This window comes from Marmota flaviventris, chromosome 17 (genome assembly GCF_047511675.1).
Source record: "Marmota flaviventris isolate mMarFla1 chromosome 17, mMarFla1.hap1, whole genome shotgun sequence".
Classification (NCBI taxonomy): Eukaryota; Metazoa; Chordata; class Mammalia; order Rodentia; family Sciuridae; genus Marmota; species Marmota flaviventris.
The window spans coordinates 28,731,835-28,956,242 of NC_092514.1; the positions used below are offsets into that span (position 1 = coordinate 28,731,835).

The window sequence follows — 224,408 nt, forward strand, 5'->3', positions numbered from 1 at the left end:
TACTAAATGAATAAGCACACAGCTAAAGCTGTTCCTCAAAGTTAAAAAATGCAAGGTGTATTTCAATTTTATGTGACCTTGAGATTTTTGTGGATTGGAATAGTTAAGCTTCCAGATGGACAACATTTTATACCAATTTTTTTTTTCTTTAGGCAAGGGCTCTATTTCGGAGCTAGACTCCTAATCCGACACCAACTTTGATTTGTATCCTGTCAATGAACCACCTGTAAAATTATTTTGATGTTATTCTTCAAGATATTCATTTTATATGTAGCATATTTATTTTAAAAGGAGACTGCATCACTACCGGAAATGGAAAATTAATATCACCTGTGTGATAGAAATAGAAATAAAACACATAAATACAAATAAAATAAAACAAAGCAACATAAAATCGAATGTTGTTTTAAAACAATGAAACAAAAGTAATGACAAACCTAACCTATTATTTAAAAATCTACATCTGAAACCAAGTAAAAAGAATGAACTTGTTTCTAATAAGTAGATTTTTAGTTTGATGTTGGCAAAGACCACTTGATTTTTAGTTTCGGTGTTTATCAGTACTAGGATCCCAACTCACTAGTAAACCTATTTAGAAAGATCAAAATGATTTTTTAATCCAGTGGGGAGCTGATAAGTTTAATCCTCCTGTGGGTTCAGGAAGCATAGAAGAACCAGAGAAGGTGAACCCCAAATCTGACTTCACCTCTCAACACTTTCACCCTGGAAGTGGGAGTTAAAATCAGGAAACCAACTTAGTCATTTATTTAAGTGACAATGAGTTTCCTCCAGAGTCTGTATAGGTTTCCATGACTGGTTTTTTTCTGTGTGGGAGGCCTGAATGGGTCACTCTACCAGTACCCCAAAGGTCCCTCTCTATCTACTGGGAGGTGGGAAGTATGGGAAAAAAATTAAGCCAAAGAGGACCACTCCAGGAGATTTAATATTTCTAAAGTAGTGAGATGGGACAAAGGACAGATAATTGGTTATCAAAGAAAGGAAATGGGTATTTAATACTTCCCCAACAACAAGTTGCTAAAACCTCCTGGGGAGGAGAAGGATCACACTTTCTAACACAAGGGATCTACACGCCCCCCCCCCCACCGGCTTTTATCAGGTTTTTTGTGTTTTTTTTTTTCTTTTCTTTTCTGCCTTTTGGTCAAGTTGGCACATAGGAGGAGGAGGGGACAGGAGAAGAAAGGAAAAGTAAAATCTATAAAGGGGCAGGACACCTTCACTCCCACACGCACCAGCTCTGGGTCCCAGGATTCTCTCTCTCTCCTATCCCTTAAATAAAATTTACTTTCTACTCTTGCCTTGGCCTTTCTCTGGTATTTAACTTCAACACCAGGGAAGGGGTGGGTCGAGGACCTGATCTCTCAAGACCCGTAGCAGTAGGACTTCCAGAAGGAAAGGGGGAAAATGGTAAAACAACAATGAATGGCGCTAGTCAGCTTTCCTCGATGTGAGCAAAATACCTGAAAAGAGTAACTTAGAGGACTAAAACTCTATTTTGGCCCATAGTTTCTGAGGACTCAGTGCATGGCCAGCCAGCTCCATTGCTCTGGGTCCGAGGTGAGGCAGAAAATCATGGTGGAAGGGCATGTGCAGGAAAGATACTCAGCTCAGGGCAGCCTGGAAGCAGAGAGGGTCGGAGGAGCCAGGGACAAAATGTGATCCCATGGGCATGCCTCCAGGGGCATACTTCCTCCACTCACACCCACTAGTCTCCATTAACACCCAGTAATGCATTCAAATTATTAATCCATCAAGTGGATTAATCCACTAATGAGGTTAGAGTTTCATATTTTAATCATTTCACCTCAGAACATTCCTGTGTTAGCTAACACATAAGTTTTTTTGAGGGATACTTCATTACCAATGGCAACAAAAGAATAGCAAACAATGATGGGAAAGAGGGGAATGTAGACTTTGAGCTGGAGACTCAAGCTTTTGGTCTGAAAGACCCATGAAACTCTTTCTCTGCCCCCCCCCCACACACACATACACACACACACACACACACACACACACAAATACACACACGTCTATTCTGGTGGAAATTCAAGAATAAGGAGAAAAGGAATGAAGCAATATCAAGCTTTTCATCTCTAATAGAGGGTGTAAGAAATGATGCTAGAATCATGTCTTCAAAATTCTAGTGGAAATTATTCCAAATCTGGAATTGTATATAACCAGTCAAAACAGCTCCTGTATAAGAGCAAAATAAAGATTTTTGTGGGCATGCTGGCACTAAAAAAACGTTGAGCATACCCTCTTTGAAAACAATTAATAAATCAAAAGTAAAAAGAAAAATTCAGAAAGAGGAAGGCATTGGCTACAAGAAACAGTGGAACAAACGCAGACGTATGGTGAAAAGAAACCTCCAATAATGGCTGCATAACTGGCTGGAGTAGTGACTCTGTTGTATATGTATTTGCCACACTATGGTTTTTATCATTATTTTAGAGTGTATCTCTACATATAAAAAATAAATAAAAGTCTGCTGTCAAACACTAGGCCTTGTTTTGCTGGCAGCAGCCTCTTACATCCAAGTGCCTGACAGCACCATCCTCTCTGGTGCTTGGTTCAGTCTTGTTGTTTTGTTTATAGTATCCACAGGGCCAAGAGGCTATGCCGTGTGTGTGTGTGTGTGTGTGTGTGTGTGTGTGTGTGTGTGTGTACTACATAGCCCAGGTGTGCGGTAGGACATGCCACCTGGGTTAGCGTAAGTACACTCTACAGTGTTCCTACAACAATGAAATCTAACGTTACCTAGAACACATCCCCATCCTTAAGCAACACAGGATTGTGGGTAAAACAGTGATAATAAAGCACTAACTTGGGGCTAGGGCTGTAGCTCAGAGGTAGAGTGCTTGCTTAACTTAAATGCATGAGGCACTGGGTTCAAGTCTCAGCACCACATAAATGTAAAATAAGGATACTGTGTCCATATTAAACTTAAGAATAAATATTTTAAAAGTAAATAAAAACTAAAGCACTAACTCATAGGATAGCAATGAATATTTGTGGATTAATATTTATAAAGCAGTTGCAACAGCACTTAAGGCACAATAGAGCTCATAAAAATATTATTTTTACCTATAATATGAAGTTCATTTAACTTCATTGTATTTGTTGAGTAGCTTCATTATTCTTGTATTATAAATTTGAATTTCTATAAAACAACCTCATGTCCCCTTCATCTCTCTTATACATTGAGATCTTACACAAGATTTCAATTAAAAAACAAAAAAAGAGGGGTGATAGTAGAGGATAGGAAAGGCAGCAGAATACAACAGACACTAGTATGGCAATATGTAAATCAATGGATGTGTAACTGATGTGATTCTGCAATCTGTATATGGGGTAAAAATGGGAGCTCATAACCCACTTGAATCAAATTGTGAAATATGATATATCAAGAACTATGTAATGTTTTGAACAGCCAACAATAAAAAATTAAAAAAAAAAAAAAACTAAAGAGGTTCCTTTGCTAAAACAATGACATCAAAAAGGGGACACATCATAAACAATTGATTTAACCTCTAAATGTCCTTCAGGCTCTTATTCCAGGGACACCACCATTCCATTCTGTCGCGGTGAACAGAACAGTAGGGTCTAAAGCTCCAGGAGTGGATGACCCACCATCCCAAGAAGCACTTGCACCTGTGAGTGGGAAAGCCCTGCCCCACTAACAGCTGGGCCTCCCCTGGGGACTCTTTAGGAATGCACATTCCTGGGCCCCACCTAGACTACCCCGTCCCAAACTGCAGGGTAGGGGTGCAATAACCTGTATTTAATAAGCCCCCTCTAGCCAGGTCTGGCTCAGGCCCCAGTTTGAGAACCGCCACTCTAGAAGGGAATCCTGCGGATTACAATTCTGGGCTCCCAAAGAGTCCACTGTCGTTTTCAAAACTGATCTGGTTGATAACAAGAAGTTCTTTCTGTTTCTATGACAAGAAATTCCCTTCTAGTGTAAGAGTACCCACACTGAATTTTAAGAAATGAAAATCAGGAAGGAAAGGAAGTCTTAGAAATCATGTCATTTAACCCTGTCCATTTGCAGATGAGGAAAAGGAGACAGAGAAGTAAAGGACTGTGTCCAAAGTCACACGAAAAAGCTGGTACAGACTTCAGGTCTCCTGAGGTTCGTGGTAAGGTGCAAAACACTTGGTTGATTGGACAGGTTTAGTGAAAAAACCCTGGGAGGGCTGGGATGGTGGCTCAGAGGCAGAGCGCTCGCCTAGTACCGGCGGGACCCGGGTACTAGGCATTGTGTTGTGTCCATCTACACCTAAAAAAATATATATATATGTATATTTTTTTTTTTTTAAATCCTGGGAATGGTTACGGAGCGTTACGCAATCGACTCCATCGAATGACTGGATGTTTCATGTTTCAGTCTGTTTTCTGCACTGTGTAGCACAGTCCCTTGCAGCCTAGATTAAGAAACATTGCTATTTTTCCTTTCCTTTCAGTCTGTAGGTTTGGCAACTTGAATTCTTGAGCAATCACTTCAGACACTTGAAAGGGAAAATAAGAAACTGGCATCATTTTCTTTGTGATTTAGAGCTCGGATCAATGAGGCGAGTGTAATTATCCAGCAGAAACAAGAAAGGCATGAAAATCCTGCTTCCCAAAATGCTTGATTAAATATTTCTCAACTTTTTTGTTTTTTGTAAATTCCTAAGTCAGAAATGTAGATAGGTATGACAAGAATGTTTTTGTTTGTATGTTCAATTTCTACAAAGGGTTATTGTATTAGCCAGCTTTCGGTTACTGTAACAAAATGCCTCAGATGATCAACTTATAAAGAGAAAAGTTTTATTTTGGCTAACAGTTTTAGAGGTCCTAGTCCATGATCCATTGGCCCCTTTGCTTTGGGCCTGTGGCAAGGCAGCACATCATGGACGAGGCACGTGGCAGAGCAAAACCACTCACCTTATAGCCAGGAAATAAAAGAAAAGAAGAAGAGGCTGGGGTCCCACCATCCCCTTCAAGGGCATCTTCCAAAAGGTCTAAAGACTCCCCCATGAGACCCCATCTCTTACAGTTTCCACCACCTCCTAGTAGCTCCACCCTGGGGATAAAGCCTTTAACACGTTGGTCTTCAGGGGACATTCAACCATGGCGGTTGTCATGTAGATTAAATGGAATAATATCTACAAATCACTTTGCAGATTCCCTGGCATATAATACATGCTTCATAAATAAGGATGAAAGTTTTAGTTGGTGCATAGTTTCAGAGGTTTAAGTTCATGATCCTTAGACCCCATTGCCTTTGGACCTGTAGCTATGGAGGGGTGGAGGACCGCTGCTCATCTCATGGTGGGAGGCAGAAAGGGAGATGAAGGGACCTATATCCCAATGGCCCCTTCAAGGGCACACCCCTAGTGACCTACCTTCCTTCTCCCAAGCCCCACCTTCCAATACCGCTACAGGCTGGTGACCAAGCCTCTAGCATATGGGCCTTGGGGGACACTTGCCGCACCATCCCTAAGTGCCTACATCTCAGGAAGTTCTATTATTCAGGCATTCATTCAACAAACGCTTGCTTCAACCCACTCACCGCATAGTATTGTTCTAGGTGCTTTGGGATAGGTACCATGGGGTCAGCCTCTGGTCTCAGACCTGAATTCAAGTCCAATTCAGGCTCCTACCAGCTGTGAGATCGTGGACAAGTCACTGATCTCTGTGCATCTCAGTGTCCTCATTCATAAACGTGGTCAAAACAATGTCTAGCACACGAGGTATCCTAGGAATTAAATGAAATCATATGTGCAAAGGGCTATGGGTGCTCAAAAATCATTCTACGTCCTTCATTTCTCTTCAAAGTGTTTGGTGTCTTTGTGTGCTCTGGAGGATTCTTTCAAAAAGCAATGTATTTAACAAATAAGTGATACAAAAAGGGCATTTATCATAGTGAGACAGTCAGGGACCCCATGAAAAAGAGGACACACATTCTAAGAACCCTAACTCCTAGCTGTTTCCTAGCTGGGAGAGTATGGCACATGCTCTCCCCGACCCTCTTGCTCTCTCAAACAATCTTATCAACCTCAAAAACCAGGTGCATCATTAAAGCCAGGATGCCCTCGCCATAAGGAATCCGGGGAGAATAGGATAAAAGAATAAATCTGTGGGGATGGCCACAAAGGGCTAAAGGCAATCCCCAGGGCCGGTCACCTGTCACTCGCGTGATTTGTGTTTCTCCCACTCCCATCTATGTGCTCTCTTGACGGCTGCAGCGACTCACCCTCATCCCAGGACCAGGATGTTCATGCAGGATGAGGCACCAATGTAGGGAATGAGCAGTCCCTGGGCTCCACGCTGACCGCCTGTTCCTCAAGGTCGGAATGAATGTCAATACAGTGTCCCAGTGACCATAGTGAACAAAACAAGAAAACATCTTTTGAAACCATGCCCCAAACCAAGGCAGATTCCGAGACTCTAGCCCTCCTCCTCCAAGAATAAAAACTGGTCCCTTTCTTTGCTGGGGGCATATCCAGCCTGACACATTCTTGGTTGGAGCTGCATCAGCTTCTTGCTGGAGCAGAAGCCCTGGTACAGCCTTGCCTGTGTTTGAGTTCCTCCAAGGGTCGTCTCATTTCCATAGTTTCTGGACCCAAGAGCCCCACTCCAGTAAGGAGAGGACCATAGATCCTAACCAGCAGTTCATATGAACAGCAATGGAAAACCTTTTTGGACAGTTCTTAGACTAACTCAATTGGAACACCAAGGTTAAGGATAAGGCATATGGATACAGTGTGTATTTATTTAAGTAGATTATAAATGTTGATGTTTTGTTTTTGTTTTGCAGTGCTGAGGACTGAACCCAGGGCTTTGTATGTTGGGCAAGAACTCTACTACTGAGCCTCATTCCCAGCTCTAAAGTTTCAAATAACATACGATAAAAAGCAAACTTCCTATTCCTTGCCCCCGGCTCCTTTTTCCCTCCCAAGGGCCAAAAATTTTCCAAAAATATGTCTCATTTTTCACAATTTTTTTCTCTGCATTCTTCAAATTGGGTAATTTCTATTGATCTGTCTTCAAGTTCACTGACCTTTGGGGAGGGGGTCACTTCCATTATGCTGTAAGCCCATTCAATAAATTGTCTATTTCAGATATTATATGTTTTTTATTCTAGAATTCCACCATTTCGGGTTTTTTAGTAGTTTCTATTTTTTGATGAAATTTCCTATTTGTTCATTCATTATGAATATATTTTCCTTTATGTCCAGTTTTTATCACAGATGTAATAACCCTTCATCAAAGCAAAAATATATATATATTTTCCACTTTTATTTAATTTTCAGTTGGAGCCAGTATATGAAGCAGAAAGAATGAGACTCAATAATCTTCACAAAAATAAAATTATTTCAATCTTTTAAAATCCTTTTATTCATTCACCCTGCAAGACGACTACGACTTCTTCTTCTTCTTCTTCTTCTTCTTCTTCTTCTTCTTCTTCTTCTTCTTCTTATTTATTGTTTGGTGCTGAGGATGGAAACTTAGGCCTCATGCCTGCTAGGCAAGCTATTACTGAGCCACATCCCAGCCCTGTTCAAGCAATTTTAAATTTCCACCTTTATTAGGAATTTTTCATTTGAAAACTATCTCATACATCCAATGTAAATGGGAACAGCATATATTCTGCTGATCTGAATAGGAAGACACCAATATGCCTTTTTACATATTTTTTAATTGGAAATTTTGGGATCTTTCTGCAGTGCCTCATTCTGTAAGCATATAACTTAAAGGGCATGATCTCAGCCAAGCTCCTGAACTTTTTAGGTGGCAACAATTAGGGTATGAGAACACTTTTGCCACCTGTCCTTCAGATGCTAGAATAATGTCAGCTTTCCAATTTATTCTTGAACAGAAAGAATTCTCTCCTGGCCACTCACTGTCTCTGCCCTTCAGCATTAGGGGAAAACATATTTGCTCTGCAGAAAGGAAAAGGAAGTAGAACTTCTACTAAAATGACACTCAACAAAATAATTTTTGAATATTCCATTTTCTTTTTTTTTCTGGTTTGCTTTAGTATATTGAACAACTATGAGAAAGCCATTCTAATTCAATGGAAGAGATGCTGAAAGATTCAAGATTAACATCCATTATTAGCAATGTAAAGCGGAGGGAAAGATCCGTGAATTGTGCTCGTAGAATTCTGCCCCCATGGGAGACCGAAGGGTCAAGCCGAAAGCCATCAATGGGAAAGATGAAGAAAGGTGGGCTCTCAGGGCAGGGGTTTCTGGCTAGAAGCTGTTCCTTGCTCAGTGGGTCAATTTTTTTCTCCCAGCCCCCTCAGGCTGATTCTCTAGGCTAAGATGGTGGAGATGGTGTTTGCTGTAGAAAGAAAGTGGCGGGCTGAACCCAGGGGTAGTGCTGAAAAGCTTCCCGAGTCATGCTTGGCTCAGGCTTCTCCAGGGAAGATGGACAGAGGGAAAGGAGGTGCTGGCACCAAGCGAGGGCTTGGCACAGGGCTCTGGAAAGTTCAGAGGAGCTGGAGGCCCAGGTGGCAGGACACACCTGGATAGCAACGAGAGAGTCTGCAATCAATGCTCATACAAGGGACAGCAGTCCAAACCCTATCTTGCCTAAGCAGATGGAGTCTTGACAAAGCCTTGCCCCTAACCTGAATCCTATGTGGGACTGACCTAGCCCTATTAAGCCCTTGGTGGGGAGAGCGGGGGTCAGGGTAGCCCCGTGTTGGACAGGACACCATGGGAGACAGACCCCATGTGGTTTCTAGCTCATCTCCATCTCTCAAAGCTTTTGGACACGCACACAGCTGGAGGAGGTCTCCCTGGCGGAGAACTTTGGGCAGGGGTGGCAGGGTGGGGGTGGGAACGGTCTTGAGAAAGCAGCTGAGGAATGGAGGGATCGGGATTTCCAGAGACTTCAGAGACGATGCCTGATCTGATAGGAACCGTGATTCAATGCTGCGACTTGGGGCTAATTTGCCGAATGAGGTAGTTCCATCCTATCCTGACCTCTCTGGGCAGGGTTGGTCAGGGAAGGCAGAAAACAGGCCTTCCCAAGACCCACGGGGATGAAACGTGGCCAAGAAAAGCCAGAGTTGGGCTCCCAGAACACAATGAGAAAAACAAGAGAAAGGGCCCTAAAGGATTCTAGGTGCAGGCTGAGCTGACAGCGCCTTCTATCCATGATTCTGATCCTGACATTGGCTTGGAGGCAGAGACAGCCTTTCCCTGATCTTCCAAAGCCCCGGGAGATAAAGGGACCAGGTGGAGGATGGGCTTTGGGGCATCCAAGGGCACAAGTGTGTGACGGCCACCCCTATGGAACTCAGCAGGGACCACAAAGAAATATTCATTTTCTATTAATCACAGGAAACTATATAAGATATAATCAGCATAAAGTATATTCACTGAAAAATTGCTCCAAAGTGCAATACTGAGAAGAGGACCTGGCATAAAACGGGCACTTAGTAATTTTTTTTTTAATTAATTAGCCTATAAATTAAAACTATATGCTAAACTGGATTGCATTTTCTAATACCAATATTGGAATCTTCCAGAAAAAGTAAATTTTGAGGGCTTTCTTTTCTCTTGAAGAGCATCCCCCTTTTTTTTTTTTTTTTCACTAAAAAAAAATGTATTTAACAGATTTCACAAAGAAGAATTCCACACTCTGGCAGGCAATGTCCAGGTACAGAGTTATCTTTGTTCTTTATGATGGAATTATCAGACACATCAACAAGATCTGAAGGTCCAGTTTCCAGGAGTTGGTAATGGATACTGGTGCAAGCCAGACTTTCTGCAAAAGTTTGAACAAGGCCTTATCCCTGGTGTTATGAAAGGTCTTTTAAACTTAGAATTGCACAGTAAAAAATTATGTGTTGACTGTTAGTTTTCTTAAATGTTAATTACAGGTTTAGGAACTGCACAAATCATGACAGTTTCTTAATGTTCTATTTTAAAAGTACAGCTCAGGGTGCTAAACATATATTTATTGTTTGTAAATACCTATCATCTGGCAGTGATGTAGGCCAAGCAAAGTCTGATTGGGCCAAACCCTAGAAAATGAAAATATATTTATCCTCTTCCTCTTTAACCCCACCTCGTGTCTCCTCATGGTTTTAATGATGTCTGTTGTTGAATTTTGGCAGACAGCACCCAAAGTCTCTAAGAATGCAGGCAGCCCTCCAGCACCCAGCATCAGAACCCCCCAGGGGGGTGCTTGTGAAAAGGATGGATTCCCAGGCTGCCCTGCAAACCTGCTGAATCAGAACTTGAGTTTAAGAAATGCTTCATCTTCAGGGGTGTTTGCCCTCTCCTCCCAGTGACCCGCCCTTGGGTTTCACTTTTCGACAGGAAACAGAACATAAATCTAAAATTGCCTTTGCGCTTGGACCAGTTTCCTTTGCTGATCTGATTCAAGAATGGCTTTTTGTGCTGTGACCGTGAGTCCACTGAATAGATCCCTTGTATTTTAGGGGAAGAAATGCAGTGTTTCTTTGCTCACCAACATAGCTGGCCCTGGTGGCTCTGAGAATAAGCCAGCTTAGATTTCACCCTAGAGGATTACCATTTCACAGGCACATAAAGCCACCTGAAAGTCAAGATGAGAAAGGGGAAAGGGCATGCTGGACTCTTTGTGTGGTTGGTTTGTCTTTTTGCCATTTGTCAGGCACAGCAGCTGATACTACTGAATCTGACAAAGTAGTAACAGTCAAGAGCAGAATCGACTCCAAGATGCACTTCTAGAGAGGGGAGCCAAGGTTGCTGACCCACCACCTGCCCCTCTCATGACCAACTCCACACCTGGAAAAGTTATCCCCTACCCTCATATGTAAAGTGTCTGGGGGCCTGCAAAGTAAACTGACGAAAGACAACAGGAGATAAGGCATATAATTTTTATTCATCTTAATATTTTTATCTGCATGTGTTCAAAAAAAGAAGTCAAAACTCAAAAGATGTGATGAGCCTTGGGGACTTTTATACCATTTTAACAAAATGTGATACATTATGAAGAAGTGACTGAAAAAAGGGAAGGGGATTGGGGCTTCTAAGGGCAATAAATTGTAGAAAAGTGCCTAGGAAATATATGGGGGAAACTAATGGAAGACAAGGATTCTGTTAGTAGGATCTGCTTTTGCAGACTCAGCTCAAAGTGATTCCCCATCACCAGAGATAAGAGTCAGTCTCCTCTTCCTAGTACACAGGGGCATCTTCCTCAAAGGAGAATTTATACACTGCTATTCTGCAGAGAAGGGAACAGCAGGGAATTTTTCCTACATCTGTTTCTTTATTGCCTATAGCTCAAAATAATCCTTCTGCCAGTATGACACATTCAGGATTGTGTATTCTGAGCCTTGTTATTATCATCAGCACATCCAGCTGGGGAGAAGCTGGACAAGGCTGGAACAAAAGGGTGTTTTCTGGCAGTTTCTTTGATTGCTGACCACAACCCTTGGCTGAAGGACTGGCCTGTGCCCTGGTGAGGCCTGGTCTCCCCACCATCCCTGACTGCTGTAAACTGGGTTATGAATGACCTTGTCCCTCTGGTGGAAGCTACAGAAGAAATTTGATGTGTCCACCAGGTAGGACGACTCCGTAGGGACAGAATCTTGGTAAAAACTGTCTCATAGTTCAAATGACTTAAATAGGTCATTTGTAATGGTCTTGTAATATATACAGATAAACCGTACACGTTAGCTTTTTGTTGCTATGACAAATACCTGAAAGAGTCAACTTGAAAGAAGAAAGATTTAGTTTGACTTGCAGTTTCCATTGCAGAAACATCATGGCGGAAGGGCATGCTGGAGCAAAGGTGATGGTCTCATGGCAGAGGGGAAGCAGAGAGAGAGTGAGCAAGGAAGGGGCAGGGATGAGACATGCCCTTCCAGGGAACACCCCCAGTGACCTAATTCCACCAAGTAAGTCCCACTGCCTACAGTTTCTACCACCTCCCAATAATGTCAGCAAATGTGAATCCCTTGATGGATTAATCCACTGATAAACACCCTCATGATCCAGTCACTCCCCAAAATTCCCACCTCTGAACGTTGCTGCCTTAGGGACCAGACCTTCAACTTGAGTCTTTGGGGAACATTCCAGATCCAAATCCTAATACTGTAGCTTCAAATAAGCCTTCAAATAAGTAAGATTTTTAGAGTTCAAATAAGGAAGTCTAAATCTAAGCCAGGACCTAAACTCAGAGAAATCATTATGTTCCATTAGAGGGCAGTATAGTAACTTGTTTCTAAGACTGTTGGCTCAGAAGAGCAGAGGAAGGGAATTTTGATCAGTTTTAAAATTTGTGATGAGAAATACCACCTTTACTTTAGAGTTTCTCTGCATGACGTGAAATCTACTCAAGAAGTTTTGGGTTTTGTTTTTTTTTTTTTTTTTTTTAAGTCCAAATGATTTTTTTTTAAAAGGCAAGTAGACAGACTTGGAACAAAATGGAATTGCTCTCATTTAGTTGCTATGTTGCTCTGTTGCTATGTGATCTAGTAGATGCTACAAACAAAATCAAGGAGATCACATTTCCTTTGCTTCAGCCCTTGGAAAAGCTTCCTACCCGTAAGAGTCCTCATCTGCAGTTGTGCCTGGAGCTACCAAGTTTGCAGGAGGGTTAAATTGGGAAAGGTAATAACAGCCATCACTAGCTTTTTTTGAACTCTGAGTACTAGGCCGGGTGCTTTACATGGATTATCTCTTTAATCCTTATGGTAGCTCTGAATTCGGCACTATTATTATCATCCTCATTTGACAGATGAGGAAACTAAGGCCCTAGAGGATTGAACATTTGCTGATGGGATACAGCTCTTCAATGGCAGAATTGGGATTCGAACCAGGCAAATAAAATCTAGATGTCAGGTTTGAGCTGCTTCTAGGCGGTTAGTGGCAAAGACAGAACCAAAATCCAGTCCTCTTTGTTACAAATTAATGTAACAAAATTTGTGTTGCAAAAGATATATATGAGTAGAAATGGACAAAAGAAAACTTTAGAAGCTGGAAGGGGAAGGATACAATGTGACCATAATTGCAGAGACAGGTTCCTGCCAAGAAACAAGAACATTCCAGGTGAGTTGGGATGAGCAGCCAGGGCCCACTGCTTCCTCAAATCAAAGACCTCCATGACTAGTGGCCTTTGAAGGAGAAGTCAGCAGAAGATGGCGTCTGGCTTCAGAACACAGACTAAAATACATAGAATTTCACCTACATCCCTGGAGCCATTATCAAGTTCATCCCAAGATCATAAGAATAATTATAATTGCTGTCACTAGAGTACTCAAATGCCAGGCTCTACGCTAAGCCTTGGATGGGAGCATCTCATTCTCATGGTCACTCCACCAGCTGGGCACCATGTCCACCCTCTGGGTGTTCCGTGCACCGGCTCCTCTCACGGGGGCTCCCACGTGTAAGGCATGTGTGGATACGTGGGTGAGAATCTCACACACAGGTTGCTTCTCTAACCACTGCCCCTCATCTTTGAGCAAACAGCCAGTTCGGTTGTTAGAATGCAGTCTGAGCAAGGATGACAGACGACTCCCTTCTCCCTTCCAAAACCACTACCCGGCAATACGGGCACAGAGGACTTACGGACCCATTAGGAAATGAAATGAGGGAAGAGACCAACATGGAGAGTTCTACGCATGCTTGGAAGATGAGGAGGAATGGGAACTGACTCAGCAGAGCTGGGAACCGCTTGCTACCGAGGTCCCTGGAGACGGGGATGCCAACAAGCAGAGCGGACTGGGCTTGCAGATTCTGGTCCTGAGGACTCTGAGAAAAATGAGTCATGGAACCAAAACCAGGGGACTAAGTGGCCTGGGTGATTCCACCCCCTCCTCCCACTTCTGAAAGCCAGCAGCAGCTCCATTGACGGGCTTACCCTGGTCCTCTCCCCCACCCCTGTGCCCCTCCCCACCTCCATAGTCATAAGAGCCTTGAGATGTTCTTTATGGACAGCTAAATGGCTCAAAGACCAACTTCCAAATTTTGCCATTTTGGAGTCCAATTCCAATTAAAAAGCCAGTTTGCTGCCTGTGACAGTTTGGATCTTTAATATTCCCCAAAGACTCATGTGGTAAAGACTTGGTCTCTAGTCCGTGGCACCATTGGGAGGTGGTAGAACCTTCAATAGGCAGAGCCTAGTGGAAGGAAGTTAAGTCACTGGGACATCTCTGAAGGCAATCTGGAAACCCTGGCTCCTTCCTGTTCCTCAGCTTCTGGCTTCCATGAGGTGAACAGGTCTCCTATGCCACACACACACCCCCGTGATGTACGGTGCTACCAGAGGTCCAGAGCATCAGGGTCCAGTGACTGTGAACTGAAACCTCTGAAAATAAACCTTTCCTCCTTATAAGTTTTTTTTTTCAGGTATTCTGTCACAGTAACAGAAAGCCGACTAACAGAAAGATCTTATAGTAAAGATTTTTAAATACAGGTGAAGTGTGCCTTATCCAAAATATGTGGGATCAGAAATGTTTCAGAGTTCAGAGTTCTTCAGATTTTGGAATATTTGCATAGACTTTACTAGTTGAACAACCCTAATCTAAAATGTTTCCAAGTCAGAAATGTTTTTGAGTATCATGTTGGTACTTAAAATTTTTCAGGTTTTAAAGCATTTCAGATTTCAGATTTTCAGATTAGGAATGCTCAAATTGTAATAATAATTGAGGCAATACAGGAAGTCCAATTTCCAACTGTAAAGAATTATATAAGGAAAGCTGGGCGTGGTGGCACATACCTGTAATCCCAGCAGCAAGGGAGACTGAGGCAAGAGGATCGTGAGTTCAAAAGCCAGCCTCAGCAATGGTGAGGCACTAAGCAACTCAGTGAGACCCTGTCTCTAAATAAAAATATGAAAAATAGAAATGGGGATGTGGCTCAGTGGTTGAGTGCCCCTGAGTTCAATCCCCATTACCAAAAAAGAAAAATAATAATAATAATAATAATTCTATAAGAAGAGAGCAGGGGGAAAGAGAAGCAGAATGAAAGAAATTATAATAAAAAATAATACCATTTCCCAGAACTGAAGAATATGATTCTTTAGGTTGAAAGACTCCACTAATTGCCAGACTCAGTTCAAGATCCACACCAAGAGGCATCAACATAAATTACAGAATAAAGATTTTCAAAGCTTCCAGGGAGGGAAAAAAAATAAACACAAAAAATATCAGTATTGATGGCATTGGACTTCTCACTAGCCACACTCAAGTTAGAAAATAATGGCTTCAAATTTATGTGTGAATATTACTTTTGGCTTAGAATATTCTAACTAGATGATCAATGTAATATGAGGGGACTGGAGTTGTGGCTCAGCGGTAGAGCGCTTGCCTAGCATGTGCGAGGCCCTGGGTTCAATCTTCAGCACCACATAAAAATAAATAAATTAAATAAAGTTATTGACAACTACAACTAAAAAATAAATATTTTTAAAAAATGTAATATGAAGGTGCCATAAAAGCATTTCAGATACACATGAACGGTTCGATCCTCAGCACCACATAGATAAATAAAGATACTGTGTTCAACTACAACTAAAAAATAAATATTTTTTAAAAAGATGATGTGGGACTAGGAATTATGGGATATAACCCAGGACAGCAGTGAAGAGGGAACTTGCAAGAGAAGAACAGATAGAAAACAACCAGTACAGAGGGGAGCAAAAGGTCAGCAGGGTGAAGAGGGAGATGCCCAAGGAATCAAAGAAAATGACTTGTTTGAGAATACAGAAAATAGTATCCAGATATACTGAAGCAGTCTGGAGAAAAATGAGCAATTGTTAATAGATGACTAGGCAAAAAAAAAAAAACAGGACCTGTGGCAGAGCGCTTGCCTGGCATGGGTGAGGTGAAGCACTGGGTTCGATCCTCAGCACCTCATAATAATAAACAAATAAAATAAAAGCTTGCTGACTATCTACCGCTCCAAAAATTTTTTTTCAAATAAAATAAATCAATGGGCTGGGGATATAGCTCAGCTGGTAGAGTGCTTGCCTCGCATGCACAAGGCCCTGTGTTCAATTCCCAGCATCACAAAAAATAAAAATAAAAATAAAAAAATCAATGACTAATTCCAAGAGAGAAATGAGGAGAATAACTCTTGCAAATGGCCTAAGATAGAAGTGACCATAGTTCATTCAAGGACTAGTGAGCAGAGGGCCCGAAACTGACTGGGAAGGGGAGAAGGCTAGGCAGTGAGGCCACTGAGATAAGAGAGGCCAGGACATGCCTGTCATTCAGACCACTGGGACAACTCAGCCATTTTCTCTGAGTGAGACGGGATCTGCTGCAGGGTTCTGTGCAAAGCTGTAACGTGATCTAACGTACCTGTTCGCATTTCCTGATGTATTGAGAATAAACGGAAGAAGGGAATAGGTAGAAGGAGGATGATATTGCAGTTAGAAGGTGGAAGACAATAATGATGGCCCAACTGGAAGAGGGTGGCTTGAACCAGGTGCTAGCATTGGAGGTGGTGAGAAGCAACTGGATTCTGGGTATATTTCAAAGGCAGAGTCAAAATATTTCTTGACATATGGATGGTAGATATGAAAAAAAAAATTAACAATGATCTGAGCAACCAGAAGGATGAAATGGCCATGAAGGATGAGGAGACCATGATTGGAAGGATGTGCCCCTAATCTATTGATGAATCTCTAAAATGAATGACATCAACCAAGAATCATTGATTCACTGTCATGGTCCTGATAGTTGACTGGCTCAGCTGGGCAGTTTCACTTGGTGGCGGGGATCATCTCAAAAATCTTCCTCCCTCACGTATCTGGTGCCTCTTCCAGAAGATTCAGGGGTGGGCCAGCAGGGGCTCCCTGGGGCATGGCTCTCTATGTTTATGTGATCTCTCCACATAAAGAGACGCGGTGGCTTTGAATTAGCCAGACTTCAGTGATGGCTCAGGACTCCAAAGGGGCGGGTTCCACTAAAGAGAGGAAAGCTGCAAAGCCCTTTGTGACCCAGCCCTGGAAGCAGCCCAGCTCACTCCAGCGGCATTCCATTGCTCAGAATCCGGGCACCATATTGAAATGCGGAGGGGATCAGATTCCCCCTCTCTCGATGGGAGGAGAGTCAAAGAATTTATGGACGTGTTTTAAAACCAAAAGTAGGTTTGGGGGGAGAAGATCAGAGTTCAGTTGGGGGACATTTTGAGCTGAGCACTGTTTGCATAGTCATATACTAAAGTAAACACTGACTATCAACTTAACCAAGTTGTGATATGACCCCATTGTGGGGGGATGGAGTGAAAGGAAGTGACGGAGTCACTTGCGTGGGACAGCCAAGTTCTCATCCCCTGTGGCAGGAAGCCAATGGGTGTATACAAAGGAAAAACTGAGTAAGAAACATAAAGCCAACGTCAATTAGAAATACAGGGATGAATACCAGGGGAAACTCGAAGAAGAGGTAAGGATGGTTTCTTCTCGGAGCAAGAGGGGATGAGAATGGGGAAGGGAAACGACCTAAGTTTTTTTAGAATTTTTTTTTAGCACTATTTGACTTTTTAATCTAGGTACATGTACGTTTGATAAAATAATAATTTTTGCAAATTCAGTTTCTATCAAATAGATGTTAAAAAGGGTTCAGAAGGAAAAAAAAAAGATGTTCCATTATGCGGCAAGTATAATTTTAGGAAATATCCATCCCAGACCCCTTTCCACTCTGCACCTTGTCCTTTATGTCCCTGAGCTGAAAGAGTGCTCAGACAGCAGGGGGCACCTTACACAATCCAGGGACACCGCCCACCTTGTGATCTCAGAGCCAGGACCACTGCAGCTTTCCAAGCCACAGCTTCATCTTGCTAATCCCCTTCCCAGTCCTTGGGGGCTGGTGGGGCAGGGCTGATGTCTGAGGAGTATACCATGGCTCAGTCTGAGCATTCACTAAGATAACGTGGAGACCAGAAGCCAGGCCTCCTGGCTTACGGTTTTATGGTCTCTTCACAATAAAAAAAAATGGTGGCTGCCATCATTTTAGATGATCCTGGTGGAGTGGGGTGGGGTGGGGGCAGGGGATGGGAAGGGTGGTGTTGCTGGACGGGAAGTCTGTCCTTCTAAATTAAGTGCATTATTTTTCCTGAATAAAAACACACCTGTCATGAAATCCACTGCACCAAAAAGATACTTGATACAGCAACTATGATGGCCCCTGGCTGAAAATACTCCGTTTCCCTTAGTCACCCTCCTCGGGTCAGTGTAAGCCTGCTGGATAAAGTAACAGAAGCAAACAGATGTCCCGTGGAATGAAACTCCTTGGCTACGAGGAAGACGGCAGCAAGGGGCAGGGGGTGGGGGGACAAGGTTCTGGGTGGAAACTTAGGGTTTTCTCTTGCCCTTGGGGTGACCCCAGTCTGTGATCTAGAGATTTAAACCCTTTTGGGGGTAGGCAGTAGAGAAACTGTCCGGTGAGGCAGGATGAGTGCAATCGCTGTTAACCCTCTGCAGGCCAAGCCAGCAGAGCTAACCAACCCTCTGATGGTGATTATTTCCATACAAAACCCTGCTCTAGTTATGTCAAAGTCTATTTAAAGTGATATGAGTTGTCTGGTGTCCCCCAGTTTGCCAATATACAGTATCGCAGTGACCATGATGGACCAAACAATCCAACCACAGCCAGACCCAGAGGATCCACGGAACACCTTCCCTAAACCAAGTCTGTCTGAGGCCCAGGATGGCACCAGGAACAGACCACAATATAATCCATCTCTATCCCCGGGTGGCTCTCAGTGGATTCGACAAACTAAACTATGAGTGGCATGGTCCATGCCTTCAGCGGAGTTTCAATTGCTTGCTCTGTGATCCTGCCCTTGGTTAATCCAATCCACTTAACTATAGGATGGGCCCTGCTTGTTGACTCTGCCAGGGGAGCAATTTGTAAATCAGAAAGTGCTGCCCGTCTGAACACTCTGCATCTCTCAAAACAACAAGAGGAAAAAAAACGTGGCCTGTTTTCTGAAAAACTACAGCAGATTTCCCCGCAGGGTCTCTGGCCAGTCTTCTCCTCCTTTCTCCATCCTAACCTGAATTTGACTTTTTTTTTTTTTCAATTCCATAATAATGACTAAAGGGAACGCTAATCAGCATCCTCTGTCCACAGCAGTGATACTGCACTTTGGGACTGAAATCTGAACCGTTTATCCAATAAGGGGTTCTGGTCCAGCCCAGAGAAGCTAAGATACACCTTGTTACCTTCGGCTTCATTTATTCACATCTGCTGAATAAACAAATGTCAGCAGGAACATAACTCTGATCCCCCCCCCCCCCAGCCTCCTCTCACTGGCTTTCAAAACTGTCTGGTGATTATAAGGGAAACAATTTTGAATAAAAAGGTTGCACTATAAAGAAACTCTGGTACCTGAATAATTCTGAAAGTAAGTACTTCACCTTCAGAAATCTGGACTGGTTCCAAGGGGCACAGAACCACTCATTCATTCAGCCACTGCTTCCTGTCTTTCCTGGTACCCAGCAACCTGTCCATGTAGCAGCATCTTGACTTGTTTACAGACCCTAACACTTTCAGGAGTTCTGGGGATTGAACCCAGGGCCTCACGCATGCTAAGCAAGTGCTCTACTTACTAGGCCTTGCAGGGACCCAGGCCCAAACTCTGCCCTCAGGGAGCTTATAGTCTAGGGATAAAACAAGATCAGTGAATGACAGGATAAAGTCATGGTTCCCCGGGAACTGAGATGGCACAGTGGTATTAAGGAAGGCCTTCCTGAGGGGATGATGCTTAGACTGAGCTCTGAAAACCAAGTAGGAAGGATTCAACCAAATGGGGCAGAGGGAATAATGGAAGAGAAATATAAAAGTGAGAGTTGGGCCCGAAGACACCTGGCCAGGTTAGGTAGCCTTCAGTGTCCAGTAGGAATCACTTATCGCAAAGACAACGGGAATCCTTTCCATGGAGATGGTGACATGACCAGATTTGCTTTTTAAATCACTCTAGCCCCAACACGGAGAATGGATTAGAGACAGAGAAGCATCCAAGCCCAGGAACCAGTTTTAGGAGCTAATTGTTCTAATCCAAGTGAGAAGTGATATGGGCTAGATAAGGTCACAGGCAGGGTGGACAGAGAGAGCTGGGATCAAGACCTAGAGAAATCTTCCTGATATATATATAAAGAGCTCTTGAAAATCAAGAGGAGACAGAAAAATGGACAAAAGACAAAGGGTTCATAGAAAAAGGACAAATGTTCCATAAATATGAAAATGTGTTCATCCTCACTCCTAAGAGAAATGCAAATTAAACTAGAGTGAAACCATCTGTCACCTCCAAGGCAGACAAAAAATTCAAGCCTGACAATACCATTGGGAAAGACAGGAATCCTCACACCACATTGGGGGAGGGGTGTAAAATGGCACAAATGCTACAAAGACGGATTTGATGGTATCTAACAAAATGCTCTAGGTGTCGAGCCTTTAACCTAGTGATAGTTTCTGGGAATTAACCCTGAAGGTACACCCCCCACAAATCCAAATCAACACGCGCACGAGGCTGCTTACCGCAGCACTGTTTGTTAAACACAGCAAAATATTGAAAATGACCTAGATGTCCTTATGTAGGAGACGGGTTGAATAAACCATGAACTATCCACACAGTGGAGTGCTGTGCAGGCATTTTTTAAAGATGAGGAGGATCTCTTCGAAACGATACACACTTATTAAGAAAAATAAAAGGCACTTTGGCTAGGGGTATAGCTCAGTTGGTAGAATGCTTCCCTCGCATGCACAAAGCCCTGGGTTCAATCCCCAGCACCACAAAAAAATAAAATAAAAGGCACTGGACTGGGGATGTGGCTCAGTGGTAGAGTGCTTGCCTGGCCCTGGATTAGGTTTCCAGGACAATAAATAAATAAATAAATGTAAAAATTAAATGAGTTGCTATAGTTTGAATCTGGCTTGGTCCCCAGCCCATGGTGCTATTGTGAGTTGGTGGAACCTTTAAGGGGTGGGGCCTACTGGGAGATTGTAGGTCACTGAGGGCATGCCCTTGAAGGGGACAGTGGCACCCAGGTCTCTTCCTCTCTCCCTTTCAACTCTGTGCCATGAGATGATCAGATTTTCCTGCTCCGTGTGCTCCCTGCCAAGATATGCTGCCTCATCACAGATCCAAAAGCAATGGTGCCAACCAACCACAGACTAAAACTTCCTTTGGTATCCCCAGGAGATTGGTTCCAGACTCTTCAGTCCCTTAAAATGTCCCTTTTTAAAAAATGGCATAGTTAGCCAGGAGTGGTGGTGCAAGCCTGTAATCCCAGCAGCTCCAGAGGCTGAGGCAAGAGGATCACAAATTCAAAGCCAGCCTCAATAGCTTAGTGAGGCCCTAAGCAACTTAAGAGACTGTGGCTCTAAATCAAACATAAAAAGGGCTGGAGATGTGGCTCAGTGGTTAAGGGCCCCTGGGTGGGTTCAATCCCTGGCATTAAAAATAAAAAAAGCATTCCTTAAAATGGAATAGTTTTTACATAGAAACTTCACATTTCCTCCCATATTTTGACTCATCTCTAGATCTTTTATAGTACCTATTGAACATAAATGCTGGGCTGGGGATGTGGCTCAAGCAGTAGCACGCTCGCCTGGCATGCGTGCGGCCTGGGTTCGATCCTCAGCACCACATACAAACAAAGATGTTGTGTCCACTGAAAACTAAAAAATAAATATTAAAAAATTTCTCTCTCTCTCTCTCTCTCTCTCTCTAAAAAAACACATAAATGCTATGTGAATCGTTGCCATTGTATTGCTTAGGGAGGAATGACAAGGAAAAAAAAGGTTGAACATGTTCAGTACAGATGCATTTTTTTCCCAAATATTTTCAATCCATGGTTTGGTCAAATCCACAGAAGCAGCACCCATCAATATGGCGGACCGACTATGTACCTGATGCTATCTCTCGTGTTAGAAACGAAAATTAAAACAGATATGTATTTCCTTGTTGTGGAAGGAAGAAAGGGAGGGAGAGAGGAAGGGAGAGAAGAAGAAGGAAGACACCCAGGGAGAATAAATAAGAAACAAAAGGAGAGGTGAGAGCCCAGGGAGGAGTATGAATAGGAGTGCCCCTTTTTAAACCATTTTGACTTTTTAAAAATTATTTATTTTTTAGTTGAATACAATATCTTTATTTTATTTATTTTTTTATTTTTTTATATGTTTTAGATGTTGATGAACCTTTATTTTATTTATTTATTTATTTATTTATTTATTAGTTTTCGGCGGACACAACATCTTTATTTGTATGTGGTGCTGAGGCGAGCGCACTACCGCTTGAGCCACATCCCCAGCCCCTATTTATTTATTTTTATGAGGTGCTGAGGATCAAACCCAGGGCCTCACTTGTGCTAGGTGAGTGCGCTACCACTGAGCCACAACCCCAGCCCCCATTTTGACTTTTGAACTAGGTCAAGAATTTGCATATTCAAAAACGCACTAAAATAATGGAAACAAACCCTCCACTGAATACACACAGAAACAAATGAACTTAACCACATATCACATTCATAACATGACTTCCAAGAGAAAAAAAATAATACAATTATTTTTTGAATCCATTTCCCTGTGCATCCTGGGAGATACATTCTAAGTGGGGAAAAGAGTGCCACAAAGAAATCCCTAACCTTACCTGGGTGGGTTCATTATAAGCAGTGGTATCAGTGGAAAAATTCTGTGTTCATTGGAATACAGAAGAAATTCAGAATCATATTGAAATTGTTGGGAATCAGGGTCATCAGAGAAAATGGAAAATAGAGAATAAAGTGCAGAAGAAGGGCTGCGTTGTGGCTCAGGGGTAGAGTGCTCACCGAGCATGCATGAGGCCTTGGGTTTGAACGATCCTCAGCATTACATAAAAATAAAATGAAAAATAAAGATATGGTGTCCACCTAAAAAACTAAAAAATAAATATTAAAAAAAGTACAGAAGAAGCCTGTGTGAGATTGAATCTAAACTGGAGGTATTAATATATTTGAAGGTCTTCTATGTAAAATTTCATAGAGCATGACACCCAGTTGCAGTGAGCACCTCTAGTTCTTGAATCTTTATTGAAAAAATTTCACACTATTGTTGATAACTTTAAAGAGACCAGGCAGGACCTCTTTAAAAATGGCTGATTCTGGGGTTGGATGGAGCAAGGAGAGTCAAAGATCAGCCTGGAGCATCCTGTGCCAGAAAGCAAGGAATTGTTCAAACAATCATGAGGACATGGCAAAAGGACAAGCCATCATCCCTCACTGGACCAACTTTGGACAATTCAAGCATCAAAAAGAACTGACAATAAGAGATCACAACACATTGCACTTAAAAAAAAAAAAAATCCATGAGTCCAGAGTAACTCTCAAAAAACTAAAGTAGCTGGAGGCAAAGACCTCTGCAGAATAAAACCAACTGATAAATATAGAGGGAATATGTGAATCATTTTCAACCTTCAATATGATTACAGATTCAGGCAAAAATCACCAATGGATCACCCTAAAGCTATTGGGTGAAAGGTTGCTGGGGAATAAAATGCATGGTCTCAAGAGTTTCACCCATGGAGTTCTAATTACAGAGACAAAGAGTGTAATGAGAGGTCTGGTGGCCCCTGCCTGTCCATAGTCAGAGCTGGCAGGGACAATAGGCCAAGCGTGTGCCCCACATGTAATGCTATAGAAATGGCCAACATGGTTCACCTGAGTCTAATCAGAAGGAAACAGACAAAGAGATTGTAGAACAGTCCATAAGACAATTGATGGGGGTTCTTCCAAGAGTCCAGAGAAAATAGCAAGCAAAGTAGGGGGGACTTCCTCCGTTAAAAGAAATAAAAGAGATATCAAACCAAATGAACCGTGTGAACTTTGACTGGATCCTAGACTTTTTTTTTTTTTTGAAAGCCATAAAGGGCATGTGGGAACAATTGGGGAAATTTGAATATGGATTGTACATTAGGCAATTGAGTGTTCAATTTCTTCCATATGATAACACTTTGCTTACATAGGAGAATGTTCTCATTCTTGGAAGATCTTTGCTGAAGTGTTCAGGGGTGAGTTTCATGGTATTGGTACCTTACTTCCAAATGGCTCAGAAAGAAAGATAAAAAACAATTTTTTTATGGAGAAAGAACACAAATCAGCAGAATGTTAGCAAACGAGGCAAAGAGATACAGATGTTCATGGACCTATTCTTTTGACCTTTCTATAAATTGGAAATTTTTTCAAAATGAAACCATGGAGAATACCAATATTTCTGAAACTTCAGGACACTCTAGAGAAGGGAAAATCTTGAGCCCCTGCTGGCAGGGATCTCACAAATGCTCAGTTTGCAATGCCTGGAAGGAAGCAAGTGAATTGCTTTGGGAACAGCCCCCAATGTCTAGGTCCAGAGGGGACCCGAGAATGTCCATGGGGCAAATGGGCTGTGATGGCTTCTGAGAAAGGAGCCAGATTTTCAGAGGAAGGTAAAATATTTAATTCAGACATCCACAGACTCCCCAAAGCCCACACAGGGCCTAGGTGTTGACATTGAAGAAGTGCAGAGCTCAGAACATAGCTCAGAGCAATGGGGAGAGAAGGGACTCTAAGGCTGGAGAATAGAAATAGCCGTAGATCTTCTTCTTCAGGACTTTCTAGGGAAGAAGCAAGCCTTAGAGAGTTTTTGGTTTTGTTTTGTTTTGTGAGTGCCAGAAATTGAAATCAAGGGCACTTAAATTAACCACTGAGCCATATCCCCAGCCCTTTTCATTTTGAGACAGGGTCTCACTAGGTTGCTTACAGCCTCACTGAACTGCTGAGGCTGGCTTGGAACCTGTGATCCTCCTGCCTCAGCCTCCTAAATCTCTGGGATTATAGGCTTAAGCCACTAGACCCAGCCACCTTCGAGATTCTTAACGTGCTCTTTCAAAAGATGATGAGGGCTCTTTAGTGTTCAAGAAAGTCCAAACACCGAGCGATAAGAGATCAAAGGCTCTAAAAGCAAGCCCAAAGCAAACTTGCTCTAAAAGCAAGCCCAAAGCAAACTTTAAAAGCCAGAGGCAACATAGCCCAGAAATGATCCTACCAAGTACATTTATTATTTGGCAGAAGCTGATCCTGGGGCTGCGAGACCATAGCTAAGAGAGAGGGAAACAAGTTGGCCATTTCTATGGGTATAATCAAGTCATCTGAATAAGTTCTGTCACCTGTCACCAGCTTTTGAAACCCAAAACCAGAGTCGGTCTGGTGGATCTGTAAAATGTCCCACCTAAAACTGACCCATTGAATCAGCATTTTCAGCCTTCTATCCAGTTGCTTGGGGTCATATGGATGGGTCTTAACGGCAGAAAATAAAGTGTTCTCTCACGCTGGTCTCCTCCAGTTACAGAGCCCTGACCACTGCCACTGGAAAAAAGCTGAGAACTTTTCCTCATCTAACACATTTGCGAAATTCGTTGGCTTTAACAAACTGTTCCCCAAACACCTGGCCCATATGCTCGCCTCTCACCAGCATGTGTGTATCATATTCAGAAGGTGCTTAGAGGCTCTCACTCGCCTTGAAAAATATCCATCAGCTGTCAGAAAAGCTAAAACCCATCTTGGCTCTGGTGAAACGTTCACTTCAGGGAAACGCATACAAGCCCATTTGGTCAGATTTAATAAGTTTTAACAAAATCCAGGTGAAAGAAACCTCTCTGGAAAAACAGAAGAATCGTATGAACCGTTCCAAGAAATGATTCTCTCAGGAGAGGGGGGGAAAAAAAGATGTGAAACCCTCCATCCCATGGTAGAGGCAATGAGGAATCCGATTCTACAAATGGGAACTTGCACGTAATCCCAGTTTAAAATGGTGGTGTCCCCAATGTCTGGAGAGTGAGGGTCCTGCTTGCACCCCCTCCCCGTTTTGGAACACACATGCTATGTCCTAGAGGAAATCAGGTTTCAAACTCATTAACTCCTATGATCCCTCATTCCACCTCCCCACCCAAAGAGCATCACGGAACTGACTTCAAACATATCTGTCCATCTTATTCTGCAAGAGACACACAAGGGGAACCATTCCTAAAGTTTAAGAGAAACAGCTCCCCATTCCAGCAGGATCTGCTGTACTTTATGTGTGGAGGGGGCAAGGCACGTCTACAACTCAGGAGAGCTCCATTCAACATGTGTGAGTGCTCGGTAACACATAGGCATGCTTTTTATAGAGCCCTAGTGTTCCCACATTGGCTTCAGGTTTTGAAACTCTAAGCTCCAGTATGTGTCTCTGCTAATAATAGGGCTCACCTTCCCAAGCCTATGAGCAACAGCAGAACTAGAGAGGGAATGGATCCCACTGTGCGAGAATCCAAAAGATGCCAAGGCTACAGCCTGAACAAACAAATCCACTAAGGGCTAGGGTGTAGCTCAGTGGTAGGGTGCTTGCCTAGTATGTCCAAGGACTGGGTTCCAGCACCAGAAGAAATTTAAAAATTAAAAAATGAAAAATAAAAGAAACCTGCAAACAAATCTACAGGAAGTACTGCTCAGTCACCTGTAAGGTCTGCCATGGCCCTCCAGCCTCCCCAATTCCCCCACCACCAAGGATCTTCTGTCCCCAGCACCCAACATAAGGGATGTACATGTACCTCCATGATGTCACATGGCACCAGTGTTTAGAGCCTATTGCATGAGAGGAAGACCCATATTAGCTCCTTAAAGACAAGTTTTAGAAATCCAGGAACAAAAATCCAATCCAGTTATACAATGATTCTTGAATAAGTATAAGGTAATGGCTACAGCTTTATAGAATCTAAAAATTTTTCTATTAAAATCCTACCACCACTGGGCTGGGGTTGTGGCTCAGTGACAAGAGTGCTTGCCTTGCACATGTGAGGCACTGGGTTCAATCCTCAGCACCACATAAAAATAAAAATAAATAAACAAAATAACGATATTGTGCCCATGTATAACTAAAAAAAAAAATTAAATCCTACTAGTGAACAGCCATGAAATTAAACCTGCACTTTTGATGGGCCACTAGGGGCTTCGAGTGTGGCTCAGTGGTAGAGCACTTGCCAAGCTTGGGTGAGGCTCTGGGTCTGATCTCCAGCACCATGAAAAAAAAATTTTTTTCGATAACCCTCCCCCCAAAAAAACACCCCCAAAACGTTCCATCTTGAGCCACAGTTTATCATAACACATTTGTCAACATCCAAGGGATAGATCTGCAAGGGGAATTTTTTGTTCATGCTCCTTGGACAACATGGAGATGGGTGTCCGACAGGCAAACTGGGAGACAGCAAATGTCATTTTCAACTTCTCCAGCAAGCGGTTTTGATGCAAGAACAGTTCAAATGGGATTTAATCAGATCTTCATTTGAATATATGCAAAGTCTCTTATTCATAAAACTCACATCTCCCAAACAGAAATAACAAATTCCAAAAGCCAAGTTCAGCACATCTTTTTATGTACAAATGAGTCAGTGGTACAGATGGAATTACTTCTTATAAATACCTGCAGCAAATCCTCTAAAAAAGATGCAAATAAAAACTCAGCACAAAGGGTCTACCCTTCCCCAAAAGTGTTAGCTTCCAGAGAGCCTATCCTCAGCTGAACCCCTGTTGGGCCTCCTGGGAAGAAGAGGAGCACTGTAGGACCCAGGCAAGAGCCTTCCCATCTCCCCCCAGAGAGTAAAGGTGACTTGAAGGTCACCCGTTGCCCAGGATCTGTGCATGATTAAATTGTTTCTTCCCAAGACTTCAGTCTTCTTTGTCAAGCTGCTGATTAAGTGGTCTGTTTCCTGGCAGTGGCCCAGAGGGAGGGAGGAAAGGAACCTACAATAGTGTGAGGAAGTAAAAAAAGGCTCTGGGTATTTTGATAAAAAACACTTGGTAATCAATGGAACCCTATCAAGCCAATGTATCCAATTCACCAGAGGGAAAACCATAATTTAGCATCCCGGAATCTACACAGGCAAGCATTTCATTAGGAAGATTATTACTTAGCACCAATTTCTGTCTTTCTCTCTCTCTCTCTGGGAATTTTTCCTTTTTCTTGGAAGCTCTGGGCCGTGGTAGTGCTGTCCAGCACAGCTCAGCCGTACTTTTAATCAGTAACATGGCTGGGCACGAAGGGGCACGCTGTCACACGCCACAGAACAAACAGTGAGCTCACACCACCACAGCTGTTCCTGGGGTCATCCTGACTCAGGAACACAAGCAGCCCCACAGTCCCATCTTGGGCTGCTCTTTGGCTCTCCAAGTCCCACAGCTTTACTCAAAGCGACGCAGGTGGTTGTACAGCGACTGGACGTAGGTGAAGACGCACATGGGGTCTGGCTTGCGGCCCATCACCATCATGTCCTCCACTTCGATGAGGCGCTCACAGTTGGCCAGATTCCTGAAACACAGAAGCCCCCATCAAAGGATGGTCCCAGCAAGCAGCCAGCCCCTCTACAACTGGGATGTCCTCAGTGTCCCCCAAACAGAATTCATCATTCAAGTGCTCTCCAGGTCACCTGTCTAACACAGTATTTCCCCAGCTCCCATATTTACAATCATGAACCACCTATACTATAATTTGTGTGTGCATGTGTGAGTGGTACTGGGCATTGAATCCACTCTGCCATTGAGCTACATCCCCAGCCCTTTTGGGTTTGGAGACAGTGTCTCACTAATTGCCCAGGCTGGTTTTGAACTTGGGATCCTCCTGCCTGAGCCTCCTATGGAGCTAGGATTACAGGCATGTGCCACTACCCCTAGCTACAATTCATATTTTTATTTCAACAGACTTACTTTAATTTTAAGTGAATTCAACTTAAGTAATAATGTATTCATTATCCTGTGGAAAATTAGCACAAACTATAAAAAGAAATGTAAAACCAATAAGGTAAAAAGTAAATACACCCGTTTGCCTTCCAAATTAGCATTTTAAAAACTCTTCTCTTAAAGAAAAAATAGTTTTCATCATGAGTTCAGCACACACACAAACAGTCAGCCCTGTATAAAGCATAAGTTCCACATCCACAGATTCAACCAATCTTGGATTGAAAAAAGAGGGCTGGGGTTGTGGCTCAGCGGTAGAGCACTCACTTAGCACGTGTGAGGCACTTTAGTGTCCACCTAAAGCTAAAAAATAAATATTAAAAAAATTATAAAAATAAATGAGAAAGAAAGTACTGGGTCCAACTATAACTAAAAAAATTTTAAAAAAATATTAAAGAAAGAATCACATCTGTATTGAACACATACAGACTTGTTTTTTACTGTCATTATCCCCTAGACCATACAGGATAAAAACTATTTACATAGAATTTACATTGTTTTAGGTATTATAAGTAACCCAGAGATGATCTCCAGTCTACAGAAGGATGTGCACAGGATATATGCAAATACACCATTTTATATAAGGGACTTGAGCACCTGTGGATTTGGGTATCCAAGGCGGGTCCTAGAACCGTGGATACTGAAGGATGATATATGTGAAATACACTTCCACAGAAATTCTTTTCTTTACTGATATTTTCTCCATGTTTCATATTTAGCCCCCTCCCCACCTTCTATAAATTGCTGAACCACTACAGTAATTTCACAAAGTACTAATGGGGCATAGCTGGATGTTTAAAGAATTGCTCAAAATCATCTTGTCACCCCATCTCCAGTATCCGCTCCTCCCCCACTGGCAGACCCTGTGCCTCACACTCTGGGAAACATGGGTCTAACTCTCAGCACCTTGGCACAGACTCCTGTGTAAACTGCAACCTCGCGGGGTTCCCAGGACGCAGGAAAATGGACTTCATCAGTCAAGACACACAGCCTTGCGCATCTCAGCACTGAGTCCTGATGGGGCAGCAGGCATCTTGTTGATGCCAAGTGATGCCCCTGCTCCCTCTGACTGTGCTCACAGTATACCCAGGACTCCTGGACACCAGGAGTAGCTGGCCTGAAACCAGGCAGATCCAAAAGGGCAACCGTGAGTGCATTTGTCCCACTCGCCAGTGCCCTTCTGTCTGTAGCTGTGTGTGCGTCTGCAGCTCCAGGCTTTCTCAGTCTTCTTTATCCCCCTGATCAGTGCGTGACTGTCAGAGTTCAAATTCCAGCTCCGTCTCTTATTAACTCTATGATTGAGGACAATGCACTTAACTTCTCCAGGTCTCAGTTTCCTCATCTGGAATAATATCCACCTCACAGAGTAGCATGAAGGATTAGTGAGCTAATCCATGAAAATCAGTCAAAACAGCACCTGGCACATCAAAAGAGCTCCATCGACTGCTGGAGATTATTACTATTGCTGCTTTTTTTTTTTTTTTGCAAGGGGGCGGTACCAGGGATTGAATTCGGAGGTACCCAACCATGGAGCCACATCCCTAGCCCTATTTTGTTTTTATTTAGAGACAAGGTCTCACTGAGTTGCTTAGAGCCTTGCCGTTGCAGATCCTCCATTGCGATCCTCCAGTCTCAGCCTCCCAAGCCGCTGGGATGACAGGCGTGCGCCACCAAGCCCGGCACTATTGTTGCTTTTATTATCACACCTCACTTTATGCAGCAGAGGATCATGGAGAAGAAAACTCAATGTGAAATCTAAACAACTGGGTTCAGATCCTGACTTTGCCAATCACTTCATCTTTCCGTGCCCATTACCTGAGAAGAAAATTAAGTACACCTCTGTTCTTGCTTCCACAGGGTTTGTGAAGAGACTGTGTTTCCACACTATGTCCCTATGCACCTTGAACCCCAAAGAGCCCAGCCAGAGGGAAGACCCCAGTGAGCAAACCAGGGCTCCTCAGACCCACCACAGAGCTTGAAGCCAGCTTGGCACGACTCCTGCAGCTTCTACAATGACATGGCACCAAGGTGGCACCCTGAACCATGCGCTCCAGAGACAAAGACTGTAACATTACTACCAGGCCTGGCTCAGTGGTGCTGGCCAGACTCCAGGGCTCCTATCAGAAACCAAATGTCAAGGCGAAATGGAGACATCTGTCCCGGATCCCATCTCCGCCTCCCTTTCGGGTTGGAGCGGGTGGCCTGTAAGAGAATCCAGCAGCTTTGTTGGGTAAAGAGTAGGTTTGGCCCAAAGAGCAGGCACCCTCTCTCCCCAGGCCAGGCCAGAGCTCAGTGTCAGGGAGGTCAGCCCTCTGAACAGCGCAGGCATGCAGAGGTGCTTTGTGGACAAGGACTAAAAAATCTGAACTCTTCAGAGGAGCCAGGACCTGAGTTCACCTTGCAGAAATATCACTGGCATCCGGTGTCTTCCTCCTCCCCTGCCCCACAGAGAGAGCACCTTCTCTCTCTCCTCCCTCTCAGGCCTACTATTTACAGGATCCCAAGTATGCAAACAGGTTTCACATGAGCCCAGGTTACCACCACCAATAGTGGTAGCCTCAGTGCCCCCCCCCACGCTAAATGAGGACAGCCCTGGGACCCCAGGACCTCAGCCTCAGAAGAGAACTCAAACATCTGTCCAAACACATCAATCAGAAGCACAACCAGCTCAATCAAGACCCTGCCTTGGCTTGCTCACCTCTAGGACCAGGGAGAGGGACCTAATTTCCTCCAGGGACCATTCCAACCTCTCCAGGTGGCTCAAATCCTGGGGAAACCATTGCCCACGTGGCTCATGCTATCCTGCCTCGGTGCTTTCTTTTTCTTTCTTTTTTTTTAATGCTTTTATTTTATTTATTTATTTTTATGTGGTGCTGAGGATTGAACCTAGCACCTCACACGTGCTAGGCAAGCGCTCTACCGCTGAGCTATAACCCCCGCCCTGTCACTGTACTTTCTACCTAATGTACCCACAGGTTATTCTCAGTCTAATTTTTCCCCATAAAATAGCCCTTGACATGCTGAAAGAGAAGCTTCATATCCATTCCTAAAATGAAATCTTTCTGGTTCTTTAATTATGCCCCCAAAGAGCACAGGACCCTCTCCTCTGAATTCTGACTTCTGACTTCTGGCATTTTCCAGAATTGTCCAACCTGTGCAGAGGAGGGTGCGTGAACCCCTTCCTTCATCTAGAGGCTGCACTTCCCCTCCAACCCACGTCCCCTGCCCTGTCCGGGCAGCAAGGCTTCGAGATCAGTGGAGCCTCACCTCCACTCCCATGCCAGGCAGTGACTTCCCCAAAAGGCAATCAGGACCCTGGGCCACCATCCACCTAGACCCTATCCTACCCCACTGTCACTTTTAAGTTAAGCAGATGAGAATATGGAGTCTCTGAGACTTGGGGGACAAGGGGTCACAGTATGTAACATGTGGCTACCATCTCTCAGCTCTTTCTTTCCTTTCTCTGTACCATCTCTGCCCCTCACCTACTTCTTTCCCTAGGGAGCTCCCAAGTCTCCCTCCTCCATGTAGAACAGTGTCCCTATCTGAGACCACAGCATGGTGCACACCAGACCCTCAAGGGCACATGCCTTCCACTCCAACTTGTCCCCGCAGACAGAGCATTCTCCCTCGGCTGGTGCCAGCTACAATGGTAACAAGATTCCTAGAAGCTGCAGACACAGGATGAATAAAACTCAGGAGACCCAGTAGGACAAAATGGAAGTGATGTCCCCACGGACGTGTTTTTATGTTTGTTTGTTTGTTTGTTTATTCAGTACTAGGGATTGAACTCAGGGCCTCACACATCTCCACCCCCTACCAAGCTACACCCAAGCCCCTTTTATTTCTTATTTTAAGACAAGGTCTCATTAAGTTGCCCAGGTTGGCTTTGAACTTGGAATTCGCCTGCCCAGTGTGCGGCTGTGTTTACAGATGGGAACCAATCACACCCGGCCCCATTAACTTTTATCAAAATAATTAAGCCTCAAAATATCAGAAGCCCCAGTTACCTTTTACATTTTAAACGAACTGCTTTTGTAAACATGGTCCAAGCTTGTTTTAATTAATTCAGACTACATGGAAAAATCCAAAGGAGAAAGTACAGATCCCTTCCAACGCCACCAGCCGGCAAGTCATTGGCCTACATCATGAACTTGCTTACACTCAGTTTGGAGGCCTTTCTCCTACTCCCATCACCTGTGATCTTCAGCGACCACAGCGCTGGCCTATAAGGGACATAGAGGAGGGACTTTGTGGGGGGGGTTATTTTTATTTTTTTAAGCCTGCTCTAAATACAGCCAGGGCTCGGGCTGCTGCCTCCTGTCTGGTTTTAGACAGAGACACATGGAGACTACAAATAGCCTGGAAGCCCCTTCTGCTGGGGCGTAACCGGAGAGCAGGACACATTCCACGCGGGGCAAGTGGGAAGCGTCCTGCGTTGGGCTCTGTGGAGAGGTGGGGAGGAAAGGTGCAGAAGGGCCAGGCGCCTGCCTGACTCAGCCCTTCCATAAAAGGGACTGGTCCTCCCTGTTCCAGGCCCTGAACACCTGTCAGGCAAGGGAAGCTCACTCTGCTGTCAACACGGCATCACTCACACAGATTAGGCCACAAGGAATCTCTGGGCCCAGAAACTGCGGGGGGGAGGGGCCGCACACACCACTTTTACTCCAAACTGTTTCCAGTCCTTGTGCCTTAAAGACACTTGCTCACCATAGGAGCTGAGAACTTTCCCTCCCCGATGCTAGGTGGATGCATGGTTTGGGGACCACCTGTCTTTTCCCTTCTGAAAGTCATGCCTTGATTGTATACCAGGCTTCTCTCATCTCAAGCTGCCTGCTCCCAAGCGGCCTCTCTTAGCTCTGTCCCCTGCCTCCATGGTTTTTGATGGCTTTCAATACCCTTGTGCATCCGCTCGGATTTTGCTGGCAGACCTCATTGGGACACCTGAGACATCCAGAGCTCATATCCTCAAGCAGGTGTCCCCGAGATTCCCAACAGCTTTCCTAACCTGTTGTCCAAGTGGCTGTCCTTCTCAAAGGCCCCAGGCAGGCCGGCCCATCTACCCAGCCCTCTCCCCGACTTGTACCTGTGAGATAATCTCATGGGTGACTCATTCGGGGAGGCGCTTTCCCAGGCTCTGAGCAAGCTCCCCACACAGGCCCACTGCAGGGCGCCCCTCCCCACCCCCTGGAGTCAGCAGAAAAGCCAGGGCTGATCTCAGGAGCCCCATCTCAGCGGCCTCCTCCCCTCCCCAGCCAGAGCAGGCTCAGGCTGCAGGGAGGCAGGGCTGAGAATTTCACCCCATTGTTTGCTCTGGAAAGGAGAAGGCAAAGCCTAGACCAGCTTCCACCACCCCTTCCCCCTCCCTCAGGTCGGGAATAGAAGAAACATCTGTTTGGAGTCTGGAGGCTCCGTGAACTCAAACCTCGTGCTGGGAAAGCGCAGCCTGGAATGGCTCTGGCTTCAGCTGCCAAGGGAAGCTGTTTTCTTTGGGAGCTGGGGCGCCAGGCCACCACTCCACGGCCCAGGGTGTCCCTCTCCCTGCCACAGCCCAGCTTGGCCCAGGGTTGAGGGTGACCAAGGTGGCCGGGGCATGAGTTGGCACTGCTTGGCCCACTGGACATAAATGGTGAAGAATTCTATAGACCCAGCATGGCCTCCCCGTGGCAGGGGTGGATCTGGAGGTGCCCAAGGAGGAGCCCCAATCCCCACATTCTAACAGTCTGATTTCTGACAGTCCCCATTTCTGTGTTGCAAGCAGCTGGGCCTCCTCCTCTGAGCCACCCCCTCCCCACATCATGCCGCGACACTTGGCACCACGCCACCTTCGTCTGGATCCAGTTGCATAACACACCCGTCCAGAGCTGTTTCTGCTATTAGGATGACAACTAATCCCAGGCAGCCAAGAAAGAGAAGGCTTTAAAGTATACATGGAGTTCTTATGACCCCAAAGGGGCTGAGAGTCCTAGCGCGTCGACCGAGACAACACAACAGGCCCATGGGGATATTCCAAAACGTCAGGCAGAGAAGCTCAGAGCCAGAGGCCTGATTCTGCCCCAGGGCAAGCCAGCAGCTGTCGGTCCAGGAGGGCTTTCCATACCAAGGGTGGGGTGTGAGATCCACTGGCCCCACCTCCTCCCTGGCCAGGCTCAGGGCCTGGCATGGGGGACTGGGCTGGGTGGTCAGGCCCAGAATGGAGTGAGCAGGGCAGGCAAGGTGGGGAGAGGCCCTTTCAACACAGGAGGATATGAGCACTAAGGACCCAGACCAGAAACTCACATGGTCCCCCAGGGACCGACCTTAGAGGCTGACAACACAGAGCCCAAAGGCAGGGAGAGAATGACCGATGTGCCCCCAGATTGGGAAACTCAGCTTTGGAGTGGGCCTTCCTTCTCTCTGAGGATCACTTTGTCACCTGCTTCCTACCCCCGGGGGGCTATGATGGGCTACAGTGATGGCTTCCTGCCCTCTGGGGTCAGCTAGCACAAGCCCTGGTTGTGAGGGCAGGAGAGGAAGGAGGTCCAAGGATGATCCCAGGGGTCCTTCCCTGCCGGGTCTTGTGAGCTGGCCACATGCAGTTGCCCGAAACACAGCTCCTATCAGAGAGCCATGAACTGACTCCATGAACCTTGTGTCCCCTCCAGTTTCAGAGAGGTAACAACCCAGGGCTAGTAACAGGTCTGCACTGCAGTCACCCCAGACGTGCTACTGCACACAACCTGCTCCTTTTCTCTCGCTCCTGCCCACGCCTTTGGAAAGAGTCCCTCTATGAAACACACATCACCCAGTTTGAATGTACACCCACCCTCCGCCAGGGCCCTGACAGATAGACTAAACTTAGCCAATTCTCCTGCTGCTCTAGGGGTTGCCCTTGGCCAATAACCCAATTCCAAACTGGTTTCTCAAGCACATCCCAATCCCAGAACTGCTCCTCCCTCCCTCCCTAAATCTTCCTATGAGTGGGACGTGAAGAGGCAGGTGCCACGGTTTAAAGAGGATTTGCCTGCCCCTACCAAAGCTCCTGTTGAGGACTGGTCCCCAATGTCATGGCATTGAGAGGTGGAGGAGCCTTTAAGAGGCATTTGGCTCATAAGTGATCTGTCCTCCTAAAGAGACTAACATAGTTCCTGCAAGAGTGGGTTCGTTATCTTGAGAACAGTTGTTATAAAGCATTCAAACCCCTTTATCCTCTCCTCTCTTGCATATATGCCCATTTGCCCTTTCTCTTCCCACCCTGAGTCGAGGCAGCACAAGGCCCTCACCAGAAGCCAAGCAGATGCCAGCACTACAACCTTGATCTTCTAGCCTCCAGAACCAAAATAAACTTTTTTTTTTTCTTTATAAATTATCTAGTTTCCGGTATTCTGTTATAGTTACAGAAAACTAAGCTGGTATTTTGAGCATTTCACAGAAAATCTAAAATAGTATTTAGGGATGCAAAATCTACTTTTGAAATGTCCCAAATTTCCTTCTGGTTGGCAGCCAGGGTTTATCCAAGCAATTGTATCTGTTCACCAGTGTGACAAGATAGACCCACCGCCCCAGGGACCCTGTTCCACTGTCTCTCAGGCTCTGTGGTCATTCTTCCACGCTGCACCCAAGAAGCTGAGCACCAGCAAGAAGAGGAGGAACACCAGGCACAGAGAAAGCCTGGCCCCACTGAGTACATCCCTCACCAGGCCTCCATCTTCCCATCTGTACAAGAGGAAGACGAGCTGACTTGAGGAAGACTGGCCTAGAGGTCCCTCATCTATGTGGCCAGCTGCTCTATGTCCTGCCTACTCCCAGACCCCACCTGGGGCAGAGATAGTACTCGGGGTCTGGACTGGAGCTAGTAGCCAGCAGGACTTGCCACACTTACTCCGCCATGGTGAAGGCCAACTCAAAGTTCTTCTGCCGCTGCGCAGGGTTCAGGGCACTGTAGTCAAAGGCATCGGGGAAGAAGGAGTGCACCAAGGCACAGAAGGCCATCCCATCGCTCCAGCTGGATGAGAAGTTCTGCAGGTCCACGTGCTACAAGCAAGGCCAGGAGAGGGTCAGTGAGGGGTGGGAGCACCCAATTCAATCCCACAAGCAGGTGCTCCCAGCCCCGCCCCAAAGCCCACCATCACCCAGCTCATCAACAAGTCGTCGCCAGACCTCCCTGCTAAAGGTACGCTGGACTGGGCTGCTCAGGCCTAGATCTGGATTCCTAAAATCTCTAAGCACAAGCTGCCGGTGGCTAGACACCTGCTCAGAAGGGACCATGTCTCCAGCTCTAGCCCTTTCCCTCAGCCTGGGCGGGCTCTTGCCCTATCAAGGAGGACAAGCTCTGGGATGAAGCTTGGCTGGCCTTGGGCCAGGGCTCACCTGGTAGCCCAGGGTCTTGTTGCGACACCACTCGAGCAGGATTTGCTTGATGCTGCTGGCGCTGGCCACGCCAAAGCTCTGCGACCGTTTCAGCTTGGCCCGGGCCTCACCTTTGCCCCTGTGGAGAAAGGGCAGGCCTGCTGTGGGGGCTGAGGGGAGGACCTCCCTACACCACCCAATTAGACAGCCCCCAGGTCTGCTCACTCTAGGGAGACACTGGGTCAGGGTGCAGCTAAGGCCCCACAGCACAGCCCCAGGTACCATAAGCCTCCTTTGATGGTATCTGGAAGAACCATCATCACCCCCTTGCAGCCCTCCAGGACCCCTGAGAATTTTTGCACTTGTAAGCAGGGGGCCACTGGGTAATCCAATGGAGTCCTCTTTTTATGAGGGTTCTTTCCTGGCAGGAGGGATGGTTTCCTCCTCGGGGCCCCAAGGACACTTCCTAATGGCTAAGGTCAGGATGCTGACTATAGGGTCAGGGGGGATCTTCCTGGCTGAGATTCTTCCCTAGACTTGAGCAAGGAGTGCCTACACCACCCCTTGTACCTGCAAGATATATCAATACCATGCACCAAAAAGGGGGTTGAATAAATATGCAAAGGCAGGATCAAGAATCCCATCTCTCCAGAGCATGTTGGCAGCCAGCTGGCCCCTGAGCCCTGCCACGTCACCTCTTTGGTCCTCAGGCAAGTTCAGCCCAACGGCAGCATGGTCTCCCAACTCCAACCAGGAATACCAACCCCTGCCAGACTCCCTGGTCATACCCAGAAACTAAAGGAGTGACAATCCTGAACAATTCAGGTTCGAGGGTGGTTTGGGCACACTGGGAGTATAGAAGACTGGGGTGCCTCGGAATAGAGGGGAAGGACCCTCATCAGGCCTGACCCAGACCCCCTACAGTCTCTTCTCCCCATAAACCCACACTGTGACTCAACCTTGACCTTGAACTTTGCCCCAGAGGTCTAGTCTCAGGTTATGCCCCTGGGGAGCAGGTCAGAGCCCTGCCTTACTATGCCCTGCCTGCCTGACCCCAGTCTAGGCTGGGCCTGCTATAGGGAGGAGGGCCTGAACTGGGGGTGAGTGTCCGTACTTGCCCGCTGTATCCTGCTCCCACTTCTCAAACAACGCCTTCCGGGCCTGTGCCCCTGAGGTGCGGGGCAGTGTCTGCGACCTCACCAGCTCTCTGCGACGCTCCCCCTGGCGAGGGGCCGGAGTCACAGCTGGCAGCTGTGGGGATGGGGGTGACTGGGGTGGCGTCACCAACGGTGGGCTAAGGAGAGAAGCAGCATATCAGGAACACAGACCTGGCGTCACTAGCTCCCTAAGCCCGGGTCCAGCCCCTGCCGAGTGGGAGAGAGGCCGACAGGCTGTGCCATGATGGATGGGCGCTACGGCGGCAGTCAGAAAGCAAGCCCCACCTGCTCCATCCTCAGCTGGTTTGGCAGGTTTTCTGAACTGAGTTGCTGTCTGCAGCAGGCCAGGCCAGCAGGCCTGACTGCGGAAGGAGGGTGGGCCCATTCTCTGGACATAAATCCTTTCCTTGGCAGGTGTCAATGCCTGGGGGTGGCCAGGGAGGCCAGGAGGTATCCCCTGAGCCAGCCCCACCAGGGCCAGGTCTCCCTCCTCCACCACTAAAGAAGACCCCTGATGTTCCCTGCCCCCAACAATTTGCCAGAAAGCCACATTCTCCATTTATTATTCAAAGAAAGAAAGACCAGCCCAGTTGCCACTCCCACTCCCACCCGCAGTTCCAACTACAGCTCAGCTGGCCTGCGGGGGCGGGGGTGGGGGGACCTGCTGCACGGGGAAGCCCCTGCTGCCCTGCCCCAGATCCTGGGCCTCTCTGCATATCTGTTCATCCTGAGACAGGAGTGCCTAGCTCTGAGGGACCCTCCAGCCAGTGCGGAAGGAGGAAGAGAAAGTGGGACATCTTTCTGCCTTCCTTCCTACTATGGGGGCTGAGACCCCACACTCCCCTGCAATCTTTTAACTGCCAAGCTGCTGCCATATTTCTCCAAAGGAATCTCTCTGCCAACCCCATGACCTCACTCCCCCTGCTCACACCCTCCCAGCCAACCCCACAGCCTTAGTTCTGGGGAGCACCAACTCCAGGAGGGTACTGACTTCTGAGCCGGTACAGGGAGCTCCCTGAAGGGGGTCTGGGCAGCCTGGGCCTTAGGCAGGGCAGAAAAGCCACCTGGGGAGAAAGACTCACCTGTCCTTGCGCTTGCCTGCTGTCATTGTCCCGAAGCCAGAGCTTGACGGAGATCGAATAAAAGAGGAATTCTTCTCTGTAGGATGAAGGAAGGGAGAGAAATGACAAGCCTGGCCTTAGAGAGGGTTGGCCACAGCCTCCCTTTCTCTGGCCCTGCCCCATTTATCTGGCATCACTTTAGACAAACCAGAAACCCTGGGCTAAACTGGCCTCAACAAACCAAGCAAAAAGGAGAATAGGGACATACAGCAGTGACATCCAAGAGGTCCTCTAAACTGTCTCCTACCTTGCTCAAGGGCAGAGCCCAGGGCCTCTTGTGTTGTGTGACCAGAAAACACTGTCCCCAAACCCACCTTTGGAAGACCACACAGCCCCAGCCACGACACACCAATAAGACCTGACCACAGCTCAAGACACGGCCTGGGGGTGCTGAAGGAGGGGACTGTGCCAAATGTGCAAGGCAACCATGGCTTCCACCAGGAATGGAAGCTGTGACAGGCAATGACAGGCAGAGGTGGCTGGGCTTCTTGAGTCTCCGCCACCCTCCTCCAGCCCTGCCCTCCCTCTCCCCGACTGAGGTGGGCTCGGCTCCCACACCACTCTCTCCAGCTCATACCAGTGGGACTGGGAGTCCAGGGGGTGGTGGCCTCACTGGGGCTTGAGCTGAAGCCCCCCAGGATGGCAGCAGATGTGGGTGATAAAGCTGCAGCTGAGGTCTCCCCAGAGAACTTCTCAGAGACTCGGGTGACCGCCGTGACTGGCTGGTGAGGCAGCCGCAAGGAGAGGCTCACAGGTCGAGGCTTGGGGGGCTCTGGTGCCGAGAAAGCTTGGGCAACTTCAGGGGGTCCGTCGCCTGGACCTGGAACATGTGACCAGCAGGGAAGCATCAGCCGTGGCAGCCAGAGAAGCTTCAGAGTCCCTAGGAGAGCTTCAGCCTCCCTGGCCCTCCTCCTACCTCCTCCAGGAAGGGCCTCCTGACCTCCCTTACTGGGGATATCCTGCTGCTCTAATCAGATCTGATTCTTCTCACCTTCCCCTCATAGCCAGCTCAATAAACACTAATTGGCCGGCCAGCCACTCTCTGTCCACTTCATTGCTTGGACAACTCCTCAGCCCCCTGCTTGCTTTTCTCTAGAAACAAGGAAGCTCACTACCTTTCAAGATCTCCCATTTCCCTGTGTGTTTAAAAAGTTGTACTGTACATTAAATGAGGCTGCTCTCCTGGAAGCTCTCTGCCTATTGTGGCTCTGGCTCAAGTCCTCCCTCCCCTCAACCAAGAAATGGCTGGCACAAATGCCTAGCGGAGGCCCTGATGCCCAAATCTATCCAGCCACCTCTCCCATCCCTCCATCCCTACCTGCACCCGGCTGGTGTCCATTCTCCATGATGCATGAGTTTGAGGTTCGTCTCACCTCTGGCTCACTGGCTTCATCATGGTCCACGCTCTGCTGAGACAGTGACACCACTGAGACAGCTGCCCACCCCCCAAACCACTTCCCAAACCCCTCCTAGTTCAGGCAGGGTGAACAGCCCTCATTTTGAGAGAAAACAGGCCCCAGAAGATACAGTAGTGAGCAAGGTCAAGAGCAAGCTGGGATGAACCCACCTCAGCTACAGAGCCTCTCAGGGCTCATCCCAGAGCCCAAACAAAAAGCTAAGGACAGAGGTCAAGGTGGAGGGTTCTGAAGCAGTGTCAGGCAGCTCCACCCCTCCCCCCAGGCTGGTCCAAATGACCGGGGTCAGGAGAACCTGGACCCTTCTCCTCCCAGCTGGGCCGTCCCAGCCTGGCTACCCACATGGTAGTAGCAGGAACCAGGAGGTACAAGGTCCTCTGGAGCATGAGCAGCAGGAGAGGTCCCTCACGCTGAGGCCTTTCCACTAAATGCAGTGACATGAGACTTCCCAGATGTGCAGAGTGCAGGAGCTAATAGGCTCCATGCCACCCCTCCACCCTCCCTGGGCTGCAGCAGGGGTTGGGGCCAGCAGGAGGCAGACAGAGAGCCAAGACCGAGAGGCGGGGTAGCGGGGTGAAGCCTGGGATTCTGGCTGAACTGCCAACCCCACTGTATGACCTGGGACACATCATGTCCCCTCTGAGTCTCAGTTTTGAAAAACAGGAGCAGACGATGCAAGTGCCATCTGAGAAATTACCAAATGGGTGGAACCTGAGGTCTCAGAAAGGGGACATGCACTGACAGGGTTGTAGAGTGAGGAACAGACAGGCTGTGTGGCCAGGGGAAGTCCTCTCCCCCCAAGGTCTCATCCCCTCCTAATACAGTTGTGGTGTTCGGAATCTATGGGGCTGGGGTCAGCCTGGCCAGGAGAGACTGAAGCAAATCCCAACCAAGCACTTGATTAAGAGCCCACACTGGGTGGGCTTGAGGGGTTAGCCATGCCACTCCCTAGACACCTCCAAGGTGGCCCCTTAGTTTACAAGCTTCCCAGACAATAACTTGTCCCTCAGATGGCTAAGGTTTTCCTGTAAGCAGTGCTCAGGGTGCCCACCCTGCCATGGGGAAGTCAAGCTGGCAGGTAGACAGATGGTGACGAGCCAGCACAAAGATGCCTAAGATAGACATCAGCCCCGAGGGGCAGGGAGGTTCCCCAGAGACAGGCAGGGGTGCCTGGGCCAAACCCAGAATGAGCTAGGTGCATGAGGAGCAGAAGCCATTCTCAGCAGACCAGTGGCTGCAAAAGCAGAGAGACATCAAGGCCCAGGCCTTCTGATCCTGCATGACCCACAACCCAAGCTTCCTACCAGGACTACTTGGACTTGACTCCTTAGGCAAAAAGAAGCCAAAGGCATATTTTAGGCATCCTTCAGAAGCCAGAGAGAGTGGAATGAATGGGAGAGTCCAGATGGTGAAATCAACTCAACAGTCCCAGGCGGGGATCTGAGGAAGGGCCATGGGGCAAGAGTGTGGGAGGGCAAGGGCAAGGACTCAGAGCTTTGGGGAGAAAGGAATCCAAGTGGAAGAGGGATAGATGCAAGAGAGAGAATGCCCTGCCTGCTCCAAGCCCAGGCTTGGGGACTGAGTGCGGAGGAAGCAAAATAATTTCCATTTTAGACATGATGGGTGTCAGGGGTCCCTGGAACATCAGGGAGTTAAGGAGGTAAGTTGGATATTTGAGACGAATGGGTAAAAGAAAGGAGGGATGATGGGGAAACAGGAGTCACAAGATCCATGGGCTTCAGGGAGCCCAGCAGAGGAAGAACCAGCACAGGGGCAGCGGGGGACCTGAGATGCGGCACCCACATCTCAGAAGCAGAAGAGATATCTGTGAGGGAGAATAGAAGGAGCAGCCAGAGAGGTGAGGAAGAAACCCAGCAGGACATTGAGAAAGCCAGGGAGGGAAGTGAATCAAGAAGGCCACGTGTCCAAAGGCAGCCTGAGGTCGAGGACTAGAAGGTTAGGAAAACGTGTCCCTTTTGTTTAGCCAAAAAGAGGTCACTGGTGATGGTTATCAAAATGGAATCAGAGGCCTGGGAGTGAGAGCAAAAGACAACCTTGGGATGGAGAAAGGAGCGGGCAGCTTGGGCTGCAGGTTCATCTCCAGCCACCCATCTTGGTCATGCAAGGGGAACAAGAAAAAGGGTCTGGGGGTGTTCTCCAGATGAAAGAGGCAGGACCACACTGACAGGCTGAGAGAAAGGCTCCAGCAAATTGAGGGGACCATCTGTGAGGTGGGGACCTGGCAAAGTGACAGAGGACAGGACCCAGAGCCTGAGGAGAGCCTGGCCTTGGAAAGGAGGCAAGCCCTCAACTTCTGATTCAGAAGGGTAGAGGAGAGAGGCCAAGCTTGGTGGACGCAGGACCCCTGGAGAAGGGCAGGGTGTCTCCTGATACTGCAGAGTAGGGAGGGCATTCCTAGAGCCACACTGCTAACCCGAAGCCAAGCCAGCATGGGGAGGAGAACCAGGCAGGTCAGCTGAAACCCCAGCCCCCACTGTCACCAGGGCTCTCTCTGGGGTCTCATGTCCCCCCATCTACCCCACTCTGGTTCAACAGGTTTCACAGGTCCAGGAAGGGGCCTGGAGGGACAGGTTGATGGTGAAATCATTTTCCCAGGAATGTAGGTCTTTATGGGGGAGTCCCCCACAGCCACTTGTCCCTGCATGTTGCAGGCCCCCACCACCCATGCTGCCCCAGGGACCAGGAAGGAAGTAGGTTGTGCACCTCTTTATCAGTGGGACAGACTCCTGCTAAGGGGTCCCCAGCACAGGAAGGAAGAGAAGAAGCTAGCAGGGCAGCAGCAGCTGGGGTGTGGAGCTTGGTCCTAACTCCTATGTCCTCCTGCCCCCTGACCAACACTACAAAGTACTCTGCACCTGAAGAAAGGACTCCACCCAGGCCTCAGACCAAGAGGCCACCTTCCAATCCATCATCACACAGACAGGGAAACCAAGTCCAGGGAAGGGAAAGGATGCCCTTAAACTCACACTTTGGCTGAAAACAATGTCCACGTCAAGGGTTAAGACTGGGATCTCCTGCCCCACTCCAGGATCTATCCACAAAGCACTCTGGCCTTTCAGAGGACTGAGGACAACAATACAAACTTCTCTCCCAAAACTTGGTCAGAGTGAGCTCTGGCCCCAGTGACCTGTCTTAACCAGGTGACAGGGAGGTAAAGGTGCGAGACTGGACCATCACCTAGAGGGACTGTCACAGAGCCCTGAGACCAAAGGGCCAAGCCCAGCTAGGTAGAGCAAGCTATTCTTCCAGAGAACAAGCCCACCCTAGGGGCTTCTGGCATGTTCCTCCAGTGGGGTACTGTCTTCCTTTGGTGGGGGCAACCTGCCCCAGCTATTGGGGAGAGTCCTAGGGAGGAACCTCTGTGTGCGGGGATCAGTGTAGAAAGTACTGCCCTGGCCCTGAGGACAGGTCCTGTTGAGCTGCCCTGGCACCCCCAAGATTCCCCAAATCCGCTTTGTTTTGGAGAGGGGAAGGTGACCCGTGAGGAAGCCCAGGCCTGAAAATTCACAGGAAAAGCAGGGGATGAGATAAGTCCAATTTCAGGAACTCTGGGAGAAAGGACCCTCTTACTAAAGAAGTTTTTTTTTTTTAACATCTTTGTTGGGGAGGGAATAATTTAGGCCTTCTCCATGTTTCCTGATCCACCCAGGCTCATACATGGACACGGGAGACAACATGTGTGCCTGGCACAGCCCATGACAGGCAGAACCCCCGTTCCAAGATGGTTAACAGGTTCGCCCTGCCCTGCCTCCACTCACACCACAGTTTTAAAGGACTCAATTCAAACTTCTCCCTAAAGCATTAAACTCTCTTATCACACGATGCGTCTGGGAAAGGAAGGCAGATAAGGCGAGAGTCTGGTTTCTTTCTTGGTCGGGCCTCTGACACCCGGCTCCTGGCAATTGTTCCTGAGGGACTGTGCTGCCTCAGCCATGGGGACCCAGCAGCTCCAGCTTAGCAGCAGCTGAAATTTCCAGGGAATAGCCCTAAGTCAGCCTCCTGGGGAATGGGCCTGGCCTCAGGCTGTGACCATCCACCTCAGGCCCCCAGGGGGCTCCTAGCTCCCTCCTCATAGCCACACAATGGCAATGGCTTCCAGGACACTTTTGTTAACCCAACTAATTGGGCACTAACTACCCAGCCTGCTCAACAGGGCCCTTCAAGATTGATCAACCCACCTTGGTTTGGATACAAGGAAACTGAGGTTTAGCTGGGAAGAAATGCCCCCAAGCCTCGCAGCAAATGCTCCAAAAGTCTGCTCCAGTGTCTCAGGCTTCTGCATCCTCCCTGAGTGCCCCTGATCATCCTCTGTCATTAAGTTCAAACCTGTGTCCCCTCCTCCCATGTCATAGCAAGACCAAGGTGTATGCACTCAAAAGTGGATTACTCGATCAATCCCTTCTGAATTGAGTTTGGAGCACATTTATATGTTGAGTACAACCCATCTCCAACTCCAACTGTCCCCAGCAAAAAGGTGTCTAAATCCATTGCTTGTTTCTGAGGGACAGTGTAACACCAGCTTCCACAAGGTCTGACCACACATCGAGTATGCACAGGATGATACCCTCAGGCCCAGAACCACACCCCCACCTACACACACACACACACACACACACACACACACACACACGGAATATGAAAGGCCAGACATCAGCAGCTGTAACTGTGTTCATTGTCCACACTCCAGTTTTGCCGTGAGGCCCTGATTCCTTGTTCGTGACCAAGTACCCAATCATAGGCTGCTTGTGGGTCACAGCACACAATCTGGAGCATGTGCATGCTCTACTCAGGCCCCTTCATTACCAGAAGCTGTCTCAGACCTTTGTCAGTGCTGCTGAGAGGATAGTCTGCAAGAGCAATGGGGACCAGTGCCTCTAGGGTCAGGCAGGGGAAGCTGCCTCAGGCCCAGGAAGCTGAGACTCAAGGGCTGCGCACCCTCTGGCCCACCTGGAGGCCAGCCATCCTCCACCCACTGTGCTTGCCTGCTCAGCTACACTTGCTGCTCCCTGCCTCCAGGGCCTTTCTGAAATCCACAACCTACTACTCCCCAACTGGCTCTCCATCCTCAGCTACAGCATCCCTGACCCCAACCTCTTCTTCAGAAGGACTCCCCTCTCTGGATTTCCAAGAGTGGGCACTCCAGGTCCTTCTTGCTTTCTGGCAATTCTGTGACCTGGTTTTCACTTGCTTCAAATTTTTCTGCCTCTGTCCAGGGCTCCTTCTCTGCAATGGACCTGGAGACCATATCCACACTACAACTCCAACCGCCAGCTCTGCTCACATAAGTCCTCTGACTCCCAGCCTTGATCTATGGATCCCCCTGCACTGAGACATCCTCACCTGGATGCCCCATAACCCTCTCCCAGTCAACCCCCCCCACCCAGATCTGCGACCCCAGTAGTCCCCCAAGACAGGGTTATTCTCTCCACCCCCATTCTCATGTCCCAAAACTCCTGTTGGTTTTTACCCTGACCCTGTCCAAGGCAATCTGTCCACACACCACTGCCCCAGCTGAGACCCATCCTTTCTCCTGTGATCATCATAATTGTTACTGGTCTCTATCCATCTCTGAGGGAGCTTGCCAGATATAAGGAGAATCCTATCCCTTCCCTACCCAGCCCCCCAATGCCATTCCCATTACTAGGAGGGCTAGCCTGACCTGGTGAATGGTGAATTCCCATTGAAGAAAATCACAACTAAAGAGAATCACATATATACTTCTAAATGTGTACATATCTACATGTATGTATGACTCTGAGATTATTTTTCTTAAAACTTGGACAGCTGCTTCCATAAACAGACAAGTAGCAGATGTGTGTTAAAATAATACTTCAGAAACAATCGATGACATAGTTTATTAGGCACGTGTGAGCTCACAGTGGTGATTTTATACCAGGGACATATGAACTATCATGCTCATAGGAGAGACTTAAGTGTATCCATGTTTCCAGACACTTCAAGTGGGGCACTGGGACAAAGCCCAACTCCTCTCTCCAGTATCCAGGGCACAATTCTACCCTCCCTCTTACACATGGAGGCTCACCCTGGCCAGCAAGTTCTTTTAGACTTTCTGAGGCAGCAAGCACAGCCCTCCACATACCACCATCTACACTAGTAGCAGCAAGCCTGGGGCTCCAGCACAAAGACCTCCTTGGAGCAGAACATCCCTGGCTGTTCACAGTTAGCACTGCTCAATGTGGGGCCCTCTCGACCAGAGGCTGGGACCTCCAGAGGCTTTATCAGAGCCCCTCCTCCAGCCCCAGGTGCAGCCCAGCCCACAGCAGGAGATGTGAGTGCGTGAGAGAGTGTACGGAGGAGGGGCAGCAGGGCCAGCTACTCAGCCTCAGACCCTGGAAATCCCAACCCAGAGCACATGGCTGGTCAGGATGGAAAATCCCACCTAAGGGCCACTGCACACACACACACACATGGAAACATTCTATCCAGGACCTGCCACTCCGGGAGGCCCGTGTTCAAGGTACTGACTGGTCTACACCGGCCTCTGGCCAGTCACTGACCCCAGGAATTTACACACTGCTTAATACCTGTACCCCCACCCCCTCCTCTTCACGGTAAGGCATTTGCCCCCTGCAATGTATGCAAGTTCCCAAACCAACCCAGATCAGACTGCATCCCTCCTCAAAACACACACACACACACACACACACCCCTCAGGTTCTCAGTTTAGGTTAATCTATAACTTGAGCGGTCAGGCTTCAGTGAAGCAGCAACACGAGGCGCGTGAATGGAGGTGGAGGGCTGGGTTAGGGGGGTGCTGACCACTCCAACACGAAGGAGAGGCCCCAGGCGGTACTCAACCTTCAGGGACTGCACCTCAGCGCCCAGTCCCTTAGAGTTGAGGGACTGTGGGAAGAAGGAGGCAGAACCCAGTGCAAACAGGACTTGACTCCATATTAGGGAAGAGGTGTGAGACAGGTGCAGCGGGCAGACTAAGCAGGCTTCTTCCTTCCTTTCCAACTCCGGAGTGGTGGTGCGACGCCCGCTACCAAGTCCCAACGGTAGGCGGAGGCCCTACCAGCCTGCAGGTCAAAAGACGCTAGAGAGCGCACGTACTCGGGAGGGAAGGTCGCACCAAGGCGCTGAACCCTACTCCTTGGCGCACGCGCATGATCCCATACCTGTGTGCAGCGCTCCCCTAGGCTCACCTGGCTGCGGCCGGACAGCGAGAAGGTGGCATGGCTGGCGAAGCGTGCAGTACCCAGGCGGGGCGCTCGGTCCGGAACCCCAGGCGCCGGCGGGGGACTAGGCGTGCCAGGCGCAGGGGACAGCCCGGTCGCCAAGCCCAGCGCTTCCACCTGGCGCGTCAAGCGCTCGAGCTGCGCCTGCAGCCGCTGATTGTCGCGCTGCAGGTCCGCCACGGTGCGCGCCAGGGGACCAGCCAGGCGCAGCGCCTCGGCCACGCGCCGCTCCACGCCGCGCTGCAAACCCTGCATGTCCTCGTGCAGCGCGCGCACCGCGCCCTCCAGCGCCGCCTCGTAGCGGCCCAGGGCCTCGCGCACACTGCGCGCCTCCTCGGCGTCGGGGGTCGGCTCCATGGCCGTGTAGGGTGCACCGATCTGAGAGCGCGTCGGAGGTGGGAGAGGATCGGAGCTCCGCAACTCAGTGCTGCGACTGGCCGTAGGGGACTGGCCTCGCCAGAGGGGCGGCCGAAGGGGCGGAGGCAGGGCGGGGCGGGACTCGTGAGCCCCGGGACTGGGCGCCGCGCGGGGGCGGGGTTGTGGAGGCGGGGCCCGTCCCGCTCAGGGACACCCCGCCCCTGGAGATTCTCTATGTGGTGCGGGATGGAGAGCTTGCCACCTCCTATCCTCTCCAGGGGAGCAAAGCTTTGCGGGAAATTCCAAGTCTGAGCCCCTCTTGACCCTGAAGGAGCAGCGTGCGGCCTGGGGGCGGGGAGAGGGGGCGCTGCGGATCCACCGGAAGAAGGCCCTGGCCCTTGGGGACCATAACCGAGGGTTATGCCTTCTTTTTCACCTGTAGGGCCTTGGTTCCACTGGAGTTGGAGATGCCCCCACTTCTCAGACCTGAGAGCAGCAGCAGTGGTCTTCAGAACTGTTCTGACTTTCACCAGGTCCCCATCACCTCCGGTGTCTTATGTGCACATACTCACCTGTGGGGCCCTTGCCTGTTACAAGACCTCAGGGAGAATGAGACAGGTGGCGAAGTCCTCTTCCAGTCTTTTCAATTATGTGCTGTCCACGCCCAGTTCTCCTACTCTGTGTAGCAAGGTCCTTGGCACGCTTCCCACCCATGGTCAGTAAGGGCTCCAGGCTCACCAAAGAACCCCCTATTAGGGCGTCCAGGAGAGGCTGAGGGCAGACAGGGAGGAAAGGGTGTGCTTAAAGTGGAATCTCCAAATCCTGCCATGGGCAGCTTGAACTAATCTCTTGCCTTCCCCCATGAGAGGTCAGTCCCTGGCCTCTACCCACAGGCCAGGGCTCTGACCTGTATTCCCTCCAATGCTCTGTTCATTCCTGATCCCAAAGAGACTCAGGTCCAGAACACACACAAACACCAACCATTAGAAGAAAAAGAAAGAAAATAGTTGTGACTTTAGGATGATATTGTAAAACTGATTTGAAATTAAAATGAGAACATTTCATCCTTGGGGGTGGGGGGAGGAACTCCTAATTAGCTTTTCCTTTTCAAGGTTTGAAGGAGGCCCCCAGGCTGGGAAGGCACAGCCAGATGACCCACAGGAAGGAGAAAACTGAAAGGCTTGTTTCCATGGTCCTATTTAGCTTTCAAAGATATTTGGAGCCACAGAGCTTTCTAACCCATTCCCTACCCCACAGGAGCTGGATCAGTCTAACAGATGCTGGCTGCTGCCCCTCCCCACACACATACACACACAGTGGGGACAGGAAGGAACACTGAGTTACCTAATCCAAGGAGCCTTCCAGCAATTATTTCAAGAGAAAGTCAAGTGCCAAAAGGCGTGCATGTTGCATGTGTGTGCGAATGTGTATGTGTTCCAAGTAGCCGTCTGGACAGGGTGAGCCAAACCGCTCCCCACATTCTTTCTACGGGTGGAATTTTTGATAGAGACCTTGAGAGATGCTGCTGTAGCAGCCCTTGCCCCCAGACAACACTCATAGCCCCAAGAGGTAGGAACACAGGATCCTGGAGTTCAAAATTCCTGGTTCCAGCCGGAGAAACCCAGTCTCTTCCCTTACAGAACCCGAGAAAGGAAGTTTTGGGAGGGCCTAGACAGTTAATCCCTGGACCACAGCTGTTGTGCACCTGAACATATACCTGGACTGACAACCTAGCCACGGGAGTGGAGGCTGAGCAGGGATCCAGCCTCAAGAAGAGGCTGGCTGGGGTCTCTGGGATGAGAACCTCAGTGGGTGGAAGATGGTAGAGATCTGCCCAGGATACATCCACACTCTCCAACCTCAGGTAAGTTACCTAGTCCCTCCTGGGCCACTGTGGATAATATCTAGGAGTTGCTTGGGGCCAGGGCAGGGTTCCTTCTGGGGCTAAAGTAGGGACTCTGTCAGGAGCAGACTGGGCGTCTCCTGGGTCCTGGGAAGACAGACGGTGCAAGATTCAAACCATCCCCCTGGCTTCTTTCCCTCAGCAGTCAGACCACTGAGTCAGTAGCTGGAGATGAGCCTAGAAGAGAGAGAGAACCAGGAGGGCAGGGAAGAGGGGCAGGAGAAGAGGAAGGAAGAGAGGATAAGGGGAATTCTGGAGGGGGAAGGGGGTAGAGCGCCGTCCAGCAGCACCCTATCTATGAAGCTGGCTCCAAGACAGATGGGGGGAGGCTGCCACTCTGCTCCTAGACCAAAAGGTCCTCCCAGCTCTCCCTGAAAATCACCCCCCCATCCTCTCCAGCTCAACTCCAAGCTGTGAGGGAGGTGAGGGCTGCTGAACCTGGCCCAACTCCCTCCACATTTGCCAGCCCTGATGTCAGCGAGCAATGGAGGCCGACCTCCCACCAAGTCCTGGGGGTCTGGCATCTGCCCTTCCAGCTCCCTCCCCCCTCACTGGGCTCTGACCCCATCACTGCCTGCTGGTCTCCTGCTCAGCTCTGCTTCTAGGCTCAAAGCAGGAGGCAGACAAGCCTTCCCAAGGCCCCCTGCCAGTCACTTTAAAAAATCAAATCCTTGGCAGGCCCAAACCTCATAGTTAGGGAAGTTAAAGGCATAGAGCTGACATGAGGAAACTGAAGCTCTGAGAGGGCATCACCTGGCCTGAGGTCACTCAGCAAGGCACTCAAAGACTGGACTGGAACCCAAGATTTGAGGTACTTCCTCTTCCTACATCCACTCTGAGCAACAGTCAGATCTAGGCAATTCAAAGCAGTTCCTCTCTGCGTCCCAGGTTGGTGGGAGGCTCAACTCCCCTGGAATTTGCCCCTCAGAAGTATTCTGGGGGCTCTGCCCACCAGACTGATACTACTTCTGCACCCTCTGCACCCCTGGGTCCACATGCATGGGTGTACAGGTACGCACTTGCATGCACACATTGGATCCCATTCACAGAGGGGGTCTATCTCAGCCATTTGCCTGTCCCCACACTTGGTGTGGCTTCAGTACATTGGATGATTGGATGTCTGGGAAGAGGGGTCTCACTGGAGAGTCAATGGGACCAATATAACTGTTGGGTGGGAGGACAATGGGGGATGCAAGAAGGAGAGAGGTAAGAATGGCTCCCGAATTCTGACTTGGGGACATAGTGGTAAAGGTCACTCTGGTGAGTTACAGAGAACATGTATTAGAGCGAAGTGTGGGCTGTGAGGCTCGTGGACCAGCGTCTAGGGCCGCATCAACATTCGCACTGGATCAAAGGCAGTTACTGATTTCAATGGAGTGCCCTCCAAAGCCCACTCCCAGAAAGAACTCAGATTGGAAGGTCAGGGGCCAGGCCAGACCTATTGTCTGCCCGGCCCTGATTGGCCCTGCCACACCCTCCACAGAGGCCCCAGCTTACTGGGGCAGCTAATAAGCCTGGTCTGGTCATTAGGCTTCATATCGGGGAAGATATATGCAGCTAGCCATACTCCCTCCACGGTCTGCAGCTTCAGGTGCCCAAACCAAACACATTAACAAGACCTCCAGGAGGAAGAGTTCTGGACTGAATCCACCCCCACAGCCAACGTACCATCCCCCACTCCTCCTCCCAAATCCTGAAATCCTCTCTGTCCCTGGAAACTGTTGCCTTGTTATGAGGTCCATAGGGGTGGGGACGCAGGGCTTACATTTATCTTTTCCTGCCAGGTTGCTGGGCTCAGAGCTAAGAGGAGTAAGATAAGGAGGGAGGTAGAAGATATGGTAGAGGCTGCACAGGAGCAGAGGCCCCAAGGTGGGTAAGTCTTGGAGTCCCCAAGTCTCACCTCCAGCCAGGACTCAGGGAAGTGCCCAGGAGAGGAACCCATGGGTCTCTACCCTCCTCCCCACAGCTCTACCTGCCTAATGCAGAACCACAAGGGCTAATCCTGGAACTCTCAGGCCTCTGGGAGGCTGGGAAGACACTCTTCCTGCCTCCTGGGTAATCACAACTCCCCTTTACAAAACCTTCCTTTAAATCTGTCCCTCCTTTCCGGTGGACACTCTGCCCCACACTCCTGTACTTTTCTTTTTTTTTTTTTTCCTGGTACTAAAGATTGAAACCAGGGGTGCTTTACCACTGAACTACATCCTCGAGCCCTTTTTAAATGTTTTAATTTTGAAACAGAGTCTCCCTAAGTTGCCCAGGGAGACTGACCTCGAACTCGTGATCCTCCTGCCTCAGTCTCCCAAGTTGCTGAGATGATAGGCATGTGCTATGGCACCAAGCTGATAGTGTGCATTTTTAACATTAATCTTTTTCCTGGGTCTGAGAATGTGCCTGTGCACGCATCATGCTTGCACATGCATGTATGTGTCCGGGTAGAGAAAACAGGTGGGAGTTAAGAGTCTACTATCTGCACCCATGCCTGCACATACACGTGATATGGGGAGCGTGTGCACAATTGTAAGTAGCCATGTTTGCAGGAGGGATTTTTAATGTGTTTGCTTGGTGGTGGATGTGTGTTTATATTTACAGCCTGCAGTACCTGTGTCAGTGTAGACATCAGGTGTGTCCTATGCAGCCGGTACTATACACATGCTTGTACATGTCATGTATACAATAGATCTATATACCTTAATGTTTGCATGTATATCATCGTGTGTGGATTTGGACATACATATTACATGACCCGTTTCGGACTGACTCCAGCCAGATCTAGAAGTGTCTCTAGAAGGCACAGTTCTGGTGTGTTCTAGGGCCTGCTCTGTAGAGATTCTTGCATATAAAATTCTACAAGTGACCCTGGTTTGGGGAGGAGATATTAGAGAGCAGAGCTTCTTGCCCTCTTGGACAGACATTAGACTCTCTTGACCCCAGTGGGAGAGGAACTTCCCACAGGCCTCCGCTGAGGCCCAGGCTGCCCACCCATTCCTGCATGGAAGCCTGTGGCCCTCCTCCCAGAAGAGGGGCTGTGGAGGGTGAGGGGTGGGGACATCTGCTTCCAGTGCAGATAAGGCCATTGGGCTCACATTTTCCATTTCCAGGATCCTCCCCCTTGGGTCTCAGCCCCTAAGCCCTGGCCCCCTGTACTCCGGAGGCCTCTACACTGATCCAGCCCAGCTCCCCACCCTCATCCTGAGAACTATGGAGCCAGGAGGGGAGATTGCTGTGCAGAAGGAGCAAGCACTTGTCTGAGGCTTCAGGCAAGCAGGGGCGGAGCAGGCACCCTGCCTCAGTCTATCCCAGGCTTCTGGATATTGGGAAGGGGTCTCTAGAACAGGGAAGACCCAGCCTGAGGGCCCCACAGTTCATATCCAGATGCTTGGGCCTCTAGAAACCTGCCTCTAGAGATGGGAGGCAGGAGGATTGGCACTGTTCTGATAACACACTCCCTGAATGCATACCTTTTCTGCCCAGCCCAAGGACCACAGACCCAAGGGGCAAGCCATCTTTTGAGGGCAGAACTGGGCCTCAAACTCTGGGCTCTTCCTCCCTTCTCTGCCTCTTACCACCCCCTCCTCAATATCCCACCAAAAGGCCTGCTCCCTCCAGCCCTGCCTGGGCCTACCTCCCCTCCCCCTTCTAGAGAGGGGGCCGGGGGAGGGATTATTTATAGGGCCTTGCTCAGTGGCCTCCAGGACAAGAGGAGCCAGAACTCCAGAGCTACAGCTCACTAGGCCTTCCCCAGGGGCCCCACGGGACAGGCAGTGTCTGCTTTCAGTCCAGCAAAAGGCCGCATCAGTCAGAGTGGGCAGTGGGGGTGGGGAGGACAGGCCAAGGCAGGGGGCTGGGCTGAGGCTTGGGCCAGGGGCCCTGTGGACCCTTTTACAGCCCAGAGACAAGCTAAACTTCCTCCAGAGCATTCTGAAGACTAACCAGGACTAGGAGCCTGTAGGGAAGAATTCAGGGGTCACTGCCCGCTCCTTGGGAAGGCCTGAAGGAGTCACCAGGCGGCCATGTCTCCTCTATGAGCCCCAAAGGCATCTTGCTCTTACAACACTATCCCAGCTAGTTCTCCTCCTCCTGACCCAGGGCTTCTGCTGCCAACAGGACAATACCTTAGAAGGCCATTCAAGACCCTTCCTGACCAGATCCCCTTGCCCGAGGCACATCTTCTACTTGCCAGACTGACAAATTCCTGCTCACTCCTCAGATCTTCAGAGCCCAGCTTCAATGTCACCTCCTCCAAGAAGCCTCCCCGATGATGAGGCCTGCGGCCGGTCCACACCTCTGCTGACCCCCTCAGGCCTCCTGTCCTTCCTGCCTCCCTCCTCCAGGATAGACCTTGTGTTTCTCTCCAGCCGCTGTCTCTCCTTAGGGTGTGGCTGTGTGGCTGCCCCTCCCCTCAGGCTGGGGGCTCCCTAAAGGGCAGGACCCTGTCTCTCTCGTCCCTCTGTCCCCATCACTCAGCCTCCCCATCCCCATCAGCCAGTGCTTGTTGGTGAATGAATGAGGGGAAAGAGTCCAGAAGGAAGGAAGGAACAAGTGAGCGAATGGGTGAGTGCAGAGCGAATGGGCATCTGCAAGAATGGGGAGGGCAGGTGAGCAGGCTCGACCCCCTTCAGTGCCTCCTGACCCTGGGTAACTGCTTGGCGACCTGGAGGGCGGGAAGGCAGCAGGGGCAACCCAGGCCAGGTCTCAGTGACACTGCCGGGCCCTGGGCAGCAGCCAGATCGGTCACTCTCATTCTTTCCAGATCAAAGTTCCCCCAGGGAACAGCCCGGAACCTGACACTGGCTCTGGGGGGTGGGGCCAGCTGGCCCTCTACAGGGAGAGGCTGGGCACCTGTCCCCTGTGCTAGGGACACCGGTAGTCCAGGGCCAAGGGGAGGGAGGGCTGGACCATGTATGCACCTACCCCAGCCCCACCCCCACCCCTGGATGAAGGGCCACATCATTGAGTGGCAGGAGTCCTCAGACCAAGGCCATCCTGCACCAGAGTCCCTGAGGATACCAAGCCCCCAAGACTCCAGGGCCAGGGCTCCTTGCACTGTCATGCTTCTGTGTCATCTTGGACTCACCCATCTCCCAGCAGCTTCACTCTCAGACACTCTTGGGTACCTCCTTCTGCCTCCCAATCTCTGTTCTTTCTGTCTTTGCTCCTTCCTGTCTCAGCTCCCCATATCTCTATATTTCTCTGTATTTTTTGGTTCTCCTCTGGTTCCTTCTATCTCCTCCTCTCTATTTCTCAATCTCTGTGTCTCTCTAGACTTGAAGAATAACAGTGTCATCTGAGCCCTTCCTTCTTTTGTTTTTTTTAAATTAATTTGATTGTATATTTTATTTAACAAAAGTATGTAAAATATTAGACACTTCCAGCTGGGGCTGTAGCTCAGTGGCAGAGGGCTTACCTTGCATGTGTGAGGCACTGGGTTCGATCCTCAGCACCACATAAAAATAAACAAAATAAAGACATGCTGTCCATCTACGACTACAAAACAAAAAAATTTTTAAAATTAGACATTTCAACATAATATAGTTAATATAAAATTATTAAGGATATATTTCTTTTTTTAATATGTTTTTAGTTGTAGATGGACATAATACCTTTATTTTACTTTTATGTGGTGCTGGGGATCGAACCCAGTACCTTCCACATGCAAGGCAAGCACTCTACCCACTGAGCTACAACCCCAGCCCTATTAAGGACATATTTCACATTTCATTTTTTTGTACCAAGACTCCAAAATCTTGTGCATATTTTTAATTTGTTCTTTTCAGATATACATGACAGTAGAGTGTGTATTTTGATGTATTATACATACATGAATTATAACTTCCCATTTTTGTGGTTATACATGATATGGAGTTACACTGGTCATGTATTCACATATGAACATAGGAAAGTTATGTCCAATTCACTCTATTGTCTTTCCTATTCCCATCTCCATTCCCTTCCCTTCATTCCGCTTTGTCTAATCCAATGAATTGCTATTCTTCCCTCCACCCCGCTTTTGTGTGTTAGCAGCTACATATCAGAGAGAACATTCGGGCCTTTGGTTTTTTGGAATTGGCTTATTTCACTTAGCATGATAGTCTCCAGTTTCATCCATTTACTGACAAATGCCATAATTTAATTTTTCTTTATGGATGAGTAATATTCCATTGTATATAATGAGCCCTTTCTTCAAGGAATGCACTCCCATACCCCTTCCTCCTCAGTAGCCTGGACCCTGATGTTGGGATGGTAGTGGAAGAGAATGGGAAAGAGAGAACCTGGGGCCGGCCCTACTGCAGACAGATATCCTTTGAATGTTCGGCCCTGTGTCAGAGCCAGGCAGGGAGGATGCAGGCAGAGCTCTTCTGGGGCAAAAAGCTGGTGCTACTGAGCCAGGTCTTGGGTTTGCCACTCTCTCTCCTTCTTCCCATTTCACTCCTAGCTGTGGAAAGTCACACCACAGTCAGATTTTGATTTCACGCCCCAACTCCCATGTGCAAGGTAGTGCATGTGCATGTGCACACAGACACACACACACAACATAGAGTAGCAGTGCTGAGCTCAGGACTCGAGTCCCAGCCACAGCTCACCACTCCACACATCAGTCTTTTTATCTGTAAAATAGGGAACATGAAAATAGTAGCAGCTCCACAGAATCATCATGAGGACTGAATTAGTTCACCTTTGTAAGTCCCTTGCAAACAAAGGCCAGTATGTCTGGCACATGTGGGTTTATGTACAGTAGCCCCCCTCCCTATCCACAGTTGTGCTTTCTGAGGTTTCAGTCACCCACAGTCAACAAGAAGTAGGTACAGTATAAGATATTTGCAGAGGGGAGGAGCACATTCCCATAAGTTTATAATAGTATGTTAAAATAGTTATTGCTGTTAATCTCTCACTGTGCATTATGACTTAGATCTGGAATATCCCCCAAGAGCGTGTGTGTTGAAAGCGTAATCCCCAGTACAGCAATCACTTTTAAGGAGTGATTGGATCATGAGGGCTGTGACATCATCAGTGGCTTAATCCACTTGATGGATTAATCCACTTGATGGATTATTAGTTTGAACGGACTACTGGGTGGTAAGTGGAGGCAGGGAGGGCATGGCTGGATGAAGTAGGTTATGGGGAGACCATATCTGTTCCTAGTACAGGTCTCTCTCTCAACCACCCCACTCCCTGCTTCCTGGCTGCCATGAGCTGAACAGCGTTCCTCCACTCCAGCCTTCTGCCATGATGTTCTGCCTCATCTCAGGCCTAAGCAATGGAATTGGCCAAGCACTGATGAGACCTCTGAAACTGGGAGCCAACTGTGGTCTAAGTTGTTCTCGTCAGGTATTTTGGTCACCACTACAAAAAGCTGACTAATTTACAAATTAAACTTTAGCATAAGGCTGGGGCTGGGGCTCAGCGGTAGCACACTTGCCTGACATGTGAAGCACTGGGTTTGGTTCTCAACACCGCATATAAATAAATAAAATAAACTTCTATCAACAACTAATATATATATATATGAAAAAAAACTTTAGCATAGGCATGTATGTATGGGGGGGAAGTATATATAGAATTCAATACTGTCTGTGGTTTCAGGCATCCACTGGGGGTCAATAAAAAAAAAAGAAAGAAAGAAAGAAAGAAACCAATAAAACAAGAGATTGATTCTGTTGCCCCAGGCTGAACTGGACCCTAATCCCAACAGATCCAAAACAAGCCTGATGTGAGCAGCTGAGGGAGATCATCCAGCTGTGAGGGGTGTGTATTTCTACAGATCTGCCTGTGGAACAAAGTCACATGCAGAGAAGTCACATTACTTCAAGTTAAAATGATTGAAACCATCTCCTTATGCTTCACATATGAGATTTTTTTAAAATTAATAATCACACAAATGTGATCAATCACAAGAGAGTGTGCAATTGGCACACATCTGTAATCCCAGCTACTCAGGAAACTGAAACAGGAGGATCACAAGTTCAAGGCCAGCCTAGTAACTTAGTGAGAACCAGTCTCAAAATAAAATTAAAAAGGACTGGAGGTATGAATCAGTGGTAGAGCACCCTTGGGTTCAATCCCCAGTACTGCATAAGTAAATAAATAAGAGAAGGACAGGCTTGGAGACAAGAAGTGGAAACTTCTTAAAAAGAAAGGAGACAGGAGCCCTCAAGGGAGAGACAGGAGCCCTCAAGGGAGAGACAGGAGCCCTCAAGGGAGAGAAGGGAGTCTGTAGGGCTGGGCAGAGAGCAGGGCTAAATTTGAAGGGTGTAGACTGTGGTATATATGCTTAGCAGGGCTGGTATCTGAGCATGGCTGGCATTGGGAATTGTGCTGCCAGTTGGTGAACATAAACCAGAGCAGCTATATCTACCCTCCAAAGTAATGGCAAAAACCAAACCACAAGCCTGTGGTTGTGCCCTCAAGCCAAGCCACCAACGTCACAGGAACTATCCCAGAAATATGTCATTCATACAAGGTGGTGAACACAGTAGACACTTCTGAGAAAACCCTTGTCTGGAGCCTGACCCAATACAGGCCAAGCTAAGGCCACTAGCAGATGGCCTTGAGTCCTATCAAGTTTCCAGATAACCTCAAAACCAGGAATCATAGAGTATTGAAGAAGATCAACAGCATGCAAGCAAACAAACTCAGTAGACAGAACTGAGAAACTGAGTTTTAGGGCAACTTAAAAAAAACACATTAAATTATCTTTAAAGGCCTTAAAGAAATAAAAATGGGATGGCAACTGTGAACCAAGACAAGGAAGTAATAAAATAAGAACAGGACAAATGAGAAAACTTCCATTAGAAATCTGAGGAATTAAAATTACAGGAAAAAAATGAAACCTCAAAAGACAGACTAAATATTTATAGTTGGAAGGAGAAAAATGAACTGGAAATTTGAATTGAGGAAATTGCCAAGAACTCAGCACTGAAATGTCAAGAGATGGAAAATATGGGGGTGGGGAGGGATACAAGAAGAACAGAACCTGTGTAACTCTATATCATGTACAACCAGATGAATGAGAAATTATACTCTATTAATGCATGATGTGTCAAAATACATTCTGCTGTCATGTATAACAAATTAGAACAAATTTTTAAAAAATAACAAAGAATAGGAATTTATCTCTCTAGAATAGAGAGGTAGAAATAATGACTGAGGACTTTCCAGAAGCAAAATAAATAAATCATTCGTTTGGGGGAAATCTTATCACATACTAAACATGATGAACAAATAAACAAAAAAGAATCCATTCTTATTTTCACACTTTAGTAAAATGTAAGAACATCAAGGATTAAGAAAAATAAATATCCTAGTGCCAGAGAAAAAGTAGATTATCTAAAAACAAGGAGCAAGAATCTGACATCAGAGTACTTTTTGACAACACTGAAAGCCAGAAGAAAATAAAACAATATTTGCAAAGAGAAAAGAAAATAAACTTGAACCTAGAGTTGTATACATAGCTACACCACCCTTCAAGAGTAGCGGCAAATTAAATATATTCCGGACATCACTTAAATGAAAAAAAATATATGAACCTAGGAAGAAGCAATTTGAATTACAATGAGCAATAATGATACATAGGCCTTGGGTGCAATCACCAGCACCATAAAAGAAGAAGGAGAGAGAAAGAGAGAGAGAGAGAGGCAGAGGAAGAAAGAAGAAAAAAATAATAATGATCAAATAAAAGTGGTTAAACATATTGGTGAAACAAAATACCAACTCACTGTGAACATTGATGTTATGTTGAGTTGCTGGTATTAAAACTGCAGAATGTGGGTGTTGGGAGGGCAGAGAATGGAGGGCAGTCAAGGGCATTGAGGGTTGGATGCTGGTGTCCTGACTCACATTGTCTTGGCTACGCTTCTGATTTCAACCAACGTTGCAGCCAAAGTTCCTGGAGAGCTCACAACAGGCTCCCGCCTTAAGTTAAGTTTCATTTTCTGCTCCAGAATTTATGGAGTTAATGCTCCCAGAGGCAACCCTCAAAAATGGGGGACAGAAGCTGAAGGATAAATGTTTCTCTCACTAGTTCTTCATCCGGACGATGCTAAGAAGTCTTCTATACTTGCTTTAGAAGGTCTCCAGTGACATTGAGCCCAAATGTCCACAGTGGACACCTTAGTAACACACACTCATATTGTCCACCCTTCATTCTCCTGTTCCTTTCTCAGCTTTTCATCAATACTCATCAGGTAAACTTTCTTCTTTCTTTTCTTTTTTCTTTTTTTTTTTTTTTTTTTTTAATTTTTCTTCTAGCTTCCAGTGTTCTTCCATCATCTCCTTCTCTTTCCAGAGCCTTCCATCTCATCACAACCTCTGTGTGTCATCACCTATACCTCCAGGTCCACGTCAGACCCTAACATCCTTCCAAGCACCTCCCAGCCTTCCCCATCTCTTCAAGTCTCCCCCAGTCACCTCTTCCTTCCATTATACCCAGTCTCCTCCTCGCTCCTCTCTCACTCCATCGCATTTGGAACTTCAGCTCTCCTCATCCATCTAGCTTTCTCCCAGATTCAGTCCCTCCTGATCAATCCGAACCCCCAAACCATTCCCAGTTCTGTTTCACCCAGCAACCCCAAATATTCATTCCTCATATCCCCACTCCCTGGGACCACAAACTTCCTCCCGTTTTCCACAATCCCTCCAGAGCCCTCCCGTGTCCTGGCCCCTCTGTTCCTGCCTGATTAGAGACTCGTCATCTAGGTCTTCACCTGGGATGGTGAACAGATCATTTTCCTGCATCTCAGATGGGTCATTACATTGAGACCTTCAGCTGGCCAGATTGTATTAAAACATAGACAATATTTAATGCTGCCTGAGGTACCCCTAGACCCAGTGAGAAGGAATGGAATCACCATATGATCCAGCTATCCCATCTCAAGTGGGATGAGAGTGTGCTGACCGCAGTCAGAGAGGGCCCACGCTGGCAGCCAGGAAGGTCCACCGCTGCTCTAACCCACACAGCCAGATCAGATCAAGGGACCTACTGCAGCAGGAGGTCATGGAAACAAGGTCAGGGGATTCTGTATTACAGAGCTTATGACTTTTTGAGGTGGTCAGTCCTGTGCCACCCACTTCCCACCCAACCCAACATTAACCAGTGCCCCAAACCCTTCTCATCCCAGCCAGATCTCCCCACTCTCTTTCCTCCTCATTCCTCCCCTTACTCCCAGACACTCCTAGCTCCACCCACCCTCCCAGCAAGACTTCCCCTCCTCCCCCATCACCCCTTCCCTAAATCCCTTCTAATCCCTCATACCTCCTCCATTAGGGACAGGGACATCATGGCTTCAACTTTTCTCTATGCAACATAGAAAACAGAATAGAGGTGGCCAGGGCTTAAGAGGAAAAAGGAACTCTTTTTTAATGGGTGCAGAGTTTCTGTTTGTGGAAAGAAAATGTTCTGGAGATGAACAATACAAATGTGAGTGAACTTAATGCTGCCAAGCTGTACATTTAAAATGCTTACAATGGTATTTTTTTTTAAAAAAAATGTAGTTGTAGATGGACAGAATGCCTATTTGTTTATGTTTATGTGGTGCTGAGGATCAAACCCAGTGCCTCACATGTGCTAGGCAAGCACTCTGCCACTGAACTACAGCCCCAGCCCCAGTAATTTTTAATCTTAGGTATACTTTAATAAAAATTAACTTTTAAAATGGTGCTTGGAAAACTGGCTCTCCATATGTGGAAGAATGAAATTAGATCCCCATCTCTCACCACGCACAAAAGTCAAATCAAACTGGATCAAAGACTTAGGAAACACACCAGAAACTTTGCAATGGCTAGAAGAAAACTCAGAGTCAACCCTCCAGTTTATTGGTGCAGGCACCAACTTCCTTAACAAGACCCCTAAAGCTCAAGAAATAGAACCAAGAATCAATAGGTAGGATGGCATCAAATTGAAAAGCTTCTACACAACAAAAGAAATGATTAAGAACATGAAGAAAGCCTGCAGAATGGGAGATCTTTGCCAGCCAGCTGCTCCCATGACAGGGGATTATTACCCAGAATACAAAAAGAACTCAAAAACCTTCCTATAGTGGTACAGCCATCTCAATTTTATAGCAGCACAATTCACAATAGCCAAATGCGGAATCAGCCCAGATGCCCATCATAGATGAATGAATTTAGAAAATGTGGCATATATACACTGTTGGGAGCTGCCATGGATGCAGAGGCCTTCAAGTCCTGATGCCTTGGGGCTCTGACCAATTACTACATTTCCTAGGGACTTGGGCATTGTCCCAGATCAGCTCCAGGTTGAGCTACACTCACCTGTTCCCTCGTAATCCAACCCCTTTGCGCTTTTTGGGATAGAATGTTCCATGGAACCTACCCCTTGTGTGTTCCTTATATAAGAATAAAGAATTCCGGGGGCTCTCTCTCTTTCCAAGGACGCTTAAGGTCGCAGAGCCATCTCCAGATTACTGAAAAGGTACTTCTGTGCGGTTGCGTGCTTTCTTTGTCGTTTTCTGGAGTTGTTGGAATAGTCAGATTTGGTGAGCCCACCAATAGGTCGCCAGCTAGGATAGATGGCGATAATACACAATGGAGTTTTACTCCATCATAAAAGAGAATGAAATAATGGAATTTTTGGTAAATGGATGGAACTGGAGAAGATCATGTTAAGTGAAATAAATCAGACTCAGAAAATCAAGGGTTAAATGCTTTCTCTCATATGTGGAAGCTATAGCAAAATAAGGGCAAGAATGTGGGGTGGGGATTCAGATGTTATAAAGATGGGGGGAATCAGAGCAGTAGAAGGAGATAGAGACACAGGGAGGAGGGACAGGAAAGGGGGAGGAAATGTGGAAAGAATTGAACAAAATTGCGTTATGTTCACGAGCAAATATCACACAGTGAATTTCACCTTCATGTGAGTCTGTGGAAAGCACCCATCAAGGGTGGAAAAACGGACAAGCAAGGGGAGGATCAGTGGAGTGGAGGCAGGTGTCAGAAGAGGGAGGAGTGTGGGGGGAACAGGGACTGAAATATAGCAGGTTGGATTCCATGCATCATGTATGATTTTGTTGGGATGAACCCAGCCACTGTGTATAGTGCTCATTAAATAAATAAATAAATACAAGTTTTAAATTCCTCTCCACCCAAGACACATCTACCCATTGCTTCCAATCCCACCCCATCTTCTCTAGTGTTCTTCAGTTCCCCTTAGTTGCTCTTTTTTGCCATCTCTCCTTATGTTTTCTCTGTCCCAAGTCACCTCCGTTGTCCTGGTTCTCCCATCCTCCTGAGCTCACTCATCCTCTTATTCACCCCATTCCTTCCATGACCCCCACCGCCTCCAAGCTCCCCTACCCTTCCTAATCATTTCCATTCTCCCTAGTCTCCCTAAATCCCCATCAGTTTCCCTTGATCCCCAACAGCCCCTCCAAGGGCCCTCTACCCACCCCTATACCTACCATGTCCACCTCTACCCCATCTCATAGACTCTGCCACTGCCCTACCCCAGTTCCAACCCATTACCTTATTTTGGTCAAAACTACCTATGCATTCCAGGAGCTATTTTTCCTCAATGGATTTGATTTAGGAGTCAAGAGATGCAGCAGAAATCTGCCTGCAGTGGTTTAAACAAGTGTAATACAATATGAGAATGGAAATTGTCTTGGTGTTGACTAAAATCCCAAGACAATAGGTATGAATGACTCCCACACTCCAGAGGGAAGGAAGATCATCAAAGCAAGGCTGGCAAAGAAGGTGACTGAGAACCTGTTTTGTGACTCTTAGCTGACCACCCCTTTCTAGATCACAAGAGAGGGTGTAGAGGCTAAGAGAGTTTTTTTGTTTGTTTGTTTTGATTGTTTGTTTGTTTTTACTAGAGGCAGGATTTCTTTGTAGAAACCAATATAGTGATTCCCACCACCAACTCCCACCAGTAATGGGGAAGAAGTAGGGGAGTGACTGTCCCTTACCTCAGGTCTCTGGAAAGTGGCTTTCATAGGACCACCCAGGAAGCTCAGTATGCAGTCAGAAAGTTACTGATTGTTCCATGACTGAAGATGGAATAGGTTGCCTCAGTAATTTAGAGAACATATTAGAATGGTCTCTGACTCATGCTTCAAACATTTAATAAGGGTGACTTGTCCTTCTGTCTATGAAGGATTAACTGTCTCAGGAATTGCCCCTTCTTACAGTAAGCGATTAGAAGTCTGGACAAATACACGAAACATATTTTCAGACATTAAACAACAGGTAGCACAGAACTCTGATCCCTGAGGGAAGAGAAATAAATAATGTGAATGCCCTAGTTCACAGCCTGGGGTAAGTTTTGGGGTCACAGTTCAAGGAGGAGGATCCTAAACAGAGACCAATAGTCTCACCAAGTCGAAGGGGCAAAGAGCGGAGTTGGAAGTCTTAAAGAAATTTTCAAGACAAAGTACTGAGAAAAAAAAATGAATCTCAAAAAAAAAAAAATCACATCATGTCTTCAGAGGAGTATTCTGAACTATGCTGGGCTAAAAACTGATATTCTCATGTGTGAGAAGAAAACACCCAAAGCTGGTGGGGGTGGGGGGGAACAGCAGAAAGTAGTAGGTCAGATAATATCTGAAGATCACACAGGACTAAATGGAAAGACCAAAATGGAAAGATATTGTAATACATCTAACATTAGGCAGAATCCTCAGAGGGGTCATACATTACTAGTAGGGCTAATTAGTCCCAGAATAAAGTCTTCTTACCATAACAAAGCTTCAAAGGAAGCCCTGAAAGGATCAAAGTGATTTACAAGTACTTAATGGCATACCAGAACAAAATCCAACACTCTTTAAGGGAGTACAACGAAACACAGCACTCAACAACATAAAATTTACATTGTCCAGCATCCACTAAAAAATTACGAGATATGCAGAGAAGGAGAAATTTTTTATCCATTACTAGGAGAAAAACAATTACTAGAAACAGATCCAAAAATGACAGAGATGGTGTAATTAGTAAAGAAATGTTCTATAAAAAGAAAAAAACTATAAGCTGGGTGTGGTGGCACAGGCCTATAATCCTACTGACTCAGGAGTCAGAGGCAGAAGGATCTCAAATTCTAGTTCAGCTTCAGCAGGTAAGAGGGGCCCCTGGCAACACAGCCAGATCCTGTCTCAAAATAAAAAATAAAAAGGTTGGGGATGTGGCTCAAGTGGTAGCGTGCTCGACTGGCATGCGCGCCACGCGGGGTTCGATCCTCAGCACCACATACAAATAAAGATGTTGTGTCCATCGAAAACTAAAAAATAAATATTAAAAATTCTCTCTCTCTCTCTTTAAAAAAAAAAAAAGTTGAGGATGTAACGTGCCCCTGGGTTCAGTCCCCAGTACCAAACAAAACAAAACAAACCTATAGCAAATAGATCAGGACAAAAAGAGAAAGAAGACACAACTTAGCAGGGATGAAAAATGTATTATCTACAGATAATACATACATCAAAATTATAATAAGGAAATATTATGTACAACTTTATGCAATAAGCTTAACTTAGATGAAATGCACACATTCCACAAGCAACACAAACTACCAAAGTTCATTCAAAAAGAATAGGTAACAGTTCTCAAGACTCCAAGACAAATTATTTCACTGATAAATTCTACTAAACATTTAAGGAAAAAAATAATAAAAATCATACACAACCTCTTCCAGAGACTTACAAAAGAAGAAATACTTCCCGACTCATTCTATGAGTTCAGCATGATCCTAATTTCAGAACCAGATAAGAACATTATGACAACAGTACAGAACAATATTCTTTATGTACATAAATACAAAATCCTTTGATAGAATTTTAGCAAATCAAATCAAATAATAAATAACAAAATAATACATCATGACCATAAGGAGTTTATCCCAGGAATGCAACATTATTTTAACATTTGAAAATTAATCAATATAATCCAAATTAACATGCAAATAAGAACTGTAGGATTATCTCAATAGATGCAAAAGCTTTTGACAAAATGTAATATCCATGCTTGATTTTAGAAAAAACTCTTATAAAAACTTGAAACAGAAATGAATTTTCTCTACCAAACAAAGCACATCCAGAATAAAGATACAGCTAATATTATATTTTATCATAAGAAGCTAAATGTGTGTGTTGTTGGGCATGGCGGTACCCACCTGACATTCCAGCTACTCATGAACCTGAAGCAGGAAGAGGATCACAAATTTGAAGCCATATTGGAAAACACAGCAAGACCCAGTCTGAAAATAAAAAATAAAAAGGGCTGGAGATGTGAGTCAGGCGTAGAGCAACCCTGGATTCAATCCTTAGTACTGGAAGGAATACAAACAAAAAAAATGAAATACCAGTATATACACAGACAGGCTAAAACCCTAAAAATTGACAATATTAAAATATTTCCAAGAATTCAATACAACTGCAACATTCACAAATTGCTAGTGGGAATGCAAAATGTTGCAGCTATTTTGGAAAGTAGTTTGATAGTTTCTTGTTGAATTAACCATACACTTACCATATGATCTTGCAGTCTTACTCTTAGATATTTATGCAAGAAGAATGAAAATATATGTCCACAAAGACTGGTACACAAATGTTTATAAACTTCGATATTCATAATAGTCCAAAATATTGGAAACAATCCCATCTCTGACAATGGGAGAATAAATTGTGGTACATAGATACAATGGACATGACTCAGCAATAAAAAGGAAAAAATACTGAGACATGCAACAATGCGGTTGCTTCTCTAAGACTTTATGCTAAGAAGCAGATAAGAACAAGCACATACTGTAAGCTTCCATTTATAATATGTAAATCCTCAAAACATGATTCCTTTAGTAAAGGCAGACATAGAGATAGAAATAATACCATGGACTGGAGTTAACAGGTAAGGCAAAGGGTCACGGGAAACTCTCTAGATGTTGGAATTGTTGTCTTGATTATGGAGTTTGTGGCTGGCCATAAGTAAGAAAACTGATGACTTTTACTTTATGTCAATTATACCTCAGTAAATTGGGGGGGCAGGGGATGAGTAGCAGAGATTGAACTCAGGGGCACTCGACCACTGAGCCACATCCCCCAGCTCTATTTTGTATTTTATTTAGAGACAGGGTCTCACTGAGTTGCTTAGCGCCTCACTTTTGCTGAGGCTGGCTTTGAACTCACAATCCTCCTGTCTCAGCCTCCCGAGCCGCTGGGATTACAGGCGTGTGCCAGGGCGTCCAGATATCTCAGTAAATTTGATTAAAAAAAAAAAAAGTGCGTGGGAGACTTGTTGGATAATTCTGGTTTGGATAGTAAGGTGAAGAAAGTTGGCTGATGGGAAACTGGCACCCCTAAAATCTACTGGAGGAAAAGATGTGATTGTTTTCTGGGCACCAAATATGAGCTACAGGACAACAGAGCGGTAGTAAAATCTGCCCAGGAGCGCCACCTGGAGACAAGACCCGGTCTCGGCAGCCAGGAAGGAAGGCTGAACTGCTTGAGAACCTAAGAGTAGTCAGTCAGCTGCACCAAAGGCACAGTGGGTGAGAGACTCAATAATGGTAAGGACTGGAGCGCCTTGGAAGAACTTAGGAAAGTACTCCACTGGATGAAGAGTCTGCCATATATACAAACACAAAGCCTCTTCCTCCTCCTCCTCAGTTTCAGTCCTGGAGGAACCAAAAGTAGCCAAGTACAGGAGTAAGGAGCAGAATCCAGGGCATATTACCAAGTGGAAGGAGGAGACTTTGCAATTTGTTTATTGCAATTCCTCTGTTTCTCCACTCACTCTCTCTTTTCTCTCTCTCTTTCCCATTGCTTGCTGCCTGTCCAAAGAGACCAAGAAAGAGCAAGAAAAAAAAAATTAAAGAAGAAATCTCTAACTTGAAAGAGTCTTTTTAAGTTTTGGGGAAGATTCTTGGGGATTTTGTTTTGTTTGGGGATTTTTGTTTTGTTTTGATTTGATTTGATTTTTGTTTTGCTTGTACTTCTTGGCATTTTTATTGTGGTAAAATATATAACATACAAATATTTATACATAACATAGAATTTACCCTGTTAACCATTTTAAGCGTACAATTCAGTGGCAGCAAATATGTTCACATTGTTGTGCATCCATCTCCAGAACTGTTTCATCATCCCAAACTGAACTCCTGCACCCACGAAACAATAACTTCCGTTCCTCACCACCACCTCCTGGAAACCACTGTTTTAATTTCCACCTCCATAGATTTAACCATATTATATGGTGTTTAAATTGCAGTAACTGAAAGGAGACTTTGAAACTTGAAGTGACCCAGGAAATGTTTTATCAGCAGAATGTTCCAGAGAAGACATGAGCCTACTCTATGTTTCATTCAAAAGGGTAGTGATGTGGCTGGGGGCTGTAGTGGTGGAGCACTAGCATTTGCAAGGCCCTAGGTTGGGATTCCCCAGTGCTGCAAAGAAAAAGGGGGAGGGGATGATGGATCATCCCCACAGAACACATTTGAATGAAGATAGGGAAATTGTTAAAAAGTGACTTTATTCCATAAACATACATTGGAGAAAAAAATGGCTTCTTCAACAAATGGTGCTGGGGAAACTGGAAATCCATATGTAGCAAAATGAAATTAGACCCCTATCTCTCACTCTGCCCAAAACTCAACCCAAATTGAATCAAGGACCTAGGAATTAGACCAGAGATCCTGGGCCTAATAGAAGAAAAAGTAGGCCCAACTCTCATCATGTTGGCTTAGGAACTGAATTCCCCAACAAGACTCCTAAAGCTCAAGAAGTAAAATCAAGAATCAATAAATGGGGTAGTATCAAACAATCAAGAACGTGAAGAAAGAGACTACAGAATGGGAGAAAATCTTTGCCACCTGCACCTCAGATAGAGCATCAATCTGCAGGATGTATAAAGAACTCAAAAAACGTAACACTGAAACAAATAACCCAATCAATAAATGGGCAAAGGAACTGAACAGACACTTCACAGAAGAAGAAATACAATTGGTCAACAAATATATGAAAAAATATTTAACATCTCTAGTAATTAGAGAAATGCAAATAAAATGTAGACGAGATTTCATCTCACTCCAGAATACAAGAATACAATACAATCAAGAATACAAGTTAACAATAAATGTTGGCAATGATATGGGGGGAAAGTATACTCATACATTGCTGATGGGACTGCAAATTGGCACAAACACTCTGGAAAGCAGTATGGAGGTTCCTCAGAAAACTTGAAATGAAATCAATATTTGACCCAGTTATCCCACTCCTCAGCCCATATACCTAAAGGGCTTAAAATCAGCATACTAGGACTGGGGATGTGGCTCAAGCAGTAATGTGCTCGTCTGGCATGTGCAGGGCACTGGGTTCGATCCTCAGCACTACATAAAATAAAATAAAAGATGTTGTGTCCACCGAAAACTGAAAAATAAATAAATATTAAAAAATTCTCTCTCTCTCTCTCTCTCTCTCTCTTTAAAAAAAAATCAGCATACTATAGTGACGCAGCCACATGAATGTTTAGAACAGCTCAATTCACAATAGCTAAGCTATGGAATCAACCTAGGTTCCCTTCAACAGATGAATGGATAAAGAGAATGTGGTGTGTGTGTGTGTGTGTGTGTGTGTGTGTGTGTGTGTGTGTATAATGGAATATTACTTAACCATAAAGAAAAATGAAGTTATGGAATTTGCTGGTAAATGAATGGAACTAGAGACTATCATGCTAAGTGAAATAAGCCAATCCCCAAAAAACCAAAGGTCGAATGTTCTCTCTGATATGCAGCTGCTAACATACAATTAGGGGTTGAGAAAGGAAGAATAGCAGTTCATTGGATTAGACAAAGGGGAATTAAGGGAAGGGAGGGAGGTTGGGAATACGAAAGACAGTAGAATGAATCAGACATAACTTTCCTGTGTTCATATATGAATACACAACCAGTGTAACTCCACACCATGTACAACCACATGGTGGGAAGTTATACCATGTATGTATAATATGTTAAAATACACTCTACTGTCATGTATAACTAAAAAGAACAATTTTTTTCAAAGAGTTTTTTTAAAGTTTCCTTAGCCAGGTGCAGTGGCACATGCCTGTAATCCCATCAACTCTGGAGGCTGAGGGAGGAGGATCGCAAATTCAAAGCCAGCTTCAGCAATTTAGCAAGGCCGAAGTAACTTAGTGAGACCCTGTTTCAAAATAAAATATAAAAAAGGGCTGGAGATGTGGCTCAGTGGTTAAGCACCTCTGGGCTCAATCCCTGGTACAAAAAAAAAAAAAAGCTGCCTTATATCAATACCCCATGAATTCTATTTCTTCAGCCTCACAGCTACACAAATAAGTTTCTTTTCCCCATGGGACCCAAAGTGTGACCGTAGGGAGTTCAGGGCTGATATAATTGGTTGCGGAGTCATCAGAGCCCACACTTCCTTAGTTTCTTACTGTACCATCCTCTGGGTCCAGGTTCTGAGTTCCAGGCAGGAAGAAAGGAACAGAAAAATGCTTTGGGGAGAAGTGAGGAAATACCACCCAGATCATCTCCTGTGCTGTGTGGATCAGAAGAGGGATGACCCAGTTAACAAAACCTGTTCCAAAGGTCCAAGGAAGCAAGGAGCGTGGCAGCGTCCAGGTAGGACCAGGCTGATCCACAATTCCTATCTCCATATGTGGAATCACGTGTTCAAATTCAGAGAGGGAGGAGGTCAACGGAGCTTGGGCACACATTTGCCCAGCGTCTGTATGGTAGGGCAGCATGAGGACAGATGTGCTCCTGTGGTGGCACACTGAACATTATTAGCCTCAGTCATATAAATAGGCTAAAATGGGCCCTGCATATTGGTCCCTATGATTTTTACTTCTTCACAACAGGACTGTTAGAGACCCATGGAGCCAAACTCAAATGTTTACACTTCTAATTGCCTCCAGGACAGTCCAAGCAAGCACATGTTCAGCCACTTACAGCCTGCCTGTTTTGCAGATTCTACCAACACCTGCTGGCCATAAAAAGGCCAAGCCCTGCAACTATGAAAGTCTGAGCCACTGCTGCCCTTTGGAACTTCTTTGACCCAGAGACACCCTCATCATGCAGACATGTAAATCCCCTTTCTGATCCCTGTCTCTGGGAGTTCCCTTGCTTTCTTCCCTTTCTGGGTGGAGGCCCCACAGCACTATCCATAGAAAGTCTCCTGCTATGAGGGATTTCCCCTAATGAGCACCCTTCTCCTGCTATGAGGGATTTCCCCTAATGAGCACCCTGGCCAAGCCCTACCCAAAAGTTCATTGTGTGCTACTGCCACCTGGTGGTCATCTTCTCCCTTGCTCAGCTCCCAAATCCTAGAACTCAGTACCACCTCTCACCAGGACTCCATAGGACAGAGGAGGAATAACACCCCATTAGAAAATCTAGATTCAGTTAGGAGAAGAGAGAGAAAGGAGCTAAAAACCTGATGAAAGTTCACGAAGTAGGTAATGCCTACAAGAAATAAGACTCTCAGAGGCTGGGGATATAAGCTTAGTAGTAGAACTCTCTTCTATCATGTGTGTGGCCATGGGTTCTGTCCCCAGCACTACAAAAAAAGAAGTAACCTAATTGTCATTGCTTGCAGATGTGTGAATTTAATTTCTCAGAAAAGCTCAGAGAACATTCAGAATTAGAATTGACATCATATTCACACTTAGGAATGACTGAGCCAAAATAGAGTTAGACCCTTTGCAAAGTTTCTCAGCACAAAGGAAAAGGGCTGGTACCTGAAGCCAACTGGAATGCTTTTGATAAAAGAAATGAATAAAGAACTAAATGCTACCATGAAAAAAACATCACAGGCACTTTAGAGTTTGTCCCTTCTGCTTTAGAAATATTGGGGGGGGGGGGACTGGGTATGGTAGCAGATGCCTGTAATCCCAGCTACTCAGGAGGCTGAGGCAGGAGGATTGTAAATTCTAAGTTAGTCTAGGCAACTTAGTGAGACCCTGTCTCAAAACATTTTTTAAATGGTGTCTGGGGAGGTGTCTCAGTGGTAGAACACTAGCCTTAGAAAGAAAGAAAGGAAATTTACAAAGTGATAAATGACCTCTTACTGGAATTGAGCTTCCTCCATTCTAAGTCTGGGTCTAAGAATAATTCCTGGGTGACAGCAGGGTCAGGACCACACAAATGTCTTTCTTGCCCTCTTGAAGTTTTTAGAGACCAAGAGCCGGTGTCTGCACTACATTGTGCTCCCACTTCAAGTTGCAGATGACATTTGCTGTCCTCCAGGGACTCCTAGAAGTATGTGCATTCATTGGCGTTATTAACTGTAAGCAAAAGACACTTCTGCAGGACTTAAGTAGAAAATAAATTTATGAAATTTCTGTGGGCACAGAAAATGGATGGTGGGGGAGTGGGCTATTGGAGAACTGGCTCGGAAGTTATGCAGCTAGGACCAGTAGTCAGAATCACACTGTAGAAATGTCTGGTGAGGGCACCACAGTCTCCACCTCATCTGAGAATCAGCTGCCACAGTTTGTATCCCTGACATTGAGCTATAGAACTGTGGTGTCATAACTCTGAGGGAATACCAGCAAAGTGTACTGCTGACCCTACTAGGTAAAAACAAATAACTTCTGGATTCTCTGATTATCAGGATCAAGAACAAAATATTCATCAGGGGCTGTGTTGGTTTTTCCCAACAAAGAAATACCTGGGATAGCAGCTGCAATTTGAGTTTTCTGTTTTTACTGTATCTACAGTTCTTTTCCAATACCTATCTTCTGCATTATACAGACCACTACATTAAGTTGAAATATGATAGCAATCAGTACTCTTTCATCTTTCAAGTCTTTAATGGCAGCATGCATCTTTGCAATTCCTCCAAAAAAGCAGTATTGATTTTGGTTTTCTATTGCTCTTACAGAGGGAGCCCTCCTGAGGTTTCCACTTGGCTCTTACTATGTTAAAATCTCTTATTCTATGAGTTGGAGAAATGATGCAAAGACTATAATTAATGCAAGGAATATTTTTTCCAACCACATTCTCATAGTATGGAAATAGCCACAGGATGGGTTCAGAATTCCACCAAACCTATCATGAAGTACATATAGGTCAGATGCCCCTTTATCAATGATCAGAATTCTCATTCTAACTAATGAACCACAGTGGCCTTCAGAAATCACTAGTTCAGAGCCAGCATCCAAAATTCCTGAAAGATGTGGGTATTTTCATTTCCCAAGTGGGCACTTATCCTAGCAAATGGCATCTACTTATTCTAATTCCACCTCCCCTGTCAGCTGTAGTCCTGACTTGTTTAAAAACCCATGCCATGGTTTCTACAACTGGAATCCCCTGAAATGATTTTTCTAAAAATTCTGGTCAAATCAGAGAAATGAAAGGCCAAATTCTACCTTGTCTCCATGGCTACCATTAGAGTCAAGTCCTAGCATGCTCCATGGGGGCCAATTATAAAGTCAACCTAGGGAAAAGCTTCTACCCAAATACTCTCACACTTAGCAGATCTGAGATATGATCTGGAGAGATGAGCAGGAAATTCCCTTCTGGAGCTCCAGGGGATTGTAGAAATGTCGACAACTGGGTCCTTATCTTTCCTGTCTCTGGGCAGGCTCCTGATGGTCTTCCCCAGCACAGGTGCCTTAGATTAGAGTATCTGCCATATCCATCTGTGAGGATATTATAGACTGCTATTATTGGTATCTCCCAAATACCAATAACAACCACCAGGGGAGCTTTAGAACTATCATAATGACCGGCTTTTGTTTCCAGAGATATTGATTCAAATTCAGTTGGTGTGGGACTGGCAGACAGAGAGGAACCCGGATGTTAGTGATTTTTTTAAACACTACAGGTGATTCCAGATTAAAACATCACTAGACTAGGGGGTGAGATAAGGCAGTGGTTCTCAGCCACACCTGTACATTGAAAATGCCCAGGAAGATTTTTAAAGATGCTGATGAATCTTCAAACCAAAGAGTCTGATTTGGTTATTTAATTGATCTGCCTGGGTATTAGGATTTTTTTTTAAGTTTGCCAGGTGGTTCTAATGTGCAGTTATGACCATTAGGATTAAAAAAAAAGAATAAGAAAAATGAATCAAAGAATGAATCAATCTATAGCCTTACACTTCAGATTCAGTCTCTTTCTTGCGTGTGTGACAGAGAGAGAGAAAAAGTTAGTTTCAGGAGTGAAGATTATCCATACCATTTAGTATGGGGGAGACTGAGGCCTGAAGAGCAGAGAGGAAATAAGGAAAGAACTCATTTTTGGAAGGTGTGTTCTCTACCAAGCCTTACCCTATTTGCTTTAAATGTTTTTATTTGTTTTGTTTTGTTTTGGTAATGGGGCTTTAATCCAGTGGTGCTTAACCACTGAACCACATCCCCAGCCTTTTTCTTTTCTTTTTTTAAAAATTGTTCTGAAACAGGTCTTGCTAAGTTTCTTAGGATCTCCCTAAATTGCTGAGGCTAGCTTTGAACTTGCAATCTTCTTGCTTCAGTCTCCATAGTCACTGTGATTACCAGTGAGCACCATGCTCAGCAGCAATTCAATTTTTCAAGCTCCCTGGTGATTCTGATACACACAAAAGTCAGAGAACCCCTGTACTTGAGGATGCCAAGAGAAAGGAAAATGACTGGAGAAGCATGTGAAATCAAAGGGTTATTTTGTGCTGGTTGTCTTCATTTTGTTACTTATTTATTTATTAATCTGTACCAAAAATTGTAAATATTATTGGGGTGCTGTAGAATGTTTTGGATGCATGTATATATTGTCTAACGTTTAAATCTGATTAAAGAGCCAGGCACAGTGGTACATACCTGTAAACTCAAGAGGCTGAGACAGGAGGATCACAAGTTTGAGCCCAGCCTCAATAACTTAGTGAGGCTCTAAGCAACTTAACAAGACCCTGTCTCAAAAAAACAAATAAATAAAAAGGCCTGGGAGGGGAACTCAGTGGTAAAGTATCCCTCAGTTCAGTCCCTAGTGCCATAAATAAATAAATATCAAATTAAACATATCTATCTCTTTATTTAGCCTGCATCTCTCCCTCTCTCCCTCACTCTCTCCCTCTCTCCCTCACTCCCTCCCTCTCTCCCTCTCTCCCTCACTCCCTCCCTTCCTCCCTCCCTCTCTCTCTTCCTCCCTCTCCCTCACTCTACCAGGGATTGAACCCAGAGGAATTCAATCACTGAGCCACATCCCCAGCCCTTTTGTTTAATTTTTTATTTGGAGACAGGGTCTGGCTAATTTGCTTAGGGCCTTGCTAAATTGCTGAAGCTGGCTTTGAACTTGCAGTCCTCCTGCCTCAGCCTCCTGAGCTGCTGGGATTACAGATGTGTGCCACTATGCCTAGCCCATTTATCATCTCTTTATGATGAAAACGTACAAAATCATTTCTTCTAGCTTTTTGAAATGTACAGTGTACAATTATTGTCTATAATCCCCACACTGTACAATAGCAGCCCAGAGCTTCTTTCTCCTTTTCTAACTGTAACTTAGTACCCATCCTTCAGCCCTTCCCCTCCCTTCCACCCTGCTCTCCCCAGCCCCTGGTAACCACCATTCCACTCAACCTCTATGAGATATGGCTATTGTTTTAATGTAGAATATACATGAGCTTTGTTGTTTACTTTTTAATTAAAATACAGTATACAGAAAATTGCAGGCTCATAAATGTACCTCGTGATGTATCTTCATAATCAGCACATCCATGTCACCAACCCCAGGATTAAGAATCAGACATTTACTCTGAGCCCACCAAGCCACCTGCCGAGGTAAAAACTTGATGGACAAGAAGTTCTCACTGAAGTTTAATAGTGGCAGACATGTCCAAGAAATATTTGGGGGATTTTATTCCTTTATGAATTTTGTGACAGATGAATGTGCAGAGATGGCAACTAATGCTTAACAGAACAGTACCGAAATAGTGGTAATAGGAAGGAAGAGTTCCACCCTGTTAGACGCCTTGGAATGAGGATAAAGAATGGCGGAGGAATCCATGTCCCTTTTCCAAAGGTCCTGTTTTACTATGACATACAAATTGGGCCATGTACATTTTCATATTAAGCTTTTTATTAAATAAACACATGTAACTTTTCCAAAATAAAAAAAAAATAGAATAGAAATAGACATCACCAGCTTCCCTCCTCCAGTCACTCTGTGACTTCCAAAGGCAGATGAGTTTTCCTGGTTTTGTACTTTAAACAAATGAAAGCATATACTGCGCGCCTTTTCTTGGCTAGCTTCTGTCACTCATCATCATATTTCTTAGGATCCATATATTTTATTGCACATAATTGTAGATCGCTCTTTCTCACTGTTGCGGAGCATCCCATTGACATGACTTACACCATTCGTTCTGTTGACAAAGGGTGTTTGGACAATGTCCAATGTGGGGCTGTTACAAATACCGCTGTTTATCTTGGAACGAGTCCTTGATGTGAATTCTGGAGGGAAGGAGCTTGGAAACGTGGTTTCCAGGCTGCAGCTTCCCACAGAGGTCTGTGGCGCCGCCTGCTGGGCAAGAGTCACAAGACATGCCCCGGGTTTTGCCTTCACTGCCCAAGTTTTTTCCCAGACCTCAGAGCCTTGTTCCCACCTGGAGACCACACCCCCCACACGTGACCGGGTCCTAGGCTGAGCCACCACCCAGGTCGCCAAGTAACCTTAGTTACTTAGTCCTCAGTCCCTAGAGTCTGGAGCAAGCCAGGAATCTCGGGGCTGCTCCCCCAAGGGGAAGAGGCCTTCGGATGTCCCTACCAATGTCCGTGGCTTTGGGGCTGGGCTCCTTGACCTTGCTGAGCTGAGGTCCTGACAGGCAGTCTCACTGGGAACCTGTCATGAGAGTCCCTATGCCCTAATGGGACAAGCTCACCCGCAGTTTCCCTGGCCCCACCCTGCCCAGACCTGTTCTAGATTCCTCCACCACCCTTCCCCAAGGCCACTGCACCTTCTGCCCGCCTCGCTAAGCAGTGCCTCCTAGTCTCAACCCGGAAGGCTGGCAGGACGACGGTTGGGTTGTCTCAGGGGCCATGGAAGCCTCGGCAGAGCCTGTGTTCTATCAAAAGCTGCAAATCTGGGAGCCAAACATGGAGTCAGAGGAGGAGGAGGAGGAGCAGGAGGAGGAAGAGGAGGAGACATCAGAGTCCCTGGTTCTCTACCTCAGGAGGCCCCTGGATGCCCCTGGGTGAGTTGGGGAGGGGTGTGGATCCCTGATCCTCAGACTGGAGGCTGTCAAGTTCCTCTCTCTGGGACCCTGAAGCAGGGCAAACAGGGCCAGCTCAAGTTTGGCTCAGCTTCAGGGACTTTCTGGATGAGTGGGGGAGGGGGGTCCCAGGCTGCAGCCCCAGACCCTGCTGAACCAGTCAGAAGTCTATGAGTCCAAAGGGACATCTGTACCAAGCCAGTCCCTGTCCTATCCGTGGTTGTCTTAGGTTCCCAGCCCCTAGCCCCCCTCCCCCCAACACACACACCTGCTGGACAGATTAGGGCTGGGCTACATCTGGCTGGCCCCTGCTCTTCAGCCTCCTCTCCTGCCTGCCAAGCCCCTTCAGGCTTCTCTCCAAACTGGCTGGCCCCTGCCTCTCCAACCCTGCTACAGACAATCCCTCCAGAGCAGGCCACAGGTTCCCCAGCTCTTTCCCTCTCCGGGTCTTTGCCCATGCTGAGCCCTCTGCCTGGAAGCCTTGCTCTTCTTGGCAAACTTGTACTCTTGCAAAATCAAACCCTTTGGGGAAACATTCCCTGTGTTCTCTTGGGATTCTTTGGTATCCCCCTGCCTCAGCCCCAGCTCAGAACACCCGTGTCTGCAGGAACAAGGTTGATGGGCTTCCCGGAGCCTGGGCCCGGCTGGTGGCAGCTCTGCTGCTGCTGGCTGTTAGCTGCTCCCTGGCTGTGAGGCAGCTCCAAAGGAGGGGCAGCTTGACGGGAAGGTTTGGCTCGGTGGCGGCCCCTCCAACCAGCGTACACTCCCATCCCACTGGAGTATACCATCATGGTGCCATCATCAGCCCTGCAGGTCTGTGCTGGGAGGGGAGGGGTCAGGGGTCACTTGTCCCCCGCCACTCCCCCATAACAATCCCTTCCTTACTGCAGCCACGTGCTCCCACCTGGGCCAAGAGCTACTTGCTGCTGGGGGCAATGTCGTGGATGCTGGAGTTGGAGCCTCTCTGTGCCTGGCAGTGGTGCACCCTCATGCCACAGGGCTAGGTCAGTGACCCATGACCCTGACAGCAACACTCAATCAGGGCCCTGGGCTGTGACCTGAAATTCAGGTAGTCAGTGGCCTTGACCTCAAGGCTAGCTAGCCAACAGCAATGTTCTGTTTTCTGTAGTTTGAAAGTAATGTGACTGGCTTCAACCCTAGGCTGTGACCCTTGAGCCCAGGTCTTTATAACCTTGACCCCAGGTGTACTGTCTATCTACCCAGTTGTGCTAGGGCAGTGGGCTAGGTCAAGAGCCCAAGAAAGACAATATGAGGATAGGAGATATGGGGTTCGTTGAGAAATGCTTCTAGGAAGGTCCATTGGCGATGGATGGGGCAGGTGTTCCTCTGCTCCACACAGTGCCTTTGACACCTCACCTGAATGTACCGTCTCTTTCCTCTTGTGATGCTTTTATCCAGAGATGGCCTCCATGGACAAGTATATCCCTCTCCACAATGCCCTGATGTGTCCCAGTTTCCAAAAGGGCAATTTCATAGGTTGGGTTGAAGAAGTAGTAGTTGCTTTGCTGTTTGTATGACCAGCGTCCCAGGGAGCAGCTGCCCTGGCACATGTACAAAACAAAACCCAGCTTTTTTCAGATCATACTAACTTACCCTAGTTCCCAGCATACATGACAGAAAGTTTATGTCCTTCTAGTTTATCTGGGCATTCCTGACCAGAACCCACTCTTCTAGTTGCCTTGACCTGGTGGGGTTCCTGGAAATTAAAGGAATGTTCTAGGGATGTGGTGTCTTTTTGTCCTCCTTTTAAGGATAATACATTCCCAGGCTCATGGATCAGTCAGTAACCTTTCACCTGAGGCTGCTGAGTGGCTCTGAGCCCAGTCCTGGCCAGAGCCCCTGACCCCTTTGTTACCCCTTTGTCTCCTGCCAGGTGCCATGTTCTGGGGCCTCTTCCACAATAGCTCCTCAGCAAACACAACAGCTCTGATGTCAGGCCCAGCCCAGACCCTGGCCCCTGGCCTGGGGCTGCCCACTGCTCTGCCTGCCCTGCATTTGCTTCATGCACACTTCGGCCACCTGCCTTGGTCACACCTGCTGATGGGTCCGACCATGCTGGCTCGAGAAGGCTTCCTGGTGGACGAACCCCTGGCCAGGGCTCTAGCAACCCAGGGCACAAAGGGCCTGTGTCCACTGTTCTGCCATGCTGATGGGACCCCCCTGGGCCTTGGGGACCGAGCCACCAACCCAAAGCTGGCAGCTGTGCTAGGCAGGGCAGCACTCACCCCTACTCCAGCCCTTGCTGGAGATGAACTACTGAGTCTGCTGGCCAGAGATCTGGGGCTGGAGGAAACCTCAGCTAGGCCCATGCCCACCTTGGTGCCAGCACTGCAGTTTTCTATGGCCCAAGGCACTCTATTCACCACCCCTGGTCCCTCAGCTGGCCCAGAACTGTTGGCACTACTGAAGGCAGCCCTGCACTCTGGAGAACCCCACCCTGACCCCTGCCCACCCCTCCTGCAAACTGCTGCGACCCCTGTGAGTAGCATCCTGGCCACTGTGGACAGCAGCGGCGCTATGCTCCTTCTCACCTCCTCACTCAACAGCTCCTTTGGGTCTGGACATGTGTCTCCAAGCAGTGGGGTTCTGCTTAGCGATCTGGTGGACAGGTCTGCAACTAGTGCCTGGGCCTGCCCCCTCATTCTCCGTGTCAGTCCGGATGACACAGAAGCTGATGTGATGGGACTGGTGGCCTCAGGAAACCCCAAGATGGCCAGAGCCATGACTCATGCCTTGCTCAGCCATCTCACAAGGCCGCAAACCCATACCCAACACCAGCAGCAGCCCCAACAAGGACCAACAGAGAGTTCCAGCACTTGTGGCCAAGGGACCCTACTCCAGGTGGCCACCCATGCAGAACACTCCCATGTCTCCAGTGTCCCTAGTGGCTGCTGCCCCTTCGAGGGGTTCTAATGGAGGGGCAGGAGTCTGATGGGAGACAGAGTTGTCTCAAGCCTGAGAGCAGGAGCAGAGCAGATTCAGCAACAATGGGGTGCATAGAGACTGTGCATCTACTATGTGCCATTGTTGGTTCAGCCCCCAAACTCTGGCCTGGTCAGTTACCTGAGCTCAAGCTCCGGCATCCAAAACAAGCTGGATCACTCTTCATAGCATGCTCACTGGATGGAATTTCTGGCTTTTTAAAAAAAATCAGATCTAGAGCCTGATGATAATGAGGAAAGAGCATCAGGGCCTGGGGCTAGCCCTGAGTGCATATCACCTCTGGGAAAGACAGAAGAATACCAAGCCCCTAACTAAGCTCTGGGCTTCATGGGATAGAGCAGGAGGTACTCAGGATCCTGCTGGCATCTCTGGCTTCCCCTCCATAGCCATCCTCTACTGATCTTCCTCAACTGAACTGGAAATAAATAAACATCAAGTCTCCTGGGTACCAAGTGCCATTCCTGCTTTTTGATTAATTTTCAATCTGCCTTGGAGGCACCTGATTTCAGAGTTTCCCCCATGACGGCACAGGTGACCAACATCCAGGGAGGATGTCTGAAAGCTTTCCTTGCTCTGCTTACCTCGTGCTTCCTGGGGCACCAGACATGCAAGGCAAATCTTTTTAAGTTTGCTTGCTAGAACAGACAAGAGTGGGGCAGGGTTTGAAGGGTTACCGGTTACCTTGAGTCCTGCAGAAGCACAGCAAGGCAAGCGTGGAGTAGAAAGTAAGATGCTTCATTTAAAGGGTAGTTGAACAGATTTCTCCCAGGTGGAAGAAGGGGACCCCGGGGCTGGGGATGTGGCTCAAGTGGTAGCGCGCTCGCCTGGCATGCGTGCGGCCCGGGTTCGATCCTCAGCACCACATACAAACAAAGATGTTGTGTCCACCGAAAAATAAATAAAATAAATATTTAAAAAAAAAAAAAAAGAAGGGGACCCCAAAAGGCAGAATCTGTTGGATGAAGAAGTCCCAACCCTTTTATACATCTAAAATTTTCTTTGTCCTTTTACATTCCTCTCCTTTATCTTGTTCATTTCCCCTCATCCTGTGTATGTAATGGGAGGAGGGGGTTGCCAGTGGGAAGGCCAAAAGCTGGGAAACAGGTGGGCTGGAGGGGCCAGGGAGAAGTGATCCAGGCAGGAAAGGGGGCCCAGGGGAATTAATTAGCAATTCCCCTCAAGAGTTGCTTCATTAACAATTTTTTTTTTTTTTTAATATACCAGGGATTGAACCAGGGCATTCCACCACTGAGTCACATCCCCAGCCCTATTTTATATTTTATTTAGAGATAGGGTCTCACTGAGTTGCTTAACTCCCCGCTTTTGCTGAAGCTGGCTTTGAACTCGTGATCCTCCTGCCTCAGCCTCCCAAGCCTCTGGGATTACAGGCATGCACCCCTGTGCCCAGCTCATTAACAATTCTTTAGGTTGGGCACTAGAGGCAGGGCTTTGGAGACCTTAATATTTCAATCTCTCAGGGGCAGTTTCCTAACTCATATGGGACTCCAGCAGACCTAACTTACCTAGCTACACTAACTACCTGTCTTTAAATCTGGCTTCACAAGAGTTAGTAGGAGGTGTCCCAGGGAACTGGTTACCAGGGGACTGAAGCTGGGTGTATGGTATTCAAAGGTCAAGGTTGGCCCAGACCTCCCCTCTAGGACTGGGGTCTCTCTGAATATGATACTACGGGTTATCGGTGCTGAATTCTGCTCCCTCACGTATTGAAGTATAACATTAGAGAAGCACGCCAAGACAAGCATTTGAAGTAGGGTTTATTTAAAGAGGGGTAACATAGAGTTCTCCTGGGAGGGAGAAGGTTACATTCGCAATAGGTTGGAGCAGGGGCAGACTTTTTGTGGGCATGTGTGTGGTGCTGGGAATGAACCCAGGGCCTAGTACACGCCAAGGCAAGCGCTCCATCAACTATATCCCCAACCCCAGGGCTGGTTATCTTGATAGGGTGGAGGAAGGGCTCTGAAGGCATTAGCATTCAATCCCTCTCCAACTTCCCAGATCCAAATTGGCCTCCATTCTGACTGACTACCTATCTTTAAGTCTGGCTTCAAAAACAACCCTTTCCAAGTCAGGAAGCAGGGGTGGCCAGAAGACACCCCCTTCTCTGCCATTGTAAAAAGCATCTCTGATTTAATATAACTCTCCATCCCACCATCTCTATCTCCCCCTCAGGAAAAAAAAAAAAAATCTTTATCTCCCAACTTAGTAATGTACCAAAATCTATCTAGTTATTTTAGCCCCAAACCTGGCATCCCTGTCTATTCCTCTTCCCTGACACCCAACCCATCACCTCCTCCAATCCCCACTCCAACCAACTTCTAATTAGCCCAAATCCGATCTGTTTTCATATCACAATGGTTTAATCCACGCATCTTCCATCTTCCTGCTTCTTCTACCTTTGCCTGCAATCCATCCCACACACAGCAGCCAGATAATCTTTTTAAAATGCAAACGTGATGTGAAACTCTCCAGGGACCTCCCAGCACACTCAGAATGAAATCCAAACTCCTGATCCTGGCCTGGGGTGCTGTAGGAGCTTGCTTCTCTGAACCCCACCCCCACCCTCTACCAGCCTCCTCCCCTTCATCTCTAGGGTTTTTGTAGCAGCAATGTCTTTTGCCCCTCCTAGACCTTTGCCCTAGGGGAGAATGGGTTCTTCTTGTCATTCACGTCAGCCCAAACGTCACCTCCCGGTGATTGACCACTCCCTCAAATCAGTATTTTAGAACCTACTGAATTCTTTTCAATTAGCAATATTTTTTAACAAGCATTGTATTCACACGTTTCAAAATTTAAAAAGCTGTCTCTGACCTCCGACATTCCTTCTTCTTCTTTTCTTTTTTCCATAGTTATCTTTGTAAGTGTATTTGACTACTTGTTCTCAGCCGCCTCCTCCCATTAGAAAGAAAGTACATCTAATTGGTGGCTTTGTTCCATCCCGCGGCCCGGCTCAGCACGGTGCACAGCACCCAGTAGAGCTCAATAATTGTTGAATGGCTCAATGCTCGCAGGGGCCGCTCTGGGACGAGATGGATCGATCGCCCTCACTTGGACCTATTTTCCGAGTGGGATATGCAGGAACCCACGCCGTATGCTGAAAAACAGGAACGAACTGAGGGTTTTCCACCCAGGGAGCGGAAAGGCGGGCCCTCTCTGGCCCCGCCCCGGCCCGTAGGCGGGCCGACCCAGTACGCCTGCGCCGAGGCCTGACCTGGAAGCTGCTGTCTGCCGAGCCCACGTGTTCCGTGGAGCATGGCGGAGATCAAGAGTTGCGATGTGGCGGAGCCTGTTTCTACCCAAGATGCGACGCAGGTCGACCGCCATGGCCTGCTGGAGCATAGCCGCGAGTTCTTGGACTTCTTCTGGGACATTGCAAAGCCGCATCAGGAGACGCGGCTTGAGGCCACCGAGAAACTGCTGGATTACCTGCGCACAAGGCCGACGGTATGGTGGCGGGGCCTGGCGCAGCGCGCCGCGGAAGTCCCGGCTAGGAAGCTGCCTCGGGCCCCGAGATTTGGGACAGGGACCTGTGGTAGCGACCCTGGTGCTAAGGAGGGTGAGGGCGGGCCCTTTGTCACTGCTCCACACGGGGAACGCTGTTGATTCCTCAGGGATCCGAGATGAAGTATGCCCTGAAGCGCCTAATCACTGGACTGGGGACGGGGAGAGAAACCGCTCGGCCGTGCTTCAGTCTGGCTCTGGCACAGGTGAGGCGGGGCTCCTGGGCAGAGTGGTGGGGTGCAAAGAGAACGGGTGTCTCCGCTGCAGGAAAGGGGGCCGTCTGAGTGAGAAGCCAAGGGCATCCTCACATGGAGCTAGTGTGAGCAAGGCCTGGCTACGAAGAAATTCGGGCAGGTGGAATAAAAATTTGAACAAGTTTTCTTTAATGTTTTTGAGACCCGGGCTGGCTGTGTTGCCCAGGCTGTCCTCGAACTCCGTATCTGCCCCCATCCCCAGCATACTGAGTATCTTTGATACTTAAATTAGCAGCATACCTCTTAGATATGGCTGCTGGGATCAGGAAACTTTGGAGTGGGCTCCAGCAAAGCCTAGCGCCCTGACCACATGCGGGATTTCAGCTGATCATGGGCCATTCTCTGAGAAACTTGTACAACAAAGAGTAAAAAACTTACTTCTTTAGGATCAGCCTAAAGAGGCTCAGAGCAGGTGGTGAGAATGGGGTGGGTTGTCTGCGAAACACAGGCAAGCAGCCTAAGGGGCATAGTCACTGTAGGACCTACCTTCTGAATCCCTGGTGGGGCCGGGGCAGGGAAGCAAGATTCAATTTCATTTGAGCCGTGGTAGTCCATCCTCGAGACTCTGGAGCCAGGGTTTCCTGGGAAAAGTTGAAGGAAGAATGGAGGTTGGTGTCTGGTGGCACATAGCTGGGCCTCCCTGCTGAGCCCCTTTCTTCCTCCCGCCCCTACTCCTGGCAGCTGTTACAGTCTTTTGAAAACATCCCTTTGTGCAGCATCCTGCAGCAGATACAAGAAAAATATGATCTGGAGAAGGTGAAGAAGGTGAGCCATCCCTAGGGAAGTCAACAATCTCACCCTCACCCCGGGTAAAGGGATGGGGGGATGGAAAGCATTTGGGCTCTTCTCACCTAGGTCTGGAATCCTTTTCTAGGCAATGATGAGATCTGCTCTCTTTGCGAACCTGTTTGGGGTCCTAGCCCTCTTTCAGTCTGGCCGGCTGGTAAAGGTAAAAGCTTTGGGGATACAGGGGGCACATGGACTAACTTGGAAGTGGGGTGGGCACAGTAACATTGCACACACCTTCTGCCCTCTATATACCAGGACCAGGAGGCCCTGCTGAAGTCAGTAAAGCTGCTGCAAACCTTGGCCCAGCACTACAACCACTTACACAGTCAGCCCCTGAAGGCCCTTATGGACATCCTCTCTGAGGTATGGGCTTACCACTGTGGGATCTATCACGGGTCACATTACCTGCTATGGAAACATTGAGAAGACTCCAATTACCACATGAGAACACTCTAGAGTAGCACTGTCCTATAGAATTATAAAGGTGTGTAACTGGAAAGTTTTCAGTACTTGTGTTGAAAAGGTAAAACTAAAGCTGTAGTTTGATAATATTTTAGTTAATCTAGTAGTGAATCTAAGATGCTCATTTAAACATGCAATCCATGTAAGGACAGATTCATTCCTTTTGTATTAAATCTCTGAAATCAAGCATGTATTTCACACTTAGAACACATTTCCTTTCAGGTAAAATACATTGGTAGCCATGCGTGGCTAGTGGTTTTCCTGCTGGGCGGCACAGGTTTTAGATAATGCCTGACACACAGCGAGTATGTTAAACATTTCTTGTTATTGTGGTCAAGGCTGACCTTTCATGGGCCTCCATTGCCCTTCCTGAGACTGAAGTAGGTTCATACTAGAACCATTTGCTACTGAAGAAAAAGGAAGGGGCCTGACATGTCCCAGACTGGCTTTCTGTGCAGTCTTACCTCAAAGCCAGAAGGACCTGAATCCAAATCCTATCTCTTCACATAGGGCCCTTATATAAGAAATGGGTTCATCCTCTATAAGACCAGAAAAAGAATAACTTGAAGCATAACTCCAGGCCAGTTAGCATTAATGGGGTGCTTTACAAACTCAGCTTCCTGGGAATTTGAGATATTTCTAGCAAATGCCCTGGTACCTGTCAAGGTAGATTGTAACTATCCTACTTCAGACTAACATAATGCCATGAAGCCCCATAGATAGAACAGGTCCCAGAGGGAGCTACTTTGTCTTAAACCTGTCTCCCCATTACCAGGTCCCAGAGGCCACATTCCAGGAGATCTTGCCGGAGGTCATCACAGGTGACCTGAATGTAGTTCTCAGTTCCCCTCACCACCTGGAGCTCTTCCTATTGGCTCAGCAGAAGGTGCCCACAAAGCTCAAGAAGCTGATGGGATCAGTCGACCTGCTGTCAGATGAGAATATTCCCAGGTGTGAGGGAATTGGGTCAATGAGCTCGCCCTGGGAACACTGCACCCTTTTCTGCTAGTGGGTGTTTACTGAGTCCCCTCTGCCATCCTCCCCAGTCTGGTGAATGTACTGAAGATGGTGGCCACCTCTGTGAAGAAGGAACACAAGCTGCCCAGCCTGGCTTTGAACCTGCTCCGCCTGGCACTGAAGGAGGACAGGTTCTCACGGTTCTGGAAGGAAGTGGTAGAGCAAGGGCTGCTAAAGAAGCAGTCCTGGCCAGCCTGGTGCGTGTGGCATCATCTCCCCTAACCCCCCCACACACACACTCCCTGTATGGGTGGGACCTGCCCTGCAGTCCAGTCTGGGGCGCTGGGAGCTCTGACCAGGCTTTGTCCCATTCCTTAGCTACCTGTGTTTCCGTCTGCTGGGTGCAGCCCTGCCCCTACTATCCACAGAGCAGCTACAGTTGGTGATGCAGGGAGACTTGATCCGCCTTTTCGGAGAACACACGGTCACTACTAAGGTGGGCTTTATGCTGTGCTGTTCAGCATTGCCAAAAAGGAAGGGCCAGACAGCAACCTCTTCCTGCCAAGGAGGAGGGTCTGGGGGCCTGGGGGTTCCCTGGCCTCTGGGTAGAGTGAGCTGCCTGACCCCAGCCTGAAGGGAGTTTGGACAGGCTCAGGCCCTTCTGTCGTCAAGTCCACTTATAAGTGAGTATAGCCAGTTGTCTGTTTAGACTTCCCAGATTGCAAAGGATATGAAGATTAAACAAGTTGCAAGAAAATATAGCATGGCATTGACACATAGTAAGCATGTGAGAACTGGTGGTTTTTTAATTCTAGGATAGTGCAGCTAGGAAACTGGCATAGCAGGATTCAAGCCCAGGTCAGCCTGGACTCTTAACCACCCCTCCACACTGCATCAAGCTGGGAAAGCAGCCCATCCCCATCAGTTGAAGTGAAATGGGGACCTTCTGAGGCTGGAGGTGCAGAAACGGGAGATGTCAGATATAGGGAGACCTTGACACCAAACAGAAGTGATGGGGGAATAGGGAGTCATTGCAAGTTTTAAGTTCAACCCAGCTGGGTACAGAGGAGGGGTTCTGGACCTGGGTTTAGCCTGTAGTGGAAGAGGCTGGTGGTGTTAACCCATGCCTAATTCTTGCAGCTCCCGAACCAGTTCAAGTTTGTCCCAGAAATGAGCGAGTACATTGGCACTTTCCTGGAGGGGAGCCAGGATGACCCTGAGCGGCAGTTGGCTGTGCTGGTGGCCTTCTCATCCATTACCGAACAGGGTGTCCCTGTCATGCCTACCTTCTGGCGGGTCACGCAGTTCCTGAATCCCCAGGCCCTGCAGGACTATGTGGCCTGGCTACAGGACATGTTTCTTAAGCCCAACCTGGACTCCTTGATTGAGTTTAGCACCAACAACCAGAAGAAATCCCAGGATGCTTCACTCAACATGTGAGTGGGCCTGGGGGCAGGCTTCTGGAGTTTTCTTCCTGAACTACTGAACCCAGACTCTCACAGTGTTGTGGCTTCAAACTTCAAAAGGGTGCAGGGAAGAACCTTAGCTTTTAAGGATGGCCTTGGCCTTGCCACCCTGGTGTTCAGGGCAGGAAGATCTTGTTTCCTATCAAGATGGGGCAAAAGAGTATCCTGCTTTTGACATCTCTGAATGGCTTCCATGACCTTAGCTACTGTCTCTCCAGGCCTGAGCGAGCTGTGTACCGTCTGCGGAAATGGATCATCCACCGAATGGTGAACATTGTGGACCAGTTGCACCAGGAGAAGGAAGAGGCCTTGATTGATCGGGTGGCCAGGTACGAAATGTGTCTGCTTCCCAACTCCCTGTGGGTGGCATGGCCAAATAATTGGGTCCTTTGCCTAGTCCTAGTTTGGGTCTTCATTGAGCCAGATGCCTTCAGGTTGAGCCATTCTAGGGAGCAGCAAGCAGAGGGATTTAGAGGAATTCTCCAGAAACCTAGGAAGTGTGGGGCTACCGAGGCCTGACAGGCTCAGGCTTGCCTTGTATGTCCTACAGGCAGCCTTTGCACATGGATGTTGTATGGGAAGCTCCACATCTCCCATCTGCCAGACACAGAGCCGGGGTGTGTGTGGGGGGGGGTTGTTCCATGCACACAATCCCACAGGAAGCAGCCTCACCAGCCCTGCATGGGCCTTGGCCATTGGCTGCACAACCTCACATCTGCCTTGGTCCAAGGGAGGGGCTCTCCTTTTAGCTCCGTGCTCAGCTGGGGATTCCGGCCAGAGAAATAACCCCTTCCTGTCATTGCCTGGCTGCTTCTGGCCTTGCCCCGTAGGCCCCAGAATCTGTGCCCAAAACCAGAGTTATGGCTCCTTCCTCCTGGTACCACGCCATCTATGGTGCCACCTTAAGAGGGGAACCTGTCAAAACAAATGGTGCTGACAGGCAGCACTCATTGCTTTCCCCAGGTTTTGTTTGTTCCACTCGTTCTTTAAGACAAAGAATCCCGTGGATCAGATTCCAGAGACTAAGCAGCAGCTTTCCATTCCTCTGGATGTCCGCACCAGAGATTTCATCATCACCGCTTTCTTCAGGTGGGGCTTGGGCAACTCAGGAGAAGTCTGGGGGGTGACAGTGGCCTTGAGAACACTTGCTTCTTCCTATTACAAGCTGGGAGCAACAGCAAAGTTCCAGTGTGTTCTTCTAGGTCCAGGGCCTGGGGACTGAATCCTGGGGTGGGTGGAGGAATGGTGTCATGTTCACTTGTAGAGACCTGTGACCCGTCTCCACTCTTGCCCAGCCTGCTACAGACACTCAGCATAAAGTTCAAGCAAGCACCAGACCAGACCCAGGGTGGGAAGTCCTGGACGTACCACCTGGTGCAGTTGGCAGACACACTGTTGAACCACAGCGGCAACGTAGACGCCATGACACCCTTCACAACGGAGCAGCGCCAGGCCTGGGACCAGTAAGGGCATGGGACTTCAAAGGTGGGTGGGACACTTAGGTCTGGCTGGCAGCAGTTGTCTGCAAACATCCCTATCTTGCCACAGGATGCTAGAGACCCTGAAGGAATTAGAGGCCCGCTCCTCAGAGGCAAAGGCCACTGCCTTCCAGCACCTCTTGCTCCTGGTGGGCATCCATCTCTTCAAGGTATGGTGGTCTGGAAGGGAGGGACATAGGAACTTGGTGTTCTAGGGCACGATGGGTCCCATATTGAGAGGCTCAAGGGCTCTGTGGGGGCAGAAGTTAGGTTTCCCAAGATATCTCAGTCCTATGCAGACTTTGCAACCCAGGGGAAATCTCTGTCCACTTGCCAGACACCAGACAGCATCCCAAGCTTTCCATGCAGGGCCTCTTGTAATCCCCACAGCTTTGAAGTAGGCACTTCCCTGCATCTGAATTATAGGGAATCAAAAACAAGTAACTTGTCCTGTACCTCATAATAAGTGGCTGGGTTACAATTGTCCCCCAGGACTTCCCAGATGTTCCTCACTGACCAGAGGTGATGGATTAGAAGGAGAAAATGGGCCTTGGGGAGGCAATCCCAGCATCCATTGGGTGTGTCATTTTGATAGTCAGTTAAAAATGGTACCTAGTTTTTATGTTTCTCCTCCCTGCAAGACAGTGGTAGTGGCTGAGGTTTGTGTTTTTCCTCACTGTGGATCCTCCTGAACTATGGTGTCTCCCTTTCTGTTCTTTTGAACAAGAAGCTTTGAGCACATGTAAAGCTCAGTGCCAGCAACACTTGTGATCTGTGGGGTTTCTTCTTGACCCTAAGCCCTGGTTTCTTCAGAGGCATTCTTGAGGTGGCCAAAGCTCTTAATGAGGCTGCTTTAGGTCTTAGTAAATCTGAATAGACAGGTCCTGCCTTTGTTCTTTTCTCGCCACTTGGCTGAGGCTTTTATTTCCAGTATTTGGCATCGGGCCTTTGAGAGCGATAGGACTCCAGTAATTCTTGGACACGTGCGTAACCTATCCCAGACCCTGGGGTCTCTGAGATTGACTTGCAACCCACAGGACAGGCACCTGCCCAGTCACACCACCGGTAGCTGGAGACCAGTGGCCAGGGCTTAGGCTCCCATTCCCCTGCCCTAGACATCAAAGCTGCCCAATGCATCGTGAAAGGGACATCTTCCTTCTAGGTACCTCACATCAGAGAATGCTTTCTACAGGTGCCCCACCCCCAACATGGTGGATTAAAGTTTAATTATTTTCAAGTTTAATGCCAAGCCAAGTGTGAGGGGTGGTAACATAAAATTGTGCATTGGGAATCTGTGACCCACTGGCTTCCTCAGGTTCTACTTCTCTGGTTATCAAAGGGGAAATTGGGTTCCATGTTCCCCAAGGGCTCTCAGATCCATATGTGATGTGTAAAAGGGTCATTAGCTCTTGGGCTGCCCCCAGTCTTCCACTCTGGGTGATGACAGTGACTGTCACAGGGCAGACAGTTACCAGAGTGTTCAAAGCCTCTAAAGTGCCAGCTACTCCTGTGTGGTCAGCCCCTCCCCTCGCTCAGCAAGGGCATGAGCAAGGCCCCTCCCCTGATTTCTCTTCTGCCCTCAGTCCCCCACAGAGAGCTGTGATCTCCTAGGCGACATCCAGACCTGCATCAAGAAGAGCATGGGGGAGAAGACCCGCCGCCGTTCCCGTGCCAAAGCCACTGGTGGGTCATTGCCCCTGGGGGAGGGTGGGAAAGGTATGTCCTTGGGGGTGATAGGGAGCCAGAACAGGGCTGACCTGGGTAGCCAGGCCAGCAGTATTGTGCCCAGACTCAGCCCTCTTCCCTGCTTACAGACTCACAGGAACCACCATGGGTGGAGGTGATGGTGGAGATCCTGCTGTCCCTATTGGCCCAGCCCAGCCACCTGATGCGCCAGGTGGCCCGGAATGTGTTTGGCCACATCTGCCCCCACCTGACCCCACATGCCCTGCAGCTAGTCCTGGATGTGAGTTGGGCCTTTGGGAAGAGGAATCTGGGGTGGGGCTCACCATATACCGTGCTATACTAGGGGTGCCACATCATCCCTCTGTCCCCTGCTCTAACCTGCAGTCAGAGGGCATGGGGTCCTTGCTCAAGCCATTGCCCTGCCAGCCTCTTCCAGGCACCTGAGGCTTGTCAAGGAGACACTGGTAACCCATTTTCTTCTGAGATGAGAACCTTTGACCAAGACCAGTGTCCTGAGGTGGGCTGGGGTACGGTGCAGTAGGTAGGAATTGACCTGGGAATCCTTCCCAGGTGCTGAACCCTGAGACAAACCAGGATGAGGATGACAACGTGGTGGTCACTGATGATTCCGATGAGAAGCAACTAATGGATTCAGAGGTACCTGGCGGTGAGGGGCAGGGCTGGGTGGGCAGCTGTCAGCAGGCACGTGGCACTGGGAAGGTCTGACTCACATGCCACCACAGAATGAGAACAAGGACAGTGAAGACAATCGAAACTCAGAGAGTGAAGAAGATAGTGAGGATGGAGAGGAGAGTGAGGAGGAGGAGCGTGATGAGGACGTGGACCCCGGCTTCCGCCAGCAGCTAATGGCTGTGCTACATGCTGGGAAGGCGCTGGTGAGCAGGAGCCAGGGGAGGGACTCGTGCATGGCTGTGGGGATCTGTGCCTTCCTGAGGCCAGGCTGATGGCTAGGCCCCTGTTTCTCAGGGTGGAGTGGATGGTGAGGAGGATGAAGAGGAGCTGGGGGATGAAGCCATGATGGCCCTGGACCAGAACCTCGCTAGCCTCTTTGCTGAGCAGAAGCTGCGCATTCAGGCCCGGAGAGATGAGAAGAACAAGCAGCAAAAGGAGAAGGCACTGCGGGTGGCCTTCCAGATCCGGGTGAGCATGCAGGCCACCAGGACCCTGCCCCTCCCCTCCCTCTGCACAAGCTCCCATGCTGGCTGACCCCTCCGCCCCACCTTGGCCATAGGTGCTGGACCTGATTGAGGTGCTGGTGACCAAGCAGCCTGAGAACCCCTTGGTCCTGGAGCTGCTGGAACCGCTGCTGAGCATCATCCGGCGCAGCATGCGCAGCAGCAGCACCGCCCGGCAGGAGCAGGATCTTTTGCACAAGACGGCCCGCATCTTCATGTGAGCGGGGCAGGGGTGTAGAACAGGCCCAGAACCAAGACTGGGGATAGCCAGACCTTCAGGGTTACCCAGATAGGAAGATTGAGCCAAGATTGAAACCCAGGTCCAGTAATTCAAGCTCCCTGCTCTGACCTGCGGCATGTGCCACTCAGTAACTCACAGAGCCCTTAATGCATTCTCCCATTCTCAGACTTCATGCCACCCAGATCCCAGAACTGGGAGTCTTTGGGCCCCAGCCCTTCCCTGCCCTCGCAACAGTTAGGACACCAGTCATCCAGTACCGTAGTCCTACCAGGATGACAGGCCTGTGGTGGGGGATTAGAGACAGTGGGGGTCACTAACCCAGTCCTGGGAGAAGTGGGAGCTGCAGAATTAATGGGAGGTCATCAGGGGCCTAGGGCAGGACAGATGGGAGGAAATGTGAGGAGCTGGTCAACGGCAGCTGCAGCTGGAAGGCAAGGCTGGCAGCGCAGCAGGAGGGCCCATATGGGCCAAGCTGGTCCATGGAGCCATTTTCCACAGGAACTAGGGGGCAAGGGAAGGCCTGGGATGGAGAGGGTTTGGAGAGGGCTGTGCTAGAGGCAGAGAACTGGGCTAGGGCAGCAACTGGAGAGAGACAATGTCTGTGCCAGTTTCTGACCTGCCTTCCAGAACTCAGAGATGCTGGAAGAGAAGGTCTAGGGACCTGGGGCACCGAGTAACATTGCAGAGACAGGGTAGTGGCCCCCCAAGACAACCTCGTCCCAGCCCCAGGTCACGCTTGTTCAGACAGTTCTGCCTTCTGCTTGGATAGTGTCCAGTTTGCCAACTGTCCTCCCTCTCATCCCATGCTCTCCTATGAGAGACTGTAGGATGTCAGTAGAAGATGGGAACCAATCGGGGTGTTGGGTGCCTGGGCAGCTTTTTCTTCCCTTTGCCTCATGGCCTCAGAGCAAATCCATAGGACCTGAATCAAGCCCTACCTGTGAAGTGGGGCTTAGGGTCGTTCCTCTTGTAGTTGGTTGGCTTTGCTTGGCAAAAAGTAAGGTGGACAGAAGTTCTCATTGATTCTGCCTCTCCCACCCCAAGGCAACACCTGTGCCGCGCCCGGCGCTACTGCCACGACTTGGGTGACCGGGTTGAGGCTCTGCACACAAGGGTGGAGCAGCTTGTGCAGCAGGCCACCCGCCAGGCCGACTCCTCTGTCGCCCTTTACTACTTCAATGCCTCTCTCTATCTGCTGCGTGTGTTGAAGGGCAACACTGTCAAGAAGGTCATCCACAAGAGCCAGAAGCAGAAGAGAGCCAGCACCAACACAAGCTCCGAGCCACAGGAGCCACAGGTAAGCCAGGCCTGTCCTGAAAGGGCTTGGGAGGGGCCCTAAGCTTGGCATAGGAGGCGGGGTGCCACCTCCAGCATTTTACACCTGGGGGTTTGAAGATAAGATTTCCCTGGGACCCAACCCTTGGCCTTCTGAAGGCAATCTGGGCTCTGCTCTCATCCTCACCCTGCCTATCACCTGGCCCAGGCTGCCAGCTGCTTGGACTTGAACCTTGTGACCTCGATATATTCAGGAGCACTGAGTTCCTTCCTGACCAAGCGCAACAGCCCACTCACTGCTACCATGTTCCTCAACCTCTTCTCCCGGTTCCCAGTAAGTATCAGACCCAGCCAAGCCCCCTGAGGGTCCCTACCCAGTCCAATTACTACCTTATGGCTCTTGTCATCCCCTACAGGTGATCTGTAAGAACCTGCTCCCCATCCTGATTCAGCATGTTGCTGGCCCGGCAAGGCCCCGCCATCAGGTAAGGGCCTTCCTTGGTCCCAGCAGAGCCTATTTGAATTTCTTGCTTAGCTCCCTTCTGCCTGAGTATTAGTGAAGCCCAGAAGCCCTGCCCTGCTGGTCTTGGCTGTGGTGCATGCTCTTCAACAAGCAGGATGGCTGATCTGAGGGGTAAGGCCAGCTTTGCTCTTGCAGCAACCACTTTCAGTCTGGCCTGAGCCCTTCATCTCCCTGCAAGAGAGGCACAAGAGATGCCTGGGTGTCTAGTTGGCTGTTGAGGCGGCTGGAGGGAGGTGGCACTAAGTTTATAAGAGGGCCAGGAACTATCCCAACTTGAGATCCCGCCCCCAGCCACTTGGGCCCCTTGCCTGTCCCCAGACCTCAGTGTCTTCCACCTATATGAGAATGGACACAGGTGGATGATCACAGAGCCAAAACAGCAGGGAGTTCATTGTGCATCACCTAGAGCCACGTGACCTTATTTATGAGGTGTCCAATGGATTCCTGAGCTCTCAGTGGTTCCTGAGCCTTGGCCCAACTTGCCAAGGCCCCGGGTAACCACCATCTATCTCCTTGCTGCAGGTCCAGGCCTGCCTGTTGCTCCAGAAGACTCTACCCAGGGGGGAGCTGAGACCATGTTTTGAGGAACCTGAGTGGGAGCAGCTGATTGTCCAGATTCTGGTGAAGGTTACTGAGGTAACAGCCATGGAGCGCCCTCCTCCCAATGCATCGAGAATGGTTCTCTGGGAACTTGAGCCTCCAGAGTGTGGTTTGAGGGTGTCCCAAGAGACATTTCCTCCCTCTGGGTTCGTCTGGTGAGTGGGAATGGACAGAAAGGCCTCGGGCACCTCTCCCAGTGCCTGATTCTGACTACCTCCTCCCTAGAATCTGCGCACGCTGGGGGAGGCGCAGAACAAGTCGGAGCACCAGAAGGAGCTATCTTCCCTGGGGCTGCTCAACATTCTCCTCAAGAGTCACAAGGTGAGGCAGCAGCCTTGCAGCTGGGCCCAGTCAGGAACTTGCATTGCATAGGGTTCTGGCAGCAGACTTCCCAGGAGAGTCAGGGCTTCATGGCAACACGGAGATCACCAGGCAGGACTGTGGGGGCTGGGTGCCAGTGGGAGGAATCAGACTGTCCTGATTTAAGTGACTATAGAGCCATGTGTGGTTGAAGGTGACGCTTGGGAAGACAGCATCACACTTGTGGCTGACAAGGTGAGGTGTTTGCAGGCTTCAGTAAGAGAACTGAGAAGGGTCTGGGAGCACTGGAGGCAGTGGGTGAAGTTGGAGAAGATTGAGTGTGGACAGCAGCTAGGAAGGAAGCCCGGCCTTGAGCAAGAGGACATGGAGGGGTGCTGAGGAATTGAGTCGAAGCTGGTGGGGTATGAGATGCTCACAGGCTGTCAAGGTAAAGAGGCAGCTGGAAACGGGCCTCTGGGCCCCTCAGTCTGGCCAGAGGGAAGGGTTTCAGCCAGGGTGGAAGGCAGGCTTGGGCTCTGAGCAGTGCTAAAGGGAGAAGGCAGGGCTCAGGGCAGAACCTTGCAAAACAGCAACATAGGGGTAGCAGCTGGACTAAGGCAGGAAGCCTGGGGCCCAGGAGCCAGGGAGAGGCCCTGCCTCCCATCACCAACCGCAGCTCCAGCCTTCCCTTCCTCTGCAGAGGCAGGCTGGGAACCTGACCACACTCCTAGACGTGCTGCAGGGCCGGCAACAGATCCTGCAGCAGAGCTTGCAGCAGGGAGAGCACTTGATTGGCTCCACCCGCCTCCACGACCTCTACTGGCAGGCCCTAAAGATGCTGGGAGTCCAGTACGTTCTGGGAGGAGGACCCTTACCTTGGGAGGGGGCTGGGAAGATCCTCCCGCCAATGCTGCACCTGTTTTGATTTGCGTGCTTGGGCATGGGAGCTTTGGGTACCTGGGTCCCACAGGAACAGAATAGGTAGAGGTGGCCCTGCCCTCAATGGATACTTTCTTGCCTTGCTCACTACCTCCCAGGCGCCCCAAGTTGGAGAAGAAGGATGCCAAGGAAGTTTCCAGTGCCACCCAGAGTCCTGTTAGCATGAAGCGGAAGAAAAAGGGGTTCTTGCCAGAGACCAAGAAGCGTAAGAAACGCAAGTCAGAGGATGTCACAGCCATAGCCACCAGTGAAGACCAGCCCCCAAGCACAGGCAAAAGGAGGAGGAAGAAGATAAAGGCCAAGTCCTCAAAGCTGCAAAACAGAAGCGAGAAGTTGTCCCAAGTGAATGGAGTCACTCCCACATCCCCAGCAGAGCCTGCAGGCAAAAAGCAACAGCAGAAGGCTCTTCCCAAAAAGGAGGTCTCAGGCAAATCTCCACAGACCGCCCTGCCTCGGAAGAAGGCAAGGCTGTCTTTGGTCAGGAGCCCTAGCCTGTTCCAGGGTGGGGCCAAGAAAAAGCGAATGATGCGCAAGAAGGGGCGAGCGGCGCAGACGCCCGCCTGCCCTTCCTCCTCCGCTACCAGAAGCCCCGTAGACTCCTAGTTTTTTCACAGTTATTTTAATAAATAAGCTGCAGTCTAAGATACCAACTGCTGCCTCTGGGGAGTGGGTCAGTTGTTAGTTGTCAGGCCATATTTCCCCAGGGGTCCCAGGGTGGTACAACCAGGAGCTGTGGTGTTAAGTCAGGCCAGTGCAGGTGTGATCATTTCCTGAGTGCAACCCCCACCCATCCCTAGACCATTTTGCAACAGGAGCCATCAGGACATGATTTAAATAGGTTTATTTCTTCATTTACAAGAGGAATATATTTGGCTTCTCTCTTAAGACTCTGAGATTCACAATCAGCAGCTCTAAAAAATAAAGGAGCAGTTTGGCTTCCGGAAGGAAGAGGAGGCAACACTGGACCTGGTTCTTGTACAACAAGAAAACATTGCTGGGGCCCCGGCTGAGGCTGGGTGGAGGCCAGACTGGTCTTTGGGGGATACCATCCCCACCCCACTCCCTTGTCCAGCCCCCAGGGTGCCCCAGAGCTTGGTGGGGTGGGTATTCCACTAGCTAACACCACTGAAGCCACAGCCAGCCAGTAACTAAGGGGCAAAGGGAGCATTGTCCAAGCTCAGGGTCTCCTATGGGCCATGGCAGCCCCTCTGGACCAGAGCCACCTTGATTGCAGCAAATGTGCAAGGGGGTATGGAGCGGTGGGGATCAGCTCCCCCAGGGGCTGGTGTGAGGTGACAGCTTTACCCTAGTGTGTGGTTTCAAGGATAAGTGTGTGTGTGCGCACAAAGATGGGACTGGGTGAAGGCCTGCCCCCCACCCAGAGTTAGCTGGGAGTGTGTGTGCGCGTGCCTGTGAACCATTGCAGCCTGTGGCTGGTGGTGTTGGCTATTGGACAGGCCTCAGCCTCCACAGACCATCTCCTGGGCAGGAAGCTGAGTTCATAGCTGCTTCCTCCAGCAGCCAGAGCGCTGGCTACCACCCCCTGGGTTCTGGGAATTGCTCTCTGGGCCCCATCCTTGGAAAAGGCTCAGCCAGCCTGGGGGGAGGGAGTGGGCCCCTGGCTATCTGTGGGGTGTCAGTGAAGGTGCTCCAGGGGTCCAGCAGAGGTGGGCTAATGGGTAGCTCCCAGAGATTTCAAGCCTGGTGTGCAGCTGCTGCCAGGGCCTCTACCCCTGCTGATGCCAGCTCCCTGTAAAGGGACAGTCCTCACCTGAGACCTCCAGGTGAAGAGCCAGCCTAAGGCAGCAGGGACAAGTGTCCTTCAGAGTGACCAGCCAGGGTAGGAAGCACCCAGTGAAGGGTGCTGGGTTCCATGTGCCAGCTTGAATCCAAGGTCAGAGCATGGTCTCTGTGCCAAGACCTTCACGGGGCTTCAGAATTTGAATTGTGGCTCTGAGGCCTGAGCCATCTCTTCTCGGTATAGTCCAGCACCCACTGGGTCTTCAAAGCTGTGTAGAGTGCATTGCCCAACATACTGTGCGGGGAAGTCCAGCCCCCTGGCCCCATGACCTTGGGAGGGTAGGGGCTTGCCCAAGATCACATAAGCTGGTGGCAGGCCAGGTTCTCCCAACACACCCACTTGGGGCTGTCTTCTCCCTTGGCCCCAGGGCCCCTGAAACCCAAACCCAGGACTGGGAATCTGTCCAACTGAGTGGCTCCAACACACACAGCCTTCCAGGTTAACTGAGGACACAGCCTCCTCTTGGAGCCAGGGCCACTCAGCAGTCCTAGGCCATAGAGAATGGGTGCCCAGCTGTGAGTCACACAGAAAGCTTTGGGACAGCCCTGTAGGTCCGGGATGCCGAAGGACATCCCCCAGACTAGGGAGGAGCAAGGGTTCTTCACTGTCCCAGCAGCACCTGAAGGGGGAGATGTTAGGTCAGAGGTGAGGCTTTGGGGGCACATTCCAAGCCTTCCCTCCTTCATTTCTTTGCTGTTTGGGCCAACAGGCCTTCCTCTGGAGGCCGAGACTGGTCTTGCACTGCTAGGGAGCTCTAGTTCCTGAGGCCAGGCCCTAAGGAAGATCACAGCAGGAGTTGGGCTCTGCCAGCTCTAGGAAGATTTGGAAGCACAAAGCTGGGGAGTTCCTGGTCAGTCCCAGCCCTGACCCACACCTCAGCGCTTCTGAGGGAGGGAGGGAGCTAATCTACCAGAAGCCTGTCTGCCTTGCCTAAATCACTGCAAGAAGAGACCAAACCCAGGGTTGGTGGGATGAGCTTCTCGGGGATGTCAGGGAAGTTGCTCCCCTAATACCCTGTCCCTCTCCCACGGGTCTGTGGCCTGCACTCACCACCTCAGACTTTCATGGATGCGGGTGGCATCACCAGCTGGTTCACCCTGGGGGAGAGACGGGCTGGGGTCAGGGTGGCGCATCAGCGGGGGCCGGGCCCGGGCACAGCTCTGGCACATCGCATCGCAGGGGCCGGCTGACCGGAGGTGCTGGGCAGGGACCTCGTCAACCCCAGGGGGAGGTGGGAGAGCCCAGGGGTGAGGAGAGAGAGAGAAAGAGAGGAGTAAAGAGAAGAGGAGAAAGAAGTCAGAAAATGAGAGGAAAAGGAAGGTTAGAGGGTCCCAGCTCTGAAAACCCTGGACCTAGGAACCCAAACCCCATCTAGAACGACTGCAGACTACCTGGGGCCACTACTGGCCCAGTGTGTGATGGAGGCTGGGAGCTGGGCCTTGGTAAGGCCTGTGGCCCAAGTGTGGTGGGCTGGGCCCTGGACTACAGCAGCAGGTTACCCCCACCCAAGGACAGCGTGGAGGGGCTGCCATGCTGTCCCTGCTTCACAGGGCCACCCCCTGCCCCACTCACTGCTGCTCAGCCTTGGCACGGTCACTGAGGAAGAAGAGAGCAGTGGCGAGGAAGAACATGCCACCCAGGACCACGACGAAGGGGCAGAGCATGAGGGCATAGCCCAGGCTCAGGAACTCCCAGAGCGGGGAGTCCTTGGTGCTCTGGCGGATCAGGTCCGAGATCTGTGAGGATTTGGTGGGGACGGGGTGAGGGCAGGGCCACCTCCTGAATTCCCCCAACCTCCCCAGGCCAGTCCCACTCTCTGAGCCACTCACAAAGCCTATGAGGTAGGGGCTTCCAGCATCGCCCAGCAGATGAGAGGTGAAGCTCTGCAAGGCCACAGCGGTGGCCCGGCGGGTGGGAATGACCACGTACTGCAGGAGACAGAGGCAGTCAGTGGCCGGAGGGGCCAGGCCCACCCCACGCCCAGTCCTATTCCTACAGTATGACACTTCCAAAGCCCCTACTGCCTCGGACTCCTGCCCTGGTGTCTTCCCCTTGCCCCTGGGGGTTCTTCTGTCCCCTTCCCCTGCCTATCCTGTAGGTATGGCTGTCCCTGTGGTTCCTCTGCTCTTCCTGCCTGGAGCTGTATCATACCCACAAACAGCTCTGGTCACTACTGTCCTCAGCCCAGGCCACTCTGTCCTACTCTAGACCTCCGCCTCAGAGACAGAAACCTTCATCTCCATCCCTTACCACATCCAGTCAAGGAGAGAACAGTTTGGGGGTTCCCTGGTACCAGCCCACACCAGCTTCTTCAGGCCAGAGTTCTTTGAGCCTTTGGGAAGCTGAACCCTGAGGAAGAGCTGCCGCCTCCCCGACCCACTCTCCTCTGCTCAGGATGCTCTGCACTTCGCAGGGAGCCAGGTGCTATGGTCAGTGGACACTGATGCCCAGAGAGGAGCCAGCCATTCCTGTGGATCACACGGAGTCCTGCAGCTCTAGAACTAGAACTATGGCCTCTTGCCCTCACCTCCCACCAAACATCTTATGTCCCCCTCCATGTAGACCAAGCAAGACTAAGGCTGGGACAGTGGGGACATGTGGAACAGGGCCCTGACCAGAAAAACTTCCTCTTGAATCTATGGGCACCCCATGTACTAAATGCCAAGAATGGCTGGGCCTCAGACACACCCCTATCAGTCCAAGCAGGCTCTGACCCCTCTCCAAGTCAAACAGAAAGGGTGGCAGAAGAGCAAAGCACGCAGGGGGTGCCCTTTGTCCCTGAGCCCAGCCTCATCAGCTCATGGTTGTGGACAGTGTGGGAGCAGTCAGCATCCACGGGGCACCGTAATTGGGGGAGAGAGACCTGGATCTCCCAGGTTAGATTAGATTGCATGGCCCCATTTCCAGCAATAATTAGTCACTTAACTGTGACACTTAATAAACTGGGACATGATTTCCCTGGGATCCAGACCTTGTCAGCAGCTGTCCGGGGCTGCCCCTGGGGATAAGGCAGGGAGGAAGTGCTGCCTGGCACCAAGGGCTCTTGATGCACACGGACTGGCTTCCTGCTTCACTCTAGGGCCATCCAACCCCTGCCACCACCCAGCTCTGCACTGAGACACAGAACTGAGTCAGAAGCCCACCACCTCCACCCAGACATGGACTGATGGGGGACAAAGAGCGATGGCAAGGGGAAGCAAAGAAGAGGGAGGCTTGGGGCGGGGCAGGGCAGACTTCCTGAAGCAGAGGGCTAGCAGGGGCCCAGTGCCAGACAGAATGTGACCTCCTGGGCCGTCCCATGTTTTCAGGCCAGACTCAGAGCACCCTCAGGATCTCTCTCCCCTATACCTCCGGACATTCTCCCCCATGCCAGTCCTCTGTACTTCTTCTCTTAGTCCTCTCCTGACCCTGACCAGGAGGGTCCCCAAGGACTGCAAAAAGGGTCATATCCACCCTGCCACCCCCCCCCCCCAGAATACCACAAGTAACTAGCCCCACTGCCCACTCCTGGCTCCTCCCAGGCTGCTCCCGTCCCCACCCAGGGACACAAGCCCCTGCCGGCTGCTCAGACAGCCCTTTGTCCCTGGCCGGCTGGTCTGCAGCCCATTGTTGGCCCTGTGAAGACGGCCTCTGTCCATCCAGCCCAGCCGCAGGCCCACAGGCAGGCAGGCGTGCCTGGGACCCAGGCTGAGCCGGGAGGGCAGAGTCCACGGACTTTCAGACCCTGGGGGAGGAGTGCTGGCAGGCAGCACCACCTCGGTGCCAGCCTGGCACCACCAGCCTCCCAGCCACAAACCTGAGCCTCCAGACAACTCCCTTTCCCACCCCCACATTTTATCCTGGCTGCCGGCTCAACCCTGTTTTCAGGGCCTGCCCTGGTGTAGACCTCCAAATCTCTAATCCACTCCCTGCCTCTGGGTTCACCCTCCCAGCAGGCCTCCCTGCCAAGCCCTGCCAGCTCTCCTACCTCCTCACTCCCCCCTCCCCAGCTGCCCCTGTGAGGTTAAGGCCTGGGTCAGCACATGGTGACCTCAGCCTGCCCGGCTCACCATGAGGATGTCCGCAGTGATGGCCCAGTTAGAAAATAGCAGTGTCTCCCCAACGAAGATACAGATCTAGCCAGGAGAGAGAGAGAGAGAGAGAACAATCATCAGGCGAGCCCTCCACCCACTGGCAGCCCCTTCACACTGGCTCCTATCATGGGGCCCCAAAGCCTCCATCCCTCCCAGGGGACCCCCCCCCCTCCTGATGGTCAGGCTCTTGAGGAATGGGTCAAGCCATGCCCACAGCACTGAAGGACACCCAGAGGCCCTGAACTGAGCAAAGGCAGGCAGGCGGCCAGAGGACAGGAGCCTCCCCGTGGGGACAGAGGGTTCAATGAGTCAAACTGCACTTCCAAGCCCCCGAGCCTCCTGCCCCCCCTACACTCACATAGGCGCCCACAATGCTGCTCTTGGCAGCCACGAAGATCAGGCAGATGAAGATGGCGGAGCCCAGCATTCCCACAGCACACACCAGTGGGTCGGCCCGCTGGGTCCTCAGGCGGCACCAACGTGTAGCTCCTGCACCCGTGACCACGCCCAGGAAGCCCGTAAAGCAGGTGATGGCCCCGAAGATGAGGCTATGAGGACACAAGACAGTGTAGGGCATGAATGGAGTGGGGTGTGAGTGGAGGGGGACACGGCTGGGGCAGAGGTGCCCTCTCATCCAGTGTTCCTCACCACCCAGGGCCCGGCTGAGCAAGGCCTACCTGTCCTTGGCCCCGCAGGGCGGGCTGCTACAAGGCTCTGCTGTCTTCTGCACAACTTGGGCACGGTGCAGATAGAGTGGGATCCACATGCCCAGGGCCCCTGTGGCGAAGGACACGGCCGACGTGGCCAGGGAGGAGAAGACGTAGCTGCGGCTGGGGAAAGGCCAGGGCAATGACACTGAGCTGAGGCCAGAAGTCCCAGCAGCCGGAGTAAGCAGCCCCATGCATGGTGGCCCAGGAGGCTGCCTCTTCTCCCCCCCCACACCCAGGTAAAAGCCTGTCTCCCCCAGACAGGCCTCACCCCACACAGGCTCCAGGGTGAGGCTTCAAGCTGCAGGAATAACCAAGTCTAGGGGCCAAAATGTCACTGCCAGCACTGCAGACTCCCAGATGGCAGGTGTCCAGGTGAGGGTGCTGGGCGGGCCACTCCAAGAGCAGGGCCCTCACGTGGCGGCACCTCTCCTTCTCCCTACCAGACTCCGCCCAGCAGTACTCACTTTCGGATCAGAGCCTTCATGTCCCGGAGCCACGATGTCCGTGCCTTGAGCTGTCCCCCGAGCTGGTCGGCATGACCTCTTTTAGTGGCTGGGACCAGGACAAGGATGAGTGTTCCTGTGATCATGCCCAGGACAGGGGACACCTGGCAGAGCGGGAAGCATGAAGTCAGGACACTAGGGCCCTGTGAGCTTTGTTTGTGCCCCTCGAGGGGCTCAGGCAAGCCACACCTTCCCTCGGTTCCAGACCCTTCCTCTGGACTAAGACTTGTCCAGCCTTCCTGTCAGGACCACTGAGGAAAGTGACTAGGAATGAGGTCAGAGAAGGGTTCGGGGCTTCAAAGTGAACTGTCCCATCCAGAGAGGAGGAGGCAAGAAAGACTGAGAGACTGAAAGGAAGGAGGGAGGGATACATGGATGCTTGAATGAACAATGGAAAGACAAAGATGTGTAGATGGAGAGAGAGATGGAATGACAATCCTGGAGGAGGAAAGAGAAAGTTCCTGAGGGTGGAGAGCCAAAGACCAGCCCTGCCCAATCCCCTGGGGCTAGGAGTGTTCCCCAGACCATTCCTCACCCCTTGGGGCACTGGGAAGTGACTGGCTGTGCATGAAGCCTCCAGCTAATAGAACAGGTAAGCTATCCTTGAGAGATGCCCATGTGGGTCATTTTGGGTCTTCCCTGTGTCCAGCCTAGTGTCAAGAACTGACTCCAATGCTCCAGGCCTCTGTCCCCTACAGGAGAGGGGCCTCACAGCAGTCCAGATTCCTACACAACAATCCCTGAATCCACTAACCCATGAGAAAAGAGAAATATGTCCCCACCCCCACAGGCCTGGGAGCCCTTGGGCTGGGGAGTTCCTATCCATGCCAGCCCCTCTCGCCCCCCACCAAGAAATTCCACGGAGGCTGCTCCCTTCCTGCTTTTGAGGAAAAAACACTTTGTCTTAGGCTTCCGCTCCTCCGAGAGACGGGGGATCTCTGTTTCCTCCGATTGCACTGTCCTGGGGCCTTGGTAACTTGCCCCCAACCCTCTGGCGGGACAGGAAGTGGCTCCAGACCCCAAGGGCCTCCACATAGAGGTCTTGTCCCAGCCTCACCCTAGCACAGAGCCAGGACTGGAAGCAGGAAGCTCCGCCATGGATCTGGAATTTCCTGACACGGTGAGAGAATCCTTCGTCCTGTCAACCTGGGGCTGGGCAGGGGTGGGGGTGGGGGTTAGGGATATTTCCAACCCTGAGACTGAGACCCTGAGGGCAGTGAGGCTGTCCACCTCCCTGGAGACCTCAATCTGGACTAATCTAGAAGGACAAGACCACAGAGGCCAGGTTGCCACTGGAGAGTCTGTTCAAGGCCTGTGCCCTAGCCTGGGCAAAGCTGGCATCTCTGGACCAGCAGGGGCAAGGGCTGGACTCGGGGGGTGACCTCATGGGAGGGTACCTAGGCCTTACCCGCAGGGCCCAGTGCCAGTCTCCAGCCGCCTGCTTCACACTGGAGCCAGTGATGTAGCCCAGGCCGCTGCAGAGGAGACAGACACATGTCAGCGTATGCAGAGACAGGGACTGGGGTGCGGTGTGCTCCCTGGTCTACAGGGCAGGCCACCTGCCCTCACCACTCAGCCAGCCAGTCAGCCAGGCATCGGGTCAGGGAATTCTCCAAGGCCGACTACTAAGTGTCTGGTTCACTGAGGGGGTGGTGGGAAGACCCCTCCCGGATCCTCACCCAAACCAAGACACTTCCCCTCTCACCTGCCCAGTGGGATGGCAAAATAGAAGACAGACAGCATGAGTGTGCGCGTGTTCTTGGTGAAGAGGTCGCCAATGATGGTGGGCGCGATGGTGGAGTAGCTGGCCTCGCCAATGCCCACCAGACCCCGGGACAGGACCAGCAGCCAGAAATACTATAGGGGAAGGACAGAGAATGCTGGGGACGGCCCTGCCCTGCTCCTCGGCCTGCACATCCTTGCATCCACTGTGCACCCCATGCCCTTCAGGGTCCAGGAGCCAGGGGAGAAGATGGAACACAACCTTTGCCTCAGCGGTGACTCCAACCCCAGGCCACCGGGGCTTCAGGGTACCCCGACACCTAGGTTGAGAGCAGTATGGCTCTTGGTCTCCATAAGCACTAGGGATATAAGCCTGTGTCTCTACCTGGGAGACATCTTCCCGGATCCTGGCCCCAACTTAGGAGCCGCAGGTCACCCCTCAACTCTGTGCTCATCCCCCAAGTAGGGCAGGTGGGCCAATCCTGGCAGCACTGAGAGCCCAGTGTGAGCAGGGAACATGCAGAGGAGCCCAGAGGGCTCAGAGTCCCTCCCCCCACACACATCAAAGGGCAAAGCCAGCTGAGCAGGGAAGGGTGGGGCCATGCCAGCTGCTGGTGGTCCTACCCCTTTGATGTGAACCTGCCCCCTTGGTTCCCCCAGCTGCCCAGGGCCTGAGAACCCAGCCTGGTCATCTTTCCCCAGCCCCACCCTGACCACCCATCCGGCCAGCATCGCCCACATCCAGCCTCCCCTGGGCTCCCCGATTCCCTCTCTCTAGTCTCTCCTCTGGCTCCTGGCAGGTCCTCTGCTGCAGTGCTTGCCCTTCACCTTGACCCCCTTGTTTCTGTAGCCATGTCACCCACTCCCCACAGACTCCTGGTCTTCCCTTAGCTCTTTTGCCTGATTCTCTTCCTGGGACTCATCTGCCCATAGCCTTTGCCTCTGGGCTGTCTGGTTTTTTTTTTTTTTTTTTCTGTATTGATTTATATTAGCTTTTTCTCCACAGAGCTTGATCCTTTATCATCTGTGTCCCCACCAGCTTCTGTCATTTTTCTCTCCACTTTGTTTATGGAGAGTTTACACCCTTTTGCAGGCTTCCGGATATTCTCTTTGATTTGATGCCGTCAAATCTGTTGATTTTTCCTGAAAGCCTTGTTCAGGAAGGCCTACTCCATCCCCAAAAACACAAAAACATTTCTCTTCTATTTTATGTTTGTTATGTTTGAGAGAGAGAACGAGAAGTGGGGAGATGCGTCAATCATCCTCAGCACAGTAGCCAGCCACTCCACCCACAGAAGCCCATGGGACCGTGTACTTGCTATGAATCCGTCTGTGCCTGCATTGCACATGTAGGTACCAATAAACAGCACTCAGTGTCCTCTGTGTGCTTGGAAAACATGCACGTAAAAGGGACCATCCCAAATCCCGCCACTTGCTTTCCCGCTCATTCTTATCTTTTTGAAACCCATTTGCACTGGTTAGCACAGATCTAGTTCATCCTTCCACCGCCCTGAGTCTCACAGTATTAATACACCCCATTTATCTGTGCAGTCCCCTAGACAGCTTCCTCTTTTATTTTCTAGGACAGTATTATATTGAGCACCCATGCACACGCGAGCCCACAAGTTAGAGTGGCTCTCTTGTCTGTATAAGGCTGGGCCAAGCAGGGTGCACAGGGAGAATTTTACAATTTCTTGCCATTCTGATCTCCAAAGAGACTCCTACCAATTTACACTCCCCACCAACAGCGCCTGAGTCCCGGATTCCCCACAGCTGTAATAACACTTGGTATTGTCAGCCTTTTTAATTGTCGCCAATCTGATGGGTGTGAAATGGTATCTCATTGTTGTTTTAATTTGCATTTCCCTGATTACTCGAGAGGCTGAGCCATCCCTTCCTACATTTATTGGCCGCTTGTGTGTTTTCTCCTGGAAAGGCCTGTAACGATCCTGGGCTTGTTTTCCTACTGGGTTATTTGTCTTTTCCTTGTTGATTTATAGTTCCAGATTTTTAGCTCGTGTTTTGGCTTAACTTTTCGCCTATCTGGAATTCATTTTGCAGTATGGTTTGAAAACCAGATCAAACTTTATTTTTGATCCACATATAGATAGTTCTCCCCAAGCCACTGATCTGAGATGCAACTTTTATCTTACATTAAATCCCCGTAGACACGAGGACTCGGTTTCATTGATCTCTAAGTCTATCCCTCGGCTACTGTAGTTAGAATAGCCATTAATTTGATAGCTGATAGGGCAAATTCCCCTCTCGTTGTTATTTTTCACATTGTTCTTGGCTGTTCCTGGGCATTTTCTCTGCCAAATTAACTCCAGAATCACATCGCCAAGGTCCACCAAAAACCCCCATGGGACTCGGGCTGTGATTGCAATGAATTTACAGATTAATTGGAAGTGATCTGTTTCTCTGCCTTTGTTCATCTTCTCTCCCCAACTCAGAAGGAAACCAAATCTTGGTATTGTGGTCCAGTATTCACCCAGAAACAGCCCCAGGGGCCTCCTTGGGGCAGGACAAGGCCCAGGGAGGCCCGAGAGGCTTCTGGTCCAGTCTCTATGTCCTACTGTGGCTGCCGGGCTGCACCTGGCACTGGGCCTGGAACTCCCCTAAGCCTGACCCTCCTCCATGAAGCAAAGTTGTTCCCCACAAATCTGCAGGTTCTTTGCCCTCACCTTCACTCTCCCCTTCATCAGTGTGAATCTGACCCTGATCTTGTCCTTGTTGAAACTTCTCCAGGGCTCAAGAGGCACACCAGTCCCCCCATGAATCAGTCCCTGCTTTCTTTCCAGCCAAAACACTCACCTCCTGGTTCTCTCGACACCTCTGCCATTCGGCACCTGTGAGTGTACTCCTCTGTCCAGGACATCGTCACCAACAGACCTAGCCTTCCAGTCCCAACTGCCTGGCTCAAGTGCTACCTCCTCCAGGAAGGTTTCCCTGACCCCACAGATTGCAAGAAGCTGTGCTGTCTTTCATGAGAACTCAGCACATTGCAGGTCTTAAGGATCCAAGCCAGGGGCTCCTGTCACATCTGCCCAACCCAGGCTCCCAAGGTCAGGGCCAAACTGAAAGTTCTTGAACACAGATCCTGACTTTCCCCTTCTTCCTCCACCTCTCTCTACAGCAGCTGTCCATGATTGCTCACCCTCTGCTTGAATACTCCTACTGATGGGGAAACTCACTACCTCCCAGGGCAACATATCTCCTCTTTGGAAGAAAGAACAGAAATAGAGCTGTGTTGAACATTTTCCATATTCCAGGATCTGGACATTCATTAACTTACTTGTTTCTCACAAGAAACTTTCAAGCTGAGACGTATTATCTCCCTTTTAATAATGAGGAAACTGAGGCTCAGAGTTGTTCCAGGTCCCAAAGCTGAGTGGGCAACAAGAGTTGGGATACTCCAGCCCAGGACTGTGAGAGCCAAGCGAGAAGCATCTTTATTTGAATTGATGCTTCCTTCCCTGGAACTTGGACTCAAGCACGTGGCTGGCCATCTGACAAAGAGCAAATTGAACAAGAAACAGAAAGGGGAAGGGACTCACCCAGGGTCACATAGCAGGGCCAGGGCTAGAAGCCAAGGTCCTCACCCCTAGGCCAGATTTGTGTCCACATTCCTTGTACCTTTCCCAAGTCAGAGGGAGGCTCAGAAAGAGTCAGGATGTCACCCAGGCTGCATGGCCCTCAGTTACAGCCACCTGGAAAAGGCCTATCTGCACAGTTGATTTACAAAAGCAGTGAAGACCCCCCCACCCCTGCCTTCTGCGCTGTTAAGGCACTGTCCGGGATTCAAGCTAAGGAGCTGAAACTCCCAAACAAGGCAAACAAAGCCTCGTCACCCAATGGAGGGGCCAGGAGGGTGGGTCTCACCTGCTGGGGGATGAAGGAGCTGGAGAAGGTGACTGCCGACCAGAAGAAAATGCCGCAGCTGAGGATCACCTTTCTGTTGAAGCGGTCACCCAGGTAGCCGAAGATGGGGGCAGCCACCATGAAGCTGCAGATGAACACTGTGCGGGGAGAGGAGAGCTGGAGGGGCGGCACAGGGTCCCTAGGCTGGGCCCAGCTACCCAAGGCCAAGTGCCCATGATACAAAGCTCAGCCTGGACCAGGACCAAGGAAGCTGAGACCCTGCCCCAGGGAGGGAGAAAAGCCTGACTGGGTTAAGGTGATACAGAGACCACATCCTCTTCAATGCACGTCCATTTTTGCCATTTTCTTTACACCAAGTGCTGTGGTCAGGGCGTACCACTGTATTTCAGCTCACCACCCACCGCCCCAATGAGGAGACAGGTTCAGAGACGGAAGGTGACTTGTCAAAGCCCCACAGGCAATAAATGTCCTCGTGGGAATCTTGACCTCCAGAGCCTATGTTCCTTACACTTTGCCACATAGCTCTCTTTATTGTACTTGGGAGAGAGGTTCAGAGAGAGGAAGGGATCTACCTAAGGTCGCACAGCCAATCAGGGCAGGACTGGGCCTGGCACGGCAGCTCTCAGTACCTGCCAGATCACCCAGCTACCTTCACTCCCAGGCTGCAGAGGCTTCCTGATGGTTTGTAACCCTGTCATGCATTCATTCATCTATTCATTCAACCAAAATGTTCTTGGTCCCTATAATGTACCTGGCAATGTTCTAGGTGTTTGGGATACAGCAATGAATAAACAAAGTTCCTGCCCTCTCGGAGCTTTCTTTCTAGTGAGGAGAATAGACAATAAATAAATAATAGAATATCAGATGGTGATATGTGCTAAGGAGGGTAAAAGGGCAGAAACAGGAGACTAAAAAAACATGCACAAAATAGAGAAAGAGAAAGCAGAGGTTTCCATTTAAAATAGAAGGATTGAGCTGGGGTTGTGGCTCAGTGGTAGAGCGCTCACCTAGCATGCATGAGGCACTGGGGTGGATCCTCAGCACCACATATAAATAAATAAAGTACTGTGTCCAACTAAATATATATACAAATATATGTATTTAAAAAAATAAAATTTAAAAAAAAGAAGTATCAGAAAAGGTGGCATTTCAGCAAAGATACAGAGGAGGTGAGGAAATAAATCATGCTACCATAGGGGTAAGAACAGCGAGTGCAAAGGGCCTGGGACAAGAGTGTACTTAGCATGTTTGAGAAAAAGCAAAGAGGTGAGAGGCTGGGGCAAGGGACCAAGAGGGCAAAGGGCAAAGACAGCGTTGAGAGGCCAGAGAGGGTAGAACAGTGTAGCCCACTGAGACTAGCGTGACTCCAGGGGTGAGAAGGGGAATACTAGAGGAAGCTGAGCTGGTTTGGTCCTTCCAGAACAAGGGAGCAGTAGAGCCTTCGAGGACTTCACAGGGAGGCCCCCCCGCCCCCGTCAGTGACAGGAAGGGGCTTAACGGTCACAGGAATGAAGAGGCCTAGGAGGAGGCAGGGTAGACCCTAGGTCACATAGCAAGGCAGCCCCCTCCCTCCCCACGGAAGGCGGTCCCACAGCTGACAGGCAGATGGCCAGACAAAGGCCCAGTGGGCTGCCGCTGACCACCAGGCTGAATGTGTACATGGGCTCAGCTGCTCCCTCCATGGACCTGAGTCCCCAGGGAGACGGGGACTAAAAGAGACAAGGGAAGGAAGAGGGCGGGGGCTGGGGCGGAGGTGAACAAGGGGAGAGAAGGCAGAAGGCAGAGGTCTCCTGACTAGGCTGGAAAGGTGTGGTTGTCCCTGTCTTATTCCAGCCCAGAGCAGGACAGCAGGTGTGTATGGGTGGGTTGGGGGACCTGTTAATCCAGTTCTGAGTGATTCGGGCCTAGGGCAGGATCAGCATAGAGGTGCACAAAGCTGGGCGCCAGAGACACTGCTTGCAGTCAAGTCCGGCTCTGTTCCTTCCTACCTGGGTAACCCTGGCCAGGCAGCAAATTTTCTGGGTCTCCCCTTCCATGGTGTGCTGGTAAGTGTGTAACAACTGGTGCTCTAAAAAGGGAGCCCGGGAGGGGGAATCTGCTAGGCAGCCTCTGCCAATCTCCATGGTGTAAACTCCTGCTGTGGCTGAATGTCACATCACCTATCAGAGCTGGGAAGAGATGTGCCGTGACCCACCATTGTGCGGTTCCTTCCCCTCAGAAAATATAACATAATTAACCATCAGAGCACAGATAATAAAGTAGTAAAATAAGTGGGAAGTGATGACGTTTGAATAAGTATTGTCTTGTTTTAATATAAATTATTTAATCGTAAGTTTATATAACTTAGTTTTTAACAATGGTCGCGTCTAACAACCAGCTCGCACGATTCCTGAAAATCTAACAATCGACTCTCATGAGCCAATAGGAGCCAGTAGGAGCCAGCTCCGGCACGCCAACTTCCTCATCTGTAAAATGAAGATAAAAATAGCAGCTCCCCTGGGCTCCTGCTCGAGTCCTAGATGAGATAACATGGGTAAGGTGCTTCACGCCACACCCTGCCCAGAGCTGGCCAGCCCGGTCAACACTGGGCCCTTGTGTAGATCAGTCACGGCGGATATTATTTCCTCAAATCTAGAAAAAAAAATGTTTTCCTGCTGAACCTGCCTCCCAGGAACTGCCTGAGATCAGATCAGGATGTGGGCAGGAAGGAGATTTCAGGGGCATCAGGACTTACACACCTTAGGGCAGAGGACAAATTGCTTTCTCTGTGCCTGTCTGTGCCAGGTGGGGGGTGGATGGAAAGATCAGAGTAGGGGATGCCCCCTGTCTGATCCCATCTATAGGTTGCCCCACTTAAAGGGCTAAATGGCTGGAGAACCAGCAAGAAGCACCATATCCTGCCCGGATAGTGAACAGAGGTTTCATGAAGGCAGTGATGTTCACGCTGGGCACTGAAGGGTGCATAGGAGTTTACTGTGATGATAGACCTCAAGTCAACAGTATGTACTAAAATGTAAATTCCAAATCTGAGCAGTACCGTATAAGGGTTGGTGGGGCGTAATGCCTATTGCTAATACCTACACTTATCATTTCTGAAACACTGTAGGCGAGGCCTAGGACACACCCTCCACCTATTCACAATTTTCTCAGTGGATTCTCACTATTATCTTCATCTTACCAAGGACACAATAGAGGCTGAGAGAAGTGATGTCACACAGTGAGTGTGGCCGAGACAGAATTTAAACCCCAATTTGGCTCACTCCAGAGTCCTTCCTCTAAATCACACCACAGGCTTGCCAGACTGGGAAGGGGTAAAGTCCCAGCTGATGTGCCCAAGGTCAGAGAAAGGTCAGGACATGCTGGGGACAGCAAGGAGATGGGTTGGGCTGTTACATGGGAAGGCCATGGAGGAAGCAGGGGGAGATGAGGCCCTGGAGGGAGACTGGGCCCGGAAGACCAGGACTAGGTCTGGATTCTAGAACCATGGTGTGCTCTGTTCTTCCCCAAGAAGGGGGCACTTAGAAAAGCATACACGGGGTAAGCAGAGGAGGCTGAAACAGGTAACCCAGGCCTTGGTCAGACTCTGGTTGCCCTGCTCCATCCTACTCTCAGGCCCACAGGGCAGCAGAAGAGAACTTCCCCCTTCTGATCCCTGACCTTCTGCCTGCTCATGTGGGGTGGACAGGAGCAGCCGGAACCATGGATGGACTCCTTTCAGAAGCAGTACGTCCTGCCCCCACCTACCAGCCCCAGCCTGGCCAAGGTCACCAAGCATCTGCATGCCTTTAGCTCACCTGAACCCCATCATTCTGTCCCCATTTTACAGATAGGGCCACGGAGGCCCCAAAGGGTACAAAATTTTGCCCCAGATAACATAGACTGCCTGCCCCTCTGTGTCTTTCCCTTGGAGACAAAGAAATCCAGGGTCAGGAGGGAGACTGAGTCCATCTTTGTAGTCTCACCCACCACTACCCCACCCCACCCAGCCCCACCCAGGAGGGAGGACCCCTGCCAGTCCTCAGGGGGACCTGGTACTGTAGGGGTAGAGACAAGAGGATGAATTTTCCTGGCAAAGGAATTGTACCTAATGGGGACGCAGAGGCTCATTCAGCCAATAGGCAGCTCTGCAGGAAATACACTGGCCCAGGCCAGAAGCTTCCCCAGCCTGCCCCCCGACGCCCACCCAGTAGCCCGTGGTCTTTGTTTGTTGGGGGGAGCTTTCTGGCCAGACTGGCTGCCCCACCACCTGATTTGGGTAGGGGTGGCTTTCCCAGCAGTTCCCGCAGGAGGACATCCTGTGGCCGGGGTGTGGGGAAGCCCTGCTCAGCTCACGTGTGCTGAGCCCACAGGTCTGGGACAATGGAGCAGCAGGGCAGGGTGCCAGGCCAGGGGGGCAGGGCCACAGGCAGCAGGGTGGGAGGGGAGAGCCTGATCCAGCAGCGGGAACTTGGGCTCAAAGCCTCACTCCCTCTTCCTCACGGGCTGGCCCAAGGCCATCAGAAACACAGGGGGCCGGACAGGGTACTATCCACCTCCCCCAGTAGTCCCAAAGTCCAGGGTGCCAACGGCAGCCAGAAGCTCAAAGCACACGCACAGGGGACTCAGTGTCCTTGTAGGCAGCCACCCAAGACCCAGTCCATGGTGAGGGAAGCCACCCTCACCACATACCTCACATGTGGCCTGTTTGAACTCAGAAAATGGTCCTAGGGTTGGGATGGAGCTCAGTGACTGACTGCTTGCTAACAAGTGCAAGGCCCTAGGTCCAACCTCAGCACTAAAAAAACAAACAAACAAAAAAAAACCAATGTGGTCCTGGTCCTGGAGCAAGAGAGGGCAAGATCTGAGCTAGGAGATCCCTGGCCTCCTATTTAAGAGCCTGCATTTAGTTCCTGCCTGGGCCTGGGCTGAACCAGGGCTATTTTTACAAAGCCCAAGCTCCAACTGACCCGTTATTTTGAGAGATTTGCCATCGTCCACATCCTGTGGGTAGGGACGGTGCTCCAGCAGGATGGATTGGGTGGGGGTCAGGCTGTGTCATCCAAGGACAGCCCAGCCCATCCCAGCTAATGGGGAGGCCCCCAAACAGATGGCAGCCCACTATGGAAGCCCATCATGCTCAAATGTCCCACAGGAAGGACAGGAACCACCTCCCTTTTCATGTCCTGCTTGGGATAGAAACCTGTGGCCTCAGCAAGCAAGGCTCTTAGGCCGCCTTCTGAACGGGAGCCCTGGGAGGATGGTCAGAAGGGCCACCCAGCCTTGCCTGCAGAACCCAGGCCTGCTGGAATGGAGGATGTCACTAAACTGGCCAAGCCCTAGGGGAGAGGAGTAAAGCCAGGAGACTTGGCCCCAAAGCACAGGCACTGTCTGGTTTCAGTCTGAGCTGGCTCTTCCTCCATCCCCACCTCCCCAATACTGATGCTTCCTCCTAACCCCACAAACCCCAACCCTGAGTGTGTTCTAACCTCCTCTGCCATCCATTCCTGCTCTGGGTTCCACCAGAACACCGTGATACGTGCATCTTCTGTCTATTCTGCTCCAAAAACCTTCTCTGGCTCTCCATTGCCCCAAGACAAAACTGGAGATCTTATCCCAATCTGCAAGCCTTTCACAGTCAGACCCACCCACTGCCCTGCCTCCTGTCCCTCCATTCTCCCTACTCCAGCAAACAGCTGACAAACCACAGCTCACTAAAGCCAGGCACTGTCACAAACATCACTTTTACTCTCTTCCCTGTGCTACATTTATGCCAATCCTTCAGCCCACAGTCAGAATTACAGCTAATAATTCTCATTTGCTAATAATTCTCATTTGCTAATAATTCTCATTTGCTTATTTTCTTTTCAACTACATCTATTCTGCTTGTTAACCCATCAGATTAACACATTTTTTTTATTTCAATACTTACATTTTTCCCTTCTAGAACTTTGGGCTTTTAAACATCTCCCCATTCTTTTCTCATAATGTGCTATTCTTGTCTTATCAATCCTAATCTTTCTTTTGAACTTTGAAAATTAAGCTTACCTAATTTTAAAGTCCTTTTTAAATGAGTCTATTCTCTGTAGTTTTTCAGGCAGCTTTAGGGCCCTCTCATGAAGACGAGTTTCCTGCTGGGTGTGGTGGTGCACCCCTGTAATCCCCAGGAGCTCAGGAGGCTGAGATAGGAGGATCATGAGTTCAAAGCCAGCCTCAGCGTCTTAGCAAGCCACATAGCAACTTAGACCCTGACTCAAACTAAAATATAAAAAAGGGCTAGAGATGTGGCTCACTCAGTGGTTAAGTACCCCTAGGTTCAATCTTCAGTACCTCCCCCCCAAAAAAAGAGAGATGAGTTTCCTGTGTGGTTTGTTAATTTTGAATTTGAGTTTGCTGGGAATTTTCATCTGGGCCCCATGCAGGCTCTGGGATATGAACAGTTTGGGATTTGCTTCTTTTGGATCCCCTGAAAACACAGAGCCTCCATGGAGAAGGTCCCAGTCCTGTAAGGAGCAGGAACAGGAACCAGCCTCTCTGCATAAAGCCAGAGCCAGGAAGGAAGTGTCCATCTGTGTATAGAGGCTCTACCAGCACAAGTGCCTGTCAGCTTGGAGCACAGTTTGGAATCAGGGAACTTGCCTGAGCTCTGGGAAGGACACTGAATCATCCCCCTGACCCTGGAGCCCAAGCCTGCACTGCCCAGTCATCAGAATGAAGAAGCCCTGAGCCAGGAAACTGGGCCAGACTGTGATGCTTTGATGAATCTAGGTGATGAACATGTGAAAATTTGTTGTACTCGACTCTCTACTTTCACATACGTTTAAAATATTCCATGAAAAAAAATGTTTATATTAAAAATACTATAACAAGTGTCGAAGGCATGAATCTGATCTCTAAATATTCTGAATTAGTTGGCTTTGATTCCAGCTCCCACTCCAGTTTTTGACTTCAGCTCCTTGCTTCTGACACCTGGGAATTTCCCCATTAGCTTTAGCTTTTAAGCTCAGCCATATAATTTAAACGTGTTTTCTTGGCATATTTTATCTAGCTTGGAGGGGAGAGGAAGGTTTCCTCGTATCTACTGAATCTGACAAACTGGCTACATAAAAGTCCTTTCCCCTGAACAAACCCTAACTCATCCTTCAAAGCCCCCATTCAAATGTCCCCTCCTCAGAAGTCTTCTTCACATGCCACCTAGGTGGCTAGGTACAAACTCTCTACCATCCACCAGGCTCCCACAGTACCCCCTGTGCCTGAGTGGTGATCTGATGAGCCATCAACAGAGGGAACCTACCTGAGGGCAAGGACTGAGTCTGGGCAGAACCCAGGATGGGGCCTGCCAAGCGGTAGGTTGAGAAGCAGCTGCCCCTTTAGATGTGGGTTATGGGGGATTCCAAAATTGCAAGACCCAAGAAAATTGCAAAAGCCATAATTCTGCAGTGGGCTGTCACAGAGGCTAAGCTATGGTTCTTTCAGGTGACCCAGGAGCCTGGTCTGAGCAAGCAGCCAAGTGCAAGGGGAATGCAGAAAGTGGGCCCTTCCCAAACCAGTGATGTTCTGGTCCCAAGGGGAAACAGCAAGGGCAGGCCCAGGCCTAACCCTCAGTTACCCCCCACCCTGCCTCCCAGCCCAGCAGCCCCTTATGCCCACAAATAAGCAGGCTGCCACTCCCAGCCCTGGCCCTTTGATCCAGGCAAGCACCAACACCCAGCTGGCGCCCTCCACACCGGCTCCAACCTTATCAGGCTTGGGGAAGAGACAGGTGCCTGGGGCACAGGCCAATTAGGTGACTTGTTGAGTTACCCACTGAGTCACATCCTGGTCTAGCACGACTGGCTTCATTGGCCAAAGAGGTAAGGACACTCAGGGAACCATCCCAGGGGTGCCAGTTGTGGGTGGCAGGCTAAAGGCCACAGGGTAAGGACTCACACAAGAGAGTCTATGAATGTTGGAAATTCTCACCAAGCCCAGAAATCTCACCCACCCCGCTGAGATGCCAGACATGTGAACTCCCCCCAAGCCAAGTGGGCTGCATCTACAGAGGCCTCCTGGGTCCCTATTCCAGGCCTGCTACTCTCTCACCATGAGACCTTAAGCAAGTTGGTTTGCTCTCTTGACCTGTCTCTTTGTTGGGCAAGTGAAGCCGGCAAAAGCTGTGTGGCCATTGGAAGACTCAAAAGAGATGATGCTTGTGGGTGATGTGTCTACATGGGCTGGGGATATAGCTCAGTTGGTAGAGTGCTTGCCTCGTATGCACAAGGCCCTGGGTTCAATCCTCAGCACCACCAAAAAGGAAAAAAAAAAGACAAAAACATAAGGGCAGAAGGAAACAGAGCACTGACCTACACAGCTGTCTTGGGGCCAATGCCCCCCACCCTCTCCCTGGAAGGCTCTGTGGCCTTGAACATGCAGGGGTGTTAAATGGAGGAGGATCAGGGTAGAGCCTCCTTCCAGATCAGTCAGCAAGGCCAGAACAATGAGGCTCAGGGGCTGCGAGCTGGATGACTAGGGTGACAAGGCTCTCCCCTGCCCCTTCCTCACCAGCTTGGCATCCTACTTCCTCCCCAGATCCCACCAGCTTGAACCCATCTTCTTGGTCAGTGCTGGTCACTGTGTGCAGGGCCCAGGAGGCTGGAGGGAGCTGTCCCAGGCTGTGTGGCAGGCTGACTTATTCTGGCACAGACAGGGAGGCCCAGGAAGGAGCAGGGGAGGGGGTTGGGCTCCTGGCCTGGATAGAGGCAGTGTCTGCCAGGGCAGGGACCTAACCACCTGTGGGGGACGCTGAGCCACATTACCTTGCTCCAACCTCGCTTAGTAAGTCTCATTTATTAAGACTGAGCCCGGGAGCCATTATATCCCCTCTCTTTCAGCCCCAAGACCCCATCTGGGATGTAAGGACAGGTGGACTGGCTGAGTAGCTGGGGCACTCCGTGAGCTCAAGGAGGCATTGTACATACTGGAATGCTACCTAGACAGGTCAGGCAGGTTCCTGGACAGAGCCGGCACATTCCATCCCCTCCCTCCTAGAAACCCCAAGCTGGGGAAGGGGTTCACAGACTCAAATGCACATCAGGGGATCTTCTACCACACATCTGGCTAGGCCTCACAGCTAAATGGAGTCCAGAATCAAGGGCCCAGAGATAGGCATTAGGCTAGGGTCACACAGCAAGGCTGGGGCCACATCAGAACTAGACCTCCTCCCCTAGCCCTGGGATAAAGCACTAGATTGAATCTCCACCCAGGCAGCCAGGACCTGCTGAGCATGACCAGCAATGGTAACAACCAGTGGATAGGCCAGGGAGCCAGGGCCTCAGTCCCTTGGGGTCATGGTGGGGCAAGGACCCGGGGGACAAGGGAGACATGGTCTCTTCACAGAGGGAGGAGCCAACAGGCTGGGATAACTGCTCAATGGCCTCCCACATAGCCCTTGCTCAGCTTATAGCGGCCTAGAGGGGCTCTGCCCTACCTCTAGCAGTCCATCAGAAGGTTGAGACTCCAAGGGAAAATGGGGCAGGGACTCTCAAGCCTCAGTTTCACCCAGGCCCCAGGTTCTCTGTCTCTTGCCTGGGTTTGGGAACCTTCAGGGGTTGACCAGGTGGACTCTTTCACTTTGCCATCTAAGAGGTGGTTCCCAGGGTTAATGGCAATGGAAGGAATCAGGAATTGGGGGCAGGAGATGGAAATGGTCACAATGGTTCACTGGCATTGCCCAACCCACTCATCTAAGGAGGTCTCTTCATCAGCCTTGGGAAGGGACCCCGATCACTAGGTCTCAGTGAGACCCTAGGACACAAAAAGGTCACACAGGGTTTGGGCCCTTGGCCTCGGTGTGTCTGTCTCCCAAGCCCCTGGGGCAGGTGGTGTGTGTTACAAGAAAAGCAGCAGAGGCTTGGACAAGTGCCATTTGTGGGTGGCAAGGGTGAGATCTGATGAAAAGCCCGTGCTGCCTCTAGGAGTCAGGACTCGGGGAAGAAGAACCCCCGGCCAACAGGAGGAGATGCCAGCACCTGGGCAGGCCGCAAAGGCGGGAGGTAGCCTCACCTGACTGCAGCAAGCCAGCGCCTCGGTCCTTGACCCCAAAGTGCTGCTGGATGTCCAGAAGGACACCTAGAGAGGGAGACAGAAGATGTTTATCAGCAACGTGTAATACCTGGGTACCCCATCACCCCACCCCACCTAGGAGACCCCTCAGCCCAGCCCAGCTCAGCCCTCTTTCCCACCTTCAGAGCCCAGCTAGGTCCTACCCCAGAACCACACTGCTATGACCTCCCCACTGCCCAGACCGCCCTCTTAGCCCCACTGGGCCTTCCATGTGCAGCCTGGGGATGGGGCCCCACCCTTCCACCAGTGTAGGGGCCCACAGTGCAGAGATGGGTGAGGCTGCCCTGTGGTCACTCCGCCCTGGGGGCAGCCACACCTCCTATCTGCCAGCCTAAGCCTTTTGCCCACCTGTGGCCAAACCCTGGCTCAGATACAGGGACCTAAGCAACAGGTAGGTACGGGCCCAGCCCTAGGGGAAACCACAAAGCCCAGAGGGCAGGGGTGACTCCAGGCGTATATACAGACGTGTGCGCACACACGCTCAACTCCAGCTGCCCTCCAGATTAAAACCAGGACTCCCTGTTTGTTCAACCATAGGAAGTAGGATGCAGTCTGAAGCACGTGGGGCTCCAGGCCTGCTTTTTTGGGGAAAGGGAGTTCTTGAGACCATCCCTGCTCCCAAGTCCCAGCTACCTCCCCTGTCCTCTTAGAGCTCTGCCCGTCAAAGGGGAACCTGGAAGCCTTGAAGCCACCCACAGTGGCCCACAGACAGGCAGGCAGACAGACCCAGGCTATGGGAGGCCCAGCAGAATCCTGGGCCCCGCCCCGATAGCTCTTAGCCAGGGCTCCTGAATCAGCCCCTGGCCCGACCAGCCCCAGGGGCCCCACCTCAGCTTATCTCTGAGGACAGCAGGATCTGGGGGGCCACAGGTCTCAGCCCCCTTCCTGAGAAGGGGAGGGGGAGAAAAGAGGAAGAGACAGGGCCCTGCAGAAGACAGAGGCCTCTGGGGGACTCCCAGAGCTCTGGGTGAGGATAACAATGATGGCATTATACGTGATGGTAGTTTACATTGCTGAGCATTAAGTTATTCATTTGTTTAACCGTCATATAGCCTAATCAGGCAGGTGCTATTATCTCACTTGCCAGATGAGGAAACTGAGGAGAGGAAGTCCACTTATGGGTTCAAAGTCACACATCAGGGAAGCTGGGCAAAGCAGAAGCCCCAAGCACTGTATCGGGGTCCAGTCTGGCAGCTGGGGCTTGGGATGCAAAAGACACCGAGAGGCTTGAATATTAGGTTCCTCTCAAGACCCAGGCTGGGAAGCTGAGCAATTTTCCGGCTGTAGGGTCAGACCCAGATGGTGTCCTGGCAGTCTGACAGCCCAGAGAAACTGGCCGCCTCCTTGTTAATGCCCTGAGTGAATTCACCACAATTACCCTAATGAAGAGGCTGTGTGAGGCTCAGTTAATGACTTAATAACTAAAGCCTAATGGGGCGACGGCCTTGCCTTCAAGGTGGAGGCCAGGGGCCAGTCCTGGGCCGGTAGGTCCCAAAGGGCCTCTGGGCCTGGGTCAGGGCACTTCAGCATCCCAGTTGGTGGCCCTGCCATCCATAGGCCCACTGCCATTCCTTTAAGGTTATTTCAGTTGCCTCTTCTAAGTAGTCTTCCCTGATTTCTCCCCTTCCCTCATCCTAAATAAGTTACAGTGCCCCATCTATGTCCCCAGCCCCATCTATGTCCATCCTAGCTTTGGTACTGCTCTTTAGGACAAGTTAGGATTCTATAGGGAAGACACACAGGGACGGGGATATGAACTACTGGGACCCAGTGTGGCCAAAAGCTAAGAGACAATATTTATTGCTTTTTGCTAACTTCTGGGCACGGTGAGGCTCTAAGGATGGCATTTCTATCCTTGCTGTGCACCCTGGTATTTATAATTATCATTTCCATTCTGCATATGAAGAAACCAAGGCTCTAAGACACAAAACTCTTTGTCATACAGCACATTAGTTTTTGGAGGTCTGAAAATATAGAGGAAAAAAAAAAACTCCATTTCTCCCATTACACACTCATAACAAACTGCTTCTCTGACCAAACTGTGGGGGGTGGGGGTCCCCACACATCAAATAGGCAATTAACTCTGCAGCAGACACCAGCTGGGTATTCTCTAATTCCACTCGTTTCTGACACTATCTACCCAAGAGAGCATCAGATCCCCAAAGCGGAGGACTCAGCCCCAAGACCGTTCCCCCCACTTTAGATGCCCACCACAGCCCCAGGCTGTTTTACTTGTATAAATTGGGGTTCCCACAATCCTCTCCTTGGGTTTGATCAATTTGCTATAGCAACCAACAGAACTCAAAGGAACCCTTACATTTGCTTGGTTTATTATTATTTTTTAAATATTTTTAGTATAGACGGGACATATTTATTTTTATGTGGTGCTGAGGATCAAACCCAGTGCCTCAGCCGTGCTAGGCAAGCACTCTACCCCTGAGCCACAACCCCAGCCCCTCACCTGATTTATTATAAAGGACATCACAAAGCACACAGATGAAGGGATGCTGGAGGACATGGAGCTCCCACGCTCTCTCCAGGTTCACCCGCCTGCAGGAACTTCCACTGTCTCCACGCTCTCCAAATCTTGGACTTTTGGGTTTTATGAAGGTTTCATTATATAATCACATAGTCACAGCTGATTATATCATCAGCCAAGTGTGGTCAGCTCAACCTTCAGCACCTCTCACCTCAGGTTGAAGGCAATACTGAAAGACCCAACCCTTAATCCCATCTTGGCCTTCCCTGCGACCTGCCCCTATCCTAAAGCTACCCGGGGACCAGAGGGCATCAGTCATTCATTAGCATAAAGAGACTGATCATTTTGAAGATTTCCAGGATTTTAGGAGCCCTATGCCAGGAGGCAGGAAGAAGACCAAACACATTTTTCTCAATATCCACCCAGGTCTGCTCCTGAAAACCAAAGTTTGTTCTTCTGCCACACTACCTCTTCATGCTTTGCTCTTGTCCCCAGCCCACAGCCCAGCACATAGCTGGACCTCAGGGACTCTCTGTGGGGCAGATGCACAGATGGACGGGTGGCCATGAACTGGGCACGGGACATGGTGAGTCAGCTCCAGAACACAGAACAGGGACTGTCACAGTTTTGGTAGATGAAAGGATGGGTGGAGTTGGGAGATGGTAGGAGAGTAAAAACATCCCCAAGGCTCAGGACTGTGGGTCTCTATCCACAGTTCAAAGGAAGGACGTGGGTTGGCGGCAACCAGAGCTCACAGGTCCACAGCCAAAGCATTCTTGCTTCCTCCCTGCAGCACAGCAACTGGCCCCTTCTCCATCCATTGATTTCAAGGCCCAGCATTTGCCTCTGCCTCCAGGAAGCCTTCCCTGACTTCTTCTCCCACACAGAGTTCTTAGTAAGGGGAAGAAATATTTCTCCACATCCAAGTAGGCATCCAAGGCCCCTGGGAGCTCTTGGGCAGTCTAGAACCCTGGACATAGGAAACCCTGGATCCCTACCTTCACCCATTTTACCATCAGGAGGGAGCACAGCCTTGAACTCCACCTGAACTCCAAGAAGAGGGCCAGAGAGCAGGACCTTTGCAGGCTGTGAGGCCCATGGCCAGGCTCTGTCTGGATGAGGCCATGGCCACAGGAGGGCAAGATCCTGCTGGCTGCTGGCACGGGAAGCGTGTGTCACAGCAGCTCGGCCTTCGTCTCACATTTTCCTCCAGGGCCCCAGCCTGGCTGGGCCCGCACACCCCCGCCCTTCTTGACCACAGCCTTATTTTTAGCCTCTTTCCTGGAGGCTGAGGTTTGGTGGGTCACAGGACGGGCCTCACGCCCAGGAACAGCTTCCCACAGCTCAGGCCAAGCCAAGACCCCAGCCCCACCAGCCCAGGGACATGCAAGGTGGGGCTCCCACCCCAGAGGCAGACCCCAGCCACCCCAGCCCACAAGGCCAGCCTCTCCAGGCAGCCACCCCAAATCCACATCCTGAAAGGCTCTCTGGCCCCAGGGTCCCCATCCCTCCAGGACACATTCTGGAACCACAGGAGCCCCTGAGTTTTCTCATCCACTAACACCAGTCTTGCCCATCCCAGCTCCCTCCCCCGGGGCGGGGGTCTGTGTTATCTGAGGCCCACCCTCTCCAGCCCTGCAGAGATCCCACCCCATCAGCCCCTGACTTGGGCCTGGGTTTTCAGCCTCCCCTTGGTTTTTGTCTCCCACACAGCAGCCCAGACACCTGCTCACATCTCACTCACCCCACCTATGAGGACAACCTTGATCTGTCCCCTCCTTGATCTGTCTCCTCCTCCCTCTTCCTGCAGAGTGGAAGTTGTTGTTGTTGAACCAAGGATTGAACCCAGGGGTGCTTACCCACTGAGCCACATCCCCAGCCCTTTTTAAAATATTTTATTTAGAGACAGGGTCTCACTGAGTTGCTTAGGGCCTCGCTAAGTTGCTGAGGCTGGCTTTGAACTTGTGATCCTCCTGCCTCAGCCTCCCACACCACGTGTGCCACCGTGTCCGGCTCAATGGAAGCTCTTGAAAGAGTTCTCTCCCCCAATTCCGTGTCCTCACCTGCATTACTGCCCTGAGGCCAGCTGCCTCTGTGCTCATCTCCACAGACTCTCATGCCTCCGTTTCTCAGCTTCCTGGACCCTCATTCCCCGGCTCTTCCAGCTGGTCCCCTTCTCTGAGCGGAACCAGTGCAGCACCCAAGCCGAGTACCTGGCAATCAGCTGTTACATTCTCCCTGCCTCCTTGAGCCCCAGGAATAGGCCCCAGCAAGCCGTCTCTTCTTCACCAGCCAGCCTCCTCCCCTCCAGCCTCTGCCGACCCAGCTACATCCCTCTTGCAGCTAGATCTCACCAGCACCAAGCAATCACTAACTAAGTTCTAGGTCCTGAGCTGGGACTCTGGAGCCATCTCTGAACTCAAGAAGCTAATACTGTGGCCTTGTGGGTGTCATCTCTTGCCACGCCTCAAGTCACCCAGGACTTTCTCAAGATCTACTGCCAGGCCCCTGGTTCAGTAATGCTAACAGGGCACATATTTATGTGAACTGAGTGCTTCCTGTGTGGCAGACACAGTCTGAAGAGCGTTAGCTCATTAAGTGTGATTGCCCAGTAATGCACAGCGACTCCCCAATCGCTGTCTGAATAAAGTCCAGGGCAATAGAGCCCTGGAGGTCCCCAGGATCTGGCCCTAACCCAGCCAGAGCTGCAACTAGCTGGGCCTCCATTTCTTCCCAGTAAATAAAGAAGTTAGGAACTTCAGTGGTGCCCAGGCCTGCCCAAGAATCCCAATCCCCCTTAGAGAAGGTGCTTGTTAGAATATAGCCTCCTGGGCCCCACCTAGGTCTGCAGAATCACCCAGAAGGGAGGCCCCTGTGACTTGCCCATCACAGTCTGCAGCTCCAAATCCCAACTACCTGCGTCCTCTTCCTGCCCCATCCATTTCTGCCTTATCCTCCAGGGCCCAGATCCAAGGTCATGCCTACCAGGGTGCCCCCTCCCTCCTCTGAGGCTCTTGGTAAAGTGGACCCTAAAGGGGTCCCCCAGAGCTTGATGACCTCTGGCCCTGATTCACCCAGAGGGCTAGTCCCAGATATTCATGGTGAGCACCCATCACAGCTGGGTGGCCCCAAAAGAGTGGAGTCCAGATCTCAGGACTCCTGGCCTCCTCTAGCCAGGTCCAACCTGCTGACATGATGGAGTCCTTGAAAGGCCAAGGGGTAAGAGAGCACTGACCTCGGGAGCACTAGCTCAGACAACCTTGGATATAAGGTGCAGAAAGCAAGATCCTGAGGTCTCTTCCTGTCCACTCAGCAGGAACAGGCCCCTGGGTACTCAACCTTGTTCCCCCATATTCCCCAAGCACTGTCTTTATCACCACCCAGTCCCTCCTCCTGAACATCTCTCAGAGCAGCAGGCAGCTTAGCTGAACTGTCAAGAGCATAGGCTTCAGAACAAGACCATCTGGGTTTTACACCCCAATTTTTCCACTTTCCCTGCTGTGTGACCTTAGTCAGTCAAACTACTTAACCTCTCTGACCCAGTTTGCTCCTCTGTAATATGACTTGGTTTCAAGAATGTTTTTACATGGTTGTTTTGAGGTTTCCGTTGTTTAATCCACCTAAAGTGTTTACAACAGTGGCCGGCACATGGTAGGTACTCAATAAACATCACAAACGTTATCAGTCATCATTAACTAATGGCACAGGAACAGCCCGTCAAGAATGTGGAACCCTCCCCTCGGTTTTCTTTTCTCCAAAATGGGAGCAGGCACTTAGAAAGATGGACCCTAGGGACCTGAAGGGATGGACTGCTGCCATTGGTCAATCCCTCTCAGAGGGACCCTGTCCTCCTGTGGAGGCCTCAGCGCTGGCTCAGTTTTGCCCCTACTCCAGCGCTCAGCCACAGCTCCCACCCCTGGTAATTACAGGGGCCTAAGAGCTGGGCTCTGCTGACCTTGCTCGGGATGGCGAAGGCTGGGAAACCACAGCCTGGCCCCTGTGGCACCCCCACAGCCAGGGGCCCGCCAGGCAGTCCCTGAGCCAGGGACCCCAGCTCCCAAGCACACACACTCACACCTGCCCTGTGATCTGCCTCCTGTCTCCAGCGACAAGCCGAGTGACCCCTTCTCTGAGCTTCTGGTTGCCCTGCTGTGTCCATTCCTGCACTCAACTGAGTTTGCTTTAAATGGGCCAACCCTCCCTCCCCCAAGCCACTCTACAAACCTGTCATTCATGTCAGGACAGCTTAGAGGTTATCTCTGTAGGCACCATGAAGATGAGGCCCTCCAGAGCTTTGGCCCCTAGGAAGAACACCCCATCCCCACCCAAGAGCCCTGCCTGCAGACCCCACCAGCCCCAGAGAGGCACCATCCCCTGAACCCAAGAGCCCCCCTCCTCCCAGCCACTTCTCTATGCCCAGAGTGGGCGGGGCCCACAGCCGGGCCTCTGGTCTGTGGTTCTAGCCTATCATTTGGGGCCAGCTTTCCTGGAACCAGACTCTGCCTTAGCAATTTGGGGGCTCTGCATAGCCACTCCTTCCCAGTTCAGCCTCCCAGCCCTGTCCTGGCCCAGGGACTCCCCAGACCACCAGGAGTCCGGAACGAGGTAGCCAAAGCCTTATCGTGACCCTCAGGGGATATAACTGGTACGTTCACTGACACAGGATAAAGCCAGGGTATAGGGACAGAAAGGGTAGGGGGAAGATAAAGGCCCCTCAGAGTGGCGCAGGTCAGGCCCTCACACCCTTAGCCTGCTCTAGTGTGTGGCTTCAGTGGCCGTGGAGACCAGAGACCCCTGCTCTCACTTCTCGGGTGGAAAACTGAGATTCAGGTGAATAGGACAGAGGCTGAGGGATCAGGCACGAGCTGTCCTCCAAGCTCCTAGACCTGGCTGTGTTGCCACCCTCAGCTAGAAACTTCTAGAAAAAAGGCAGCACCTGGCCCCCACACTCAACACCCATGCCAGTTGCTCTCATATGAGGGCTAGTAATGGTTTTGTGCCCAAGTAACCACCACTGCCCAGGCACAGCCCTCCACAGTTTTCAAAGCCTAAGCATGCTCCTGGCCCCAGGGACCCCAGCCAGCACACCATGCTCAACAGTGAATGGCCACAGAGACCTGACAGAACTAGCAGTTGAGGTGCAGGGAAACCCTAGCAAGGTCTCCAGGTGGGGAGAAGACTGAGGAGGAAGCAGGTCAGGGCCCTGTCCTCCAGCTCCAAACTCTGGCTCATGGATTAACTCTACATATTTCTTGAGCTAATTTCCATTCTTCTGCCCTCAGACACCTGTTCTCCGGGATTCCATTCACCCACCTCTCAGCCACCTGGAGAGGACCAGGCCCAGAGCAGACCAGTGCTGTCCTTCACAAGGCCTCGCTGGGTGACCCAGGCCCAGCCCTGTGCCCTCAATGCCTTATCTGCAGAGGAGACAGGGCAAAGACGCCACTGGGCCCTCCTGGATGTCTGGAAGTCACTCTGCCCAATATGGGGGTGGGGTTGTCCCATTGTCAAGACTGAGGACAGGGCAGACAAGGATTGCCTCGGACTACTTCCTCTCGTTTCCTTCCTGGAGACATGAGGCCCGAGGCTCATTGTGTGCCCTGGGCAGGACAAAAGGGCAGCACCAGTCACTGGCAGAGAAGCCCTGGCCTCAGCAACAGTGGCCTGGCCCTTAACCTATCCAAGCCAACAAACGCCCTTTCTACCCACTCTAGGGTCAGACAGGACTGGGTCAACCCAAGTCTACCACCCAAGCCTGGGCCAGCCTCACATGGATGCTGGGGTCACAGATAGATGGCCCCTCAAGGCTGGAGGGAGATGGTGACCTTACATGGGGACAGGTGCTGTGATGGAAGCAGAACAGGGAGCAGCCAAAAACCAAGAGTTAGAGGCTGGGGGTGTGGCTCAGAGGTAGAGCACTTGCCTAGCATGTGAGAGACCCTGGGTTCCATCCCCAGCACCACAAAAAAGAGAAAGAAAGAAAACAAGAACAACAACAAAAAAAAAAAAAAAAAAAAAAAAAACCCAGTGTTAAGTGCCTGGTTCAGTCCAGAGAATTGGAGAAGCCCTCCTGGAAGGAGTACAGAACACTACCAGGACCCACCAGGGCAAATGGAGGCTGGCAGCTCCTGGGGAGCAGACCTGATTATCCTGGGGGAGAGAGATGCAAGCACAGCCAGCAAAGCAGACAAGAGCTCCAGAGACCAAATACCCCATGAGGACCTGACCACAGCAAGAGAGGGACAAAAATCTCTATTCAGGGGCTGGGGATATGGATCAAGTGGTAGCGTACTCGCCTGGCATGCGTGAGGCACTGGGTTCGATCCTCAGCACCACATAAAGATAAAATAAAGATATTGTGTCCACCTAAAGCTGAAAAATATTTTTAAAAAAATCTCTATTCAGGGATCAGAGGGGGGTCAGGATCTCCCTTGAGTCACACAGCAAAACCAGCAGCAAGAAGCTCAGCCCCAGAGACACTCAGGGCCCAAGAGGGAGCCCAACCCCAAAATCCTGGGGCTCAGGCAGTGTTATTTGCCTCCCCTTTTTCTTTTCTTTTTTTTTTTTTTTTTTTTTTTGGTATTACTGGGAATTGAACCCAAGAACACTCTACCACTGAACTGCACCCGCCCCAGTCCTTTTTAATTTTTATTTTGAGACAGAGTCTTGCTAAGTTGCCTAGAGCTGGCCTTAAACTTGTGATCCTCCTGCCTCAGCCTCCTGAGTTGCTGGGATCATAGGCGTGAGCCACCACACGGTTTGCCTTCCTCATTCATATCTCGGTCTCAAGATTTCAGTCCCCCACACCCAAGCAGAAACAAAAGCCACTTCTTTTTATGGAAGGGTCTAGGGAAGGGATGAGGAGCTCTGTCCCTGGGCAGCTCTGTCTAGGGCAGCCTCACTCCCAGGAAAGGCTATGAACTGCATGCAGTCGGTAGCCTTCCTGCCCCAGTCACAAAATGGGAAACTGAGTCTTAGGCCAGGGATGTGTCTGGCGCCGGGTCCCAGGCTAGGTGAGTCTCATGGCACTTCCTCCGACTGGTCAGCAGCACAGTAGAGGTGCTGGCAGAAGCAGCAGGAAGTGCCTGGAGAGAGAAGCAGCCTTGAGGGAAAGGGCAGCTGGTGATCAGTCACTGTGGCATCACCTGAGCATATCCTCTGCCAGAAAGGTGATCAAGATGCTCCACCCCTCAGCTCTTAGCTGGGACTTCCCCACTGTATAGACATGACAATGACCAGGACAGGGCCACTCAAAGGGGCAGGGCGGGGACTGTGTTTATTCTTAAGGTGACTACCTATCTCGTGGATAACCACAGAGTCACTAGGCTCTAGGACTGGCTTGGTACCCATGTGAAAGACCCTAGGCCTCAGTTTCCCCATTCGTCAGCTCCTGATAGACTCTACTGGACATAGGGAAGAAAGCCATGGGGAGAATGAGCCCCAACCTGACAGCCCCTCCCTGTCTGTATCCAGCGAGGCCACTCAGGGGAAGCCCCCAGAGCCCCCAGCTCCTGGCTGGGTCCCTGGGCTCATCTCTCCTTCCGGGTTTGTGTTAGTGAGTGGTTGCCATGGAGACTGGTCTCAGCTTCTTTGGCAGAAAAGGACTCCCCCAGGGCAGGGCTCTGCCTCTTATCACCAGCCCCCACTCCGCCCAACTCCAATGCCCAGTGTGTGGTGGGCTGGATCAAAGGGAAAGAAAATAGGTCTTGGGAAGGGAACAGGTGCCTCCGAAAAGTTGGGAAAGAATCTCAATTCTCCAATAGTCATTCACCAACCATAATTAGGGCCTGGACCAGCTCCCTCTTGCTGGGCCTGGTTCCAGGAGCAAAATGCTACCACCTACACCCTCAGTTCTGCTTCCATTTTACAGATGGCAGAATGGGATCCCGGGGGCAGAGGCCGCTCTGGCATCAGGAAGCAGAGCTGGGAAGGGAGCGGGTGCTTAAGACCCTCTGCTGAGGGTCTTCCTCCTTCCTCTGACCTGGCAGCCATAGGGGACTCAGAATACACAGTGGGTGGCTGCTGGGTTGGCTGAGCCAAGGGAGCCATGTGCCCTAAGGGAACTCAAACTGCCTGAACTAAATAGAACCCTGTCCAGGAAGGCTCTTGCCCTGGCCAGCAGAATCTCTGAGCTTCCAGATCAGAAGCAGGGGATATGCCCTACCTCCACCCAAGGTTCCTGGAGCTAGAGGGCCTGCTGCATTGGGGCATGCCATGTGACCCTGGGCAAGTTCCTTTGTTCTAGGCATCAGTCCCCTATCTGCATAAGGAGGTAGAGGGAAGGATTTAGATGAGATTTCTAGGCTACCTCAATTTCATCCAACCAAAGCAATGCTCAAGAAGAAAAGGGAATGGGTACCCGGGCCTCCTCACCTGGGTCTGAGGCCGGCTGCCCTCAGGGGGTTCTCATGGGGAGGTGGAAAGACCATAATTAACAGGATCGCTGGGTGGCGCTGGGAATGCTAGGGCAGAGGCAGAAGCCACTCGGTTCCCAGGATAGAGCCCAGCCCTGGTGCAAAGGGAGGAGCTAGCAAAGGTGTCTGAAAGGGACTATCACAGACAGAGAAATGGGAAGGACATTCTAGCTGGGGACACAGCTTGAGCCTCTGCATGAAAGAGAAGGCAGCTGACATTTGTAAAGCCTTCAGAGCTATCTGGCCTAGTCCCAGGTGCTTTGGATACATTCTCATTCATTCCACACAGCCCAGGAGGTTGAGATGATCCCACAGAAGGCTCAGGTGATGACTGCAAGGTCATGCAGCTGGCCAAGCTGAAGAGCGTGGACTCTAGACCAGTACTGTCCACACTGGTGACCCCCAGCCAGCTGGTGACTGTCCACTGTGACACTGACGTGTGCTGAGAAGGTAAATTATGCACTGGATTTCAAAGACAGTATGAAAAAATGCAAAATATCCCAGTAATAAATTTGATATTAATTACACATTGAAATATGTTGGATACATTAAGCAAAATATATTATTATTTAATTGTATCTTATTTCTTTTTTAATCTGGTTACAAGAAAATTTGAAACTAATGTGGCTTGCATTATATTCCTCTTGGACAGAGCTGGTCTATACCATAAAATAAAGAAATGCACAGGATAAATATAAAGGAGAGTGGGAATTCCTTCCTTCTTTGATGGGGCCCAGTTGTGAGGTTCTCAGAGTCCAAGTGGGCAAATATCAAAGGTGACTGAACACCAGAGTACCTGCATCCTGCCTCTGTCCCAGGAGCCAACAGGTAGACACAGGCCCTGGCACAAGGAACATAAAGCCATAGTAATTACCATAGAGACGGTTAATGTTCCTAAAAAACTGAACTTGGGGACAGTGGGAGGGAAGTGTCCCATAAAGAGAGAGGTAGCCAGGCTTATCCGGAGAGGAAATCAGCACATGTTATGTGCTGGGGGCGGGGTGGTGCATGAGCCCCAGCCCTGGGCCTCCACAGAGCAGGATGCACAGCCCAAGCTGGGTGTTTGCCCAGGGCTTTCCGGGCCTTCCTCCCCACTGCCCCACACCCCTCTTAGTCACCTATTCCCATCCCCCTGACCAATTCACCAGAAATTAGCTATCTTGTTCCCCCATTCTGACAGTCTAACCCATGTAGAGGTAGGAGCAGATAAGCACCAGACCTCCTGATCCCACCCTCTCCCCCTGGCAGAGTCAGTTCCCTCAAGAATATCAGAGGGGGTGGTCTAGAGCCAGAAAAAAAAAAAAAAAATGAGTCGGAAAGTGTTACAGTCCAGATCAGCACCACTCGTTCCTCAGCTGGGAGAGAGTGGGGAGACCTCCAGACTTACTATTAGATCTAACACCACCTTTGTTGTCCACCTTCGGGGCCATCTTGGATGAGGGCCTGTCCAGGGGCCTTGATTCCCCCATCAAGGTGTACAGAAGGTATACAGAAGCCTATTTTGCACCAATTACAAGTACCCGATATTCTCTAACTTCTCCCCACAGGGTGGCACCTAAGCTCCTAGGCAGAATGGAACAAGTACGACAGGGTCAGTACACTGGGGTGTTTTTGTTTGTTTTGGTACTGGGGATTGAACCCAGGAGCACTTTTTAATTTTTTATTTTGAGGCAGGGTCTTGCTAAGTTGCTGAGGTTGGCCTTAAACTTGCAATCCTCCTCTCCTGCCTCAGCCTCCCAAGTCCCTGGAATGAATTACAGGCATGCGTCAACACACCCAGAATTTGGGGAGTACTCAATATTGCTCCTGTTCACCAGATCAAGGTAAGAGTCTCTTGGACACGGCTCAACCCATTGGAGTACTGATACCACTAGTACCTACTTCCAACTCTCTCCAGTGGAGGGACAGAGAGCCCAAAGGGTTTTGCAAGCATGAATTGGGAGAAGGGGAAGCTTCTGCTCTCCCATTAGAGTTTTTCCCTTACACTTGATACAATTCCATTCAACAGACAGGAAACTAAGGCCCAGAGAGAGGGACACCCAGGTGGCATGTATTTAATAATTCACTTGCCAATCATCCCTAAATTTTCTTTAGAGTCTATCCTAAACCTCCCTTTTATTCTGTGGTGGCAGGTTCTGGGCTAGCATGCCAAATATCCAGAACTGCTCTCCTCCTGCAGGGAGCCTCCACCTATGCCACCCTGGCCAGATTCCTTTCCTCTCAGCACTATATCATTCCCAGTCGGAGGCGGATCCATCTAGGGCAAGTCCCTACTTCTTGACCCCTGAGAAGTCAGGGAGAGGAGCCAGCAGAAGGGAATCCCAGAACCGTCTCCATCCCAAGAGGGGTCAATCAACTCACAAATAAGGAGACAAACCTAAACATAAGCTGAGACTGGCCCAAGGTCACACACAAAGCACATTTGGGACAAATCTGGGATTAGAATCCTGTTGTTCTATCCATCTCAAGCCTATCTTTATCGCTGATTCCCAGGGGTGTTCACAGAGGATGAGGCCTCCCCTCTTTCGCCCCAGAGGCCGGTGCTGTGCCCCAGGCCCCAAGCGCCATAGAGCAGGGGGAGGCGTCTTCAGGCCTGTAGCCAGGGCCAGCTGCAAACCGCATCCAGGGTCCCCAGGCGCCGCGGACCCGCCCCGCCCCTCCCTCGGCTCCCCGCAGGCCGGAGCCTTTGTCAGCCACGCGCTCACAAGCTCACACACACATCCGCGCCGCCACGAGCGCACACACTTAGTCTCCCTGGCGCACACCCGCAAGGGGCGCACACACTCGCCGCACGCACTCTGGGTGGTGGAAGCGGCCGAGGAAGGAAAGAACTGACGGGCCCTGGATACACAGACGGTCTGGGCTAGGGGAAGACGAAAAGAGGCCCGGGAACCTGCGGCTGTGGCGGGAGGGGACGCAGAGGAAAGAACGCAGAGACGCAGAGGAGACTCGGAGAAGAGGAAAACGGAAGGGCCGTCAAGGGCTGGCGAGGACGCGCCGGCTGATTTAGGGATGGAGACTCGTCCAATCCCTGTCCCCTGGTTGTGTGTGGGGGTTTCAGATTAAACCCGTGGAGCACCGGGGCATCACTTGCTCAGCTGTGCCTGAGCATACAGTCCTTGGGGGACTCCACGTAGGGCTTGGATATAGGGAGCCTGGGACCAAAAAGCTCCCTAGGGTACTTCGTTGGGGCGGGGGGTGGGGGGGGATTCCTGGTCCTCGGGCTGGGTGGGGCACTTGCTCACCTGCCACGGTGTACCTGTCCAGGTAGTTAAGCACGTTGCCCAAGCTGAGGATGGCGGCAGCTGCCCCCCGCCCGCGGCCCAGGGTGGCTGGTTTGGGCTGCTGTGCGCCGGGGCCCTTGGCAGCGGCTGCGCAGCCGGGGGTGCCGGCGATGCTGGGGGGTCCGGACGGGGCCCGCCTCACACTGCCGGACAGCGTCTGCACCTCATCGTCGGGGGCCACGACTCCAGCGCTCCCGGCGCCCCGCGCCCCGCAACAACCGCTACCGCCGGCCCCTCGCTGCGCCCCCCGGCGCCGGCGCCGCCGCTCCGCGTCCGCCTCCTCCTCCTCCGCGCCGCCCGCCGCCGCCGAGGCGCATTCCAGGCACATCATGCCGGCCGGGATCGGGGCGGCGGGGGGCGCGGGGGCCGCGGGGCCCAGCTTGGGCCCTCTCAGTGCGTGCGTGCGCTGCGGAGCCGCCGCTGCACCATCCCGGCTGGGCCCCGTCGGCTTCTGAGCTCGGGCTCGGGCCCCGGCTGCGGCGCTGCCACTGTTCAGCCCGACGCGCCGCCGTCGCCGCGGCGGCTCTGACAGCTGCGGTCCGGACCCGCCCACCAGTTCCGCGCCCAATCAGCTCCTTGCTCGGTCCACAACCCCGCCCCGCACGTGCTGCCCCGAGGGGCGGCGGGGGGGCCTGGCCGCAGAGCCCCACCCACCTGACGGGGGCGCTGTCACGCTGGAACCGTGCGGCCGCGGAAGCCGGCTAAGAGCTGGAAGGGTTTTGCGGGGAGCTACCCACCTGGGATTGGGGTGCTGGAAGCAGGAATCCCTAGCACCTACTCAGTAATCTCCACCCAATCTCTACCATGAGAGTGAATTCCTGGCAGAGACTGGGAGAGGACCGAGGGCTTAAGCCTAGGATATTTGGACAACCTGGAGAGAAGGATCTCAGATGGTCAAAACAGAGACACCTGTTGGAAAGCCTGTGGCTCTAATGGCTGCTCAAGCTCCATGATTCGCCAGCTCAGGGAGGGCTAAGTGATTGGTCAGGACACAGCTCAGGACCCAGACCTCCATCAGAAAGGCTGTGCTGCCTGCCTCCCCAGGGAAATACAGCTCCAGCCCCAAAACTACCCGGAGCCCACTCGTGTGTGTGCACCCAGATCCTACCTATGTCTCACAGAGTGGCATTCCCAGGTAGGGAGACCCAGGGTTCCGATTAGGGTCCAACAGAAACCAGGACACTGAGGAAGAGCCTCCTTTCCAGACAATGTGATACAAGCTTATAATCTCAGATACTGATGAGGCAGGAAGATTGCGAGTTCAAGGCCAGTTAGGGCAATTTAGTGAGACCCTTTCTTTCTTTTTTTTTTTTTTTTTTTTTTTGGGGGGGGGGGTGCTACGCAGGATGGAACTCAGGGGCACACGACCACTGAGCCACATTCCCAGCCCTATTTTGTATTTTATTTAGAGACAAGGTTTCACTGAGTTGCTTAGCACCTCACTTTTGCTGAGGCTGGCTTTGAACTCACAATCCTCCAGCCTCAGCCTCCCAAGCTGCTCGGATTAGTGGTGTGTACCACCCTGCCTGGCCTAGTGAGACCCTTTAAAAAAAAATTGTTTGGGAATGTAGTTCAGTGATAAGGCACCCTTGGGTTCAATCCCCAGTACTGCACACACACACACAAATGGATAGGGGCCTGTTCTCCTGAAGGTATCACCTCCCCAGTCTTCAGACTTCCAACTGTGCACTGGGGTGGTACAAAATAATTAAGGGAAGTCAGGAAACTGGGTCCTAGCCCAGTGGTGTGGGCATGATCCTGGACAGGGCCCCTACCTCTCTCTGGGTCTCAATTCCTCTGTCGGGGGGTAGGTAAGAGGAGGGGAGACAGAGGGTCTGAAAGTGAGGGGTCACTGCTCTCTCCCAGGGAGGGATGGTCCTGTCTTCTCTGGATAGTGGCCAAGTAACCCCTGTGTTCAGAGCCACCATCACTGCCCTGACACATTTTAGAGGTTCTGTGATTCCTTTTTCTCCCCCATTATCTCTTTGGGATTTTGATTAAAAATAGAATCCTGTACAAAGTGCCGAAAACACAATGTTAGAACTGGACAGACCCTCAGAAACCAGATTTTTTCCCCCATTTTACAGCCAGGTCCCAGGGCATGGAAATGACCTCTGCATGAACATGCAGCTAGTCAGTGGCAGGGATGGAGCTAACCCAGGGTTCTGCTATCCTGTAGAGTTGAGAGCTTATATCCTACTGCAGGCTTCTCTGGACCCCATGGCCACAAGCAGGTGCAGTTTATTGAAGTGTCAGCCACAGTGAGTCATGGCATAGCCAAAGGGTAATGCAGCATGAGGCACCCCACACATACACTGTCTCTGGTGAGCAGAGTTAATCCCCAAGCTGGTGTTTCTTGGCGCCTTCGAGGTGTATTTTAAATTCTGCGGAGTGACTAAAAATATGCTTCAGTGTGTTGGGTATGAATGACTGTGACAGGAGGGTTAGGAAAACAGATTTCATTCTGAATGTTGTCCGCTGCCTCTTGCCAGCTAGCTGAACTCAGGCCTGCAAAAGTCAGATGAGGGAAGTTCCACTGGGTGGCCTGTGATGACAAGTGATTAACAGGCAAGGACAGACCTAGGAGCTCCATGGGGAGAGAACTGGGCCCAGCCAGTGATCCTCAGAATGATGTGATGGTGCCAGCTTCAGGAGTATCTGGCTGTGGGACCTACCCAGCTGAAGAGCAGTGAAGAAGCCACAGCCCTGGCACCGAGCCGCACCTCACGCTCCCGTTCCCATTCCCTCTAACTGCCCATCCTTTCCCCACAGCCCTGTCCAGGGGAACAGGACTTTCCCCTGGACCCAAAAGAGGAGCATTCTTTTTCCCTTTCCACTACTGGATAGAAAAAAAAAAAACCCAAGTTTTGAGTCTTTTGAATTTGGGGGAATTCTGAACTGCTACCAAGCAAGTCAGTCATTCCTTCTGTGTGAATTTCTCTGGAATTTTAACCCAAAGGCAGTTTTAGAGTTGGTCCTGTGTGGGATAAAGGACCACCAAAGGCAGGGTGATACAGAGGACAGTAAGCCTTTTCTGGCCATATGGCCCTGGGCAAATCACAGTGGTTTTCTTAGAACCTCTGGCAGTATCATAGGATCATTGGCCACAGAAGGGTTCTTATCTCTGTCTCACTGATGGAGACTGACGCCCAGGAAAAGAAGTAATTTGCCTAAGGTCTCATACAGAGCAAGTGATGGACTAAATCATGTGTGTCTACCTCTTAACCCAGCACGTACCCAAATGCCCACAGTGCTGTGCTGAGCTGCTGCAGCAATGATTTTCCTATGGGTACAACAGGAAATGAGCTAAAGGGGCTTCTGATTGGGTACAAAACAAATGGGGCACAGGACATTCATGGCCATTATTTCAAGCACAAGTGTACTTGGGAAGTTGTAGGGCGAAACAGAGAAGCAAGTTTCCCAAGGGACTTTTCAGAGCCTTTACTATGAGAGTATATATTCTGGGTCTCTCAGAGGGAGGTTGAGATTGCCATGTGTTCACATGACTACAATTCCCCAAAAACATTCAGAAACGCTGGCCTATAATGTACCAGATCCCCCAAGGCTGATAACTGGAAGTTCAGTCCACCTTCCTTCTGTCCATTCCCCCACCTGGGAGTGTCTCCAAGGTTCAGGCCTCAGTTTCTTCCCTTCTCACTTGGCACATGCTCTTTTGGAAGCCTCTCACCCACGCCGCCCAGGCTCTCATTAATCATCCATGTGCTCGTGACACCCCATCCTCCATGCCTCTCTATGTGTCTCATCTCCAAGCCCTAGATCCATATGCAGTCTCCTGCACACACCCCCTCCCTAGGGACTCTGCAGACACCTTAAGCTCAGTACATCCAAAACTAAATGCCTCATCCTTCCCCCAAACCTGCTCCCACCTTGGTATCATTTATCTCTCGAAAAGTGGCACATCACAAATGGTGTCAACAAGGAGGAGATTTGGGGGCCATTTGGGTCTCTCACTGTCACACCATCTTTTGGGACTCAACTCTCACATCTAGAGACACAATTTTTTTTTCCCAATGCCCCCACAGCCCACTAACATCTCGGACCTCTCTGCATCTCCCTGAACCCTTGTAAAGTTCAACATCACCATTTCCAGCATCTCCCTCTAGGCTTTTCTCCATAGTGCCTGCTGGTGACTTTCTCAATCACATATGTGACCCCATCACTACCACTGGTACAAAACCTTTCCATGGATCCCAACTGCATATAGAATTATAAGTATCTAAGTTCCTTAATGCCATCTGCATGACTCTTTACAACCCACGACCCCCTAGCCTAGCTCCCACTTCCCCATCTCTCAAAATTATTCTCCACCACACTGAACACCAAGCCCCCTGAACTCAATTACAGCCATTATACTTTCTGGAGTCTGGGTGAGTGGCAAGAATTGGGTCACAGTCCTTGCCCTCCCCTTAACAGAAAAGCCCTGGTCCTGTTAACCTAATGATGGTTCAGGACCATGGAGAGCGTCACACATGCAACCCCCTCCCCCGACCCTTTAGTAGGACTCTGGCTAGCTGTCTACCTAGCTCCCTCCTCCCGCTGGTCCTTCAGAAACCCAACACAGACATGGCTTCCTCCAGGAAGCCTTTCCTGACCCACCTGAACAACCAGTCATTTCCTCTGGGCTCTTGAGTAACCTGTGCATCTGACTATGTTTTGTGCATCTGATTATGTTTGTATAAGAGGCCACCGGTACCACCACCCCCTGACAAACCATAAGCCTTGAGGGCCCATACCTTGTCTGATTCATCTTCAAGATCCAGCACAGAGGAGGTGCTTGGAGAATGTTTGTTGATTGAATGAGTAAATGACATTTAGCAGGTGCAGGAAATGTGTGTTGATTTATATCATGTATCTGTTGCTCTGAGTGACTCAGAAACCAGCCAGATTCCTTTCCTGACCCCTCTAGAAAAGGCATTTTCTCCCTGTCTGACTCCACCCTCCATTAGTCGCCACATGACATTTACCTCCACCCTTAGATTAGCCTTCCCTACAGGTCACCACCCATGGGTGGGGAGAAGGCACCTCTTCTCTGTTCCTGCTGTTACCAAGCAGAGGACTCACTGGAGCACCCCATCCCCCAGCCTGAGCTTGCCTCATAAGTCTTGTTCAGAATGCCTCATCGCTGCCTCTCTCTCGCCTGCTCAGAACAGATGGCGCTGAGTCCCCACTAACACAGAAGTTCCTGTTCTGTCATCTGAACATTTTTAACACTTTCTAAATTATAGAAATTTCAATCCCCTTTGATCATGGACCCAAAATAAATTATAGAAATTTCAATCCCCTTTGATCATGGACCCAGACAATCAGAAATGAAGAACCCCTTGAGGGACATTGAGCCCAGTCTCTTCTCATCCCATGAGAAGCTACATCCTAGGGAGGGTCCGAGGCCTGGCCAAGATCATTGCAGTGGACACTATCTTTGTTTTGGGCTTTTGACACTTTTTTCTTACATTGTTTTTTGTTTGTTTTTGTTTTCCTGGGGCTTGGTATGGAAACCGGGACCTCACACATGCTACCACAGAGCTCCAGCCCCAATCTTGCTGTCTTGTTTTGATGATTAGAATTCATTCATTCCTCTTCTTAACAGCACTCTGGTCTCCTGGTCTTAATGGAGTGATAAATCAAGGTGTGGGCATAGCATCCTAGCTAGTCCAACTAGACTCTTAGGCCCAGGGCTTTAAATCTTGAATAGATGGCAAAAAAAAAAAATAAAGAAAAAATGTCTGGAGCTCTGAAGAAGACCCCCAAATAAGATGGCCCAGCAGTAGATCCCACTGTTATGTATAATTATAATGCACCAATAAAAAGGAGGGAAAATAACAAGTATTTTTTAAAAAGAATAAAACGGCCCAGGAACCCCGACCCCTGAAACTCTAACATTCCCATCAATTCTGTAAGCTCCTGATATGCTTCCAATGAATGCCTTCCCTACTTAAGTCAGCCTGTTTCTGTTGCATATAACCCCACATCCCAAATTGATGTGATCACCCAGGTATCACGTACCTCCCTGTGTTGGGAGAAAGGATGGCTCCAGCCATCTCTGCTGCCTCCTGCCTGCTTTTTTTTTTTTTTTTTTTTGGGGGGGGGGGTACCAGGGATTGATCCCAGGGGCATTCAACACTGAGCCACATCCTCAGCCCTTTCATATAGATATATTTTATTTAATAGGAACAGGGTTTCACTAAGTTGCTTAGGGCCTTGCTAAATTGCTGAAGCTGGCTTTGAACTTGCAATCCTCCTGCCTCCCGAGCCACTGAGATTACAGGTATGTGCCACAGCGCTGCCGGGCTCCTGCCTGCTCTTCTACAGAGACTTCTATAGCTCAATAACCTCTCAAGTCCACCCAGGCATAGGCGAATGTCACACACTTCAGAGAAATGAGCCAGACCGACTGAGGGCTGGTATTGCAGGGGAACAAGCCAGAGTTAGAGGGCAGGAATCTAGACCCACATGCTCAATCCCCAAGCCTTAGGTCAGAGTGGAAGAAGAACTTTTATCAGTACTTTATAAACATCCCTTCATGTTTGCAGCCCAGTATAGAGATTAGCAGGCAAACAGGCAAAGGGGCAGCCAGGATCTCACCTGGCAGTCATTAACACATGAAGTAAGCAGGGTCAGGCTTAAGGACTTGTCCTGCTGAGTAGCATTTTCCCTCCTGTTGACATTCCCAGTAAACAAGTCCAGAGTATCAGCAACTGGGATTACCCAACAAGTACTCTTTAGGCCTAGAAGATGTTCCTGTTTACCAGACTCCTCTACTCTAGCCAGGCCCTCCCAGCCTCTCACAGACCCAGACCTGAGACCTCAGCCCACTATGACTGGCCCCAAGGAGGCAGGAGGAGGGAGCTGAGTGAAGCTGGGGCCTGGCAGGTGGAAGATTCAGACCAGGAGCCGGGCTTCCATGGGTCTAGACCCAGCCTGAGAATCACATGAGGCCCTGCTCTAGCAAAACCACATTCAATTCACCTCTTGCATACACTGGGAAATCCATAGCTCCAAGAAAAACAGGAGGTAGCCCTAGTCACACAGCCAGTAAAAGCTGAGATGACCCATGGTGTCCCAGCTCCAGCCCACACTGGCTGCCTCCTTCTCAGGAGAAACCAGTTTTCCTCACAAGTGCATTTCCTTGGAATTCCAGGGAAGCCTATTTCCTGAGCACCCATGTGAAGGCATAGAACCAGGAGCTGGGCAGTCTGGTGATGCCCACTCTGGAAGGAGGACTGACCCTGGGGGTCAGGTGCAGGCTAAGCTGGAGAGTCCAGTTCCTGGGACCTGTCACAGCCAATGAGGGTGGGGAGGGTTCCCCAGGAGGCAGGGATGGAGCAGACAAGGGTCAGGAGCTGTGAGGGAGTTGGGCCACTGTTCTGCCCACAGCTGCTGGGAGGTAGGCACAGTGGAGGTGGCAATCAGCAAGTGAGCAAGTGATCGCCTGGCTGGGATCCAGAAGAGGGGACAGAACCTCAGGTTCCTGGGCAGAAAGAACATGCCTCCCTACTGCTGCCCACCTGGAAGCTATTGATCTCTTGCAGGGCCTGCTGAGCCCAGCTGGTCTGAACCCAGTGGCAAGTGTGGGTCCCACAGAGCTGGCCCTCCCCCCAGGTGATGCTGGGGTCAGAGCGTGGGCTGAGGGTGGCGCAGGGAACAGGGCACGGCCAAGAATACTGGTGCACCGCCATGCAAGCCCCTCTAAGTGGCTCTGGGGCAGCTGCTTCTGTTTCTGTGCAGGCTTGGGCACCCCTCCAGGTGGTTCTCACTTCAGGGGCCACCCTGTACCCTTTGCCTGGGGACTGCCCACCCCTTCCTCTCTCCCTCCTCCTTCCTTCAGAGGCATGCAACATGAGGCTATAAATAACAGGATTGTTTAAAGACCTGATATCCATGGGCTTTGTACTGGTCACACTTTAATTGGGTCCATCCGCAACCAGGCTGAGGACCCTCGGCTGGAAGGGCCTTGTGCTGGGTGCAGGTACAGTCCTCCCTCAGAGGGTGTTGACAGCTCAATTTCCAGCCCAGCCACGGGCCCTGCCAACTCTCTTACTGGGAGCGAACAAGCAGCAGGTGCAGCTCAGCCAGAGTCCCTGAGTCACAGCCAAAGGTGGGCAGAGGCACTGCCACTGTGGGACTAGTGGGAGGAGCGTGGACATGGCAGGGGGTCTCCTTGCTGCAGGGCAGGAGCCTCAGGGGTCCTCTGTGGAGGCGCTGATGCCAGAAAGCAGGCCTTTGCTCTCCATGTCCTTGCTGTCCAGGGTCCCTGCAGGAGGAGAGAAGCTCAGCCAACCCAAAAGGAAGCAGAAGGGATTCTGGGACCAGGACTGGAAACAACATGTCAGGAAATCCTCTAGCTCTAATTTGCAAAGTAAATTGCAGATCCAACCCCATGGCATTGCCATCAGTGCCACTACTGTGGTCTTAGCACTACTTCTCCACTGGCTGCTTTCAGAACTTCCTGGGGTCCCTCTGTCCCAACTCTGAGCCCTACAGTCTGTTCTCAAGTAACAGCAATGTGATGCTTTCACAATGGAAATCAGATCCCCTATGGCTCCTTCTGTGGAAACCCCACAGTGACTCCCATCATATTCAGAATTAAGGGCACCATCCTGGCAAGGATTCCCCCTCGCTCTGCCTGCCCTGGTCTTGTTACTGCTGCCCTCATACTTATCACTGTGCCTCTTATTCCTGCTCCAGCCACATTGACCTCCTTGTTGACCCTCAACACATTGGGTACATTTCTACCTCAGGGCCTTTGCATTCCCTGTTCTCACTGCCTGGAGTCCCTTCCACCAGAGAGCTGCTTACTCCATCGCTTCCTCCAAATCTTTGCTCCAATGTCACCTGTGCAGAGAGGAGCTCCCTGCCCCCACCCATCCCTCTCTACCTCCACTTTATGTCTAGTTATAGCACTCATCACCTCAAATATATTACATCGCTCACTTTTTTGTTTATTTGTCTCTGATCTGTCTCCATACCTTATAGAGTGTCAGCTCCCTGAGGGCTTACTTAGACTTGTCCTAATTTGGTCACTCCCCAGCATCTGCAAGCTTGCCTGGCATATAGCAGAAGTGTAATAAACATTTTTGAATGAAAACAAACAAACAAGCAAACAAGCCAGCCAGGGGCTGAGGATGGGCCATTGCTCCCTGCCTCTAGGTGTTCAGCCTTGAGCCCAGCATGGGTACAAGGGCAGGAGTACCTGTGTCAGGCTGCTGGGACTGGGCCTGGGCCTGGGCCTGGGCCTGGTCTCTCTCCAGGTGCAGCGCCGTTAGCAGGAAGCAGCCACCACCCAGGACGATGACAAAGGCACAGCACAGGAAGCTCTGCTGCAGGCTGAGGAAGCGCTGCAGATAGGAGTCCAGGCGCCTGGCCCGCAGGGCACTAGAGATCTGCCGAGGACAGAGGGCTGTTGCCAGGGAAGTGTGGAGCCTCCCCCAGACCCTCCCCACCCCCCACACTCAGACACGCCTTACAAGTCCAGTGAGATAGGGGCTGCCGGCGTCTCCCAGGATGTGGCCCACTGTGATCTGAAGCGCCTCTGCTGTCCCCCGGCACCTGGGCACCACCACAGACTGCAAGACATGGGAATATCAGGGGAGCTCCCCCAGCAAAGACTCAGAATAGGGGGGTGCCCTCACACCCATTTCCTGTTCCCCCCTGCCAAGGGCCTGCAGAGTTAGCCAGGTGAGTGGGATGGGAGGGAATCAATGACCCCAAGGCTATAGCACCCCCCACCCAGCCCAGCAGACCCCTCTGAGGCTCTGGAGGCTTCCCCAGTGCCCAGGGATGTGGGTACTGAGGCCCCTGATTAGGGTCACCCTTCTTGAGAGTTTGCTCTTGAAGTGAAAAATCAGCCCCTACCTCAGAGCAAAGCCTGTCCAAGGAAGGGGGCGTGACCCTTGTCCTTGGAAAGACCCACGGAGCACACCTAGGCACATTCCCACCCTGCTGAGTTGTTTATCTACAAATAACAGGAGAGATCTGCTGCACCACGTGTCCCTGACTCAGTCAGGCTAGGTGGGATCCATAGCAACCCCCTAGCAGCCACCAATCAGCATGAGACAGGGAAATACCTGGGATGCCAGATGACCCTCCCAGTCGTTTATGGTGGTTGATAACATGTTGGGAAACCATGTAGTTCAGCATGTACTCCCCTCGTGGCTTAAACCAATTAATCAGTTCAAACGAATCCTTCTCTGGTACTAACCAACAGACCCCTACCCAACTTGTTCCCGCCAGTGAATGTGCTAATCATGTTTGAGAGTTGTTATTTGATTTTCCCGCGGTGTGTGATGATTTGCTAAGAGAGCCTATGATGTATGTGAAGTCCCTGCCTTCCCCAAAGAGTATAAAACTGCTGCAAACCCTGGGCTTGGGACCTCTCAGCATCACCAGTTGCTGTGTGCGCGTGGAGGACTGAGCTAGCACGCAATGAATACCTCTTTGCTGCTTACATCGCTCTTGGTCTCTGGTGGTCTTTTGGGGGTCCCGATTTCAAGCTTAGCAGAAGTACACAGGGACAGGGCCTGGTTGTGACAGCAGTGAGGACGCTGGGGTGTGACAGGTCAGGGACCATGAGGCACTAGTGCAGGCTGGCAGGGTGCACAGCCAGGGGTCTGCATGTGCAGGCAGTTAGGGCAAGGGTGGAACTCAAGCCCCACTGTGCAGAAACCAACAGAAGCAGCCATGTTGGGGAGGCCCACACGACTCTGGGGGAAGAGGGCAAGGAAGTTAAGAATATCAATTCTGGAATCAACCTGTATGGGTTTCAGTCCTGTATCTCTCACCCGCTAGCTGTGTGACTTGGCGCAAGTCACTTCATCTTTCTGTGCCTTGCTCCCCAAATGGAATAATAATAGAAGCTACCTCAAGGGTTGCATTCATTATCATTACTCAGCTGGCACCCAGAGTTGTCATGTGTACACCTGCCCTAGAAGCAGAATGCTTTGGTAAATGCTGTGCTTTCTTCCTGGCGTGCCTCCCCGCCTCTGGTCCAGTTGGAGCATCTCTATTCATCATTTAGGACTTACCTTTGCATCACCTCTGTGAAACCTTCTCAGAGTTCAGGTGCCTTCTCAGATCAACCACAGCCACCATCACACCCCTAAGTGAATGCACGCCACCCAGGGCTGGGAGGGGTCCTTTCTTTATTCACCTCCCCTTATCCCTTACGCTGTAGGCAGCAAAACCTCTAATTTCTCCTGGGGTCAGTACAGTAAGACATGAGGCACAGAGTAGACCAGTGAAAGTTTGTCAAACAAATAAGTTTAGAACCTTCTGGAAGACTGGTCCCAGAAGAAACCCTATCAGACCTAGGGCTTCAACCCACTAGGGCAGCCCCAGGAAAAGTTCCTACCCTGGAGCCTTGTCCCCAGGACTTTAGTGTCCCTAATCTGAGCCCTTCAGAGAATAGCAACAAGGATAGCCCCATGCAGTGACTCATGCCTGGAACCCCAGTAAATTGGCTGAGGCACAAGGATGGCAAGTTTGAGGCCAGCTTCAGCAACTTTGTGAGACTCTGTCTCAAAAAAATAAAAAAATAAGAGCTAGGTGTGGTGGTGCATGCCTTTAATCCCAGAAGCTCAGGAGGCTGAGGCAGGAGGATCACAAATTCAAAGCCAGCCTCAGCAATGGTGAGGCGCTAAGCAACTCAGTGAGACCCCGTCTCTAAATAAAATACAAAATAGGACTGGGGATGTGGCTCAGTGGTTGAGTGCCCCTGAGTTCAATCCCTGGTACCCTCAATAAACATTTAAAAATTAAAAATAAAAAGGGCAAGGGGTGCAGCTAAGTGATAGAGTGCCCCTGGGTTAAACATATACACATACCCATACCACAAAAAAATATAATAATGATAATAATTGCTAACATTTATTGAATACTTCCTGTATGCATTTTATATAGCAACTTGAATAACCCCTGAGGGTGATATGATTATTACCTGCATTTTATAGATGAGAAAACCCTCCCCAGGTGCCTTCTTATACCCAACCAGGTATAAGAAGGCTGAGATTAGATCCCAGGCCTTCTCCCTCCAGGGCCTCCTTTAGGGGCAAGAAGGAATCTGCATGTTGAGCAATATTTATGTGTTTGTTGTGGAATGTTGAGAAAGTGAAAAGAAAGATAAAGAGGACAAGTCCATCAGTAGCCCTGCAAATCAGCAGGAAGGGAATCAATATCTGGAAGAGAGATAGGCAAAGGCCCCCCCCAGGCAGGGACAGTGGCAGGTAAAGCATGGAGCTCGGAGCCCAGAGGCACAGTCTCTGGATTCCAGAACCCCAGAGGACAGACGCAGGGGGTCTAGTGGAAAGAGGCCTTGTGGGTGGGCAGGGTGGAGTGACAGGTGTCCCTGTGGGTGATGAGCCAGTCCTGGGGTCACTGGCACTGAGCCACTCCATTCAGGTGGTGAGACAAGCTGGGCCACTTGCCATCTCTGGGACCTGCCAACAGGCTTGAGAAGGAACTGACCACAGCTTTGCACCTTCCACAGAACTTCCCTCTCACCCCATAATTATGTGATTACTCACCCAGTGGTTCTAAGGAGGGAGGCAGGGCTTCCTAGAGGAAGGGCCTTGAGTGTCCAGAAAGATCCATGTGGGAGCTGAGGCTGCTTGGGCCCTCAGAATAAGGCTCAGGCAGCCTGGCCCCTTTCTTCCCTCCCACGAACCCCAACCTGCAGGGCCCAGACCAGCTACCTTTGCCTGCAGTGGGAGAGGCAGGTCTCCACCCCACCTATTTGGGGGTCCCTATTGTTCCCATACAGCCTGGGGCCAGCAGCATCTGGAGAGCCCAAGAGGTAATTTTTTAAATGAGAGGCTTTTCAGTTCCCAAAAATCTAGGCTCACTCTATTCTGAGACCAAAAAAAAAAAAAAAAAAAAAAAAAAAACACCTCTGTTGTTGTCTGGCCCTTCTCAGAAAAGCTGTTCCCTTTATAGCCCAGGGCAAAATCAGCTCCAGCCAGGGGCTCAAGGAAAGTTGGATCCACAACCACCAGGTGCAGCCTGCCTCCTGTGCTCCCCGCTAGGCCCTCAGGCCCAGACAGCCCTGGGAGAGTGAGACAGATCTGTGAGCAGAGAGCTACCTAAAGGACAGAGGCAAGCAGGCAAGCCTTGAAACGAGGGCCAGAAGGGCAGGAGGGAGGGCGGTCACCTCTGAGAGGAAATCTGCTCAGGAGGTCAAAGGGGAGCCTGGCTCTTGGATTCCAGAACCCCACCCGGGAAGGAGGCAGTGAGCTCCCCTCTGCCCTGCTCCCCACCCTGGGAGGCAGGGTGAGCTGGCTGTAAGCCATCCTGACAGGGGCCCCAGATAAAATGCAAGATTGGAGGGGGCGGGAGACTCCATGAGCAGGCTTGGGGAGACAGGGAGACACAGGCTCAAGACACTTGACACTAGCTCAGCCTTCCTGGGAGCAAGATCCAGCTGGGCCAGCGGGAGTTGCCAGAGGTGGACCTTGGCCACGACTGAGACTGAACTGAATCGTTTTCATAAATGCAAAGCCCCAGAGGAGGCAGGAGGTGGGGAGGGGCTGCTCAGGGTGCAGAAAGTAAGCTTCCCTTTGAGGGGCCTGTGAACAGGGGGCTGGTGGGAATTTTGCAAATTTTGCACATTTTGACTGGAGAACTGTGTGTGCACTAGATCAGCACCCTGCAGGTGTACTCTGAGGAACACAGGATGGGGGTCACTCAGGAATTTCATTAGAAATGCTGGTCCCTGGCACTGCTACATCAATGTTCATAGCAGCACAATTCACAATAGCAAGACTGTGGAAGCAACCTAGATGCCCTTCAATCGACGAATGGATAAAAAAAATGTGGCATTTATACACAATGGAGTATTACTCTGCATTAAAAAATGACAAAATCATAGAATTTGCAGGGAAATGGATGGCATTAGAGCAGATTATGCTAAGTGAAGCTAGCCAATCCCTAAAAAACAAATGCCAAATGTCTTCTTTGATATAAGGAGAGTAACTAAGAACAGAGTAGGGACAAAGAGCATGAGAAGAAGATTAACATTAAACAGGGATGAGAGGTGGGAGGGAAAGGGAGAGAGAAGGGAAACTGCATGGAAATGGAAGGAGACCCTCAGGGTTATACAAAATTACATACAAGAGGAAGTGAGGGGAAAGGGAAAAATAATACAAGGGGGAGAAATGAATGACAGTAGAGGGGGCAGAGAGAGAAGAGGGGAGGGGAGGGGAGGGGAGGGGGGATAATAGAGGATAGGAAAGGCAGCAGAATACAACAGACACTAGTATGGTATGGCAATATGTAAATCAATGGATGTGTAACTGATGTGATTCTGCAATCTGTATACGGGGTAAAAATGGGAGTTCATAACCCACTTGAATCAAAGTGTGAAATATGATATATCAAGAACTATGTAATGTTTTGAACAGCCAACAATAAAAATTAAAAAAAAAAAAAGAAAGAAATGCTGGTCCCTGGACCCGCTATAGAGTCACTGAATCAGACTCCTAGAACAGAGGGCCTGGAGTTAGTAACAGACTCCCCCAAACCTGATTCTTAGGCTTAATGAAGTTTGAGAGCCACTGGACCAGAAAGTTCCAGAGGCCCCTTGTCCAAGTAGAAACAAGATTCTCCCACTTGTGGATTAGGGATCAAAAAGAGCAGCGGGGTGGGGCCCACACCAGCCCTCAGGAGTAGGTATGCATGATGCAGGCCTCATCATAGCCTGAATGTAATTAGCAAGGAGCACCACTCTGCCTATTGTACAATTGAGCAAAACAAGGCACAGAAAAGTTAAGCCACTTGGCCAAGGTCACACAGCTGGTGGCAAGGCTGGAAGTAGAAGCAAATGAAATGCTTCAGAGTCTTCAAGCCAGGGCTCTGCTGTCCTTTCCCCTCTGACCTTCCCATAGGCGCCCACCCTCCAGAAACCCACAGTCTCTCCACCCCTGTTTCCCCCTTAGCCCTTGGGGCCCCCTCTCCAACCCAGAATTATCCATTTGAATCACTCCCTCTCCTCAGCACCCTGCCTTCTCCTTCTGCACCCCATCCACACACACACCCTGGGGCCTCCAGGCTCCCTGGGGCTCTGTCCAAAGAGAAGCTCACTTCCCATCTTAGGGAGGAGTACTGACAAGGCCTTCCTTTACCTTCTGCCATGCACATTTCCCCACACACCTCCTGCCTCTGCCCTGGACCCCACACCTTTCTCGCCCTCCACCCCCACACACAAGGCTTCCCCTCTCCAGGCATTCTCCCCCTGTCCCCTGGAGGCTGCTCTGGCTGCCTGTGAAAGACTAACTTCCTGGGACCTTCTGCCATGTCCAGGCACTGTCCTTCCTCTCCTCCCTGGTCAACCTGTGCCCTTCCACTGCACACATGAGGTTCCCAGAGCTGCCCGCTATCTGCACAGACCCTCCTGAGCCTCCTGTTTCTCTACCGGGGAATCAGCAGTGTGGGGGAGCTCAACTCTGGGGGCTGCAAGAATTGGTCTAGCTCCCAGCACCAAAGTGCAGGAAGGTGGTCCTTGGCCAAGGGGTCCCAAAGAGAAGGAAAGAGAGCAAGATGCATGTCCTGGGGTGGTAGGGATCAGGGATCCTGGGAGTTAGAGCATGTTCAGCCAAACTACAGCTGGCCCTGGACTCCCCCTCATGCGCACTCGCTGCCCCTTAGTTCTCTACAGAGCCTGGCTGTGCCAGGTTAATCATTCCTGCAAACACAGACACCAGGCGGGCGGGTGACAAGGTGCAGTCTTCACATAACTGTGGGGCTGTCATGTGGAAAAGGGAGCCGCGCAGTGGGGGGCAAGCAGAGGAAGCCGCAGGGGGCTTGTTCAGCTCCCTTTGAACCACCCAAGAGATTACAAGCGAAGCTGGGGGCGGGGTGTTCACCTCCCCGGTGTGTCCTGAGCACTTCCCTGCAGCAGGCTGGCTCCCTCACCCCACCCTGTGGGTTATGACTGCCTCTGTTCATAGACACGGAAACCAAGACCCAGGGCCATTCAGCAGGTCTGTGGCTGGAGCCCAAGTTTCCTATCTGGAGGGAGGGACAGAGAAGACCCACCAGCCCAACAGCTGCTACACTTCCTGGGAGCCAAAGATAGGGCAGCACTGTCCACAGGACTGTTGACAGGAGCTGCTGGGGAGTGGGCAAAACATCTCAGCAGGGAGTGAGAACCCTGTCAACAGTAGTATTCAAGTAGGCTTTGCTGGCTAAGTAAAGGACTGCATATTCCCACAACCCTTTCAAACTCAGAGTCTAGGATGCCAGGATTCCTTTCAAGAATAAAAGATGAGCCAATGGAAACCTCAGAATCACTGTGAGAATTCTGGCCTGCGTTCTTTGTGTGCCAGGCACCAGCAAAAGGGTTCCCATGAATAATCTCACTTCACCTTCAAAACAACCCATGAGGCAGGTACTACTATCATTCCCATTTTACATGTAGAGAAACTGAGACTCAGAGACACAAAGTGACATGCCTAGTCACATAGCCAGTGGCAGAAGCAGGGTTAGAACCCACGTCTGTTTCCTGAGTCCAGGCCCATGCCCTGCACTAGGCAGCCCTAGGGACAGCCCTCTGCCAGTTGCCAGGCTGCCCTGGCTCCTTGTGCCCAGCCTGCCAGGAGGCAGCAGGAAGGTTCTCAGGGTGCCCCCAAGGCCTGGGAGACTGTTATCAACAAGGGCGCAACCCTTCGAGGTGTTCAAAGTCCTTCCCTGTCTGTGTCCCAGAGGCAGAGAGACTGGATAGACAGTGTGTGGCCTGGGGAGGGACTGAGCTGGACTCTGGACATTACAGAGTCATGTGGTCAGAACCATGTTAAACCTCATTATAGCTTGAGCCATCTCCATGAGTGACAGCCCATAATACACCAGTGGGGGTGGGCTGAAAATGACTGGGCTCAGTGACTACTGCCCTGGGGTCTAGCCTCTCCATCTGCACATCCCTGAGTGCAGGCTTGCTGAGAGTGGCTTGGTAAAGAAAGGGAAGGAGGAAGCTGGTCAAAAAACCTGGGCTTGCCTGTAATCCCAGAGGCTCTGGAGGTGAGGCAGGAGGATGGCGAGTTCAAAGCCAGCCTCAGCAACTTAGCAAGGTCTAAAGCAACTCAGTGAGTCCCTGTCTCTAAATAAATATTTTAAAAGGGCTGGGGGCGCTGGGGCTGTAGCTCAGTGGTAGAGCACTTGCCTCACATGTGTGAGGCACTGGGTTTCATCCTCAGCACCACATAGAAATAAACAAATAAAGGCATTTTGTCCATCTACAACTAAAAAAAAAAAAAAAAAGTGGTGGTGGTGGCGGGGCTGGGGACATGGCTCAGTGGTTAAGTACCAGTGGGGGTTTAATCTCTGTTACAAAAAAAAAAAAATATATATATATATATATCCTGGGCTCCAGTCCTGGCAGCCCTCGATATAATTATACCTGCTTCCATTTGCTCATCTGCAAAGTGAGGGTAACAATCAGAGGAAATGTGTGAGAGCGTTCAGGGACCTGGGGTCTGAGGTAACTGAACAGTGGTTTTGGTTCCCCCATCCCCAGCTCTCATGGTGTCTGAAGCCCCTACCAACTCCTAGGCTGCTCAACAACAAAGGGCCAACCCTGAGCCGGATAGAACCAGCTCCCCCAGCTCAAGAGGGAATGTCACCTACCAGCAGGATGTCAGCTACCACAGCCCAGTTGCAAGACAGAAGCAGCTCCCCCAGGGCCAGGAACACCTGTGGACAGAGGGTGGCCTGGTTGAAGTTCGCCCAGCCTCAGTCACTGATGCATCCCTACAGTGTCTCTTCCCACTTGTGAAGAAAAGAAACTGAGGCTCCACAGAGGAAGGCATTACCAAGACTGACTGGGTTGGGTGAGGCCTGGAACCATCTTTCCAGTTCTGGTAGCCTCAAGGGTGAGAAGACAGACACAGGCAGACCATGACCCACAGGTGAGTGTCGGGCCCTAGGTCTGAGAATCAAACCCTCCCTAATGGATGGCCTCTGGGACCCAACCCTTGGGGCCACCCATGGGACCCCAGGAGGAAGCATCCAGGACTCCCAGGCCACTTTCAAAAGTGAGGAAACGAGACTCCAAGAAGAGGAAAGTCAAAAGGTCTGCTCAGACCTTCTGTTTCCTCCTAAGGCCTGCATACACTGATAAGGCACCAGCTGTGTACTGGCCAGCTGGCCTGGCCCCCAGCACCCCATCAGTAGCTCCCAGGATATCCATTTCCCAGAACCCTAGTACAGCTCAGGGAAGTTCTTGCATACCCATTGTGCAGACAGTGGAACTGAATCCAGTCAAGGTCAAGGCCTAGGTGAGGTCACTGGCTGGCCCAGGGCAAAGGCAGCCTTCAACATGAGGCTTCCAGTGTCTGTCCAGCATCCACCCCCTGTGCAGCTCCTAATGTTGTCTGGTGACTACAGGCCACTGCAGCTCCCTGAACCCTGCCCCCACCTTGTGCCAGGAGATTAGGACAATCCTCATTCCCCTCACTCAAGAAGAGTTTAATGAAGCAGCAAGAAGAAAAAGGGAGGGGGAAAACATCTCATTTCTAATAGTTCCCAAGAGCTCATTGCTGGGGAGGTATTAGTCATTCCTGGAGTCACGGGTCTGAGCCCCAGGCAGCCCAGGCTCAGACACTCAAAATACCTGACATTCTGAGACCTTTGAGCACAAGGGCAGAGGGATAAAAGACCGCTGCCTGAATACCTACTATGCACCACCCTTGATACCCATTTAATCTCTCAGGTCAAGTAACTTAATAAGGCCAATGTGATTACACCCACGTCACACACCAAGGAACCCAAACCCCAAGCCTGAGAGCATGAGTCAAGCCATTTCCTCAAGACCCCCCTCACCCCTGTGCCGGGTCCATGTAAGGTAGGATGAGGAGGCGTGTGGCACAAAATTGCTCAGAGGGGCTTCCAGTAGCCACAGTGTTTGGCAAAGCTGGAACCGGGAAATCAGGCAGGAAGGGAGCCCTTGGATGGAGATTGATCCTGAACAGAGTCCCAGGAGGCAGACAGGATCAGGATGGGCTGAGAAGAGCTACAAGACCATGCCAGGCAGGGAAACCGCATGAGCAGAGGCAAGAGGCTGGAATGGGCCCACCACTCTGGGTGGGGCCGGAGTTCTGACACAGGGAGGGAAGACAGGCTGAGGAGGCCAAGCTGTCTGTCTGTTCTTTCTGTCTAACCCGGAGTCTGTGGTTGCAGCCTCTGGCCCTTGGCACCCAAAACAGGAGGCCCTTGAGGGCAGAATGGGTCTCCCTCTGGGCCTAGGACATGGGCTGGGCACCCACAGTGGTGGGAATCAGGAAGTGGCTAGAGGGTGGGTCTCAGGTGGGGCCCAGGCAGGCCTCCAGCCAGCATTCCAGCTTGACAGGGTCTGTCAACCCTGCCTCCTGGGGCCACATGAAAGCCTGGCCCACCTCACACCCACCCTCCCTGCAATGTCATCGGGGCCACCTCCACCTGGGCCACCAAAGCTCTCCTCTCCTCATGCCTCAGGCTACCTCTGTGACCTCTCCCTCCACACAGGCCAGACACCAGCCTCCCCGTGCTGGGTGGCTGTCCCTCCCCTGTCCCCTCCACACCCACAGGACATACTGAAATACACCTTTTCCTTCCTCCAGCTGGAGCAGGGTGGATCCTGACCCCAAAATAGAGCCGATCAGAGGGAGGCTGCAGCCACAATGGGGCCTTTCAGGCTGAACAAGCCGCACAAGGATGCCAGGTTTCTTCAGACACACCTGGAAACCGGCACAAAGCCACCAAATCCTCGGCTCCACTCTGCGGCTTTGAGGGGCAAAGGGCCGGCCAGGGAGAGGCAGCCTTCTCTAATCCCATAATTACAGAGGCTCCTGAGGCAGGCCACCTTGGCTGGAGGAGGGGATCTGCAACCAATGGGTGTGATCTCTGGGGTGTCTGGTGCCCCAGCCCCACCCTGACTGCCAGGAGACCCTCAGGCCTGGTTTCCCTGACTGAATGATGACAGGGGTCCCAGAGGCCTAGCCGGGCTCCTATGGCACTAACAGACTGTGTTCCTGACACTGTGGGCTCGCTGCACAAGTCTGTGGTCTCTACAGGCTGGGTGCAAATCAGGTCCTGGTTCACTGACTTCCATGACCGATGCAGGCTTGAGGTCCTCAATTAACAAACAAAACAAACAATCAAAAAGGGCCTGGGCAATCCCACACTTGGGCACTTCACACTGACCCCAAAGTTTTTCTCCCTGTACTGCCACTCCCCGCAACCCACCACATCACGGTCCCTGCCCAGCATGGCTGAGCCAGCCAGGACACATGCACAGACTGGATGCCAGCAAATTTCTAAAGCACTTCTTCTCTGGATCAGGGGAGCAGGACAGGGGGCAGGATGGGCAGGGAGAGCCCAGGCCAGATGCCAGAGCGATCCTATGTGCCTCACTCCCCCTCCCACCCCTGCAGTCACCGACTCCTGGCCATTCTGCATCCTAGATGTGCCTTGAACCTGCCCCCTCCTCCAGCCACTGCTGCTGGCCTGGCCTAGGCGCGGTTTCCCAAACCCCACCATCCCTCCAGACACCAGCCCTGGAGGGGACTTCCAAAAGGGAAATCTGATTCTGCTTTCATCTCCTCAGAGCCTGTGTGGCTTCCCTATACCCTGACTTAGTCCCCCCTGGGCAATAGGGCCTGGGAACACAGCCTGGGGCCTGAGAAACAGGCTGAGCCTGAGCCCCTGGCCTTTGCCCGTCCAGATTCAGAGGATTTCCCCCTCCAGCTGGGTCAGCGATGACGAATATCTCTGGCCTTAGTCATTCCCCACCAGAGAGGCTGTGCACGGACTCACACATACGCATGGACACAAGCATTCACTGACACTTGCAAGCATATGCAAGGCCTTGGACACATGCACACAAGTTTCAGCACACATGCCCACTTAACATCTGCACACACACCAACACCCATAACCTGGGAGATAGGCACAAAACTCACCCACCACGGGTACGCATGTATGCAGGTAGCAGGGATGACAGTTAAAATATCAAAACAGAGGCTGGGTGTGGTGGCACACACCAGTAATCTCAGCTACTCAGGAGTCTGAGGCAAGAGGATCACAAGTTCAAAGCCAGCCTGGGCAACTTAGTGAGACTCTGTCTCAAAATAAAAAATTAAAAAAGGACTGAGGCCAGGTGCAGTGGTACATGCATGTAATCCCAATTACTTGGGAGGGACTGAGGTAGGAGGATCACAAGTTTGAGGCCAGCCGAAGCAACTCAGCAAGACCCTAAGCAACTTAGTGAGACTCTGCCTTAAAATAAAAAATAAAAGAGGACTGGGGATATAATTCAGTGGTAGAGCATCCCTGGGTTCAACCCCCAGTACCACAAAATAAAATATCAGAATGTATGGTGTCAGGCATGGTGGCCTATGCTGTACTCTCAGCTTTTCAGGAAGCTGAGGCAGAAAGATGACTTGAGCCCAGAAGTTCATTACCAGTCTGGGCAACATAGGGAGACCTGGTTTCAAACACACACACATACCCATGTACATAACAAGGGCATAAATCAGGCAGTGATGTTATTAAATACTAAAATTAAAGTACACGGGCTTGCTAGGTGCCTTTGCAGAATAACAGCCCCTCACATGTTCCCATGAATACTTGTGGGTTCATGAGAGGCATAGATAGCAAGGCATGTAAAACCATGCTCATGACCTCACACTCATGCACATTCGTGCACATGATCATACACACATCAATACCTTCACCTGTACACAGTTCACAGCATGCACATCTGCACACAAAGGTAGGCATGCGGAGGGAGCATGGAGGGAAAATAGACCACTTGTCCCGGAAAAGATTCAGCCCTGGGAGGTAGAGAGCCAGTGTCTTCAACCTTGGTCCATCTCAGGCTTCCAACTGGGCAGTAACTGACCTCTGAACTGCAAAGAATGGATTCTAGGCCCTGATGGAAAGGGAGTTGGACAGTGTCCCCCATGAACTCATGGTTTGTGGGACAGACCTGAAACTGGATCCTCCCCTCTTAAGGACCCGTCAGAACACAGGCCCCAGGGCATAGACTGGCCGCCAGCAAGCTGTTGCGCGGGCTGGCACGCTCAGCCTGAGGCCTGCCAACCTGTAATTGCAGGGACTGGCATCAGGGCACAAGGGCATTGCCTGGTTTCCAGGGGCATCAGCTCAATAATCTGGTAGACAGGCAGGTGGGGAGTGACACCTTGAAGGGAAAACAGCTTTGGGGACTTCTGCTAGGATCATGGGCTCTCCTGGTGGATCACATTGCCCATGTAAGACATACTCACTAGATTCTGGTGGGGAGATGGCGCCTTCACCAGAAGGGCAGGTGGGCCTCTCTCAGCCCCTCTGAGGCAGTCCCTGGTAAGGCCTGCTTACTTCAGTCCAGAAAGCAAGAGAAAAAGAGCTTATCTAGGAAGTCCCTCTGTGAGGCCCACGTCTGGGAAGGGATAAGAGAGCTCCCAGTAGCTGGGACTGTCACACAATCCTTCTGTGAGTCTCACCTCAGGGGCCAGGGAGCAGAACCCATAGCAAAATCCCCTGAATCCTCTGCTGACCATCAACCATAGCTACGGCAGACACACATCCCTTCTGATCCTTGACAACCATCTCACAAGCTCCCTGGGAACAGATTCCAAGTCCTTGCTCAGGGTCTTCAGGACTGAGAAGAGCAGCACCCCTCCCAAATGCAGAGACCCCACTGACAGCCACACCAGCTCTACACCAGTAGTGGGGGCCCACCATCTTGGGCAAGGAGAGAATTCAGAGTCATGATCAAGTTTGGGCTTGAAGGGGTCTCAAAGGTCATCTGGGGCAACTCGAGGATAAAGACGAAAGATGGAAATCGCATCAGGAATTTTCCTTCTCTCCAGAAGCAAAAAAAAAAAAAGTAAGTTAGGGGGAAAAGAAGTTTTTTTACCAAAGGAAAGAACTAAATCTAATGAAATAAACATTAAATATTGGCATGCAAGCAAAAAGAGAGATGACTCTGCAGCTTAGCCCTTCTTAGATTCCCCTCCCAAAGCCTCTCAACAACTCTCCCACCTGGAGGGAAACAAACTGAGTAGGTGCCCTTAATAGAAAACCAGCAGGAAAAGCTGCTGGGGAGAAAAGGGTAAAATGGAAAATGGAGAACAGGAACAATGACACTGCCTCCATTCCAGGCCTGAGGGCAGCCACCATCCCAGAAGGGGATGCACCCAGCAATTAAGCAGCAAGAACCCTGTTATACACAGCATTTACCTAAATCCCAGAAGAGAGAGCAGAGCCCAGGTGTTCTAACAAAGACTCATTGCTGCCTGCCCGAGCCCTACAATTCCCCCAGGCGACAGAAAAGTCCGCAGATCCTAATGTTCAACTCTTAAAATATAGCCCTTCGCAGAAGAGAATGGTCCTGGAGAAGCTGGATGACAGTCAGGGACAATGAATGGCTCACACTATAGCAAAGCCAAAGCAGAGCTGCCCACACCCAGGTCACGGGAAAGCACCGGGCATGTGAGGTAGGAAGAGTAGAGAAGGAGGGGAGGGAGGGAAAGAAGGAGGGGAGGGAAAGAGAGAGGAAGAGGGAGGGAGGCGGACAGAATTCAGCCTAGAAGAGAGAGGACAGGAGAAGGAGCAGAGGACATTCCCTATAATTGCTTCAAACTATAGAACACTATAATAGGAATATTATCCCAATGAAGAAAGCACTCCAAGATAAAACAATCATTCGATAAGGATGAGTCATAAAGGGAGACTGCAGGCCTAAGGAAATGAATGGAGGAGCAAAACAGTGAACAACATCATTACAAAATGAATCAATTAAAATAGCTAGAAATGGAATAGATACTAATGAAAGTAGAACAACTGACAGAGATAAAAGGCTGGGAATAATCTCATTGACTGGCAGTTTTTAAAAAGACAAAGAATGAAGTCATATAGAAGACAGACAAAGATGACCAGGACTGGGATTCAGGTCAGACACGTCAGGCATTCGGGCACAAAATTGAGGAGGCGCCCACTCTCAGGGGCATGCAGGACCAGATTGGCATCTGGGAGTCAGTGCCTCCTTAAATTTTGCTCCCTAGATGTCTGCTTGCCTCACCCTAGTCCTGATCACAATCCAACATAAGTTAAAAAACATGATCCATAAACCTATGAAATATTCAGAGATAAAATGGGAATAGGGGTTCTCGATTTTGATTCACAGATAGGAAGAACCCCGTAATGAGGAAATTTTGACATGATATGGAATATTTAACCTGGAGACATCTCCTGGCGGTGGTGAGTAGCTTCAGACCTCAATTCCCTTGAGAGTCAGCGGAATCTAGTGACTTGCTTTGAATAAGTAGAATCCAGCAAAGGTGAGGGGAAACCACTTCAGTGGTTAGGTTATAAAAAAGACTATAACTTCCTTCTTAATAGACCCCCTTTATAGTCTTCTCAGCCTGCATGCCATGTGAAAAAGGCCCAGGATGTGGGTGTAGCTCAATGGTAGAGTATTGCCTAGCATGCAGAGGCCCTGGGTTTAATCCCCAACAGTCCTCCCCCGCCAAAATAAAGAGGCTCATGTAACAAGGAACTGAGAGTAGAATCCAGCCAAAAACCAACAGGGAACTGAGGCTCCACCCCAAGGTCCAAATGCTGCCAATAAAAGCAGAGTGAGGGTAGAAGAAAATCCTTCCCCAGATGAGCTTTCAGATGAAACCACAGACTCTGAACCAACACCTCAATTGTGGCCTTGAGGAAGATCATGAAGCAGAAGACTCAAATAAGCTATATCCTCCACCCTAGATTGTTGACCCACAGAAATTGTAAGATAATGAATGAATGGTGTTGGTTTTTGTTTGTTTGTTTCTTTTTTTTTTTTTTTTAGTTGTAGAGGGACACAATATCTTTACTTAATTAATTTATTTATTTTGATGTGGCACTGAAGATGGAACCCAGTGCCTCATACTTGTGAGGCAAGGGCTCTGCCGCTGAGCCACAATCCAGCCTATGAGTGGTGTTTTATACTGCTGGGTCTTAGGGTTATTTGTTATACAGCAACAGATGACTAATACACTAGCTAAGCTATTGAGCTTCAAGAATAAATAATGAAATCTTCCAGTATGCAGATGGAAAAACTGAATCAACGTAAAGAATTTTTAAAAATCAGGCTAACTTTATTGTCCATACCAGGAGTCAGCAAAGCAAATATTTACAAATTAAAGAGGGAAAGAAAAGGGTGACTTGAGAATATTTCACCCAGTTAGACATTCAAGTAAGGAGCCAAAAACTGTCTTAAACCATTTAGCCACAAAATCTACCCAGTTAAGTGTTGAAGCAAAATAAACTCAGGAATGGAGAATCTGTGTAACCGACTGGTAATGAGCATTGAATCTAAATATGGGACCACTGTCAAACAACTCCAAGGATTATATATAGAGAACAGATTGTGCATGTTAAAACTGTAGAAAATTCAAAAATAAAATATAACGAACAAAAATCAGGAGGTTGCGGGGAGAAGAAGGAAGCACAGAGGTATGGCATTCTCTTTCATATCTGGGATTCCTAAGTCCAAAGCTATACAATTCATTTGCATTTCTTTTGATCTCACTGCAATTTCTTTCAGTAGACTCATGTAAATTAATTAAACATATTATATGATCCTATTTATATGAACTGTCCCTAATAGGCAAATCTATAAAGACAGAAGTAGATTAGTGGTTGCCTAGGGCTGAGGTGGAGAGGATAGATTGGGTAGAGATGGGACGTGACTACTAATGAGGATCAAGTTTCTCTCTGGGGCCATGAAAAAACTGATGTAGTTGGTGCAGTGGCATTCACACACCTGTAGTCCCAGCTACTCAGCCATGTCACAGTCGGGTACAGTGGTACACACCTGTAATCCCAGTGACTCAGGAGGCTGAGGCAGGAGGATCACGAGTTCAAAGCCAGCCTCAGTAAAAGCAAGGCACTAAGCAACTCAGTGAGACCCTGTCTCTAAATAAAATACAAAATAGGGCTAGAGATGTGGCTCAGTGGTTGAGTGCCTCTGAGTTCAATCCTCAGTACCTCCACCCCAAAAAAAAGAGGGGCCTGGGTTGTGGCTCAGTGGTATAGCACTTACCTAGCATGCATGAGGCACTGGGTTTGGCACCACATAAAAATAAAAACAAGTAAAATAAAGATATTGTGTCCATCTACAACATAAAAAGAAAAGAAAAACCCTGTCTCAAAATGAAATAAAATTGATGTGATAATGGTTACACAACTCTGTGAATATACTGACAGCCATTGAACTGTATACTTTAAAAGGATGAATTGTGTGGTATATGAATTTTATCTTGGTAAATCTGTTTATTTTTTGTTTTTAATATTGAAGATTGAATCCAGGGCCTGATACATGCTAAGCAAGAGCTCTACCACTGAGCCACACCCACACCCTTTTTAAAAATTTGAAACAGGGTCTCACTAAATTGCCTAAGCTGGCCTCATTCTTGTGATCCTCCTACTTCAGCCTCCCGACTTGCTGGGATTAGATGCTTGGCCTCAAAAAATCTGTTCTTTAAAATGGCACTACCATATGACCCAATTTTAGTAAAGGTATTTCTAACGAACCACAAACCTGTGTTTTATATAGAAAGACACATACAGAATGATGGTCTCCTAATGAAGTAACATACATAGAAGCAAATAGGCCAAGATATTAAACATAGTTAGGTCTAGGAGACAGAAATATGGATAATTGGTTTTTCTTCTTTTCCTTTTTTAATTTCCCCCAAATAAAATATATATAATATAAATAAATATAAATAAAAATAAAGAAATATATAAAATAAGTAAATATGATATATATATATCATATATATATATATATATAAATATTATATATATATATATATATATATATATAAAGATCATATATAGCCTGAGTTGTTGTCCCAACCCTCAACTTGACTATGATGACACTCTACATTCACATCCTCCACTTGTGAGTGCCCAGAGTTTAATCCTCAGGCCTCCTTCTCTTTTCTTACTCCCTGGGTGGCTTCATTCAGTCTCCTGGTTTTAAATAGTCCATGTAGACCTCTCTCCTACACATCCAGTTTTTTCTTAACGTCTCTAGTCGGATGTCCTAGGAAGCATCCCAAATTTAATGTGTCTAAAAATGGAACTCTAAATCCACCCCTTAAAAAAAAAGCTTTTAAATAACCACCCTGCCTCTCCCATGTCTCCCCATCTCAGTAAATGGCAACTCCATGTTTCTAGTTGCTCAGATCAAAAACCATGGAGTCATCCTCCACCCTCCCCTGACTGCACACCTGATGTGTCAGGAAATCTTGTCCATTTCACTTCCAAAATATATCAAGAATCTGACCACTTCTCCATACTTTCTCCACAACGACCCTGGTCCAAACCACAGCCGTTTCTGGCCTATATTATTAGCAAACCTCCTAACAGGTTTTCCTGCTTCTACATTTATCACTTTTCCTTCTATTCTCAACACGGAAGCCAGAGAGATCCCGTTCAACCACGCGGCCTTTAGTTACAAAATGGTCCCAATTAATCAGACCACTTCACAGTCACACCTTGGTTTGTCCCCTCCCACGGTGAACCTGGGCTGGCCTGCCTACACCTTGCCTTGGTCCATATATAAAGGTGGAAGTGATGCTGTTCCACTCCTGGTCTGGGCCTGAGAGACTGCAGCTCCCACTTTGCCTTCTTACCATGCTGCTCTGAGACGGCCATGTGAGGCAGCCAGTCCAGCCTCTCGGAGGAGGAGACACCCCATGGAGAAGAACCAAGGAGCCTCAGCCAACAGCCTGACCTGAGGCCATCAGCCTGGACACTTCAGCCCAAACGACCCAGGCCAAGGTGGCCACATGAGAGCAGAACCAGCAGAGGAACTGTCCTGCCAACCACAGAATCAAAGGAAATAATAAATAGTTGTTTTAAATCACCATATTTTGGGGCGATTTGTTATATAGCAATAGATCCCTGATACAGTCATAAATCAAATCATTTCACTTCTGTGCTCTGCACCACTAATGATCTCCCATGTCACTCATTTTTTTTTTCCTTTGGTACCAGAGATTAAACCCGGAAGCACTTAAGCACTGAGCCACATCCACAGCCCTTTTTATTTTTTATTTTGAGACAGGGTCTTGCTAAGTTGCTTAGGGCCTCACTAAGTTGCTGAGGCTGGCTTTGAACTTGTGATCCTCCTGCTTCAATCTCCTGAGCCTCTGGGATTACAGGCATGCACTGCCACACCTGGATTCACACACATTTGGAGCCATTCAATGTCATTATGCCTTGTATAAGGCCCTTCACAATCTGTGCCCTCTCTCCCTTACTACCATCTCCCCTGCCCTCACTGCCTCTCCTCCTCCCTGGCTCAGCCCACCGGCCACACTTCCTCAACCCTACCAGTCATGCTTTTTTCCTCAGGGCCTTTGCACCTGCTGTTCCTTTCCATAGTGGGTTCTTCCCCCCACCAATCCCATATCCTAATGACTCCTTCCTTAACATGCTTCTGGTTGCCACTGAAATGTCAATGTCACAGCGAGCGCTCCCTGACGCCTTGCCCCCCATCACTCTTGTCCCCTTTCCCTGCTCTGTTATTCTCCACAGAACCCATCTTCATCCCACATACTATTTACATATTTATTTTATTTTGTGCACATTTTTGCGTGTATTGTACAGTGCTGTCCCCCCAGTGCCTAGAAGCATGCCTAACAGGTGTTTGGACATACTTGACAGAAGAGTGAATGTTGCCAGGCAAGGTGGCACACACCTGTAATCCCAGCAGCTCAAGAGGCTGAGACAGGAGGATCACAAGTTCAAACCAGCCTCAGCAATAGCGAGGTACTAAGAAACTCAGTGAGACCCTGTCTCTAAAGAAAATACAAAATAGGGCTGGGGTGTGCCCCTGAGTCCAACTCCTGGTACCCCCCCCCCACCAAAAAAAAAAAAAGAGTGAGTGTTGCTGCTCCTCCTGATAGAGAACTGCTTTTCTACTACCTTGCTCTGCCCCTCGAGGTCTCTGACATGTCTATTTCCTCTGCCCAGGAGGCTGAGCCAGGGTTTGAAGGTGAGCACTTAACCTTCAGCTGACCTGGAGAGTGGTATGAAACTAGAGACCCATACCTGGTGGGCTTCCTGATCACATGACTGATATCGTTCCATGTGAGGTCAGACCTCAAAAGGACCCAGAGCACAGGGGGACAAGGTACCCCTGTAGCACTTGTCAGACTTTATTTTCCATAGATAGCCACTAAAATATTTCGAGTTCTGTATGCTTTTTCAGATCACCAATCTTCCCATAAAAATATGGAGTTGAGGGCTGGGGATGTGGCTCAAGCAGTAGCGCGCTCGCCTGGCATGTGTGCGGCCCGGGTTCGATCCTCAGCACCACATACAAACAAAGATGTTGTGTATGAGACAGGGTCTCACTAAGTTGCTGAGGCTGGCTTTGAACTTGTGATCCTCCTGCTTCAATCTCCTGAGCCTCTGGGATTACAGGCATGCACTGCCACACCTGGATTCACACACATTTGGAGCCATTCAATGTCATTATGCATACAAGGCCCTTCACAATCTGTGCCTAATTAACATAAATATTAAATAAATATTAAATATAAAATAAATATTAAAAATTCTCTCTCTCTCTCTCTCTCTCTTAAAAAAAAAAAAAATATGGAGTTCAAGCCAGGTTTGATGGTGCACACTTGTAATCCCAGCAACTTGGAGGCTGAGTCAGAAGGATCACATGTTCAAGGCTACCCTCAGCAACTTAGTGAGACCCTGTCTCAAAAAAAAAAGGGGGGGGGATGGGGAGGTAGCTCAGTGGTAAAGCACCCCTGGGTTCAATCCCCAGTACTAAAAAAAAAAAAAAAAAAAAAGATGGAGTCCATTTCCGTTTCCTTACTCTGTTAACCTTAGCAGAAAGTTGTGATTCAAGCAAAGAATAGAATACAATAAAAATGTCACTTTCAAGAGTGACTTTCCTGGGTAGGTCATATAAGGCAATATGGATTCACCTGGCTCTCTATCTCAGGATGCTAGTCCTTGGAATCTGGCCACCATGTTGTGAGGAAGCCCAGGCCACATGGAGAGGCCCAGGTTAGGCATTCCAGCCAACAGCTCCAGCTAAGTTCCCAGCAAGTAGCCAGCATCAACTGCCAGACATCTTCAGCCTTTGATGATCCAACCTAGACCCCCAACGTGCCTCACTAAGATCAAGTGGAAAAAAGGTGACATCCTCTCCTGCCCCCAGTTGAGCTTTGCCTAAACTAAACTTCTGTGATCAAAACAAATGTTTTGTTGATTTGAGCCATCAAGTTTTCTTACATAACAATAGTAATTAGAACAGGTTTGAAAGTTCATTTATCTCTTCAATGAAACCAAGTAGCTCTCATTTTATTGCTGAGAAAATTGAGGTTCAGCAAGGTCAAGATCTTGCTCTAGGTCACATGGTTAGCAAGTGAAGAAGCAGAAATGACATCCGGATCCTTCAGTCTCCTTATGAATGTTCCCTCCCTGTGCTTCAACTCTGATCACTCCATCTTAAACACACAGCCCACCAAAAGGGGGACTACCAATCAACATTCAGCCACATCCTCCAGCCACTAGGCCAGCAACAGTATGGAGCCCCTTCCTTGAGCTCAGTCCCTCCTTTAAGTGCAAACCCCTTCTCCTCTGAAGGGCGACAGCTCTGGGAAGAAGGCCAGGGAGAAAGGGTGTGAGCCAAGACCTGCTGCGCATGTGTCTGGATCCTAATTAACAGCCGGGAAGTCCATTTCCCTTGCCAAGAGGACTGGAAGGATAGAAGAGATGGAACCCTCCACACCTGCAGGTGAGCCACAGGGCCTGGGCTCCCCCAGGGAAGGCCCCAGACCAGACTTCATAATGCTCAGAAAACTTCATTTCCATGAAACATGACCCACAATGTAGTCCCTACTTTAGGAAATTTGGGAGCAGACACTGTGCCAGCAAAACCCCTCCTTCCCATGCAAGGCAGTTATAGCCACAAAAGTAGCCAGAGAAAAGCTGTATTCAGTTGTAGACAAACAAGTGAACATTCATCCCATGTCATTATCTGCATAATCTGATACACATATATGGGCACATGCATGCCCAGACATGTATACAAAACAGCACATGGAGACACACTCACACACACTGGGAACATATATGTGCACAAATCAAGGTAAATACATGCACATACTATATATAAATATACACATACTTGGCAATATATACACACAAGAGCACACGGGTACCCAGTTCTATCCACGAACTTGAATACATTCACACTTAGATGCATGCACACACTGGCGAACATGCCCACCCTCCCATGCACCCTTCCCAAGAAGGTCTTGGAGACTATTTCCCCAGATTGGCTTCTGCAGCAGAGACAGTGCGCAACCTTGGTTCCTACAATCTGAGAGGATGCATGGATTGGAAGGATGGACAGAAGGAAAGAAGGATGGAAGGAGGGAGATGGATAGGATGGAAGAATAGATGGACGGATGGATGAGTGGATAAATGGATGAATAGAAGAGGCTAGCATGACTCTTCCTATTTTGAAGGCTGACAAAAGCCAAATCGTCAGTCCCTTTTGGACACCCTCTATAATTCTGACTCTGGTAACCCTCCAAAACCTGATGACATTCATCATAATGGCCTGCAACCAATTTCTACCCATTGAAATTTTAGGGATGATGCCATGTCCTATAGACCTCAGACTCCTGCATCTAACTCATGTGTTGGGGCAGGTACTGGGGATTAAACCCAAGGGCACTCTATGTCTCCAGGCTTCTTTTTTTTTTTTTTTTGAGAAAGGGTCTCACTAACCTGCTGAGGCTGGCCTCAAATTTGTGATCCTCCTCTCTCACTGTTCCAAGTCACTGGGATTATAGGTATGCACCATCGTGCCAGGCTACATGTAGCTCTGTACCAACACCTCCAATGGGACGTCAACCTCCAACATAAACTCAGAATATACAAACCAAGCTATTGATCTTCCCCCAAAACCTGCTGCTCCAACTCACTTTCCTATCTCAGATAACAGCCTCTCCCTCCTTCCAGAGCAGTATTCCAGAACTCACCTGCAACTCTTCTTTCTCTCGTTCCCCACATCAAAATCATCAAGAATTAGGGGCCAGGGCTGGGGCTCATCGGTAGAGCGCTCCCCTAGCCTGGGAGAGGCCCTGGGATCGATACTCAGCACCACATAAAAAAATAAATAAATAAAATAAAGGTATTGTGTCCATCTACAACTAAAAAACAATATTTTAAAAAAATCATCAAGAATTGCTTGCCTTGTGGGCTGGGGATGTGGCTCAAGTGGTAGTGCACGCGCCTAGTGTGCGTGAGGTGCTGGGTTCAGTTCTCAGCACCACATAAATGTGAAATAAAGATACTGTGTCCACCTAAAAACTAAAGAAATAAATATTAAAAAAAAGAATTGCTTTGTATATGCAAGGCCAATAACAATAATAAAAAACTATCAGGAAATTCTGATAGCTCTACTGCAAAACATGCCACCATAACCCAACCCCTCTCACCCTCTCCATGGCTGCCACTCTGGCCCAAGTCCCATTGACTCTCACCTGCAGCATATCAATAGCCTCCTGACCTCCTCTCTGCTTCTGCCCTCATCCCTGACCCCAGTCTACTCTCAACAGAGTAGCCAGGGTGATTCTATTAAACAGAAGCTAAGGAGCTGGGGATAGAGCTCAGTTGGTAGAGTGCTTGCCTTGCATGCACAAGGCCCTGGGTTCAATCCCTAGCACCACCCAAAAAACAAACAAAACAGAAGCCAATAATAGAAAAAAAAAGAACAATTGAAAATTCCTGAAACCAAATGTTGGTTTTTCTAAAAGATTAGCAAAATTGACAAACTATTGTTAAGCTGACACATTAAAAAAAAAGAGAGAGAGAAAAAAAAAGTCATATTACAAAAAATCAAGAATGAGAGAGGGGGCTAGGGTTGTAGCTCAGTGGAAGAGTGCTTGCCTGGCACGTGTGAAGCAGTGAGTTCTATCCTCAAGCACTGCATAAAATAAATAAATAAAATAAAGGTATTGTGTCCATTTACAACCAAAAAAAAATTTTTTTAAACGAAAGAAGGGACGTAACTGCCGACCTTATAGAAATCAAAAGAATTATAAGGAAATATTATGAACAATTGTGTGCCAAGAAATCAGATTAATCTAGATTAAATATGCAAATTCTTAGAAAGATGCAAATTACTGAGACAGACTCAAGAAGAAATAGAAAATCTGAATTGACCTATAACAAGTAAATATTGAGTTCCTAATCAAAAAACTTTCCCCAAACAAAAGCCCAGAACCAGATGGCTTCACTGGTGAATTCTACCAAATGTTTAAAGATGAATTAACACAAATCCTTCATAAACTCTTCCAAAAAACAGAGAAGGAAGGGACACTTGCCAACTCATTCTGAGGCCATTACCCTGATACAAAAATCAGACAAAGAGACAGAAATATAGATGCAAATATATCTCCCAATAGCCCCATAGCCCTTGTTTAATGTAGATGCAAAAATCTTCAATAAAAGACTAATAATCCAGGTACAGCATCACATAAAAATAATTATGTTTTTGTTTCTGGGATTGTGGCTCAGCGGTAGAGCACTCACCTCGCACGTGTGAGACCCTGGGTTCGATCCTCAGCACCACATAAAAATAAATAAGCAAAATAAAGATATTGTGTCCATGTATAACTAAAAAAAATATTTTTAAAAAAAGTACACACCGTAACCAAGGGAAGAATATACCCCACATGGAATGCAAGGTTGGTTAAACATATATCAATGAATGTCCACAGGCCCAATGTGATATGGCCCCCATCAGTACTCACCTCCCTCTCTTCCCTCTCTTTCCACACTAACCACAGTTTCCTCCTTGCTGAGCACAGTGGCACAATGCTTGCCTAGCATGTGTAATGACCTAGGTCTGATCTCTAGCATGGCAAAAATAACAATAATAATCACCTTCTCTGCCAAGCATGTTGGTGCATGTCTGTAATCCCAGTAGCTCTGGAGGCTGAGACAGGAGGATTGTGAATTCAAAGCCAGCCCCAGCAACTTAGCAAGGTCCTAAGCAACTCAGCAAGACCCTATCTTTAAATAAAATATAAAAAAGGGTCTGGGGATGTAGCTCAGTGGTTAAGTATCCCTGGGTTCAATCCCTGGTACCAAAAATAAATAAATAAATCACCTTCTCAGTGAGCCCTTTCTGGCCACACTATATAAAATTTGGGCCCTCTCCCCCTAACATTCACCACTCCCTATTCCCTTCTCCACTCTATTTTTTTTTTTAATGTTTACTTATTTATTTATTTTTACGTGGTGCTGAGGATCCAACCAGGGCCTCACACCTGTGAGGCAAGCACTCTACCACTGAGCTACAGCCCCAAACCCCTCCACTCTACTTGTATCCTATGCATTTATCACCTGAAATATCATAAATTTTACTTACACATCTTGTTTATCTACTTCTCCCAACTAGAATGTACGTTCTGTAAGGACAAGAGATGTTTTGATCTATCGTATTCACTGCCAAATCTGCCGCCTTTCAATTAGGAAACCACTGAATCAACTCTCAATAAATGTCTATTGGATAAATAAATGCATGTAAATAGCATATCATTCAATCAGCCATGATTTGCCCCCACCTCCACGTGCCTGACATTATGCTCTGGGCTGGAGTGCTAAGAAAGAGCAGAACCAGACCTGGACCCTCCTAAAGCTCCCAGGTTGGGGTTGGGAGAGGGTCAGAGCCAAGGAACCGTGACACTACTAGGAAGATGGTGCTAAGGATAGGGGCAAAGGGTCAGGCAGGACTCCGGGAAGGCTCCATGAGAGATGGTGCTAGACCCTCAAAGGCCCAGGGCCATCTGGGCTTATGAAGAGGGGACTGGACTAGGGAACAAGGGAAGGAGGAAGCATGGGACATGTCCTGGGAATCAGGAGACAGGACTGCCCCAGAGGGAGAAGGCCACTAAGGTTGTCAAGATAGTTCATGAGGGACTTTGAAGGAGCTGGGCCTAATTTCAGAGGCACTAGGGAGCCATACAAGGCTTGGGGGCAGGGAAGGTCCATGGTTGTTAGAAAGCTCATCCTGGCCATGTGGGAGGAACAGATTGTGGTGGGTGAGCAGGAAGGGAAATAAACCAACAAGGTAGCTCCCGGGCAGACCTGGAGAAAGATCACAAGGCATGAGCCCAGGAAGGGGGCAGGGGGTGGGCAGGAGACAGTGGAACTGGCAGATGTTAAGGGCTTTATGAATGATGGCTGGTCGGGGGAGGAGCCGGAGCCTGAATCTCAAATCAGAAGATGTAGCTGGACAGCAAAGACACAGACAGAGCCACAGGGCAATGGAGGCTGGAGTCCTGGCCACAGGGCCTCAGTGGCACTGGGTATCCTGCAGATCGAGCAGCTTCCTGGTGCTAGAGGATGGGCGCCTTCTGGCCCTACCACCTTTCTGCCCCCTCAGCCCCTCACCCCTGGGCAGGGCTGGAGAAGAGTCTGTCCAGCTGGCTCCATCGGCCAAGACTCAATGTCATTTCTAGATGAGCCATCCAGCTCTGGACATGTGCCAGGCTACAGGGTGGGGGACAGCTGTGTCCCCAATACACAGCCAAGGAGCAAATTCTCAGAACCAACCAAGACAGAGGCAGAAGCAGAGCTGGCAGGGGGTCCGTAGCTCCAGCTGGCTGATCAGGGACAGGCCTTTGACGGGCCCTCCATCTGCCTGGGCCTCAGTCTGTGAGGTCAGACCCCCTCCGCTCCCACCAGTCAAAACTGATGGTGCCGGGGGCTCTTTCCCTCCCCACCCCAGTCAATAAGCATGAAGGCATTTATTAGTGCCCACTGTACCAGGCTCAGTTTCTTTCCCTGACTCTCCACGGCTGCTCCTGGCCACAGGGTACAGCTGGAAAGGCCACACTTGCACCAAGGAATTGGGCGATGCCAAAGTCAATGCCAAAGGCCCTCCCACACACACACAAACAAGAAATAAAAATGTGACCCGAAGCCCATTGTCTGGGCATATGCCACACAGAGGGCACTGACAGCAAATGATCAGTAATCCTTGGCCATTTCTGCTCCTCCTTCCTTGCCTATTCAGCCTTGGAGGGGCTGAATCATGGGGACGAGGGACAGAAGATGGAACAAGGAACAAGACAGAAGACTGCAGCTCCCCCTCTACCCGGTGTAATTTTCTGGGCCTGGACAGCATTGAATTTGGAAGTAGAGCCCAAGTTGTGATATAAATGGAACCAGTCCATGACTGATTAGAAATACGAGGAGACCTTGTCGCAGATGAGAAATTCACCCAAGCTGGTGAGAAATCACTAACGCCATTGTTAACTCACTATCCGAGTCCAGCGTATTCAATGAACTTGGTGCACAAGTGCAAGGGCTCAGCGTCTAGCTGCCTGCCCCAGGTTCATGATCCGACATCTACAGGGAATGTGACTATGGGTCCTTGACCAGACCTCCCCCGGCCCCTCCCTCTTAAGGATGCTCCTAGGGCCTCAGAACTCTGATCAAAGGTCCATGTGCTCCCCTGCCCTCCCCAACCTGCTGTCCTACCTCACCTTAGGGATGTCACTGCCCAGCCCCTCGGGGGCCAGCCTGCCTCATCTCCTGTGATCTTCTCCACCCTCTCACCACCAGAACAGCCCCACTCAGAAATCTTAATTTTAGGATCCCACTCTGACCCAAACCTTCTCTTTTCCTGGACCCCCTGTACTAAAATGAACAGAGATAAATGAACATTTCCATAGTGAGCTCCTGTGATACTCATAATGAGCTCCCTGTCTGGGCTGGGGACCCCTGGGTCCATAGACAGAACCCAGGGCTTGGCACTGGGGGAGAGGAAGAAAGCCTGGTTGCAGCTGAACTGGTGCCATCTTCCCACAATCAGTGGTCCCTTCCTACAACAGGCAAGGCTAGGGCTGCAGGGAGCCAGGGACTCTGATACACACAGAGATCCCAGGGATCTGGTCCCTGCCCTTTGGGCTCCCTGTCTGTGGTTACAGCCCCACACAACTGAGTCCCAGATGGAACTCAAACCCAGGCTAAGCCCAAGCAAGAACCATGAATTCTGATGTGAGGGTAGGACAGATGGAGGAGGCTTTTGGAGAAAGTGACCTTTAAGTTGGCTCATGCAGAAAAAAAGGATTTGGGGATACGCTGAAGAGGGAATAGTGCCTTTAGTGAAAGGAATAGACACAAGATGATTAGGGACTTGGAAAACCTGCTGTCATCATGATCCTCACCCTTCAAGTAGGTCCACAATGGTTGTGACCAACCCCGACCTCCCTTTCCTCATCCGTAACCTGAAGAGAATCACCCTCTATCTCCTTGGGCTCACAACATGTCCCGGGAACAGATGTGTCCCACTATCTCAAATCAAATCATCCAACAGAAACTCACAACCCCAGAGCCCACTAGCCTTCAGTTCAAATGCCAGTTTTGCCCCTTCCTAGCTGGGCAACTCATGGTAAGCCTCCGTTGACTCATCTGTAAAATGGGGATAACAAGACCTACCTGGAAAGAGAAAGATTTGGCAGTGTGCCCCCACGCCCATAGGAGCTCCCCACCCACCTCCCAGGGACCCTCACTTACATAGGAGGCCAGGAGGGTGGTTGGGGCCAGGACAAGAGCCAGGTAGAGGCAAGGGGCTGTGGCAAGCAGGCTGGAGGCACAGATGAGGGGTTCGGCCCTTGGATTGACTTTCTTATACCTCCTCGCAGCCTCTGCCCCCAGGATGACACCAACAATACCAGTCACAACGGTCAGTGTTCCAAAGATCAGGCTGACAGGAAAGAGCAGAAAGGGCTTAGTTAGCACTTCATCCTGCCTTACGCCCCAGTCTAGCTGCGTGGCCCAGATGCATGACCCTGCACCAAAAGGGAGTGGGGGCTATGGGTCCTTGACCAGATCTCCCCCTTACCCTCTTTCCTAAATGATGCTCCTAGGGCCTCAGGACCCTGATCAAAGATCCAGGTGCTCCCCTGCCCTCCCCTACCTGCTGTCCTGTCTCCCCCTGGGGATGCCTCTGGCCATTTGGATGATCTGCCCAACACTCCAGCACCTTAGATCCCAGTGTGCTTCATGTCCAGCGAGCTTCTCTACCCTCTTACCACCCAAAAAAGGCCCCACTCAGAAATCTTAATTCTGTAGTCTCACTGTATCCCAAACCTTTCTCTGGTCCCAGTGTTAGAGGAATGGCGATAAGTGTATGTTCTGTATTAAGCTCCTATGGCACGCCCAGCCCTTATGGACATACACACATTCCCTCCTTGACGCCACCCTCCCACTCACCATCTGAACACCCATCAAGCAGCCCCTTCTGACTACATTGACTTTCCCTCCTACTCCTGGATCTACGTCCACTCCAGTTGCCCCCCCCACCCCCATACATCCCAACTATGGAGACCTGCCCCTTCACAGTAATGCCCATAGAGACCCCCAGAGGGTGCTTCCTAAAACACAGATTGACTGTACTCTGCCTGCCTCCGGCTAGAAATTCCCCACCTACAAGACGGTCCCAACTCCATGCGGCATATGCTATCCTTCCTGGTCTGACTCCAGCCCACTTGGACCAAAGGTGCAATTCTGTTTCCCTCTTCCTCCAAACTGGTTGCCATCTGCACCCCCACTCTGCACCTGGTACTTTCATTCCTTCATCTAGAACACCCTTCACCAGAGTGAACTCCTATTCAGCCTTCAAGACCCATCACAAATGCCCCCTCTTTGGGGATGCCTTTCCCCCGTTCCCTTGCTGATTCCTTCACCGTCAGTTCCCATCACACTTTCACTTTCTGTATCTCTGTTCCAAGATCTTTTCCAGGAATTCCTCGCCTGTGAATTCCCGGAGAAGAGCGACAAGGTTCGGTTTACTTCCTTGACTCCATGCTGGAAGCACAAAGACTAGAAGACAAGAAACATCCATTGAGCAAAGGAACTCACTGATTTCCTGCCAGAATTCTAAGGAGAACAATGAAGAAGGCAGGGCTGAGAAAGGTCAAGGCCAAGATTACCCAGCTAATAAACATCAGAGCCAGGAGTTGAGTATCCATCTTCACCCTCCTGCTCCAGTCAAACCACATTTTTCTTTTTTTTTTTTTTTTTTTTTTTTTTTGGTACCAGAAAATTAAACCCAGGGATGCTAGAGAGCCACATTTTCAGTCCTTTTAATTTTGTTTTTGGTGCTGGGGATCGAACCCAGGGTCTTGTGCATGCAAGGCAAGCACTCTACCAACTGAACTATATCCCCTGGCCCTCCAGCCCTTTTTTGTATTTTACTTAGAGACAGGGTCTCACTGAGTTGCTTAGGTCCTCGCTAAGTTTCCTGAGGCTGGCTTTGAACTTGCGATTCTCCTGCCTCAGTCTCCTGAGCTGCTGGGATTATAGGCATACCACCACCATGCCTGTCAAGACACTTTTTAAAGGAGCTCAAAGTCATAGCTGAGCAAGACATGGGGTTACACACCTATCATTCTCTGCTACTTGGGGGGCTGAGGCAGGAGGATTGCAAGTTCAAGACCAGTCTCAGCAAATGTGCAAGATCCCGCTTCAAAATAAAAAGATCGGGGGTGTAGCTCAGTGGTAGAGCACCCCTAGGTTCAATCCCCAGTATGCCTCCAACACCCAAAAAAGGCACAGCTGAGACTGTGAGCAGCATGAACTCTTGGAAACCCAAATCTAGCCAGGATCTTTCTAGCCCCTTGGGGTTCTCTGCTGTCCTCTTATGCAAGTCTCTGGCCAGCACCAATGGCCCTAGGGGACTGGCCCCTGCTGACCTGTGTAGCTTCCCTTCTCATCTCCCTCCCTCACATTGCACAAATGACTGAGAATTCTCTAAACTCACTCTATTCTTCCTGGCTTCCCTGCCTTGGCCCACACTGCTCCCTTGGCCTAGAGCTCTGTTGTCCCTACCTCCCTTTCTCCCCCTGGCCACATCTCCTTCCCACATCCAAACAATTCCAGAATTGTGTGGGATGGCCAAGGGCCCTGTTATTACTCCAGATCTGCCACCAGGATGCAAGAATGTGATCTGTGTATGAGGACCACAAAAGTACCTCCCCCCTACACATATTCTGTGAAATGCCCCTCCACAGGCTGAGGATTATCCCCATCCCCTCTGGGTAAGGGAGACAGTATGGCGCCCATAGAGGGCAGGAACTTGCCTGAGGTCACACAGCCTCTCAAGGCAGAGCCAGTGTCCCCCAACCTTCTGCCTGCCGGATAGAAGCATGTGTGTTCCTGGAACAGCTTAAAGATCCTCGCCAAAACTTCCCAGGCTCGGAAGCTTAGCAGAGCTCTGGCTCAGCCAAGTCAAGTGACCCCCAAATCCCGGATGAATGTCACCCACGTCTTGAGTCCTGCTCTGAGCCGGCCTCTGTGGGTTCCCAATACCTCTGAGAAACTTGGGACTGATTATTCAAACAGGCAGTGTGGCCAGGGCCCTCCATTAGCCCTTGAGCAAGAGAAGCAACCAAAGCACATGCCCCAGCCACCAAGCCCTGCCACACACACAAGACCTTCCCAGGATCATAGATTCTCAGAGCCAAGTTCTACGCAGCCCTGGCAAGCAGCTGTCCAAGTTCCACTTACACACCGCCCCCAGGGATTGGAAACTCAGTGCCTCCCCCTGCAGCCCCTGCCACTGGACCACTTCAGCTCTGAATGTTGGAAGTTCTCCCTGTGGCAAGCCAGAATCTTACATCCTGAAGCTTCCTGCACCAAAAAAAGGTGCATTAACATCTGAGGTCTGTATAGACCCCAGCACAAGGACCTTCTGCCCACTCTAGTAGTCTGAATGATAGCCTCCTAAAACGTCCTAATTTCCAAAACATTCTATGGAAAAGTACATTTGGCAGAGGCTGGAGCTCCAAGGAAGGACACAGAGCCATGAGGAATTCTAAGCAATGAGCGGGGCAGGATCCAAGAGAAAACAGGGCCACAAGGAGACAGAAAAGCATCAGCCAGAGAAGAGGAGGAGAAGGTAAGACTGAGGGTGTCAAGGAGGAGGAATCCTTGGAGAATGGGCTCAGAGGTGGTGGGGACAGGAGAGGAGCCCAGCAGAGTAGGAGGGATGGCCAGGCAGGAAGGTGAGAGGGTATCCCCTGAGGACAGAGTATGGATGGCCCTTCCCACTCTACCAATAGCTTTCCCAGGGGTTTGGGTGTCACAAATGAGCCAGAGAATGAACAAAGACACAGGTGAAATCCCTAAGTCAGAGTTGTAATGAGGCCTTCTACTGCCTCAATTTGCAATCCATATAATGGGGTGACCTCAGAGAAAATCCTTGAGGCCCCTCGGGAGGGTGGTTGCCCAAGACTCCCCACAAAAGCCTCATTCCCCTCCCTGCAGGTGCCTTCAGGAGTCCCACAGCAGCCCCTAGAGGAGGAAGACAGAGATTTCAGCCCAGAAAGGACAAGGGAGCTACCTAGGACAAACAGGGTAGCAGAGCTGATCCCACAGAGTGAGACCCAAGCCTCCTCCCTGCCAGCTAGTCCCCAAGCCCTCCCCTCTTCACCTTGTGCCCAGAAAGACCGAGTCTGGGGGCTCACACCCTCCTGAGAACCTCCCCAGCAAGATTGTCCTGAGTTGGGCCGAGTGTCCCAGCCCCCAGAGGCCCCTCACCTGTCCTGGCTGCTTCCTGGTTCCTGGAAATCAGGAACCTGCCACCCGTGGATCACACGGGCCTCAAACAGAAACTTGGGGGCCCAGAAGCCCAGGGCTCCAGTCACAAAAGCCATGGATGTCACTCCGAGGGTCGACCACACAAAACTCCAGCTGCAAGAGAAGTAACCTGACTGAAGTTGGGAGAGGGCTGGGGCCAAAAGGGCCTCTCTACTCCACGCACCCCCCCAGCCCAGGTATGCAGGCCCTGGCTTCCAGATTCTTCCCAGAAGCACTCTGTGCTCTCGCCTCCCCAACATTCCTGAGCCTCCCTGCTCAGCCCCCTCCACACCCTTGGCTCATGCCGTTTCTTCCCCTCCTCTGCAGATCACAACTCCTGAGAGGCCCCAGCCCAACATCACATTCTCCAGGACAGCTGCCCCCGCCTGCCCCCTTTCTCCTTGGAGTCCCCTCAATGGGTCTCATGGCTCTAGAATGAAGAGAGTTGACGTTACAGTGGATCCTGAGGCCTGCCACTGCAGTGGGCTCTCCTTTGCCTCCCCCAAGGTGCCTGGGAGAGAGGCAGATGCGTCCCCATGCATCTGGGAGAGATGAGCAATGAGCTCCCAGCAGCCCCGAGGAGCGGGCAGGCCTGGAGAAAGAGATCCATTGAATCAACCAGGAAAGTGAGGCTCCGAGTCTCAGGTTCACTCGGAGTAGCAACAGAGGCAAGGCTGGACCTGGTGCCTCCTGTCCACCGTCCAGCCCCATTTTAGCGTGGGGAGGCCATGAGGGCTGAGTCCCGAGTGATGAAGGGGCATCTCAGTAGGTAAGTGGAGCTCAGAGGAGGAGGAGGCTTTACAACCAGGAGGGCCAAAGGGAGGGAGGGAGGCTGGGGCAGACAGACAGGGTTTTTGTGGCTTGCAGCAGGCAACAGGGACACTCACTTTCTTCCCAGGTATCTGACGTCCTCACACCAGCTACTCCTCAGGGTCCCCACAGCCTTCTCCCCCTGCTTCTCAGCTGCTCCTCGAGGAGGGTCTGGAACCAGCAGGATAAGCAGGATCAAGGCGACAGCCTCCAAGCAGGGCATGATCTGGGGACAGGGGGGTGGGTCCAGGAAGCTCAGAGCTACATACTACCATGACCCAGAAGGCCTGAAGAGGGCCAGCCACAGTGCCTGAACTCTGGGGACCAGATCCTGGGTCCTAGGTCCTGGTTATACACAAAGCTGGACATACCACACTGCTCCTTACCCCTTACCTCCAAGAGGATAGCTTCTCTGGGGAATAGGGTCCCCTTAGGACCTGATTAATGTCCATCTGTTCAGTGCAGATGCTACTTTACTTGGAGTCAGTGGGTCTGAGATGGTTGAAAATGGGAGCTCTGAGACTGGGCACAGTGGCACACATCTGTAATCCCAGCTTCTTAGGAGGCCGGGGCAGGGGGATTGCAAGTCGAAGGTCAGCCTCAGTAATTTAGTGAGACTGTCTCAAAAAAAGTTTTTAAAAGGGCTGGGGATACAGCTCAGTGGTAGAAAACTTGCCTAGCATGTGCAAGGTCCTGGGTTTAAACCCTAGCACTGCAAAAAAAAAGAATAAAGGGAGGAAAGAAAGAAGAAAGGGAAGGAGGGAAGAAGGAAGGGAGAAAGGAGGGAGGAAGGAAAGAAATGGGAACCCTCACCACTGAGTATTTGCTTCCTCAAGGACCTTCCTGCCCACACAGGTATCTCTCTACCTGACTCAGACCATGAGGAGATTCTTATTCAAGCCAAGTCAGACCAGCTTCCTTGAAGCCCACCCATCCCGGCTGCCTTCCATGGCGTCACATGCCAACTCAGCAGAGCCCTTCATGCAGAACCAAGCCCCCAGCTCCTTCCACCACTGAGTTCCTGCCCCTTCGGACAGATCCATATCCTTTTCCAAGATGGAGCTTGGCTGCAACCCAACAGGGCCTATCAGGCATGTTCTCAGATACTGTGCCTCCACGACCTGAGCAACCAGTCATTGAGGGCCTACTATGTGCCTGGCCCTGGACTCGCCAAGGAACTTTCCAATCCTTGTCCCAAAATAATCCTCAAGATTCTCCAGGTAGTATTCCCTCCCCCGCTTCTTTTCAGATAGGCAAACGGGGGCTTCAAAGAGAGTGGCAACTTGCCTGAGGTCACACAGCAAGTAAACTGAGCAGCTGGGACTTGAACCCAAGGTTATGACTTCCACAGCCCACGTTCCACATGATGCCCCAAGCATCCAAAGCTGCCGACGTCTGACACTCCCCCCATGGCGCCGGGTACTGTGCCAAGTGGCTAAGGCCATGGAAGGCTGGAAAGTCCCTGCCCACCCTGGGGGAAAGTAGAGGGAAGGAAAGGAAACCGGACTCACTCGAAGGGCCCAGCGCCAGTTGCCTGTTAGCTCCGCCACAGCCGACCCCAGCACATAGCCCAGACCACTGCAACGGAGGGGGCAGGGGAGATGGGAAGTGAGGTAGGGGACAGGCTCCAAGGCCAGCCTGAACCAGGGTGACCCCCACTGGCAGGTTCTAAGCCCTTTCCCCGAAAAATGTGAGCCACGTGAGGCCCAGATGTCCGCTGCCCTTGCTCAGGTCACCAGTGACCTCTGGCTCCTGGCCCACCCCCCAGTGCCACTCTCTCCCCATATGAGGACACACACACCCCACCCCCAACCCTCATGCCCAAGGCTCAGCTCTGCTTGAGTCAGGCAAGTTCAGGAAACCTGGGTCACAGCTCAGGGGCCTGACAGCAAATTCCACTCTTCCCCCCCACCCGAGGATGGGGACAGGGTGTGGCCCAAACACACTTCCTCACCTCTCTGTCCAAGGCCAGCCCCTCTCTGAGCAGTCATAGGGCTTTTCCTAATCATGCTAACCCACGGGGTATGTCCTTATCATCTCCAATCCTTCCCACAGCCCCATCAATTGGTGTTACTGCCCCCTTAGAGATGAGAAAACTGAGACTCAGAGAAGTGAAGTGACATGGTGAGGAATGGGCAGCCCTGGGATTCCAATCCCAGTCCCCCTGGTTTGGCCTCTCCTATCTCCAGCCCAGCCCCTGTTCTGACTCCTTCGGGCCTCAGGTTACCTCCTGGGGAAGTGGACCCAGGGGTGATACCAACCTTCCCACAGGGATGAAGATGTAGAAGATGGCCAGCACGCGGGTCCTCTGGTCCTTCACGAAGAGGTCACCCAAGACTGTGGGTGCGATGGTGGAGTAGCTGGCTGTGCCTGTGCCCACGACTCCTCGGGACAGGAAGAAGAGCCAGGAATACTGGGCGAGTCAGGCACAGGACCAAGGTGAGTTCCAGAAACCGTCCACGGGGTAAGGGACCTCATGACATAAATCCAAAGGGGAAGGGTACCAGGGCGACAGGAACCTCACTTTCCACAGCCCTGCCCTGCACCCTCAAGTTCCCAAAATGACACATGTGCCCCCTGCTGGTGCCTACAGCCACCACCTGCCCCACACCCAGGGGAGCCCTTCTCCTGGGTCTCTTTTCTAACCAGGTCATTTCCCCAAGGCAGTGACTGTTACCCCCACCCCCACCTCCAGCAGAGCTGGGCGGAAGTGAAGCAGAGGGTGACAGAGGAAGGTGCAAAGGAGGAAGCCTCCTGTTGGGAAAGTCTACCCAGCTGTGCCCTACCTCCTCTCCCAGCCCTGCCACTACAGTCCCTGAGTCAGACGGGGCCAGGGACAGAATGACTTGTCTCACCCTCCCCCCTCCTCTGATGGGGCTGTGTCAGGACGCAGAGGGGGAAGGAAGGTCCCCAAGGGCCTGGGCAGGGGTACAGGCACCTACCTTAGGAGAGATGAAGGAGCTGGAAAGGCCAGCCCCTGACCAGAGCAGAATCCCGAAGCTTAGCGTGGCTTTGCGACTGTGGCGGTCACCCAGGTAGCCAAACACGGGTGCAGAAAGCAGCAGGCAGCCAATGAAGACTGGAGGAGACATACAAGGGACAGCTTGGATCCCTGCCCCACAACGGCGGGTGGGCAGTTGGCCCACAAGCTGGCATCTTGGCAGGGGGCCCGGGGCATGAAAAGAAAAAGATAAGGTGAATCTTACAATCCCTGTCTAACAGGCAACCCATCATCCAGAGCCTGTGGCACCAGGCCTGAGCCAAATCTCAGTTCTGCCATTTGCTGGCCTTGAGGCCTCTCTGGGCATCACCACAACCTTGCAGAAGCAGACACAGCCCTCCCAGGCTCTGTAAGGGGAGAGGAGAAGGGAATGTGGAACCCCCACCCCCAACGTGGAATGGATGCTAGTTTCCCCGTATTTACAAGAACATGTGACCTCTATCAGTATTGGGACTGATCTGATTTGTCACTTGTACACCTGCTGCTAGCAGGAGGAAAGTGAGGTCAGCCTGGGCCCTGTTTCAATCAGCAGATAAGGACGGCTTTGAATGAGCACACTGACTATAAACCAGTGACGATTCCCAGAGGCTGAGAAAGAAAGAGTGTGCTTTCCTAAGTAGGTACAATATTCCCCAGAAACTGACAATTGTGTCTTTGTGTGTGTATGTGTGTGTGTGTGTGTGTGTGTGTGTGTGTGAGACCACCCTACCCCCACCGTTCTGAGATTGAACCCAGGCTTTTTTAAATTGTTTTATTTTGAGACAGAGTGTCACTAAGTCACTGAAGTTGACTTTGAACTTGTGATCCTCCTTCCTCAGTCCCCTGAATTACAGGTGTGTGCCACCTGTATCATTAATGAATGTGTTTGCTCTTCTGGGAGGACAAGGAAACTGCCCTGATTCCCTGATTTTGCTTGGCTGTGTACCACATGGCTAAGTGAACACATGCTTCTGTATCTTAAATAAAATCGCCTCCACCTTTGGAAGATGGTGAATCCCTGCCTCCAAGCTGGAAGAGCTGGCAGGTAGACAAAAGGAGGTTTGGACACTCTCCTTCACTCAGTCTCAACATTCAAGAGCCTTAGGCTTTGGAGGGCAGTGCCCAGCACTTAGGTCTCTATTCCCTGAACACAGATGATTGACCTTTCCTTTGCCCAATGAATATTCAGATTCTTCCCAGCTCATGTTCCACCCCTCCCACTCTGCCCTGACCCGCTCTAGTACTGGGTTAAGCCGCATGCAATTGTGGAATTTAGGCCAGTTTTGACCTACAAAACTGGCAATTTAATATGGTTCAACCTAATACTCCACAGAGAGTGATCTTTGGTGTCAAAGGCATTTAATATTTTAATACTACTGCCAAACTAGGGTTCTGAAAAGTCTATATCAATTTACACTAACATAGAAGTATAGCCAGCATCCTTGCTGACACTTGATATGACGGATCATTTTATATTTGTACATCTAAAGTAAAACAAATGGTATCTCCCTGATTTTCTAATCTGCATTGTCCTTATTCCTGAGGAGGTCAAGCAATGAATGGTTCCTATGTTTACATCCTCTGCCATTTTCCTGTTGAGCTGTTGTTTGTATTTAACATAATTTGGAAAAAATTTCCCCCAGTCGTTTATATTAGGTTTTAAGGATTGAAAATGCAAGCTCTAGGCTGGGATGGTGACCATTACCTGTAGTCCCAGCTACTCAAGCGGCTGAGGTGGGAGAATCACTTGAGCCCACCAGTTCGATACCAGCCTAGGCAAAATAATGTTACCCCAAGACCCCTTCTCAAAAAAAAAAAAAATTAGCCAGGCATGGTAGCACATGTCTATAATCCCAGCTAATCAGGAGGCTGAGGAAGAAGGATCTCAAGTTTGAGACTAGCCTCTACAAGTAAGTAAGGCCCTCTGAAACTTAGCCAGGCAGGCCCTGTCTCAAAACTAGGAATGTGGTTTAGTGGTTCAGCACCCTGGATTCAATCAACTGTACCAGAATAAACAAATAAATGATAAGTAAATAAAAACAAGTTCTAGAACTAGATCATTTGGGTCCAAATACTGGTCCACCACTGTCTAGCTATTCAAATCTTGGTAAGATCCCTTATCATTCCCTGTTCCCCTTTCATCAACCGCTCTACAGTAGTAGTACTTCCTCTATAAGGTTATTGAAAGGATTAAATAAATAAAGCACATAAAAAAATACCTGAGTGGCTTTATGTAAATGCCCAATAAGTGTTACCTATAATTATTGCTAATTGCATAGTTTCATTTGCTATCACATGGAAGTCTTTAGCTAGGATGGAGACAAATTTATCAGTCTTCCTCTGGTGGGGGAAGGTTGTTCCTTGTCTCGTTTATGCATCTCTTCTTTACCAGAAGTTGATCGAAATATCTCACCAAATCTTTTAGTGCTTTCGTGGGGTTTGGGGCAGGGATCATTTGCAGGATATAAATGTCTTCAATCTGCAGGTACTCTGAATGTCTGCAAGTACTCTTCCCAAGGACAAGACTGGTCCTCATTCCTGGCATCTCCAAATTCAAATCATTCCTGTTCTAAGGTGGGAGGAATTAATGATGGAGTCTAGAATCATATTCCCTGGATTGAATCCCAGCTTTGGCAAGACCCATAGCCTCTCTAAGCCTCAGTTTCATCATCTGCTTAACAGGCATAATAAAAACAATACCGTCCCGTGGTATTGTTGTGAAGGTTAAATGAGTTTGTATTTAAAAGACTTGGTGGAGCTGGGCTATAACTCAGTAGAGAAAGCTTATTTAGCATGCACAAGGCTCTGGGTTTAATACCTAGCACCAAAAGCATACAAAACATTTGTAATAGTGCCTGGCATGTGGTAAGGGCCAAGTTCGTGTTAGTTGGGTTGTTTATTTGTTTGTTTTGTTTTGTTTGTCTGGATTGAACCCAGGGGCACTTTACCACTGAGCTACATCCCCAGTCCTTTTTGTTTTTTGAGACAAGATCTCACTAAGTTGCTTAGGGCCTTGCTAAATTGCTGAGACTGACCTCAAACTTGCAATCCTCCTGCCTCAGCCTCCTGAGTTGCTGGGATTATAGGTGTGTGCCACAGCACCCAGCTCAGGGTTAGTTTTAAATATTTTGAATGAACTATATCCAGTAGCTTCTCTGTCCCACAGGAGGTGGAGGGGACCTGACCACTGCCTTCCCCACCTCCCTCCCCACTCACTCATAGCTCCATCAAGCTCTCTCTTAGCCATCTGTCTGTACTTCTCTGCAGTTGGAGACAGACAGCAAGGCAGGTTTTAGGGACATTGCTGGTGACCTAGAGAGGTAAAGAGACTTACCTGAGACCACCAAAAACCCAGCCTGAACATCAGAACTCCAAGCCCACTGCCCTTTCCACACACCTATTTGGGCTGCTTCTGCAAAGAGGGTCTTTTCCTTCAACCATTCACACACATACACACACCTCCCTCCACGGCACCTCCCCTATCAGAGACCTTGTAGTAATAATCCTGATCCCCACAGTAAGAATCAGAGAAGGGGGCTGGGATTGTGGCTCAGCGGTAGAGCGCTCACCTCTCACTTGCGAGGCCCTGGGTTCGATCCTCAGCACCACATAAAAATAAATAAATAAAATAAAGGTTAAAAAAAAAAAAGAATCAGAGAAGGGAAATGTTGATTCAACAGCCATTATCTGTTGAATCAAAAAGGTTGTGGGTTGGGGCTGGAGATATAGCTTAGTTGGTAGAGTGCTTGCCTCACATGCCAAGGCCCTGGGTTCAATTCCCAGCACCACCAGAAAAAAAAAAAAAAAGTTTGTGAGTGTCAAGCCAAGAAGGTCTCACTTTGCTAAGATATAACTAGAAGGTCAGCATCTGCTGCCCACCTCTCATCCCCAAGAATTAGGGACAATTGGTAGAGATCCCTAATCTTCAGTGTGGCCTCACATAACTCTGAAAGAAGCTTATAGAACAATGTATTCTCACACATTTTCAGTTGGCATTTCAAACATTTCTAAAAATATTGTTTTAATTGTCGATATACCTTTATTTTATTTATTTACTTATATGAAGTGCTGAGAATCGAACCCAGTACCTCACACATGCTAGGCAAGCGCTCTACCACTAAGCTACAACACCAGCCCCCATTTCAAAATTTTTATCATAAGTTTTATCATTTGTTGCAGAGGATGTGATTTCCAAAATTCCTGTGTACAGTTGACCCTCTGTATCCACAAGTCCCATATTCTTAGATTCAAAAAAAAAAAAAACAGGGGTCAAAAATGTTTGAAAAAATTAATTGGGTCTGCACTAAACACATACAGACTTTTTCTCCTCAGTATTCCCTAAATAATGAAATATAACAATTATTTACTTAGCATTTACATTGTGTTCGGTATTATAAAAGTAATCTAGAGATGATTTAAAGCATACGGGAGGATGTACATAGATAGGTTCTCTGCAAATACTACACCATTTTATATAAGGGACTTGAGCATCTATGAATTTGGATATCCACAGGGGGTCCTGGAACCAATCCCTTGCAGATACCAAAGAACAACTGTGTTTTTTTTTAAACTTTATTTTCATTCAAACCCTCACAGCTACAGATAGAGTTCATTCAGTTGACAGCATTTGTTCCCCATAAAGCCCAAGTGGTAAAGCCAGCCCTCCCTGCCAAAGCAATCCCACAAATCTCACTGATTGTGAGAAAAAATGCTGGCTTCATTCTTTCAATCGAAATAAATGTGTTGACACCCATCCCTGAAACCACTTTCTCACTTCGGAATTCTAATTTGTAGATAAATAGCAGACAGTCACGCACAGCAGGCTGGCTAGGTAAGAGGCTTGGCTCGCTGCCATGGGCGTGTGGCCTGGTGGAAAGATCCCCAATGTGTTTCTATTGATGCTCACTCTGTTAGTGCTCTGGGCCTCTCTGCAGAAGCCACAGTGGTTCCTCTGCTTGGCGCCTTGGATTTCTGATGCCCAGAGCAGTGCATCTAGGCTGGGGGCATCTCTTTCTGCTTCAGATGGAAGACAGGGGATCTTAAAGGGGGACATGAGAAAGGAGACCCGGAGGTAGGGCACAGGCTTGCTCTCAGGCAGATCCATGTTAGGAAAGAGACATCCAGGCTTGGGAAACTAGAAGCAGATCTCTCAAAACTCTGGATGTTCATGTAGCTCCTGGGAAGTACTTCTGTATCCCTAGGGCTACCTGTACCTGGTTTGAGAGCCATGTTCTAAAGCACTGAGATAGAGTGGACTGTTAGGAGAGGGAGGAGACTACAGAGTGAAGCCACAATGTGTGCTAGTTGCTGGGTGGGGTGTAAACATCTAGGTGTCATGTGTTGTAATCAGCTGTGCATGCATGCGTATATGGGAGTGGGTGTCACCATCCAGGTACTCACAGGGCAAAGGTTAGTTCAAGCCTCATGACCCCAGATGCTCCCCACCTTGGAATGGGACCTGTGGGTGCTCTCTCCTGCTAGACTTCTGGCTCTCTGTGGCCCAATGCCCTTCTGAGCCCTCATGGGAGTATGCATTGTTATCTGTCTGTCTGTGTCCTGGTAGTCAGATTTTTAAGCTCTGGCCAGGTGCCATGTGCACACCTGTAATCCCAGCAGCTCAGGAGGTTGGGACAAGAGGATCATGAGTTCAAAGCCAGCCTCAGCAATGGCGAAGTGCTAAGCAACTCAGTGAGACCCTGTCTCTAAATAAAATACAAAATAGGGCTGCGGATGTGGCTCATGGCCAAGTGCCCCTGAGTTCAATCCCTGATAACCCCCACCCCACCCCACCCAAAAAAAAAGAAAGAAAAGATTTTTCAGCTCTGCAAGATAAAGCACACATCAGAATTTCTCAGACCTCCGTGAGTCTCTGAGATGAGCTAACAAGCATGGAGAGAACGAGTGACAACTCCACAGTAGGGAGTGATGCTCAGCGGGCTTCCCCAGTTCTACCTCCCTCTGCTCATCCTTCAGCACTAACACTCCAACCTACAGGGGCTGTGCGAGCCCCAGGCCTTAATCCCTATCCTCTCCTCTCTACCACAACAGTCCCTCAAACTCAGGTCCTACCCCTTCTCTGTGCAGCGGACTCTGTAGGGCCAAAGCTGAGCATGGGACCCACCCCCCACCAGAAGACCCCACCTCAGTGCAAGCCTAGGTTCCCAGTTCCAGGACCGGCCACTGGGTCCTTACCTGTCTGAAGCAAACCAGCATTGCTGTCGCTGATCTGAAAGAACTTCTGCACATCCAACAGCACTCCTGTGGACAGGGGGATGGTGTTCAGGAAATAGAAGTAGCCCACCAGATCTGTAAAGCTCAGCTTCCTCTGCATTTGGGACAGGGCCACTTCTGACCAGCACAGCACAGGGCATGGCCACTGTTCTGTTCCCCTCTTTCCCACATATTCAGCAGACACCCAGAGAAACCCATGCACATCAAACACACACAGAAACAAGCACCACAGACTTATGTGGACATTTGGACACAAGCTAGTCCTTGCAGACATGTAGATACCTAACACAAGCATTCTCAGAGAAACACACCTGCAGAGACACAATACACACACAGGAACCTAAACTCACAAATAAACCCAGACACACAAAGTCATACACCACTGATATGTACACATAGATACCCACAGGCAGGCATGTGTATGCGCACCCTTAGTCTGCCATTCACACTGTAGTCAGAGCAACTGGCTGTTGCCTGTGGCTGCACAGTGCACGGCCCTTCATTTAGACTACTGTGCAAATGGATGTCCCTAGAATCCCCACAAACACCAAAATGCTTAGCCATACATATACACACATACATATGCCCATACAAAGACTCATGTGCCCTGGCCTATACATCTCTACACACAAGCATGTTCTTCCAGAGGTTTAAGCACACAGATAAGAGCATGCACACATAGAGCTTTAGAGACTTGGGTCTGCCCTCAGTCCCACCTTCCTGAGGATAGCAGTCTCCTATGCTATGCTAGCTGGATCCCTAAAGCCACCCCAAGAACTTGCTAAGATATAGGCTGGGACAGTGGGTGCTCAGCCCAATGCAGAGAGAAGAAGCAGCCCTTCCAACACTGCAATCTCTTCCCTGAAATTCCCTTATCCCCTGAGTGGTACCTCAGAAAGGGCCAGAGTCTATGGTACCTGTTCATGTGAGCCATATGACTGTAGCCTTATCATTATCATGAAGAAAAATATCCTAGTCCATTTTGTGTTGCTATCACAAAATAGCCAAGGCTCAGTAGTTTATAAAGAAAAGTGGTTTACTTAGCTCACAGTTCTCAAGGTTCAAGAGCATGACACCAGCATCTGCTCCACTCTGGTAAGGGCAAGGGGCATGTGTGGAAGAGAAATTTAGAGAAGGTGCCAGCCTTGTTTATGACAACACATTCTCTCAGGAACAAATCCAGTTTTACTAGTTCTGACCCACGGCCGTGAGACAGCATTAACCCATTCATGAGCCTCCATGACCCAATTACCTTCCACAAGGCCCAAACCCTTAAAGGTTCCACCACCTCCAAACCACCACAGTGGGGACCATGCTTTTAGCACATGAAATGCTGGGGAACAAACTATATCCAAATCATAGCAAAGAACATCCTCAATTTATTGACTCATGAGATGGCTGAGAACCAGGCCCTGATCTGCACAGGTACAGTTGTTCCCCTAAGAAATGAGACCATCATTGTCCCCATTATACAGATGAGGAAACCAGGCTCCAGCCACCCAAGGTTGCAGGACTGGAACTGGGAGCTGGGACATAACTCTTAGCCAGAGGCAGCCTGCCTCCTCCACCCACCTAGCAGCCAAGAAAGGGAGCAGCAGCCCCTATATGGGACCCTGCAGAAACACCCACACCAAGAAAGCCCCGCATCCACACCTCCCAGACCTGCCAGCAGGGGAATAAAGATCAAAGGATGACAGATGCCAAGTAAGAGCGTGTTGTTTAGTCATCTAACTTGGGCCCAATTGCCACAGCATCCAGGCATACAAACCGTTATGTCTTGTTTCCTCTTCGAATGACACAAAGAAGACGTAGTCATTGAAGAGAAAAAAAAAAAATAGATAACACAAGTAAGCAAAATAACCGACTCAATCCAAATCCACTCTAATTGCTCTCTTTAGGAAAGAGGTCCCTTGTTTTGTCTCATCCTGAGCATTTCCTGACCTTGTGGTGCTCTGTGGGTGGCCCAAGGCCAAGAGCAAACCCAACTTCACTTTGACCTGTTCCCTCCACCCTGGCCTCCCAAAGACCTGTTTCCCACACGAGAATGTTAGCTGCTGCATGAACCTTATGTCCCCAACAGTCCTCGGGAGCTCGGCATGGTTTCACTTCTCTTAGTCTTTATCCCCACAATAACCACAGCCTCAAAGGACGTCCTGAAGGGGAAGAAATCCCAACAGGCAGGATTCTGATGGCCCAGCCAGGGGCCCCCTGAGCAAGTGGAAGGGGAGCAGGCAGCCCAGACTCCAAGGCTCATAATCTGCATGCTGCATGTCCCCAGCGCCCCTGTGCCTCTCACCCTTCGTACCTCTTCGTGTCCCCAGCTCACACTCAAACTCGGGCCTCCTCACCTTTGGCCTGATCCCCTGCTGTAGCCTGTGAACTGACGCCCCCTCCCCAGCTCGGTTCACCTCCATCAAGGCCTCAGATACAATTGTATCCTCCCATTTAAAAAACTATCCCATGCCTCCCCATTTCCTGAGATGGAAAGTCCAAGCTCCCAGGATGGCACCCAAGAAGCCCGTGATCTTACCCCAAACACCCTTTTTGGAACTATTTCCTGCTCCCTTTGCTTCCTGCCATCCCCCATCAGCCATGCGCTCTCACGCTCTCTCGTGCTCATGTCGGCCCCTCTCAGAATGTCTTCCCCGACCTCATTGCCTTTCCCATCTTCTCAGCTTTCGAGGCCCAAAACAGACACCTCCTCGTGTGCAAGTCCTGTGGGACCCCTCCATCATTTGTCCTCAGGGCCGCCCAGCTTGCTCTCACCCCATTCTGTTCTTTATTAGAGTGACTTATACATGTGTTCTATGTCCCTCTGAGCAACTCAAAGACAGAGACCAGGTCTGGTGATGTCTGCAGCCCAAGTCCCATTCATTCATTGAAGCTGAGCCTGTAACTGAAGCTTCAATGCCCTGGCCCCAGGGATGTTCAGAAGCTGCAGGGCCCTCTCCTGAGCTCCCCAGCCTGGTCTGTTCCTGCTGGTGAGCTTCCTCCTGTGACCAATGTGGTCATTCATGCATTCAGAAATTACAAGTCTGAGTTCCTCACAAGTCTCCAGGGCCCACCAAAGGCTCCTGGCCATAGTTAGTATTTAATCTTGAATCAATGGGTAATGAAAAAAAGAAAAGGTTTCTGGGTGTGGTAGGGTACCCCTATAATCCCAGCAACTGGGGAGGCCGAGGTGTGAAGGTTGAGAGCAACCTCAGTGACTTGCTGAGACCTTCAGCAATGTAGAACCTATCTCAAAATAAAAAGAGGTGGGGATGTAGCTCAGTGGCAAAGAGCCCCTTGGTTCAATCCTCAGGAGAGGAGAAAGGTTGGTTCTTGAATGAATGAATAAGTGAATGTGTGACAAGAAAAGTAAGCTGAACCCCAGTCATTCTTCAATGAATGAATGAATGAATGAATGACAGAAGACAGAAGCAGGTTGTGCTTGGAACCTACAAGAAAGGAAGACAGAATATGCGATGTCTGCCAGCTGCCAGGGGTCCCAGAAGCAGACGAGTAAGAGTTATTCTCGCGGGTGTGGTGGCACACACCTATCACCCCTGCAACTCGGGAGGCTGAGGCAGGAAGAGCACATGTTCAAGGCCAGCCTCTGCAACTTAGACCCTAAGCAATTTAGTGAGACATTATCTCAAGATAAAAATAAAAAGGGCTAGGGGTGAAGCTCACTGATAAAGCATCCCTGGGCTCAATTGCCAATACCAAAAAATAAAAACTTATTCTCACCTGGGAGCTGAACCGAGGCACCCTGTCCTCTAGAACCCCACCCTGCAGCTCCTCCCAGAACCTTGAGCACATCATCTGCAAGGCACTGTCCTTCTTGCTGCTCTCAGCCACCCAGCCCTCCTCCTGTCCCTGCCCTCACACCCAGTGTGGCTCCTCTTAGTCTGGGACTGTGTTGGGAAGTACTCTTCATTCAGCCGTGCCTGGAAAACGCCTCCAGGGGTGTGCACAAGAGATGTGCTCCAAGAAAAGATGCTGGATGGAAGACCACCAAGGACATGCACCCACAGCCTGCTGGGGTGGACCATCGGGTGCAGCCCCAGGACGCCTGTCCCTTCCTCACCTGCGATGACGAACCAGTTCATGTAGTTCAGGAGGTTGATGTAGCAGAGAACTGCAGCAGCCACGTATGCTCTCCAGCGAGGCAGGCTCCATGGGGCAGGTGTGCTGGCGGGGGGACACTGACCTGAGACCAACGTCCCATAATGACCACCTGGTCTCAGGGCCTGGCTCTGTGGCTCTCCTGGCCCAGGATCAGGGCACTCAGCAGACATCACCCAGTCGTTGCCAACCTGCAGCTCCTGTCCCAGGACGGGTGCTGGGTTAAATGTATCAGCTCAGCACCAAGTCACTTCCTGTGGGCCCCCAGCCTCCCGACCTCAAAGCAGCTGCCCTAACTGTTAGACATCTGATCACAAGTTCCTGCTGAGCCCACCACAACCTCACTGATAAAATTTCACCATCCTCAGCCTCCAAAGCCTGCTGGCAGGGTGAGGAGGGCTCCTGGCACCCCCACCCATGTGCCTGGATAACTCTGTGGTCCCCTGAATCTACCCTGTGGCTTCAATGAGGAAGGGAAACTCCTGGGACAGGAAATGTCTCCCCTGGACCCTGCTGATGCAAGCCACCCAGCACCCAGTGAGCAGATCAGGGAGGCTGGGTGTTGGCCAGAGGAGCAGCATTGGACTAGACAGTGAGGGGAGGTTGGTGCCTATTCAGTGTCCAATGTGAAAAAAAAAAAAAGATCTGGGGGTGGGGGGCAGCCTATAGGAAGTCACCTGTGGGCAACACACACCAATAGAGCTTAGTCTAGGGGTCATTTTTGGAGAGGGACAGGATAATGGCATGGGCTTAAAGGTGTCTCTGTAGATTGCTCACTAGTAGCAAGTGGGACAAAGAACAACTACACAGGGCTGGGGATATAGCTCAGTTGGTAGAGTGCTTACCTCACATGCACAAGGCCCTGGGTTCAATCCCCAGCACCACAAAAAAAAAAAAAAAAAGAGAGAGAGAGAGTAACTACACAATAGAGGGGGCAGACATCTTGACCAGGGATTAAAGCATCACAGATGGGGGCAGATGGCAGTGGGCCTCTGGTCTAAAGCCCTGCACCCATCACTGTGCAATGTTATAGCCAGAAATATATAATCTGAATTTAATTACAAGGAGACATCAGATAAACCCAAATTGAGGAATGCTCTTTTTTTAAGGGACTAGCACTATGATTCAAAAATGTCAAAGTGGCTCAGTGGTAGAGTGTGTGATTGGCATGCATGAGGCCTTGAGTTCGATTCCCAGAACTAAAAAGAAAAGCAATCAAAGTCATAAAAGACTACAGATTAAAGAGATAAAACAGACATGACAAGTGTAACACAGAATTCTAGGCTGCATCCTGTACTGAGGAGAAATACACATTACTTGATCAATTGATCAAATTGGAATGTAGGGCTAGGGTTGTGGCTCAGTGGTAGAGTGCTCGCCTAGGATCCTGAGGCACTGGGTTCGATCCTCAGCACCACATAAAAATTAAATAAAGATATTGTGTCCACCTAAAACGAAAAAATAAATATTTTTTAAAAATTGGAATGTAGCCAGGTGCAGAACACTCAGGACACTGAGGCAGAAGGATCACAAGTTTGAGGTCAACCTATAGAGGCCCTAAGCAACTTAGAGAGACCTTGTCTTAAAATAAAAAAATAAAATAAATAGGGCTGAGAATGTGGCTCAGTGGTAAAGCACTGAACACCCTGGGTTCAATCCCTGGTACCAAAAAATAAAGGATGTGAAAGGATGTAGTCACAGAAGAAGATAGCATGGTAGTCCTTGAAAGTTCAAAAAAAAAAATAAGTGAAATAAAATAGGAATGTAGACAGTAGATTAGGAAGAAATTTTATATCAATGTCAAATTTACTGAAGGTGATCACTGTGCAGTTATTAAGTAAATATACTTAGTCCGAAGCATCTAGAGATAAAGGGCTATAATATATGCAACTTACTCTCTCATGTAGTTCTAAAAAAAATTGATATTTACATATGGTAAGAAAGCAAATGGCCAGGCACAGAGGTGCACACCTGTAATCCTAGTGTCTCAGGAGGCTGAGGCAGGAAGATCATAAGTTCAAAGCCAACCTCTGCAATTCAGTGAAGCCCTAAGCAACTCAGTGAGATCCTGTCTCAAAATAAAACATAAAAAAGGCTGGGGATGTGGCTCACTGGATAAGCGCCTCTGGGTTCAATCCCTAGTACCAAAATAAATAAATAAATGAAAATTAAAATGGACAAAGGACTTGAGTAGACATTTCTCCAAAGATATACAAATAACCAGTGAGCACATGAGAAGATGCTCAGGGTCACTAGTCATGAGGGAGATGAAAGTCAAAACCACTTTATACCCAGTAAGATAGCTATAATAGAGAAGGAGAAAGGAAACAAGTGTTGCTGAGAATGTGGAGAAATCGGAAGCCTCAGATGTTGCTGGTGGGGATGTGAAAGGATGTAGTCACAGGAGGAGATAGCATGGTAGTCCTCGAAAGTTCAACACCAAACTACCATCTGATTAAGCAATCTCATCTCTGGATGTGTACCCAGTAGAACAGAAAGCAAAACTCAAATACCTCTCTATACCCTGGTTCATAGGAGCACTATGCACAATAGTCATAAGGTAGAAATAAAGCCAGAACAGAAAGCAAAACTCAAATACCTCTCTATACCCTGGTTCATAGGAGCACTATGCACAATAGTCATAAGGTAGAAATAAAGCCAGGCATGGTGGTGCCCACCTATCATGCCAGCAACTCAGGAGGCTGAGGCAGGAGGATCACAAGACTGAGGCCTGACTGGGCAACTTAGCAAAACCCTGTCTCAAAATGAAAAATAAAGGGGGCTAGGGATGTAGGTCATGGAAGAACATCCCTGGGTTCAATCCCCAGTACCACAAAAAAAAAAAAAAGAAGTACCAATTCATGCTATATTGTAGATGAACCTCAAAAACAAACTAAGTGAAAGAAGCCAAATGCAAAAGGTCACATATTTTATGATTACATTTATTTGAAATATCCAAAGTAGGTAAGCCCACAGAAACAGAAAGCAAATTATGGTTTCCAAGGGCTGAGAGGAGGGAAGGATACTTAATGGATATAAGGTCTCCTTTGAGGACAATGAAATTATTTTGGAACTAGATAGAGGTGGCAGAGGCATGTCGTTGAGAATTCCTAAATGCCACAGAAGTGTATGTTTTTAAAAATATTTACAGTTGGGGCTGGGGCTGTAGCTCAGTGGTAGATAGCTTGCCTCGCATGCGTGAGGCAACTGGGTTCAATCCTCAGCACCACATAAAAATTAATTTAAAAAAAATACAGATATTGTGTCCACCTACAACTAAAAAAAAAATTAAATATTTACAATTTTTTCAGGGCTGGGGATATAGCTCAGTTGGTAGAGTGCTTGCCTTAAACCCACAAGGCCCTGGGTTCAATCCCCAGCACCACAAAAAAAAAAAAATTTACAATTTTTTTAAGAGACAGGGAGGGCCTGGCTATGTTGCCCAGGCTGGCCCTGAACTCCTGGGCTCAAGTAACCCTCCTGCTTCAGATTCCCCTGAGGAGTTGGGACTATAGACCCATGACATCACCCTGGCTAAAATATTTACAATTTTTGTTATGTGAATTTCACTTCGATTTTTAAAAAAGGTTAGAAAGCAGGCTGAGTGTGGTGGTGCATGCCTATAATCCCAGCTACGGGGAGGCTACAGTGCACTATACTGATCAGGTGCCTACACTAGTTCGGCACCAATATGGTAACCTCCCAGGAGCAGGGGACTATCAACCAGGTTGCATGTGTTGATTCTAATGGAATCACACCTGTGAATAGCCAGGACACTCCAGCCTGGGCAACATATATTTAAAAAAAAAAAAAAAAAAGTCACAGCAGGGGTAGGATTGTAGCTCAGTAGTAGGTCATGTGCTTAGCATGGTCAAGGGCCTGGGTTCATTTCCCAACACAAAAAGAAAAAAAAAATTAAAGCAAACAAACTGAAAACTGGTCTGGCAAGAGTGTGAGCTTTATAGGGTGAGTTCAAATTCCAATTTTGTAACTTCCTTGTTGCGAGCTATGGGCATATTCCTAACCTCTCTGAGCCTCAGGGTTCTCATGTGTGATAGAGAATAATTAATATGAGCTTCAGGGATTAACTGTGAGGATGAACTAAAATAAATGCATGGGACATTCCTAGTATACAGCCTGACACATAGTAAGTCCTTTTGTTTTTGTGTTTTTAGTACCGGGGATTGAACTCAGGGACACTCGACCACTGAGCAACATCCCCAGCCCTATTTGTATTTTATTTAGAGACAGGGTCTCACTGAGTAGACAGGGTCTCATTGAGTTGCTTAGCACCTTGCTTTTTTGCTGAGGCTGGCTTTGAACCTACAATTTCTGAGCATCTGGGATTACAGGCATGCACACAACTTGTTTTTGTCTTTGTTTTACACTGCTAGGGGGCCTCATGCATGGTAGGAAGTGTCCCACTGAGCTATATCCCTAACGGTTTTGGTGGTGCTGGGGATTGAACCCAGGGCCTTATGCATTCAAGGCAAGCACTCTGCCAACTGAGCTATATTCCCAGTCCTGTGAGAGGTGGTCAAACTCAGAGCCTCCAAAAAGAGCGCATGCAAGCAGTCCAGCATCCTGGCTAAGATCCTGTACTTCAGAGTTACACACTGGCTATAAAAACTCAGGTAAATCAATTTATCTCTTTGTGCCATGGTTTTCTCCTCTATAAAATGAGATAGCAATAGTAGTTGTGGCTTAAATAAGATAATGTTCAAAAATTGCCTGGAACTCTGCCTGATATTGAGGAAGTGCCATGTGCTAATTAAGTACAATGGGGATTTTCCCCACACTTATAGATAAGACTCTTGGCCCCTGCCTTCCGAGTCCAGGAGAAACAGGCAGAGCTACAGCCATGACTATGAGTGTACCCCGGCACACAAACACACACACCCACACTCACACTCTCACATGCAAATCACACAACAGTGTCCCAGCTAATGAGCACCAAAACAGAGCTGCCACCACCCCAAAGGTAGCTGCCCCATCCTCCCCTCTTTCCAGGGTGCAGACCAGTACAGCACCCTACCATGGCTTTCAGAGTCAGTTCTATCCTCAGAGAACAGATCTCCCAGGAGTTGGTCAAATCGGGGAGGTAGGTATTGGCCAGGAAGGCAGCCTTGGAACATGACCATTGCCCTGGACTCCTCCATTTAGTTGACCCCCAGAGGGTTCCTTTTTTTTTTTTTTTTTTTAACCTTTGTACTGGGAATTGACCGGTCAGTACTTTACCACTGAGCCACATCCCCAGTCCTTTTTATTTTTTTTATTTTTCAGACAGGGTCTCACTAAGTTGTTTAGGGCCTCGATAAATTGCCGAGGCTACCCTCCTACTTGTGATCCTCCTGCCTCAGCCTCCTGAGTTCCTGGGATTACAGGTGTGTGCCACAGCCTCCAACCCCAAATGATTCCTTGTTAAAGACGCTTTGCCACAGAGGCCTCTTGGAAATCAAGCTAAAGAGCACCCCCAGGAGCAGGAGTCCCGCATGGGGTGGCACAGAGCCATGGACATGGAGGGACATCTGGGTTCCAACAGGATGCTTTCCCTCCCAGGTCTCAGCTTCCTCAGTCAAACCCTGGTGGCCATGCTGGTGGAGGGATTGGATGGACCCAGAAAGTCCAGTTAACTTCCAGTTTGTGTGTGTGTCTGAGGTTTCCTGAGGAATGAGGGGCCAGCAAGGAAAGCCCATGGATGTCTCCAGAAACCACTAGGCAAGAGAAAATGGCTGTTGCCACCGTCACACCTAACACATGGGAGATAAAGCCAAAAAAGGCCTGCTTTTCAGAGAACAGAAAAATGTCCACATGGAAACTGACAGGGAATACTGTTTTGTTTTGTTTTGGGGAACATACCAGAGATTGAACCCAGGGATGCTTAACCACTGAGCCGCCACAGCCCTTTTTATTTTTTATTTCAAGATAGGGTCTTGCTAAGTTTCTTAGGGCCTTGCTAAGTTGCTGAGGCTGGTCTTGAACTTGCAATCCTCTTGCCTCAGCCTCCAGAGTCACTGGAGTTACCCTGGTAGTCATGCTGGTAGAGGGAAAACTATTTTTTTTTTTTTTTTTTATAAAATTTTTTTTTAAGAGAGAGAGAATTTTTTTTTTTTAATATTTATTTTTTAGTTTTTGGCAGACACAATATCTTTCTTTGTATGTGGTGCTGAGGATCGAACCTGGGCCGCACGCATGCCAGGCGAGCGCGCTACCGCTTGAGCCACATCCCCAGCCCGGAAAACTATTTTTAAAGAAAAATATAGGCTGGAAAAGACAGCTTTATGTGGGATCTGGAATCCCCGACATAGGAGGAAAGGGGAAGGAGAAGGATCTTCTTCATGCTGGCTACCAGTCCTTCAACATGAAGGGCAGCCTCAGAAAGACTCAGGCTGTCTGGCACTATAGTTTTTGCAAATTAAGTCAAAATATGTTCAAAGTCACTTTCTCTTAAAAGTAAATGTGCACTTCTGGTACATACCCAGAAATATGGAAAGCAGGGGGCTGGGGTTGTGGCTCAGCGGTAGAGCACTCACCTAGCAGGTGCGAGGCCCTGGGTTCGATCCTCAGCACCACATAAAAATAAATAAACAAAATAAAGGCATTGTGTTCAACTACAACTAAAAATAAATAAACATTCTAAAAAAAAAAAGAAAAGAAAAAAAAAGAAAAAGAAATGGAAAGCAGGGACTTGAACAGATTTGCCAGTACTGGAAACTGAACCCCCAGGACCTCATGCACACTAGGCGAGTGCTCGGCTACAGAGCTGCATCTCTAGCCCATTGAGCAAATGCCCTTATTCAGCATTATTCACAATAACCAAAAGTGGGAACAACTCAAGTAAATGGATAAATAGTCAATAGATTGATACATAAAGAAATTGCAGTATACATACAATGGAATATTATTCAATCTTAAAAAGGAAAGTGGAGAACACAATGGCATGTGCCTGTAAGTCCCAGAACCCAGGACACCAAGACAGGAGGATCACTTGAGCCCAGAAGTTCAAGACAAGCCTGAGCGACACAGTGAGACCCCATCTCAAAAAAAAAAAAAAAAAAAGGAAGAAAATACAGGTACCCAATATATGCTACAGGTTAGACCAAAGATATTTATCTCAACTGGACATAGTAGTGCACGCCTGTAATCCCAGCATCTCATGAGGCTGAGGCAGGAGGATCATGAGTTCAAAGCCAAACTCAGCAGCTCAGCAAGACCCTGTCTCTAAATAAAATATAAAAAAGGGCTGGGGATGCAGCTCAGTGGTAAAGCACCCCTGGGTTCAATCTCTGGTACCAAAAATAAAAAATAAAAAAATATATATTTATCTCAATTGATTGTTCGCAGTCAGTTCCAGATATATGCTATAAAGTGGATAAATCATAAAGACATTCTGCTAAGTAAAATAAGCCAGTTACAAAAGGACAAATCGTGTCTGACGCCACTCAGATGAGGTATCTAGCTAGACTAGGTGAATTCATAGAGATTGAAAGTAGAACAAAGGTGATCAGGGGCTGGACAGTGGGGTGGGGGTGAACAGGGATGGGGAGTTTCAGAAGATAAAGAATTTCTAGATATGGACAATGACAACGGCTGCACAACAATTTGAATACACTTGATGCCACTAAACTGCACTTAAAAATGGTTCAAGTTGGGGGCTGGGGTTGTGGCTTAGTGGTAGAGCGCTTGCCTAACATATGTGAGGCACTGGATTCAATCCTCAGAACCACATATAAATAAACAAATAAAATAAAGGTATTGTGTGTTCATCTAAACCACACATAAAAAAATTTTTTTTTTAAATAGTTCAATGGGCTGGGGTTGTGGCTCAGAGGTAGAGCGCTCACCTAGCATGTGAAAGGCACTGGGTTCGATCCTCTGCACCACATAAATTAAAAAATAAAGACTAAAAAATAAATATAAAAAAATAGTTCAAGTGAGCCTGGGGTTGTGGCTCAGTAGTAAAGCGCTCCGCTAGCATATGTGAGGTACTGGATTGAATCCTCAGCACCACATATAAATAAATTGAATAAAGGTATTGTATCCACCGTCAATTAAAAAAAACTTTTTTTTAAATGGTTCAGGTTGGGCTGGGGTTGTGGCTCAGTGGTGGAGCGCTTGCTTAGCATGTGCGAGGCCCTGGGTTCGATCCTCAGCACCACATAAAAATAAATAAAATAAAGGTACTGTGTTCAACTACAACTAAAAAATAAATGATGGGGCTGGGGATGTGGCTCAAGCGGTAGCGCGCTCACCTGGCATGCGTGTGGCCCGGGTTCGATCCTCAGCACCACATACAAACAAAGATGCTGTGTCCGCCGAAAAAACTAAAAAATAAACATTAAAACACTCTTTTAAAAAAAATAAAATATATAAATAAATAAATAATAAATGATGGGGCCCGGGAAATTTGTTAGGTGATGTTAGCTTACTGGTACAGCACTTGTCTGGCATGGGCAAGGCACTGGAATCAATCCCCAGCACCAGAAAAAAAAAAAAAGAAAGGAAGAAACTTGTTAAATGAATAGATATTGAAAGGCCTGGAGGGCTGGGGATGTGGCTCAAGTGGTAGCGCGCTCGCCTGGCATGCGTGCGGCCTGGGTTTGATCCTCAGCACCACATACAAGAACAAAGATGTTTTTTCCGCCAAAAACTAAAAATAAATATTGAAAAAATTCTCTCTCTCTCTCTCTCTCTTTAAAAAAAATTAACTATGCTATATTAATGCATGGCTTCCTTAAAAAAAAAAGAAAAGAAAGGCCTGGAGCTTTTCAGTCTGGGGCAAGAATATGAAAGAATGTGGGCTCTGAGGGAGGCTTGGTTTCACATTCTTGCTCTTTGACCTTGGACAAGACCTCAGGACAAGTGACTTGACCCTCTCCAAGAACCTCTATTTCCTTAGGCAAGTGCTCTGCCACTGAGCCATATCTCCAATTGCCTCATTTTTAAAATGGGGCTACAATTATATCTACCCTTGCAGGGTATTGAAAGGTTTAATATATGTAAAGCAGTTTTCCTCCCTGGTGTAGAACGGTTTTCAATAGATAGTAGTGTGCTAATTACTTCTACTGATGTTCTTAGAATGGCAATATAATGAGATGGACATAGAATGTTGTGACAAACAGATAAGGATTTGAATTCAGGCCCTGTCATTTACTCTCAAAGATCCCCCTTTGCTCTCAGAGGTCTCTTTGCCTAAATAATGGGTGATGCCAGGTCTCTAAGCAAGGCATTGTGAGAAGTCACATTCAGGCTGTCCACCCACCTGCCTGGGATGCTATGGAGAGAACTTAGGATTTCAAAAGATACTGGGAGGGACGATTTTTAAGGACTTGCTAGTCTAGCAAGACTGGACTAAAAATAGCTTCTGAACACTGGCAGATCTGGCTTCGGGGTTGACCAGCACATCTTGAGAGAGAAAAATCTCATCTTACCACACCCTTTAGTATCAGCACGTGAGTGGGGGAAGGGTACCACCTGTCAAGATGCTATAGCTGGAGTATGCAGCCATAACTCAATGGTAGAGCACATGCTTAGTATGCTAGAGGCCCTGAGTTCACCCCCCAGCAGGGCAGAAAAAAAGGAAAAAAGAAAAAAAAATCAAGATTCTAAAGGCAAAGAAATATCCTAAAGGCACACAAACACTTTGGCCTAACAATACCACTTCCAGGAACCATGTTTCAGGTATATGTTTATAGGTGCACAGAGGACCACAGCATCATTGTCCATGGTACAAGAGACAAGTGATAACTTGAATGTCCATGAACAGGAGCTACAAAAAAAAAAAAAAAAAACAAGATATGAGCTTCCTGATTGGCAGAGACCACTCATTCCTGATGTCTACAATTGAATTCTGGTCCAGTAAATATTTCTAAATGACTGAATCAATCCAAATAATAGGATATTCTGCAATCATTAAAAAAGAATGAGGGGTGGGGCTGGGGATGTGGCTCAAGCGGTAGCGCGCTTGCCTGGCATGCGTGAGGCCCGGGTTCGATCCTCAGCACCACATACAAAGATGCTGTGTCCACCGAAAACTAAAAAAAAAATAAATATTAAAAAAATTCTCTCTCTCTCTCTCAAAAAAAAAATAAATAAATAAAAGGAAAACATATGAAAAGAGAAAAGAGATACAGCAGATGTTGCATTTAAAAAAAAAAAGAATGAGGGGACTGAGGAAATAGTTCTGTTGGTAGAGTGCTTGCCTTATATGCACAAGGCCCTGAGTTCAATTCCCAGAATAATAATAATAATAATAACAATAATAATTGAAAAGCTGGACACAGTGGCACACACCTATAATCCCAGCTAATTGGGAGGCTGAGGCAAGAAGATCCCAAGTTTTCAAGGTCAGCCTGGGTACTTAGAAAGACCCTTTCTCAAGGGATGGGGATATAGCTCAGTTGGTAGAGTGCTGGCCTCACATGTGCAAGGCCCTGGATTCAATCCCCAGCACCACAAAAAAAGAAAAGAAAAGAGAGAGAGAGAGAAAGAAAGAAAGAAAGAAAGACCCTTTCTCAAAATAAAATAAAAACGACTGGGAGCTGCGTGCAATGGCATACTCCTATAATCCCAGCAGCTCAGGAGGCTGAAATAAAAAGGATTGCAAGTTCAGTGACTTACCAATGTTCTGACCAACTTAACAAGATCCTATCTCAAAATTAAAAAAAAAATGAAAAATGGGCTGGAAATGTGGCTTAGTGGTTAAGAAAGAGAGAAAAAATGAATTAGAGAAGTAGGCACTATCAGGGTTGGTGAGTGCAGCTGGCACCATGACATCATCAAAGACTCCAGTGCCTTCATCTTTTCTCTGAAGTCTTTTGTGTTGGATTTTGGTTGCTGTACAACCCCCAACATACCCTGCCCTGAATTACAGATTTAAATACTAGGAGTTGTTCATCATCTCTTATACTTTATGTGGGTCAGAAGTCTGGGAGTGCTTTGGCTATGGCTCAAGATCTCTCATCCTTTCATTGAGGGCTGACTGAGGCTGACTGAGGCTGGAGGCTCCAATTCCAAGGTGGCACACTTACATGGCTAGAAAGTGGGTGCTGGCTGCTGGCTCCTCTCCACATGGGCCCGCCACAGGACTGCTGAGTGTCCTTACAATATGGTGGCTAGCTTCCTCCACGGGGAGCACCCCATAGGGACCAAGGCAGAAACTGCAACACCTTTCATGACAAAGCCTTCCAGCTCTGCATTCTGCTGTATTCTATTGGTCACAAAGACCCATCCAGGTTTACTGTGCTACCCAAGGGCATGAATACCAGTAAGCAAAACCGATAGGAGGGCATCTTGTACCTCCACATCCCCCATCCTGAGGCTTGCCTTCTCACATATAAGTGAGGAGAGGCCAGGTGTGGTGGCACATTCCTGTAATCCCAATGACAAAGAAGGATCTCAAATTCAAGGCTGGCCTGGGCAATTCATTGAGACTCTATCTCAAAATAAAATTTGAAAAAGAACTGGGGATGTAGCTCAGTGGTAGAGCACCCTGGGTTCCACCCCAGTCCCACCAAAAAAAAAAAAAAATAGCTGCTAAACACTGAGGACCACAAACTTGGCATCTCAAGACCAGGATCCTCCTAGTTGAGGGTGACATGTTTTCAAAAAGGATAATTCACCAGCAAGTCCCAGGGACTGACGGTCTGAACCAGGCTTCAATAGCGACACCATGTGGTCATATGAAGAAACAGCAGTCATGAACTATTCGAGGCATAGTGTAAACCCCCAAAGTTTCTGGATAATTCAAGATGATCTCAAGCACCTGGATTTCTTGTTAATAAATTGTATGCATGCTTGAGCCATTAATTTGGATAAGAGCTTATGACAATATTGTATGCCAAGGTATGGAACTGATCATATTTCTATAGTATATGCCCATAGAATAAGAAAGACAGGATATATCCCAAAGGGGTAACAGTACTCATCTCAGGCTCATAGGACTGAATGAACATTTTTCCTTTATTTTCCCCTTTTTTTCTTTGCTTTCCAATAATAATAATATCAAACAATAACAGTACATACCATGTGCTATGCACCTGTGAATTGGGTATAATAACTATACTTAGTTTTCAGGTAAGGAAACTAAGGCAGAGAGACTAAGTAACTGCCTCATGTGACCCTGAACTCCAGGCTTCTTTCTGTACTATTTTCCCTGTCTGATTTCTACATACTGACTTTTCTGCATCATATTGCCTGTGTAGTAATAATATAAGGAAAGAAATAGTGGTGGCACATATATTTTAATAACTTTTAAAAACAATAAAACAGAACAAAAATACACATATGGTAAGTGTGCATCCCTACACCTAGCTCCCGTGGATTTCTTGATGCCTGACCTGCTTCTTATTTAGGGTGAATTATTTTTGCAGGAGACAACCCAGACCTCCATGCAAATCCCTGGTATCAAAAAACAAACAACACAACCCCACACACCTTCTACTTGATGTCACCTTCCTCCGAGATGCCTCCAGTTTGGGCTAAATGCTTATCTGTCATGGTACCCACTGCTCCTCATTAGGATTTCTGGTATTCTGTCCTGATCAGCAAGTCCTTTAAGGGAAAGGTAGGTATCTGAACCCTTTTTGTCTCCCTAGAGTCTGGCCCAAGCCATGCTTGACTAGAGCAGGCCTTGACAGAACAGGAGTTCTGCATGAGTGAATGAATCTAGCTTCTCAATTTCAGCAAAGGTGTTTCTGTGACTGTGACATACACAGTTCAATAGCGGGATCCTTATTCCTTTGGAAAACACAACCCCAACTGGGCGCAGTGGCGCACACCTGTAATCCTAGCAGCTTGGGAGGCTGAGACAGGAGGATTGCGAGTTCAAAGCCAGCCTCAGCAAAGGTGAGGCACTAAGCAACTCAGTGAGACCCTGTCTCTAAATAAAATACAAAATAGAGCTGGGGAAGTGACTCAGTAGTTGAGTGCCCCTGAGTTCAATCCCTGGTACCCAAAACAAACAAACAACACAACCCCACACACTTTCTTTGGGATTGTGCAGAGGGGGTTGCTTGTACAGGGAACACCCTCTCAAGTACAAGGCACCTAGGTACTCTGTATATAGAGGCATCTTTCTGTGGGGCTCCAGGGTCTTTCAGGAATATGAGGAAGCCATTGCTGGTCATGTTCAGCGTGCTCCCTGGCTTGAACCAGGAGACAAGAACCAGAGAACAACCAGGGAAGGGGGCAGACACTTGCAATGAGCCGTCTGATAATGAGATTAAGAAAATTGCATCCACAGGAGCAACACATTACCCCTCTTTTCTCAGAACCTTGGAGCAAGGTCAATGTCTCTCTTGCTCCCTATTGCCACTTCCAAACCATTTTCCTTCCTTGTCTCTTAAAACTCCAGTTCCTATGAAGTTCATGCCAACATGTTTTAAGATCGACTCCGTGATTTATTGCAATCTCACCACAACACTACAACCCCAAAACAAAACGTTGGAGAATGATGCCTCCAATGTCCACATGTAGACATGGCATTAGTGTGGCCATGTTGGAAGGCCCCATGTACACAGTAGGTGGGCGCGATCGCTGGAGCTATCTGAACACAGTAGAATGATGGGACCCCCAGGCTTGTCAGTGAAACTTCATTGCCACTATGTCCACCCCAAGAAGCACAGTAGGTGTGGCAGTACTAACTTCATACAGTTGGCAGTCGTGATGAAGTTCTTGTCTCAAACCAGGAGAATGCTTTGATCCTCATATGAATAAATGGACACGGTGTTCACAAATGTCAAAAAGGAGAGGTGGCGTAGGAGCGACAACCTAGAATGGACAGCTATTAGAAAACACTATGCCCCTGCATCTAACTCGACTTCCAGACTCTCCAACTGTGTGGACAGATATGATCCCAACACAGACATGCGGACTGAGGTGGCATCTGTGAGCACATCAGAGGTGCAGTGGGGTGTGTTTACTGGGCAATAAATTATATGCCAGTGGGGGATACGAAGGACAGACCTACCTTAACACTGTGGAGGCTTATGATCCCCAGACAAATGAGTGGACCCAGCTTGCTCCACTGTGCCTAGGAAGAGCTGGAGCTTGTGTTGTGAGAGTAAAATTATAATTTGGTGCTTTGTTTTCTAAATGACAATATCCTCTTCCTTTATTAATTTGCTACATTATACTATCAACTATATTATACTATGATACTATTAGTAAATGTGCAATATCATATTCCTGAGCACAGAGTGCCTCATTTCAAGGTGATGATGTTAAAAAAGGAGAGAGCAAGGAGTGGATGGACCAGGATTAAATACTTTCATTTCCTAGATCAAAACTACAACAGGTGAACATATGTCCTGATATGAAATATGAGGACAAGGTAACTACTCCAAAACAATCCAGAGTTAACCAGAAATTTCATTTATTCATGATTAAGCACATATTACTTACATTATTCAGATTGATTTTATTACAGTGCAAACATCATAAAAAACTTCTAAAATGTTATTTTATACATGGATTGCAGTAATTTTGAGGGGGAAAGGGTACCAGGGGTTGAACTCAGAGGCTCTCAACCACTGATCCACATCCCCTGCTCTATTTTATTTAGACACAGGGTCTCACTGAGTTGCTTAGTGCCTCACCAAGGGTGAGGGTGGTTTTGAACTTGCGATCCTCCCGTCTCAGCCTCCTATGCTGCTGGGATTACAGGCATGCACCACTGTCCCCAGTTTTTACTTCTAGCAATTTTGTTTAATCACAATCACTACTTCTTTCTTTTTTTTTTCCCAAGAAAATAGTTTATTAAAGATATGTGCAGCTGGGTTGTAGCGCATGCTGGTAATGCCAACTATGTGGCTGAGGTTGAAGGATCAAGTACAAAGGGAGTGGATGACATGTCAGGATCATATCTCAAAAAATAAACACAGCTGAGTACATTGATGCACACCTGCAACCCAGCAGCTCAGGAGGCTGAGGCAAGAGGATTGAAAGTTTGATGCCAGCCTCAGCAACTAAGCGAGACCCTAAGCAACTTAGCAAGACCCTATCTCTACATAAAGAATCAAAAGGGTGGGGTTTGTGGCTCAATGGTTAAGCCACCCTGGGTTCAATCCCCAGAACAAAACAAAAAAAAATTAGTTTATTCCAGGCTGGGCGTGGTGGCTCAAGCCTGTGATCCCCAGAGACTCAGGAACTACTGAGGGAAGACTGCAGCAATTCCAGGCCAGCCTGGACAATTTAGCCAGATTCGCCTCTAAAGCGCTGGGGATGTGGCTCAGTGGTTAGTGCCCCTGGTTCAATCCCAGGAACCAAAGCAAAAAGTGATAGCTTCCTATGGAGACATGGAGTCTTCTTCTTGTAGGGCTGGACAGCAGCACAGAAGTGGAGGAAATCCAGAAGTGCTGCAGGTCAAAGGCACACAGGCTGCTAGGATACCTCCTCAAACAGTGCACAATCACTGCTTCTGACATACTGAAGACTATACCATTTAGTTTTTTCAGCTACACTCTATATGCTTTGATTGTAGATTCTACCTCTAAAATTGGCTTAGTCCAATAAATTAAAAGAAAACCACTAAAGCATTAACACAATAATGACCCAATAAAATGATGTGGTCCTTGATCTATTTAAATCTTCATTCCATTACATTTAGATTCATCAAGAATTACATGTAGGGGCTGAGGATATAGCTCAGTTGGTAGAACGCTTGCCTCACATTCACAAAGCTCTGGGTTCAATCCACAGCACCACCACCAGAAAAAAAATAAAAAGAATTCCATGTATGACATTCTTTAATTGAAATTTAAACATGACAGTTTACATTAAACATACGCAAACTTATGTAGAGAAAATAAATATCATATGCCCCATAAAGTTTTCACTAATATTTAATTACATGGATTTGTTTTGTTTTCTTTTCTATTACAATAAATGGTTTGATTTGTCTTTTGATATTGGCAAAATTGGATATTCTTTTGTTCTCAAGTCTCCTGATTTTTCTCTTAGTTTTATCACAGTTAGTAATTCATCATGAGACTTTGTAATCAACCAGTTTGGAGGGAACAGGCTCGTTTAATGTTTAAAAAATAAGTTTAAAGCTTTTGTTACTCAAGCTTTTGTGCATTTCTAAACTCTAACTACATATGTGAAGGTTAATACTCTCCCTGAATTGTTTATTCTTTGCAAAAATGCACGGGGCAGTAACATTTTGTGATATTTCCTATGAGGTATAAGTCATTAATGAATCCATATAAAATGAATCTAAACTAAATTCCCATCTTTCAAAATTAAAAAAAGAAAAAAAAAAGGGGGCTGGCGGGGCTGGGGATGTGGCTCAAGCGGTAATGTGCTCGCCTGGCATGCGCGGGGCGCTGGGTTCGATTCTCAGCACCACATGAAAAATAAAATAAAGGGCTGGGGATGTGGCTCAAGCGGTAGCGCGCTCACCTGGCATGCATGCGGCCCGGGTTCGATCCTCAGCACCACATACAAACAAAGATGTTGTGTCCGCCAAGAACTAAAAAAATAAATAAATATTTAAAAATTCTCTCTCTCTTTAAAAAAAATAAATAAATAAAATAAAATAAAGATGTTGGGTCCACCGAAAACTGAAAAATAAATATTTAAAAAAAATTTTTTTTAAAGGGCTGGGGATGTGGCTCGGTGGTAAAAGATCCCTGCATTCAATCCCCAGTACAGAAAAACAATTTTTTTAAGTACTGCTGTTTACAAGCGAACCTCAGATACACCTTTCTCTCTCCTTCTCCCCACCCCTCATCTTACTTGTACCTTGGTGCCAAAGTTTATCTCTGTGGCTCCCAAAACTGAATTCTCAGGCTTGACCCTCTCTCCCAGGCTCCAGACTTCCACTTCGTATCCTTGGCATCCTTCCCAAACATCCAACAGGCATCTCAAACTCGCCCAACCTCAGCCCTGGCCAAAACAGACTTCTTGGTGATTCCTCCCAGCCTCTTCCTCCTCCAGTCTTATGCTCATCAGGGCACCACCATCCACCCAGAGGCTTAAATTAAAAAAAAAAAAATCTAATGAGTCCCTTCTTTCTCTCACCCCCACATCCAGTGCTTTGTCAAATCCCATTGATTCTGTGTCTCAAACACTTTTTATTCTCATTCTGGTACTGGGGATGGAACCCAGGAGTACTTTACCATTAAGCTACATCCCTAGTGCTTTTTATATATGTAGGTATGTATGTATATACTTTGAGACAGGGCCTCACTAAATTGTCCAGGTTGGCCTGGAATTTGTGATCCTCCTGCCTCGGCCTCCCCGACCACTAGGATGACAAGTGTGCACCACCACATCCACCTAAAACACATCCTGAATTCTTTTCTCTCCTTCTCCATCAGCGCCCGCCTAGTTCAAGCCACCAGCACCCTCACCTGGACCACTGGCCCCTCTGCTTCCCCCATTTCCCATCAGTCAACTAGTGCAGCAACAGACAGAAAAATCCCTGTGAAATGAACATCAGATGAAGTCACCTCCCTTAATACACAAGGGTGAAGGGGAGAGGCTTTCCAAAGATTTTCCACCATGCAGTAAAATCAAACCTTTCCCCTGGCTTTAGGACCTAGTGATTGACCCTGACACTCGGGCCCCACATCTCTTAGCCTCCCCCCGCCCACGCCATTTACTCTGTACCCACCATCTCTGTCCCCACCATACTGCCTTCTCTGTTTCTCAAACACAAAAGCTCTTCCCTATTTCAGAAACTTAAGCAACCCCTGCCCAGAAGGATGTTCCTCCAGGACTTTGCATAACCAGCCACTTCTTCTTTTCAGGTATCTTAAATGCCACCTTCTCCAAGATGCCCTACCTGGCCACCCAATTTGCAGTAGCTATCTAGTGACACTCTGTCCCAGCTCTACATAACTGTCTGATATTTTCTCAGATTTGCTAGGCTATTTCTTTTCCCCACTCACCTGTCTTGGCTTCTTGTGTCACCAGTACCATGGCACTTGGGCTGTGCTCATTCACATTTTAACAAATAAGAAAGGAGGAGTCAGGAGCAGTGGCACACACCTGCATTCCCAGTGACTGGAGAGGAAGAGGAGAAAGGATCCCACATTCAAGGCCAGACTCAGCAATTTGGTGAGATTCTGTGTCTAAAAAATAGGGTTGAGACCCAGGTACCGTGGCAGACGCCTGTAATCTCAGCAGCTTGGGAGGCTGAGGCAAGAGGATTGAGAGTTCAAAGCCAATCTCAGCAAAAGCGAGGCACTAAGCAACTCAGTGAGACCCTGTCTCTGAATAAAATACAAAATGGGGCTGGGGATGTGGCTCAGTGGTCGGGTGCCCCTGAGTTCAATCCCCAGTACCTAAAAAAAAAAAAAAAAAAATATATATATATATATATATATATATATATGTGTGTGTGTGTGTGTGTGTGTGTGTGTGTGTATGTATATATATGTAAGTGTGTATATATAGATATATGTGTATATATATATATACATACATATATATGGCAGGGGTTGTAGCTTAGAGGTAGAGCTGCTTGCCTAGCATGTGTGAGGCCCTGGGTTCGATTCTCAGCACCTCATGTAAATAAATATATAAAGGTTATAGACAACTAAAAAAAATGTTCTAAAAAATTAAAAAAATAGGGCTGGGATTGTGGCTCAGTGGCAGAGCGCTTGCCTCGCCTGTGTGAGGCACTGGGTTCAATCCTCAGCACTACATAAAAATAAATAAAAAATAAAGGTATTGTGTCCATCTACAACTAAAAAAAATATTTTAAAAAAATGAAAAGGGCTGGGGATGTGGCTCAAGTGGTAGAGTGCATGCCTAGCATGCGTGAGGCACTGGGTTCGATTCTCAGCACCTCATAAAAATAAAATGAAGATATTGTGTCCACCTAAAACTAAAAAATAAATATTTTTAAAAAAAATTTTTAATAGGGCTGGGGTTGTAGCTCAGCAGTGGCGCACTCGCCTAGCATGTGTGAGGCACTGGGTTCGATCCCCAGCACCACATTAAAAAAATAAACATGATAAAGGTATTGTGTCCACCTACAACTAAAAAAAATTTTTTTTTTAATTTTAAATGGGCTGGTGATATACCTCAGTTGTTAGAGTGCTTGCCTCTCATGCACAAGGCGCCCCATCACCATAGGAAAAAAATTAAAAATATAAGTAAATAAAAAGAGCTGGGGATGTAGCTCATTGTTCGAGAACCCCTAGATATATTGTGTCCAACAACAACTAAAAAATAAATGTTTAAAAAAATAATGAATGGGCTGGGGATGTGGCTCAAGCGGTAGCGCGCTCACCTGGCATGCGTGCGGCCCGGGTTCGATCCTCAGCACCACACACAAACAAAGATGTTGTGTCTGCCGAAAAAACTAAAAAACAAATATTGAAATTCTCATTCTCTCTCATTCTCTCTCTCTCTCTCTCTCTCTCTCTCTCTCTCTCTCTCTCTCTCTCTCTCTTTAAAAAAAATAATAGTGAATGAAAAAAAGGAATAAATTGTGGTGTGATTGCGCAGAGCTTTGCAGCTCTTTGAGCCCTCTGGATGAAATGAGAAGATATGAAAGACTGCTTCTGAGGATCTGCCTGAGGCAAGTCAGTACTATGATGGCCAGTGACCACCAGGTGTCGCCAAAGACCAAGGAGAAAACTTCACTAAGCCATCCTTCCTGGGCAGAGCCTTCTGGCTTCCTAGAGAGGCTCAAAAAATTGGAATAAACGTGAAGCCTTGGGGGGCAATCCTGAAGTGATGGGTCACCAATTATCCAGTTATCCAGAGCCAGAGCTTGGACCCTAGGCTGTTGCTGGACCTGTGTTCTCATCTACCCACTAGATGCACTCTTATTACCCAGGTTCCTCTACCTCAGACCCTTCCACCCCTTGGTGGGAGGAAGTAGTATGGGAAAGGGGAAGAGGTGCCACTTTCCTCCAGCTTCTGCTCTCAGGGATCATTCCCCTGGGGCAGGGGTATGTCTGTCCCTCGGTGTGCTCCTGGTGCCCTCGCGTCCAACGAAACCGGCTTGTAACAGGGAGACAGCTATGCTCGCCATGAGGTGATAACAATCATATTCCACAGAATTCATCTTCTGAGGTTGGGAGCTCCCAGAAGAGGAGGAAATGTATTTCCCTAAACAAACATAAAACCATTATTAGCTCAGGGTCCAACAAGAATCCACTGGCCAGGCTACCAGCAGGCCAGAGTTTGCAGAACCCTAGTTTAGAGGAAGGAAAACCTCATGATAAACCACTTGGAGACTCAGGTATTATTTCAGAGAGGAGCTACAAGGAAGGGCCTTGACTTACCAGGGTCATCTCTTTTCTTCCTTCATGGAAAACATATACTCTTGCATTTTCATGCAGGCACATACATGTGCTGTGGTCAACAGGCTCCTGTGCCTCAGTGTAAGGAAGAAATCTCTGATTCTGAGAGCCTGGGACCCCATATCTTTAGTAAGAATGGATTTTACTGCAATAAGAATGAATTTTACACTTCAGGTAGGGCAGAGACTAAAGGTAGGATAAAGAGATACAGCCTGGCAATGTTAAGGAAAATGAGACTGAAAGAGTTTGCCAAGTGGATTTCTGGAGACAACTGACCTAGAGACTTTAGGGCTGTTTTTGAGGTTGAACCAGAGCCTGGACTTGTAAGTGGTGATTTTTTTTTTTTTTTAATATGTGATGCTTTAATAAAATGACCCAGATGCTAATTATATCCACAGTTGTGTCCTGAGCTATTCATCATAGAGGACTTCTCTCTGATTCAGCTGTTCTGAACCCTTTCTCTACTTCTGTCCCCACATGCACAGAAACTTTGTCTTTACATGTGATCTAAGATAAACCTAGAATCCTAGGCCCTGTGAAGATTTATGGATACAACCAAATCCTCAGGTGAGCATGAATCATGGGCAAGGAAGCAAATGAGAGGAAGACAGAGGACAAGGGACAGTGGTCTGCGGGAGTCAGGCGTGGATAGTTGGGCACAGAGCCCAAGAGGCAGAGTGACTCAGGAAGGGGACACTCAAAACCAATGGAAGGGGCTAGCACCCCTTTACCTGCCAGCACTGTTGGCCTTCACCACAGAGACTCATAGGAGGCCACAGCATGGTCTGGCCCAAGTAGATGGATGCCAGTCTACATCAGCCCAGTGCCGCCAAGCATCAGCTGTGGATGGTGGTACACACCTGTAATTATCAATCAAAAAGCATGGCATTTTTTGCTGAGCAAGATGGTGCACACCTGTAACCCCAGCTACTTGGGAGGCTGAGGCAGGAGGATCACAAGTGTCAGGTCAGCCTCAGCAACTTACCAAGGCCCTGTCTTAAAAAAGAAAATGTTGGGAATGTGGTTCAGTGGTCGAGTGCCCCCCGGGTTCAATCTCCAATATCCCCACAGACACAAAGAATGACATTTTCTTGACTTCAAGTGACTTTGCTGATGGGCATGGGAAGGGGCCTTGATTCTTTCTGGCCGAGAAGACACCGAATTCTCAGAAAGGAAATGGTCCATTGCAATTCCTGAGATCCCCAAGTGCAGCCCAGTCTCTCCACCCACTTTGTCCACAGGATTCCCTTCAGCTTCCCTCTCTTCTTTCTCCCCCAGGCTCCTGGCCACCTCACTACATCCATTGTTGATTTGGTCAAAGTTCTCCCAGAGGAACTTTTTGCAAATAGGTACATACATGTGCCTGTGGTACATGAACATCCCTGTGCATGGAAAAATGGTGTGGATAGACCATTGTGTGAGCCTGTGTGTATGGTCTGGAAACTACCGAGATACAGCTTTGGGGACTGTTTTAGAGGCTGAACCAGAGCATAGACTGGTAAGTGATGATTTTTAAAACATGATGCTTTAATAAAAGGATCCATATGCTAATTATGTCCACAGTTCTGTCCAGAGCTATTAATTATAAAGGGCTTCTCTGACTCAGCTCTTCTGAACTAGATAAAAGAGTAGCATCAGTGAGCTCTGCTTTCCCAACCCTCCAAGGCCAGACTTAGCTGCCCTGGGTTCCCCTGTGTTGATAGCTGATTGGAGCAGCAGAGCCCTCCCTGCCCCACCAAGAAAACAAGAGGCCTGCCATGCTTCTTAGAGAAAGCCAGGAGGAACAGCCATGAGCAGCGCCCCCTTGTGCTCACTCCACAGAATACTTGACTTGGGGATGAATGACACCTGCCCCCAGGAGTGAGGCTGGTATCTTTTTTTTTTTTTTTTTTGTGGTGCTGGAAATTGAACCCAGGGCTTTGTGCATGAGAGGCAAGCACTCTACCAACTGAGCTATATCTCCAGTCCCAAGGCTGTTTGTGATTGTTTTTTCATTTTCCTAACTTTTCATTGTGATAATTTTCAAACATTAAAAAGTCAAAAATCAATACAAGAATCACCTGTAAATTCCAGAGACTCAGGAGGCTGAGGCAAGAAGATCACAAGTTTGAGACAACCTGGGTGACACATAGTGAGACCCTGTCTCAAAATAAAATGGAAATAACTGGGTATATAGCTCAGTGGTAAAACATCCCTCAGTTTAATCTCCAATACCACCAAAAAAAAAAAAAATCACCTGTTTATCCCCACCATCCAAATTCAATAACTGTTAACAAGTTACCATATTTACTCTCTCTAATGTGTGTATGGACATGCCTTCTCCTCTTCTGTCTTATCAAATTTTCCTCTGCCTCTCTCTTATAAGGACACTTGTGGTTGCATTTAGAGCCACCTGGATAATCCTGAATAATCTCTCTATCTCCAGATTCTTAACTTAATTGCATTTGCAACCACCCTTTTGCCTTATAGAATAACATTTGCAGATTTTAGAGATTATGGTAAACATAACCACCCCTCAGATCAAGATAAAATGGATTCCCAACTTCCCCAAAAGTCTCCCATATCCCAAGTAACTGCACCATAAATTAAATTTGCCTTTTTTTTTTCTTTTAATTTTGGTGGGGTTTTTTTCCCCCTCTTTCTGAGTATCACACAATATGGCATATGGGATATGTCTACATAAAAAACACACTATATATATATATTTCTCTCAACATAATATCTGTTCTATGTATCAGTAGGTATCATGTTATTGTAGGGATCGATAGTTTTCTTTCTCTATCTCTCTCTTTTTTACTTCTGAGTAATACTTCAAGATGTGAATGGTGTTTAGCCCAGCACAGTGACACATGCCTACAATTCTAGCAACTCAGGAGACTGAGGCAGGAGGATCCCAAGTTTGAGGCCAGCCTCAGCAACATAGCCAGACCCTGTATCAAAATTTAAAAAATAAAATAAAAAGGGCTGAGGATGTAGCTCAGTGGTAAAGCACCCCTGGGTTCAATCTTCAGTACCAAAAAATAAAAATTAAATTAAAAAATAAAAGAAAGAACAAGGCACAGTGGCACACACCTGTAATCCCAGAGACTTGGGAGGTTGAGGCAAGAGGATTGCAAGTTCAAAGCCAGCCTCAGCAATTTAACAAGGCCAGAAGCAAATTCATGAGATCCTGTCTCAAAATTTAAAAATAAAAAGGGCTAGGGATGTAGCAGAGTATTTAAGTGCCTATGGGTTCAATCCCTGGTACCAAAATAAACAAATAAATATGAATAACATTTTAGTCTATTTGCCCTGCTATAACAGAATACCTGACACTGTGTAATTTATAAACAAGAGAAATTTATTTCTCACAGTTCTGGAGGTTGGGAAGGCCAAAACAAGCAGAAGACATCTAGTATGGGGCCTACTTGCTAAAGCCTTACATGGTGAATGATAAATGGGCAATCAGGGATGAACACTGTGTCCTCACTTGGCAGAAGAGTTATAAAGACACAACCACTTTACAAACCCTTAAACAGTGGCGCTAATATATTCATTAAGGGATGGTTGTGTGGCTCAGTGGTAGAGCACACTTCCCCAGCATGTGTGAAGGCCAGCACTACCAAAAAAAAAAAAAAAAATCTATATCTGAAAAGTGAAATGTCAAAATAAAACCCAAGTGTCTCAAGATAATTTATAAACACAAGACAAATGGAACACACTGGGGATAGGTTGGGGGAACAATAGCGGCAGCAGCAGGCAAGACTGTCTTCATGTTTTTCATGCCCTGAAGGAAAGGGAAACTGAGGTCAAGAGCACATAGAATTGGTGAGTGGCCCCAGCACATCTTAGGGGCTGCTGCAGGGAACCTGGGCCTCTGGAAGATGAAAGGTGACTCTGCACCTCCATCGTTGCAATAGATCCTCAATGCCAGGAAGAGGGCAAGGTGAGCCTGGGCCCCTGAGGAGAGACAGCAGGGGACTCAAACCTCTGCTGGCTTACTTCCTGTGTCCCAAAGGCGACACAATCCAACCTAGGGCAAGGACTAGGAAATATGGGAGAGGAAGGAAGGAACTCTAGGAACATGGTTTGATTTGGGTTGAATTTTGGTGTTTTTCCCCCATCTTTCCCCCATCTTTCTGAATTTCATACAATATGGCATATGGTGTATGTCTACCTAAAACACACTACATACAAATGTGTGTGTGTGTGTGTGTGTGTGTGTGTATGTATCTTTCTCTCAAAGTGCTTTGGGCCAAGTACTCCCTTCCATTAGCTTCCATTAGCCACACCTGCTGCTGCTGTTATGGCAGAGTGGGGCGTGTTGAAATGAAATGGGGCTGGGGCTCCTTTTTTATTTTGTTTTGTTTGTGTGTTGTGAGAAATAAGGAGGTGCCCCCAAGAAATCAAACATGAGCTTGAAAGTGGGTGTCAAGGCAAACCTTTACTTCCAACACAAGGGTGGGATTCAGAACTTGGGAGGACAGTTGGCTTATTGATATACCTGAGGTAGCCCTGGTCTTCTCCCTGATTGGAGGACTCAGGGGTACAATCTTAGAATGAGGGTGGGCAAAAAGCAAGGACTACTACAATAAGATTCCATTAAGGCTGAATACTGTATTTTGAAAATGGACCAATAGACTTTCTATTTCTCACACCGTATGTTCCTGGGGATTGAACCCAGGAGTGTTTTACCACTGAGCTACACCCTAGCCCTTTTTATTTTATTTTGAAACAGAGTCTTACTAAATTGCCCAGATTGACCTTGAACTTCAGATTCTTCTGCCTTGGTCTCCATAGTTGCTGGGAGCTGGGATTACAGGTGTGTGCCACCATGCCCAGCTTGGGGCTATTTTATTTTTATTTGGGGGGAGGGTACTGGGTATTGAACCCAGGGGTGCTTTACCACTGAGCTCTCCAGCCCTTTTTGTTTTTTATTTTTCAGACAGGGTCTCACTAAATTGCTCAGGCTGCCCTCAAACTTGCAATCCTCATCTCAGCATCCCAATTTGCTAGGATTACAGGTGTGTGTCACTGTGCCTGGCTTTAAGGGCTCCTTTTAAGGGGAGACCTCGCAGTTCCTCTTGTGGGAAAACAGAGGAAAGAGTAGGAGAACAGAGAAGGATCCCCAAACCAACACCTCAGATGGTGATGTCCCCACTGCTAGAGGAGTGAGGATGCAGCAGGAGGCATCGATTGTGACAAAGTGGGACATTAGCTTTGTCCAGGAGGGCAAGAGCATTTGGGTAGAAAATGAAACCCAAGGAACCCTTCCACTCTGGGGCATGAGGCCCCTACAGTGACTAGAATGCCATAGGGGTATGGTGGGGTGCCTGGGAGGAGCTGTCTTTAGATGACCATGTGCACTCTGTTCTCTGGGGTATGTGCTAAGGAGCACAATCCAAGGTTTGTAGAGTGGGCTATGGAGAATTGTAATAGAAACCACCAAAACACTTCCCAACCATGCACTCTCCCTCTCCCCCCACTGCCCTTCTGGGGTGGTCCAGCTGCTCCCAGTCCTCCTGAGACCTGGGTTGTGTGTGTGTGTTGGGGGGGGGGGGGAATGGTGCTAGGGATGTGCATTGGAGGCAAGGACTTTACCAACTGAGCTAAATACCCAGCCCATCCTGAGGGCCTTTGGGGCCAAGTACTCACTTCCATTAGCCACACCTACTGCTGCTGTTAAGTGAAGAGTGCTTTGGCCTGCCTTGGTGGGGGGAACTCACTATGTCAATTGTCCCACACCTCAGGTAGGACAGAACTGTTTTGCCTGCTATAATTTCTTAAGCCTTCAGTAATTTTCATTCTGATTAAAAAAAAAAAAAAAAAAGTTGGGTGGTTTTAAGTAAACTTTTTTTTTTTTTTTTTTTTTTTTTTTAGGTACCAGGGATTGAACTCAGAGGCACTAGACCACAGAACCACATCCTAGTGAAGACAGATTTAAAGTTAGGTAGTCAGTGTAGTTAGGTAAATCGGGTCTAATATGGAGTAAGATCTAAAATGGAGGCCACGTTGAGAATGAATTCCGGGAAAAGTTGAACAACTCTTGGAATGTTAATGAAAAGCCCTAGGCCCAAAGCCCATCCCAAAGAAGTGTTAATGAACAGCCCCCAGCAAACTTGAAGGTGCTGACTCAGAAGTCCTTCCTGACCAGATTGCTTCTTTGGCCCACCTGTGTCCCACCCCTCGGGCCTTCCCACCTACATTCCATCACTGAAAGAAACTATAAAATGGAGAGACAACCGCACTTCCACGGATTCCATCTCTTGGGACCCCTTCTTCCTCCGAGAGAAGTCTTTTCTGCTGTCCTTTAATAAACTTCTATTTTCCATTCTGACCTTGCCTCTGCGTGCTTCTCTGGTGTTATTCTTCCACATTGAGGAAGCAAGGACTCGTCACCGGTCAACAGCAGTAACACTAGGCCTATTTTTTTCTTTTTTTTTTAAGTGATTTATTCCTTAATGAATATTTAACGCTAGAAAAACTTCTGCTTCTCCTTTTTTGTGTGGGGTGAGTACTGGGGATTGAACTCAGAGGCACTTGACCACTGAGCCGTATTTTGTATTTTATTTAGAGACAGGGTCTCTCTGAGTTGCTTAGGGCCTAGCTTTTGCTAAGGCTGGCTTTGAACTCAGGATCCTCCTGCCTCAGCCTCCCAAGCCACTGGGATTACAGGCGGGCACCACTACACCCAGCTTGTATTTTATTTAGAGACAGGGTCTCACTGAGTTGTTTAGCACTTGCTTTTTGCTGAGGCTGGCTTTGAACTCATGATCCTTCTGCCTTGAAAAACCAGCCTCTACCTCAGAGCAAAGCCTGTCCAAGGAAGGGACATGACCTTTGTCCTTGGAAAGACCCACAGAGCACATCCTGCTAAGTTGTTTATCCACAAATAACAGGAGAGATCTGCTGCGCCAGGTGTCCCTGACTCAGTCAGGTTAGGTGGGGACCCATAGCAACCCCCTAGCAGCCACCAATCAGCATGAGACAGGGATGCCAGATGACCCTCCCAGTAGTTTATGGTGTTGGGAAACTATGTAGTTCAGCATGTACACCCCTCTTGGCTTAAACCAATCGGTTCAAACGAATCCCCCTTTTGTAGTAACCAATCACCCCTACCCAACTTGTTCCCGCCAGTGAATGTGCTAACCATGTTTTAGAGTTGTTATTTGATTTTCCAGCGGTGTGTGATGATTTGCTAAGAGATGCTATGACATACGTATGTGGGGGTCCCTGCCTTCTCCAAAGAATGTATAAAACTGCTGCAAACCCTGGGCCCAGGGCCTCTCAGCGTCACCAGTTGCTGTGTGTTCGCACGGAGGACCGAGCTAGCTCACAATAAACACCTCTTTGCTGTTTACATTGATCTTGGTCTCTGGTGGTCTTTTGGGGGTCCCGAATTCGAGCATAACAGCCTCAGCTTCCTGAGTTATTGTGATCATAGGGGCAAACTAGCTAGTGCGCGCCTGACCTCAGTACTTTTTATATTTTATTTTGAGACAGGGTCTTGCTAAATTGCTTAGGGCCTCCTAAATTGCTGAGGCTGACCTTGCTCAGGATCCTCCTGTCTCAGCCTTCAGATGGAATTACAGGCTTTCCCCACTGTGCTGGCTTTAAGTGGATTTTATCAAGATAAAGCCCTCTGGAAGTTAGATTTGTGCACACAATCATTGTTTCCATCTTGCAAAAAATATTTACCCAGATATTTATTCATTTAGGTATTAAGGATTGGACTCAAGAGTGCTCTACATCTCCAGCCCTTTTAAATTTTTATTTTGACACAGGATCTAGCTAAATTGCTGAGGCTGAGGTTGAAATTTGTGATCTACTTGCCTCAACTTTCTGAATTACTAGGATTACAGGTATGTGCCACCACCACCTGGCCAGATTTTTAAACATTTAGTTTCATAATGATTATCTAATATAGGCTTTTACATATCAAACACTTCTACCCAGAGGGAAACTTTGAATTAAATTTTTCCAATGTGATCTCCCTTTGCAGCAAAATTAGAATAAAAGCATTTATACTGGGGGAGTAGCTCAGTGGCAGAGCACAAGGTTAGCATGTGGGTTCAACCCCTCAAACCCCCACCCATTTTTTTAAAAACTGATGTTCACATCAGCAAGTCTTCTCAAGTCCTCTCTTTCCATCAGTTCTGGGGAGGTGAGTGTTTGGTTGGTGTTTGGTACCCGGGGGATTGAACCCAGGGGCACTTAACCACTGAGCCACATCCCCAGTCCCTTTTCTTTTTTATTTTGAGACAGGGTCTCACTAAATTGCTGAGGCTGGCTTTGAACTTGCAATTCTCCTGCCTCAGCCTTCCGAACCACTGGGATTACAGGCATGCGCCATCCCAGCTTTTCCCATTAGTTTTAAACAAAACCACTTGTACAAGGAAATTGGGTAAGAAAAACCCTAGAGTTATCAATTAAAAAAAAAAAAACTGTGTGTGTATGAGGGTGAAGGAATACCCATAACCACATGGCTTTCTGTTGTTTTAACCTTTCCTGAAAGATTCCGAGGTTCCTTTAACAGCTTCCTGGTACTCCTTTTCTGATGGCCTAACGAGCACCCCGCCCACCCCCTGCCCCACACCCCGCCTGCCTCACGGGCAAAAAGGGGAAGAAAAACTCATAACCCAAGTATTTAGCTGCTGCCTCTGCCAACTGCAGAGCAGAAGCTGACGTAAAGGATCCGAAATCAAAGAAGGTTTGATTTACATAAATCTCATTTTGATAGTATCCTTCTCCCTCGTCTTCCCCCAGCTGGCAGGTGTCCCAAGTCCCGCCCCTCCAGCTGTCCCTAACTCACCTAGGGACCCTGTGGCTGCCAGTTCCCTCCCATCAAAGTCCGATCCACCGCCTTTCAGACGCTCGCTGCGAGTGCAGACTGGTCACCGCCTTCGGGAATACAGTCCTGCAGGAAGTGTCAAGAGCTGTAAACCGTTCACACGATCACACCCACTGGGGACAGTACAGGCCGAGCTGGAACCGGCCACCCGGGAACCAGCGCTCTGGGCTTCAAGATCCAGGTTCTTCAAGGTCCAGGTTCGAGCATCAAGCCGGTGGGTCCAGATCGCTAACCTCCAAATTCCTGGAATGTGGCCCTGAAGGGTCTGCCCAACACCCCGCGGCGCCCAGTGAGAGCACAGGAATTGTCCCAGGGCCTGGGGAGGGTAGTACAGGACTTTCTCTCTCTCCCATCTGCTTTCTTTGTCATTCTAATTAACGGCTGGGGACACCTTTTGTCAACTGTAGAGAATTATGCAAATGAATGAGGTTGGTATTGTTATGACTAAGAGGCGATTGGTTTCAAAATCACTTGAATATTCCACCATCAAATCCTGTCTGTTCCGCACCGGGTTGGGGGTGGGGGGGGAGCTCTCCCTAGAGTTTGCCTTTTCCCCTCCCCGTGTGAATTGCCGGGTGGAAACCCAACCACCGAGGCATTCCTGCTCGGAGTGGGTGGTTTGCCAAGCTTCTGGGGCTGCGGCAGAGTTTGAACTTTGAAATCAGACTGGCAGAGGCCCGGATCCTTCCCTGGGTCTTGGTTTACTGTTTACCTTTAGAAAACCACCGGGCTTCTCGGAATTCCACTTTTCTCACCTGTGAGAGGGAAGTGAACAGTGTCATCAGTGTCATGGTGATCATGTGCAGGGCAAAGGTTAAAAAGAATCTAGTGCTCATAATCCTTATGTGCCATTGTCTAAAAAATTACATTGTACAACAAATATACCACTCATTGTAACTTTGAAATAACTTCTAACTTTTTTTCCTTGTTTTGGTACTGGGGATTGAACCCAGGAGTACTTTACCACTGAGCTACATCCCTAGACCCTCCTCCATTTTTTTTTTTTTTGGGGGGGGGGCAAGGTTTTGCTAGATTGCTCTGGGCCTCCCTAAATTGCTGAGGTTGGCCTTCAATTCAGGATCCTCCTGAGTCTCTGGGGTTACAGGTATGAAGCACCACGCTCAACTGAAATATTTATGTTTTCAGAACTCTATTCTTTTCCACTAATGACAATATTAATAATATTAATGATATGATTAATGTTACTAGCTGGGCGCACACTTATAATCCCAGTGGCTGGGGAGGCTGAGGCAGGAGGGTCACAAGTTCAAAGCCAGCCTCAGCAACTTAGTGAGGCCCTAAGCAATTTAGTAAGACCCTGTCTCAAGAAGCAAACCTTGGATCAGCAGGCTTTTCTTTATTCAGTATTTAGCAGTGGGGTCAATTTGTGGAACCCTGGAGTGGCTCATTTTCCAGGCGGAAAATGGCTCAGTGGAAGCAACCATCTGGGTTGTGTAGGCTTCCTTTAGGGTAGGACAGGAATGTGAACAGGGAATTTCCTGGGGCTCACTGTATTGGCATCAGGTGACCCAGTAGCATAGAGGTTCAGGTGCACTCTGGCTGAGGCCTGGGATTTTAAAAGACAAAAGCTTAGGGGAAATGTCCTTGGCTTATTTTCCACATTCACTAGGGATGTGGTTCAGTGGTTAAGCATTCCTGGGTTCAATCCCTGGTACCAAAAAAAAATTAACATTATTAATGATAATAAATTACATAACAAGCTCCTGGTTTTGATTTTCAACCCATTTTAATGTCCCTGTGTCAATTTCATTGAAATATTAGCAGAATTGAAAACTTGAGACTCAAGGGGTTAAGAACCCAAGTCTGCAGGAGAGCATCAAACTGACTGGGCTGTGTGGAACTGGCTAGGGGGAATGAGCAAGGTTATCATGTTTAACAAAAATAAACAGTGTGCAGCTAAATTTGAATTTCACATAAGCAACGTTCATTGTTGTTGAATTTGAAGCCTACTGTGGTGCTCTGGAAATTGAACCCAGGGCCTTATGTTTGCTAAGCATGTGTTGTATTACTGACCTACACCAGCAGTCCCTAATATTTTAGCCTAAGTATATCCCAAAAATTGCATGAGACATACCTATACTTTAAAAAATGTATTATCTGAATTCAAATAGCTATTCTTTTTTTCCGGCAACCCTAACAAAAGAGACTAAAATGCATAGTATTTATTATTAGTAGTAGTAGTAGTAATAGTAGTAGTAGATAAACAATCTACTACTTTTATTTTATTTATTTATTTTTATGTAGTGCAGAGGATCAAACCCAGTGCCTAACACATGCTAGGCAAGTGCTCTAATGCTGAGTCACAACCCCAGCCCTGCCTAGTATGTTTTGTTTTTGTTTTTTTGCAATGTGGAGGAGCAAACCTAGGGCTTGGTGCATGCTAGGCAGGTACTTTACTACTGCTACATCCGCAGCCCTGTAAAGACTGTTCTTGTGCCACTTGACAGAAGTCTTCCTTTGACATTGGCAACTCTGGAAGAGACAGGGCAAGAGGTACTAGAAGATCTAGAACACTGAGCCTTTAAAGGGCAATGGCCTACTGACTGGGTTGACCACCTTTCACTCTCAGGCCAGCAGCAAACAGATTCTAGAAGCCTATATAAGGGCTGGGCTCAGCTGGGCCCAGCTCCCCAACATCCATCCTACCTGGTGTTCTAGTGGTTCTGTTCCAGTGGTTCTGTTGTCCACCAGGTCAATAGCCACTTCCCAAGCTACCCATCCCTGTGCCAGAGGGAGAGCAAGAAGACAGCTAGACCAAGGTGGTTAATCAGGAGCAAAGCTAGCTCTGTGTAAATAATTTGCCTAGGAATCAGGCTGTGTCATTACGAGAAAGCCAGGGGCAGGACACCCAGAGGAGGTTTAACCTGCTGTGGCCAGACTGGCTGCATTCACATGTGACGACTACTCCATTGCTATAGCTCCTGGGAGGACATCAAGCAACAAACATTTCTCCTTAGTACATCCCATAGGCGAATTCCAACCCACCCCACATCTTCCTCCTAACTTCTCCCCCCTTTTCCAAGGTCCCTGCCTATTCCCTCTTCTGCCTCACCCAGTCAGCCCTGAGAACCATTTCTGACATCTCAGGGTCCATCCCTGCTCCTCCACTCAGGCTTGTTTTTACTCACCTGAGCTGCTTCAGCCTCCACCCTCCTCCTCTTCTATCCAGCCCGGCTTCCAATAAAAGCAGGTCTCATCTTGCCACTCCCCAGCTGCAGATCCTCCCATTTTGCATCAGAGGCCAAGTCCCAGCCCTCAGGAACAGAAAAGCAGGACAAACCAGGGTGGCTGAATAGAACATGCCTCTTCCAGTCACTCAGGAGAAACTGTTACTCATCCCAGGTGAGGGGGTTGAGGAGAGAACTCCTGGGAGGGCTGAGGGCCCAGGCTGCCCTCTTGCCTATAAGGATGCAAAGTATGTGTCACAGACACAGCCTGGGGTAGAGAGGCCAGATATCACCAAGTTACAAACAGGCCTCTGGGTTTTTATTTCAATGTCATTCATAAAGAAATGAAAACCAAAGTTGGAAAAGCTGGGCCCTGTGGTACATGCCTATAATCCCAGGACTTGGGAGGCTGAGGCAGGAGAATCTTAATTTCAAGATGAACTTCAGCAACTTAGTGAGACCCTGTCTCAAAATAAAAAAGAAAAAGGAGGGCTGGGGTTGTAGCTCAGCGGTGGAGCGCTCCCCTACCATGTGTGAGGCCCTGGGTTCAATCCTCAGACCACATAAAAATAATAAATAAATAAATAAATAAAGGTATTGTGTCCAGCTACAACTAAAAAATAAATATTAAAAAAAGAAAGCAATAGGAATGGGGATGTGGCTCCATGGGAGAAGGTCCCTGAATTCAAGACCCCATACCAGAAAAAAAATATAATATGCATCACAAGAGTCACTGCAGCATTGTTTCCTAGTTTAAGTTTGGAACCTAAGTGGGGTTAATTACATAAATTATACTACAACCATACAATTAAGTATTATGTATTATTAAGAATGAGGCAGCGAGGTACTAAAATTAAGTAACTGTAATTAAGGTATTTTATTAAATACATGCAAAAACAGAGTCAAACGGAAATGGTGAGTACAGCATATAAAGTGAATGTTTTTGTTTGTTTGTTTGGTAATAGGAATTGAACTCTGGAATGCTTTACCAATAAGCCACACCCCCAACCCTTTTTTTTTTTTAGGGCTGGGAACATCCCCAGCCACCCCCCCCAAAAAATTAATTTTGAGACAGGGTCTCGCTAAATTGCTAAGGTTGGCCTTGGATTCACAGTCCTTCTGCCCCAGCCTCCTGAGTCCCTGGGTTTACAGGTGTGCACCACCTACTCCGCTAAAATGGATTATTTTTCATTTGCTTATTTATTTATTTATTTATTGCACTCTACCTCTGAGCCACAACCCCAGTCCTCGTGAATGATTTTTTTTTAAAAATTTAAGGACTGGGGATGTGGCTCAAGTGGTAGCGCGCTCACCTGGCATGCTTGCGGCCCGGGTTCGATCGTCAGCACCACATACAAACAAAGATGTTGTGTCCGCAGAAAACTAAAAAATAAATATTAAAAAATTCTCTCTAAAAAAAATTTTAAAGTTTAATGTGTATAGAATGTCTCTAGAAAAATAAAAATGAAATAGTTAACTCTAGGGTGTTCTAGAGTCCCTACGGTAGGGTATGGGGACACCAGAGTTAGCAGTGAGAGACTCACTCATATTTCATATATATGTATGTGTATGTGTAAATCGTTTTAAAAGCAAGCGATTTTTCTACCATAGTGCTCCATGAGAGAAAGTAATGAACATCATTTTGTATGTGTGTGTGTGTCTGTGTGTGCACAAATGGGGATGGGGATTGAACCCATATCACTGAGCTATACCCTAACCCTTTTGATTTTTTATTTTGAGACAGGGTCTTGATAAATTGCTGAGGCTGGCCTCAAATTTGTGATCCTCCTGCCTCAGGTTCCTGACTTGTGGGGTTGGCAGGTGTGTGCCATCATGCCCAGCTGTGATGAACATATTATATATTTGTATGGCCCTGGGCCAACCCCTGACTCCCCCTGAGCCTCAGTTTTCCATCTATACAATGGGAGTTTGGGATCAGAAAAGTACTTCTACACTCTTCCTAAACATTAGAGCTAATCAACTGAGTACTGAGGTAATGGCATTAAAAAAAAAAAATACTTGATGACACGAGGAAGGGAGAACAATATGAAGTGGCATTGATGGAATCAGGATCCAGTGCCCATCACCTGAGGGTCACTTCCTAAGCAGGTGCAAAGTTGCATGTGCCAGGACCCGAGGAGCCTGCTACAATCCTGCCAACTCCTGCAGATGTCAGCTCCCCAGGCTTTGGCAGCTTCTCTCTGCCTCTGCCCACTGAAACCCTTGGGTGGCCCAGAGGAGGAGTTGAAGCTGGCAGGGAGCAGGATTCTTCAGAGCAGAAGAAAGGGGTACCAGGCAGAAGAAGTGGGTACACCACCTCTTTAGATGACATTCTGGCCTCCTTTGGACTTATTCCTCACCCTATCAGGCTCTGCCTAGTTTACCTGTCTGTCTGATTTCTCTCTACCTTTCAGGGACCATTCAAAGGAGGCAGCTCCCATACCACACTAAAGCTCCAGGCCCACCAAGCAACTTCCCTGAGTCAGGTCTCTCTTAACAGAGTATGTCTGTGTTGGAGGCTGGGAGTCTTGAGATGCCAGTTACCTTGAAACTCCCTGGGAGGTGAGACTCAGCCATCAGAGCTCCTAGAGAACACCCAGAGGCCCGACCTCAGCAGGAAACCACCTCCTTACAAAGGTTTCTGCCAGGGTCAGTTCTGGGCTTTTCTGGTAATATTTGAAGCCAAAGGAAAAAATACATGAGAACCAGAGGAGTGAAACTGGCCATATTTCCCACTTCTCATTCCCTTGCCTTTCCTCCCTGGGTTTTGAAATCAGAGGACTTGAGTTCCTGTCCTAGAGTAGCCCTGGCTCCCTGACAAAGTCACCCGCCTTCTTCATACCTCATTTGCAAGAACAGGCAGGACCCAGGGAGCTGCTTGTGAATAGGTGTCCACAGGTGGTCCTAATGCAGTGGTCAATACAAAGGCTTTATTTATTTATTTATTTTTGGGGAGGGTGTACCAGGGATTGAATTTAGGGGTACTCGACCACTGAGCCACATCCCTAGCCCTATTTTGTATTTTTATTAGAGACAGGGTCTCACTGAGTTACTTAGCGCCTTGCTAAATTGCTGAGGCTGGCTTTGAACTTGGGATCCTCCTGCCTCAGCCTCCTGAGAATTACAGGCATGTGCCACCACGCCCAGCCTGTTTGTTTGTTTTCTTGTTTTTATTTTTATTTTGAGGATCATGGGGATTGAAATACGGTCAAGTGGCACTTTACCACTGAGCTATATCCTCAGGCCTTTTTATTTTGAGACAGTATCTCTCTGAGTTGCTAAGGGGTCTCACTAAATTGCTCAGGCTGGCCTGAAACTTGTGATTCCCCTGCTTCAGCCTCCCAGGTTGCTGGGATTAT

General features: G+C 48.8%; 5 protein-coding genes and 3 long non-coding RNA genes across 20 annotated transcripts; 4 read left to right on the top strand and 4 right to left on the bottom strand.

Annotated features, from left to right (window-relative positions):
• The first annotated feature begins 17,310 nt into the window (after positions 1-17,310).
• LOC114081080 (uncharacterized) lies at positions 17,311-19,336 on the top strand. Its single transcript, XR_003580717.2, has 2 exons — positions 17,311-17,398; positions 18,549-19,336. It is a non-coding gene; the product is annotated as an uncharacterized lncRNA (long non-coding RNA).
• An 8,428-nt stretch (positions 19,337-27,764) lies between these two features.
• On the bottom strand, positions 27,765-66,389 carry Smtnl2 (smoothelin like 2). Of its 2 annotated transcripts, none has more exons than XM_027922677.2 (10): positions 66,353-66,389; positions 48,905-49,103; positions 47,943-48,818; positions 40,659-40,746; positions 39,918-40,160; positions 39,302-39,377; positions 38,177-38,356; positions 37,084-37,201; positions 36,596-36,747; positions 27,765-28,309 (listed from the first exon to the last, which is right to left on the bottom strand). In XM_027922677.2, exons 3-10 carry the CDS (start codon positions 48,330-48,332, stop codon positions 28,183-28,185), a joined length of 1,374 nt encoding a protein of 457 aa, XP_027778478.2. In that variant the 5' UTR covers positions 48,333-48,818; positions 48,905-49,103; positions 66,353-66,389; the 3' UTR covers positions 27,765-28,182. The 2 variants fall into 2 exon arrangements, with proteins under 2 accessions (XP_027778478.2, XP_071460163.1); XM_071604062.1 differs by lacking the exon at positions 66,353-66,389 and adding an exon at positions 49,240-49,307.
• A 10,626-nt stretch (positions 66,390-77,015) lies between these two features.
• On the top strand, positions 77,016-80,775 carry Ggt6 (gamma-glutamyltransferase 6). Of its 3 annotated transcripts, none has more exons than XM_027922571.2 (4): positions 77,016-77,354; positions 77,980-78,206; positions 78,287-78,376; positions 79,267-80,775. In XM_027922571.2, exons 1-4 carry the CDS (start codon positions 77,200-77,202, stop codon positions 80,304-80,306), a joined length of 1,512 nt encoding a protein of 503 aa, XP_027778372.2. In that variant the 5' UTR covers positions 77,016-77,199; the 3' UTR covers positions 80,307-80,775. The 3 variants fall into 3 exon arrangements, with proteins under 3 accessions (XP_027778372.2, XP_027778371.2, XP_027778373.2); XM_027922570.2 differs by having other exon boundaries at positions 77,980-78,185; positions 78,263-78,376; XM_027922572.2 differs by lacking the exon at positions 78,287-78,376 and having other exon boundaries at positions 77,980-78,185.
• Positions 80,776-83,587: 2,812 nt separating this feature from the next.
• Mybbp1a (MYB binding protein 1a) lies at positions 83,588-96,663 on the top strand. The gene is made up of 26 exons (XM_027922623.2): positions 83,588-83,798; positions 83,966-84,061; positions 84,791-84,874; positions 84,984-85,058; positions 85,154-85,261; positions 86,136-86,311; positions 86,407-86,574; positions 86,696-86,813; positions 87,458-87,753; positions 88,002-88,112; positions 88,747-88,872; positions 89,079-89,246; positions 89,332-89,431; positions 90,845-90,944; positions 91,076-91,227; positions 91,518-91,604; positions 91,691-91,843; positions 91,935-92,108; positions 92,200-92,360; positions 93,429-93,681; positions 93,868-93,993; positions 94,076-94,144; positions 94,705-94,818; positions 95,008-95,103; positions 95,783-95,931; positions 96,120-96,663. The coding sequence occupies exons 1-26, from the start codon at positions 83,607-83,609 to the stop codon at positions 96,622-96,624; spliced, it is 3,957 nt and encodes a 1,318-aa protein (XP_027778424.1). The 5' UTR covers positions 83,588-83,606; the 3' UTR covers positions 96,625-96,663.
• A 182-nt stretch (positions 96,664-96,845) lies between these two features.
• Positions 96,846-133,474, bottom strand: Spns2 (SPNS lysolipid transporter 2, sphingosine-1-phosphate). Of its 3 annotated transcripts, XR_011704926.1 has the most exons (14): positions 132,928-133,341; positions 118,730-118,795; positions 108,713-108,849; positions 104,814-104,965; positions 104,517-104,583; positions 103,070-103,212; positions 102,573-102,725; positions 102,254-102,443; positions 101,872-101,937; positions 99,652-99,750; positions 99,395-99,558; positions 98,873-99,033; positions 97,793-98,441; positions 96,846-96,932 (listed from the first exon to the last, which is right to left on the bottom strand). XR_011704926.1 is itself a non-coding variant. In XM_027922625.2 (13 exons), exons 1-12 carry the CDS (start codon positions 133,295-133,297, stop codon positions 98,877-98,879), a joined length of 1,650 nt encoding a protein of 549 aa, XP_027778426.1. In that variant the 5' UTR covers positions 133,298-133,474; the 3' UTR covers positions 96,846-98,441; positions 98,873-98,876. The 3 variants fall into 3 exon arrangements, 1 of the variants encoding a protein (XP_027778426.1); XR_011704927.1 differs by having other exon boundaries at positions 96,846-98,441; positions 132,928-133,474; XM_027922625.2 differs by having other exon boundaries at positions 96,846-98,441; positions 98,873-98,919; positions 132,928-133,474.
• A 7,388-nt stretch (positions 133,475-140,862) lies between these two features.
• Positions 140,863-188,955, bottom strand: Spns3 (SPNS lysolipid transporter 3, sphingosine-1-phosphate (putative)). Of its 6 annotated transcripts, none has more exons than XM_027922626.2 (13): positions 188,730-188,939; positions 186,426-186,443; positions 184,619-184,684; positions 178,389-178,525; positions 177,708-177,859; positions 176,958-177,024; positions 175,524-175,672; positions 174,598-174,750; positions 170,572-170,761; positions 150,595-150,660; positions 142,452-142,550; positions 142,178-142,367; positions 140,863-141,238 (listed from the first exon to the last, which is right to left on the bottom strand). In XM_027922626.2, exons 1-13 carry the CDS (start codon positions 188,749-188,751, stop codon positions 141,165-141,167), a joined length of 1,383 nt encoding a protein of 460 aa, XP_027778427.2. In that variant the 5' UTR covers positions 188,752-188,939; the 3' UTR covers positions 140,863-141,164. The 6 variants fall into 6 exon arrangements, with proteins under 6 accessions (XP_027778427.2, XP_071459278.1, XP_027778428.2 ...); XM_071603177.1 differs by lacking the exon at positions 186,426-186,443 and adding an exon at positions 181,996-182,024 and having other exon boundaries at positions 188,730-188,910; XM_027922627.2 differs by lacking the exon at positions 186,426-186,443 and having other exon boundaries at positions 188,730-188,955.
• Positions 188,956-203,124: 14,169 nt separating this feature from the next.
• On the bottom strand, positions 203,125-218,200 carry LOC114081051 (uncharacterized). 2 transcript variants are annotated; one of them, XR_011704928.1, is made up of 6 exons: positions 217,823-218,200; positions 208,011-208,837; positions 206,662-206,776; positions 205,511-205,742; positions 205,169-205,238; positions 203,125-204,449 (listed from the first exon to the last, which is right to left on the bottom strand). It is a non-coding gene; the product is annotated as an uncharacterized lncRNA (long non-coding RNA). The 2 variants fall into 2 exon arrangements; XR_011704929.1 differs by lacking the exon at positions 205,169-205,238.
• On the top strand, positions 206,741-215,347 carry LOC114081048 (uncharacterized). Of its 2 annotated transcripts, XR_003580705.2 has the most exons (5): positions 206,741-206,830; positions 208,203-208,301; positions 209,430-209,598; positions 210,310-210,529; positions 214,891-215,347. It is a non-coding gene; the product is annotated as an uncharacterized lncRNA (long non-coding RNA). The 2 variants fall into 2 exon arrangements; XR_011704930.1 differs by having other exon boundaries at positions 209,430-210,529.
• Positions 218,201-224,408: the final 6,208 nt, after the last annotated feature.

Coding starts and splice junctions, on each gene's coding strand:
- Smtnl2 (XM_027922677.2), bottom strand. CDS start 48,332: ATGGAGCCGACCCCCGACGCCGAGGAGGCGCGCAGTGTGCGCGAGGCC. Junction 40,161..40,658: donor TGGACACCAGCCGGGTGCAG/GTAGGGATGGAG, acceptor CACATGTTCCAG/GTCCAGGCGACGGACCCCCT. Junction 37,202..38,176: donor GAGCAGGATACAGCGGGCAA/GTACGGACACTC, acceptor CTTTCTCCACAG/GGGCAAAGGTGAGGCCCGGG.
- Spns3 (XM_027922627.2), bottom strand. CDS start 188,940: ATGTCTGCTGAGTGCCCTGATCCTGGGCCAGGAGAGCCACAGAGCCAG. Junction 184,685..188,729: donor GAACTGGTTCGTCATCGCAG/GTGAGGAAGGGA, acceptor CCCTGTCCACAG/GAGTGCTGTTGGATGTGCAG. Junction 178,526..184,618: donor TGCTGGTTTGCTTCAGACAG/GTAAGGACCCAG, acceptor TGTCTCCTCCAG/TCTTCATTGGCTGCCTGCTG.
- Spns2 (XM_027922625.2), bottom strand. CDS start 133,297: ATGATGTGCCTGGAATGCGCCTCGGCGGCGGCGGGCGGCGCGGAGGAG. Junction 108,850..118,729: donor CGCTGGCTTGCTGCAGTCAG/GTGAGGCTACCT, acceptor CTCCCCGCACAG/TGTTCATCTGCAGCTTCATG. Junction 101,938..102,253: donor GCAGCATTGTGGGCGCCTAT/GTGAGTGTAGGG, acceptor TCTCCTGGCTAG/ATCTGTATCTTCGTTGGGGA.
- Mybbp1a (XM_027922623.2), top strand. CDS start 83,607: ATGGCGGAGATCAAGAGTTGCGATGTGGCGGAGCCTGTTTCTACCCAA. Junction 91,605..91,690: donor AGCAACTAATGGATTCAGAG/GTACCTGGCGGT, acceptor ATGCCACCACAG/AATGAGAACAAGGACAGTGA. Junction 94,819..95,007: donor TTCTGGTGAAGGTTACTGAG/GTAACAGCCATG, acceptor CCTCCTCCCTAG/AATCTGCGCACGCTGGGGGA.
- Ggt6 (XM_027922570.2), top strand. CDS start 77,200: ATGGAAGCCTCGGCAGAGCCTGTGTTCTATCAAAAGCTGCAAATCTGG. Junction 78,186..78,262: donor TGCCATCATCAGCCCTGCAG/GTCTGTGCTGGG, acceptor TCCTTACTGCAG/CCACGTGCTCCCACCTGGGC. Junction 78,377..79,266: donor CCCTCATGCCACAGGGCTAG/GTCAGTGACCCA, acceptor GTCTCCTGCCAG/GTGCCATGTTCTGGGGCCTC.